The sequence below is a fragment of the Pleurodeles waltl genome, chromosome 10 (assembly GCF_031143425.1).
Source record: "Pleurodeles waltl isolate 20211129_DDA chromosome 10, aPleWal1.hap1.20221129, whole genome shotgun sequence".
Classification (NCBI taxonomy): Eukaryota; Metazoa; Chordata; class Amphibia; order Caudata; family Salamandridae; genus Pleurodeles; species Pleurodeles waltl.
The window spans coordinates 110,317,932-110,561,724 of NC_090449.1; the positions used below are offsets into that span (position 1 = coordinate 110,317,932).

A 243,793-nucleotide genomic window follows, 5' to 3' on the forward strand; every position below is an offset into this window, starting at 1 on the left:
CTGTGCAGCGGTTCGGGCTGTCGTCCTATGGGAATTAACATGGGAAACACATGTTTTTTTACCAGCTCTTTTTTAGCGGCTCCCCCTTGACAGATCATCCCAACTTCATGTACGCAACAAGAATCACAGGGGCACACTTTTTTTGGAAAGTTTTGTGAAGATTTGCCAAACGGCATCAAAGATGTAGGCAAGTCCAAAAACGTTTTTTCTATGGAAACATGGTCCTAACTATAACTACCTAGTGGTGACCACCCCTAAGTAATATCTATCTATCTATCTATCTATCTATCTATCTATCTATCTATCTATCTATCTATCTATCTATCTATCTATCTATCTATCTATCTATCTATAAATTACCTAATGGAGGTCGCCAGTAGGTTATATATATATATATATATATATATATAAATAAATGTATATATACACATTTCCTAGTGACAGTCGCCAATAGGTAGTTATAGTTAGGACCATGTTTCCGTAGCAAAAGCATTTATCTTTGGCACCATTTGACGAATCTTCACCAAAGTTTCCCCCAAAAAAGTGTTGGAGTGATTCTTGTTGCGCACAGAAAGTTTTGGGGTAATCCGTGAAGCAGGGGCCAAGAAAAAGGGGGGAGGGGTCAAAAAAGTTGAGTTCCCCATGTTAATTCCCACAGGACCTTTAGACACATCTACAGCCCGAACCACTGGACGGAATTACACCAAATTGGGCAGAAACCTAGCTTTCGGTATGCAGATTGATCTTTTGCGTATTTGGTGTAATACCGTTCAGTAGTTTTTTTTTGTTGAGAAATTTAGGGAAATCCAAATTTGTATATCTCTGACCGTGAAGTATTAGTGAAAAAATACAAGCGTGTGCAAGGAAATGCACAGCTCTGATTGGCTGCCAACACTTAAAACCAGGAAATGTTGGCAGCCATCTTGGGAATCAGCCGAGTCCCAGAAAAAAGCACAAAAAAAAGATAAGGGGCCAGGGTAGGGACACCCAGACCCCTCAGATCTGGTGGTGGGGTCCCAGCAGGACCCCCCAAAGCAAAGAAACATTTTGTTTAAAAAGTTTTGCCACAAAATCGGGTTATTCGCGAATTCGTAGCAAAAAAAAAAAAAAAAGTGCAGATCCATGCCATTGTTTTCTGATAAGCCCTTGTGTGGGCCAGATCCTGGGGGCATTGATAATTTTGAATGTGGGGGGCCTCACGGCCCCACCCCAACAGTCCTGGGGACCACCACCGCCCTGGGGCAAAATGTGAGAATTGTGTGAGGGAGGCCCTATCGGCCTCCCCCGCACGGCCTGTGTAACCCCACCTTCCCTGGGCTTCATTTTATTGACTTGCAGGGGGGCATATATGGGTGGGCACCCACCCCCTGCATCCCTTCGGAACGCTACCTCCCTGGGGCATATATTGTACTCTGTGCAGGGTGCACTAACAGTGTTTTAGTTTTGCCACTTTACATGAAAATGTTTATCACAAACTGCTTAGACTTAAGCCCATATTTATACTTTTTTAGCACCGCATTAGCACCGCTTTTTGACGCAAAAACGGCGCAAACTTACAAAATACAATTGTATTTTGTAAGCTTGCGCCGCTTTTGCGTCAAAAAGTGGCACAAATGCGGTGCTAAAAAAGTATAAATATGGGCCTTAGGCTTCAAAGCCCTCTGCCCATTGCATCCATTAAAGAGTCGATTCTTCATGTGGCTGGAAAAACATTTGAGGTGCCTCGACTCCTTCCATGGTAAAGTGTATGCTTTGTTGTAACACTGTAGCATCAGAGCTGTTAGGTGATGCCTAAATGTGTAATTTTTTAATACGTTTGTCACTGCTTTCTTATTCTGTCATGTCAGTGTATTGAGATGCCGCAGCACTTGTTTATGAGCCTGGAGATACTATTGATCTTGTTAAGACTTTAGATCACGTGATGTGCCAGTAATGGTGACTTCATCATCGAAGGTGCTGCACTAAGTGACTTACCCGGGTTTTACGCAGTACCACAACTGTGTGCCCTTTACTGTATAGCCTATAGCAAGCTGGCATGACCAGCACTGTGGGTCCAGCAGGATACGAAAAGATAAGAGATGCTCAACAAAAGTCAAATGCTGTCATTTTACACCTTAAACAGTAATATGGCCTCCACACCATATAGATTCTAATGTGGAGGTGCTGCTTCCTTAGCTAGATATGTGCTAGGTCTGCATGTATTAGAAGCAGACATAGGTGACAGGTGGGTGCATTACTAAAGGTGGACATAACATCCACAAGATAGCAGGGAATGAAGCATTGGTGGAGGGCCAGTCAGGGAGGCTAATTGGAAAGGTAGCTCTAGAAGTACCTACTTGTCATTTGGAAATGCCATATTTTATCTCAGAGGTGACAGTGAAGGGGTCATGCTCCACTCAAGACCGAAATCCTGATCCTGGATGGTGGTGGAGTAGAAGCTAATATCAATATTACGACATCCCAAGGGGAGACACGAAACAGGATAATAATCCAGATCATTATATAAGGTTCTCTCACAAACTCGGCACAAGAGTGAGTGTTTTTAAATGTCCCAAAGTAATTGATCCTCATTACATAACAGCCGATTAAAGGGGGCGCCACTCTTTCACACCATAGTATTAGTCGCTCACTGAGTCTGGTTTTGTACCCTGCAAAAGGCAGAGGTAACCCAATGCTAAATGTCAGTCTCTCCCTCTTAATTCCTAGGAGGGAAATGGGCACAAATGCCTGGGGTGCAAATGGAAGAAATAGAAGGTATCCCAATCAGCAAACATATATGATATTTACATACAATTTAACTTTTGCAGTGAAACCACACGTGACACAGTACGATAGCACCAGGGATACAGTGATTCTGTGTCACAGCTGGGAAATTCCATGTCCATTTACTACCAATAAAATGGTTGTTTTAATATCATGCACATAAATGTGCAGCACTTTGAGTAATTATGTTCCCACAAGTTATTCCAAATGTATCTGCATAAAATGCTAAATCTGGGTGTACTGCTGGGTGGTAACATAAATTCCATAAATGGTGTTACCTATAGATTTGGCCTGGGTCACTATATGAAGCTATATTTATCATTAATGTGTGGTGCTTAAAGATGGCTAGCTTTATCAGTGTGTCTAATATGTGCATTCAGTCCCTCCCCTGCTCACTCACTCAAAGACTTAGGCACTCACTTAGGGTTTGGGAGAGGGCCCAACATCCACCATTAGAGCGGCAGTATTTGGAGACCTCTGTCGGCATGGAGGAGACCACTATTGGTTCAGAGGAGCTGTTGCCATGGCTTCTCTGAAGGTATTGAATGCTAGCTGAGTGGCCATCTTGTTTGTGTGGCTGCTCAGCAAACTTTTTTTCCCCACGAAAAACAAACTTCCAAAGTGGGAGTTTGATCCAATAAAACAAAAAACTAATGGCCCTGACACCTTCGGACTTTTCTACAAGGTTATGGGATCATTTTTCTTCTTCTCTGTTCAAGAACACCAGGCTTTGATTGCCCTTCCTGAAGACATACAAACGTACATGAGACAGTCCGCTCTAAGTAGGGCAGGTGGTCTAATGCACTTACACAACAGCCCCAAGTCTGTCAGGCCGTTAATGTAAGGATTTGGCCAGCGGGGCAACACCGGAAACATGACAGTCCATTTGTCTTTACATAGAGACTCCAAATAGCGCCAGTTTGGCAGACAAGGCGCGCTTCTACGTTTGTGGAGGACTACCCTGTCCGCCATACTCTAAACTGAGCCCTCACTTCACTTGACTTGAACTAAGCACTAGTATGATCCCAATCCATGGTTTGATGAGAACAAAAAACACGCTCAATAAGCCCCTTTCCTTTCCCCCTCCAGGATCTACTGTCCCATCATCCTTCCTCCTAACTTAGAGGCGCACAGTAACTAGTCTCCAAGATCTCGAGGATGGAGAGGGAAAACATTAACCTAAGTGAGGGACAGAGAGCAAGAAAAAGCATCCGTATCAGATACTCCAGGCAAGATAACGCGATAAATAATCAATCAATCTCAGCAACATCCTTAAGTGCTTGATGTATCCTCCCACAAATTGAATCACTCCTACTACCAGGAAGTTCTCTCTTGTAAATAAATGAAAGGACAAATGGCTCATATTGAAAAATAATGCTGTTAAAAAGGCTGATTAAGTTTTACACAAGCATACGAGAGCAAACTAAAACGTTTTAGCTTTTTAATTTAAGAAAGGAGGAATATGATATAATTTCAATTTGTGATGGAGATCAGATGTTCTTGATATTGCGGATGCAATTGGATTACATCCTAATGTACTTTATAAAGTGTCAGGCTGGCTGCAGATTAAGGTGTGTGTGTAATATTCTTTATTAACAATTTAATGGACTCGCGCTCACTCTATCCGTCTTAATCAGTGTTTTCAGCCCACCTGGGAGATCTAGTTAGCGAGGAACCCGAAACCCTGACCTGATGAAAGAACCAACTCTGAGATATATCAGTGTCAAATATGAGAAGAGGCTGATGAATGAAGCAGGCTGTGCTTGCCTCTCAGTTACTGTACACAGACTTGATGTTCCTGAGAGAGTGTCTCAGCCCCACAATCAAGGATCTTCTAACTATAATGCTGACAGAGACACCAGCATTGGGACTCCATTAGAAATAAACATACAATGTTTTTTTTCACTATAGGTATTTGTACTCTAAACCTCTTCCCACAATCTTACAATTTTGCAATCCACTATTAACTTTGTGCCATGCGCCGTAGACCTTCTACTTTTCGTGGAGGAGCAAAACGTTGTCAAAGTTCTTCGACATTCTTCATTAGAAGAGTAATTAAGTGGAATTTGGGGCAAAATTCCTATTGCAGGAGAACAGGAACAATGAACTAAGGCCCAGATTTACAAGACAATGATGGAGCGCGATGCTGCGACATTTGGCAGCGCCGCTCTCTGCCATTTTCAAAATGGAGGGATGCACCGTATTCACAAGAATAAGGCGCATCACTGTGTTTCCCTCTACGTCAGTTAAAAATTTGCTGCCGAGGTCCAACGCAGCCACCCTTGCGCCATTGTGCAAGGGTGGCTGTGTTGAGGGGGAGATTTTATTGTGCAGGAAGGGACACCTTTCAACACAAAAACGTTCTTCAATGGCGATTTTCTCTTTCTTGGTGTGCTGAGGAATGCAGCACACAGAGAAAGAGTAAAAAATGAGGAGAAATTAAAACATTTCTCCTTCTTGTGCCGTGCTAACACCACCCTGGGGTGGCATTAGATTTTGGTGCTGCCGCAGATTTACGAAAACGAAGTGTCAAAATGCAATGGGTGTTGCTGTGGCACGCTCACAGCAACACCCATTGCACTCCCCTTCAAAGCAGAGTGCTGCATGTGAAGGGGCCGAATTTACAAGGTGATGTTAAACTACAAAATATGGGTTAACGCCACCTTCTAAATACAGTGCAGTGCATAGCGCCACCGGTCCTGTGGTGATAGGGCCTTGTAAATCTGGCCATAAGGGAGATTGAGCAGCTGCTGGCTACTGCCGTTCATGCCCTATAGCATTTAGTGCTATTATCATAGCTCAAATGCATCTTCTTGCCCATTTGGACAGAATGGTGCTTTTTAGTAGAAAATAGCGGTACATGCTGGATTTCACTTCTCACACAATTAGGCATAATTACGAGCAATTGTGTGGTAATTATGAGTAATTACATAGAGAGAATTATGCCAGTTACTCCCGCCCCTATCAAAAAGCTCAGCTCGCTCAGTACCTGTGCTGATAGCTAGGAGCCATGCAGCAATGCAGCCTTCTTAAAAAGAGGAATATACCTGTTGGTGTGCTGAGGTATTTAATGGTACTTTTCCCCTACAGATGGTCAGGGACAGGTACATTTCCATTGATGTGTCTCATACTCATACAGCTAAACCTATTTTTGGAAATATGTCTGTGAAGCCATAATATTCTAAGGACTGCTCCTATATGTTAAATTACCATTTGCTAAATGAATCATTGTCTGTTAGGGAGTGAGAGGTGGATACAATAGTTATTCCTGTGATTCACATTTTACTCTAGCATGTGGCGTGCCAACAAAAGAGAAATATGAAAGTGAAAGCTCATGATTTAGAAAAGCAACAAAATTACCTCCATTTCGAATGATCAAAAAAGGCATCGATTTGTAGGATTTGATTAAGATTGAAATTCAATGTTTTTTCAGACACTATTTTCCAAAGCCTTTGGTGCAAGGTAGAATTACACTTTTCTTCACTCATGGTATTAAAACAGTCACTGTAAGTATGCCAAAATAATACAGAAAATATATTAATAATATTACTTCAGAGAGGCAGCTAGGGATATGTAAAATACTTAAAAGAAAACTGCACATGAAATGCCATATGCAAGTTGGGAGTTTATCTTCTACTAAGCATGGTCCAGCAGTGGCGGCCCGTCCTTTAGGGCGGAGGGGCCACGCCCCCCCACCTTTTGCCCCTCATGAAGAGTGTCTGTCAGGCTGAACAAAGGTCAGGAGCAGACATGCGCGATTTGCGCAGACTCCTGGCTGCCTGAGCTGAACTTTTGTGGGCTGAGGAGGTCACAGCTCCTATGGGCGTGATCTCCTCGGCTCAGCAAAGGTGCCTCGAGGCCCTCCCCTGGGTGACGAGGAAAGCGTCACCCATTGACACTCGCCCTGGGCGCTTCAGGGTTAAGCCCTGAAGCGCCCAGGGCGAGTGTCAATCAGTGACACTTCGTCACAGAGTGGGGTGGGGTCAGCAGTCTCACTGACCCCATCCCACTCTGTGACAAGGCTGGGACTGCTGCCTTCCCTCATTGGCTGACCTAAGGTCCCAACCCTCCTGGGACCTGGAGGCTGAATGTAAGTGTGTGTGTGTATGTGTGTGATGTTTTAAATTGAATGTTTGGTGCACGCGTGCATGTTTGAATGTTATGAGTGTTGTTAATGGATGTGCGTGCGCGCGTGTTTGAAAGAATGAGTGTGTGTGATCTTTTAAAATGAATGTTTGGTGCATGCGTGCATATTTGAATGTTATGAGTGTTAATGGATGTGCGTGCGTGCGTGCGTGTGTGAAAGAATGAGTGTGTATGATGTTTTAAAATGAATGTTTGGTGCGTGCGTGCATGTTTGAATGGTATGAGTGTTGTTAATGGATGTGCGTGCGTGCTTGTCTGTGTGTGAAAGAATGAGTGTGTGTGTGTATGTGTGTGTGCTTCCCTCCCGCCCCCATCCCTCCTAAAGCTGCCGACCGCCACTGTGGGCCAGGCCTTGTAAAAGTGCTACAGTGGAGGTACTTTTCACCACCAGTCATCTCAAGGAGTAAACCTAGCCCATTCATCTTTGACATCCAGACAATTTGGCTTTACCTACTGATGCTGATCCATTTGTCTAGGTTTATGTCCTATCAATTTCCATGATATGTATTAGTTTCTCATCCCTCATCCATTGTCTTTTGTGTAACGACGCCCATATTAATAAGAAGGGGCATATGAGTTTGCAAAGCTCTATGGACTGGTCTTCCTGGTATCTCACTAGGGGATTGCTCACATCACTGGGTTTGTTTCTTAGGTCTGACATTAGCCAAGACCTTTTGATTACAACAAAATACTTTTTATAAAATAAGGGTTTCAGCCACCTCACTGTATCCATTGGTCTGTCAGTTTGTCACTCAATTTCTGTTCCACCCACCACAGTAAAAGCATGTGGAATAGGATCAGTCTGTTTCATCTTTGTTTGCCCTGTCCTGAGTTATCTTCCATCTATTTTTGGTTTCTTTTCTGAGTTTTTCTTAGGTATGGTACCACTCTAGTGATGGCTGTCAGATCATTCATCTCATAGTTTGACCTCCAAAAGTGGAAATGTAGAAGTTCATTCCAAGAACCTGTCATTCAAGTGCTTCGAAGATAAACAGATTATATGAGAGCATCAATCCAGATTGATGGAATTAGTGTAGGAGGCATGACTGATAGATGCATGATTCAAGCAAAACATCACATCATGTAATACATTAAATTACATTACACTGGTATTTATGTAGCATTTTTAATACCCCTTTCAAGGCCTAAAAGTGTAGGGCCATATGTATCCGGGTTTTGCATCACCATTGTGCCATGCATTGGGTGCAAAGGCAACACAAAATCCTGAATGGTATTTACCAACCCACACAAGCTGGTGCCTCGATCGTTTCCCAGACTGTGCCACTCCTGTAGGAGTAAGCTCAAAGGTATCCAACGCTAACAGGAAAGAACTGATATTCACACTCCTGTGTTGAATTATGCAGAATCTTTATTATCCGGATCCACGACAGCCAACAGCACCCTAGCAGGTTCAGAGCCAGCCTCCAACTGCCTCCCAACCAGACTCTAGAACCCGAGGGCACTGATGTCACACAGAACTTAAAGGTCTCAAAAGTAAACAGTAAAAGAAAGGAATGAACGAATGACATTGCAAGATCAAAATACACAGTTCAAAACAGTACAAATGCAATATGACACACAACTGCATTTTATGCCACATATTACAGCGCCATCAACTGCTCCATCGAGTCCACCACCTTTCCAGAAGACTGGAAACATGCGGAGATCAACCCTCTTTTGAAGAAGCGCTCCACCAACCTGCCGGACCTGAAAAACTACAGACCCATCTCACTGCTCCCCTACCTCATGGAGAAAGCCATCAAAGCCCAGCTCACCGAATTCATCAAGACCAACCACATCCTGGACCCCTCCCAATCGGGATTCAGGAGCAACCATAGTACCACAGCCCTAGATGACATCCGCACCCTCCTCGACCGCACCAAAACAGCAGCCCTCATCCTCCTGGACCTCTCCACCGCTTTCAACACCATGTCCCACACCACCTCTGCACCAGACTACATGACGTTGGCATCCAAAGCAGAGCCCTTGAGTGGATCTGCTCCTTCCTCACCGGCTAAACCTGGAGAGTCAGGCTCACACCATTCACCTCGAAACCGATGAAGACCACCTGCGAAGTCCCCCAGGGCCCCTTCCTGAGCCCCATCCTCTTCAATATCTACATGACACCCCTCGCTAACATCGTCAGACACCATGATCTCAACATCGTCTCCTACGTTGATGACACCCAGTTGATTCTCTCCCTCACCAAGGAACCATCAGCAGCCAAGAACAACTTCCACAACGGAATGAAGGCAGTCGCCACCTGGATGAAAGACAACTGTCTCAAGCTCAACTCTGACAAGATTGTGGTCCTCTTCCTAGGCTTCACCCCCTCTGCCTGGGGTAACTCCTGGTGGCCCGCAGCTCTTTGGGTCCCCCTCACCCACTGACCATGCACGCAACCTCGGCATGATCCTCAACTCCTCACTCTCAATGGCCCGCCAAGTCAACGCCGACTCATCATCGTGCTTCCACATGCTTCGCCTGCTCCAAAAGATCTTCAAATGGATCCCCGTAGAGGGAGGCAAAAAGAACAGTCACCCAGGCCTCATCAGCTGCAAGCTTGACTCCAGCAATGCACTCTGTGCCGGCATCACCAAGAAACTCCAAACAAGACTCCAGAGAATCCAGAACACTTTGGCTAGACTCATATTGGACAGCCATCGCCACAACCACATCACAGCATACCTGAGAGACCTCCACTGGCTACCGGTCAACAAAAGAATCACCTTAACACTTGCAAGGTCCTGTATAACATCAGACCCGCCTACCTCAACCAACGCCTCTCCTTGTACACCCCCACCAGACAGCTCCGCTCTGCCCAGCTGGCCCTCACCTCCACCCCAAGGATCCATAAGAATTCTGCTGGAGGAAGATCCTTCTCTTACCTTACTGCGCAGACCTGGAACATCCTGCAACTTCACCTTAGGCAATCCCTCTTGCTGATCCAGTTCAGGAACGGCCTCAAAACCAGCTCTTTGACTGATCTGTATCCTTCCCCCTAGCGACCCACCAGGTGATAATCTACGCTTTATAAAATACCTGATTGATTGATTGACACAAGGCCAACTTCCGTGGCCCTGCATGGCTTGGTAAGTGTGGAGTAAAGCAAGGAGGTGCAAATCGCTGCCTTGTGTTACTCTGCCCAGGGAGGTGCTACATGGGTGTAGTGTGTTTCCAAGCATTCATCCATGTATTTTGGCTCATTCCCAGATTTGACATTAGTGGTAGACCTGGGAATGCGTCAAAATCCTATACCTCCCCTTCAGAGGTATAATGAGGAGAAATATGTTAATTTCTCCTAGTTCTTTCCTCTTTCTACGTGTGCTGCATTCCGCCTGGTGCAAGTGGGCCTGCGTTGGTGCTAGGCAGTCAAAAGTGGGCTAGCACTAGGAAAGGACAGGACTGCGCTGTATAATGTTAAATACTGTGCATTTTTGCCCTTTCATGCAGAGCAGGAAGGTGTCTTATTGCATTGCATTGAGTGAATATTTCAAAATGATTACCCTTTTTTCTCAAACTCCGCTTGGTGGATCACCCCAAACCTACTTTACATACACATACTAGTCAAAAGTAGCACCTTTTTGGAAGGTTTCAGGGAGATTTGTCAAGTGGTGCCAAAGTTATTAGAAACACAAAAAACACTTTTCCTATGGAACAGCAGACCTAACTATAACTACCTAGTGGTGGCCGCCACTAGGTAATACCATTGTTGTGACTGGGGACTCACAAGAGGAGAAGCCTTGACTGGGTCCTGACACCATTCCCTCTCTCAACAATGGCAATAAATGGCATATTTCTCTGCACATCTGCATATATTGTTTATGCCACGGTGTTTATGAAACATATATATATATATATTTTTTTTTAAAGGAATTTGACGAAAATCAGGATGCAATGGGTTAAAATTGACCAGTAAGGTAAAATCACATTGAAGAGGCCATATGTCTATTAGAAATTTGTTTCCACCTGTAAAGTAATTGTAACATGCAGCCTCTAAGGTGGTATACAATTATTTTATTGCGGGAGTTTCATGCTACTGTGGTAATAAAATGGAGTTACACCTATGCATTGTTGTACTGAATGTGTGCTTATTGGAAAAGCTGTTAAATATTATGAGCTATTAGGCCACATTTATTTTCACTGCCATGGCATTAATATGCGTTAGCTTTGGCAATAGTTCCTGTGTAGTAAATGCCAGGTTCGCGTTTTGATTGGAAAGGATTTTCTTTCCTTAAAACTTGCAGTTTACAACATCTGCATTAAACTTTCCAAAAAAAAGTACATCCACTGTGGGGTCTTAATGGTGAGTTTCATGCAGATCAGTCAAGCCTAAAGACCTAGAAACTTGGTGGGGGTGTTCCAAAAGCGACATTTTTCATGCTAACAAAAAAACTGTTCAACAGATTACACCTACCTTAGCATATAAATAGAACTGTAATCAATTAAGTGCCTTTGCTTGGTTTGGGGTAAAACTGTCCAGTGGTTTTCAGTAAATTAACACTTAATAAGTGCTCTTGACCTAGGCATTAAGAGGGTACATTTTAGAAATATTGAGACCATAAATTCGCAGATCCTCTAGAGATTTGTGAATCCACAGAGGATTCACTAATCTGTTTAAAACTTAAAGCACTCCATTACATGAGGGAGCATTTTCTTCTGTCATGCATTGTGAATCCGGATGTGAACTTGCAAATACCTGCACTCTGATTGGCTGCCTTTTAAAGAAGGATTTCTGTTGCATCAGCCATTTCCAAACAGGATGCACCAAGCACATTGTTGGGAAAACTAAAAATGTTACAGGGGCTGAGGGTGAATGTGCCTTAACCCCCGACTCTATATTGGGGTGAGGTAGCTCCAAGGCAATACCACAGCAATCACTAAATATTTTTACAAAAGTTGTTGTGGGGTTCACAACTCCTATGCTGGATTTGCCAGTCCTGGAATAACTGAAAAATAAGTATTCAGTGCACAGCTGCTGTGCTTGGCCAAATGCCACATGTGGGCATTAGCCACATGCAGAGTTTTGAAAGCAGGGCATGGACACAGTCCGGTTCCTGCTTCTGAAGATGTGTGCAGTGCAGGTTGGTCACCCACACCAGAGTGGCCCCCTGCAACCAACCACATTGCCTCAGTCTGAATCAAGAGTGGGTAGGCCTCCTACAAAAGATTCTGCACTGGGTCTGGCCAAAGGACAAGCGCTGCAGCCCATGCTTCACTATGCACAGCCAAACACCATGTGTAGTAGGGGTTTACCACCCATGGTGGGCTGGGTGCAGGTCCTGGCTGCCAGTCAGTCTCTGTTGCCAAGCTTCACTTTGCAAGACCGAAGGCCATACTTAGTGTGACTAGCTGCTTATAGTGGGTTGGGTGGAAGGAATTGTTAGGTACGGCAAATTATATAAAAAACTAAATTCACTGAAAAAAATCGAAGGTTAAAAATAAGTTATGGTAGCTTTGATTCCAATAAATACACAAAAAGCAATGATAGTGATGTTTGCAAATAGTATAGCCATAGGCAATCTCTTGGGGTAGCATACCAACCTGTTTCTCTGCAACTATGCCACTTAGATAAGACCAAGCAATATACATATATTAAATATATATATATATATATATATATATATATATATATATATATATATATATATATATATGTGTATATATCAACCTTGATCCTGCATCAATAGGAACAATCCATTCTGAACTACCAAGCCAGACCCTCTCTGAACCAGAACACAAGCAACCCATCACTTGCTGGTTCTAATCTAAGGTGGCATGGCGGACAAAAGGAAAATGGATTAGAATGATACCCCTAGAGATTACTAGTAGTTAGACTTATTGCAAGCATTCCTCCCACATCTTTTACATGTTTGAAATAGCACCTTAAGTGGCCAAGCGTATGTCCAGACGTTGGTCCCTTGCTCACTGTTCCACTGGAACCAAGCTACACATGACTGAAGAGCCCCAATTAGACCAAATCAGTCATGGATTACTTGTGCTCCAGTTCACAGAAGACCCGGCTTGGAAGTTCGTGCTGGACTGTTTCTATTGAAGCAGAGTCAAGACTAATTTGCATATAACTGGGTCTTATCTTAAGTGTCAGAATGGACACAGGAACAATGAGTTGGAATGCTAACTCAAGTGATCACCAGTCATTAGGCTTATGGTAAAAATTCCACCTATCACCTTTTCCGTGTTTAATACCTTCGGTTCTAACACATTAGCATATGTTCTTTAAAAAAACTCTGAAATCACCTAAAACCACAGTTAAAGTGCAGTTATGGTTACAAATTAAAAACATAAAACTACTAAAATGCACAGGTTATGGTTAGGACCAAAATCAATGACTAGCATTAAGACATGCAAACATAACTTGCACACAAAATGCAGTGCTTCTAACATCACAGTATTTATGCCAAATAAATAACTATATGTAAAAGCTAAATGTAATTAAACAGAACAATCTCAAACCACTCACTAATACTAAACTCTTAGTTGTCTCTCTAAGAGTGGTAAGAGTAATGTGATATGTAATTTCATCAGTAAGATGATTTACAACATTTGTAATTGCAACTTTTCAATGAGCGTTGCATTTGATATGAGCATTGTAGTTTGAATGACTGCTGGGAGCATTATGGATCGTGGTCCTAACCATAATTTGCGAATTTCGGTGATGTTGTCTTCAGTGGCCAAGAGAGCTGTCGGTTTTCCCAAAACATTCCACAGCTGCCTTGTTGCATGTTTCACAATTACCAATAGAGCACAATTTTACATTCCAAGGAGGATCAGGACAACTGACAACAGCTCTGAAATCTTCTCAATTGCAAACAAGACACTGGAGCTGCTGTCATCAGGGTATACAATTTCCACCAAATTCTTAGAACCACGTGTTTCCCTGGCTCTTCGAGCTCCTTTAAAAACCTAGAATTAATGTTTGGCAAAAGAGGGAGACCAGTATCACAGAAATACTGGTAATGACCAAAGGCCTGTTGCACAGCCTCAGAAGTGGAGGCAATAGGGACAGCCTTAAGATTGAGATTATCCCCAGCCAGCCCCTCTCCCTTCATGCAGTTTCATCATCTTTAATTTCCTCAATGTGTAGACCTGGATCTCCTACACCCACCACCACCCATCCCTTTCCTGAGGCCATTAGGAGGAGTAGAAGGTAGGGAACAAGCCAGAATATGTAATTGTTTATCCATAACCACCTACAAACATCATAAATATGCCTAAAATCAATTAGCTCCCAGTTTCAGTGCAGGGATGGTGGAAGTATTTGAGCACATGATCCTAATAACCTATCCCGGAAAATAAGCAAGGTGAGGTGTGTATGGATCCCTGCATGTTTTTATAACCAGAATGTCAAAACTGCCAAACAAAAAACCCAATTTCCACTCAATTTCGATGGGAGGTGGCTGCAGCAATTTCAATCGGCCTGTCCCAAGGTAACCCTACCAACCCCAGGCATTTCTGAAAACTAGAGACATAGAGAAAACTAAAGTAACATGGTTTGCTTGGATCCCAATATTCTGTCCTACCTTGTCTGATGTAAAGCAAGCAAGAGCAGTGATGTCTGGAAGGCACATGATTGGAGTATGTCTTATGTTGAAAAGTACAGCATTCTGTATGAAGTGGCCAGATTACTTACCTGTCACATACATTTCACTAGAGTGCTAATCTGCTTTGAAACTGTTCTCACTAATTAGGTTTATCTTCCTTCACAGGCTTAATAACAAGCAGATGGATACAATTATTTTAACTCAAACCTTACACAGAGCAAATCAATAACATGGTCCCCCAAGTACTTCCTGTCTACAGCATCTCTGTATGGAAAGGTGGGAGGGGTGCGGAATTGTGCGGTGAAGAAAGACTATAAAGCAGCGCATCAGCTTGTTGAGTGGTAAAATGTAGAGGAGCAGCTCACCGCTGCGACCCAGGTGAAGATTAGTACAAGTTAGTATTCACATTTGATGTGCTGAAAATAGCATGGGGTATAAAGCTGAGGTGATTTTACGTGCAGCTCAGGCGGGAAAATTCCAGAGCAGCGCACGTCTAAAATGGCCGCCGTGTGGATGAGGAATTCACTGCCACAATCAGGGTTTCATCTGACGCTTCCATACAGGATTGTTTAAACATTCTGAAGTGGCAGAAAGCATAAAGATTTCAGAAACAAGCCTCAATGAGCTTAGTATAAGCTGCAAATGGCTTATTTTTGTAGTAGCAGCTCCGTGTCGCGTCAGAGCTCAGAGGTCCATCGCCATCCTGCTCCTTGGGGTGCGGAATTGTGAGTATAAAGAGTAGGATACTGAGTAATGAAACTTACTGGTAGGTAATCAGTAATACTTGATTAATGCTTATTCAAGTCCTCACTAAGGAGGATGTTCAAAACACATAGCAGTGTCTAGAAAACATGTACACAGAACCTAACAAATGAAGAACGATACACAAAAAGTTTAATTCATTTCAGGGAATACCACCATAGTTCAGACACCCAAGAAAATATACGGCCTATGCAGAAGAAATGTAAATATACACTAAGTACAATGGTTGCAAAGGAAGTTGCAGGCACCTCCAATTTAAAATGTGAATCAGACTTATGCAGGGAAATCAAAGAATCTGCCTACCACGTAGTGACTCCCTTACATTCTAACTAAGAAGCTGCCATCCATCTGGCCAAATAACCCTGAACATAAAGAGAAGAGGGACTGCACAACAACTATAAACTGAAGCAATCACTGGATGGATCCAACTGTTAATTGTGGAAACTGTAGGCTTAACACCTACATGACCTTAGCCATAGGAAATAGAAAACTGCAACTGTCTCACTAAATGCATCCTAGTTAAATATTCCCTAGTAAATTAATTTACATACAGGGAATGGAAGCTATGTACAGCCAGATCAGAACCCTGAGGAGCCAATGGAGGCAACACTAAGACATTAACAGGTGAAAGCGGGACCTGATCAAAGATCAGAAAGTTGGAGATCATAAGACTGCTGCAGTGCCACAGAATCCTAGCTATTATTTACACTGAATAGTGGATTCTGCGCTAGAGGACGATGGATCGAAGCAACATAGGTTTGAGGCAACATGAGCAATGTGAGCAACAACAAAAATCACCACAATCCATGAGAATAAACCTCCCTCAATAACCACCCCAGTTCATTAAGAAGAATTATAAAATTGATTTCCCCAGATTAACAATGCTATGGTTATGAAAATAACTCTCAAACACAAATGGTAAGCGTATACAATCAATAACGGTTGATTAGAACATCTTATATATCTCAATTTGATTAAGACAACCACACAAATTATCTCCAAAAGAATCACACTTATTAATAATACCAAAACCGGAAATAATGGCAAAGTATACATTAGTTCAGCATTCAAATAATCTCAAAATATGTCATGAGCATTTCAAAATTAGTTCCCTCACTAACCACAAATTAGAATCAACATGTTGGGCTTCATGTGAAAAGAATTTAGTAACACAAATTTAGAAAAACTCTAACTCAGTTAATGATAAAAAATATTATAATATGCAACAATTAGATCATGAGTTGCAGCCGGTACCTGAAAAGCAAAAGAGACACATATTACATTACAGTGACATACATTACCAATAATAGAAGTAGAAACAGCAAATAGTTTGCTTCAGCCAGGGGACATCATTAGTTTTGTCATCAGAAGATTTGGGCCTAACGACAGCTAAACCCACTTAGCCAATAAGACTCAAACCATCGGCATCTATCACTCAAGTCTCTAATATGGAATCTCTGGTCAGCTTCTCCCCACCAAGGAATCCTACCCCAGTTGTTATACTAAATCCTAAAAAGCTTACGATTGGTTAATCTATGGGGTGGTTACGCTTCAGCGAATCAACAACTAAATTGATAACCTAAAATACAACAATTCTACACTGACTAGAACATTTTCTTCAATAGTAGCATTTCCTCTTCCGTCTCGTCTGTAGCTGCATTGTTTCATCGCCTCTCAAACTCCTCGTCTCAGGAAGAAACTTTTACAATGTCAACTTCATTTCCATCCTCGAGGAAAGACCAAGTATTTGTAACATTCTCAAACAATAAGACATTCAACGTATGCAATGCTCGGTTAAAACATGACCTTGTAAGACATAATGCAGCAACCCACTAGGGGTAGGTGTGGACACATCTACTCAAACTTCGAAAACACTTTTATGTAAGGTTTGAGTCATGGAAAATAACCACAACATTTGGTTCAAGTTTTGCTCCTTTAGGAACAGAAAACGAACATTGGTAACCATTTTCAAAAGTCACTCGTTTTACACGTTAATTCATTACACATTTTTAGTTATGCAAAATCATTAATAAACATATTAGAAAATTCACACTCTCACAAGACCAACTCCTCAAAGAGGGACCTCAAATAATATTTCCTACACAAAAGAGCCCCAACCTACCCAGACACCTGGTTGAGCGATGGCTTCCAGAAAGTCCCCAGTCCAAGTCAGAAATTTACGAGAAACTGCTCCAAGGGCTCAAGCGAAGCACTCCTCAGAATCTGAAGAATTGTGGTAAAGGTCACAGGAACAAAGCGAAGAACATGTAGAAGGACACCCAAACAGCTGTAGGGCACCTACCACCTCGCTCTATTTACCCAATTGCAAGAGACCTAACATTTCACCCTTCAAACTGTGAAGTATAATTGGGAAAAATGACTTCAGGACAGGCGTTACATCTGCAGGCAGAGCACACCAGAGAGGGGCTATGGTTCCGTGAAGGTGATTGGGTGGTCATCTGGTTTTGCATCAACTGATGGGAAGGCAGAGTCTTGGCAAGAAAGAAAGATTCCAGTCTGCTTCGCTTCTGCTCCAAGCCACAATTGCCCAAAAAGGTTTTTGTTGACCTTCTCTGTGGCTTGTTTAGGATGCAGCCTTAGAATTGGGAGGATGGAGAACAGTGTTGTGGAGAATCAGAGATGCCAGAAAGGTCAAGGGCAGGATGCCCAGTATTTAACCTGATGACTTGACTTTTCTGCCCTTTGAGAGAGACAACAATTTTCATGTGTATGTTAAATTCAGGAGTCACCTTTTCATCGGCCAATTATGAGGGAAACAAGAAAGAGCTTCACTATATACTGTATTTGGCAGCCGACCACCTACTAAGCACAGGGGCCAGATGAAGAAGCATTCAGGATATGACTCCCATCAACCAGATAAGAGGAAACCAAGACCTGTGAGTCAAGAAAGGAGAGACTAGCATAACCTGTTCCCCCTCACTCCTCATAATGTGAATTACTCTGGGAGGACAGAAATTGAAGGAACATAAAACAAACAACACTAGGGCTAATGAAAGGACTGAGCATCTATCCCTAAACCCTACTTCAATTCTGTCTTATGCAAAAATCCAATAGCAGAGCGTTCTCTCAATAGACAAATATGTCCATCGATACAAGCCACGAATGGTTCTTTTTGAAAGATTGAGAGATACTTTTTTTCTAGGATGGAAAGAGCATAATCAGAGCATCACTCTTCACATTGTCTCACCATGAGGGATACGACAGTGCATTTAAATGGAGATGAAACTCGTGTCTCAACAGGGAATTCACCAGATAAGGCAGAGATGAGACATTGGGTTCCAGTGTTGGTTTATAAATGATTTTGTCACTTGGCTGTTCCTCTGAAGAGAGAGAACCTTCCCTGGACCACAACAGATAAAGACAATATCACCTTCCACACCATCTTCAGCTTCCTCCAACTGAAAGACATATCAGTCTTGTGGGTCTACCATAGGCTCAAAGTTGAGGCTGTCCCTAGGAGGGCACAGACCCTCTCATCTTGGTTTCTATTGTCATGAATACATTGATTGACCTTCTCCCACATTGGGAGGCTTTCGCCTTCCACAGCTGAACTGACATCTTCAAGGAGGGAGTCACTGCAATGAGGATATCATAATCCTGAGACAAAAGTCCCAATTTTCTAAATTTACTGGAGTAGTTTGGGATCAAATCTGGCCCAGGGCCCCACCACAATAAGGCAGGCGTGCCTGGTCGAAAGTGCTGCCACTTATGAACTAAAGCCCTTTCCAACTCAAGGAGAGCTATAGGCAAGAGCAAAGCTCAAAGCTTCAGAGCCCTGGCACAAGGAAGAAACACGCTCCGTGTAGAGTTATTAAAAAGTCTCAGATGCAGTCCCTTTAGTAGCAAAGTAGTAGATTGAATTCCTTGCAGTTCGGGATCCAACCAAATAGCTTGAGAATGCTCCACACAGGTGAAGAGAGCCTTCATTCACAAACCAGTTGCCCAAGTAATGATGCATTTGAGCCCTTCTGACATGCATAAGGCCTGCCAACATAGCATACTATGTAAAAATTACCTGGCCTCAATATTGAGGGCAAAAATATATTGAAGTAAGTATGTTGTTGGTAAATATGGGTTTACAATGCACACATATATGTATCCACGCATGTATACTCCACATATATGTACATGTGTGATGTCCATCAGTGACTAGCTGCTCCAGGATTTCTCTTTACATTCTGAGACTTGCAGTCCTTGTTTTATATTAGAATAAAAAAGATTACAACTCACAGAATGCAAAAAAAAAACTTGTATTAGAGCAGGTATGCACGCAATTAGCAAAGTTGTGTAAATTTAGCATAGCTCACTCTTCAGGTGAGAATGTGAGGTGAGGTTCTAAGTGGTGGAAGTGATCTTTCTGAATTTTAATTTATGCTGAGATCTGTTGCCACCAGTGGCAGCTCCTCCTTATGACGGAGGCGCGTCGCCCCCCACCCCTGCTGTGAGCCAGCAGAGGGAAAAGTGAAAAATAAAATAATAATAATACCATTTTATTATCATTTTATTTTTTGTAGGGCGCTAGAGCCCACTGACACTAGGGCAGGGTGTGGCCATAATGGCAGCAGGGTTGAGGCGGAGTTATGCGCACAGTAAATGCGCATGTCAGTTTGGCCAGCTGGCCAAACCCAGCCAAACTGACATGCACACTTAGATCTCTCCACCTCGCTGTGCTGCAACAGCCGGGTGGAGAAGAGGCACAGGCTCCCAGGCCCTGAGCGATGGCTAAACCAGCCCGCTCAGGCCAATCACAGCACTGCTTTCATGCTGGTAAACGGTGTTGCCAGCACGAGAGCAGTGTCTTGATTGGCGGCTGGGAGCCTGCACTGTGTGCACCAGCCCTGCGGAATCGAGACTGGAGACAGATGACGGCTGGCAAGTAAGTAAAATTGTATTTTATTTACCCCCCACAGTCTCCCCAACCTTTGTCTCTTCACTTGTAATCATTAGCAGCCGCAGCTGGTTGCCACATTTATGCTCTGGACAATTATGTACACGTTTATGATTAGAAGTATGTCTGTTTTCAAGATTTACATTGTGATTTGTATCTTTATTTTTTATATTTTAATTTTTCAACTACTGACACATTAGATATAACATTGAAGTTGACTCATTAAAGGATCGAGAATCTCGTTGAAATATGCAAACAATGAAATATTTCTGAACCTGTTTATTGCGTAATGATATAACTAATTGTGTGCCTATAAGAATCTTCTCTACTTGAGCAGGATGTCACATAGGAGTAACAGTATAATTTGTGAGTGCACCATGGTGTAAGTGCCGCCCTTCTTTCCTCTACCTATTTTATCCTTCACCGCAGAGGCCACACTGCAGAAACCAGAATGAACATCATTAAAAAATCCTGCTGGTGCATATCTGAGCACAAAGACAAAAACAGAAACTACCTTGTTGAGAGAAGGAACTTTTCCGTTGCATTTCCGCCTGAGTGGTATTTGGGCCTATTCGCAAAAGCATTAATTACTATGTGGAGGAGTAATGCAGGGGTACTTATCCTTACTTATTCTTACATGCCTTTGGTACCTGCCCCAAAACTTTCAACTCACTAATAATAAAAGTCTAAAGCGTACACAGTCCTTTCTACTTATACTAACTGTATATAGATATTCCTGAATATTCCAATTTTATTCTCACTTTAGATGTTTTGGGGCTTATTCACTAAGATATATCGGGAAACATCTTTTACAACGTGGCATTTACTAGCATTTACCCCGCATCTTTCACCGCACAGTACCTTTACCACACATTGCCTACTCCACACAGGTCTTTACCACACATATGCCTTTACCATGCATGCCTTTACAATGAAATGGTAAGTATATATCAGATGAGTGTGTATATAAATTAGCCCGGCTCCCTGGACTGATTTTGGTCCTGTGGACCCCATTCCCTGGGACCCTGTACATTTTGTGGGAAGGGGGCATGTGTATTACTCCCTGGGCCAAATTTGCCACGGGACCCTATGCCCCAGGTCCACCACTATATTTATGGGGGAAGGTGGCATGCAGTCTCCCTGCCTGGGACAATTTCGGCCCCAGGGGCCCAATTTCCAGAGGCCCTGCCACCTTTCAAAGTGGAAGTGGGTCACGCAGCCCCCCTTCCAGGCAGATTTATCCCATGGGAACCCCATCCCCTGGGTCCTGGCCAATATCCAAAGGAGCAGGGGGCCATACTGCCCCCCTCCCCAGGCCGATTTCGGCCCCATGGACTCCATCCTCTGATGCCAAGCCATCTTATGGTAGATCTCCTGGTGCCCACCCAAGGCACCCACCACACTATGGTTGGGGGCCATGAGGGGGCCAAAGGCCCCTTTGGCCCAAGCTGATTCCCCACCTCCAGCGAGAACCGGCATTGATCCGGGCCACAGGGAGCAGCAACAAATGCTGCTCCTTCCGGGCGGGAGCAATCTTTTCCTCTGCTTCCACTTTACTGCAGGCAGGGAAACAGATGAAAAGGCCACTCCCAGCAGGCATATTTTCAAGCCAAGCTCTTTGTGCTGCCAGTACATCACTTTTTGTCATACACCGGCGGCACATAGTGCAGAGCCATATCTACTTAGCGTGGCTTTTCATGGCCTTTTAGCTACAGTGTAAGGCAATGTGACGCAAGTTGCTGCATTGCTTCACAATGCGTCAGGGAGTCGTACCATGGGCATTGTGATGAGTGTTCCCATGCAACAGCCATAGGTTTTGACTCATTCCCAGGTTGACAAGAATCTGTAAACCCGGCAATGAGTCAAAACTGTACGCTTCCCCAGGACAGGCACAACGAGGAGAAATATCTTTATTTTGCCTTGTTGTGTCCTTTTGCCATGTGTGCTGCATTCTGCAGCATACATGGAAAGAAGGAAAAGCCTTGCTGAATAGTTTTTGTGCAATACGATGTCCCTTCCTGCACAAAAATAATCTTGCTGACAAAGCAGACACCACTGTGTTGTCGCTAGGCAGCAATTTCTGCACCAGCGCAGGGGGGAAAGTGCAGAAATGCACTGTATCTTGTAAATAGGTGCATTTCTGCCCTTTCCCTGTGGCACAGGGCAGCGCAGCAAGGTCATTCGCCCTCCCCCCTTTGTTTAGTCCCCGGAGATGGGGGAATGTTTATCTCCAACTCGCGATCCCAACACCTGTGAGTTATGTAGCCTCGAAAGACACCATTAAAGGAGCAGAAAGGCAATGATTCCCAATCATAAATGGGTAGCTTTTACCAACTGGCTACTGCCTGAGGATGTTGGAGTTAGAGAAGGAAGAACATATTACTTCCCCCTGTTTGAATAAAATTCATAGGGCCGTATTTATACTCCGTTTGCGCCGAATTTGCGTCGTTTTTTTCGACGCAAATTCGACGCTAAACTAACGCCAACTAACGCCATATTTATACTATGGCGTTAGAGGCGAATAGCGCCAAAGTTCCCGGAATGTGCGTCATTTTTTAGCGTGAACCCCTTCCTTGCGTTAATGATATGCAAGGGAGGCGTTCCCGTCTAAAAAATGACTCCCAGGCCTTTACGTGGTATTTATACTCCCGGGCAAAAGGGACGCCCGGGAGTGGGCGTGGCTAAAAACGGCGCATTTGCGCCGCTTTTTAACGCCTGGGTCAGGCATGGCGTTAAGGGACAAGTGGGCTCAAAATGAGCCCAGAGTGCCCTCCCCTGCCCCCAGGGACCCCCCCTGCCACCCTTGCCCACCCCAGGAGGACACCCAAGGCTGGAGGGACCCACCCCAGGGACATTCAGGTAAGTATTTTTATTTTATTTTTTAATAATTTTTTTTGGCATAGGGGGGCCTGATTTGTGCCCCCCTACATGCCACTATGCCCAATGACCATGCCCAGGGGACAGAAGTCCCCTGGGCATGGCCATTGGGCAAGGGGGCATGACTCCTATCTTTACAATGATAGGAGTCATGTTGATGGGGGATGGGCGTCGAAAATAAATGGCGCAAGTCGGGTTACGACGATTTTTTCGACGTAACCTGACTTGCCCCATTTTAAGACGCCCATGCGCCATTTTCCCCCTACGCCGGCGCTGCCTGGTGTACATGGTTTTTCTCGCGCACACCAGGCAGCGCCGGTCTGCTTGCGCCGGCTAACGCCATTCAATAAATACGGCGCCCGCATGGCGCTTCAGAATGGCGTTAGCCGGCGCAAAACTTTTTGACGCTAAACTGCGTTAGCGCAGTTTAGCGTCAAAAAGTATAAATATGGGCCATAAAGTGTAATTAGGGATTTCTCCTGTTTGCAAAGGACCAATTTATGTGAATCATAGTGCATTATCTAAACCGATACAAAGTATTAGAAGGCGAATAATACAAAATTATCACCCAATGTTTGTGCTGGTTAAAACATTCAACACGCTATTTTGGGTTTTTTTCACTACTTGTATATCAGGGAATGGAGCGTGCATGTTTTACTCCAAATCTAAGCTAGTCCATACCATATGCCACTTTAGAAAAGGGCAAAAAATAGTGCAAGCTTCAGCTGAACAATGGTTTCTGCACTCAAAAGGGATTAAGCTAACTTTGAACAAAATTAGTGCGCCCTGTGATCAAAAAGCTTTGTAAAAAATCTTAGTACCCCTCGCGGCATAATCTTGTAGTGCAATGTTCTTGAGCAAAAATGTGCTTGTTCCATTCTTTAGTATGGGGTCAGTAATAATGGTGTAAATTGGATTTGTGTTTTTTTATGCATTATGTAACGTTATAGCAGTGCTGGTCAAGATTTTCTAGGAAGAGCCTCCTTGGTCAAAGGTGTACGGTGTATGGTGCATCTGTTCAAAAATATCGCTAGGTGGCGCAATTACATAATCTACTTTCTTCCCTAAAGGAAAACTCAACGGCCACATGTATGGAAAATGAACTCCAGCGCAAAAGTAACCAATACGCCAACAATGTGTGTACAGCCAGGTATAGCAAATGGGTCCTTTGACAATACGGTAAATGTTTATTGGAGACTGACACCTTCGCTGCATCTGCAACCACTTTGTTATAGTCGAAAAGGTAGAATTTGTAGTTTGGAAGTGGGAACATTCAATTTTGTCCAATTTTCCGCCGAGATAAACTCACGAAGATGGAAAGGTTGGCCACGGGAAGAAAGGATGCAAAGATTTTTGGTGGTCCAGGGAAAACTACATTTAGCTCCTGTAGTGCCTAGCTGTCACCTGATTTAAAAAAGAAAATGGAGGGGTTATAGTTTTTCTCGAAATTTGGCACTCCCTAAGTCATCCGTCATAACCCGCCTAATGGACTTGCGAGAACTAGTTATTGAGTTAGTTGGAAAGACCTACAATGGATGGTTCTTTATGTAACCCGGCCATCCGATATAAAAACTGCCTATGCACAAGGCAACAATTAAAAGGTTATTTTTTCACTAGGGCAAACTTTATCTTTGCACTAGTCAGTCAGTGCAAAGGGCCGTGGAAAATAAACCACGGTGGCTCACATTTGATCATTGCAACAAATGCAATGTCAGCAAAAGTAAGTGACGTGATTGTTGCAGTTACATTCTAAATATCCATGTATCAATCCATTCCATTTACTTCCAGGTTACTAGGAGAGAATGTTCCATTCCTGAGCATGAGCAAATGTAATAGGCAATGTCACAATCAATCCCTAGTAACTAAAATCTACACTTTAAGGTGCATATTTATGGATTTTGCAGCAAAACTGCGATAACACAGTTTTCAGTCAAAATCCTTAGCGCCATTCCAGCTGTGCTTAATATCTATGGAATGGCACACGCTGGCACTAAGGATAGGTTAGCGTCTAAAACAAAGACGCTAGCCAAGGGGTGGCGGTAGAGTAAAAGGAGCTAGTGGGTCAGAAATGATGCTAGGCTGGTTAGTGGCAATAAATATGCCGCTAACCAGCCTAGAGTAATTTTCTGACCCACTAGCACCCAAAAATGACTCCTGTCTTAGTGAACACAGGAGTCATGCACACCACCCCAATGGCCAGCACAGGGGACCAGTGTCCCGTGGCAAGGCCATAAAACACAGTGTCAGGCAGGGGGGCCCATGTAAGGGGCCCAAATGGCACATTAAAAAATAAAAACAATATTACTTACCTATACTTACCCAGGATGGGGTCCCCCATCCTATGGTGTCCCTCTGATGTGGGTGGGGGTGTTGCTGGGGCTTGGGGTGGGCATTTGTGGGCCTATTCCATGGTGTTTGGCCATGGAATGGGGTCCACAGGTAACCTAACGCCTGGCCTGACCCAGGCGTTAAATAATGGTGCTAAGCAGGATTAGCGCCATTATTTGTGTCCGCCTACTTCATGCGCGTCATTTCTGTGCCAGCAGTATAAATAAGGCGGTAGGGGGTTAGCGTCATGTTGTGGACGGGGACGCCTACCTTGCATCTAATTAGCGCAAGGTAGTCTGGCGTATCCACAACATGACGCTAACTCAAATATTTTGATGCTAGACGGGTCTAGCATCAAAATATAAATATGGAGTTCAGTTTGTGCCACTTTAGCATAAAAAAAATGAAGCTTATATGGCGCAGACAGATCATAAATAAGGGCCTTAGTTACTCATAGAAGATCACAAAAACCTTACAGTGTAAATGATGAGTGAAAGAAAGATGGAGGATGAATGGTGCCAGGAGAAATAACACATGCTGGCCCCAGTTTAACATTACGAGAGAATTTTCCGCCAAAATAACCTCCTGCGTAACCCTTTATGTGACAGCTACTACCCACCTGTGCTGCAGTGCATGCTGTGAGTAGGACAATCCTATCACTTTTTATGAAAATGTGGACTTTTCCAATTTAAAACCTTAGCTGGATGTTTTCCCACTCCAGCCGGGATCCTCTTTTTCGGTGTTTCAAGAACTTTGCGTTTATCCCTTCATAATTTTCTGACCACAAAAGTATCCCAGTCAAATTTGATTCCTTTTCTGCCACATGTTGGAAATTCTGAAAGTACAAAGTTTCCCTGGACCAAACCAAGAAATTAGCCAAAATATGGAGATATTTTTTGGGGGAAAAGCTCATAAAAGTGCTGTGCAGAAAGCCAGCTTTGTTTTCTAAAAATGGCATTGAAAAAGTTTGCTGTGCTCAGATCACCATTTTCCCAGCTTTCAAGAACAAGCAGAGTTGCAAGAAAAAAGCATTATGTTGTACCACAGTTTTTGCATTTTCTAATTGGTAGTCGGATTTTGCTGTTTCTATCTATTTTTGGTTTGTGGAGAAAACTGGTGTGAAACCCATGGGTGAACCCAGAAAGCTATACATTTCTCAAAACGAGAAAATAAATCTGAATTCAGCAATTTATCAGTTGTGTACATCGCTTCTGGCTTTCCCAAAGAAACTAGTTGTTGAAATAAAAAAACATAATTAAAATTGGTTGCAAACAATGGAAATAGGTGACAACGTTTTGAGTCCTTTGCCCCATAGCCGATTCATAAAAGTGATATGCCATTAGATCTGTCAGACCCTTCAGGTCACAGGGATATACAGTGTTTGCTTTTTGACCAAAATGATGTGATACTCAAATTTTAACAACTGAGTTATAGCTTATAAGGTGTTTTCATTGTATACCAACTACACTTCAATTAATATGGTAAAATCTAATAAATGAAAAATAGGGATGAAGAAACCTATGCATTTTTAAATGTGCTTAAACTACTGAGATCATATAATTCAAAAGGCATTTTGCAAAATGTTTTCCTCCTTTCAAAGTGACTAAGATTTAGACATGAAAAATGGATAGAAATCCAACTGATAATAACAAATGTTCTACTATTCTGAGGTTCAGTACATCTGATAAAAATTGTACCTCACTTGTGTGGGAGGCTCTAATGCATGTGACAGGAGAGGTGTCAAAATGCAATACGGAAACTGTGAAAATTGGCTTGTGTTGGTAATGTGGGTAGCTGCAGTATTTGGGCTTGGGCCCGGCCGCCATCCAGGAAAACCTGCACAACCAAGACATTTATGCAAACTAGAAACCAAGGAGAGTCCAGGGTTAAGTAATTTTCATGGATCTCATGTCATTTTCTAACTCAGCATGAAATTAAAACCTCAAAATGTTGCTAAAATCATGTATTTTCCTCACATTCCTGTGATGGAAAGTTCCAGAATCTATAGGGACTCACAAGGTTCATACCCTCAGCAATCCCACACTTCTCCCTGGTGTCTAGTCGACTTTCTGCCCTCCTGCCCCATTGGAACAGAAAGACTGTTTTATGCAATTATTGGTTGAGGTGTGGCCGGATATGTGGGAGGCCCCTTCCCCCCACTTTTTTTAAATTATTTATCCCTGGCACTAGTGCAGATTGGGGGTAAACCACTCCAAGTTCTCCCCGCTCGCTCACCCCGATGGCAGAAAGACTGCATAAAAATTTCCGACAGGTTGGAGCCTTTACGGCTCCACCCAAAGGCGCCTCCCTGGGGTCTAGTGATGGATACCTGCTTGGAGATCGCAGTCCTGGTGTGATCACCGAGAAAGGATCCACTTGGTAGAGGTACCACTGGAAAGGGGCTGTTGTCCCTTGCTGTTAGTACTTAGTACTGTTAGGCCCATATTTATATTTTTTTAGCGCCGCTTTTGCGCCGCTTTTTGACGCAAACGCGACACAAATGATGCACTAAAAAAATATAAATATGGGCCTTAGTACCTCTCCTGCACAGATCTGGGCTCGGAAGCATACTTGTTCCCCCGAGCATCAAACAAAGTGGGAGCAGACAGCACCTAATGGCGCTCCCTGCTTTTCACTTTTGACACTGTGATGTTACAGTGGCAAAGGAATATACAGGAAGCAAGGGAAGCTCTGCCTTTGCATTCTGAAATTCTCCATTGAAATGAAAATCCTGGTAGTGCTTGCACCAGAAAGATGGTCTTCTTTAAAGGGTGGACAAACCCTCCATGTTTTCGGCACTCCAGAGGTAAGCAGAGGATGTGAATGGTTCGCCCACTATTTTGGAGAGGATAAGAATGCCCAACTATGATTCGCACTTGACTGCTTATCAGCATCTTGGGGTAGAGTTACATAGAGTGCAGTGGAGTAGAGTGGCATACAATACAGTAGCAGAGAGTGCAGTAATGCAGAGTGGTGCAGTGTCAGAGTGCAGAGTAGACTCATGTAGCATAGAGTGTAGTGGTGTAGAATGGTGCAGAGTGGAGTATTGTAGAGTGGTGTTGAGTATGGTGCCTAGAGTGCAGTGGCATAGAGTAGAGTGGTGTAGAGTGCAGAGTTGCAGAGTAGAGTGTCAGTGCAGTGGTGTAGAGTGGTACAGAGAACAGTGGCATAGAGTACAGTGGTGCAGAGTAAAGGGTAGTGCAGTTGTTTAGAGTGCACTGGTGTAGAGTGCAGTTGCATAGAGTGGCATTGGGCAGAGTAGAGTGGCATAGAATGCAGTGGAATAGAGTATATTGGTGCAAAATGCAGTAGTACAGAGCAGAGTGGTGTAGATTATAGTGGCGGCCAGAGCAGTGTTGCAGAGTGTCAGCTTGCAGTGGTGTAGAGTGCATTGAACTAGAGTGCAGTGGTCAGAGTGGTATAGAGTACAGTGGCGTAGAATAGATTGTTTCAGAGTAGAGTGCAGTTGCATAGAGTGGAGAGGTGCAGGGTAGAGTGCAGTGGCATAGAATGCAGTGGCACAGAGTGCAGTGGCATAAAGTAGATTATTTCACAGTAGAGTGAGGTGGCTTAGAGTGGAGAAGTGCAGGTTAGAGTGGAGTTGCATAAAGTGGCATAGAGTGTGATGGCATAGAGTAAAGTAGTGTAGAGTATTGTGGCATAGAGTGCAGAGTAGACTAGAATGATGTACAGTGTATTGATGTAGAGTGCAGGGGCATAGAGTTGAGTGTTACAGAGTAAAGTGCAGTAGCATAGAGTGTATTAGCTTAGAGTGCAGTGGCGTACAGTGCAGCGTTGCAGAGTGGCAGAGAGTGGAGTTGTGCGGATTAGATTGGTGTTGCCTAGACTGGAGTGGTATGGCGTGCAGACGAGCAGAGCACAGTGGTGTAGAGAGGCGTAAAGTGCAGTGGCTTAGAGTAGAGTAGTACAGAGTAGAGTAGAGAGGCATAGTGTGAAGTAGCATAGAGAGCAGTGGCATAATGTGGAGTGGTTCCGAATAGAGAAGAGTGCAGTGGCATGGAGTGGCGTAAAGTAGAGTGATACAGAGTAGGGTGCAGTGGTGTGGAGTGGTGCAGAGCAGAGTGGAGTGGAGCATGCATGGTGTGGTAACACACTGCCATTACAGACAACACATTTTTGATTGAAATGACCATTACATTTGCACAGATATACAGTTTTTCAAATCAAACTATATTGTGCACAGACGATGATGTGTGGAAATTGCATCACCTAATGCAATGATTTGTTTTAATCATGTAAAGGTATTTGTTTCCAGCACAGTTCAGAATTAACAAAAATGTGCTTGATTTGTACTTTCAATTCTGATATATTCTGAAGTCTATTTAAATGTTGTCATGTGATAGAAAAAACTCTTTCCTAACCCCAGTATCCAGCAAGATTGTTGCATAAATCCTCTCATTTTGAAGTCAGAGAAAGGAAAGTAAACACTAAGTTCCCATCGAAGACAGAGCCTGACATTTGACTTTATTATTTGAATGTACAGCAAATATGATAAGATAAGAACAAGATTTACAGGCCTGTTTACAGAAAGGGAGCACTCGGCAGGATACTGTAAATAAGGTTTTGGCAAGGGAAGGGACGAATTCAAGCTGCATATCCTAGAACAAATAAAGCCAGCAAATTGAAAGCAACAAATTGTGAGTTACAAACCACAAGGCCAATGGCAAGCAACGGGCAGAATGCATTCACAAGGAAGCACTATGAATTTACTTAAAGTGACAGCTGTGGGATACTTTGTGGAGAAAGTACAGTATTTTAGTCCATATCTTGCAGAGGTTTGGCTACATCAATCACCCAGGTAGTATGACAAGAAGACCTGGAGTGGTTTCCATGTTGCAGGATAGGTCTGTACACCCATTCCATCAGTTTGCCACCATTTCCTATGGTACAGAGCTTCTGGCACACCTCTTGTAGGGTTAGTGCTAGGTAGCAGACATGAAATAGGGCATTTCATGATTATTTAAGGTGGTTGTAAGTAAGGAGTTGACCGGGGTGAAGATGGTAGTCTGCCACAAGGGTTTGGAAATTTAGTAGCTCACTGTTCAAAAACAAAGTTCCCAATTTTAAGACACCTGCAACATGCCACTGATGGAGTTGCTCTGAGCACAGCCATCCTGTGTGAGTGGGAAGGCTTAGCAAAGGTACTGCAGGAGCATAGGGTTTCTTCGTGTCAGTGAGTTTACAGGTTCTGGCAAGGCAAGAGGAAGCCATGCATGATAACCCATATGACCTTTGGTGATCCATAGAATGGTCAGTAGGAAACGATGGGCAGCGCATTAAGCCTTCCTTAAAAGTCTTTATTGGTAAACCCCATCTCATGCAGGGAGGTGGGCAGAAAGCCAGTGAGCCACCATTGGACATCTGCAGCTGAATAAAAGCATTCTAAGTCCAGAAGATCTAATCCACCCGCAGTCACAGTTAGCTTTAGAGTGGAAAGAGCTCCCGATGGCGCCGCAGCGACCAAATCAGATGTGTGGCCTGTCTGAAGAAGGAATGAAGGACGAGCAGGGGAAGGTTTGCAAAATAATACTATCATTGGGGTAGCACACCATCTTCGCTAGTGCCACATGGCCTCCACAGAAAGCAGAAGAGAAGACCAAAAAGCAAACTGGGCTTGGAGGGACCGTTCGGTCTGCCGAGATTTTCATCCTGGAAATCAGTGTAAGAATGGTAGATATTAATCACTAGGTATCAAAAGGTAACTGGATCCCAGTTCAATCTGAGATCTAATTGTGTATGAAGGCGAAAACAGTGCCATATGTTAAAGAAACACTAATTAAATTTGAAAAAAATGGAAAATTTTGTTTGTGCAATTTACATCCTAAATATTTTGAAGATTCTATGTGTACTTGACACTTAGGGATAACCCAGATCTCTAGTTTGGCTTTTGCTCAATTTCAAAACCATATAAAGACACGGACTAAGCGGGCAATTGCCTTGCACAACCTTGCAAGGGGTCTGGCCCCTGCTCACCCTTCACAAGCACTAACAGCAAACCATTGCACCAGAAGAGTTTGCCAAGGTGGATGGGTGTTGATTGTTCAGCCACTTGACAGTGCCTCTTCTGTTTCGCTCCTGTGTGCAGACAACTCCCCAGGTACCCAATACCTTCAAATAGTCTTGGTGGACCCATGTTGTCTGAGTTTAGGAATTGTCCCACCTTGTTCTTCTCTTCTTTATTTATCCAGTTGTTAGCAACAACCCTTTGAATTACTTGCCGTGGATCTCCCATTTGATCTCGATTTCATCCTACCCTTTTATTACCTTTGATTGGTAGTCCGGGCTCCCATTTCTGAGATAAATGTAGAGTCCCAAACATACACTCTAGTGCAGTGAGACTACAGACAAGTTATGGGTACATCACATCCTGTCATTAGGTGTGAGACTGTCACCCACACCATCTGCCCTGCCTCTTTAAAACAAATGTGGTTGAAATTCCATGGGCGGTTGGGGTAAGCCAGATGTTTTTGTTCAATTTGTTTAAACTAGCATAAGGTTAATTACCTTAATGTTTCCCAAACTGTTTGCCAGGGGTTTTGAAATGTTCAGAAACATAATCAAAATGTTGCTGTTACTTTCTCTTCAGGAAAGATCGGGTAGATTTGGGTAGGGGTGATGGCCTTGCCGTGAAGGGCATTAATTTACTACTGAACAAGGACGTAATGTGACACCTGAATGTAGCACACCAGGAGGCAATCACAAAAGGTCCACAATGAATAAATAGTGCTATGTTAAAAAAGAGTAAATAAATGCACTGACAACATAGTGAGGCATGGCCTCTCTTGCGTGTGTCTGTAAAATTGACGTTTGTTCTTGAATTTTTGTCCTGAATTTTGACCCTTTGTCCTGAATTTTTGTCCTGAATTTTGACCCTTTGTCCTGAATTTTTTACAGTCCTGTCCAGAATTTGCCTCAGTGCCAGGTGGTCACCCTACACCTACAACAGGCCAGGACTATTGGCTTTGTCAGTGGTGGTTAGTTGCATAAGATAAATCAGCAACAACAATGGTTTCGTTCTATAAAACATTGACAATGCTGCAGTTATGAAATGATGTGACTGTGAAAGAACTGTAACGAGTCTCTTTGAAGTTACATCAAAGCAGGGTGCTACTGCCTCAGAGTGAAGACTTCTTTTTCCACCCTGAGGGTGACTGCAAAAATGGGAGAGCCCGATAGGGACCTGTCTCAGCACCTCCTTTTTAGAACTGCCGGTGCTCAGCACGGCAGGACCTGGGCCACTGAAAGCTCTGAGGTTAAGGAAACAGAAGTTTCAGGTGTAGGATGAGCCAGTTCCTGTGAAGTTTGGTTTCTGGAAATAACGCGGTAATTCTCCCTGCAGGACTCGGGAGTAGGGTGGGGACGAACCAATTAGAATCCATTGGTTAACAGATTTTCTGGCCCAGTGAAATGTTCTACGCTCTCTGGCGTGAGCAGGCTGTGAGTTGACCTATTTTAATTGATGGGTGCGTTTGACTGACCGAGAGAACGATGCTTCCGCGGCATTTAGTGATAGGTGTGCATGGATCCCCTCTTTTTCAAGACTTTGAACGTGACCCTTATGTTCATTGGAAGCGGGTTTCTATCACAGTAATGAAGTTAGTGTGCCTACATCTTTATCCCAATTAAAATGCTTCAGCAAAATTCGGAACTACCTGCAGTTACTGCAGATTTTCTCGTAAGAGGCCAGACGCTACATTTTCCCATAGTCACTTATGTTGCTTGCTAGCAGAGTTTTTAACGGGAGCAACTTATCACAGTTCACTATCACTCCATTCAGTGCCAGACTATCAAGCCAATCAAGCAATGCCTGATAGGCTGGTCTGACAGGTCAGCATCAGGGTCAGGTTTTTTGGCTGCGTTTGGGCCTATTTTGTGGTCTGGTGGGCCAGTTTTTTGGCTGTTTGTGGGCCTGTTTTTCTTGTTGAGTTCCCTGATATTACCGCAAACATTGCCAGAAGGAAGCAGAAATGCAAATTCAGAACTGCCCCGATTTGTAAATGTGGGCCAATTTTTTAGTTATTTGATTCACAAATGGAGGTGATGTTTCCTTTGATGCCTAGGCCTATATTCTGTGCCAGTCGGACCCGACTCCTTTACACTTTGATTCAGTTACTCTGAGGAATCTATGAGTAAGAGACAGTCGTATACAGTTAGAGGTTTGTTCTCTCCCTCCCTCTCTCTTTTTTCTTTCTTTAGATTTACTTTAAACTTACACATGATCAGATTCGGAAGCCACTGGCCTCTGATAGCCTAACCATTGAGTTGATTCATTTGTCTGCCAATGAAGAAACGTTTAGAACAACTTACACCCTGAAATTAGACCTTCCAACTCACTGTGTGTCAAAAGGTATCGACTACTTTCACACGGTCTCTCAGTAAAGAGCTGATATCATACAGCGGAACTCAAGAGGGCTGGTAGCGCCTGGTGCAACAATCTTTGTAGGCACTTTCCAAAAATAATCGCCATCTACATGGATTCCCCCGCTACCATCCTCCAAGGGTGCCCTTATCTCTCCACAGCCCCTCTTTTATTTATTTAATTTCATTCATAGTGCTACTCATAACAATGTAGGCTGTCAGAGCACTTCACATCACACACATTATAAAGAGACAATGAACATCAGTGTATTGGAAATGTTATATAAGACATAGAGGACTACAAGGTGTAGGAGTCACTTGTCATCCATACTGGTAGCAATTTATTTTAGGAATTCCTGGTCAGATGAAGCACACATTCAGGATTTAAGTCGTAACACATTGGTTGGGATTTGCTTTTCTGATATGAACTTATTTCTACCTAAAGGAACCCTTTTACAAAACTTGGGGTTACAAAAGACTGTCTTGCTTTGATGCCATCTCATAGGTCACTCTGCTGTATTTGAAGGATTGTAACTTATGAACTGCACATAACAAAAGGATCTCTGTGTACAAAAGCAGTAACCTATTGAGACGTATAATTAAAATACAATTCTGGGATGTGCATGTTACACATGCTTTGCAGCAGGCTCGTTAACCTTCTGGTCTACTTAATGTTGTGTCAAATTGTGACTAGACCAAGCTCAGATCCTCCATTAGGTACATTAATCACCTCTTAGTTGTCATGACATTTTTATTATTCCCTGAAACTTGCTCTTTATAAAATAATTGGGAAAAATCCTGAGGGGGTCCCAATGATTTTTCTTTTTGCAACTGGGGGGGCCCGGCAGTAGAAAGTTTGGAGACCACTGGTCTAAGGAGTGAGGGGCAATATGGCAGAGTAATAATGAGTGAATTGTGAAGCAGTTGGGTGCCAACAATGCTGAAGCCAGCATTGTCCCAGTACACACAAGCCCACGCCAATTGAGCGAAAAAACATTTTCACTTAAAAAAGCCATGCCTAAAGGGTTTTAAATTATTATATTTTTAACGAGCTTCTGAGATCAAGATGTATTTCCTTGAGATGACCATCTCAGAGCAATGACCTGCTGTCCTCCAATTCACATGATGATCTCAATGGCCAACCTACAGAATGCATGAAACTTGAACTGTTTCCCTGAAATAATTCCCTAACGTGAAAATTAGTTGTGCTCTAGAGTTCTGTGTCTGGCCCCTTTCAGCAGCTGCTAAATTACCAACTCCAGCAAGGCCCTTCAAGAGATGTGGAGCTATAGTGGAGGTGACCCCTAAAGCGACACCATAACTAGGGGTGGGCGGGGAGTTCTGCACCGCTGGGGAAACTAACAGAGTTTTTGCACTCCGCGCTCCCCTTGGAGCGTGGAGTTTGCCCAAAAACTCTGCTAGCCCTGCCAGTGGAGCGGAGATCACCCGGTGCGCCCTGCAGCCCAGTTATTGGCTACACAGCGCAAGTGCAGACACGCTTGCGCTGAGTAGCCCATAACTGGACTGCAGTGTGCACTGGCGATGGATCCAGGGCCAGGCCTTCTGCAAGCAGCCTGGGAGCAGGGGGCAGAGAACCAGGCCTCTGCGGAAGACGACGAGGACCCCCTGGAGGACCCAGATAAGTCCTTGTTTCTTTTCTTTTTGTTTGTGCACACTGGTGCACAAGAGGCCTGAAACAGCACCTTTCGCTGCTTACTGACCTGGCCAAATTCAGACCAGGGCCGTAAGCAGTGAAAGTTGCTATTTCAGGCCTCTTGTACACCGGCCAGTCCTGTGTGCAGTGCACACGGGGCAGGCCAGTGCTGAAGGGGTCTGGCAGCTTTTGCAGCCTAAAACCCTGGCCTGAATTCAGGCCAGGGACATAGGCAGTGAAAGAAAGCTGCTGCTTCAGGCCTCTGCAGTGCACACGGGACAGGCAGGTGCACAAGAGGCCTGAAACAGCAGCTTTCACTGCCTACGGTCCTCTCCTGAATGTGCCCAATCTGGAAGGGCTTGGCTAACCAGGCCGACCCTGCTTAGTGCTTCCGAGGTCAGGCTTATTCAGCATTCTGCAGCTCACAGAACTCTGCCTCCCCAGAATTCCATGGAGTTTTTAATAAACTCTGTGGAATTCCACAGAGTGAACTCAGCCCAGGCCTAACCATAACACAACCGATAATCACAGGTTATCGCCACCTCACACTGAGGATGCCCTCTCAGTCTCTGGCTCGGTACACTGCAGCTTTGTTTTCATTAATGCGTAAGACAGCCTTTTTTAGTAGTGGCAACAATAATGCGGGGTATGTATATATGTATGTGTGGGAGGAGGCATTAGGGAAGGGGGAGCAGTAGCACAAAAAATTAAGTTGTTTGCATTTTTTTTTTATTCTGTCCCTGGAATTATTTACAGCTGCAGGCGATGTTAAACTATGTATAGCAAGTGTCCTCATTTACATGCTAATTCAGTTATACCCTCTGGATTGATTTCTCCAATTCATTTTATTCCAGTAACTCTTCTGATATGAATTAAGTGAACACCTCCAGGAAGACAGGCACCGGGGATGTGTATCGGGGGAGCGAAGGAGGCGATTTTCAGAACATTCGGCGTCCTCGGGCTTGTTTCCTCGTCGTTCATATCTGAGGATGTGTGTGCTGCACACTTCTGCCTTGCTGCGCGCGAGCAGCCTCAGGAACATCCGCTCTGCCCTCACAGCTTCCGGTCTTCGCTGGGAGGTCACCAGGCCTGCTGTAATATAATAAACAAATTAGTGATACAGGCTCCAGAACTGACAGGCTAACGAACGATGGCGAAAAACAGCTGCCAGGAAGGGGTGGAGGGTGGGCAGTGGGGGGCAGGAGCTCTGAGGAAAACTTTTACAATGTGATCTGCGTTTTAGCTTTGTGACTCCTGGGCCTTTAACGGGACAGGAGTTGTAATTCTAGCACAACCCGAAAGCAAATGTTGACAAGCTGTCCCTTGCGAGCCATTTCACCTGCATTCATATGTAAGGCGACGAAACTCATAAAAACAAGCATTGGCAAAACCCAATAGGTCTGCAGTTAGCTGCTAGCCATTTAGCTTTGTCATTACTTGTTTTGTCATGGTTTTTTTTTAGGAAAGCTTCTGGGCCCTCATAGGTCTTAAGAAAAACATTGGCTGAAATCAATAACCTATTTCTTGTTTTCTACCATGGTTAAATTTGCCAGTGGCTGAAACGAGCAGACCCACAGCCCTATGCTAATGTAGGCAGAAGACAATGTGAATAACACAACAACAGACTAATGGATTAAAAGTGCTAGCTGCAAACCCCTATAAGCGAATATATTATACATATAGTTTTATAAAATCAAAGGTATTGGTTACCGTCAATGGGGTAAGACTTCACAAAGTCCCTGTGAACAGCCCCTTGCAATGTGCTGATTTATAATATCCAGTTCATGGGTCGCAGCACTGCTCCACAACCTGGCCAAATGATCCATCTGGCCTTAGCTTACTTAGTCTGTAAGTTTTAAACTCTTATGCTATTACTATGTTACATTTTTCAAGATCTATCAGGAGTTAACAAGTGAAGTTATTCTAGTGATTGTGAGATGTGCTCAAGGTGTCTTTCACCCAATGATAAATGTGGCTAATGCGCTTTAGGCAAATTGGTGTGAGTGCAGTGTAAGCGTCTTGAGCCTAGAACAAGTGAGTTTCACAGGCAAAATAAAACAAGACTGACAGAAACCACTTATTTAACACACTTTGCCATAGACAGAGTCCGAACATTAAATGACCATTTTATTTTGCAGTGGTTGCAAGGTAAACGTGACTGCAGTCTGGTGAGGGACAGCACAGCACTTTGGTTTTCTTCATTAGGGAAAACAGAACTATTGAGAGCTAAGTAACATTTCCAGGGACTTAACCAGCAGTCGGATGTCTGATACGTTTATTAATTGGTGATGGTTGGTAAAAAAAAAAAAAAAAAAAAAAAAACATGGTAAAAAAGGATCCCACTTGACGGAATTCTGTTTTAAAGGTTGATAAAAAAACAAAACCTTCTTTAGTACCCTTACGAAGATGATGGTTGTTGTGCAGTTGGCTAGCAGTTTCACGTGAAGATGTCTGTGGTGCAGTTGGCTAGCAGCTTCATGTGAAGAAGATGGTTGTGGTGCAGTTGGCTAGCAGTTTGTCATGAAGATGAGGGCTGTGGTGCAGTTGGCTAGCAGTTTCTCATAAGGATGATGTTTGTGGTGCAGTTGGCTAGCAGTTCCACGTAGGATGAATCTTACTCTGTGTTTTGTGGGAATAACTGAGATCTCAGGTGTTTTGGACATGAGATGTTCTCCGTAAGTGGATGGATAATTGTGGGACTCCATGTACTAGACCCCTGAAAGAGGTTATTTTGCCAGAGGACTTAGTACACATGGTTGGTGTTTGCTTTTTCAAGGACTTAGAGGCAGTGGGTTGATGTTGGGGCGATGTCTAGGGTTTTGGGTCTGGAGAGGGTTTTGAGGACAGGACTGACTTTAATTTATCAGATAGCGCTCTAATGAGTAATGAATAAATACAATTACAGTACTGATATGCGGTGGTAGGGTTAATAGGGGCATTTTGGTATGTGGTTGGGGTTTGGGTCAAGATACGGGGGGGCATTCCTAAAATCACCCAGATTATTCATTTGGGTAACCTGTATAAACATATTGGTGAGATCGTAAACTATCAGTTGCATCGGTGAGATGGATCAGTGTGGGACTGGTGGCAGCTTCAAAATTGTGGTGAACAGTGTTTTACATTGAGGTGGAAAAAAGTGGTAGGAATGTACTGTACTGAAGAGTTGATACAAGAGTTAGTATTTTTCATAGTGCAAGGCTTGATGAGATCCAAGATGGCAATAAACATCTCTAGTGAAATCATTGGGCCACGTCCCCAATGTAAGGCTTAAGAAGGTTGCTTTTGTTTGCCCTACCATTGCGGCTGTAGGATTCAATAAATTATTTGTTGACTTGGGCTGTTGTTTTGAGTTGTGACACTCTATGGACTGTTAAGTCAGACTTAAAAATGCTTAATGTAGTACTTACCTAATCTGTGATTTCCAGCTTCATAAATTAAACTTTGAGATGCTCCCCAGATTATTGGCTGATTGTGTGATTTTTATCCCTGAAGAGGTGATGGCAAAGTGAGAGTATTAGTGTCTTTCAATGACCTCCCCATCCCACATGAGAGAGATGTGTCTTTCCAAAGCCACACTGCATATCCTTCCACCAATGACATGTGCAATATTACCTACTGTGTTCTCAGAGCCTAAAACCTTCCTCTCTTCTGCCAGGTTATTCTCTGCCTTCGGTCGACCACATCACTTGCTTTCATTCTTCTGCTTGCTGTCTATAGAAAGAATATGTTTTTCCTTACTATGAGCAAAACTAAGATTTTGTACCACTCTGAAATCTTTTGTGTGTGTGTGAAAGTTTGATATTGCACAATGTCTTAAGCCAATCAGCTCACATCATTCCCAATGCTCTACTATTCGCTTCATAAATCATGTCAAAAATGATATAAAAAATTATCACTGGGAACAGTGCATTCACATCATCATTAACGTCGTCATCACTGAAGCTGCTCAATGCCTCCTCCTCCCAGAGTCCACTAGGACCAATGTTTTACCATTGGCAACAGGCTCTGGGTGCAGGTTTTGGCTCCAATCAGGCCTAACAAAAATGAGAAGGGGTATGGAGCCCAAAGCTCACTTCAACTATACCCATCCAGCTATGTGCAAAGTAAGCAGCCATCGAACCAGGCTCAGAGTAGGAAAGACCATGTTGAATGTCTAGTACCCAGGTTCCTGGGGATTACTGCTACTCGTCAGAGAAAGTGTCCAAGCCCTTTAAGACTTCCAGGAAGTGGACCACTGTTCTTATGTTGCAAATGTTATGTTACAAGTTGTTGTAACTAAGGCACATGAGAATATGTGCCCAACTTGACTCATTTGCTTAATAGATCAAAATTAGTTTACTTATACATGGACATTAAATCTGGAGTGTATTATTTTTATTATGTTCTTTGATCATATGTAATTGCAGTAATTAATTATAGAGTAAGTAATATGCTGTATATAGTTGATAAAGGTATGCCCCGTTATGCTCCAGTCCCCTCAGAATGTAAGAGCAAATGGACTGTCTGGGAGCTAGCTTTAGAATGTTGAGGAGAGAGTTTCAGTGGCGAGACTGGTGATGACCTGAGGAGTTTGTGCTAATAAAGTTCTTACACATAAGCTGTTGTTTATCGAATAATTACAACAGCTTAATTTGGCGACGAGGATGGGATGCTGTGCAGGGGACAGCTGAACTTGTCGCCCCTGATGTCAGTGCTGTCATCGACCAGTGACTTTTCATCGTGATAACTGAGAAGTAAGGAGGTCGCATTTTGTCAGATTTGCGTTGTGATCAATATTGTAGTGTCCAGCGGGTGACAATTATAGCGCTATAGAGGATGGTGATGGAGTAATTGACCTCATTTATTTAAACTGGTAGAAAACAGATCTGAACCGCTCTTACCAGGAAATATCCTTGTGCGTTGAGCCTGGTATTGGGGAGAAGACGTTGTACTTTGATCGGAAGTTACTGATCGAGAAGAATCTGTGTTTTGAAGCGGAAAGTTATCGATCGCGACGGAGTGCTGACGGGTGCAGCTGCAATTCCATGTGAAGAGAATCATCTTGTGGGTGTGTGTGCAAGCGACCGATCGCTACGGAGCGCCAGCGGTAATTTGACAGGAAACATTGACTGTAGAATCGTGACGGAGTGCTGACAGGAGCGTCTGCAGTTCCGTGCGGCGAGAATCATCTTGTGGGTGTGTGCAAGCAACCAATCTCTACGGAGTGCCAGCAGTAATTTGACAGGAAACATTGACTGTAGACAATCTAGTCTACAGAAAGTAATGTTACGTGGCGCCGAAGAGGAGGAAGCGAAGTAGGAGGCATATTTCCACACTGCCACAACGATTTCACAAATGTACATTTGAAGGGAGACGACGGGGAAAGCCTCCTTAACTGAATATATAAATTATTGCAAAATAACTTCGGAAATTAACCCTGTGTTAAAGTAAGGAACATTATGTAAATATACAGGAAGTTTGTTTTTGTAAACATATTTGTGAGGAAAATACATCAAATATAGTTGAATAAGTGACAATTACAAAACTCATTAATTATACTTGTGTAAAGGACAGCTGTATTTTGTATGGAAGTTGCTCTAGTAATATCTGTTATAAGTTTGTGTGTTAATAACTAATATAAATTTAATCTTATTCTGTTAGAGATTAAATTCAATCCAAGATGGCTGTTGCTAATATGTCCCAACCACCCCCGTTCTTGGATGATGTTGGGGAACCAAACTTGTTGTGGAAGGATTGGATTAAGTTATTTGAGTCCTATTTGATAGCTATTGGTGGGGAAAAATTTTCATCAACAAGGAAGCAGCATATCCTACTGCATAATCTAAGGATACAGGGTCGGAAAGTTTATGAAAATTTAGCAGACCAGAGGAAGAAGAAGAAGATAGAGAAGAACTTGATGAATACGAAAAAACGATTAAGAAATTAGAGGGACATTTTGGACAAAAAATTAATATTGTTCTGGAGAGGCATACATTTTTCTCTAGGGCACAAGGTAAGGAGGAAAAAGTGTCAAACTACGTAGCTTGTTTGAAAGGACTTGCTGCTACTTGTGATTTCGGAAATCTTGAAGACTCATTGATCAGAGACCATTTGGTCAGATGCACTAATAATAACAAAGTGCAGGAGAAATTGCTAATTATGAACCCTGTCTTAAGAGAAGCTATTGATATTGCCAAAGGAATAGAGCACACAGTAGAGTGCGTGAGATTAATGAAAAATACTGTTAATAATGAGATAAATGAGGTTAAAATCAGTCCCAAACAAGAGTTAAAGGAGGTAAAACTTGAGGAAGGAAGTAAAAGTCAGGAAATGTCACATAAGAAAATTAACTCTGAAAACACAAAAAATAGATGCTATAGGTGTGGCAATAGTAGACATTTTGCAAATAACCGTGAGTGCCCGGCTAGAAATTGTATATGCAGGAAATGTGGGGCCAGGGGACATTATGCAAGAGTGTGCAAAAATGATAAAGGCGAGTTTGGAGGAAAGAAAGTTGTACACAAAATAGAGGATAATTTAGAGCATCGGGATAAGTTTGTGTTACAAGTGAAAGGCTACAATGAAACAAAAAGTACAAACGTTACGTACCCTTCGTGTGACATCACCTTAGATGGTGAGAAAGTAAGGGTACTAGCCGACTCATGCTCACCCTATACATTTGTAGATTATAGTATATATGAAAGTTGTTTCAAAGAAAAGGGATACACGTTGTTACCAGCTGATATATCCCCGGGTGGGTACAATAACGATCCAATACCTTTAAAAGGAATGTTAAATATGCACATTACATTCAAAAATAGAAAAACTACTGGTAAAGTCTATTTTACTAATAAAGGTTCTAATTTGCTAGGATGGATGCATCAAAAAGAGTTAGGCATACGATTGGATCCTAATTTGGAAGAACCTGTTCTAGTAATAGGTGATTCAGGCGAGGATTATGCTCTGTGTAAAGAGTTCCCTGAAATTTTTAGTAATAAATTAGGCCGATTGATTGACTATCAGCTCAAAATTATTCTTAAAGATAGGCAATACCAGTTTCACACAAAGTAAGACCTATTCCTTTCCTTATGCGAGAGCCATTAAAGCAAGAATTAGACAGATTGGAACAATTGGGGGTCATTGAACCTATTGAGAACTCCTTATGGCTAGCCCCCATTGTAGTAACTAGGAAGCCGGGAGGTAAAGGCATTCGCATATGTGTTGACTTAAGAGATTTAGGGCCAGATGTAGCAAAGGTTTTTCCCCATTCTGTGTCTATGGGAAAAAGTGTTTGTACATATGGCCCTTAAACGCCTGTATTTGGGTAGAAAGGTTTCCCCTACCAAGAATTAATGAGATGCTAAGTACCATGGGCCCAGCTCAAGTTTTTAGCGTTATTGACCTTTCCTCAGCATACCATCAAGTCGAGTTACATCCCTCTTCACGATCACTTACGTCTTTTATCACACCATTTGGTGCCTTCAGATATTGCCGAATGCCGTTTGGACTAGCGTCTGCTGCCGCGGTGTTCCAACGCTTCATGCAAAGTATCTTGAAGGGGATCAACCATGTTTTATGCTTTCAGGATGACATGTTAATCTATGGTAATACCGTAGAAGAACATGATAATACTCTGAGAAAAGTTTTCCGAGCGTTGTGTCAAGCTGGCATGACAATAAAGAAGGAAAAATGCTGTTTTGGAGTGGAGTCAGTAGATTTCCTGGGACAAAAAATTTCGAAAGAAGGAATTCAACCTAAATATGACCTAATAAAGGCTATAAAGGAGGCCTTACACCCTACAAATAAACAGGAACTCAAATCCTTCTTGGGCCTAGCTGAATATATGGCGAAATTCGTGCAGAACTTTGCTATAGTCACTGTTCCCATGAGAAAACTTCTAAAGAAAGATGTGCCATTTAGTTGGGATGTAGATTGCCAGCAAGCATTTGACAAGATCAAATAGGCAATAGTCCAATCTCCTCATTTAGGAAAATTTGACTCCAAGTTAAAAACTTGGGTAGCTACAGATGCCAGTGGTCAAGGGTTGGGAGCAACATTGTCTCAAAGAATGGATGGTCAAGACAGAATTATAGCATTCGCTTCCAGAGCTCTAAACGAAGCAGAGGGAAGATACTCAACTATAGAAAGAGAAACACTGGCTTGCTATTGGGCGGTAAATCATTTTAAATTGTTCCTATGGGGTCTACCTTTCGCAATCAAAACTGACCATAAACCTTTAGTCAGTGTATTTACCACGCAAGGTAGAGAGAGGGCTACTCCACATATAGCCAAATGGATGATGGATCTAGAGAATTATAATTTTAATGTATTATATGTTCCTGGCAGTAAAAATGTTATTGCTGACTATCCGTCTAGATCCATGAAACGTGAAATGGAAGAAATGAGTAAACAAGAGTCTATGAAGGAAATACTGACACCAGAACCTGTACTAAAGGTGGAATTAGCAAGTCTCAGTAAGGAGGAATGGGTGAGTGAGACTAAAAAGGATGATATGCTGAATCTACTAAAAGGAAAAATTATCAATGGGTGGCCTAGCAACGTGAAAGATGTGGAGGAAGATATAAAAGGATATTGAGATATCAGATTAGAGCTTCATATCTGTGATGAATTAGTCATGAGAGGAGAAAGGGTTATACCCCCTGGCAAGCTATGAAGTAAGTTAATTGAGTTAGCGCACAAAGGTCACCTGGGAAGAAGTTTGACGAAAAACAAGTTACGAGCTACTTACTGTTCCCCAAGATGGATAAATTAGTGGAAAACTTGGTTAGGGAATGCGCAGTATGTGCAATGAGTGATAAGATTAATATAACAAGGAAAGCCTCATTGTCACCTATGGTTGTCCCGATAAAACCATGGGACAAACTAGGGCTGGATATTTTGGGACCCCTAAATCACTTGAGTAGCAAAGGTCGTTACATTCTTGTATTGATTGATTACCAGTCACATTGGACTATGTTTAAAATAGTAAACCAAGTAACAACAACAGATGTTATTAACTTCCTGAATGAAACCTTCATGAAAGAAGGAGTACCCAGTACATTGGTAACGGTCAATGGAGTACAGTTCACCTCTGATGCCATGAGAGGGTTCCTAAAAACAGGGGGCATCAATCACTTCAGGACTGCCTTATACAATCCTAAAGCAAACGGGTTGGTCGAACGAATGAATAGAATGTTCAAAGAGTGCATTCAGAGGGCAAGAATGTCGAATGCGTCATGTGAAGAACAGCTAAAACAGATGTTGTGGTCCTATCACACCACGCCGAATACAATTACTGGGATATCTCCTTTCCAAGCATTGAAGGGAAGACATCCTGGTACCAAGCTCAATCCTAACTGGTTGAAAGGGGGAGAGCAAGTGTGTGTGAAAAAAGAAGAGTGCGCTGAATATGTGAGACGCAAACAAGAAAAGTACAGAAAGTGGTATAATAACAAATTTGGTACGAAAGACAGGTCATGGCAGGTAGGGCAATGGGTGAAGGTTAGACTTCCAGATCGCTTACTAAATGAGAGCAGTAAATTCTCGGAACCACACAGGATTAAAGAATTGTATAAAAATGTTGTCAAATTAGAAGATGGTCGGTATTGGAGCATGGACCGTATTGTACATCATCAAGGGAAGAAGAATGATTGCAAGGATAATTATACAGTAAAAAACGGAAACGGTAATACAGTCAATTATAAGGATCGTGATGTAAGAGTCAGAAGAAGTCCGGCATGGCACAAAGACTTTGTTTTCACTCATAAAGGAAGGGAGATATGTTGTAACTAAGGCACATAAGAATATGTGCCCAACTTGACTCATTTGCTTAATAGATCAAAATTAATTTACTTATACATGGACATTAAGGGCCATATTTATACTCCGTTTGCGCCGAAATTGCGTCGTTTTTTTTGACGCAATTTCGACGCAAAACTATCGCCAACTAACGCCATATTTATACTATGGCGTTAGAGGCGAATAGCGCCAAAGTTCCCGGAATGTGCGTCATTTTTTAGCGTGAACCCCTTCCTTGCGTTAATGATATGCAAGGGAGGCGTTCCCGTCTAAAAAATGACTCCCAGGCCTTTACGTGGTATTTATACTCCCGGGCAAAAGAGACGCCCGGGAGTTGGCGTGGCTAAAAACGGCGCATTTGCGCCACTTTTTAACGCCTGCTCAGGGCAGGCGTTAAGGGGCCTGTGGGCTCAAAATGAGCCCACAGGTGCCCTCCCATGCCCCCAGGGACCCCCCCTGCCACCCTTGCCCACCCCAGGAGGACCCCCAAGGATGGAGGGACCCACCCCAGGGACATTCAGGTAAGTTCAGGTAAGTTTTATTTTTTATTTTTTATATTTTATTTTGGTGGCATAGGGGGGCCTTATTTGTGCCCCCCTACATGCCACTATGCCCAATGACCATGCCCAGGGGACAGAAGTCCCCTGGGCATGGCCATTGGGCAAGGGGGCATGACTCCTATCTTTCCAATGATAGGAGTCATGTTGATGGGGGATGGGCGTCGTTAAAAAATGGCGCAAGTCGGGTTAAGACGATTTTTTCGACGTAACCTGACTTGCCCCATTTTAAGACGCCCATGCGCCATTTTCCCCCTACGCCGGCGCTGTCTGGTCTACGTGGTTTCTTCCCACGCAAACCAGGCAGCGCCGGTCTGATTGCGCCGTCTAACGCCATTCCATAAATACGGCGCCCGCATGGCGCTTCAGAATGGCGTTAGACGGCGCAAAACTTTTTGACGCTAAACTGCGTTAGCGCAGTTTAGCGTCAAAAAGTATAAATATGGGCCTAAATCTGGAGTGTATTATTTTTATTATGTTCTTTGATCATATGTAGTTGCAGTAATTAATTATAGAGTAAGTAATATGCTGTATATAGTTGATAATGGTATGCCCCGTTATGCTCCAGTCCCCTCAGAATTTAAGAGCAAATGGACTGGCTGGGAGCTAGCTTTAGAATGTTGAGAAGAGAGTTTCAGTGGCGAGACTGGTGATGACCTGAGGAGTTCGTGCTAATAAAGTTCTTACACATAAGCTGTTGTTTATCGTATAATTACAACACAAGTGTTAGGTTATGTAGATTTGTAGAACACACTATCACTGAGGGAGTATCCTGGCTCTGAGCAGGTGTGAGTTTAGGCACATCTGGGCCTTTTAGGACTACTCCAAAAGCCAGGTCTTCAGCTTTTTGAGGAATTTAAGAAGTGAGAAGGAGGCTCTTATGTGCAGAGGATGATCTTTCCACACTTTAGGAGTGATGTAGGAGAAGGCTTGACTGCTGGATCTGGTTTTCCATGGGATTTGTGCATGTAGGAGCGTGGACGAGCAGAGGTGTCTGAAAGGTTTGTGAAAGCAGATGTGACTGTTGGGGTATGCTGGGCCAGTGTTATGTAGTGCCTTGAGAGTGTGTGTGAGGAGTTTTGATGGAAATGGCTCCCTTTGCAGGATTATACCCAAACGTTTCATCTTTTTCCTCCTATTTTGTCTGATCTATGCTGGTTTATCGTCTCTGCGCACTTTCCCACTGCAGATCAGTGCTAAAGTGCAAGTGCTCCCTATGTAAATTGTATTGGTGATTGGTTTATCCATGATTGGCATCTCTGATTTCCTAGCAAGTCCCTAGTAAAGTGCACTGTGTGCGCCCAGGGCCTCTAAATCAAATGCTACTAGTGAGCTTGCAGCACTGATTGTGCCACCCAAATTAGTAGCCCTGTAAACATGTCTCAGACCTGCCACTGCAGTGTCTGTGTGTGCAGTCTTGCACTGCCAATTCAACCTGGCAAGTGTACCCACTTGCGAGGCCCAAACCTTCCCTTTTACTACATGCAAGTCACCCCTAAGGTAGGCCCTAGGTAGACCCAGGGGCATGGTGCAATGTATGTTAAATGTAGGACACATACTGATGTGTTTCACATGCTCTACCAGTGAAATACTGCTAATTTCAGTTTTCACTGTTGCAAGGGCTATCTCTCTCATAGGTTAACATGGGACTGCTTTTAAATCTTTTAAGTGCAGTTTCCCATTGGGAGCAGATCCGAGATGTGGAGTTTGGGGTCTCTGAACTCACAATTAAAAAATATACCTTTTAGTAAAGTTGGTTTTTATTTTGTTGCTCAAACCATTCTGTGCCTCTGCCTACTTATGTATTCCACGTCTGCGTCAGACTGACAGTTGGGATGTGGAAAATTCCCTCTAGACAGGGACACAAAGGGAGCTGGGGTGTAGCCTGCATATCCTGATGTGTCTCCTAGCTAGAGTAAGGAGGGATGAGCTGACACCTCCACCTGAAAGGCCTGTGCATGTCCTCAAACAATGCAGCCTCCGATCCCCTGGAGTGTGTCTGGGACCAGGCCTGGGCAAGGCAGGATCTTGTTAACAACAGAGACTTTACTCTGAAGTTTGCCCACTTCAAGGGCAGAAAGGGATAGAAGTAGTGGACCCAAAATCCCCAGACTTTTAGAACACTTTCAGATCAAGAGAAACCTCTGCCAATGAGAAGAGCTGAAGAGCTGGATGAGCAGTACTGCCCCTTTGCTGTATGTGCTTTCCTGGGTAGGCCTGCAGTTGCTGCTTCTGCCTCAAAGAGGGCAAAGACTGGACTTTGCTGGGTATCCTGCTTGTGAAGTTTCTCCAAGGGCTTGGAGTAAAGCTTGCCTCCTGTTGGAAGTCTCAGAGATATCAAAGACTTCAACTTTATCTGCCTACAGCATTGTGAAGTGTGTGTTATGTGCTGCAACAGAAGAAAACCACTGCAACACCATCAACAACGCCTCTGACTGCATCGTGACCTGCCAACGCCACACGGAGCTGTGCCTATGTCGCATCACAACCCTGGTCTCACTGACACCACCACCTGACGCAGCCACCGAGCCGCAGCTTGCACCGTGACCTGAGGGCTTCGCACTCTGTATCACCTTGCTCACACCGCAGCCTTGGCATCCCAGACGATGACGTTCCACGCTGACACCGATGCCACTGCCTGCAGCGTGGCCTGAGAACACCGCTCGTGAGGTACTTGATGCATCGTCCCGCCCCGCACCGTAGCCCCGGTCCACCGATGCCAGCGTCATCGACAGACACCCCTGTCTGCACTGCGACCCGTGGATGCTGCATGGAGCCCGCCCTGCCTGCCCTGGACCTGGCCTGGCACTTTGGGCTGGACTGTTCCCATGGGGAGCAGGGTCAAGACTGATTTGCATATGGGTGGGTCCAAACTGGGGTGGCGTGGTGAGCAATAAAACGATGGATTAATCCCAGATCTGTGACAGGGGGTAAATGTTTGCATTGTTCAGCATTCCGTCCATCATCTGTTATTTTTGCCTCTCTCATACTATGGCATCAAACTATAAATCTGCAAATCTACATTTCTGAAGTTATGCTAATATAGAAATGGCAGCTTTGTATGTTTTGTCATCCTATTAGGACAACCAAAAGGAAATGTTATTCTTTGACTATTAGGTCAGTGTCTATTTGCCACAAAGCTTTATTCAACATCGGTTAAAACCATACTAGTCCAACCCCTTCGAATGTTGTAAGCCCTCCAAGAACTAGTTGAAACTCTGTTAGAAATGGGGTCTTTGGTTGGCAGTCAGGTTACCCCCTGTCCAAACAAGGACCCTCACTCTAGTCAGGGTAAAGGAGAATCGCACTCAGGTAACCCCCCCGCACCCCCTTGGTAGCTTAGCACGAGCAGGCGGGCTTAACTTCTGCAGCAATGTGTAAAGTATTTGTACCAACACACACAGTTAATCCTTAGAAACAGTGAGAATTCGATTGTTGCACAAAGTACCTGGTTAGCATAAAAAATAAAGCTGCACTGGAGAGCGTACATCGGAAAAGGGTAGCGATGAGTCGATTCTTTACTCGCAAGTGAGGCCGTGCATCGTTTCCTTCTCCAGTTGAGTCGGCGATGCGTCGTTTTTCTTCCGCAAGAGAGCGATGTGTCAATTTCCAGATGGGGCACCTCGGATCCGCAAGTCGGGTTGACTTTGAAGCCGAGGGACGATGCATGGAAAATCTGGTCACACGGTATCAAGAGACAGCGCTGCATGGGGTTTGCGTTGTTATCAGCTTCCATTAGTGGGTGTTGTGCATCATTTCTCCTGCTGCGTTGCGTCGATCTTCCAGCCATGATGCAGGTAGGGTGTTGATTTCAGCCGCGAAGCCGGCGTCGCGTTGTTTATCAGCCACGTCATGGAAGGTGCATCAAAAATGTCCCTGCACGGCGGTCTGTGTGTAGATTTTCAGTTCTTGTCTGCCAACTTCACCTTTCAAGGGACAAGGAACTGGATAGGGCACCACTTGGCAGGGCAGGAGTCTCAGCAGAGAGTCCAGGTGCTGGCAGGGGAAGGCTTTGATGGCCCTGAGACTTCAACTACAGGAGGCAAGCTCAGTTCAAGCCCTTGGAGATTCTTCTCAAGCAGGAATGCACAACAAAGTCCATTCTTTGTCCCCTTTCACAGGCAGAAGCAGCAACTGCAGGGTAGCCCAACAAAGCAAAGTCCCAGGCAGGGGCAGCACTTCTCCGCTCTTCAGCTCTTCTCCTTGGCTGAGGTTCCTCTTAATTCCAGAGGTGATCTAATTTTCAGGGGTTTTGGGTGCCCTTCTTATAACCCTTTCTGCCTTTGAAGTAGGCCTAATTTAAAAAGAAGCTGCTGTTGTTTTCAAGACCCTGCCTTGGCCAGGCCAGGCCCCAGACACACACCAGGGGGTTGGAGACTGAATTGTGTGAGGGCAGACACAGCCCTTTCAGGTGTAAGTGACCACTCCTCCCCTCAGCACAGACGGCTCATCAGGATATGCAGGCTACACCTCTATCACTGTCTAGAGGAGAGGTTCAAACAGTCCAACTGTCAAACTGACCCAGACAGGGAATCCACAAACAAGCAGAGTCACAAAATGGTTTAAGCAAGAAAATGCCTACTTTCTGAAACTGGCATTTTCAAACACACAATCTAAAAACAAACATTACTAAAAGATGTATTTTTAAATTGTGAGTTCAGAGACCCTAAACTCCAAGTTTCTATCTGCTCCCAAAGGGAATCTGCACTTTAATAATATTTAAAGGCACCCCCCATGTTAAAGTATGAGAGAGCTAGGCCTTGCAACAGTGAAAACCGAATTTGGCTGTATTTCACTGTTAGGACATATAAAACACATAAGTATATGTCCCACCTTTTACATACACTGCACCCTGCACAAGGGGCTACCTATGGCCTACCTCACGGGTGCCTTACATATACATAAAGGGAAGGTTTAGGCCCGGCAAGAGGGTACACTTGCTAAGTCGAATTGGCAGTTTAAAACTGCACACACAGACACTGCAAGTGGCAAGTCTGAGCCATATTTACAGGGCTACTTATGTGGGTGTCTCTACCAGTGCTGCAGGCCCACTAGTAGCATTTGATTTACATGCTCTGGGCACCTCTAGTGCACTGTTCTAGGATTTACTAGTAAATCAAATATGCCAATCGTGGAAAGTCAATTACACATACATTTTACATAGGAGCACTAGCACTTTAGCACAGGATAGCAGTGGTAAAGTGCCCAGTGTAACAAAAACAGCAAAAACAGAGTCCAGCACACATCAACAACCTGGGAAACAGAGGCAAAAAGTTACGGCAGACCACGCCAAGGATGCCAAGTCTAACAAACTCTGACAAAGGTTTTTTGTTAATAAAGTCAGACTTCTCAACAGCACAACAGAGGATGCAAATATTCTGAAACGTGAGATTGGTTTAAAGTTTTCCAACAGAAAGAACACTACTCAGTTTTGAGTACTTTAAATAACTGACCATTACGGAAGTTCAACCCCTGACAGGGAAGAGTAAGTCTTCATGTACCTTAGAGGATGTTTGCTCTGTAAGAATCTAGCTAATTTATCATCCCAACATTCAACTCATTCAAATATCTTTGTCCAGGAGCTTACTTTTCCCAGATTAATTCAAAAATATGATCATAAGGCATTTACTCAGACGCCATCCTACAACTCTACTAACCACCCAACTTTATGCCCATCTCTCTCCTAAACAACTTGCTAGACTGGATGAGTACACAATGAAGCAACTTCAACGGGTCATTGAAAGCAACTTTGCAACAGGTTTGTGACCGGGCTTAAGTACAAACATAGGCCCTCATTACGACTTTGGCGGTCTTCCATAAAGACCACCAAAGCTGCGGGCGCCAGGAGTCCTCCAGTGCTGGCAGTCTCCTGCCCACATATCATGGGTGCTGCTGGATTTCTGCCACACTTTGGGCGGAAATCCACCAGTAGTCATGCTGGCGGGCAGAGGCGCTCTGGCGGTTCCACCAACGGCCCCTCCCCGCCAGTAGGACACCGCCCGCCATATTATGGACCATAATATGGCATAGTGGTGTGCTGCTGGCAGGGTTCAGCCAGGAGTGGCAGCGCCCCTTCCTGTTCCCTGCCAGGTGACCTTTTCCACGGAACATGTAAGGTAATCATCGGGGAGGGTGGTGGGAGAGCAGGGGGTGTTGTGTGTGTGTGTGTATGAGTGTGGTGTCTGCACCAATGTGTGTATGCATGGTTGAATGCATGTCTGAATGTTGAAGTGAGTGCATGTCTGCATGTAAGTGTGTATGCGTGTGAGTATGCATGTTTGGATGGGTGTAAGTATGCATGCTTGTATGCGTGTATGAATGTTGTTGTGAATGTGCATGGATGCGTGAGTGGATGCGTGTATGTAAGTGTAGGTGAATGGGTGTATGTGTGTGGGTTTCTGTGTGCATGTATGTGGGGGTGTCAGGATGTGGTGCTGTGGCTGAATGGGGTGTGGTGGGAGGGGGGCGCTGTGGCTGACGCGGGGGTGGGGGTCTAGTGCTTGCTGGGAGGGTGCGGGATAGCCCTTTTACCGGTGAGAGGGAATACATTTCCTGTCACTGGTAGGCTTTCCACCATGGTTTTCGTGGCGGTGCTACCACTGCGAAACCCTGGTGGAAAGGCGGCTCCTGATACCGCCGGCGAACATCTATGGACCGCTGGGTCGGAGATGATCATCTCTGGCCCGGTGGTACCGACTGCCATGGCGGTATGAGTGGAGATGTGGCGGGTTGGCAGAGGCCAACCCGCCACATTCATTATATGAGGGTCTGCACCGCTAGCCTGTTGGTAGTGGGACCGCCACATTTACCCTGGCAGCCAAAAGACCGCCAGGTTCCAAATGACCCCCATAGTGGTTGTCTCCTTGCTCAGCGAGTTAAGTACCATAAAGGATAATGGTGGTGGTGCAGCCATGATTTTATTAGACCTATCAGCACCTTTTAACACCATCACAAGATCTTGTTCACTCAAAAAGCAGAAACCTTAATTGAACGCAAAGAGTTAGACTCTTAATGATGAATACAAATCTGAGGGTACAACATGACACCTTCACCGCTGGCCAAAGACTGGGTCCCTTGAGGCACCCCAAGTCACATCTCTTCTCCAAATTGTATCTGTAATCTTTAGCATCCCTTTTGCGTGAGCTTGTTTATGTATGATGATGATACACAAATCTTGCTGAATGTGTGGTCGTAAAGCACACTACACACTAGGATTAGACAACACTCCACGTACCCTTGGTTTTGACAGATGCTGAATGAATAATAATCATCTCAAGCTAAAACCATTAAAGATTGAGATTCTGCTGACTGATAACCCTTCCAATTTGAAATGCATCTTATTTCGACCCTTGAAATGCATCCTCGCTCTGTCCCAGTAGTGAGAGATCTTGAAGTCTTAATAGATAAGGAGCTGTCTTTAGATCAGCTGTTTACGGCCATGTCCAAATCCTGTTTATTCCAACAAAGAACACTTGTTTTTCTTGCCATTCATTAATACGAGTGTTCTACTCAATTCCTATACATATTCCTGAACTGACCTTTGTATTTTGGTTACCTTGGACCTGTCGGTGACAAATATTGCAAGGTTCCAACAAATTAAAAATGCTGCAGCCAGGTCGATTTTCACAGTAAAAAAACAGTCTATCTTTACCCATACTTGATCTTTACACTAACTATCACTTAGGAAAAGATTAATCCTTAAGGCGCTATACAGGTCTCGAACATAATCAATTTCGGATCACTTCACCTGTGAAACTGAAATTTATGAGACATGAACCAAAGCACTCACTAAGCTCTCAGCCAACTTACATATCCTTTCACTGACAAGGAATAGGAAAGCTGTATGAGGGAATCACATCTTTTAGAGTTATAGCCTCCTTTTGGTGGAATAAGCTACCCTTCCTTTGAAAGAACAATCCAATTTGATGAAATTCAGAAAGGCAATTATGATGTAGCTGTTTGTTCTCATCATTTAATGGGGTCTGTCTGTTTCTACATTTTGCAAATCTATGTCATGTCAACATCTCTTATGTCTACAGCGCCAAGAGACCTCAGTCCTGTGGCATTATCTCTGTCTTACAAATATTCCCCTAAACAGATACATGTTCTTTCATTTTTCCATACTTCCCCGTCCAAGTAAATTCTCGACAATATGATACAACAGCGAATATCCTTAGTAAAGGTAGGGTGGAAAAATAAATATATATTAATAAACAGATCTCAGGGCACTAATACAGTAGCAGAGGTATACAGCTTTTAAAGGCTTATACAGCAGTGCTGTCTTTTTGGGTAAGCTGCCCTTTGACCTGTGTTTTTTCATGTTACATACAAAGCAGACTTTGCTGCATTTTAACATGATCCATTTTTGTGCATCAAGTGTGTGAGTCGACGAGAGGGCCTAAGAAGACAGGCCTGTTCATGACTAACGTGAGCTTGTTAGAATAATTCAGACTTACACAATAAACGTGCTACACCTCTACATATCTTTCAGCCGCCTACAATCCAGATCCAGCAAGCGCCAGTTTCTATGTGCTTCCTGCAGCCATGATGGAGGACCTCTTTAACTGTTCTGTGTAGGAAGCACAGGAACCAAGCAGGGAGAGCCCCTCCATGCCCTATAGGCCACCATATATTAAAAAACGTTTAAAAGATACCTGTGTTTGATGACAGGCAAAAAGATGGACTGGCTGCTAGAAGGATCCTGAGAGGTGATTTTCCTACTTCAGGCCTAGCGCATAAAGGCGTGAGGGAAGCTATATGCAGCAATGGAATACCTTTAATCAGCTATTAGTAATTTAAATAGCACCATTTGTGCAGTTGGGTGTGATCAAATATGATTGAGTTCTATAAAGATTTCAGTGTAATAACCATTTTGTTTGCTGAGTTTTAATAAGTATTGTGGTGATTCTTATTCACATTCTTCGCAGAAGAATAATATGTAATAAATGTATTGTGGAGTACGAAGACTGGTTTGAGGAATAAACCAGGGCATTACAAAAATCACCTGTAGAGAACAGGTCCATGGGAGTTTCACCTGTCTCTGGCACTCTAGTCCTATCCAGCTAAGCATAACTCAGAGGGAGGGGTGATGGACCGCTGACGGTTTTCGTTTCTCTGACAACATAACTGTTTCCTTTCTCCGAAGCACAGGAAATCTACCTGGTATAACCTAAGAATTTCAGGAAACACAACACCTTGCCATTTGTAAGGGCATTCTCTGGGGCACTTCACTGGAGAGCTAGGAGACCGAACTGAATGTCCACTTCTTCTCCAGCAGAGCACTGCCTCTTACCGCTCTAAGGGGCCACATGTACGAAAGTTTGGTTTTGCGACTCACAAATTGTGAGACAGAGTGACTCACAATTTGCGAGTCGCAAAGCCTTATGTTGCACAGTGTCAATGACACTATTTGCAATTCGCAAGGGGGTCGCAAATGCCCACCTCATGAATATTCATGAGGTAGGTCACAATTTGCAACCCCTTTGGGAATGGCCGCCTCACAGGGATGGTGGCCTACTGGAGACAGCAGACCACTATGTCTGTGGCTGCTTTTAAGTAAAGCAGTTTTTTTTTTTTTTTTTTAAATGCAGCCCGTTTTCCTTTAAGGAAAACACTGGTGCTAACTGCCATTGTTTTGCAACTGCATTTTCAGTCACAAAACAATCATACATGGGACTGCAATACGCAATTAGGAAGGGAACACCCCTTTCTAACTGCGACTCGCAATCCCTTTTTGCGATTTGGTAAATAGTTTACCGAACTGCAAAAATGGGTTTGTACATGCCAAAGTGCATGTTGCACGTTGCAAATGGCCCGATTCGCTGTTTGCAATTTGCAAAATGCTACATACATGTAGCCCTAAATGCACAATGAGCATCTGAGCATGGGTCAACATTCTTTGTCAGCTTTACAATTTATGTTTTTGTAGTGTCATTCTAGGAGTCTGAAGCTGTGGTGCAGGGCATCAGATTCTCAGACTGAGAGGGTAAAATGTGGGGCTGTGACAACGCCCAAACACTTTTAATGGGCTTGTCACCACTGGAACTGAGGGGTGATGATAACAATATTCTATAAAACCTGACAAATGAGCTAGCATGTTAACAGGCTCATTTGATCACTCTGTGCCAAACCTTTCACCGAACCCATCCCTGGGTGATCTTTTCCAGTGGCACCAATCTAGGAGCGGGGGCCACATTTCCTGATTTCAGAGATATAACTGGAGATATGTGTGATGTGGAAAATGGGAACCACTTCAGTTAGTGTCCATCTATACACATAAACAAGCCTTCACCTGAATTAAGTAGCCCAAGAACCATCCTTTCCATTAAATAAAGTCACATTCAGAGGTGGCTGTGTGCAATTGTCATGTTCCTCATTACCGAATTGTCTCTCTGACACAGAGTCGATCTCTTGAGGTTGCCTTGCTGGCTGCAGGAAAAAGGAAAACTCATGTCAATCTGAATAGCAAGGCAACAGTCATAATATCTATGGCTCTTACTGTCCCCTATACAACTCCTGTTGGTTCCAGCAGCCTCCATGTAGTATGTTAGGTTTTACAGCAGCATGAGCATAATCACCTGTATGGAGCAGAATTATTCCTCCTACTCAAAAAGGATCTGAAAGAGTTTATATTCATCTGACGACTGTGGTGAAAAACAGTAAGTAGTAAGACAAATTGGCCTTGGAGTGAATGGGGAGGGATTTACCTATTGGAGACTCAGCACCAATGGACAAAGACAACATTGCTCACTGTTGAACTGTTCCAGGTTTGCTCAAGGATTGTAGTTACAGGATTTGCAAAACAATTGAAGAATGTACTAAATATATGTGGTGTAGTTATAACTAGACATCTACGAAATAACTAATAAGCACTTGCTCCTAACCATCAGAAACAGACATTTAAGCAGTTGCCTTACATTAAAAAAAGGCATCAACAAGAATGTTCAAGGCTGCAACTAGTTAAGAAATCCTACTACTAAAGGCGGAGCAATATCTTCCAGGATTTTCACAAACAAGTACAAGACCGGCAGACTTGGTGACCATCTTTGAAGACAACACCATATGCAAACCACAACCTACAAAAGGGATTTTCTTTGCATCACGGTAACCCGATCATCAAGGAACAATGGAGTTTCATCATGGCATTTTTTCCCTATTTATTGTAGTGAATCTGTAAATTATTTCTTCTACGGTTCCACAGCTGTCAATGGGACAGCCTTCACCGTCATACAGGGCGTCTCAGCACTTATGTAAAATCCAAACAATAAGAGCTAGAAAAGAGAAGCAGAGATAACGTATATTCCCACTACTGAAAAGAAAATAAGTTAAAGACAACAGTATATTGCATGCCTTAGTGAGCATGCCTAAGAAAGAGAAGGTCCTGAAGAAGGCCATTTTGACCCATATGGGCAGAAATATTGGCTGAAACATGTCGACCTAAGATTTGGATGTAGGAGTGCATTGAATCTCCATAGACATCTTGCATTGACACTGACAACCTTGTCAAAGGGTACCAATCATAAAGTACACTGAGTAGTGGGTGCCCCGCAGACAATTTTAACTCACCTTGTTTCTTTATGCACTATTCACTTTCTGTGTGAACTGACAATTGAAAACCACACACTATGCTGTAATCAGGCATCGCTGCACGCCCCTGAGGCACTAGGCACCCAGGATGGGACCCCAGTGATTAAGAATAACACCAACTAGGTTGGTTGGTGAGGGGTCTTTTTAAGAACCAGAATGAGGTCTCACATATATAGGGACAGGTCATAAAAGAGAATTTGGGGGTGGTGCTGTACTCGATTTTGTTGTATTGGCTATTATTTACATTTGGGAATGTGAGCAGGTATTCATTTCTTCTCACTCTCTCATGTATTGTTTTTATGATTAATGTTCCACATAGAGTCCAACGTCTTGTTGTCCTCATCAGGCAAGAAAGATAGTGGAGTGACAAAAGAATACTTTATCCTAAACTTGGACAGTATGACCAAGACCAGTTGGGGGTCTGCTCTCAGAAAGAGAGGATCATGTTTGGATGCCTTGCATTTTTTAACAAGGTGAGCTGTTGTTGCCCTGGTGTCCTGATGGTTTCTGGAAGGAGGAAAATATCTATTGCAGGTTCAAGGGGCCCTGCAATATGTGACAAACGTGGCTTTAAACATGTTGAGTGTTGGAAGAGCTCCAATACTGAAGTCTGTGGCGCAGAGCTCAGCTTTACTGCCCCTAGAGCTAACTCATCAAGAAACATGACAATGTCATGAGTGATAACCGTCATGATGACAGTCAGTGAGGTTGAAGCACGTTTCAAAGTCTGACTTGTGCATCTCTGTTAAGTGTTGGATCACACGACTATCATATTTAGGTCTGTACTAGACCTAGGACACGTATTATGGGACCTTACTGATGTCACTGGATTTCTTTGGGTGCACAGCACTGGCTATTTTTTAAATGATCTTTATTGTGGTTACAAGTATACCAGTATACCAAGGAAACAGGGACTGAGCATCAAAATAGTAAAAGAACAGTGAAACTGCTCCATCAATAAGATTGTAGCCACTTACCCAACAACCCACCACCCCCTGCTCCTGTGTAGGACACCTCAGAAAATCACATAAGCATTAATTCCATATAATAGTTAAACTGCTAGCATTCAACCATCATGCTGTATCTGTCAGACATGTACACTACCAGTAGGATCCCTAACGGGAGTTCTTACAGGAGACTCACACAACTCATTTACCTTAGCAACCTATGCTTTCATGTCATCCTTTCAACTTACCATCCTTCGGACATGTTTCATGTATACTTCTTCAGTGGTCACCCATTCAGAAACATCACTGGGCCAGTCTGTATACCTAGGGGGTTTTGCATTTAACCACTTAATGGCTATGCATCGTTTTGCCAGGATCAGACCCAACAGAACAAATTTCCTACAAAGCTTTCTGTTGGAAGAGGATGGGATCAACCCCAGTATCACTTGTCTCACGTATAATTGTACTTACCCCCAGTGGCTGTGTTCAAATTATCCAACACTTATCACCTGTAATGAGCTAGGACTCTTCATTTCCAGATTATATGTATAAAGTCTGCTATCGGGTGTCCGCATAGTGGACAAGCTTCTGACCTATCAGGGTAGATATTGTGCAGTAATTTTGTGGAAAGATACGTCTGATGAATATAGTTATATTGGATTAGCTTAAATCTGGTGTTGGAGCTGGTAAGGCAAACCCCCTCAGGATCCATTCTTTGGGTGACATTGGTTCCTGTGGTATTACTTCCCATTTGTCGTGGATTGGAAGGGGCACATCAGGTAGGTAATTATTTACTGCTTGATGGAGGTGCGAAACCATGCTGTGTCTGCCCACAAGCTCCAACAGAGCTACCAAAGTATTGGAACTTTGGGGAGCATCTGGGAAATTGAGCCAGATTTCACGGGCTGTAGCAGAAATGTTAGCATAATGTAGATATTGACCGATTCCCAGGGCAAAGGATACCAAAGCATCGTCATGAAAGATTTTCCAAAATGGTTTACAATCCAAACAGTAGGTCCGGTGCGTATGGTGGACTCGGGATCATCCATTGTAGGTGGGTCACAAACTAGCGTGCCATCCAGGACACAATTGCAGTCTCCCGCCAATATGATACCAGAGGCCAGATAGAGTAAGGCTGCCAACGTGACCGTGGTGTACAACTCAGGACAGTCAGTATTAAGTGCACAAATGTTAAGCAGACAGGTCTCTCGCCTATCTATCCTATAACATATATACCGACCTTCCGAGTCCAGAACATGGCCCCTGTGGAGAAGAGAACCCCTGGGGCTACCCATATCAGTCCTCCTCGGGCATAGCCAGAATAGGACGTGGCATAGATTTGCACCCTCCAGCATCGTCAGAGAAAAGATATACAATCCCCCCACACATGAGTATCCTGAAGGAATGCAATAGAGACTTAATAGTGTGTCAGATATGCATGAACGCTCCTGCGTTTTTCAAACTGGGCGGCGCCACGGACATTCCAAGACATACGTTTAGTTACCTGTTCTGCCATTTATGTACCATGGTAATCCAACTCCTCTATCTAACTGGAACTGTGTCTGAATGGGCACACCTGCAGAACTCAGAATCAGAAGCTGTACCCAGGTGTGTGGTGCACAAGAGCTATTAACTGGCAGCCGGCTTCACAAAAGTAAAAGAACAAAATGGGCAGCTGCGCTACACCCCTCCCCGCAGTTATTCACCAGTCGAGGGCCGGCAGCGACCACCCAATTTCCCAAATTCAGAGCAAAAAAAAATAAAAAATAATCAATAAAACTCGGTGATACACTAGAGGTGAGGACTCAGTAGAAGGTGCGAAACAAATGATACTCAGCTCCCTCAGGGTGTCTACCCCGCTCATCGCTAAGGCTTCCCATCTACACATTAACATAAGTAGATAGGCAAAATACATCACTGAATGTCATCCTCCCTCCCCCTATTGATAATACAAAAATAAACATCTGTTCTGAGAAGATTATTAGATGGCCAAACCTGCTTCGGTGAGTTCAGTCTCAGGGAGTTTTACAGATACTACTGCAGAAAGTTATTAAAAAGTTCCCCCCATACTCACAAACAGGCTTGGAAACCCCAGGAGTCACTCTATGCCTTTGCTGTCACTTGCCATGCCAGTGTCACTGTGGCATCTCAAGAAAGAGTCTTTAGAGTCTGGGACCCCATCCGAAGCCCAGAGCGGAACATCTAGACAAACCACTACCTGCCAGATAACTGATCATCATCCAGGCTCCTCCTCCATCCCTTGTGCCTCCTAGGGTGAGCTGATGCCTCCCCACTGGTGTTCGTCACGTTCCTCACTCTTCCTACTCTGGCCACAGGGCTGACTGTCCAGCCAATCACTGACTTCCCCAGAAGTAAAAAAAAAAAAAGGAATAGTACTGTCCCCTCATGCTGAACTCGGAGCTTGGCCGGGAAAAGAGGACTATACTTCAGGTTCAAGTCCCTCATTTGTTTTATGGCCATAAAAGTTTTCCTCTGTTCCTGAACGTTTTGTGTATAGTCAGGGATAATGTCAATGGAATGTCCCTGGAACAGCGGGGAGCCCTGCACATGGACTCATTGAAGGATATCACTGAATCCCTGAAGTTAGACAGGTGGGTGATTATTGCCCTCAGAGGGGCTTTTGGGTTAGACATTGGGGCAAGTGCTCTATGGCAACTCTTAATTGTGAAAAACTTTGATAGTCTTTTCAGGAGTAAGAATGTGGTAATCCAGTCCTCAAGAATCAGTTCAACGGAAGCCCCCTCCTGCCCTCTCAGGGAATACCACAAAGTGCAAACTGTTCCTCCGGGATCTCCCCTTGGCATCTTCAATGCATTTGTCCATGTGGGCAGTCAGTTTCTGGAGATTTGAGACCGTTGTTCATAGATTCCGGACTTCTTTCTCAGTTGAATGCCTGGTGGAGGTGTGCTTGGAGCAAGTTAACATCTATGGAGACTGTGTCTATCTTGTTGACCAATTCAGTGCAACAACCCTGGATCGCAGCCATCAGATCTGCCACCAATGGGGTGGGACTTGGCAACCTATCCCTCTGCTCCTCCGGCCATGTGCATTGTCCTTCGCCACCAGTTCAGGGGGGAGCAATGTCTGTGAGTAGTTGAAAATGTTATTAACATGTGCAGGCTTGGAGTCCTTATCCCTCACCATGATGGAGGCAAACCTTGAGGCGCCTTAGGTAATCCTCAAAAATAGGGACCAAACAAAATTCAGCGGTTATCTTCAGCAAATCTTGCCTTGAGCCCCTAGCTGGTGTTTAATACAGCCAGGACTACGCAGCCTCAGAGAACACCCAGGGGGAAGCATTATGGAATGCTGCACTATACTGCAATAAAGGGTGATGTATCCTTGGTGCGAGACACAGACATAAAAGAACAACAAGGCCCTCCCCAAGCTGTCAATTCTCCCGGTGGGCACGTACCCACAGGGGAGGACAGAACATAAAGGTATTAGAGAGTGAGTCACAACCCACATAGGTTCAATATTTTGCAGCGTTACCCAACGAGGCCCTCTCTGCAGTGGAACAACAGCCCAGAGGACAGTGGCGGTCAACTACATAGATTATCTATAGCACTGGGGTAAAGCAGCTCAAAAGAATGACTCCTGATCATCCCCCTTCGATTAGGCGAGCAACAGCCATCACGCAAAGCCTCCTTTATGGCAAGACCAACTGTCTCCATGAAGTCTGCAATGGCACTCAACAGGCAGTTTTCAAGACCCTATGGGTGATCCCCAACAGCTCAGCCAGTCCTTCTAAAACAGTTCCATATTGCAGAGGGTCTGTAGGTCTCAAGCACAGCAGGCACCACTCTGGCCAGGGCAGGAGCCACAGTGCAGATAAGCCCTCCATTACAAAGCTGCTGAGTTCGGAGGGGTGGCCCCATACAACGCCATGTGTGCAGTCAGCAGTACTTTATTTGCTTTGGAGGTCTCACGGTCGGGCTGTCTCCAAGTCTGCCAGAAGCCTACTCAGGGGAAACCGGGGCACGAGGACCCAGCCGCTGCAATTGGTTGTTCTCTTGGGGATGGGCAGACCCTGCTTCGAAGCATCCTCCACGGCCCGAAGGAGTCACGGTATCACAACCCATGAAGTGAGCTCCCCATCCAATTCATCTAGCCCACGACAATCCACTCCAGTGCAGACGGGGCACTGCGGGGCCAGTGGCTCTGAACACTGTCCAGTCACGGTCTTCCTTCACTCTCCACGAAGCGGCACATCACAGGAGCCACCCTCCAAGCTTGCTAGTTCAGCCTAACTAAGTGAAGAGTCCAAAGAGCCCAAGGACAGTGCTGTCAGGGGTCCAACGTAAGGGACCCCAGGCATGGACTGGAAAAGTCCCAGGAACCCCCGCGCGGCCTAGTTATAAATCTGCTCCGCTCCAGCACCCCAGTCATCAAGCGTCACGGGGCTCCAAATCATTACACCCACCCCCAGGATTGCGGCAGGATTATTGTCATATCAACAGGAGCTCACTCAGAGACGTCTAGTCAGCCATCTTGCGTAGCCCCCCCCACACAGCACTGGCTTTAGTTCACTTCTTGGGGTCACCCTGAAAGAAAGAAATGCACTGATAGTGAAGACTATTGTGATGTTGAAGAGGTCTTGACTTCAATATCTTCAACACCTTAACGGTGAAGGCCACCTCAACTTTGAGTAGGTCCCTCAAATACCATCAAATTAAGCAGGGAGCTGTATGGCCATTCTCCTTGTTGATCACTTCTGTAATAGGCTGGGAAGGTGATGTTCCTCATTGCAGTGCAGCTGGTATGACCATCCTCAATGTGAGGCATATGGGCAGACAGGCTATCTTGATGTGCTGGAAGGAGCTTCCCTAGGCATCCTACAATGCTGAGACTCATTTTCAAATATGTGCCTTTGCTATTTGGCAACTGAAAGGCAAATTCCTTGATTGCTTTTTTGGTTCCTTCTCAACTTATTTAGAGCTGATGTTTGGTAGACGAAGTAATCTTTTTGTTCCAGTTTTCCGAAACAAGAATGACACTTCACAAATAGTAAGGGGGGGGGAAAGCTATTACAAAATGCTCATAACCATGCATGACCTTTACCACGGATTACCACGCATATGCCTTTACCATGAATATACCCTTACCACTAATTTTTTTCCAAAGGCATGAATGGCAAAGGCATATGCATGGTAAAGGTAAAGGTTTTAAAGGTATTACTTTTTTGATTTTGCAAAGGCATGAATGGTAAGGGTGTATGCGTGGTAAAGGTTTTGCAGGTAAGTATTAAGTATAAGTATATATATATATATATATATATATATATATATATATATATATATATATATATATATTTATTATTATTTATTTTATTTTTTTCTCACCAAATGGCCGCATACCAGTCTGCGCGCTCTTACTGCTGGTGCCAATGTGGGGGTTGATGGCCAAACTCCCATAAATCTTTTCAACAACGGTTAGACATCGCACTCCAAGAAGTCCATTCATTAGCTTCTTTATTGGAATAGGTATGTGCTCCCACCACCTAACGCGTTTCAACCAACAAGGGTCTTGATCACAGGTAGCCATTGTCTCGTGGTCCCACAATTTATATAGTCCTCTGTTTGTATCATTACCACAACATTCTGGGACATTTAGTTTTTCAATGTTATTGTTACAATTTTTTGATTTTAACTTTTTAGACATCATGAACATTTATACATTTTCAATATTTCACCTTTTCCATTCCTCCTGTACTGTCATGTTGCATCATAATTCTATGCATTCATTTTATTTTCCTAATATATCTTATCATGTTATTCATTTTCCTATCCAAAGGTAAAGAGATATTACGACAATTGCCTAATATCTATGATACCATATCCTTAATTTCCTATTCTATAATTCACACCTTATATCCTAATATTTGCAATTATATAGTATCTCTAGGCCACTTTACCTAAGGGGAAATTTCTTTCTATTCAATCTTTTTTATAACAGTCGTTAAAAATGATTGTGGAAATAAGAGACAAAATCGCTCACAAATATAATAGTATATACTTATAATCACTGACATAGCATGATTTTCTAACTGGACTATAGTATATGAGGTCCATAGTTTCTAAATATCTAACAATTTACAAATGTTTGTAGATGGCTATATAATTTATTTGATATATGTAGAGTTTATAAGGTTTAGGGTGGGATAGGTTTTTGGATGGTAGGGGCATTTTTAGGTTTTAAGGTGGGTATGGGTTTTGGGGTGGTAAAGTGGTTTTAGGGTGGGTATGGGTTTTTGGGTGGTAAGGGTATTTTTAGGTTTTAGGGTGGGTATTGGTTGTTGGGTGGTAAGGGCATTTTTAGGTTTTAGGGTTGGTATGCGTTTTTGGGTGGTAAAGGCATTTTTACATTTTAGGGTGGGTATGGGTTTTGGGGTGGTAATGGGTTTTTAGGTTATAGGTTGGGGATGGGTTTTTGGGTGGGAAGGGGTGTTTAGGGTAGGTATGGGTTTTTGGGTGGGAAGGGCATTTTTAGGGTCGGTAGAGTTTTTGGGTGGCAAGGTGATTATATATATATATATATATATATATATATATGTTATACTTACCACTTTACTTTTTAACACGCATATGCCTTTAAGAACCATGCCTTTACAATGAAGTTTTTGTGGTAAAGGCATGCATGGTAAAACCATATGCCTGGTAAAAACTTCCATTGTAAATGTATGCGTGCCAAAAGCACATGACTTGTACTGACCACGTTGTAAAGTCATGCGTGGTAAATAGATGCGTCTTTCCATCTTACATCCATAGTAAGGATATAGTGCCTGAGAGTAGGTAAAATAGGTGGAAATCAAATATTACTCAAAAACATTATAGTACTAGTACTATAACACTATAGTACTTCAAGGACAATAGGTGAAATGCACAGGAAATAAAATTGGAGAAAAAAACGCAGTGAGGAAAGGTCAGACCAACTATGCTGAATGCGCAAAGATCTTCCTCTCAGGAGTCAGAAAAAGAACTGAAGCAGCTGCCATTCCGGAGTACTGTGGGGACAGTGGGGCTGCTGGCTACGTTAAACGTACACTGTTACATCCTCAGCTTCATAGGGTTGCTGCCAATCTGGTTCAATTTACCCCACTTTTCATTTCTTTTCTCCACAATTCCATAATATTTTCAGAAGAAGGTAGATTAAGTCTTCAAGTTTCACACTAGAAGCACTTCTAATTTAAATTAGCTTCACTTTTAAACAAAAAAGTAGAATTCGGGCAATGTGGCATTCAAATAGACACATGCCAATTAAAAATAAAATAAGTGCTATCTCCTGTTAAAGTCCTTCAGGTCCACGCACTTGATCACATGACGGAGAATCACTTCAGTGCTTTACCCTTCACATCCTGAACACCAAGTTGATTGATTTTATGATCTCTGGCGTCAAAGGCTGCAGACAGTAGAACTGCTTTGGTACCAAGCTGATCCCTTATCTACTTTAGCTCTTTGAAAATTACGAGAAGGGTCTCTATGCAACCGGACAGTCCTCCAGAAGAGCATTACATCCCAAACCCTCAGAGAAGGTGAGGTTAACATTTTTCTGCAGAATTGTAAACGTAAAAGGTTGGCCTTAGACTAACCTATAGCTGGCTACTATGTTCCACTCAACTGTTCTTTATTCAGTAATACCCCAGTGGGATGAAAAGCGACTCTTTATTGGATGCTTTGTAGGTCAGACGTGGCAGGAAGTGTAAATAAAGCACTCTAAATCAGTTTGCAGGATGTCTTTCGTCTTATGATTGGTACGGACAGCACTGGTGTTAGAAAGCATCTCTAGACCATCAGACGGCAACATTTAGAAATCAGTGGCAAGTTATATGCTTGAATCCAATCATGCCTTTTGAAAGATCCCATTGGACCACTGCAGCCAAGGCAACCAGGTGTCTGAGAAGTGGGCCTTCCATGAATCTCACAAGTTCAGCACTGTCACCAATTCTTCCAAGCATATGTATATCCACTTGGAGCTGCAGTTCGTGAACTATGAGGTGGACGCCTCCATCACCACAGATACCACTGGAATTGATAATCCAGCTTCCGGCTAATGAATTTTAACTATAGATGTATTCCTAAATATCCACCAGATTCTGACATTTTCAGTTGTGTGGAAAAGCATAGATAAGATTTCACTCCTCTGGACTGTTGCTCCTGGACCACTTCCACGTACTTGATGATAACGTGTGGACTAAACAACTCTGCACTTTCCACCGTGAGTTATCACAAACCTCCTCTTTTGTCTGGATCATTCACAAAAAAAGGCAGTCAAAGATAACAGTGGCAAAAATTATGTCAGGAACTAACACAGGATATTAGCAAGAAAGCAAACCAAATTAATTATTGTATGTTTTGTGTACAACTACCCTTTTGTGGACCTGAAAATCCAGTTGCATCTGCTGACGCCCTGTGAGATACACTTCTGCATGGTTATCCAGAATCCGATAATTCTGCATGGTTATCTGTGAGCCAATGATTCTGCATGTTATCTGTGAGCCCATGATTCTGCATGGCTATCTGTGATCCCATAAATCTGCATGGTTAGCTTTGATCCCGGGAATCCATATGGTTAGCTGTAACCCATTAATCTCCATGGATAGCTGTGAACCCATTAATATGCATGGTTAGATGTGATCTTATGATTCTGCATGGTTAGCAGTGATTCCATGATCATGCATGGTTAGCTACGGTTCCCCATGCATGACTTGGAGGCCAGTCCATTTTCTGAGCTTGACCCCCCCCCCCCCCCAATGCCATTCCATCAGTTTCAGAATACTACCCGACTTGATTTTAGAACGAACCGCCATCCATTTGCATTTCCAATGACAATTCTGTTCCAGAAAAAATTACAAACTGGACTCTACTCCACAAAGTTTGCTAATTCATTTTCACTTGAAGAAAGCACCAGGAAACCTACATGTGACATGAAACATAAAAATACCGAGTTCTGGTAGCCACCAACAGAGTTGCCTTCACAAACTCTAATTATTGCAATAGAGTAGCCATCAAATAGTTTTACTATTTTCACTGTGAAAAATATCTTCAAATTCGTTTTTTTCCTGGAGTCTACCAAGTCTGGGTAACTCTTCAACAAATAAGGATGTGAGACTGCCCACCGTAGAAGGTTGATGACTCTATGTCACCAAGGATGCAAAGCACTAGTTTATGGCTTTCAGTTTAACTGATGTGTTCTACTCCTGGTGCAGTTCTTTGTAAAGCAGACAACCATTGGTGCCTTGGGTTTTTGGTGACCAGGCGTCTTGCAATGATCTTACCATTGCATCAGAATGTTCATTAGGTGCTCTCTACCTATCCTCACTTAACAAGGAGGACTGGGAGATTAGACTGGTCCAGTGTACTTACTCCCTATACGTGAACCTATAATAAATGTGTACACTGTTCCAAGGAAAAGAATAAAAGAGGGCGAAGAAGAAAGACTGTAAAGCCGGTGTTGTAGGAGTGCCCTCAAGCATCACAATAGGATGCTAGGCATCATCATCGGGCTAACTCCTCGCCAGACCGGCACTGCAATGTCTGACGGGCCACCACACTGAGGTAATGGCTCTTCAACCGGAAGATGGTTCTACAGATCAATTTAAATCCGCAGAATGTGCTGACAGAGGAGAAAAAGGAGAGAGAAAAGTAAAATTGGCTATGAGCACCTGATAACTAAATTTAATGTTAATAATGAGGGTCAGGCCAAGGTTAAAAACTGGTAGGAGTATTCAGGGAATAATGTCTCCTATACTCCTAAAAGAAGGGAAGGAGGGAAGAATCTTCACTCCTAACACTGGGTCGACATGATTTGCGCCTATTCGGTCAAGGATTGATCCACTGGCGCTTCATCAGGACCGTTTAGTTGTAACTTCTCCTTCATATATAAAAAAAACAAAATAAACCAAAAGATAAGTAAAGACCGTAAATGCTGGGAGGTCACTTACAGTCTATGGACCATTCGTCACAGTCAGTCTAATAGAGAGTCGCCCATCCCATGTGAGGAAAGGGCATCATAGGGACGCGTAAACCTAGTAACCACGATGAGTTCATTGAACCTTGTGTTGGTATGCCGTTCGCCTACCCCAGGACGCGTACCCTGAATGACTCTGTCAGCACATTCTGCGGATTTAAATTGATCTGTAGAACCATCTTCCGGTTGAAGAGCCACTACCTCAGTGTGGTGGCCCGTCAGACATTGCAGTGCCGGTCTGGCGAGGAGTTAGCCCGATGATGATGCCTCGCATCCTATTGTGATGCTTGAGGGCACTCCTACAACACCGGCTTTACAGCCTTCTTCGCCCTCTTTTATTCTTTTCCTTGGAACAGTGTACACATTTATTATAGGCTCTCTACCTATCACCTCTAGCTGAAACATATTCACGCTCATTTCAAAGTTCAAAGGGAAGAAACACATCATATTGTCACTGGTTCCAGAGTATTAACAGAGCATATTTGTTAAAACAGTAGGTTCACTAAGGTCTTGCAAGATTATGAATAATAATTTTCCACATGGTTTTCGTTTTTTTTATCAATGTTACAGTGTGACCCCTCTATAAGGTGCATACTAAGGAACCCCCCAAAGCATCGAGGTGCCATAAATGACAGATGCTGCGGTTAACCACCTCTAGCAGGTCTTGGGCACTCAACGGCTTTGGGATCAAGGAACTTTGGTGTAGTGGTTCATGGTCCCTGTATTTTTGATTTTGAGTTCGATTTGAATTGCCGAATCACCAAAAGCTTGCACTGAAAATTGTTAGGATGTAAAATGTCATCAGGAATGTAATCTTGAAAGTATGAGTAGTTTTTGCATAAACCTACCAACATTTCCCACTTTTATTTAATGAAATACCTCAACTTCTTCATTCCTGTGTGGGGTCATTCTCCTCACACACAACCATTGCTCCCTCCCTCAAAGAAAATGGCAGAAATAAGAAAATACAACATCCTTAGCACATCTGCGATGTGACAGTAATGAAGAAATAAAGTATGTTTTATTACATCAATAATTAAAAACAGGTAAATATACAAACATGTTTTAAAAAAAAAAAGCATAGGTATCGCATAATTACTAGATAAACACAGTGTGACTTCCACAATCAGCTTTGACATTTTCCTATCGCTCTTGAAGACCCTGCCCAGACAGTGACTATCACTGCCACCTGGTGGACAAAGATATATTGACACACATTTCTTCACAGTACCTGGTACACCGCCATTCTCCAGGAACAGCCCTCGGCTGCCATATGCAATGCCATAATGCCATGATGCCAGTGCAGAAGACAGACAGCGTTCCCCAGTACGGTCAATCAAACAGGAAGGTGCGATTAAGAGAACAAACGCTGAATCATTTGACGGGAATTCATTGTTAAATTAGGCCACGCACCGTTACATATTTGAGTGGGCTTGCAAAAAAAATACTCAGAACTCACTGACACCGTTCTGCATCTACAAGTCGCTTGCATTCATGCCACATAAACAAAAATCCACTCATCCACTACAGGAAACTTATAAACCTTCTATCCAGGCGGTTCCATGTTTCACAGAAACCAGTCAACTTTAACTTAATAGAGCAGAGCATTTGTTTTGTAAAAAAAAGGCTGGTAAATAATGTGATTTGGTGCTTATATATGTGACCTTGTGCACGAAGCTGTTGCAGATAAAAGGTTAGCGCTGTAGTTTATTTGGCTTAGATGTGGAGTGATACAAGTGAAATGCTATTTAATGAAATGCTGGTTCACTCAACGGGCTCAACTCCAAGCTGCAGGGTGCCGGTGTCCCGACTGGCCAGAGTCATGGATTCTAGACAACCGCTGAATCAAACCATTGCGCCCTGCTATTATCAATTTTTGTCCCAGAATAGGTACTAAGCATGTGGACCTGGAATTGCCAGATTTTTTTCTGCACTGTTACTAACGATTCCTCAGACAGTTCCACTTGCAATAGCAGACTGAAGCGGGGGCCGGTAGGAACCATGAAGGTTTATGGTAATCCCAGCCGCAGAAACACTGGGACAGAGCGGTAGTCCCACATAGCATACTTTTCCAACCAACTTTAACCGGCCCCAGGTAGAACGCATATAAGACCCGATTTTATTTGTTCGGGTCAGTTGTAACATCAATAGAAGTTTCTGTGGCAATGTAAAATGATTACGGATGTTGTGCTGGAGCAATATATTTTATATGTGGGCAAGGAACACTCCCCTCATGAGAAAACCAGCTCAATGCTCAGCAGCAAACCTCAACATGAACAGATGAATCCTCGTTATAAGGCACCTCCTGGTCGTAAGAGCCTTGATGACAGATCATCTCTTCAAGGCACAGAGGATACATGCACACACGTGGTGTACAAGTTCAAATGCGGACTAGGACTTCCAACCAAGGAAGGTAGATAAAAACAGTGAAATGTACCTGTGTAACACTGTAAGTGAACGATTACTTAGTTGTAAATAACTTTGGATTCTGAAAACAAAATCTATTCAATAAATCACACACAGTCCCTCAGCAAGCCCTAGCTTTAATAGAGGAATTATTATGTGGAGCGACAATTGAACCAGTTTGTGTCTTTAGTTTCCTTGTACAAAAAATGCATCTAGAAAAACTCTTGGCAACAATGAACCGATACGAAAGAATGTGAGATTTAGAGAGACTGCATCAGACAATGTTCACCAGTGCTTTCTTACCAGAATTAGAATGTATTTACCCTCGTCTGTGCATGAATGGTCATAGTTACCATAATTTGTTATTTTCTTTCCACGAAGAAATCCATAAAGGCACATATGGATATTGGCACTTACAGCTATTTTAGCTGTGATTGTGAACAATAAAGATACTGATTGCAGCAGGCAGGGACTGTGTTCTGGTGCCATGTGCTTTTAAAAGCGTAAAAGCTATACATCTCAAAGACGTGTGCAAACTATTTCAAAAGTTTTGCCCGTCTTTGATCCAATCATTAACAGCAGTTCATGAACTCCCCATATGTGCACACACGGAGTCCTGAAGTCATTATGGGAAGATTCCATTGTCTCTGACGGGCTTCCTGTTCGTTGAGGCCACTTCCGGTTTCTCAACTCACCGTTGCCGAGCTTGCTTCATTGCTCTGCTAGTAACACCTTGCACACTATATTGCTTTCTCTTTTTCCAGTGACCAGTTTTAGGACTTCATTCAAAGTTAAACCAGTGTAGTATGTTTTCATGTATATCAGTGCAGGGGCGCGGCTACCCCTGCAAGTGCAAGGAGTAAATCCTGTGTCAGGACGTCAATTTCAGTCCTCACTCAATGGCGGAAGATGTTCACTCTGAGCTTTTATTTTTATCTTTTGACTTAAATATGTTTGAAAGTCTAAATGTTGATTTCCTCTTGAGAGCTGGCGGGTTGTCCTTCTCTGGGGTGTCTTTTGAAGTATCTGGAGGCAAAAAGCAAAACAGACACTCAGTCTCTTTCCGAAAAATGGACAATATAAAAGCTGACAATTTGTAAAGAGTGGATCCTCACCGTGCTTCTGGATCATTTCATTAACCATACGGTCCTCTTCAATCTCCCTGTAAATGAAAGGAAAATGAATGGACTTTTGATTGGATACTGAAAAACTGTGCATCGTTCCTGAAGCTGCACGCTTCATACTCCTAACAATGTTATATAAGCAGCTACATTATAGAAGAGATGCCTAACCATGAACCAGACCGATACCAGGACAGAAGAAATGGAGAGGTGAGAGTACCAAGAGACAGGACGGGCACATCTTATAACATGGAAGATCGGAAGGGAAGGAGGGAATTAAGGTAGCAGAGCAATAAAGAGAAGGGCAGAGAAACAGAAAGAGAGAAGAAAAACAAAGAAAGAAAATGAAAACGTTAACGTGAAAATTAAATACAAAAAGAAACAGAGGAGAAAGGGGAAAAGATAAGGAAAGGGGGGGGGGAAGTTAGGGAGAAGGAATGAAATACCTTGACAACTAGGAAGCGGAAAACAATGCAAAATCTATTCTTGAGTATTCCCAAAACCGACTAGATTGCTTATATTATCTTATGTTGTGGCCAAATATCAATCACATGGTAGGTGTCCACATGTACACATAAAGAGTACATGGTATTACATTGAAAAGCTGAAACTAGGCTAGGGACACGAGGCGCCCAGGGAGGATAACTGATCATGAACTTAAGAGGGAAGAAGTTGTGTTTTAAGATTCAGAGTCTAGATATTCTAAAGGGAGCTAGTAACCTGACTGGTGCTCAGTGACCACTATGGCTCAAGAAACCTGCTTTTTGGACGGCTAGTGGATTGTGGACCATGAGAAGATGCCAAAACCTCTCTTTGATGGGGGATTGTCCTGTACGGGAACTCAGATGATGCATTTTATTTTTGGTACACTGGTGTCTTACAATAGACAACAGATTTCCCTTTCACACTATACCACCCCTTGCTTCTCTAGTTCCAGGTTCCCACATCTTCAAATGTATTCTTTTTTGGATGTATGTTACAATATTGCAGTCCAATTATCAGCCTTCAAAACTACCACAACCCCTATGTCATCTGCCATGACTTCATCATATTAACTATTCATTACTCCTAGGTCAACATACATTTACCTTGTGATGTACTGCTAAGGCAGGTCCCTAGAAAGGATTCAATCGTTTTGTAGGTTGATATTTTTGCCATAATATAAATGGCACAACACCAGTACCCCTCACATTTGGCTTCCAACCTCTTCCAGGCAACTCATTTTATGGCATTCTACAGATAACCACCCTTGGCCTAATTCACAAGTATTTCCAATAAGCAAGTACAATTGCTCCTTATACTAGATGTATTTTACACTAGGGAAGAGTATGTTCTACGTAATGGAAAAAAACGTTTTGTGGGTCTGCCCCCATTTTTTGCGGGCCATGTGCCCTTTATTTTGCAGTTGAACAGTTTGCCCCCAACCACACTGAACACACCCTATTCTGTATCGTGTGAGTGCAGAACTGATGCACCTCATTTGGAAATTGTACTTGCTCTAGAAACGTATAGACCCTGACATTCTGCAACACACTCACAAAAAACTACCCTGAAGAGTGACACTACTGCTGACCCACCAGAATCTCACTGCTGGGACAAGTTGCTCAATGGACAAATGTATCCACACCAGGAATCTGTGTTTGAACTAATGGGAAGAGGTTTCAATCCCAGCAGGCCCTCCTGAGGTTTATAAAATGGGTCACTGTTGAGTTGGGTAACAATAGACATCTGCTATTCAGCGCCAGGGTGGACCAAAGGGCGAGCGTAAGCCTTACGAATACAGGTTATGTCATTTCATTGCAGTACTAAACTTTGAATGAAAGCAAACCATTGCCTGGTTGACTACTTCACCATACACACCAACTCACAAGTATTAGAATGATGTTGGAGTTATTTGAGCAGAGTTGCTTGAATTTGAATAAGATGGTAGGCACCCTGCAAACCAAATGCCACTGTCTGATTTGTGTAAGATTTAGAGACAGAAAAAACATAAAACACTTTTCGAAGGGGAAGAAAACTTAATAGTAATCCGTCCTTACAAGTACAAGGAGTGCAGTGTGAACCATTTTGCTGCTTGTAACAATGTACCTGGAGAGAGATGCATTGCATGTATCAGGGGTGTCCAACTATGGCCCACGCACTCCGCATCAGATTTTCAGGGTGGCCACTGATTATGTACGAAATCCCATTTCGATTCATAGTGTGTAAATCAATCACAGGTATCAATCACAGGTGGTTATCTTGAAAATCTGGGATGGAATTAACCCTCGTGGACTAAAAAGGAACACCACTATAGGAAATAAACACTCTATACCCTACTCAAGAGTCATCCTCTAAAAACAGTTTAATTTCCTAGCATTTAGTAGATGGGCCATCAGATTTACTTGTCATGACGAACACTTTTGTGTGCTGGTAGGCAGATCCATGACCCAAAGATTGATACAATTATTTAATTTCTTAGGGTTGGGATATCTCTTTTAGTACAATTCTTTACATAAGACACTATGTTTAGCTGGAACTATGAAAAACATAACATACAAATGTTCAAGCTCAACTACATATAATGAAACTGACGGCAGCCGAGGACATAATTTTATTTGAGCTGCTCTGTACTTCTCAGTGCACAGAGGACCTTATATACTGAATCAGAATCACTTCTCTGGGAGCGCATCCTATAATCTTATCCTTACTGGCCAGAACATTTAGGTCCTGATGTGGGATTGGATGTGTTCTGGAGGAATTGTTGAATCCCACGGAAAATCCACTGTGGAATCTCCTCAACCACAGGGCTAATATGTTGGAGGAAATACAGCCGGGGGTTCTGGCACGAAGTAGCACTTACTCCAGAAATCGAATGTTTTCACATGACCACCTGAAGCTAACTAAGACCATTAGGCTTCACCTCCAAAGTAGAATTCCTCTAAATGGTTGGGAGTTATTATGTCAAAAGTACAGAAGGGATATTATAGGAAAAGGCCAGAGTTAACATATGCCGACAATCTTCACGAGCATTGGCGAAGCCAATAAGTAATACTCAGGCGCCGTGCTATTGGCTTTGCTTATGTTGGTTTGCCTGGAATTGCTTATAGTTTAAAATTACTTACGGTCAGAAATGGCCCTTGCCTTTTTGGAATTTTAAACTAATAATAAAATATAGCAAAAATAAAATGCAAGCTAGCACGGGTGCATCAGCATTCGTGTAAATGCATAAGCCCACATGGGTGGGTAACCTCGAAAGTTTTTTGTTTTTCCATATGATATTAAACACTCAAAGAAGCCCACCCATGTGCGTGCATGCGTGGGCGACCATCATAATCATGATAAGGCGGTCGCGTGCACACATATGCGCATGTGACACTTGTAAAAAAAAAAAAAAAAAAAAAAAAAGGTTTGCACCAGATACAGTTTGGTTGTGTTTCACTAAAAGTACATATTTTGGAAAGTACTTTTTTAGCTTAAACTTTGAATCCTCTTTCACATTTCCCCCTGCATTCCAACCTACCAGTGCGTCACGTGCACTTTTTCTGATCCAACCATAGCGCTATGAAGTAGGTGCAGGGAAACACAGCGCTCCATACCGAATAAATAAACAAATATAAAAAAAATAGATAAGAGTCTTCCGGGCCGAAGCACTCACAAAACGTCTGGTTCGTGTGTACTGTTTTAGCAGCACATATGCAGCATCAATTTTATTAGCATTTATTTATTTCACTACAGGAACGAAAACTGATTTACTATTCAAAATAAAGGCTCGTCAAGAGGATCTTAGGAAATTGAACATTTACAAACCTCTTTTAGCGAGTACTCGTCTTGGCAAATTACCATATTTTTTTTTCTCTTTAAATTACTGAATGCGTACAGTTTTTTTATTATTTAAATTAGTTATAGGGAAAAACACAATCTATTATTTTGAAAAATGAAGAAAGACGAATGTTTTCTTAAAACAAGGACGTTATTCAAAGATGGAGGGAGGCTGGTTCTTCCAGTGTTCAGCAGTCTCCTCCTGTGCAGTTAGCTCGCGCTTGCGGACGTTCAACATGTGCCCCGAGCTCTTTAGTTCCGGTCTCGGGCACTGCTCTTTCCTACAGCTCTGGGCCTGCTAAATGCAGATGATGGTGTCTCTGATCCCGGAAGCAGTTTACATACCCGGGCTCGGCTGGGATTGCTCTTTATACCGTGTCTACCAGGATCACCCCGCTTTAAATACTTCCTGCCGAAGCCCTCACACAAACACACAGTTCCCTTTGCAGAGGGCAGCGCCTCGTTTATCGGGCAGGTTTACACTTGTCATTTCATTCTCAGTAGTTATGTAGCACGTAACCTGGCTTGCATTTTGAGTCTTGGGTAAAACATAAAAAAAAGTATTGCTAAAACAAATAGGCCTGGTGTTCGCTACCAGCCTTTTGGTTTGCTTGCAGGGGCGGCCTCTCCACGTGGGCGGAGGAGCGTCGCCTCACCAACAAAATGTCCCCCCATAGCAGAAAAATAAAATGGTAAACTTTATTACCATTTTATTTTTCAACACCCCGTCCTGAACAGAGTGTCAGGACGGGGCGTGGCAACTGCTGCGAGTGGCAGCAGGGAGCTGTACACATGTTTAAAGTGCGCATGTCCCTTTGGCCGGCTGTCTTGCGACGGCCAGCCACACACGCGCACTTTAAATATCTCTAACCCAGCTGTCCGTAAACAGCTGGGTTAGAGAAGGCACAGGCCTCCAGTGCTCTGGTGAGCACTGAGAGAGCCCGCTCCCACCAATCAGTTTCCTGGTTCCTGTGACATCGCGCGTCAGAGCTGTGAGAGTAGACGCAAGAAGGCCTTCACAGTGTAGGTGCTTTTTTTTTTTTTTTTTTTTAAACTTTTTTTTTTATTGTATGAACCCCCCCGTGGTGTAAATTGGAGCTGGCCGCCACTGCTTGTTTGTTTTTCCCATGATTTGTGTAAAGCTTTGCAGTTGCTGCTCGACCACTAACAATTTAGTGTTTTGGTCTCAAAATCACACATTGCCATAGTAGTCCCTTGCACGGAAAGAAATTACGGATCACCAAACTGGTTAGGCTGCGAGCAGCACGGGCAGGCTATACACACTATTGCTCAGTGTTGCACAGAAGGCAATAATAAGAAGCTTGGAAGATGCCTCTGCAAGAACAGCAGCTCAAGACAGCAATCATGCACTAAGAAAATCAGCTGCCCAACACCTTTCTCCTCCAAGTATTAGGGACAAGGTTACAGAACAATCAACTCCCTGCTATGGTCCTGGGGAACCAGGGGTCTTTAATTATGACAATGGAGTAAAAATGGTGATTTCCCCCCTGATGTATTTCATTGGGGTGCAGTAACTGGCTATGTAGTTAACTGTAGAGATTTAGGAAACATCCTAGAAACTAGTCCAGCATCTTAGGATGTGGGGTGACGTGTGACTTCATTAGGTCTCGCCTAGCCGACCGCGCAACCTGTCTGGTTGCATGAGACCTATGGTGGGCATACCATGTACTTAGTGTTGTGTACTTTTCTCTCCACCCCTGTAATGCTGATGCTCAGTGCATCAGCAAACATAATTGGCAAAGCTGATAGGTCCAAAAGGCAAGACCTATCGGTTTTGCCAATGTTTGTTTTACTTTGAGTTCATCATTTGAATGCTGTTTTTCCAGTAATCTTGTTCTTATATAACTCCATGGCATAATGTCGTCAAATGTTGGCTTCATGCAGAAATGGATAGAAGCAAACCTGGGTCATGACCTGGTCATAGAGACCCTTCATACCGTAGCTTATTGGCTAATCTGAGGAATGGGGTTGCGCAGTAGCTGAGTGATACCGAAGATGAAGGGCCCATGGCATATTGATAGCGTAGTCATGTAGGCATGTGAAGATGAAAAGGATTCACTGACTCATTTTGTTGGCAAGCAGCAAGAGGAAAATCTTTTAAAGTTGAGAGTTATTTTTAAAGTGTAGAACACAAAACAAAGGCGAGGTTATGGGAGGTCGAAGAAACAATTTGCAGATCTGCGCTGCAAATAAGGGGGTGCCATTTGATTATAATGCACAATTGATACCTCCTATGGAAGCTTCAAAGTATGGTCGCCTACATACAAATCACACTGGAAACAGTGATGGAAAGAAATTAAACCTATATGCAACACTGTGCAAAAAGGTATTCAAAAATCCAATCTCATCAATTGTATAATACTTAAAAAAATGTAAAGGTATACGTGATAATTCAGAAGACTAGTATGTCCTAAAATATTAGAAATAAATCCTTGTACGTGTTTAAGTTTTTTGTTCAAACAATCGTAGACAGCATCACATTAGATTAAAAGGCAAGTGCTCAAAGTGGAGGGTGAACACGCAGTGCTTAGAAAACTCGTGCAGTGGCGTAAAATGGTAAACAACAAAGAAGAAGATGGCGGAAAGAAGCAACAGCTTGGCAATGCGCATGGGTAACTTGGGGGTAACCGTTCATAATTATTCCATTTGAGTAATTTTTTATGAGAATCTTTTTCCGCTGGAATATTGTTGATGGCGTTTCGACCTTCCATGAGCCAACAGGTCATCATCTGGACAGAGCAAAGAGAGACCACAAAGGGAAAAGACAGCTGCAAGTTGAGCACTGGGGCAATATATGAATCGTGTCAACCTCCACTCAGTGAGTGGTGGCGTAAAGCATCCATTAAGGGTAAGGTACACCCAGGAGCAGTGCTCGAAAGCCACTGTGCACTTCAGGAAGCCTTTAGGGGTAGCATTCCTTCATCAGAGTAGCAGTGCTACGGCCAAACACACGAATAAAAGCCCTAACTAGCAGGGTACCCACTGTTAAAAAAGTGAATGTTGTAGAAACAGTGATAGAAAATATCAAAAGTTTCAGAAGGAATCCCAGGGGATTTAACATTCATCTACTGTGCTTAAGATGTAACAAACAAAGGAAAGAATTAGAAACTGGCTAAAAGCTACGCACAGATAGATACTGGGGGTACCTTCGGGAAACAAGAATGGAAGCAACCATATACTAAACTACACAAAGGGATCAGCACCAAAAAGCAACTTCACATAGAAACAACCCTGGTGCATAAGCTCAGAATGGGACAGCCAGCAAAGCATGAAAACAAAAATGCCTACTCGTTATGTGTGAAGTCTCAAAGGGATACGCTAAAGCATATGACTTCATAAAGGGTTAACCTTCAGTGTGTGAAGTCACAGAAGGGTAGCCACGAATGTGTAAACTATAAAGGGAAAGACACCAATGCAGGAACTCTAAAAAGGGGTAGTCCATAACGTGTGAATTCCAAAAGGGGTTAACACCCCCAAAATGTGACTACACAAGGCAATAGCTAAATATGTGTGACCTCTCACAGGGTTAGCCACCAGTGAGGGACTTCAGAAAGGGTTGGCCCACCCACCCCCACTATGTTGTCACAAAAGGATAGCCACCAATGCATAAACTCAAAAAGGGATCGTGAGCAATGTGAAGTCAAAAAAGAACAACACCCAAAGTGTGAACCTTCAAAAGGGGATAGCAACATGTGAGTTCACACATGGATAACCCTGGATGTGTGAACTCACAAAGGGATCACCACTTATGTGCAAACTATCACATGGATAACCTCCAATACATGATTTAACACAAAGCTAACCGTCAATGCGCCAGCTCACTAAGGAAAAGCCATGTGAATACCAAATTTATTAAGACACAACCCTATGTCAGACCACACAAATCTACCCTAGTTTGTAACTTCAGAAAAGGATAGCCCCTATTACTTCAGTGATCTAGAAACTTTTAGATGGCAATCAACATTTTTCTTGTTGAAGTCTTGTTTGCACGTTGGATTATTACAGACATGCACAAGAACTTCTTGTGAGTGTTGGTTTCAGAGAATGAATATTTCTTTTCCTGACCTTACTCATCTTAGGGAAGGAAGGGATTTTCGATTTGGTTATTAATTCATGATATCGTTCATTACATACTTTTTATTTTCCAAGTTCGCTGCACATCTGCCCCAAAGAAGAATGTTTGACTCGCTGTGGCAAGGAGTTTAAGCAGTCTGACTGGCTTGGGATGCTGCAGGCTGTTTACTTTTGAGCCTGTCCTGCATGCTTCATGACGTCACAGGGATGAAATGAGCAAACTGAAGGTGGGGCAGGCAACTCGTGTGACTTGTGACTAATGCAAAGGAGATCGTTGTATCTGAGCAGGTTAAATATCGCCTGCATTCTCTTGAAGTCAAGTGAAGCTGTGAATCGCGGTACAATACCTTGCACGTTTAAGTAAAGGTTTTTTTTTTCTTCTGGCCCACACCCATTTTTATCTGCTTCAACATTCTGTTTTATACAAAAACATATAATAAAAATAAATACCTATATACAGGGAGTGCAGAATTATTAGGCAAATGAGTATTTTGACCACATCATCCTCTTTATGCATGTTGTCTTACTCCAAGCTGTATAGGCTCGAAAGCCTACTACCAATTAAGCATATTAGGTGATGTGCATCTCTGTAATGAGAAGGGGTGTGGTCTAATGACATCAACACCCTATATCAGGTGTGCATAATTATTAGGCAACTTCCTTTCCTTTGGCAAAATGGGTCAAAAGAAGGACTTGACAGGCTCCGAAAAGTCAAAAATAGTGAGATATCTTGCAGAGGGATGCAGCACTCTTAAAATTGCACAGCTTCTGAAGCGTGATCATCGAACAATCAAGCGTTTCATTCAAAATAGTCAACAGGGTCGCAAGAAGCGTGTGGAAAAACCAAGGCGCAAAATAACTGCCCATGAACTGAGAAAAGTCAAGCGTGCAGCTGCCACGATGCCACTTGCCACCAGTTTGACCATATTTCAGAGCTGCAACATCACTGGAGTGCCCAAAAGCACAAGGTGTGCAATACTCAGAGACATGGCCAAGGTAAGAAAGGCTGAAAGACGACCACCACTGAACAAGACACACAAGCTGAAACGTCAAGACTGGGCCAATAAATATCTCAAGACTGATTTTTCTAAGGTTTTATGGACTGATGAAATGAGAGTGAGTCTTGATGGGCCAGATGGATGGGCCCGTGGCTGGATTGGTAAAGGGCAGAGAGCTCCAGTCCGACTCAGACGCCAGCAAGGTGGAGGTGGAGTACTGGTTTGGGCTGGTATCATCAAAGATGAGCTTGTGGGGCCTTTTCGGGTTGAGGATGGAGTCAAGCTCAACTCCCAGTCCTACTGCCAGTTCCTGGAAGACACCTTCTTCAAGCAGTAGTACAGGAAGAAGTCTGCATCCTTCAAGAAAAACATGATTTTCATGCAGGACAATGCTCCATCACACGCGTCCAAGTACTCCACAGCGTGGCTGGCAAGAAAGGGTATAAAAGAAGGAAATCTAATGACATGGCCTCCTTGTTCACCTGATCTGAACCCCATTGAGAACCTGTGGTCCATCATCAAATGTGAGATTTACAAGGAGGGAAAACAGTACACCTCTCTGAACAGTGTCTGGGAGGCTGTGGTTGCTGCTGCACGCAATGTTGATGGTGAACAGATCAAAACACTGACAGAATCCATGGATGGCAGGCTTTTGAGTGTCCTTGCAAAGAAAGGTGGCTATATTGGTCACTGATTTCTTTTTGTTTTGTTTTTGAATGTCAGAAATGTATATTTGTGAATGTTGAGATGTTATATTGGTTTCACTGGTAATAATAAATAATTGAAATGGGTATATATTTTTTTTTTGTTAAGTTGCCTAATAATTATGCACAGTAATAGTCACCTGCACACACAGATATCCCCCTAACATAGCTAAAACTAAAAACAAACTAAAAACTACTTCCAAAAATATTCAGCTTTGATATTAATGAGTTTTTTGGGTTCATTGAGAACATGGTTGTTGTTCAATAATAAAATTAATCCTCAAAAATACAACTTGCCTAATAATTCTGCACTCCCTGTATAGGTACAGGGGATTCTGGCCAGCCATCTTTATTCAACCCTTTTGTTCAAGCATCATTCACATCTTTCCGTCTCCCACCACACATACTGCATAGAGCGCCAGGTCAGCCCCTATTAGTCATTGGCTGCCTTTACTGTGAATGATGGCATTTCTGCTCGAGCCCATGCGCAAACCCGCCTACCACTTCAGTGCCAATGCTGCTTACTTTGAACGTTTTAATGCCAATTGCTTATGTTGAAGAAAAAAATAAATACAGCCGTTCAAAAGGCACAGTTATTGACTTTGTAAATGCTTGTTATAAAATCCATTCCACGTTTGGTACAGAGATAATGGTAAAAACAGCCACTGCACTACCTATAGACTGTGTGACAAACCCAAAACCCACTGCATCAACAGTTTAACTTTTTCTTTTTTCACAAACGCGTTCACCTTATCCAAACCAGGCAAAGCGACTGAAGAGGCAGAATGTGGAGGAATGAAAGAAAGCCGTCTCCTTGATGGCGCCAAGATACCGTGGAGAAATAAGCTGCAAGAACCCCAGCCTCAAGTCCCAGAATGGAACAGTAGTAAAAGCATCCCCTTTGGCCAGATCAAGCTCCACTGAAGAGCCCTACTTTCCGATCAGCGGAGAAGGCCTTCGTGCTGGTCAACAGCCCGGTCTGCTTCACTGTGCCTTCTAGCTACTGTACATGCTTGCGAACGGGAAGGAATTCAGGAAGTGCAGAATGCCTTATCCTTTGCCAAGAAAAACACACCAGCCCATCTCGTTCCAACCCGGATAACTCCACTGAGCCCATTGTCACTGCAAGAATTAAAAAATTAAGACTGACCTGCAAATGCCTAAAAGCATCTGTCCCCCAAAAACCTCTTGAACAAGGTTGAACATCCCATCCCACAATCAAACTCTCTCCCACCAAGGCGATTATCATAGCAGATTTAAAAACTAGGCCTTTGCGCCTATGTAATGTGTAAGATGTATGCTACTCTTGAGTGTGTAGCAACGTTTCATTTTGCAGTACAAGCGGTATAAAAAAAATCAGTCAGTGCCAAATTGAATGTCACCTCAGACTCCTGATTCACAGCATAATGGGGGCGTCATATCAGACCACAGAACCCACTGTTGGTGATCCAGTGATGGGTTTCAACAACACTGCTCTCTGATGCCACATATGGAGTTCTGAGTGGTCTCCAATTCAGTTACATTGGGGGCTATCCTTTTGTGACTGCATGCAAAGATGGCCATTTCTGTTTGAATTGGCACATTAGGGGCTTGCTAGAAGTAAGTTCACACAATGGAAATTACTCCACTCTGAATTTATACACTGGTGGCTACCCATGGTCAAATTTACAAGTTGGTGGTTACCCTTTTCTGAGCCCACATTTCAGTCGCAGCCGCTTGGTGAATTCACACATTGGGGTTATTATCCCTCTATGAATTCACACGGTGGTGGCTGACACCCAGTAAGTCCTCATATTGGTCACAATGCTTTTGAGAGTTCACATAGCATGGCCTTCCCTCTTTGAATTCACAAGAGGGTTATCCCTATACTTTACAAATCCATACAACATACATTTCCCTTTGTGAATTCACACATCAGGCCTATCCCTAGGTGTATTCACACATAATGGCTATCCTACACTGAATGTACACAAAAGGGCTATTAGCCCTTTGTGAATTCACACATTGGACCTATCACTTGGTGAGTTTACACATTGGGCCTACCCCTTAGTGAATTCACATGTCAAGGTTTATCCCTTTGCGAGTTTGCATCTCTGTACCTGGATCTTACAGCAGTTTCAATCAATTCACTAATTTGCCGCACTTGTTTTTCATCTATAAAAGAACTCTCCAAATTATTCTCATTTTGGTTTCATTTCAGAAGCCTTCTCTAGAGCAAAGGGAAGGATACTTTAGCCCAAATATTTTAATCAAGGCTAATCACGTCTTTTCCTCCCAATACTCACAGTTATTGTCTATAAACTGAATCCTGTTGAATGCTGCTTTGTCAAACAAGGAGAGGTGGTGGATCTCAAAGAAGCTTACTTACCTAATTATGTCTACTACTGCCCCTGGGGCATAGGCTATCAACTAAGACCCCCTCAGCCAGTTCTGCCCTGGGCCTTTCTTTCAATCTGACTCCAGGTGCAGCCCATCTACTTGCAGTCAGCCTCTAGGCCTCAGCACCAGTGTTTCTTTGTCTTCCTCTTACTTTTCTCCTGGGGGCCCAGATCAGGGCTTGCCCAGTGGTGTTTAATGCAGGGTTGAGGAGGGTGTGACCTATCCAGCTCCAGCGTCTGTTCATGATTTCTTTAACAACAGAAAGTCTGCTGCCATAGGTCATTGTTGCTGATGGTGTTTAGCCAGCTGATTTGAATGATTTTCGTCTGACAGGTGTTGATGAAGGTCTGGGCTTTGTTGGTTGGTGGTTGTTGGTTTGTTTATAGGTTATCCACCAAGTTTCTGCTCCATAGAGAAAGATCGATGTTACGTTGGTGCTAAAAAGCCTGATTTTGGTTTGCAACATTAGGCCCTTTGAGCTCCATATCTGATTTAGCTGAATGAAGACAGCATTTTGCTTTGCTGATTCTTGCCTTGAAGTCATCATCTGTGCTGCCCTGCTTGTCAATGACACTTCCCAAGTAGGTGAAGTACTCAACATCTTCCGATGAATTGCCTGCAAGAGTGACTGCAGATCCACTGGCCATGTTAGCCTTCAGGATCTTGGTTTTCCACTGTGGATGCTGAGGCCAAGCTGTGCTGATGAGGCTGCCACACTGTCAGTCTTCTCCTGCATCTGCAGATGGGTATGGGAGAGTAGGACCAGGGCCCCTGCAAAGTCCAGGTCATCGAGCTGTAGTCAAGGTGTCCAGTGGATACCATTTCTTTTTGCTGTGAATGTCTTCATGAACCAGTCTATGGCGAGCAGGAAGAGAAACGGTGAGAGCAAACAAACATGGTGGACTTGAGTCCTCACTTGGAAAGCTTCTGTTAGTTGTTCTCCATAGCTATCTTACAGGTCATTCCCTCGTAAGAGTTCCTGGTGATTCTTATGGGCATATCTGGCACACTATAGTGGCGGAGGAGTAACCAAATGGTCTCTCTGTCCATGCTGTCAAATGCCTTCTCATATTCGATGAAACTGACATACACGGAGGAGTTCCATTCCTTCGGCTGCTCAATGATGATGCACAAAGAAGCTTAATTATCCCATAAATGCAACCTGTTTCAGGCTCATTATTGTATATAGATCACATGCTCTGAAAAGAAACGCTTGGAGGGTGTGCATAATTCTAAGTACCGTAAACATCCTGACAGGAAGCACTGAAAGGAAAATCTCCCGCTGCAGAAAGGAGTAATGTTCCCATAGTCATCAAGCAAAAGCTTGATCAGAGATAGCCTTTGATCAAGGCACAAATGGAAGTTCTGTGCATACAAAATAAAGTATCACCAGCGAGGACTAAATGTTCAGCTTTAATAATACCAAGCAGAAGTTTAGAAATATGTGTCAGTTTAAATTTGTGTTCACCATCCTAGGATGTAGTTCTCAGAAATGTGCAACTATCACACAAGGGTTTTTCTTGTGTAAGTATAGTCAGTATGACAAACATGTCATACTTAAACAGAAATGAATCTCTGGGATAGGTGATATTTCATGCAATGTTTAATGAAAAAAGGGTGCTAAGAAACCCTCATAATGCACAGGAGCCAAACTATATTATTCTCTGTGATCACTGTCACACATAAAATATTTTCATGTGAAAAATAGAGTTTGGCACATTAAAAAAAGTGAAGTGAGTCAAATAACTCACTGTATGCATACACATGATCACCAGTCACTGCATGAGCTGCAAGATTTACTATAATTCAAGAAAGCCTTAAAAATCTAGCTGGATTCCTACATGGAATTTGAAACCAGAAAATTCTACCAAATACCGATTTAAATTAGGATTTTTGGATAACAACGGGAAATAATTTTTTCAGCTGTAAGCTACACAATAAGTTTTACAGCATAGTCTGAACACAGAACGATCTGCTGGGGCATTAATGTGTGTTGCGACATAGGCTGATGTGGCTTGTGCACTATCAATATGCTCACAACATTGTGCATACTCAAATTAGAGGTATAATGAGGGGTAAGTAGCAAGATGACTTAAAAGGCAGAGGGGAGAAAAGGACCATAAATAATCCCTTTGTATACATTTTTATCACACTAGGGGATCAATGTGCTCACTAGTGGTCAAACTCTAGTTCAGGCATCTTAGGGTATATGAAACAGTCAAAAAAATACATGAGAAGCAAGAGAAGTTTTGGTTATAGTCCATATCACCAACCTGCTGTCTCAAACAACTGGTCAATGAGATGAATCATTGAGAAAACAAACAGGAAACATATGGCAGAGGGACAAAAAGCTGGAAAGCATTGCTCACCTCAGTCGATCATCATCTAAGCAGTCAATAATTTCACTTCTGTTGTTGACGATGTTCAAGAGCTCCTCCAGCAGTTCCTGCTCACGATCCCGTTCACGCGGAGTCTTTAATTTATCTGAAGCAAGCAAAAGAAATATATTCCTTGGTGGTGTAACAAGAGAAACAAGAAACCTAAACTAATGGAGAGAAGTTACATGTAACTTTACTATACCCTTTATAATGTTATCAGAGGGGGAGTCCTGAGACCTTATATAAAACTGAAACCTTTTTAAATGGATTGGGAGTGATAAACTGATGACTGATTACATCAACATACGTAAGTACTTTCCAAGTCCTCGATTCATGTGCACTACACTGGGCTATATTCCATAATGCTTCCAGTCACCTAAACATTAATGGGCATCTCCACACTAAATTCCTTAAAGTCCTACATTAAGAAACCACAAGGCCCTCTGTCATCGTATTTCACCAGAGTGTTTTGAATCTGCAAGATGCTCTGCGGTGGCACTGATATAGCACTTAAGTTATGGTCCTGAGAGTACTTTCATGGGCTCCTCTTTTCTCAGTAGAGAAAATGGTAAAACTCCCCAGTAGGTTTTGTGCCAGGAGGAGCTGTTGCTCCTTGCTGCCTCCCGACAAACGCTTATCAGTGCAAAACCTTCCTGCTGTGCGGGACACACCTGTGGAGCACCCGGGCGAAGCCCAGGCCAAGGGCAGCCCGTCCACGCCTGTCAGAGCCCAGAGGAGGCTGGACTGGGGCCTCGCACCAATGCCTGCCTTTGAAATTCCTTATTGTTTTTAAGTTTTTGTGCACCTTTTGTATAGATGGTTTTCTGTTGCAGGTGGGACTTTTTACATTTTTTGAAATTATGCAGGCAGAGTGTGGCACGTTAACATTGACTGACCCCACTGTTGCCGTGGGTGGTGAGTTTGTTCAACTGTTTTTATGCCTTGCCTATACAATCTGAATTCCTTAGTGCCCAGCCAGCTATTATGGTCAAAAGAAAATTGCTGAAGGGGACCAAAGGCCCGAGCAGAGCCAAAAAATTACTGAAATCTTCTGGCAGCAATTGTCTAATTGATACAATTGACACATTGATAGATGCATATACTGATATCATTTACTCGACTCACCCAGTGGGAGCCAGCCACCTTCTTCTCCCCCATCCACAGACATTAGCATAAAACGAATTCCGCAAATGTTTGATCAAACACTAAATCGAGCAGCAGCAGCAACTCAACCTAGAACTGCTAGGAAGTCTAAATCGTAGGCTGCAGATGCGAGGGCTCCAAAACGGAATCAGTGATAGTGGAGTGCCACAATCGTTTTTCGGCTCTCTGTTGTGATGAAAGCAAGCATGGATGGGGGCTTTGGTGAGGTCAGGGGGCATTGAAACAAGGACGGCAAATACTATGGAGAGTCTTTTTGGTATAATTAGAAGCCAAAAGGAAGAAGGCTCTTCTCTTAAAAAAATATGGTCTAAGGGTTGGAAGCAAAGGTTGGAAGCGTTTGATTATAGGCGGGCAAATGTTTATGCAGGACATGGGGGCGAGAGGAATGAGGAGACTTAATTATACAGATTAGAGGTCCCCACCACTTGTTGCTAGGTCTTGCAATCCCCCTAGCATGCTCGAGGGTGTCTTACCAAATCCCAATCCTTCTTCAGTGAGTTTAATTATTGCGACACAGTGTCCAGCAAGGAGCTATTATGAGATCCAACAGATGGGGCATAAGAGAAGCAATTACCTTGGAAGGAGGGTAAGAGGCCCAGAGGGAAGCAACAAGATATTTTGTCCTCAAGTAGGCTTTCCATCCCTGATGGTCCCAGAACTGATGCTTCCTCATACACCAGGCTTGGGGATTATGGCAAATGGTGGGGCCTATCTGAAATCCTTTGGCATGCCAGTCATAATATTGTCTGCATCAACCAGGTCTCTAAACCGACTGGGGGTGCCAAAGAAGATGAGGAAGCCCTCATTAATGAAGTGGCTCACTGGTTTAGGGAAGTAAAACACTGCTTTTCCATTATCAGAAGCACAACCTGTAGATTTGAGATTGCGAATAGGACAGGTGGTCTTCCTAGATGTTCTCAAAGTTTTGTTGTACAGCAGAGACATGGTGGAGGGTTTTTCGAAATAGATGCGTGCATATTTTGCAATACAACCACTAAAATCACAATCAGTTTAGGATGCGTAATGAAATTATTGTCCTCCCCATCTACAAATAATATCTTAATCTCTGACACAGCAACACCGGCAGGTTCTAAGTGACTGGGTGCCCAAAGGTCTTCTGGAGGCAGGGGAGACCACTTTAGGGGTAGGGTTGGGGTGATAGCTTGGGGCAATGTCCTACTGAAGGAGGCCCTAACGGGAGAACACTGCAGTGTATTAGTAAGGCCACTCCACATGTATCAGTCCATACAGTAGAGCTTGAATAGGATCCAAATATTGTCCTGGAATGAGGCAGGGGTTAGAAGCAAGCTGTTTGAGCATGATTGGTGCCAACTCATTGAGGAATACAATATTTGTCTGTTCCAAGAGATCTGGAGTACTGCCCCATCCATAGGAACAGTCATTCGTCCTTTTGTACAAATGAAGTCCAGCCAAGTGTGTTGGGGGGGGGGGGGAGGGAGACCTTCTGGGGGCTTAGCAATTTGGGTTAAGGTTACCAGTATTTACCCATATTCAGAGAGATTCACTAGATCTACTGGCAGTTAGTCTAAAACTCCTCTCTGAGGTGACACTGACCATATTCAATGTATAAAATCAAGCTGAAGGGCATTCAGGTGATACCAGTGCTTTAATGGAGTTGGAGTCTTTATTGGCTAACCTCTTCAGTGATTCCTACATAATTGTAGTAATGGATATTAATGCTACTATGGAACCATTAATAGCCAATGTTCCCAAGCTAACTTCTGAGATAGATTCCCTTTGGAAAATCCCCCAAATTGAAGGAAGTTACATACTCCAACAATGGTGACGCAATCAAATGGCACTGGGTAGCAAGAAACCCTGATGTGCTGGATAGAGCTATCAAAATGTTCAAGGAGACCATAGCAAACCTTTCTGATAGTTCTGTGGAAGGAAGGGCAGAAATATCTCTAGAAGAGCATGGTCAGCTTTTCAACCAGGTCAGAGGTCTTCTCGCCACTAGGGGGAATTCTCTGAAGCAAGATTTGAAAGGGGCACCTTGGTATACCAAATCCGGCAGGGAAGCTAATGACAGTTTCCTTATTACAGCCAAAGCAGGCAGCTGAAACTCACCTGTGAAGTGTAGGCAGGTTTATAGGATGGATTTGGAGAGGGCCAAGAGAGATTTGAAAATTCCCCTATGGGCTTATCTACAAGATGCCCTCTGAACCAAGCATAATATAAACTTTTGGAACATAGTTAGAGTTTCTGAAAGGGGTACAAACAGGAGCATAGAAATTTGTGTTCAACCCCTGCAGTGGGTTAGCCACTTTAGTAACCTTTGTAAGGATAACAGTAATCATGCTGAGGTAGGTTTAGTGAGGTCCCCTGAGCAGGTTTACAAAACGATTCCTCTATTATGGTACTGGTGTGAAATGAAACCAAGATAGCTATTACTTTCTGTTTGGCAGCAAAAGCACCAGGCCCGATATGATCCCCAATGATCTTTAGCTGGCTAAGTGGAAGTTTCTGTTTTTATATTATTTTTTATCTAATACAATTTTGACAGGCATGGCGATCCCCCAAATCTTGCAAACTGGTGGAGACTATTCCCATTTTCAAAAAGGGATCCCAATGATCTGGCCAACTATAGGCCTATCAGCCTGATCAATGCCGTCCAAAAAATGTTTTGTAAACGGATTCTGGCTCGTCTCACAGAGTGGATAGAAGACCATGAAGTGTTACTGGAATTCCAGGCAGGCTTCAGAAGTAAAGTCAGTACAGTTGACCAGGTTTTTTGCTTTACCAGTATTTACTGGAAGACAGCTCTAATCGATGGGGCAAACTGTATCCTTTCTTCATCGATCCATGTGCTGCCTTTGAAATGGTACCGAGAGCCATGCTCTGGAAGGTCCTAGAAGAGATGGGCATCCCAGTAAATCTCTTGAACATATTAATTCAGATCTGAACGAAATGCCTCAAAAAGTCGAAGTGACATTCCAGACAGCACTGGCAGGTAATGATACACTCTAGTCATAGCGTCAAAACTACTCCTTATTGAAGGCTCCAAAAAGGCATAAAATGTTTGTAAGCAAGAAGGGAACATTGATCCTGAGTGATAAGAATGACCCTTAGCCATGCATTACAAGAAGTGTGGAGTGGTATCACTGCACAGTTTTACATGATAATACCTCTCTGCCCAAAAGTACCAGGATATGGTATTACCACGTGGTGTTATTGCACCAATAATTACTCGGTCCAATCAGGTGACATTTCTGAAAGGGAAAAGGCCAGACGTTTGTGAAAAGAACATGCTGCAAATGGCTCATAATAGTGGATCCCATATTTAAATTGCTCGCTCGGTGCCTCATACTTGCAGTACATGGGTTGATAATGCCTCCTAGAAATACTGGACCCAGCATTAGCAACCATATTTTACTTTTTTGACGGTCAAGTAGAAAACAGTAGTCGAAAAAAGATGGATAAGCAAGAACCTTGAATCTGGTGTCAGCATTTCATTTTAGGACTATGTGGCAGACAGTCGAAGGCGTACATCAAAGGAAAGCTGCACAGGAAAGCTGCACCGGCCCTACTGATGAGACTCCTCTATCCGAAAAAGAATCAAGCTTCCTTAGTTTCCCTTCCCCTTTGGGGAGTTCTGACATTGGACAGCTCTCTTACTGGTATAGGATACTTGAAAAGCATGGCAGAACAATTTTTTTGGCAGAGGAATTGGTCACTCTTTGATAAACAATGGCACCCAAAGACCTACTCTGACGGTATGCTTGGATTGCTGATGACAAAGATGGGCCCTCCAATGACTGCAATTCAACTGATAAACAAGTAAGAAAAACAAAGCATCCCTCCGTGCCGGGTGGTAGGATAAAGGAAGGTGGCATGGGCTCCAAGTCTCCACTGGATAGGATAGCAGACAAAATAAAGTTTTGGGTAAGGAATGCGGGAGATATAACACTCTAGAAGAAGCAGGCATCTGGGTAAGAGCACTCACTGATCTGAGATGTACGGAAAATGTCACTTACCCAGTGTACATCTGTTCGTGGCATTAGTCGCTGCAGATTCACATGCTGTGCATAGTCCGCCGTCTGGTGTTGGGTCGGAGTGTTACAAGCTGTTTTTCTTCGAAGAAGTCTTTTCGAGTCACGAGACCGAAGGACTCCTCCCACTTCGGTTCCATTGCGCATGGGCATCGACTCCATCTTAGATTGTTTTTTTTCCGCCATGTATTTTCAATAGTTATGTTACATAATTTGATCAGCCCACAGAGAAACGTGACGCACAAGTAGTGGCTGTTTCACTGCTCTGTATTAGCCACTGTGAGATCAAGAAATGCAGCCTCGAGCTAGCAGTGACCGGGGCATATTTGATGAGGCAAAGTGATCAAATTGAGTAGCACTGCAGGTAGAGATTTGAGGAACAAATTGGGAATCCTAAAGGGACAGGTTTCAACTTCTCCGCTTTACCCAGTGTCTCTGGTCCCGTTTGGTCCCTACATCTGCAACAGGCCATTCAGCACTGCGTCAGTTTCTGCTCTCAGCATTTTGTGTGGGTGAATACCACATCATGCTACAATTGTCCCCTTAATGGAACCAGTCTTGTCATCTGTCCTTCAACTACGTAAATGCATACGACCTCTTTCACCTTTCATTTGAACAGAGCGAGCATGACAACAGTCACTGAAAACAGAGCACCCACGCAACCTTGTCATCTTCGACCAATCTCCAGCAGAAGCTACCTTTTTTGTTTGAATTTATTGCAACTGAGTAACCACACACTCTGTGGCACGATTGTGTAGCTGTGCTTGTTCGACATAAGCATGTAATCATTTTCTTCTAAGCCTTTCACAGTCATCTGGCGGACAGACATTTTGGTGACAAACTTCAAAGCAAATACGATTACATGAATAAGGACCCGATAGACATAAGGAGTGGCATGGAGCTTATAAATATCATGAGTACCATGCACACAAAAACTGAACTCCATCAATAGATTGAGCTACAGGGAGGTCAGGTATCTGATCTGCCTAGATTACTGTTACATGACACCTCACAAACAGGAAGCAAAACTTTCCAGATGCTGCAAATCAACAGGGCTTCCCAGAGTTCTAGGGCCACACAAATACATTTAAATAATTGCATCTATACCTATGCACCTATTAGACATTCAGATAATGCAGTCTTCTCAAAGATCACTAAAGAGGTGCTCACACATGATTTAAGAACAAGCAGCCCTTTTCAATAAAATATCAGTTTCTAGAAACAAAGTGCTAATAGTTCCTGTAAGAAAGAGTCCTGGGTTGGCATCAGGACATTTAGTGAGAAATATAAAAATGCTTCACTCACCAGGTTTGCTCATTAGGTTACGGAGCTCGCTTTCCACACTCAATTGCTGGTCCTCAAGCGCCTGCTGCTTGGATCTGGAAAACACAACAAAATAAAACATCTTTTTGCATGAAAGAAAGGTACAGTATCTAGGAATTTGAGGTATTACAGTAAATACCATTACACCAGAATGTAGTGTTGAAAATCTTGTGCACAGCTTACAAGGTCTGCTAGGTTAGCATCCCAGATTACCGAAACAAGCCAAAAAGTTCACTAGTGTCTTGAGTATGATTTACAATCTATACGACAGACTCATAAATCAGCCCAGCTCATTGGAATACATAGAATTAGGACCAGGATTTTCAAGTATCAAGTCATGTGCCTCTGAATGACCTTCCCATTTCCTGCATAAGCAAGATGAATATTTTAAGTTGAAACTTACTGAAAACCTATTCTTCAGCATATGTCCACCAACTGCCACAATGGCATCGCCTTTTCTGAATAAGACTAATTGCCTAGTTTAATAGGATCTGTTCTCTCCTGTTTGTTAGTGGTGAGAGGGGCATGTAGAAGCACAAGTTGATGACATTAGCAACCTGTTTCTCCTTTATGATGACCACTTTGGGGTCGCAACAAGGACAAAAAAACTAAGCATTTAATTCACCTCTGCTTTGCTCATAGGAAAATGGCATTCTCCTCATCCAAAAGGGAGGAGATGAGTTCTAGTTGGAAGTTGAAAACTTTAAAACAAAGACATGACTTCAAATTCAGGCATCTATATTTGACTGAGGACGGGTATCGATCACAACAATACTGAGGCTGGGGCCACATGTACCACTGCATATGGAAAGAAGAACAGAATAGGAGCACCCAGGTCGTGCTAACAAATTCTTTCCTGTTTTCAGCAATAAACCCCAATAGGAGAACGTCCAAGTCTTTTCTCTGTGTTCTGAAAAACATAGTGATAAGAACCTTGTTTTGAAGCAAAAACACAAAGAATAGTTGGATAGCACTTACTTGTACATAAGCTCCGACTCCAGTCGTAACAGAAGCTGCTTCTCGTGGATCAGCTTGAACCACTCCACCATGAGGGCATCTTCTGTTTCATCTACATTCAAAAGAGAAATTTAATTTGAGACCAGAATATATACTTCTCCATCACACCCTATGAGTCTGTTCAGAAAAACACAAACATTACAACCAGAGATTGACAGAACTGCTAAGAAACAACGCACCCCACAGGGTTCGCACATGGCCCCTTGTCATCACAGGGCCCCTTTACCTAGGCTTTGCTTTTTATACAACTGCAGTTTCCATTTAAATAGCAATATTTATAATAGAAAAAACTGAAGTACAAGCCCCAACATATAAAGCGATGATGGCCAAGAAACAATAGCTTGATAGCTCCTAATGACATGGGACGAGACGGCAACTCCGAGCTCGGGTTAGTGACAAAAGCAGATCAAACACCAAATCACAAAATACAGTGAATTGGCAAAGCACACTCCCCCGTCCATGCATTTACCATTTAATTATTTCCCACATATTGTTTTTCAAAACTACTTTTCACAGATTCCCAATTTAGCCGATAGGATGCATCTGAAGCAAATTTAAAGCTGATCTGGTTACTGATATTGAGAAAATTAATTATAAAGGGGTCCCCCGCCCAAAGATGTGTGACCTGGTGATTCAAATATTGCCTTCGTTGTACCGAATACTCAGCTACGCTGCAATGAGCAAATATGACATTAATAACAGGATCTGGCCAAGAATTTGCTACCATCTACACCACTGTCATTGCGAAGCAGCTGATTCCATGTAAACAAAAAACTCCTCAGCCCATAGAAGCCAAGATTAAATGGCTCCATGCTTTGAGCAACACAAACTCCATCCTATCACATAATTAAGACGTAATCCCATTCCAACAGATGCCCTTCAAATTAAAGGCACCAAGACCACTTGCCTCCTTCACATTTGCGTAGCTCCTTTTCAAGGTCCACTCCTTTGAGCTCCAGCATGTCCAGCTGCTTCTCGATGTCATGGAGCTGCTGTTGAATCTCCTCTTCTGGAACATAATCTGGCCGGAACTGTAAAGAGGATCACAGAAAACACACCAGCTCAGACATCTGTAATTATAGGTACGCAGCTTTTGTGTGTGGCCGACAAAGTAAACATCTATGTCAAGTGTCTCCAAACTTTTCTACAGAAAGAGCTACTTCTTGTCCGTGAAACTCATTAAGGGCTACTAATATTATTAGTTTTGTAATAGTGACCATTAGAGGCCACCACATCGAAGATTACTACCAGAAATCACCGCAACGCATCGGGCGTGGTTGCCAGCAGTAAAACATGCTTCACCAATATGGAATGCCTCTACATGGGCAACACATAAGAGCCATAGCAGCCATGCATCTGGTATCAAGGCAATAACATTTGTAAAACACTTAAACAGTGCCAAATGATTTATCACTCAAATATCAGATTAAAATATATTTTGAAAATGCAGCCATTTTTCTTCAAATTTCAGCATATGTGTTCTGAAAATAAAAGTGTTTTCGCCTCAAATAAGCACTCTTCAATTTTGATATACATATGTTAATTCAGCCAAGCAAAAGCTTCTAATTTAATAGGCTGGACGGCACACAAGAGAGCTACTTGTTGGAGAAGCCTGATCTACGCAAAGCAGCACTATTAGTAGCTTTTTTCAGCAAAGTGTAATTGCAAACTACTGAATTCAAGTTGTACAAGACTTAAAAAGAAGAATCAATTGATTTGAGCACACAATAGCGACAGTCCCAAAGATGTACATCAAGCAGGTATTTTGCAGTGATGTTCTCCGATGTCAAGCCATATTATATACATATTTCCAGATCACCTTATGTATAGAGGGCTGCTAGGTTATACATGTGAATTTCAATTTATCCTAGAAAATGGCCATACAGCTTGTCCGTGTAATCGTTTCAGATTTCCAGACTTATGCAAGGCCTCTGTTTTGATGGTAGCCACCAATATCTAAATACTCACTGGGTACCTTTGGCCTTTCCTCAAATCCGAAGAGCCCCAACGGAGCCTACCTGGTTGGGTGAGTGTTCAGTTTGAACGTGAGGGTGGTTGGTAGGGATACCCTTGTTCAATATAAAACATAGCCAGAAATCTGTTGCTGCCCACCCAACATCCCAACAGAGAGGGAAGGCTCTACCCCTGGCAGCATCCTTTATCTCAGTCAGTGGCTGGTACCACAGGCTGCAGGCGCTAAAATGAGTAATTCAATGCTGCTGCTAAAATGACTAATTCAAGTTTTGTGTATAAGACACACAGGTTTAAATAAAATCCGGTCTTTCACTGGAAGCCAAAGAAGGGAAACCAGTCCTTGGGTGATGTGGTCTTAGAGCCGACGACTGCAGTAATCTAGAAGCAAAATTTGGAACCTCTTCAAACTTTTGAAACAGCAGGCCAAGACAGACTAAGCTGCCAAGATATATGTTGACACAAATGCATTGACAATTGGCACTCTCAGGGGAAAAATAAACAGATGTAAAATCTGTTTCAAGGTGCAAATTTGTAAAAAAAAAACAGGTCTTGACTACTGCATTAATCTGGTCCATCATAGGTAATCGGAGCCTATTTTATATCTAGGTTTCTTACGCCAGTTGGCAGAGCTGGTTTGAGGAAAAAGGAGCAGGCCATGAAGGTTGATCCCAGAATGGCGAGGACCTGACATGGCATAGGGCCAGATGTATCATTATTACCAATAGCGATTACCAAATTTAGATTTTTTGTGAATCGTAATTAAGTAATTGCTATTGGAATGTATGAAACTCCAAGAGTTTCATATAGCGATTCGCAAGGGCTCGCAAATGGGCCCATCTCATTAATATTCCTGATGTAGGTCGCAATTTGCGACTCATTGCGAATGGCTACAATCACAGGGATGGTGGTCTGCTGGGCTGAGAAGACCACCATATCTGTGATTGCTTTTAAATAAAGCAATCCTTTTTTTTTTTTTTTTTAAATGCCGCCTGTTTTCCTAAAAGGAAAACGAGATTCGTTTAAAAAAGAAAAATGAAAAGTTTTCTGTTGCATTTTTAAGAGTAGCGCTGCCTGCTCTCAAAAAATGTTTTCGCTACCATCCACAAAGGGGAAGGGGTCCCTTGGGAATGAGTTACCACCACTTTTGAAATTGGTGGTAACTGAGATTGTTTTGCGACTGCATTCACGGTCACAAAACAATCGTACATACCTCTGTGATTCAGTATTAGGAAGGGACGCTCTAGGCACGCTCCTTCATAATTCCTAATCGGTATGTAGTCGCAAATCCAATTTGGATTTGATACATACCAAAACGCATTTTTACAAGCGCAAAAATGTTCGATACATCTGGCCCATAGAATCTCTCTCTTGTGGCGTTCAGAATGAATTAGTTGAAATCATCCATCCCAAGACTTTAGATCCCCAACTATATAGTTGTGTGGCTTCTAAATTAACACTACCTTAAACTTTTAACACAATTCCTGTATCAGTTCTTTAACGTAAGTGTAAAAAAAAAAAAAAAGAGATATGGCAGAGAGAGAACTAGAGGCTGTGACGGCTGCATTAGACATGAAGCTGCAGTACCAGAGTTCTGAGAAGGTGCAAAGCTGCACTTTGGGGAAAAAAGGACCCCTTACCCTTAAGACAAAGAAAAATGGATAGATTACAACAAGGGGTTAGTGAAGGATCAAAAGGCGAATAATTAGATTATATAAAATAACACAGTAATACTGCCACTGACGTGAAAGGCAAATCTCAGTGAAAAGCCGGGAGGGAGAAGGAACAATTACATAAATCAAGGTTGAGTGAGAAGAACATGAAGGTCTTGCACACAGGTTGTATTTCTAGGTGTTTTCTGAAACTATGACTTATTTAATGTTCTTGGTGGTGCCCAGGCTAATCATAAGTTAGACTGCACACTTAACTGGGCGGATTTACATCATTACTTTAAAAGGTTAACCACCACGCATAGCTGGACTCTATTATTTTGTTCATCTTCGTTTAAAATCTTTATTTTATTGTTTAAAGACACTGTCTTTGCAGCTTCTGTTATCTATGGGTGATATCAACAACATGCTTTAGTCACTTAAACAAAAAAGGTAACCTTGTGGAAGGTGATACTTTTAGTTAAAGCGAATACATTTATAAAATACACAGATAAATCTACCTGCATTTGCACCAGCGGTATTGGCCGCAGTCACTGCCTAACAAGTAAACATATTTCTTGAGTATTTCTTCCATAAGGCTAGAATGTCAAATTTCCAGTTGCTTGTCAGAATCTGTTGCCCATTTTTAACAGGTAGCAGCTCTTTCCTACATTGTCTTTAGGGTGGCCTGAAGCCATACTAAGTGGTTATCATCCTTTCCAGATCAAACAATTGGAGGCAAGAGAAGAAGACTGTCTACTTCCAGACATTCCTGTGAGCAAAACTGAATTAGTCATATTAAGTGGTGGGACAAGAATTGGTCACCCGCCCGGCATTCTGCACGATCATTACTCACCACTCAGTGACTGAGGCGTCAATGATTTTGGAGCACATTTTACAGCAACAGATCGTTCTGTGGAAATGTGTCCCTATTAGCCACAATGCTGCACTTATTCCCTTAAAGAAGCTTTCTCGTCCACCTGTGGACGTTCTCATGCATGCCATATATAATTGTACATTAACTCACATCATGTTGGGAATGAAAGTCAATAGAACTGAAATGACTGTCGTACCTTCACAGGAGACTTTGTATCATTTAAAGTTGGTTCCTGTGCCCTTTTTGGATTGGTGTATTTCCCTGAAAAAAAAAAGGACAATAATAATGGGTAAATCACAGTAAGAACACATATATTTACAAGCTTACTAAAAAGCAAAATAGTTCTGGGTGCAGTGTCTCAAGTCCAAAAACCTCAACAAAGTACTAAAATATAACAACCATGCCACACCCTGGGAAGATTAGAGCATGTGCCAGTTGCACATCACCGCACGAGTCATTGTTTCAAATCCATGTGTTGTGTCGACTGCTCCTACTCACATATACCAACACCATCAATGATGCTGCCACACAAATAAGCCTAGGCAACCTTTGTTTTAGGCCACTTACCAATATCTGAGCTTATGAAAAAACACATACGGCCGCTAATCTGCAAATGCAAGGAGTTTCCCAAACCAATGGTTTGGACTCCCAACTGAATCCTGATTTTCTCCTACTTCTAAAACTCTGCCTAGGAGAGCAGTGGGGCTTTTTCCCCCAACTGGGAGCGAGAATAGGTCACTGTAGGTCACTGAGGACTACAAATATATATATATATATTTTATTTTTGTTAAACTACCTTATTTTTATGCCAAAACGCATATACTGCATCCTTCCAAAGAGTAGTCAAAAGGCAATAGTCAAGTTGAATATGATTAGGAGGTTGAAGGCCTGGCAAAGGTACTCTAAATACGAAGGAGACATTTCAGAACCAGTCAGTCCTGAAAGGATTTAAACTACCCACAGATCTTAGCGGTGGATGCACAACCAAGTGAGTCATCGTACTGCCATTTCAAATTTAAATACAAATTAGTTAAAAACTACTGATGCACTGAGCTTGTGAATGCTGCAAAAATAAAGTTTGTTTAAACAGATCAGGATTGTGAATACCACCACCTTTGTACTGTTGCAGGGATATTGCATCTATTGCTATGGCCATAGTGAACATCTCTTTTCATGCGGGCATCTCAAATCTGACTTGGGTAGTTTTGAACAGCACCCAAGGCAAAGGAAGGGTGAGTACTGGAAGTCGGTGGGCGGCTGTACACGCTAAATGTATTTTCTACATTCTGGAAAGATCAGGAATATTCTCGACCAATGCAGGTGTTTGTATCATGCTGATGTATGGTCCAAATTGTCTCCACATTTGCATGTCATCAGAGCTTGTTGTTACCATTATCACATCTATTGTAACAATGACTGACAGGGCCCTTCTACGCAAGTCAATAAACGTTCACGGTTGCCAAACCTGCCCTCTTTTTGTAGACCCCATCAATCCTCCACAGGCCATACGCTCTTGCAATGGGAAGCCTCCATATGCAGCCCACCGACTCAATCCTGCCAGCAGACTGTGGGATTGAAAGCGGATCAAACTCTCTTTCTAAGCCTTGTGTAGACACTGAGAGCAGCAAGGAGTATTAGTACTGGGAAAGCAATAGGCACTGGTGCTGAGAAAGAAGAGAAGCAGAGGCATGAAAAATCCTGTGTGGGACCTTATAAATTACTACCTACTAATGCGGCGTCATCCGTCAGTCCAGTGCTTTTTATGTTTAACAGGATTATGGACTTGGAGGGTCATTATTATACTGAGGAAAAACATAACTACAATCCCTACAAACAACGCTGATGGTGGCAAAAAATCCAGGGCTGGCCAAAAGTGATCTAAAGGACTTGGTCCCATTTGGGCACAATACTTCTATAGTAGATGAAGCAGCAACTAGAAGCTATGGAAGAAGTCATGTTATTTTCTCCAGACCAGTGTTCAACCTACAGTGGAGTGTCTGACAAGGCATCTACAAATGTACAACCCCCCCTAAAACATATATTATAAATGTGCTTATTGCATCTATAATTCATCGGTATTAAATATTGTATTGTGAAACAGTTCTCTTGCTGCATGTTATGATAATACATGAGCATTGCTTTTTCGACAAAAATACACACATATGTCACATATGCTGCCTATTTAAGCGAGTCACAACTATTTGCTGGCAGCATTAAGAGGCAGCGCAGGCAAACTTTAAAAAGCCAAGGTATAAAAGAAACAAATCAGAGCATGAAAAAGTTGAATTTTAATTTGTGAAGCGCAACTTTAAACAAGACTCAGATGCTATGCAAAAAGGTCGTTCCTTGGAAACTGCAGATTCCTTTTTCGTAATATGCCAGAGAGCCATCGTCTGGTAACATGTGGTTGTTATGCAGTCTCACACATCAGCCCTTCCTAAGAATTATAGCTTCGGATTATGTTTTCACAACACAAAACACAAGAAAGGACCACAAAGGGTTTGACTGAAGTACCACTCTTTGTAGTGAGGAACATTCCAGAACTAAGCTCTTATTGTGATGCACCCAGGGGTGCCGTGTTGATGAGAAGAGACCACTCTATGAAAGCATTAAACAGACATACATAAACACACATAAATAAATATGTTTTTTTTTCACTGACAAAAACAAAGGTTAAAGTGATGTTATAGTTAGGTGAGAATTTCAGCAACAATGTAACGTTGTAAACTTACAAAACCACTGAAATTCACCAGTTATAATTAGCACTGGTAACTACAACTTGTGCCTCAGTCATACAGTTTTTCTCATCAATACTTAAAATTGCAAATGTTGGGGTGAAATGTATTAATGTCATAGAAGATGTTATGAGGGACATAATATGCAAGATAAATGGCAGTGCATGGCGAGGGAAGGGTGCCCCCTCCCCTTTCATATTTTACTTCGGCCCAGGGGATGGGGTCCCCCAGGACCTCACTGAGTGATGGGGAGGGAGCCATGATTCCCCCACTCTTAAAAAACTATCTGCACCAACACCCACCCCCTTAAAAACAATCTTACCAAGAAACAAGACACACCCCTAGTTTTTTTTTTTTTTTTTTTAAGATTATCTGTGAATTTGTGGCAAAATGTGAGTAAAAAACGATTTTGGCCCCAGGCCTAGTGGGTCATGGTATGGAACATCTGTACAAGTTAATTCAGTCACATTCATAAATACAGTGCAAAGGTCAAATTCCAGTTTATTTCCACACTCCACAGAAACTGGTACTGCACATGGAAATAACTCTCCTACTCGTCAGAGGCAACTTCAATGCAATTTCAGCTTATGGCACACAGTTGAACCCTTGTTTTATTTGAATACTATTTCTTAAAACAGGTATATATGAAAAAATTCCATCAATTTTGCTGATGTTCAGAGTGTGATACAGTATTTATACCATTCTTGAGGGAAGGGAGGGGGCATCATGACCCACTCACGGTTTTGCCTTGCACGAGTCATAGCCCGTTTCGCTATCTAGTACCGTAGTATTTATTGCTCTGCATGAAGACAGTCCACATTTGGAAAACTGATATTAAAGAACTATGGCACAAAAGGGCTATTTTATAATTAACATTATTTAGTCATGTCAAATCACGTTTTTACACCTCAATGACTAACATAAGGTGTCATGTTGATGCAATCTGTGGTCATTTCTTTTTCGAGGAGATGAAGTGTAACCAAAATGATTTATAAAGGGGTGACTCAAAATCATGACCTGAACAATTACTAGACTCATATGAGTTCTGCAAATCTTGATCTGCCTGCTTAGGAACGATCAATCTCCCTCTGTAGGGCATTAATGTGCTTGGGTTTAGGGGATATTCAGTAGAGGGGATTCAAATATCAGAAGCTGCACCTATCCAGTTAATGGTCCCCCAGAAGCTCTTTCAGGCTGATGATGGGTCTCTCTTCATCACCAATCCCATCCATCCTCAACCGTGCATGTTGCACTTTCTGTATTTCAACTATTACTTAAGCCCTCTGCTGCACTTCATTTCACAAAACCAGAATTTCAGTTGACGGAAAATGGACACTCCTGACATCATACTCTTGAGCAAGGCCAATGACTAGACTAGTACAGAATCCTGAGATATTTAGGGGCTCTTTACGACTTTGGCCACAGCATAGGCCGCCCGCCAAAGTCCAGAGTTGGGATGATTGCCTATGCAGCTCTCCCTCTGTGGGCCCTATTACGAATTTTCCGCCGGCAAGTGGAAACAGCGTTTCCACCCGCCGACCCAGTGGGGAACTCACCACAACATTGACGCCGGCTTCTAATCGAGCCGGCGGTAAAGTTGTGGTGCGTTGGTGCGACAGCACTCATCGCGCTTTTCACTGCCCCTAATTTGGGCAGTGAAAAGCGCAATGGGGTTGTCCATGGGGGCCCCTGTACTTCCCCCTTTCTACCAGCATTTGCATGGCGGTCCGACCGCCATGCAAAGGCTGGCGGAAAGGGGACTCGTAATCTAGAGCAGCGCTGCCCTGGCAGATTACGACCGCTGAGACCACCAGGCTGTCAACTGTCGGCAACCTGGTGGTGCTGGCGGTTGGAGCTGCCACGGTCGTAATGTGGCAGTCACATAGCGAGTGTGGCAGTCGTAAGACCGCCACACTCGTAATGAGGGCCTCAGACTGGAAGCTAAAAATACATCAGCAATTGTATGAACACCTGTGCCATTTTGCAGCCAGTTAGCTAGCTTAGCCTGTATGTCCAACCTATCCAAACTTAGTTAGTGGGGAGTCCAGATTCTCAACCACTCCAAGAACCAATTTTGTTATTCAAATGGGCCCACATGATTGTCGTTAAAACATTTTCCAAAAACACTGATTAAAATCCATAGATATTAGAGGCAATGGTGACGTAAACTCAGGAAATATTTTAACATTTTAGATTCTAGTACAGTACTTTGAAGTAAATCATGTAGACATCTGCATGAAAAAAGATTTTAGCTATCTGTGTCAGCTATGTTTAAGGCTAGGCGGACTAAACGTCTCTCAGCTGGACCAGCCCTGACAGCAGCCCAATCCTGACCCCAAACCTGCATGGATTTTCCTATCCACTGTGCAGCTTAGCATTTACTATGCACTAGACATGTTAAATCTTACAATCATGCTGGCTTTAGAAGAGATAGACCTGAAAGTACCAAGGCTGCTACCCGTGTAGATCATGGCAGGCCACAGGGCCATCTTTCTTTAAATACAAGTGTATTGTTCATGGAGAGGTCATCACAATGAATGGGGTGAGTAACAAGTTCTCAACTAGCTAGCCTCTGCTCAGCATGTTTCTTCATGAAAATGGAAATTAATGGTTCTTAAAAATTGCTGCATATTTGATTTTTACAGGTTGTACCTGTACTACTTTTTGTCATAGCTAAATAAAGAGTTTCCATTGTAGCTTGCAATTCTAAAAATAAATAAATGTTCTAAAATTTCAAAGAGAACGTAGATATAAGAACGGAGCTAAGGCAAAATACATAGCTATTTTTCACTACATAGAGGAGACTTTTGAATGAGTCTTGATACATGCAAATATTCACATTGCAAAGTGCAAGTTCATACTAAAGAGGGCAACCCACCTTGACTGGAAGCTCGCTTGTTCTGGTTGGAGTCATCGTACTTCTCAGCAGGGATAGCAGGAATGTCCCATTTCTGTTCTGAACGAGGCAGGCCTTTGATTAAGTCCTCTGGGGGAACCAAGCGTTTCTTCATTCGATTTGGAGAAACAGATGGAACTACAAACAAATCAAACCGACAGAACTGTTAGCTATTACAAATACTCCATGAACCACATCATGAACTGTACAGCATGCTCATTTGAGTCCAATCCCTGATTTACTATTAATTACCCAACAAAAATGATGCGTTTCTCAGGTCTTTAAATTATGTTTGGCAAGTTCATCTGAAAACACCCTTCAGCACAGCCACAACCATCACACCTGTGACATGCTGTAGCAGACATGCGCTCTTACTACGCTGCATGGCACCTGTTGATTATCAACGATTGGTGGTTGAGAAATGGGCAATTTAAATGGCGGTGGTGGTGTCAATGGTCTCCCACCGGTGACTCAAGCGGTCCTGAATCTATGGAAACAATCCCTTAGTTGGATGGGTTGATGGGCAAGGCTGATGGAGTGGACATGACGCAGAAGGTGACCCAGCTGTGGGGCTTTCGCAAGTAGGACATCATTAGGAGATCCACTCTAGGGGATGTAATGCATGGTACGGTCCTGAAATCTTTCAAAGAAATGCAGATGGAATATCAGTTTCACCACAGCGAATTTTATCACTATTTGCAACTCGTCATGCACTGACCTCTCATACAGCAAATCTACCTGATCCACCTGAATTCAATCCATCGGAGGGTAAAATCCTGTTGGGTGATCTTGGCTGCCACAAAATAGCAAAAGTAGATCTGTCTCTCATCTCTACCGCCCAGACACATTTCTCACTCTCAGAGGGTTGTGGTAGGGGGATATTGGATCCCTAGGGAACAAGGATTGGACTGAGGCTCCGGTGCCCTGGGAGGCTGCTATATCTTCCCGCCTCTGACTAATGCCAGTCAAATATCTCCAGGGGGCGTACTACACATGGCACCACCTGTGTTGTATGGGGGCAACTGCCCCCTCTTGCCTTCGCTGCCACACAGAAGAAGGTACATTCCTACATACAGTGTGGAGCTGCACAGTGTTGGACCGGTTGTGGCGCAGAGTCACATTTTGTGCAGGGGAAGTCCTATCCTGGTTAATCCTGCTGGACCCAAAAGTGGTCCTTCTACAGGTTATAGATGGTCTTGGGGGCAATAAATATAAACAACTACTCTTGTTTTTGGGGTTGACCTTGGCAAAGCGGAATATAGCTGGGCATGGAAGGCCGAGGCCCCCCGTTCCCTCAAAACCTGGAAAACGGGGATGGATCACTGCATGGGTCTTGAGGTTGCGGTGTACCAGGCGAGGGGATTTCGGCAGAAGCACCCCAAGATTTAGCCGAGTTGCGCAGACTTTAGAGGAGTTGTGCTAGACCCTGGCTGCTCCATGAGATCGGGAATCAATTAAAAAATTCCAATGTATGAGGCGGGGGTGGGAAGATGGACAACCAATGTTCAAGCTAATGCGTCATGTCACATTTGTGGAGAGGGGGCGGGGGGACATGGTGTCAGACATGCAGCTTCTTGTTACTGCTTATGGGTATGCTGACATTATCATTCTGTGTTTATTTGGCAACCCACAAGGCCACAGATTATTGTCAAAAATTCAATAAAATGTTGTGGGAAAAAAAAACATTGTGTTCAAAAATGTTTCTTTTACATTACTTTTCAGCTTTGATTTATATTTTTTGTTTAAAAAAATGTAATGAAAAGTGTAGCTAATAATATTTTTATTTGATCTAGCTCCAATCCTTACTAGTTGAGAAAGGCACAAGTTACTTTGTTCATCCACCGGATCTCCTTCCTGAAAAGCTTCAGAGTGACCCACACAGAAGGGGCCGAGAAAAAGGGTGGACCCCAAGCCTTATTTTTTTCCTTTATCTCCATGAACTTTCTATATAAAAAATTAGACAGTACAGAGAAAATGGCTGAACAGAATTACACCACATTTGGGAGAAAGCTGATCTCTACCCAAAAGCATACTTTTTGTGACTTGGTGTAAAGCTGTTCAGTATTTTATGAGAAATAAAGTTAAAAAAATTATACATATAAGACACTTGATCCAGCAAGACTTTCACGGCAGTTCCACGGGACCACAAATTGGAAAAATTGCAGTGATCTGATAGCTCACTAGTGCTTTTCTTTGTGTTGGCAGACTCACTCCTGCAGGACTGACAGTCCAGCTGGAGTGAGCAATCTGACGGGCTGGCCACAACATGGAAGAAAATGCTGTGGCTGTCCCTATGTCTTGAAAATTAAAAATAAACAAAAAACATACAAGGCAGAAGAGTAGTGGATCTCTGACGCACTGGACCAAGAGAAGGTGGTCGAAAAAGGATCCCGCCCCACCCAGGTTCAAATAAAAAAATAAAAGAGGGCGTGGTGCTGTGATCCCGCAGGAGGCCCACAGGATACCCGCCATGCATGGTGTTAGTATCAATGATGTCATTTCAGTTGTGAAAAGTGATATTATCAGTGATGACAAAGAATATGACGAAACTGCTGTAATTAGTGGCCTCATAAAAAGTACATGACAAGGGCTTGAGTTATAGTTACTCCAGTTAACTATAACTGATACATTTCAGTGTTTTTTAAAGTTTAAAATGTTATATTCTAACTGACATTTTCACCCAACTAGAATGTTACTTTACACTTTGTTTTTTCAGGGAATTTCTGAGTTTTTAAAATGTAAAATAAGATGTTAATGCCAGACCTAACTATAACATCACTTTACCATTTGTTTTTTACAGTTGTTTAACAAAGTAACAATATAAAGAGATGACAGTTTAAGTAAGGCAGACCTACTGGCTTTCACAAAGAGTCAGAACACCCAAATATAACAATCTGGCCTATTAGCTTTAGCAAGGAGTCAGCACATCAACCAGTATGAAGCAGACCTATTGACTTTGTCAAAACACCACCACAATAATTTATCAATAGTCACATTTCAAAGCAATCCTTATAAATACACACCAGGCAGTGCATAGTAATTATTTTCTCCAAAATATTTAGAATAACGCATTTTTATTCAAAACTACTTGAATGTGAGTATACGCCTTTCTTTAACACTATTCAGGCCACAGAATTTAACCACAGAACCAGCCACTAGACTTCCAGCACTTCAGCTGCAGTTCCAGCTCAGACTGACTTAAAAATAATGGTTAGCTATTCTGAGGTCAAGCATTTAATGGCCCTGGAGACTTCTAGTTCAATCTAACAAAAATCCTGAGAAGCTGCTTTGCTCCGTACAGCCCCCACAACACTTCTGTACCATGTTGGTGGCGCCCCGGGGAAGACTGGGACTTCACAAAACACACAAACCCCTCCCCAATAAATACAACGTGTTCGGCCCCATGCAAGCTTAAAAAGAGAAGGGCCATGCTGGTGCCCCACAGCAATATTCTTATGAAAATAAGAAGTGCTGACCATTCGGGTCTGGGTACACCACACATAGCCCATCCTCTTTTTTTCAAATGGTACCACAGATCTGCGGCACTATCACAGCACTGCTAAAAATAACAGAGTGTGCTTTTGGTTCCCTCTATATGTCTTTTTAATTATTTTCCAGGACATAGGGACTCAGGATGCCAAAAAACTTTGTTAATCCCAGTCAACCAATCTGATCTTATTTTTTGATCTGTCCCTGAGCTACAGCATCTCTATATGTACATACATTTTGAACCTTATTTTCTCAAACTGCAAAACCAATTTACACCAAATCACAAAACACACGCTGTATGGGTAAAGATCTAGCTTTCTGACATATTTGGTGTATTTGTCTACATGAGCCCCCTCGCCGACATCGTACGCAAGCACAACATCATCATCACCTCCTACGCTGACGACACTCAACTTATACTTTCCCTCACCAAGGACCCCGCCAGCGCTAAGACCAACCTACAAGACGGCATGAAGGACGTCGCAAATTGGATGAGGCTCAGCCGTCTAAAACTGAACTCAGACAAAACGGAAGTCCTCATCCTCGGCAACACCCCGACCGCATGGGACGACTCCTGGTGGCCCACGGCCCTTGGCACCGCACCGACCCCCTCAGACCACGCCCGCAACCTCGGCTTCATCTTGGACCCTCTTCTCACCATGACCAAACAAGTCAACGCCGTGTCCTCCTCCTGCTTCCTCACCCTCCGCATGCTCCGCAAGATCTTCCGCTGGATCCCCACCGACACCAGAAAAACCGTGACCCACGCCCTAGTCACTAGCCGTTTGGACTACGGCAACACCCTTTATGCTGGGACCACCGCAAAACTCCAAAAACGTCTGCAACGTATTAAAAACGCCTCCGCCCGCCTCATCCTCGATGTACCCCGCAACAGCCACATCTCCGCACACCTGAGACACCTGCATTGGCTCCCAGTCAGCAAAAGGATCACCTTCCGACTTCTCACCCACGCACACAAAGCCCTCCACGACAAGGGACCTGAATACCTCAACCGACACCTCAGCTTCTACGCCCCCACCCGTCTCCTCCGTTCCACCGGCCTCGCGCTCGCTGCCGTCCCTCGCATCCGCCGCTCCACGGCGGGTGGGAGGTCTTTCTCCTACCTGGCAGCCAAGACCTGGAACACCCTCCCCACCAGCCTCAGGACCACCCAGGACCACTCGCATTCCGGAGACTCCTCAAGACCTGGCTCTTCGAGCAGCAGTAACCCCCTTCCCCCCTAGCGCCTTGAGACCCGCACGGGTGAGTAGCGCGCTTTATAAATGTTAATGATTTGATTTGATTTAATTCCATTTAGCAGTTTTTGCTGATCACTGTTCAATTTTCTTATGGAAGACTGCAAGAAGAAAACACATTTTGGGACCCACCTTTTTCTCAGGCCCAGCTTGCCAGATCACACTGAAACTTTCCAGGAAGGGGTAGAGGCAGATGAATCTTTTTTTTTGGAAAGTTTTCAAAAGATTGGTCAAAAGGCACCAAAGTTATTACCAAACCAAAAAATCCACTTCCTATGTAAACCCGATCCTCACTATAACTAGTTGCAGTTATAGTTAGGAAGACCTTTTCCTATAGACAAAGCATTTCTTGTTTTTCTAATAACTTTGGTGCCACTTGACGAATCTTCACAACATTTTTAAACTAGTTTGCCACTCACTTTTGGTGATGAATGCAAAGTTTAGGGGTGATTCATCAACCGGGAGCCAAGAAAAAGGGTGGTTTCCATAATAATTTTTCCCCATGCAATGTCCATGGGGATTTTGCAATTTTTGGACACGGCTATAGCCCAAACCCCTGAACAAAATTACGCCAAATTTGGCAGAAAGCTAGATCTTTGTCCAGAAAGAGCCCTTATTTTTAATTTGGTGCAAATCTGTTCAGTAGTTTCAGAGTTATTAAAGGAAAAAAGTATTGATATCTAGGGAGGCGTGTGGGATCCGCGTGTCCGAACCCAAAAGCAAGGCCCTAATTGGCTGGTCACAACCTGAAAGGAAAGTTGCAGCCTCCATTTTCTTTCTCAACTGGGGACCGAGGAGAAATTATGAATTAAAAAAAGAAATCACACAAGGGATCAGGCTAGAGGTATACTAACCCCTTAGGAAACATGTAGGGGTCTCTGAGGGACCCACTCTGGGCAAAATATTGCCTAAATACATTTTTGGGGCTGATCCGTAGATCTACCGCAGAACTCAGCCTGACCCCCAGTGTAAAATCGTGATGGATCCGCAGATCTGTAGGCCAATGTGAAAAAAAAACATACACCACTTGCATACCAAACTCCGGCCGTGCATGGCCAAAGGCCCTGCGTGGCGGTATTTGTAATAATGTATGGTAATTATACATTACTTTACGTTAAAAAAAAAAAAAAAGAAATTCAGTAGTTATAGTTATACTTATAGTTATACCTATCTGAAGAAACTGTACCTTGTGCCATTAAGTAACTTTAGGCCATGATTTATAGTTTCTTAATATGAGTAGAACTGTAACTGCTGAATTTCTATATAAAATGTAGCCCTCACTATAACATCCCTGTAACCTTTGTTTTTTTTGTGAAAAAAAAACTATATACATATATACACACACACAAACACACACACATATATATATATATATATATATATATATATATATATATATATATATATATATATACACACACACACATCTATTATAGCTACCTTTGCTCGTGTTAAATTAAGGTTACATTATAAAACTCCCACAAATACTAATTAAAAAACTATAGGTGCACACCATAAAAATCAATGAAAATCATCAGTTATATTTAGCTGCATAAACTATAACTCTTGCCCCCTCCGTATGCTTCTCATGACTTCACACGTGACATCATTAATGGCATCTCAAATGACGTAATTAAAGGCCTCACTGATATCTCACCAAAGCTGCAACTTGAGTGCAGCGGTTGCATCAACCACAATTCCACCCAGCCCAGCTGTGCATGGCTGTGTGCAAGAGGACATGAGTAAAAATTCTGCATCCATGTGCTGCATCCATCTCTCAATTATTGGAAACAGCTGTACAGCTGCAGCAGATATTTCCCCAGGGGAATTAACATGGGTTAAGCATTCGAGGATTAGGTCAATGTGGTTGCAAATTTAGGAATGTTCTGCTATACAAAACCAAAGTTCTAAAAGATAAAGAAAAAGGTCACTCCTATACGGACAGTGATGTAAATATACTATACTAACTTATTTAAATATTTATATATTCATACAGCTATATAGTATATGAGTTTCTGGATAACATAAAGACCCATTTTGCGCAATATGGAAAATATGACAAGGGTCCCTGTGAAATCTGGATAATCTTTCATTGGTACCTGTGAAATATGGATTTCCGCACTATAATGACAACTCAAAGCAATCCTGCACAGCTTAACTGGCTTTGCAAAAAAGTCATTTATTTTGTGTTATCAGCCAAGCCACCCAGAACCCAGGCCAATGCTTGATCCTGGTTGCTGGCCGCTGTTGGCAAGATTCTCGCAATCACTTGTGGCGTAAAGGCCTGAGCTGGCGACTTCGGAGCTGGGGGAACCAGGTTCGAGTCTCTGCGTTGGCTCAACATCCTGTGATTCTGGGCAAATCACTTAACTTCCCCGTGCCTGAACAGCACCTTTAGACCCTCTCAGGAGATTTGCCAAGCTTTACAAGTTCTGGATTTATTATTTACTTACTAAAACTTAGAATATCATTATCACACATCCTCTTATTACACTTATTATTCACATTAGTTCTCGTCACAGCTCTTGTATGGGGATTCCTTGAATACTACTATTATCACGGTTATAAGTCTCCTTCCCATCTCTTGTACTAGAGTTCCATAGTATTGCTCAACAGGTATTGAAAACACTTCTTTTTCGCATAGGATCAAACTGAACCCTGAAAATATCTTTCACAAATTACCCACAAAAAGCATTATGCGCTACCTTTCATTTACATAAATTAATTATCGTCCACCTAATGGTTCATAACAAACAACGCAAAGCTTGTGAATTTTATTACTATTCCTAGCTGTTAAACATTAATCTCGTCGAACAGAGCTTTACTGCTACCATAGACTTGTGGACCATTTGCAATTTTTAGCCTCACAATATTTTTAATACCTATTTACACTAATCTAGCTCTTCAGAATGTGCATTTTAAACAAATGAACAACCTTGAGTCGAATGAAAACAGCACAGACAACGGCTTGAACTACAAACTTTTGTTCAAAACTCTTGCATCAGGCTGAGGTCTCATTTCTGTGAATCATGCATTAGCATTAGCAACTTTTAACTGAGAGAAGATGGGTCTCTGGCTCCTTGGTCGAGGTCTCACACAAAGACTGCTTTCCAGGAACACATGAGCATGCAGTGTCCTAATCCTTCCACAAACGAGGACAGAAGCGTGTCCCTACATGTACGTGATCGCGTCAGGGTATTCACAATGATAATATTTAGGAACTTGGAACCATCTTGAAACACCATCAAAGCAACAAAACACCTTTGACGCTATACCACACCCACCTTCTGGACCGTCAACATATTTTGTAAAAATACATTTGTTTTGACTCGAGTACATGTGCATTTTGGCTTCATCTGCAGTATAACCAGGATGGAGAAATGAGGCGTCAGATTGCTAGAAATGAATTGCTCCATAAAACTATGGGAAATAAATTTGTACTTGCCCAATGCGCATTCAATAACAACCATTGTCTTACCCCATAAGGAGCAGTGTGCCCATTTACTAAGTATCCACACAAAGTCCCCAAGTAGCAGAATCCAAATCAGTTCCTAATATGTAATACAAAAATGTGACCACTCATAAACATGCAGTTTCCAATATTAGTTCCAACAACAGTCTGTAAGGAATATCACACCTTAGTTCCAAGGTTGTTTAACCCAAAAGACTAGATCCATCGAGTCCTGTGTATGAAGGCAGATCACATGGCTCCATGGTGAGATCTCATATTGCTACTCTTTGAGATGATACGTCGTCCCTCACTTGTGGTCAACACTTTGAACAAATTCCAAATATTGTGGAACTAAGGCTGGTAAAGTTCAAGCAGAGCGCGGCTTGTTTAGGCTTGAATTCACCTCTAGCCAGAATTAATGCGCAAAGGCAATATGATTGCTGGAGAGAATACCATAATGCGGTCACACGTCACCATTGAATGTACATGAATAATTTCAAGGTTTTGATTCTGATTGCAGCAGTATGACTGCTAGTCTTTTCTTGAACTATATTATTTATTAAGGTAAAATGTGGAAATACAAGATAGCAGCCAATGTGGTAATAGTGGAAATTGTTTCTTGAAAGGCAACCTGCTGGAAATCAAACTAAAAACTATTGCTTAGTACTTCTTACAGCCTCAACCCACACCACAAGCGGTTTCAAAATGTTTCATGTATGAAGCTTATCAAATTTCCTTTACACAGGGGCTCCACGTTTTTTGAAGAATATACAAGCAGCCCATCTTAGATTGATTCTAATGACCATCTTGCGCAAATACAAGTAATACAGAGGGTGTAGGATGCTAGCTCTCTATCCAGTGAGCAAAAGTGACCTGCACTGTGCAGAGAGTCCAGACAGCTCCACCTTGGTATCAAGAGGCAAAAATACACAACCCAATGCTTTCTTTTTGTGGTAGTGTGGGTAAGCAGTTAGGCTTGTCTAGGATACATGCTAAGCATTTGTTATACTCTCAGTATCAATAAATGAAGACACACTCAAAAGAATAACTCAAGTCCAATTTACAAAAATAACATGGATATTTATATAATTTTTAAGACCGAGAACAGTTTTTGAATTAAAAATAGTTTTCAGTTTCAAAAATCAACACAGTGCAATTTCCAGGTACTTCAATGTTATCCTGTGGGAGGAAAACAAGAATAAAGTTTTGCAGGTAAGTAAATGACTTACAAATCCAGACTTCGGGGTTTGAGGTCAACACTAGGCAAGGTTCAAATCAGCACCAAGAGTGCACCCACAGAGGCACAGGGGCGGCCAGGTGCAGAGGTCGAATTCAGAGTCGGTACCCAATGTTAACCAATGGAGACTGGGGGTGCACGAAGATGCATTGTTCACAGGTGAGTTCAAGCAGAGTCAGAGGTTGGTCTCCGGGGGTCGAGGTAAGCAGAGGGGGCCACAATGCAGAACCAAACTTACACCCTCAAGGGCACAGGGGCGGCCAGGTTCAGAGTGCCAATAAAGCGTCAGGCGCCTGTAGGGTAACTGAAGATGTGCTGCTCCCAGGTAGGCTGAGCAGGGTCAGGGGTCGATCTCCTGGAGTTGAGGTAAGTACAAGGGCGGCTACAAGGCAGCACCAAACTTATACCCTCAGGGGCACAGGAGTGGCTGGGTGCAGACTGCCAACAAAGCGTCTGGAGCCCAATGTTATCCAATGGAGGAGACCGGTTTCAGAAACAGGCTGCAGGCTCCGGCCAGGAGGCAGTGTGAAGGCAACCCACAGCTGCCAAGGTAAATAGAGATGCCATGGGTCATAGGGACACCAACGGTCCTGCTCCCCAAGGCCCAGGGGCTCCAGGTGCAGGGGTATCTTGAGGCGTCGGAAACAGCTTGCCGGTTACAGTCAAGGGGAGGCTTTGGATTGAGGACTCCGACAGGGTTCAGGCATTAGCTCCAGAGGTAGTTCCAGAGGCGGTTTTGCTGTTCCTTAGGAAGACTTCTTCTTCTTTAAAGTTGGTTTCTTTTGGACAGGTCCACTGTCCATAGGAGATCTTGTTCTTCATTGAAAGCAGGAAGTTCTCCCAGGGCTTTGGAGGTCACAGGGCTGCAGGACAAGTCGTCTGTTGGTGCAGGCTCTGCAAAGGCTGCAGACAGGCCAGTAGAGCTGGGGCCAAGTCAGCTGGTGTCTTCAGTCTTCTCTGTGGTGTGACTTCTGTGGTGTCCGGCTCTTCTTAGGTTGTCAGTAATCTGAGGTTCTGGTCAGGGTTTTGCCACCTTAATACTGTATTTAGCCGGCATTAGGTGGAGTACCTGGTAGTGGCCAGTGGGTCTCCTACCTTAGGGTGGCTACACCCACTATATGTCCCCCACCTTTGAGAGGGGGACACAGCCTTCACCCTAAATGGCCATTTTTCCTTCCATCTAAGATGGAAGAAAATGAAATGGAGGGGTCACCTCGCCTGCCACACCGGAGGAGTGGTGCTGGCTGAGGGTGTCCACTCCTCCCATTCTTTCTAGTTTTCCTGCCGGTTTCCTCCCTAACGGTGGGGCTGAACCAGGGGGCTGCCTTCTGCTGGTAGCAGCAGAGGCTGGGGTCACATTTCAAAGGCGGTATAGACTTTGAAAGTTTGTGCCTTGGGGAGGAACTCCGCCCAGTAAAGGCTTTGTCTTCTGGTCCCAGAATCCTGCCTGGTGGTGGCAGGCTGGCTACAACCAGTCAGCAACCACGCTAGGGCTGCTAGGTTTGCCAGGGGCACCCCTAAGGTGCCCTCTGGGTACATTTTATAATAAATCCAACACTGACACCAGTGAGGATTTAGTATGCTGAGTTGTTTGATACCAAACAACCCAGGGTTCACAGAGGCCATCATGTAGCTGGGGAACTCGTAGTGACCAGTGTCCAGCACATGGACTTACTATGTGGCTTCCCTGTACTCTTACTATGTCTAAGAACTCACAAAGACATAGTAGGGGAATATTTGCTCATGCACATATGCCCTCACATGTAATGTAATATAGTGCACCTTGCCTTAGGGCCATAAAGCCTGCAGGAAAGGTGACCTATCTATATTGCATGCAGAGTTAGTGGACATTGCACCCAGGCTGAGTGCCACGCTGTGTTTACAATTTTGGGGACACCTTGTCATGCAGCCTGCAATGACAGTCTGCATAAGGCTGGTGTTGGGCCCCTCAGAGTGGCACAATTGATGCTGCAGCTCTTGGGGGGGGGGGGGGGGGCCCTATCCAGAACCCATGCCCTAGGTATCAGGGGCACCATTTACAAGGGACCTACAAGGGTGGCCAAAGTTGACAATCACAGTACAGTTTTAGGGAAAGAGATTTAGCCCTGGGACCTGTTTAGCAGGGGCCCAGTGCACTTACAGTTCAAGACCACATCATGTTCTAGGCAAAACGTGGGGGGCAAACCATGTAAAAGGGGTGCTTCCTCACACAGGGGTACTCATTTTAAATCAATGTGATTCTGTGGGAACATTTGGCTGGACTGATTAATTATCTAGCATATTGTATTACTCAAAAATAAAATATAACTATTTAGGAAAATGTGGAAGAATATTTCAAAGCATGACTATTAATAGTTTATACTTAGTTATTATATACATGTATATTCATGATTATAACTCACAACAGCTCAAATAAAATTGAACTGACTTAGAAATTATCACTACTGGGAATATATCCAAGCTCTCAGAAGGATAAAGGGTCACTCTATTAATTTTTAGTCCATTGGGAATCTGGCACAAAATGAGGGTGCAGCCAGATGATTACCACATTGTGAGGAAAATTTGGATAATGATAAATCTGCAAGATTGGCATAGAGCTTCTATATCACCAGTTCTAATGGATGGAAATTGGTTCCTTCCCTTTGGGATTAAAATGATCAGATACAACAAAAATGGAGACTTTTCTGTTTCTTTTTTGGTTCAATACATGTGTGCTTATTTCTCCAATCCAGGAGTTTCCTTACAGGACAGAAACTTAGATGGCATCTTCTTGACTGGACACTGGCTCCAACAATAAAGAATACAACAGAAAAGGTTCCAGTTGCCACAATGATTTCCAGAGCAGAGCCAAAGGGACTTTGACTAGGGGACAACTCTGAAAATTGGTGATCACTTTAAAAATGTCCCCTTTTGTCTTAACCATAATCATTCTGAAAACAAACCTTTGGAATCCTTAAGCTCTTATCCAGCATGTTCCCAAATGAACAAATTACAGCACCCCCTGTGAGCTTGTCTGGTTCACAAGAGTGAACCTAAGGCCATTCATCATGAATTTTTTTGAAAACAAGATAAACTGTATAGAAAGATTGTTAATTACTTGCCATGAAAGCTCTGTCTTTTTGTGCCTGCTGCCAGGAGTGGAGGACTTTGCCAAGACTGCTGATTGCACATTAGAACGGTATGTTGCATATTAACCCACTTCCTCTTAAAACCCACTAAACATGATAAGTTAAATATAAAATAATACTCACAATTTCCACATTGGCACCTGCAAGATGGGTGATCTTTGTTATGTTCCAAGTTGGCATATGAATATATCAATTTCAATCCTTGAAATATATTTAGGGTGGAGCAATCAGTACATATGTGGCTAGCTGGTATTAAACCTTGACTGATCACTTTTTAGGGTCGAGCCTGCGTCGCATGCGCTTGCGCATGTGTTTCGCTTGCGAGACGCTCTAGTAGTTAGAAAAGGGCTCGGAGCCCGGTCCATGTCACGTCAGTGTCTTTCATTGGTTCGTGGGCTTGCCTGTTAAAATCTGCTTGCTTTCATTAGTGGAAGGCATGCACACATCATGCCTTTTCCGGTGGTTAGCCCTCCTCGAGCGCAGCGACCAAGTACTGAAAAAATGCGAGACTCACTGTTTTCCGTCCGGTTTGTGGACTACTTTTTATCTTTTTTCGCAACGCGATCTTGCTTGGCAGAAGTCGAGAGCTTTCCATGACATCGACCCTGTTACATAGTTAATTGCATTTTTGCCGGTCACGTAGATAATTTCACTTTTGCTGATAGCTTTCACTACGAGTGAACTGCAGCAGCACGATCGCGCTAATTTTTTCCATTTAATGTGGCATGAAAAGTCTGGTTGGGAGTTTACAACTGCTAATGGCTCTAACTCGGAGAAATGCGAGACCCGTTGCATTGCAAAAGCTTGTTAGACATGTGGTCACTAGCCAGCTCTTCTAAACTCACTTTGTTTCAGTACAGCATTGGTCATTGAAGCCACGTTCCCACATTGGCCACTCCTACAGTGACCACATACCAATTTGTACTACTATGTGCACCAATATATCTTCAATTTCTCAATTGTCTTTTCTCTGCAGTCAATCCTTGTTACCTAATGCAGTTGTTTTGCAGTGTATCATTGTTTGCCAAGCAAACACTGTTTAGCACCTTCTTTTCTCTGCCGGCGTTATTTAGCAGGGCAATCCTATTTTCTGGCAGGCACTATATCTGGAGCCTGTTAGCAGTGCTCTTCAGTTATGCGGCATGTGATGCGGAGAATGCAGAATTTTGCTTGCTTCAGAGTGTTAGGCTACTTTTTATTTTCTTTCCTGTTGAGCACAATTCCTCCCTACTACTTGTCTGTCACAGCTGCAGTTATCATTTGAGTTCCTGGGTAACCACCAGGATCAGTGGACTAAATGTAACACAAGCTGGGGCCTCCCATCCTATGTGAGACTAGTCTTTAGTTACCCTTTGTAACATGAAGTTACCAATTTCACCAATCCTACCCTTGCATGTTTGTCATGTCTATGGATATTCTGCAGTTACAGCTGTAAAAAGAATTGCATGTGAAAAGAATTGCATGTGAAGAACTTATTGAGCTTATAATTGGGCACAGAGAACACCTGTGAAGTTTATCCTCAAACGTCATTAAACATTCATGTACTAGCCACCTTGTGCAGGGCTGCCTAGTTAGGTAAGTCTTCACATCTTGGCTTGTTCTGTGAATGTGGGCATCTCAGAACTACAGTATTTGTTTCCTGATTCCTCCTTTTTGAGATAGATCTTTGAGACTACAACACTGGTGATTAAGCCTCTTCGCAAAGGGAAGATGCTTGACCCCATTCGGGGGTCGTGCTGGGATGGCAGCACAAGGCAAGCAGGGGCTACTGGGCTTCAGCTATGGGCAATTGCAGCTGGTAACCTCGAAAAGCTGTGGGCATAATTCTTGTGTCAAATTCCAGTGAGCGACCCTTACTACTTCTTGGAGAGTTCACAAGAGTATGCTCACACTCACTTGCACTCAGTCTCATTTACTGACACTCAATCACACTTGCACTCACCTTTACTTACTCTGATTCACTCAGTCTTTTTCTGTCTCCCAGACTCCTGCAGTCTCTCTCATTCTCATGCTGACCCACTCAGGTCCACTCTCTCAGTGTCACTGTGAGTCACTCAAATTCATTCATTCTCACTCAGTCCCACCCTTCCTCACTCATTCTCATTCATTCAGACTCAGTCAATGTCACAGTGACTCACTCAGTCTCACTCCTTTTCACCCAGTCTCCTGACTCACTCAGTCTAACTGATTTACTCAGTTCCACTCATTTGAAATCACTCAATCTCAGTGACTTACTCATACTCTATTATTCTCATTCACTCAGTCTTATTCTGACACTCACAGTCTCATTCTCACTTAGTCTCTCAATCCATCCCACTAATTTTGATTCACTCAATCTCACTCTGGCTCATTCATACCAGTACAGACTCACTCATTCCGCATACCGATCCTTACAATATCACTGCTTACAGTGCATACAAGCATCAAGTTTACATTTCTCTGTACCCCACTAGGCTGATTGGACAAAGGACTGGAATACCTTAAGTAACACCCCTCTATGTCCTGAACAGGAATATGCACTTTGTAACTGTGCATCTGATCAGTCAATTATCTTTTACATGGCTCATGAATAGCTATAAAACTATGGAAATTCAGGGCCTAAGACTGGCTAATGATTACAATCCCAACCTAATGAAAGAAAAATGTATAGTTTCTTACCTGTACGGGTTGTTTTGCAGCTTGAAGAGCTTTCTGGATTCACATGCTGTTCATTACTCCTTGTATTTGAGCACAATTCTTAAATCCAAATACATTTCATTTGCCTACAGCTAAACCAAACGCAAATGATGGTTGTGGCTAACACAAATTAGATATGTATACTCTCTTTCTCAAATGAGCACTATCTGTCCTGACTTAAAAAGTACAATTTCTCACATAACTACTGCACACTGAAGTGACTGAAAGATGAGGTGGGGTTTTCTATAACTAGAAAAAAAAGAAAATCAAGGTACTTTAAGTTTGCAGTTTAAAGCAAAACTATTTTTTCTCTCCATTAAAATTAACTCTTCTTACCTGTCACACTGGTTCCCTGCCCTGAAGGGACATTTCTGGGTTCTTCTGGTTTGTTCTCCTTCCCTGTTGGGCTTGGGCTGATGTTGATGGTCACCTTCGGGTTCACTATTTTGGAGGAGGGAGTCTTCTGAGCAGCAGTACCAATCGAGTCCATCACTGGCAGCTTGTCTCTTGAATCTGCAGCCCTGCTAGAAGGTGGATAAACCAATACCAATAATGTACAGAATACCTGTGCCTCTTGTGCTGCAGTAGCTCTCTGGTACAAAGCGGCTAGGCTTACCGAAATCCGCTGTAACATTTTCAGATTCCTCCAGCAAACTCTGGCAGGTTAGATCTGCAAAGCATGGACTTACAAAACCCTCTAAATTGTGCAAATGAGTAATTTTGCTCATTAAATACTCACTTTCTGTGGCATTCCAGAAAAAATGCACCATGCAGACAGTTTGTGAGAAGGAAATTAGACTTCAAATAATTCTGCATGTTCCCTAAATATTTTTGAAAGTGTTTTTTACGTTTTGATTTTTGGATTATCAACATGTATGTTTTGTTGAAAACCAATGTCTTCATTTCAACATTGTGAAGTGAAGTAAGTAAGAAGGATTATAACCGAAATCTGTTTCCTTCTCACTTCAGAGAATCTCCATTCCGTAATGGCTTTGGCGCCCACATCAGAGGGAACACGGCCAGAAATCACACTGCACTAAAACCAAACTGGGAAATGATGATATTTTTGTTTTTGAAGCTAAAACATTTAAATTAGCTGAACTACTAGCATGAAGCTAAGTCATTTACGCTTTTACCATGCATATATACACCTAAGTAAGCCCATTGAGTGACCCAATTTAAAGCTCTGGATGTACACATAGGCACCCAGGCCTGCCAGTAACTGGCAAAGGGACTAGACCACATGATTTAAAACTTCTGAATGTCTGGAGCAGATTTAAAACCAAATAACAGAAAACTGTTAGTGTATTAAAGAGATTACGTCAAAGCACAAAGGACCTATCCTTGGGCATGTTGTCTTGTTCGACAGAGTGTTCTATCATTCCTTTCGGCAATACAGGCCTAGGCTGCCAAGTTAACAATATGTGAAATTCCAACACCATAAATTTACCCCACCTCAAAAAACACATTTTTGAACTATGAGGCTTCAGAAAAAGGGACATGGATTGCTTGTAACTCAAAACACACAAGCATAACCCACACTTTCCATTTGCTCCTGCCGTAAAAACAATGACATTTAAAGGCCTTGAATTTTATAGAAGTTATTCTGGGGTAAGACCCCACAATCGTTGGCAGTCACTGTGCCCCAAAGACAAGTCTACTCTACTCAGTTAAAGATATTCAAAAAGAAGAATATGAGGTCGAACGCCGCTCATTCAAGAGGAGCACACACTGTGAAATAACCTCACCCTACCCGGAGCTATCAAAAAATAGCAAGGGACCAAGATTCATCATCAACCTTTCCTTGCCTTTCTACTGCAGCCATCCACATTTTTTCTAGTGGGTCCCGATAGTAGAATGGAAAACTCAAGCCCGCAAAACTGACCGGAAAAATCTCAATCACACCTAGGTCACTAAATGATGGCTACAAATTATGACCTTTCCACAACTCCAAGCATACTGTCCAAGGTAACTGATGCAACACTATGGCTACATGCTGCTGTGTTTCATCAAACCCCCAAATAAACAGGGGAGTTATGAGAATTAGAACACTAGCACAAAGTTCTGAAAGAACTGAAAAATTGTACATAACAATAAAACAACGCATAAAGAAAACAATAGAGCAATTTGTAATTCACACCGACTGTGCATTTTGAGATTTGCAAGCCGCTTCTATGGCACTATGATAGAGCTTTGCATTGTGAAGTAATTATGTCAGGCATCTACAACAGAAGAAGTAGAAGATACAGAAACTGATTAAACATTAGGCTTCAGTTTCTGATGCCTTACCCACATGCGTACAGTACCATATATTTTCAAAGAAGCAGGTAAAAGTACCATCCACTTGAATCAGTGGTTAACTTGTGGCAGTGGCAGCCAGTGGGCACCAATAGAACCTATTTCAGAAAACATGGACTCCACAATGCCACTTCCTGCAAAGTCCTGGTCTGCTGCTCCCTTAATTGACAGCGAAGCATAGGCAAATAAATAGGGCTGCCAACACAATAACCATTTCTTCTATATCCATGAACCACAATGAAAATAGAAGAGTTTTTCTCTCTTTACTGTCCAGTGTACATGTTCCTTATGGTGAGGCAATACAGTCTACAGGCAAGCAGCTGGTAGCCGGGAGAGATGACCAGAGGTTCCAAGCTGTAGTCTTAGTGCAAGCAGGGCCTGCCTCATCTCCTGCTCATGCCACCTTCTCAGACACATTTTGAGAACCAGTTATTTTAGTTCCAACTAAGCACTGCCTTGAAGACATCACAAACAATACCAGATCACAATGTTCAATCACTCTTGAGCAATATCAAGGATTGGTCACATTTAGACCCAATGTTTAAAGTCAGGTGATTCACCCATTTTCACTGCACCATTCCCTCTCTGCAGATAAGTTTACAAAATCAAAGTAACACAGTAAAATGGACACAACAATTCAGGTAAGTGCACAATGCAGTGTCTACCAATCCAAAAAAGTGCTTTGGCACATAGCCAACATTTACTAGAAAACCGAAGAGGAATATGCGTGAACCCGTAAAATAGCAGAAAGGCAATATTTGGAATCGTGGGCTTGGCTGTTTGAAAGCAACATACACATTGCTAACTGAAGGGATAACAATGTGTATTTTAATGCCTCATTGTTCAATTCAGTTTAATCAATGTTTTAATTTAATAAATCTCATCAGTAGTACTGGCCAAGGATCTGCTTGATAACCTAACCTTGTAAGATGAAAAAAGAGCACAGCAGTAAAAAACACTAAATTATCCCCCTAGCAAGCAACAAATGGCACTCTGGGGCTTTAATACTAGAGTGTGAGAAGATACTGTTTATTTTCTAGACAACCCTGTCAGTGAACCTCTTTCATTGGGATGATTAAGCACAGAAGTCGTTTATTCTTCCAGAAACAAAAAAAATAATGTCTGCATTGTTCTAAGTCCCTGGTTAAGCAAGTTCAAGTCCGTTTTCTCAAAGAAAGAATCCAAGTGTGAAAAAATGTCAGGTGGTGTCAGATTCTTCATTCAAATACATCTGGCAAACAAGGATAGAACCACAAGTGAATGCAAAATTCTATGCATGAACAAACATGCACAAATCCCAAAACTGAGCCATGCAGACATGCCCACCTGTGCAAGCAGGGAAAAAAAAATGTTCCAGGTGCACACGATGCACATACGTCTCAGGCACCTGTGTAGAACATACCGTAAATGCATGCAGGCATGCTCAATTTACACATGCTCAATTTACACTGTCATCGCTGACACATGGCACACACATGTGCAAACAGGGATAAAAAAATAAAATCAAAACAATCTGTTGTAGCAGCAAGCAAATATACCTGACGGATCTTCTTCCAGCTCACCATTCTGAGACAGCTCTGGGCTTTTGGGCAGAAAGATGGCCTTTAAATCTTCCACTGCTAACATGCTAGTTTATCATGTTTTTGTTTTCTTTCCTGAATGCATAAATTAATAACACAACCCTACTTTCCTTCAGACATTAGGCTACCATTCACCTATTTGGACATCTGTTCAACCTATCCCTCCAGTCTATTTCCATTTCCATGATCCCTCATGTTTAACGAACAATTGAAGGGTCTTGAGTATGGACTACTGGCAACATGGGTGGATTCAAGCCATCTCAAATACGACCAAACTAGGCAAGCACAAACAAGATTTCAAGAGAAAAGATCTTGTGAGGAGCAGGTGAGCATGCTCTTAAAGCACATGCAGGTCTTCCATTTTCTGCATCCTCCGAGTGGGTATTATTTCAGTAATTGTTATACAAGCTAAGATACCTTTGAAAGATCTGGGAAATCCTCAAATGGACACTGTCCTGTTTGAGGCACAGCATTGGTTTTTATCATTTTTTTGGGGGGGGTGGGAGGGGGCAGTGGTGATATGAAAGAAGCACAGGACCTTTTATGCTGGTGGTTACAAGGAAGCAGAAACCCTTCCAGGAATTATAATTAGAAAAGCATCGTAGCCTGCGCTGTGTGCATTACCAGAATTATGTGAATAATGCACATAAAATGGACAAGAGGAATTATCACACAAAAACCTTCCACATCAGGGCAATCAGCCACTGGTACTTTTCTTTTGGATCCACTCTTCGACTAAGTACTTCTTTCCATTCTTCTATAACTCCTTACTCTGTTCTCTCTCAGGCTGTTCTTTTTCCTTGCTCTCCTTAATTTACCACTGTTATACTAAGAAACCGTGTGTACTATTTAGAATGCCTACCTCCTTCCCCTACACCCCAACCTCATCACAACTGCCCATGTGCCCATAATCACCCACCCACTGCTCCTTTTCTCTATTCCTCATCAGTACTACACCAACCCACTCAGACCTCTGAAGTCTACAAATGCTTAGAAATAGAGAACAAACAATAGTAAATGCTTCCATTCTACGACGGAGTGGTAATGTTTCTAGGATGCTACAGATATGAAAAAAACTCTGGCAATTTTATTCAGGACCACAAGAATATTGGCTTTGGAAAGAGAACCCTGTTTGCCTTCTCTATCAGTGATGCATCTGAAGTAAAGTGAGATTGTCACTGTATAAAAGAGGGGGGAACACTCAAGCAAACTTACCAAACCCAAGCAACCTTCATCCACTGTCTTTTAGAGGTCATCCCAGATCTTATATAGTCTTAATTCTTAACAGAATCCAGACTGATAAAGGAGAAAATAGTTTAAAACTGTAAAGATGACTTTGGAGTTGAAGCCATGGTCATCTTGAGTTTACTTGGCCAAGTTGTCGCACAATCGGCAAATAACTATTGTTATCGGTAGGGTTCAGCTGTACTTTTCTTTGTTGAATGAAGATGTAATGGTGGTCTTTTTCAAAGTATGTGGACTGATTCTTCAGCAGAGAAGCATTCAAAATGACAAAATGACACCAAGTAAGTGCAGAGCATTTAGAAATATTTTGCAACAGCGAACTAGTGTGAGCTCTTTGACCGAGATGAGATCTATATGCTCCGGGAAATATTTAAGAGCTTGCAGGTACGTGGACACTTCTTTTGCTTCAAAATCGAGGTAACCGTGATACATTGTTTACCAAATAATTTATATTCTAGAAAAGGTCACCAGCTCACTACTCAATTACCAGGTGCTTACAGCTTTAAATACTCAAGCTATCTGGGATAATACAATAGATTCATAACTTAACAAAATTCGTGCTCCGAGAGAATCTGAGTATGCAGAAATCCTGCAACGAGTATCATCTATGGCAACAACCACTGTGTCTGCATGGTGCTGAAGCCATAGTCCCAAATCTTCTCTCAAAACAGGCCCACCTGCATCAGAAAAACGAACGCAGTCATCAGCAACTCGACATCTGAGCAAACTAAAGTAGGGTGCCCTCTGGTGGATCAAACTGTTTCTAATCCGAATACTCTCTTCAAAAACATTGGGGTTTACCCATCGTGCCTTCTGCTTTGCATGAATTATTGGTTCCCCTTAGGCTTCCAAGTAGCAATGTTTTACCCATGCTGAATAGCTTGCTCTTGTATGACCCAAGATGCACTCTTTTACAAGGTTATTAACAGTTTTTACTATATTCCATGGGGAATTTGAAGCTATCTTACTTATCCAAGCCACTTAGCATGGTAAATGCTTACGTTGCTTTTTGGCTTTGTGAGGATGATACAGTGGTAATCCATTGCTTAATGTCTAAGTGACTATAGACAGCTCAGCAGGATAAACTGGAGTGGTACAGTGGATTGATTTGTTTCACTTGCAATTATTTTTTACTAAAATGGAAGTATATGTTTCAACCTTTCTTCTGGTTTGGATAATGTGTGTGTATCCTTATTCTTCCCAGCAGTTTTGTTTCACCAGATGAAATCAGCCATCTTATAACTGTGATATTTGTGCATAACGACGTATGCTCAGCAGATAATCATGTATAATATATAGAAACCCTGGAAGGAGTATTCGTTTATTTGGATTTCCTAAAATTCGACTTTGAAGAATGCTATGATCATTCCTCCATTTTGAAACAAGCATGTATTTTTCCATCAGTTTGATTTGGCAACTAAGATAAATCAAGATGAGACTACTCTGCCAACAAGAATGGAATCCCAGACCCTCAGTAAATCAGTAAGCCTTTCTCTTGTATCTACACAAAGACAAGAAGGCCTCATAAGCAGCCGCTGATGGAAAGTGTAACACAGAAAAAGACTGCTCTTGTTGGGGAGTGGTTCTGGGCAAGGTCAGCCATCACATCTTTACTCAGTGCGACAGTTTTGGTGTTAAAGAATAAAGTCCAATTTCAACTCCGGGTTTGGTGTCCAAAGCAGACAGTCTGGGGTTTATTGGCAGTCCACAGAAGTGCACGGAAATAGCACCAAATGTGTTCCAGTGCACACACTTACAATGAAATGTGTATTTCTACACTTCCCACGATAGCATCTTACTAAAGCCAAGTACTGGACATGATTGACTGGTTTAATACAATAGTTCAAAGTGCAAATCAACAACCATTCACTGTCCCGGCGTTCTATGGCGTTCTAGTCGATTCACAATCCGTGAGATTGGGCAAAGTCACTTTTTCCCAGGTTTATGATCAGCAGCAGAAGAGGAAGTTGGGCATAAAAATGCATAACAGTGTTAGTTATTATGTGCATGCTGTCATACAATGTGAATTATGTGTGTGTGTTTCTAGTGCTGTTGTTCTAAGTTATTCTCTAGCATCACTCAATACAGTAAATCAGTAACAGAGCTGCATTGTTGGCTCCTGTTCCTGCCGGGAAACTTCTTCCTTCATGAAGAAGGGTGTAGTTTCTTGACCTCACCTGAAGTAAAGTTTAGCTTCACCCAACCCCTATTGCCTACAGGCAGATACACCACCCAAGTGGACTGGACATCAGACTGCAGGAAATAGGCATCTCTGCTGTCCTGGGTAGCAGTGGAGAGAAAACAGTTGTAGTGTGACAGCTATCCTTCTCATTATGCTTTAGAGGTGTAAGATATTACTCTGCATGGAATGGGATGTTTGCTGTTAGAGACTCACTTTGGGGGAATGGTAAGTTCCTAACATGCATCAAGCTGGCAGCCCTCAACAGTCCCAGAAACATTCTTGAAGGGCCCAAATCTAATTCCTTTTTAAAAAAAATATCTCCCATATTTGCACTTTATAAAGCCAGAGATGTCATTGAAACATTTTTTAACACGTTTGGTATTGCAACTTCGCAAATCAGAGCTGCGGGGTTGTAACCCTGCTCATTGACTAAAAAGGGAGGAGTGTTAATGTGTCTGTTATAGCTGAGAGGAAGCTTTACATTGTAGTTTGTTGCCTCTTGTGAAACATGCCCTCTGTGGAACCTGCATCCTCTAGCAATGTGCGGCTTGCCAAGTAGTGTGATCTAGTTTGTATACAATTTGAGTAGACTAGTCATTTGAAGCAGACCCATTTACAAAAGCAGATTTCTTTGGCGTTACTGTAATCCCATTAACCACTTAGGTTAGCAAGAGAATAAAATAATAAGATAACTATTACACTGTGGAACTACCTGCCACAAATTGCTAAATATGGTCCACTCTGCAAAAATTCTGCTTTTTGTAAAAGAAGACTATAAAATTGAAATTGTCAAAATACTGAGCCAGCATAAGTATATCCCTGCAAAGACCTACCTTTATTTAATGCCTACATCCAGAAAAAAAATCACTTCCCACCCATTTGTTCACAATTCTAATTTTACTCCTAGCATAGCTGGTCCAAGTGCTGGACATTAGGTGGAGGTCAGCTTGTCTGCAGGGTGTTAGTTGTTTAAACTCGATATTCTGTCAATTTTTCCATGGGCATTTGCGCAGGTGTGGACAACTAATCTTTAGAAGAGACTACTTGTGAGAAAATGAATTGAGCAAAAAAGTAAATTTTTGTTCTGAGGCGAAAGCTGGTATTGATCTAGTTTGGTAAGGTACATTAACAGCACCCTTTCCACATCTTTCTTTTATTGCTAGAGACATATGCTTGCACATGTGGTGGATAAACTCACCTGATGGCAACAGGCCCTTTGGTCACCGGTTTTAGCTTGGACCTCCATTCTGCTGGTGCCTCTGTTGCATTTGCATTGGTGCTCAAAGGGCCTACTGAGAAAGAAGCAGCATTTTTTAATAAACAAGCAAAATAGTTGGACAAAATATGCTACTAATCAACTACAAGGAAAACCAGCAAAAACATATTGTAATCACAAGTATGTTGAAATTAACACGCATGCCAATAATGCCAGAACCCACCCCATGTAGAGCTATGAAACAATATCAAACTTCAGACCTCATGTTTGTAGACACATGTGTGTAATTGTGAAACGTGGCTCCTACATTGGAGGTTTCATAAATATGTACATCATCATTTACGCTCAGACCCTAAGGTCCCAGAACCACTACATTCAGGCATTTTTTCTTTTTTTTTTTAGTCAAGAGGACAAATAATTGGCCGTTGGAGAATCCTACTCACTATGCACCCCATTTCCTTTCTCCAGCAGTGATATGCAACATCCTCAGGCCTGTGTAAGAAACCTCTTTATAGCTATTTGCTTTCAGGGTCCTTTGTTATAAGGTCCAGACACCTCTCCAACTTCCTTCCCTGCTCCGAAGCTCATGAATATTGTTTCAGAATGAGTCATCCAAGTTATGAGCTCACACAGACCTACCACCGAAAAGAACACTATCAATTCACTCACATTTACTTAGCACATGGAGTACCAGGTAAAAAGTGGATTAGCTTTTATTTTTTTCTAAGATAATATGTTAAGATCTTTGAGGTGCATATCAATTTTGAGATAATAGCGGATTCCAATTGTTTGCCAACTCAAAAGAGCCTTTTATTGTCGCCCTGAGGAATCTCCTGGACGTTCGTGCACTGCACATACACAGAAAGATGCCTCCTATACCTCAGGCATTGTGGGCTTCTCCTTAACATGCGAGATCTACGTCTATGTAGAATATGAGAAGGCACCAGCATTGTATGCAGGTGGAGTAGGGCGTCTGTAACTCTGAATAAAGGAAGCTCCGCAAAAGGAACTGCACTCAGCTTCTTCACATGCAAATTACAACTGCCCCTCAAGAATACAACATTTTTGTGAAGAGGAGGGCTTGTCGACTTCTGCAGCAAGGAAGGGTGAAGCACCAGAACCTTTGGCCCATTTCGTGGACTTGTGAGACTCACCATTGGAGCTCTGGTCACAAGGTACTCTTGAGTTGTTGTATTTTCAGAGAGAAGGATTGATGAAGAGGTTTGAGACAACTGAAAAGTAATTTTCCGATAGTTCACAGGAGCAATTGTGTATTCCGGTGGCATGTTACAGAAAACATGGTGTTCTGAAGTGACATCCAGAGACAGCATGAAGAAACAGGTCACAGTTCTTTTTCAAGCAGGGTACTTTATTCAAGAAGGTACAGGGGTACCGCTAACCCACCGGTAGAAGAAGTTTTGTATATACATACTGCTCGCTGCTCAACACAAAGCTCTGCCCTCTAGGCCCCACAGATAGTGCCAATCAGAGTGTCAAGAGAGTAGGCAATATGGCAGTGTTTTAAGTACAATTAATTCTGTTCTCCATTTTAAACTATTCTACATCTATTAGCCAGTGGCCTGTGAACAAGTGTTCAGTCTTCTTCAAGCAATGTGATTTCAATTACAGGAATTCCTAAATAGTCATGTTTTCTACAAATTCTCGCAAATAGCTACACTTGTGAAGGCAATAGTAAATCTACATTACTTTACTTCTTTATAACCCATCGATCCACAATATGTCACTCCCATTCAGGACCATAAACCAGATAAAAAGCCCCAAGATGGAGACCATTGAGTCTATTCATAAAGGCATTCTTAAGTATGTAAATTAGTACTCCAGTAGTACAACTTTTTGTACTCTTATATGCCTTTATGAATTGGCCCAAAATATCTAAAATGTTAAAAGTTAAAGAATATTTATGTGGAGTTGGTACAAACAGAAAGGAATGTGCCAGCCTTGCTTTTTTACTAACAGGGGCTTCGTGGTATTGAGCCTTATTTACGAAAGTATATAAGAGTTAGTAAAAGAGTACCCTTTCGGTACTGCTTGCCCTTGTGAGTAAGCCCAATTTAGCTTATACCTGGGTATAACAAAGGTTATCCTATTACACTGTTAGGCAACAGTGATATATGTTTGCTTTAGGTGGAAGAAAGGCAGAGCACCAAAGTGAGACAACCATATTAAATCTGTGATAGAAAAATAATATCTACCTACGCCAGGTTAGTATGTTTCTAACTCACAAGCAAACAAGATTTGGGGAAGAGAAGAAATCTGCCAAGGAATGCCCTAGACTTGTATCTGCAAATACAATGCAGCATTCTTCCCTGTTGGCTGCCTGCCTCTGCGTGCGCTCCAGAATTATTAATAAATGAAACTGTGTCAAAGGCTGAAAATCCATACAGGTTTCTACTTTAGATTTTTGTTGTTTCCCTTGACACAGTCAAAACCATAAGTGACCAATAAATGCAATTATGAGATTAGGAAGGTCCTGTTTTTGCTCCCATAAACCATAATTTGGGACTCCTGAAGAGAACCTGATGTTATTTTGTTACATTACTTTTCTGATAACTCATTAAATTACTCAACAGTAAATCAAGATTTGCCTTTTCAGAGTCGCACAATCCACCAGATTATTGGCAAATGGAGACGGAATGTGTGGTAGGGTGATACACCAAGGGGTATCTCTATGAAGGGGTGGGACGGATTGGAACTGAACACTGAATACAGAAGTATGCAATAGTTGAAAAAAACATAGTACATGCTTGGATTCACTTGGTTCTCTGGGTACTTAAGATTTAGCAACTTACAAGCTATTGACAGGGTGAATGCTCTGCAGGACATGTGGTAACAGGACACAGCTCTACACATATTTTTTCAATCTTACCCACACTATTTCCATCTCACACTCTAATAAATCTGCCGGGTTTGACAAGGTTCTTGAATTGCTGAACACATACTGAAGTCTGAGGCAATAAAAGCAAAGCCATTGGTTGGACAGCAGGACTGATATTAGCCAACTGATGGTTCTTGGGTTCCCCTTCAGGAAAATGATTTTTTCAGTGCTCTTACTCTCACTCATCAGTCCAGTCTTTGATAACATTGTAGAGTTGCACACCATCAGTCCCCTAGAAGTCTTCAGCCTGCGTCAGGGCTGCTTGTTGCAGCGCCCGAGGTCTCACCGCCTTAGGAGTGGTGACCACTCCTTTTCACTTCTCTCAGCAAAGAACAGAATCAGCTCCTGTGATCACTTTGAGCCATTTCTCCAAACTCAACATTGAGAAAGGCCCTAAAAACACCTTTTTTCATGTCATTAGTGAGGCGGCTTGTGGAAGTGCCTTTGCAGGTCTCACGCTGGGAGACACTATGGAGTGGCCTTGTGCTTTAGAAATCTTTCATTCATCAAGACAGCAACATGATTGTGAGGCGAGGGCACTGCGATAGGCTCAACCTACTCTTGCAATCAGGACAGCTGGATGAAGGACAAGGGTTGCAACACTTTGATCTTTAGACTTTGCAAAAGCCATGCTGGCATTTTTCTTAATTAGAGCAGGTTTTACAACAGTAACTATGTCCTTGGTTGATAACTGAAGTATTTTCTGTTGAACTCACCTTGCTATTTACAGGCATGTTTCTGAGTGAAGAGCTCTGGTCTTTCTGCTGGCCCCATGATGTTAGGGAACAAAAATTAACAGTGTGGACTTCAAGGCAGTCGGCAGTCACCACACAACATCACTATTCCATGTCTGTCTCCAGTCTTAAAATGAGGTGGTCCATAGACTTCAGGAGCCCTATCACACAGGACACACTGTCCCACTCTGCCACGCCATCACCTGGGCGCAGACCAAAACCATTCGCCTTATCGCAGCAAATGTGCTATTCACAGTGCAGGAGCAAACTCTTCTCTGTACTCCACAGGGAATTAGTAAAAGGTAGCCTAACTGAAGCACCCTGTCTGCCTTTCAGTGAAGGCAGGTACTGGGCCTTGATTTCAAAGTGGAACAGTGATTTCCCATTAGGCATGTGCTCAATCTAACTGCACCTGCCTTCAGGGGATTTCTGAGAGGTGTCCCTGTGGCCATATTACCCTTCGTACTCTTCGGGAGGGAAACGGGCTGGGCTCCACTTCATACAGGGACACTATCAGTCCATCTTCCAATGGCTTCTTTGCCCTTGCGCCCACGTCTGCAATACAGCGAAGATGAAAATGCAAAAGGGTTCACTCGTGAATGGGGCATGCAAACTAGGGTGCTCATTGTTGCTATCGCACTGGTGCAAGATGTGTGCCAGCACAATCCATATGATAGAGCGACTGCACAAACATCTGCTGGCCTTCCTGTAATACAGAAATTCCCCGGTAGTGCAAAGCGCAGGTATAAATACCCGTTGTGGCCCCTGCATACTCTGTATAATGCAGGTCTATGTCTTTTTAAACTAGACATTTATACATTTTAATTCAAACTACTGAAAAACTGCTGAACGGATAAATACCAAATTCAGAAAATCAAATTGGGCTCTGTGTTTGTGCCAAATCTGGTATTATTATTTTGTCCATCAGTATTTTTGGACCTTCATCCCAAAACCGGGGATGAAATTATGTTTTAGGACCCCCCACGGTAACTTAAATCAATGTGCACAAAACTTTCAAAGACTGAACAGAAGCAAAATATGTCTTAATTTTGTGAATATATATATGTGTGTATATATATATATATATATATATATATATATATATATATATATATATATATATATATATACACACACACACACACACACACACACACACAAAAATATATATGAGCCAGTAAGAAGCTCTACTACCGTACTATGTGCTGAAGCTCATCATAAAGAAGGGTTCTGACAGGAGACCAGGACGAGTACAACAACTTCTCTAGTCAACAGTCATGCAGTCATCCAAACCGAATAGGGCAGGTTGTTTGTCACGCAAAAGTAAAAAACCGGATCAGGGATTCCAACACGGTTGTCCCATTGACGAACTGCTGCAGCTCAGATCACAGGTCTTGCTAATCATTGAATTTATGCATGTGCAGGACTATAGAGTGAACTGAGCTAGGGAACAGCAGAGCAGTGCCCGGAGCAGTTAGCAGGACATAGGCACTATGCTGATAAGTGGGGAGGGAATGACTAGGCGTTGTTAGCAGTAAAAGCAGAGGGGGGCAGGATGGTTCAATTCATGCTTACACCAGAGGCCACTGGAGTTGGGAGGAGCCGTAATAGGCAGATCAAATTTGACCCTGCTCGCTGTCCCGTCTCAAATTGAGAGAACATGTTAGTTACTTGTCGTATTACAGATAAATGACGTTTTTGTGACATAGTCCAAGTGTCCTGATAAAACTTCAAAAGTTATAAAATGCCAGACAGGATTTCAATGAGAAAGTGGCATATCCTGTGACTTCGTGCCCACTTTTTATTACACCTTTAATTGTACGTTTATATGTGACGTACACTTTCGTATGTAGTCACAAACATCAGAAGCCTAGCCAACTGGCAACACCGCACAAGGAGCTGCTTGAAGTTAATTCACTTACATATTTAATCAACTTTTTTTGGCCGCTAGTTTAGTAGGACTCCAAAAGGAAAGTGCAGCCACTCGAAAAGGTATCAATATTCTCTCTTCTGCAACCAAACTTATGCTGCATACGTTCACAAGGCTATCTACAGTCAGCAAGCTCAGAGGTGACTGACCAATGCATGGTGGCCAAACGCCACCAAAGGTCAATCTCTGTGAAGCATAAACATTCCCAAAAGAAAGTAAACCGAAGACAAGAACCCAACACTTCCCTTGCATGGCCCCATCACATTCCCCTAATTCATAGAAAGCTGGCCTAGGAAAAGAATCTTCAAAATGTGTTTCACTTCTTAATACAGGTACATCTTGTGATGGGGCAAGTCTTAGCTATGTGCTGTTGTACTCTTGCAACTGGCAGGAGACTCCTTCTGCTTTATGAGTGGACACAAGAATTCTCCTGTTAGGTGTGTGAAGACTTGGATCACCTAACTGGCCAGGTCCCGCTCTGCAAACTATGCAGATAAATACATTCTCTATATCCATTGACTGTGGTATGCTCTTCAGAAAGCCATTTGCATGAAAGCCCTTGACAGTACTATTTAGAAATTATTTTGAGTAACAAGTGTATTTTGATCACTTTTGATAGGATTGTTTTACGGGATGAAGTTCGCTAAAACAGGTTTTTGATGATCCTTTTGAAAATTTACAAAAAATCCCTCTGCTGAGTAAAGTAGGAAAGCAGGATTTAGATCAAATCATTCTCTAGACTGATGTGCTCAAGTTTACTAGTTGAGCAAGGATTACATTCAATAGTAGTTCCCTTCTTTAATATGTTTAGGTATACCGCTGCATGACACTTCAGAGGCTTAGGAGTCATCTAGAGGTTAGAGCACTGAACACTTGCACAAAACATCAAAAGTGGTAAATGGAATTAGAAAATGGATCTTAAGGTCCACCACAAGGGAAGAGGATATAGAGAATACCACATTAGGACACCATATTTTTTCAAGCATTTGAGATAATTCCTAAAGGGAGTGCGAGAGTCTTTTTGGGAGACGTAGAGAAAAGGTTAGACCGTAAAGGGAAATAAATTGCTATCGCTTGTGAGATGTCAAGTGAAACATTATGGACAGCTGTGGATGCTGATGAGACATGAATAATAGTGGTTGGAATTAATGGGAAAGCATGAGAACAGTGTAAGGTGACTGGTGCTAAAAGAAGACAGTGAACTGTTAATTAGATCACTTTTGGATGTTTATCCTTAAATTCTACAAAGACTTAGTACATGTAAAAGATAAACCTTCACAAGCCTATTAAAAGAAGTTCTGCACTAGAGAGAAGATGCAGCTTTGAGCTTTTTTCTTATTACAAAACATTACCTTGGGATATATTTGATAAATTTGATCGTTCGAAAAATGTAATGTAGTGTATTTACACATCAGCTTGTGCCAGAGCACACAAACAAAATCCATCCCTAATGGTGACTTCACACCAACCACCTTTCTGAACAGGCAACTAGAGCCCTACTGGCTCCAAGATCACAACTAAACAAACTCTGCATTTACACCATCCTTCATCAAATGCAGCAACCACGTGCCCAATTCTGAGGATGTTCTGGATTCAACTAACCCTTTCAAATCTATTTTTGGCAATGCAAGAGCATAATCACAAAGGTGTCTTTGTGCACAAAGTAGCAACAATGTGATGTACTAATAAAAAGACAGTCACTGAGCTTATAAATGGAATGTGGACTGTACCTTGAGTTAGATATTAACTTGCACGAGGCAACAGAAACATCATATATGAAACATGAAATAAGGGGAGGCTGACCTGTTGAAGATGGTGTCTCTGTTTTCTGGCTGGTTCCCGTGCTGAATAGGTCTGTTCCAGTCAATGTAGGGCTCTTTGCAGCACTCTTTGTGGAAACCCCGCCTCCTGGAAGAGTTGTCAAACCTGGAGTTGATGGACTAAGTGGTGCTGCTGGCCTTGTATGTTCCTCTTTTGTTTTGCGGTTTGGTTTCGGAGACTCTTTTTTGGAACTGGTGATGTGTGGATGGAAATCTTCGGGGGAAAGCCTGCATTAAAACACAGCACAAGCACGGGCAAGTTAAATGGTTCTTTCCAGATCCAGGTTACTCATCACCATTGTCCAGCCAACCATGTGGGCCCTTTTTTATTAGTATGAGTGGACCTATCAGCAACATATAGACTTATTAGCAGGTTAAAATCTAAAACAAATCAGCCAAAAGGAAGAAACAAAGCAACAGAGAGACAGAACAACTCTGCAAATACAAGTTTCCATGGACCTCAAGCTTATCTCACGTATTCTACAATCGAAATAAACAAACAGTTTCCTACCTGCTGGAGAGCTGGGTGCTAGTGGTAGTAGCTCCTCCCCCTGTGATGACTGATGACGAGGAAGAACCAGGAAGCGCCTTTAGAAGGTGACTCCGTGCCTTGTCTTTTTCACTCTTTCCTACAGTGGACTTGGCAGTAGTTTCACCAGATGTCACTTTCCCCGATACCCCATGATGCGTGTCCTTGAGCGGACCCTTTCCAGCTGGAGGCTCAACACTTGTTGCCCCAGCAACAACCACTGCAGACTGGAAAAACTTTTCACGCGCTTCCTGGGTTTTGGCAGCTGATGTGGTCCAGGGTCTGGAAGGCTGGTTATTCTCAGTTTGGACCACAATAGTAACAGCAGGAGACTTTCCCCAAGAAGGAGTACTGGAGGTATTAGTACTATTACTACAGGCCGGTGTTATGTTTTTATTATTGATAGTGACTGTAGCTCTGTAACTGTTGCCAGGAGTAGTTCCATCATTTTCCGGGACATTTGTATTCCTACTACTGGATCCAGTGGTTGTACTAGTGACAGGAGGAATACTGGACATGCTGGAGGAAACAGTGTCCTTTTTGGGGGGGACAGTTGCCGCAGTACTACTGAAAGGAACACCAAACCCTCTAAAAGGAGCACTGTCTTTAGTGCTCGGATAAGTTACAGTGCTACTGCTCGTAGGGCCAGGGCTGAGAGTGCTGGAGGGAGAGACATGTTTACTGCTTAAGCCAGTAGTGTTTGTGCTGCTTGCTGGAGTAGTAGTCCTGTTGGAGACTGTAGTGGTGGTGCTGCTGCTGCTAGATGGCCTAGGAGGCTTACTGCTGAAAACAGTAGTGGTACTGCTGATAGAGGGTGTAGTAGACTTACTGCTGAAGACTGTAGTGTTGCTGTTGGCAGGTGGAATAGTAGGCTTGCTGTTGAAGACTGTAGGGGAGCTGTTGCTAGATGGAGTATTAGACTTACTGCTGAAGATAGTAGTACTGCTGGTGCTTGCTGGAGCACCAGACTTACTGCTGAACACAGTAGTGGTGCTGCTGTTAGAAGGAGCAGTAGTCTTAGGCTTACTGCTGAAGACTGTAGTGATGCCATCGCTGGATGGAGCAGTAGACTTATTGCTAAAGATGGTAGCAGTGCTGCTATTAGGAGTAGTAGACTTACTGCTGAACACAGTAGTGGTGCTGCTGTCAGAGAGAGTAGTAGACTTATGGCTAAAGACATTAGTTGCACCGGTGCTGATGGTTGTAGTCCTGTAACTGCTAGCAGGGGGCATGTCCTTACTGCTGGGAGCAACACTACTGAAACTGTTTGAGGGAGTAGTGTTGTAGGGTGCAGTGCTATTAAAAGCCAGTTTGCAGTTTGTGCTAGTCGTAGTGTTAGTGATAGGAAGAACACTGTTTTTACCACTGTGGGCAGACGGAGTACTACTGTAAGGTGTTTTGCTTGCACTGTCAGGTGTTTTGCTTGCACTGCTGCTTACAGCGCTTTTGTAGTTAATGACAGGCGGAGTACTAGTAGTGTTCGATGAGGTAGTAATATTGCTGTTGAAAGGTGTGGCACTTCTGTTACCAAGGTGGGTAACAGTGTTGCTGCTTTTGGGGGTGCTACTGTGAAGGCTAAAAGGAGTAGGTGCTTTATTGCTGTTGGCACTGGTTGTCATAGTTAAGGCTGGAACAGAGCTACTGCTATAGCCAGTGGGTGATGAGATGCTGTAACTGCTCGTGGGAGATTGGACCTTTGGTTGTTGGCCAATTCTCTGCGAGTCCTCTAGCAGCTTTTGTGGTTCATGTGGACTAGTGCGAAATCCAGAGTTTGGTGAACCTGTATCAACCGAACCCAACCTGTTTGGCTGATTCGATATTGAAAGCCCTAGTCCGGACTTGTATTGGTTGGTTACATTTATGGCATTCCCATTGGTGGTGCTCCCAAGGCCTGTGGTGTTGTTATTTTGGTGGTTGATGCAGAGAAAAGTTCCAGGTTCAGGCCCAGATTTGTAGGTTCCAGCGTGCAGAGTTCCTGTGCACTGTTTACACCTACAAATAATTAGTAGCAAATTGAGAACAGACAGCACAATGCTAGTCACAATGAAAACAAACTGCGAATAGGTTACTATGTACACTTTTCGAACGCAAGAGTTCATATAACGCCCCTTACCATAAATACAAGAATGGACATCATAATATCAGTGCACTATAATCAAACAAAACTACTATGAAACCCTCAAGGAACAGAACTAAACACTGTATGATGGATGATTGTAAGGCACATATTAAGGACATTAAAGTTCTTACAATCAATTGAGTTATAATTTAAGCAGATTCACCCTGGACATTTTTGAAATGGCAATATTAGTAATTATTTTGGAGAGAGGCGAATGGAAAGTTTCTCATTTTGTTAAAAAAAACAGGGGTTAAACTATGATGCAACAATATTATCCTTTGCTCATGTCCCCCTCCCAAGGATTATGTATGTTGTTATATTTCCTTTCCTTGTTTTCCATTTGTTGCTAGAAGTACAATGCACATACACCTCTCCCTTTGTACTCTTTTTCAGTGCAAACCATTCTTCCAGCCTGAATTTCTCCTGACAACAGGAGCTTCTAGTTTCCAGCAAAATACATTGTCTCTAGATGTAACAGCACCTAACACTCCAGGCGCCTGCGAAAAGCAGCCCCTTTGGTCTGCCAGTGTTGCCCTTGGGTTTAAATGTTGGCTTACCTGAAGCAGTTCCTGTGGTAGAGCTTTCCATCCACCAGGTGCCGCTGCACCAGGTGAACATGCTTGCTACAAATCGCGCAGTTACTGCTAACAGTGCCATTGTGGATGCTTTTGTCAGAAAGATCTCTGGTCTACAAATTAAAACAAAAATAATGTAATGATTTACTTTTACAAAGGTGTAGTATTCTTTTTAATCAGACATAATACTAGATACAGCCTCTATTAACTGGTCAGCAGATTTCCATGATAAAGTTGTGCAAGCTTCAACAGAGTGCTTAATTTCACAATAAGGGCCAGTACTTGTTTCTTCAGAAGCTGAGTAAGGATGGATGTAGGCTGAGATGGCAGGTCTCAACTTCTTAAATTTTTGATCACGGCAGCAGATTTAACAACATTCTGACCAGAACCCCCCCCGACAGCTTCATACACCTTACTTACTGTCAGCAGTTTGCTGACTGTCAGCCTGAGTGGAATGCAGCATGCACACAGCCCAAGAGCGAGAACCACTGTCCTTTACGTCCACTGTTTCTGGAAATAGGAGGGCTGTCAGTACACTGGATGACAAAGCGTCACCATATTGACGGTCTTTCTATTCCTACTGATATTTGGGGAAATAAAAGAAGGGTGCAGACAGCAAGAGAGGTGACAGACTGTACTAAGTACTGGTAGTGCACACTGGCAACCCCTGGCACAAATTAAGTAGTCCTTCCAACCCTGGAGTGGGCTTACAAGGTCAGTTTCTCACTGCCTTTTAATCAAACTCTAGTGGGGGACAAAATAGTGTGCACTGTCTCAATTTCTACTTGTAGAACCATATAGAAATCAAAAAGGTATATTCATATAACACCACTGCATGATAACAGTGCATACAACCTATTAGCTTTACTATCTCACCAATAGAAAAAAATCTGATCATAAAAAAAAAATACCTTCCTTACCCCCCAGGCTTTGGTGATATTTTGTTGACAAACTAATACAATTTTCAGAGATAAAAACCCTTATTTTAAAATATTTTATAAACTGTATTTGTGATAAACTGGCTCAGAGGTACTAACGTAGATTATCTTCCCTTTTTCAAAGGCAGGGGATTCTAGAGACACGTTCAAAAATATAGATGGGTAAATGTGAAATAGGGTATGTCTTTCACTGAAAGGTTCTGAGTGACACCTCCAGTTGCCTATGATGTCACTCAGAACCGCCAAGTAGCAGTAAATAATCAGATTTAGAGTCTGATACTCACACAAGTGGCTCTCAATGAGGGCCCGACATACCATTATAATTACAAATAATAATTTGGTTTTTGTAATGGTCTTTACATTTCACTTCGCTATTTCTTGGCAGTCTAAATAGAAGTTTTCAAAAGCTAATCAATTTATCAAACTTGGAAGGATGTAAGTCTGAACTGGCCTTATGAGATTCTAATTCACGCCCCACAGATCAACATGTATCAGTGATAAGCATTTAACCTACTGAGCCTTATTTCAATTGCTTGATTAATCTAAGCACTATCCTAATATGCAATAGCAGTAGGTTTATAGACAAGTTAAGTTGTCGAAATGATGGGAAGAAGTAGTGTCTTACAGTCGCTTTGATTGGAGTATTTGCCGTCACTGGGCTGTGCTTCTGTACCGAGGTTATAGTCCTGTGCTTAGGCGATGGAAGTGTTGGGGATGACTTAGGAGCAGATGGGTTATTCACATCTGAAAGTAATTTCTTTTCTTTTGGCTCATCGGTTGATCCTGGTGGAGGTCGTTTGATACCACCCATGCCTCCGACTGAAAGAGAGCAAAAAAAGAACCCAATTTAGGAAGAATACCAAACAAACTTGAACTAGATCACAACAGACAGATCAACAGAAGACACCAAGAAAGGAGGATTTCAACAGACTTAAAATCATCCATGGCTTCCAAAAATAACATTATAAGACTTGCTTGTAAATTGGTTCTGCTGTATTTGTAATCAGGTTTAAAATGGTGTTACATGCACTCCATTGGATACATCAGTTTAGAGAACACCTTATGAAAGGAGTACTTTTAACTAATTGACGAAAACAGAGTTTCTGATGGTTATTTCCTTCGAGAAAGTTCAGCTTTGGAAAGTTGAGATGCAGAATGTTGCCTGCCCTCCTGGAAAGTAGATCAGGCTGCACATCAATCTCTCGAGAGTCTTCTCTCACAGCAGAAGAAGGTACTGAATCAAACACTGATGTAGGAATATCAGGAGCTGCTAAGGACATCCTCATTCAGAATTCTTCCGATTTAGAATTATTTTAGCGGAAGAGAGGGGTGGGACACCATGACCTAATGTCCAAATGTGTACTCCGCTTGAAGTGAGCTTCAGAGACCTGAAGGCAAAGTGGTGGCATTTCACATTTTTTGCTGTTGCAACAAGATCTACCAGTAAGAAACCACCACTTATCATAGATTTGTGCAACTACCTTGCAGTTGATAACACATTTGCACACATCTGTCAAAAACTAGCTAGTGGTGAAGCACCGTGATTTGCAGGCCTCTTCAACAGGAGAGACCTAGACCTTGCTCCTTCACCTGCTGAAAGAGTACGGTGAAATTACGTTTGCTGTTGCACCCATACCTCCTCCATTGTTGCACAAATATGCAGATATGGTATATGCATGCAGGGTACAAGTTGCTCTGTTGCATTGCAATTGTTTGCTGCTTGGCGCTAGTACCAGCTCGTAGAAACCCCAGCCATTTGTGATCAAATTATGAAAAAAAGAAAGCTTTATTTTCTAATCTCTTCAAAGACACTCCAAGCATTAGCATTCGTCGCTGCGCACCTCCATATATTAAACTGAAAAATCAGGATGCCATCAATCGCTGAAAAGGAAAGATCTGGTTGGCTTTAGGTCAGAGACATTTCTGAATATTAAAAGAAAAACTCTACTCCAATATTAAACATCTGCATGATCCCAGAGGAAAACAAAGCTCCGATACTAGACACGGTGCAAGATATTGATATGTTGCAGATTATTTGTAGTACCAGATGTTGGGGGGCTTTGAAGGCTGAATGAAAATGTAAGAAACACATTCTTGTAATAGCTTACCCTCAGGAGTCAATTAACTAAGCACAGGCAGACTAAATATACCCTTCTTCTGAGACAGGTTGCTACCACCACCATGTGCTTGGAGGTACTCCAAGGAGCTTTTGAAAATCATCCATGACATAAAACCTAAAGTCCTCCATTTATACTTATCTAAAATTGAATCAGCCAGATCCAATTTCCGCGTCCAATGAGTAGGAGGGGCCATGAGCACCATAGTCTTTTTGTTCACCAACTGTACTAAGTTTGTGAAACATTTTGCATCTGGAACACTTGCCACATTTAAGAAAGGGCACTTTTTCATACATGGATTTTACCCCTGGGGTTTGTTTAAGAGAACTCTTTCACCCCTTACGCATGATCAAATGTGCAAGCCCTGTGGAAAGGAAGCATCTGGAGCCTTGATGTCCAGAGGTCTGAACCTGACCAGTTATAAAGGACATTAGGTAACATGGGGCCAGATGTAGGGACAAAGCAAATTGCGACTTGCAATTTGCCATGCAGAAAGGTGTCTCAGACACCTTCTGCGACTCGAAATGGGGTCGCAAAGACCCAGCTCATTAATATTAATGAGGTGGGTCGCAGTTTGCGACCTCATTGCGAGTATGGGCACTCACGGGGATGGTGGCCTGCTGGAGACAGCAGACCACCATGTCCGTGACTGCTTTTTCATAAAACAGTTTTTTTTTTCCATCTGCAGCCCGTTTTCCTTAAAGGAAAACGAGCTGCACTTGGAAAAAAATACCGAAACCTTTTGTTTCGGATTGTTCAGAGCAGGCAGTGGTCCATAGGACCACTGCCTGCTCTAAAAAAATATTTTTGTGTACATTCACAAAGGGGAAGGTGTCCCATGGGGACCCCGTCCCGTTTGCGAATGAGTTCCCATCCACTTCAAGTGGATGGTAATTGCGAGTTCATTTGCGACCACAAAGGGAACACCCCTTCCTATTTGCGAGTCGGAAATGCATTTTGCAAGTCGGTTCCGACTCGCAAAAGGCGTTTCCGCATCGCGTAGAGGCTTTTGCGCCTCGCAAACGGCGGTTTTCGCCGTTTGCGAGGCGCAAAAGCCTTGCTACCTTTGGCCCATGGTCCTTCAGCCAGTGAGTATGATAGAAAGTGCTCAAAGCATAGACTGGGCTACAGACTCTTACTATTCAACAATCTTGGGACATGGGCAGCTCCGTGTTAATCAGGTTAATCATTCACTATAACAGGTACTGTGTGCACTTTCATGACTGCTTTCTTTACTTCACTATAACAAGCTGTAAGTCGACCTGGAACTAAAAAGAATAAAGAATGGCAATGTTTTGGTGCAAAATAAAACACAGACAAAAAAGAAAATAACTATCAAGGAAAGGGCTGTTCAAGTTTACAAATCTGAAGAAAATAGAAATCACTGTAGAAAATAGTCATCTTTCTTCCACCTTAGCGAGGTACGTTGGTATGCATTTTAGTTTCACCAATAGACTAGTTTATCTCCTCCACCACCACCGCTGCCAGGCTCCAAATATTAAATGTTAAAAAGATTACTCACCCACCTTCCCCGCCTGATCCCCAAACCAAAAACACTCAAGTGCTTAGACAGCTGGGTTACTGCTGCAGCAGCTAATCACTGTGACTACAGGAGTACCTACTCCAAAAGAAGACTGATTTTGCCACAAAAAAACAACGTATAAAGTCCTGGTCAATAAATTAACTTGCCTGACTGCAGAAATATTGATCATGCTGGCACGGACCAGACCTACACCCAGGGACACCACACATTTGTCCATTTCAGCTTTGGGCAAACTCATCATCGGGAGGAGTACAGAGACGCAGAACTAGGTGCTGCCGTAGAGAGGGACATTTGACAAATGTGTGACTACAAGGCTCTCTCCTCATCTCACTCCTCCATGAGGTCTGAATAGCCCGCAGTTAGAGACCATATCACGGAGAGAAAGCAAAACCATTTTGCCATAACCAGCACTTACAAACTGGTATTGCATGTATGCACGGGCACCCAGTGTGTGTATGAGCATATAGAGAGGGATTGATATAGGGGAAAGTGGGATTCCAGTCCTGAGGAAAGCCCTGGATCTCTTTTGGGGCATTTTAGGGCTGAAACATGTCAACCTATGTGGACATGAGTCGTATAATGAAGCCACATGTGTCCTATTGTTTATTTTAATCATCTCTTCACCACCCCCTTAATAAAGGTATAGGTTAACTTTGGGTAGGTGCACAGGATTTTTATTCCATCTGGATCCCCGAAACCACTAGACCTTCCCCGAACATCCCCTAAGCCTAAGATGAGGGCCCGCCTGCCACTAGAGAATTCTCTGGTGAACACCGTAACGCCAATGGTGAGGCATGACACCCAGGGGGTATGTGAAGACATCGCATTCTTTTATGTAAATATCCCTTGTGTCCTATCTGCAGTATCTGTGATATAGAAACTATTCTGAATAGAGTAACCGCTCACTAACAAGAATGACCGGCTCCCATAGTTGAGAGCTGATAACAGGGACATGTTTGCTTTTTATGTGTTTGGTATTTAAAGGAAGCGTACAAACGCGTGCCCCTATAAAACAAACAATCTCTCTCCTCGTCCCAGCCCTTCATGTGTTAAGGGTATTGTGTGTTACAAACTCATCTTGGCTCAAACCCAATAGTTTGCTAACCATAACCTATTGACTACACAAGTGCATCAAGGTTTCAGTTCTTCCAAGTTGTTGGATGCCTTGCACATAATGCCCTTCTACGTCAGGCTGAAACTACCCACCTTTACATTCCAGAGTTCAAGTGCACCCTTAAAACATTTCTCATACAGGACATCAATTAAGGAAACCTAGGATTAGAAAATGTACTCCTGGTACTGCCCATGCTACTGCTAGTCTCAGGGGTCATGAAGCAGAAGAGAGCGTGGACAAGGCTCTGAAAGTCACTTTTCTATCTGTTGTCTCGTGTCCTGGCCAATGCTTTGACCACCCAGCAGCACATAAGAGGCTCTAGGGTGTCCGTCGTGGTTCAATGGTGTATGTTGTCACTTCCACCACTCATGGAATTTCAAAGAATCAATATTCATGCACTGAAAACATGAAAATAAGTTCACCTTATCATCCCTGCATCTCCTTACATAGATGACTACATTTGCAATCACATTAGTTTCCCAACCTACGAGGTTAAATACGTATACTCAACAAATATGCTCCACACTTAAGTTGCGGTCTCGTCACTCAAAACTGTGAACCATTGTCTTATTTCCATGTAAGCATCCCTTGACAGTGTTCTCAGGTATTGAGAAGTAGAGGTTGGGCAGAGCTTCCAAATCAATACACACAAACAAGATATTGGGTTCCTTGTTAATAATGTGGATTGTGAGTATTGCTTACTTCTTGTTTATGCTTTCTAATTAGCTTACGATTTTTTTTTCAGTGCTCCTACCCACCCAACTTTGGCCTCTGTGGTGCTCTGGGAGAGGGTACATCTAAAGGTACCCAGAGTGAGAGATAGCACTTTGAGGAGTATAGCGCCGAGGACCAGGTGATTAAGAAGTAAGAAGTCAGTCTGGTTAGGGAAGGGCCTAGAGTGGATTCCCGCCATCAACTGTGTCCCACAAAGATAACAAAGGCACAAGTTGAGGTACCTTATGGTGAAGAAGAGATGGTGGTCTTCGGTGACTGACCAGCCAGGTTGCTAGAAAAGTCCAGACGGCTACAGTCAGGCAGCACGTGGTGCCACATGAACACCAAATAAATACAAACACTCAGAGGTTAACTGTGAATGAGGACATCAGCAGCGTCCTTAGCGTAGAGTGCCATCGTACTTTACCACCGCCCACCCCTGCTGGCACTCAGCCCACAGACACCACATGACCTTGTATCTGCCAGGTTTCCAAATACTGAGCAACTGCAGCCAAGGCTTCGTGCAAACACCCCAGGTGAGCGGGGAGAAACTATTTATACACTGGCTTCCTGATAAATACACACCCTCTTGGCCGCAGGACAGACGGAAGGGTGTTGGAGAGACAGAGAAGAAAAGCCACCTGGGATCAATGGAAGGAAAGAACGGAACTAAGGCGAGGCAGCGGGAAAAAAAATCAAAGTACTGGTGGAAAAAATTGGAGGTTAGGAGGGAGGTGAGAATGAGTGGAGGGATGATAAAAGCAAAAGAGGAATTGTGAGAGGTGAAAACTTCAAACAACCACAAGGCCAAGCCCCAGATCCGACACATCAGTGCTAGCACTACCAACAGGAACAGCGTAGGAGATGTAACAGGGGCACAAACAAGATTTTTAAGGAGACCCATTCCCCTAAGTGTAAAAGGAACTTTTACTTCTGAGACATCACGAGACGAAGGCACCTTGTTAGCCTGGTAAACTTAAGATCATGTAATATCTCTTTGGTGTCTGCATAACAAAAAGGTGTTTGAAACAAGCAAAGGAAGTGCACATCAAGGGTCAGGCTGACCGGAATCTTGGGGGCTGCTGGTTTTGGCAGCTGCACACTGGATGCAGAGGTTTGTGGTTCTGGGGCTGCTGCAGGGCTCAGCCTGACGAACACCACTGAAACCCTCATGGGTGGAGAGTTCTCCAAGGGACCGCGGGACACTCACGTGGCAGAATGAAATAGAGGGGAGGTCGGATTACGACAAGGGAGGGTATGGCAAAGCATTAACTCCAAAAAATGTATTCTGCACCCAAAGTAGTTCTCCCACAAATGGATAGAGAATTACAACTTTTTTGGAATGCACGTACATTCCCAGTAGTAAGCCTGGAGAGTTACACCAGCTCCTGGGATGCCAGCAAGAATGCCATGTGATGTATTCACTTAGCAGCGATTCCCTAATGCGGATTTTACAACTGCACATTTTTCTTTTCTTTTATATTCCAGGGGTAAAGCGTTATTCTCCATTGGAGACAGCCCCCACTCACCTCTATTCCACCCTCGTTTGGGGCTGGTCCATTCTCCTTTGCACTGTGGAAGTTGAGTAACTTCAGCCTTCTGCTGGTGCAAAACGGTGACAATTTCAAGGGTGTGAATGTCTTCAATCAGAGTTTGTGAATGGCCACAAACTCACAAGTTTGAAGGCATTCGCAAGCTTCTAAAACAAACCAAGCCTTGAGCTGCCCAACTCCCACTCCTTGGATGTGGGCTCACTACTGCAGATTTCTTAATACTCATGGCAGGAAATTCAAGAGGAGTAAAAACTTGTTTACACCTTTCATGAATCCTTCTTCAAATTCCTGAAAGGTGGAAGTGGAGACATTTTAGCCAGTAGTGAGAGTTTACAGACTAAAATGGTTTTGTGAATCTGGCGCATAATGCTTGCGTCTTGATTTGGGTTTGACATAAAGGAGCAAATAAACCAGAATGCTGGACCAAACCAACAAGCTTCTAGAAACCACCTCTTGCAAACTCTACCAGTCTTGCAAAAATTGCGAACTATGGATATATACTCAATAGCAGCACATTCATAAATAGCAATTCATCAATCAGTCTTTAAATGGTGGATCCAAGATGGCGAAACTATAGTAAGGAAATAAAAGACAATTACTGCATACATTAAATTAAGAGAAATGCACAGGCTAGATCGGCGACTTGACTTACGAAAACTTGTAGGTGGGGAGTGCTCAGCAAAGCAGATTTGTAGTGTAATACAGCTCCTAATTTTCAGAAAAAGTGCTGTTCACAATCCAGTGGTTGGAAGTGTTGGTGACTTCGGTTTCTGACGCTATAAAGCCGGTTGATTAGAGGCCTACAAGAAAAGTGGGCCTTGCAACTAGAAGCCTGTTGTCTAGGCATTGCTATCAGGATCTTCAGAACATGTTTGATCTAAAATTATGACTTTAACAATACTTGCATGGAAGAACAGGTTCTTGCATTTGTCATCTTCAGCACTAGGAAAAAAGCCTCTTCACCAGCCCCGAGGAGAAAACTGCTTGATGATTATTTCGATAGTTCCAGGCCATCACAATTCTTAACACTATCTACCAACAAGTCTGAATCATGGTGCAGTATTACTTTTTTAAGTGCCTAGTGTTCTTGTCCTAATCTGAGCATATAAAATGAGTAGAATAATGCTCTACTTCAGATGTGTGCATGTCTGTCACACATGCATGCACACACATTAATATTTACGAATTATAGTTTCTTGAGATTACTCAAACTACAACAGCTGAATTTCCATGGTTCTGTAACTTTAAAATGTGAACCTAACTATAACGTCCCTGTAACCTTTCTTTTTTTAAGTGAATTTCTATGCTTTTTTTAAATTATATTTCCTAACTATAACATCCCTTTAACCTTTGTTTGTTTCAGTGAATTTTCAAGTAATTTTAATTACTATACGTTAATTCAACCTCAACCTTTGGCCGTGCATGGCAGGTATTGGCCGCAGTGACTGCTAACAGATCCTGCAGCCAACCACCTACAACCACCCAACCACATGCCATGCAAAGCCCATGGGCATGTGTGGTGGGAGTTGTACACATGGGGCCACATTACGAATCAGGCGGTCCTGCGACCGCCAGACTCGTGATGGCGGTCGGTCCGCCGCCAAAGCAGCAGTCCGGCTTCCATAATATGACTGTGGCGGAGCTGCCAGGGTCCTACCGCCGACACTACTAGGTTGCTGCCAGTTGAAAGCCTGGCGGTCTCAGCAGTTGTAATCCGCCCGGGTAGTGCAGCAAGCAGCACTGTCCTCCGGATCACGAGTCCCCTTTCCGCCAGCCTATGCATGAAACTCGTAATAAGGCCCACGGAGGGACGGCTGCATAGGCAGTCATCCCCGACACAGGACTTTGGCGGGCGGCCCCCACCACCCGCCAAAGTCATAATGAGCCCCAGGGTCTTGCCTATAGCCAGGCCCTGCACCCAATCCCCTTTAACTACACCAAATCCTCGCCACACATGACCTTTGGCCATGTGCAGCAGGAGTTGGCCACAGGCCCTGGCCAACGACCTTCAACTATACCAATCCTTCACCACAAATTGAAAAGAAAAATTTATTTGTCAAGTAAAAAGAGTGAGATCACCTTTCGGTATGAACCTTAAATATTTGAATTTTAAAATAAATTAAAGCAGGGTAATGACAACTGACACCTACACCTGAGCCCTCAACCTTCAGTGTGAAGGTCTGAGACTTTAACCACTAGGCTACAGGTGACTCCTGACTATGCACTATCCAGACATATATATGCATTCAACCCAAAGATGTTGATGGGGAAAAGACAAAAATATTTTATCAGTAGAAAAGATTAACATTAAAAAACCAAAAACTACCTTGAGATTCCAACCTACAGAGTGACAAGCAAAGTGCTTTATTGGCAGGCCACAAATAACTGTTCTTTGCTGTGCAACAAAACATACCAATGACATTCAAACTGAACATCTTGCTTAGTGTGACACTTTTAAGTTATTTTATGGAGAGACCACTACAATAACAATTTCTCTCTTTTCCTCTTCCATGCCATTTTGGGATGGAAGATGGAGAGAAAGAGAAAAGTGACAGGACCGCGGGGGAGCCTTAAGTCACCCCCGGTCCAGTTTGGTTCCCAACTCCTGCAGGAGCCAGCACTGCTCCCACAAGCAGGAAGCTGCTTTAAATAGCAGCTCCCTGCTTGAGGGAGAAATATTTTCATCTACTTCCTTACGCATGTTTGTGTGCAGGGAAACAGATGAAAACTCTGCTTTCTGCAAACGGGAGCTGTTCAACAGCTCCCACTTGCCGAAAGCGGACTTATGATTACTTTTGCTTGGTGGGAGTTGTCAGTTTCCGCCAAGCAATAGCAAACAGCTACCTCCTGAGTTTGGACACCTCTGGAGGTAGCAGGAGCCGGCCCTGGGGGGTGGCGGTCCCCAAGGCCATCTATGGCTCCATGAGGGGGGCCATGTGGCCCCCCTCCATCTTTGAATTTAGCTCCGTAGAGGGGGCGGTCCCTGGGCTGGGGGTCCGCCACAGACCCCTATATTAATTTGTTTCAGTGCTGGGGAGATGGCGGTTCCCGATGCTGTTGGGGTGTCACGTGGGCCCACCTGCATTAACTTAATAACTTTGCCCTGGGGAGGTGGCAGTGTCCTGGGTGCCAGCAGGCCTACTCGCATACATATTATTCAGTGCCCCCAGGAGGTGGCGGTCACCGTGGCTGCGGGTGGGCGGATGCCCCAACATTTATTGAAGAACTTTGACTTAGGGAGGTGGCAGTCCACAGGGTATGGGTGGGCCCAGTGAGCCCGCTTGCATACATACTTTTCAGTGCCCCGGGGAGGATACGAACACCAAGGTTGCGGGAGAGGGGCGTGCGGGCACCAGCATTAATTTATCAACTTTAACCCGGGGAAGTTGCCGTCTCTGGGCACGGGGGTGCCGCGCAGGCAGCCTCGTTCTTTAAAATCTTATGACACCGGGACCTGGCCCTCCCAGGGGCAAAATGAAAAGCAAGCACAGTTTTTTTTTTTTTGTTTTTTTTTAAATTGCAGTGAAATTTGCAAATATTTGCAATTTTTGCTGAATTTAAAAAAAAAGCTTTTTAGCCCTGGGAAGATCCTATGTGGACCCCTGCACTAAGGGAAGCAGGGTAGGGTAAAGGTACCCTGCGCCCCCTTGTCTTCTTTTTTTACATTCGTTTTTGAGACACGGCTGAAGCAGAGTCTCAAAATGACTGCCAATACTTCCTTTTTGAAGTGTTGGCAGCCAATCAGATCTCTGCACGAGATTGGCAGCATTTGCAAATTCGTCACAACCCTAGATATACAAATTTAGATTTCCTTTCATTTCTCCTGAACTACTGAACAGACTTACACCAAATAGGAAAAAAGATGATCAGCGGATTATGAGCTACCTTTCTGCCAAATCTGGTCTAATTGTGTCCAACAGTTCAGGATGTAGTCGTGTCTAAAGAACCATGGGGAATGCACTATTTTTTTTTACCCCCCTTTTTCTCAGCCCCCGCTTGACAGATCACCCAAAAACTTTCCATGCACAACAAGACCCTTAGGCACACTTTTTTTCGAAACTTTCTTTGAGATTTGTTAAGTGGTGCCAAAGATACAGGCATATTAAAAACACTTTTTTAATGTAAAGTAGGTCCTAACTATAACAACCTTCAGGTGACTGCCAGTAGTTATATAAATATATATATATATATACACACATATACACACACACACACACACACACACACACACACACACACACACACACACACACACACACACACACAGATATTCATGGAAACACACAACCCCCTTCCTGCATCCCTGAGCTTCATTTTCACAGCATAGTGCCAATATTTAACAGGACATCAATATACTCCTCCCACAGCTTCAACATCGGGGACTGTGTTCTATATTTTAGATCCCATTTAATAGTTTTTCTATTATTGGGTAAGCAACAGAATTAAAAGAAAGTAGAATTTCAGATAAGCCCTTTGGTCTAACTAGGGAATTGTTTCCTAGTAGGTAAAGGGCTCATCAGAGGGGTCGAACTATTTCTATGAAACAACAGATAACTGGTGGAATAGTGTGTCGGGCCATAGATACAGGATCCACAAAATGTGATTAGCCTTGTTAAGCTCAAAATTGCATTTCACAATCAGAAAAAACTCCCCACATTTAGAATTTGAAAAAAGGTTTGATTTGAGTGATTGTAATTTTTCTTTCTTTAAAAAAAAAAAACAGGCTCCAAGTCACCCTATGTAATAATCGAAGAGAAACATTGTTTGGGGTGATTAACTGGGTAAATTATATTTCCATTCCAAGGTGGCAGGACAGCAGTGTCGTCTCGTTCCCTCAGGCTGGTTAATCAGAACATAAAATACCAAATAGTATATAATGAAGGTATTTTCTAGTCAGAGGTGCTCATGTTTAGAGCTTGTTAGGAGCCAATGGTTATTTGGCATAAGTGTATTTCCTACACCACTGACCTTCTGACAGGTTTCGAAGCACTCAAGCCATACTGTTAAATGATACAGAGGCCAATAAAATAACAATAATGGTTTTATTCATTTTGTTTGTGATCTGAAAGTAGCTGTGCACCTGTACATTCAGCTAATTAAACATTAGAAGTTGTAACCAGGGACACTGGAATTATTCAGTTCTGCTGCCACAGCTACAATTATGGATTTGCCAATTCGCCATATAATCCATTATCCACTGCATAATCTCCAGCTTTCAACAAAAAAATATGTTTTTAGCTCAAACGGAACAAGAGTTACTAAAAACATGGCAACACATGTTTCTGTGCACTGGAAGGCCCTTCGCAAAGGTTGACTGGTCATCTTTCAGTTGCTTATTGGTATATTTGGGTGTTAGATTGATACTAATATGGTGTAGACAGTGTTACCAAGTGTAACAATGACCAAATAATTAAGAAATAATATCAATAAATGTGCCATATTACCCCACATATATTGCCTTTTCTTACTGCATATTTTAGTAAACCCTGCCTGGTAATTTGGTCTTCCTCTGCTTCATAATTCCATTGACCCTGGATATCACAAAGATGAGCATATTTTACACATTTTTAAAAGAATTGCATTTTTTTTAGATGTCAAAAATAATCCTAATATGTAAACAATTTACTTTACTGATGAAAGCCCTGAACATTAAGATTTGATATGGAGCTGTTGCTTTCTTCACTACTATTCTACAAGTACAAATTCAATGCACTTCCAACTTACTCCCTTATTCCTCCCTAAATCTTTAAGAATATCTGCGATTTTCATTTTTAATTGTGTGGCTTTTAAGGACTGTAGTTTGCATATCTCACTAGGTTAAAAGTGGATTCTAAATGATCTTGTAAATTTTTGTTAAAAACGGATTGGCAAAAATCTATGAAAAACAGAATGAGGAAGTGTACTTAAGCATAATTTTAGATCAGAGACTTTGTACTTTCCCATGTTTGAATGTAAGCAATTTAAAATAAAAAAATAACTTAATTTGACATTAAGTTAAATGCTCAATGAGAGAAACTCTGTTACCAAAAACAGTAAACATCTGGGATAAGCTTCAGTATTTTTACTGCCTCCGAATTCTGACTGGGCAGCATACATTCTGAGGCTATCCTACTCTACACATTTGATAATTGGCCACAAAATAAGTCTACACGTTTGTATTGTTGGCAACAAACATGTGCCAAGAAGGACGGTCTCACTTCCCAGAAACACATGGGGCAGAATTGTGGGTCCTCCTTGACAAGTGATAAGTGCAGATAAGTGCACACCTGAGGGTGGACCTCTGATCCCGTTCACGTTTCTGCAGCCTTGAAATAATTAGTGATGTTCCGACTGTGCCACGCTTCCACGGGAGCAGGTCCGGCACCGTGCAGGACTTTGTATTACTATTCTGTAAATACCACAATACATGCACTATAACTCTGGACTGTAGGTTTGACACCTGACTATCCATATAGGACACATAAGACAGAAGGCACCTATGCACCTTTCAGCATAAACATTTCTGTGACACCTGCATGCCCAGCTGCAGCGTCAACTTTACCTTGACATCGTCACAACATCAGCCCATACGACACATAACTCCTCCCGTGCATAACAGGTAACTCCAATGAGACATTGGAGGACTGAAGCAACTTTAGGATTACAAAGACTTCCAAACACTTTGACTAAACCCCACAGGACTATATCTTATGAACTTTAATGACCAGGTGGGAAATATGATGGTACGGTTGTACACAGCAAGCGGAACCAGGACGTGGAGTACACAGTCACCAGAAATGTGCACAGAAGAATCAACTAAAGGACAATAAAGCTCTATCTCAATATATTAATTTTAGCAAAATATTTAGATTCAGTTGTAGATAAACATTGCTTCCTGGAAATTTGAACCCAATACTTTATTAAACTGATTGACGCCACAACTATACTTGTATGCACAAACATTTGTGACTTCACGGATCCCCCACACAAAAGAGTGGGTAAGGATATGGTACAAAACGTAGATTGATATAAACAGGAGCACTTGGGCACAGGTCAAGGGACAGAAGCAGTGTAGAGTAGCATCAAGTAGGTACTCACTGGGCGAGCGGCCATGGAAGTAGTTATAATACTGAGACACATAAGTCAGGACACTAAGCCTGTCTGGCACTTTCAGCGCCACCATATCTTCAGCGTCCAGCAGGGCGGGAATTCCAAGCTGCTCCTCCGCGACGCGGAATGCCTGCAATGGGGCAGAAAGAACAAGAGTGAGTTTCAGGCGGACCAGGGAGCAGCATTGCTGTATAATAAAGGTTACACTGTTCCTGAAGAGAAAGGCATGGAAGACAGACAGTACACAGTTTACAACTCAGTTACCTGATATTTTCCTGTGTACACATCTCATATGCCAATTAGGAGTAGCCAAGGGTAGTAGCTGCTACTCATGTGTTGTTATTTACCATCCTTCTGCTGCCCCTGCTACCCTTGGCCTTTGGGGACATGTAAGCAGTGGCATGAAAAGGAAGGAACTGGGATCTAACAACCATGTTAACATTCTGTAGTTTCCACTCCTTCCCTTTTGACTAGTCCCGAAGCAGCAAATAGTGGGCGGGGCCAAGGGCGGGAAAAGGCATCCTCCCTACAGTGGAGGGTAAAGGGTACAAAGTGTCACTTTAGCTGCCTGTTCGTTTTGGTGAACGAATGCTATAGTCATCCCTTTTAATTTCTTATTTTTTTCAAGGCACAACCTCCATCTGCTCCACAATCCAAAGGTTTGGAGGCACGGAGGAGAAAAAATGGATCAAACATGTCAAGAACTAGCACTATTATGGCCTTCTATAGCACAACTTGTCATTTACCATGCACCATATACTCATTTAAGACGGACACCTCACATCTATGGCAGTAATTTATTGTACTTCCATCCCCTGGCTAGCTTCCACCATGTGGAAGAGGCTCCCATTCATATTATCCACTACAATAGGTGAAGTCCAACTCCAAGGAGGATGGCCTGCCCAATTAACCTCATCCCAGTAACTAACTCCAACATCTCTAATGCCAAAAAAGGTGATCACTGTCAAGCCGCTAAACTGCGCTCTGCTATACTGTAGATCTGCTGTTAGAAATGGGTTTTCTGGTTAGCTAGGGTCTGCACCTCGGTGAGGCAGGAACCACTAGTCTAGTCAGGGCTACTAAGTTACACATCAAAGATAACCTGTGCTCACCCCGGTAGCTTGGCATAGAGCAGTCAGGCTTATCCCAGCTGCAATTTGTAAAGCGCTTGCGCAAAAGATTCACACCTGTGACACAATAAATACAACACAAAAGCGACTCCACACAGGATCCTATGTCCACATAAGTACATGAAGCATGAGGATTGTGCTCAATATGCAATTACTGAAATGCTAAGTTTTATCCTGGTACTGTTAACATCAAAAACTACTGGCATTATCATCTCAGGGCATGACATGTAGCAGTAAGAAAACAAATCATTAAGGGTCCCCCTAAGGGCACGACCACAACATCATATTTCAGAATGACTCCTCAGGTGATGCAGCAGATTCGGAGGTTACAATCCACCAGGCTAGAAACGACACGAATCCCCATTCGTCATCATAATTGCCTAGACCACTGCAGGATACCAGCCTTACATGAATCACCACATCATCATGATGCAATGCCCTAGGGGTTCTCATGTACCTGATAGTTACTTTGACCCTCCTAGTATGATTTCAGGGTATAGTTTACGTGCCACCGAAGAAAAGAACCTCAGGCAGTGGGCAACTCCATCCGGGAAAATCATGTGCCGCAGGAGCACCTGCGCTGCTATTAGTGGTTATCCAGTAATGGTGACCTTCAAAGGCTAACTCTGTATGGAGGAGAGGTTCCAGAGTGTGGCCTTCCCCACGACTTCTAGAGTTAAAGTCCTGACTGCAACACTGCAAGGTGTCCCTGGGTCTTGCCCCAGGTAAGGAGATGAGGTGGGGAGGCTGCGCACCCTGCGCAGGGATGTGGAGTAACACTCATCACCCTATGCAGATAAAGGGCAAAAAGCAGCTGTGTGGAGCAACGGCGAGGCGGCCATCCATCAAAACATTGCTGCTGATCCTGCAAGCGCTTGTGCAGACAGGAGCGCTGCTCTGGTAGACCGGGCATGTTATGCTTGTGGACAGACCAAGCGCTTACCATGCACTAGTCTTTGCGTGAAGATAACGAGCAGGCACTAGTCTTCCATTTAGCACGTAAGGGGTGAAAGTAGTCACCCTCACCACACGCTTCTCCTTCAATAAAATAAAAGGTGAATCAAATCGCTGACCACCTTCCTTCTTGGCCCAGTTGGGAACGGAAGTGGGGAGCCTCTCTGGACCCTCTTAGACACCAGACTTCCAAATAAACAGGGGTGTGAGGAAGCAGCCCACCAGCCCTGGACAGCATTGGAGGGGGACACAAGGCAGGAATTATGCAGGCAGGCCAGCGCATAAAACGAGTAATGGTGGTTCCTCCTGGTAGTCCCTGTGGGGCCTCAGTCCTCCAAATGTCAGGGAGCAGCTGGCAGCAGGGCAACACACAGAAAAGCAATACTGATGAGTCCTTTGTGCCACCCAGCAGACACCAAGCAGCAGGGCCACAAACAGAATAGCAGTCCAGATGAGTCCTTTGTGTAGTCCAGTAGTCCTTCTGACGGAAGATCATTCCCAGGCCTAAAAATGCTCTAAAGCACTGGGTTACTGTCCTTACTTATACTCAAAATGCCCAGCTTCTAGAAGGTAGGAGAAGGTTCCAGCAAGATCTGACAAGTTCCAAGAATTTCCCTTCTCCCCTGCCCTGGCTTCAGATATCAGTAGGGGGTAAACCAGCCCTTTGTGTGAGTGCAGGACACAGCCTATACAAGTGTATAGTGTGCTCCGCCTCCCTCCCAGCAGAGGAAGACCAACAGTATGTAGCTATAACCCTGCCACACCCATCCCTCCGTGATGGATGGCTGTCTGGAGAGTATGCTCAAAGTGGAGCTGTCACCATGCCCTAGGACGTGGATTGGCATCATGCTGCAAAACACCAGAGTTGTAAGCACAGAGAAATACTCACTTTATAAAAGAGTCAATTCTAAAATAGTAATGTAAAATCTACCTGCACCAGAAAGCAGGATTTCACAGAAATTATCACTTAAACATATATAAGGGAACTCTCAATACAAACCTATGAGAGGGGCAGCACCCACAGAAGTGAAAAACGAAATAGGCTGTTTGCCACTGCTAGGACTTGTAACATATAAAAAATATATTTCCTGCCTTTTACATACACAGTAACCTGCCCACAGGGCAATCTAGGGACTACCTTAGGAGTGTCTTAGGTGTAGTGAAAACAGAGTTTAGCTTTGGCAAGTAGTTGACTTGCCAAGTAAACGTGGCTGTAAACTGTGCACGCAGGCCCTGTAGTGGCAGGCTGAGACAGGTTTGAGAGGCTACTTCCGTGGGTGGGGCAATCTGCGCTGCAGACCCACTATTTGCATTTAGTTAAAGGCCCTGGGTATATGGTATATCGCTTTACAGGGGACTTACAGGTAAAATAAATAAGTCAAACAGGTGAAAGGCAATTATATCAAGTTTTAGGGGTGGGAACACATACAGGTTAGCACTGGTTAGCAGTGGTAAAGTGCATGGAGTCCCAAAGCCAACAAAAAGAGGGTCAGAAAAATAGGAGGAGAAAGACAAAAGGTTTGGGGATTACCCTGCATAAACAGCCATTTCCAACATCTTCTGTCTCTATTTGGACCAATAGTTTAACCACCATCATAGGCTATGATCTAGACCTACTTATTCTTATACAGACACTAAAGAACCACTCCAAACAACCCCTCAGGAACATACTCATGCCACACAACTACTACATCATTGGAAAAGACCAGCCTGAAAACCGTGGAGTTGAACAGGCATCATTCCTAAATGTAACCTTGCATGCTACATAATCTTGAACAACATTTTCAGTACTTTGAACTTCTCCTTGCTGAAGTAATGGTTTTCCTTTTAGTTAACTTGTGATGACTCATCACCGCCTGCCACCCTGCAGTTAATAATTCCACCTTAAGCAATTACCTTACCAAACCTGTTATGTCACACCTATTTCTTTCTGCAAAGGTTCCCTGCTCATTTCAATATTAAATGGATTTAAACTATGAGCCCTGTTGCCACCTCTTTTCTGGATGCAAATAATAGGAGGCGACATTGTCAAAAGTAAAAAAAAAACAGTTGGCTTCAAAAATCCATTTTAGATCTTGGAAATACTAAAGAACATCTGGGGCAGGCCATTGCTCCCATCTTTATTTAACAGGCAAATCTCTCCCTGGTATCTTTCCTAATCTTGCTTCCCACCACACTCACAATTTCAACCAGTTTAGTAGTATGCTTGGATCTGAGGCTTCCAAAAAAGTGTCAGAGAGGCATAAATGACAAAGAGGACTCCGAGGTTTTATCCCCCTGATATTCATAGCATTTCATAGGCGATACACATTCCCTCTGTGAGAACTAGCATTCTACACTGAAAGAAATAGCACATGAGAAAAGCCCCTTGTTTGGGAAACTGGTCAATTAGACCAAAAACACCAGCCTCCAACTTATCTCCTAACCTACTTAACTTGTGTGCAGAACCGATAAAAGAAAGAGGAAATAATCAATTTAGCACTCATAATACACTATACTATAATAGACTACACCATATTATAATATATTATTATATTATATGCTTCTGAAGCATATATACTTAACACCCTGGCTGAATCACAATGAAATATACATTGAACATACGTTTCTTTAATTCAGCTGCTTTAAGGCTATTTTTCTCATCTCAACAATCAACCACAACCAAGGCAGTAGACTAGGCTAGACAGGCAGGGAAGTGAGGTGCAGGACATTAAACAGCTTTCTTACCTAAATCACTTGTTCTCCTAATAGATGAAAACCTTCACGTGAGTGATCACATTCAGGCCATGTCTAAGTCTGCGAGATACCCGCCACATACAATCAAGCACCCAAATCACATACTCGCCAGTCAAGAGCCAAAATCAGCAGCTCAGGCATTAAATAGGCTCATTGGTGCTCGTTTCCTTAAGAACCATCTTGCTCCAGTGAAAGCTGTGCCATATGCAACAGCCCATCACAAAACAAGCATTGACAATGCCAAATGGTCTTGCTTACCTTCACATACATGAAAAAGAGCAGGCTTCCTAGATCCTTCTCAGAAAACGCACCAAGGCTCTTAAGTACCTTACCCGCTCAAGAAAGCAAAGCACCCACATTTAACATATAAAAAAAAAAGTCTCAATTGAAAAAAAACATGCTTATAAAGAAATATCGTAAGAATTATACAGGTGTCTTTGTGGTATCTAATTACTGTTTCTCGGGCCCCATTTGTGTTTTCGAACCCATTTACATGATTATGGTTTAATCCGAGTGGCTTGTTTCCCTCCACCAATAGGGCAGTCTGCGCTCATTGCCACATGCAGAATTAGGCCCCAGGAACAAAGCGCATCTCATATGAAAAGGATGATATACGTAGGACTTCTCCCGATGACTTCCAAGCTACCGGATTTCAGACACCTTGTTCTATTGTACTGGTGGGTCTGATGATCTTCTTGCCATCTGAGCGCAGTCACAAGGTTTAATTTGGATAAGATATTAATGACTCAATTAAAATCTACATTTTCGTAAACTGGATTATTTTTTGCTGCACTACAACACAGCTACACAACTAATTTTAATATCACTACTATGTAAACATTTGTCAACCTTTGTATACCACTAGGTGAACCGCCTTACATCACTATTATGCAAACTTTTTTTATGTTTCACTTCAAGCATATTTCTCTGATTCAGGTTCACCTTGTCGCCTATATTAAACCATGTACTGCATTTCTTAACTTGTTTAGGCTAGGTCCCAGCTATGCAAAAACCGGTATAAATAAAAAATTAAGGGCAACACCATCGGTGGCAAAGAACATTGATCGAGTCATGAACAGCAAAATAAATAAACTGGCTTATAAACCCTGAAAAAATACTGGGTGAAAAGAGGCTTTCAGGAGGCTTTCAGCAGCCTGGGGCGTACAGTTCCTCCATTCACAAGGAATGCTCTTCATCTTACGTCATGCCAAACTGTCGAGTGAAATTATTTTTGGCTGGAACATTCAGTAGGTCTTCAAGTCTGGCCACATTACAGAAAGTACATTAATACAAATTTAGGAAAAACCTCAAGCGCAGGGTGGGAATTTCAACCTAAAGGGCAGTGCTCGACACAGGAAAAATTATGAAACCAGGTAAACACCTTCACTTCGTTCCTGGCTGCTGTCTGCTGAAGTTTCTAAAGTTCATTCATTCTAAAGCAGTTCTAACTGATCATTCAGAATAATTAACTCAAAGTTGGAAGCATTTACCAATCCAGTTTAGTACAAGGCAAGGCTCACCCAGGATAGGAATCCATGTTTATGGCTCAATTCCCAAACTGAGAGAAAGAAAGAGTCATACTGTCTCATATGGGCAGCTCAGACTAGTTTGAGCAAAGGCGTTCTCGTGCGTGGGTTGCGAGAAGAACAAGCAATAGTTTCTCCATCTTGGAACCATTCCAGGCTTTCAGAAGTAGAAGAAGCGTTCACGTCAACACTTCCACCACTGCAAAGCCAACAGCTGCATGTACAGTCAACCAGAAAAGACCCAATGGAAATGTCATACTTCATGAATCATGACAGACGGCCGAGTAGGATCTGGGTACGGCTTCAGGCGTATTCTTTGGGGATTCAAATCCGAAGAAAGGAAATGTATGTTAAGACAATGGGACAAACCTGTGCTGCACCAAGATTACCAGAAAAACAATGAATGATCAAGGAAAGAATACTCACTACTCAACCTCAGAGATAAGGCAATGCACTCATTCCCTATAAATTGTATCCTTTGCAAACTGATCTTGTGGCTTCTTTCCCATGAGAATCTACCAGTTGTTTGTAAAGGGTTGTGCTCATCGGTTCTTGTCCAACCTACGAGTGACTCAAGGCACAGAACACTGAAGTCGACTCTGCCTTGGCCTCCCTTTGCCTCAGAAGAGTCCTCGTGCATCTCTGCAGTGTAAGTTACTAGGTATGGAGTATGTTGAGTGGCACTAAGCCTTTACTTTTGCCTTTACTCCCCTAGTGCCTTCCTTAGATGTCCTAATGAGCAGCACCAGGAGCTGTAAAGGCAGGCCTCATGAGTTTAAAGAAACTACACAAAGAAAATGTTTGTCCCCCTTGAACACACAGCCTAGTCAATGCATTTGAAGAAACAAAAAATGCCCGAAATGAGTGTGTCAGCATAGAAAAGATGACATCAAACTGAGACTACGGGTATTTATTAGATTTGTGAAGAATTCCTCCCTTTTTGTTTACCGCTACACAACCAGGAGAAAGTGCAGCTCTTCCTGAACCCCGCCGACCAGGTGATAGTGCAGCACTGTCTAAATAATACATCCGCGCCAACCCTCCAAGACTTGACATAGCTACAGAGGTTTGCAGAGAAACAGTCTGTGCTCCTCGTACAAAATGTAATGAAAGTGTAATGAGGTTTCAGAGTGCAGAGACTCATAATAACACAATATCCTTAGAAATCCTGCCTCAGGCAAGGAAGTGCAAGTCTCCAGCGACATGATGAGGGTGTTTGCAGGAACGTGCATCTTCTCCACATGGGCCGCGGAGCAGGTTCCTTGTCCTGGATAGGTGTGCTGCCATGTAGGCAGAGCACAATATGAGTATTCAATGTCTTTAAGGTAAATAACAATGGCGTGCACAGTAGCCTGATCTGACGCAATACCTCTAACTACGCACTCTCTATGTACACTGCTCATCATCTAAGCAATGACAGCCAAGTTTTTAACATTTGCACAATGCAAGCCAATTCACTCAAACGGAGTATCAACTTTTGAATATTATTATTCTTTATGGCACAGGTTCAAATCCTTTAGGAAGAAAGCAAGGAAGGAAGGGATAGAGGATGTCCGCGCAGCCGTGGAAGGTCGAGTTACTGGAAGGAAGACGGGCAGAGTCACACCTATTCATTCAGATTTTCTCTGCGCCAGGAAGGGCCATATAGTTAGTAGATTTTTCATTATAAGTTTTTACTTGACAAAATAAATAACACCAAATAAACAAAAGCCCAGGAAGGAGGAACCACTACACCTCAACCAGTGGACTGTCAACAAGGAGTGATAACTCTTGGACCACTTACCCTACTTACTTGATGTTCTCCAAAACTCTGATCTCAATGTCTGATACATCTGAATCCACCAATGGACGAGTCCTCATGGTTTGGCAGTCCCCGGTTTTAATGTCAACTCTCATTGAAAGTCCTGCACAGCTGATGGTTGGAGAGGGGGACCCCACCACTGTCCACCATTTCCCAACATTAATAATGTATTCCCCCACCATGACAGAGCAGTTAATGGTTCACGATTGCTCACGCCACACAGCTATGAGGCTGAGCTGTTTCTAATGCCCAACATTATGAGCACAGTACAGCCAATGGTTGTTAGCTATATGTACCAGTAATTGTATTTAATCCATACTATTTACCACTTATAATAAGCTACGGTAACTTAAGTACAACACAGAAGTATTTTAACAATGTGACAAGAGTGCCTAAATCACTGATTATGCATATCCAGGATTCCAATAGCTTTCTGTTCCTAGATAACTGAATATGCATTTCCAGGATATAAATCGCTTGCTGTGCCTAGGGCACTGATTATGCATATTCAGGACTGAAGTAGCTTTCTGTGCCTAGACACTGATTGTGCATAGCTAGGATTCAAGTGCTTTGTGTTCCTAGGTCAATGATTACGCATTTTCAGGACGGGAGAAACTTTCTTTCTGTGCACAGATCACTAATTATGCATATACAGGACTGAAGTAGCTTTATGTGCCTAGACACTGAAAGTGCAGATCCAGGATTCAAGTAGCTTTCAGTTCATAGATCAATGGTTATGCATATCCATTATTGAAGTAGTTTTCTGTGTCTAGATCACTGATTGTGAATATCCAAGATTGAAGTAGTTTTCTGTGCCTAGATCACTGATTATGCATATCCAGGACTGAAGTAGCTGTCTGTGCCAAGATCACCTGTTATGCATATCAAGGACTGAAGTAGCTTTCTGTGCCGAGATCACTGATCGTGCATATCCAGGAGTCAAGTCGTTATCTGTTCCTAGATCACTGATTATGTCTATCCAAGATGGAAGTACCTTTCTGTGCCTAGAACACGGATTATGCACATCCAGGACTGAAGTCGCTTTCTGTTGAAAGATTCATTTATTGACCTTGTCATCATTGCAGTTATTGTGCCTGCGGTATACTGTACTATATATATAGGCAGCAAGGTTTCCATAAGGCTCATTTTACAAGGACCTTGGAGAGTCCGGCAAAGCTTCCTGCGTACCTCTCCTGCACCAGTTCTGGGTAGCAAAGGGGATATCGGGTGTCCTACTGAGGAGGTCATGTGAGTACTGAGGGTTAATGGAGTGGAGAGACCACCAGGGGTCAGGATGAGGAAGTTTGGTGGGGGAAGTGTTGAAAAAAGGTGCCTTGAGATAGTGGTGACGAGAGAGGATGGGGAGACCTGCAAGTGGTATGCAGGGACAGTGGTCGTTGGCACTGTGGGAAGAGAGGAGAGGGAAGAGGGTTATCTCAGGGTGGGAGCAGGCGATCAACAGATATAATGGATGAGGTAGTGCATGAGGTCTAGGTTAGCGGCAAAGGTGGCCCACCAGTTTATGTCCTATGTAGGTCTTGGACTCCTAGGGCTGGAATTCCACACTAAAATGACATGTCAAATTATCTGGTGCTGAATTGCCACACAGTATTTATCAGAGAGCTCAATCACCTTTTACTTGGCCATGTAGAGGTGTAATGTAATTGTGTCTCAAACATCCTTGTGAACACGCAATTCTTTCAGTACAAATTTGAATAAAAACACTAACGACAGGAAAGAGACTCGTCCTCTGGAAGTACAGCAGAATGGAATGTCCAAAATGTGCTACCTGAGCAGGAATGTAGACTGATCTTGTGAACCTTCTAAACAAAATAATGTGCACAGTCTCTCCAAAATCAGTCGGAAGGATGAATTAATGAATCATTTTATAAAGCGCGAAAGCTGCTCCAAAAGGAGTGTCCTGGAGCCAAGTTGTAGCAAGACACAAAAAGGAAAAGCCTCCGGATATAAGATTTAGGCCCATATTAAGGCTCTCTAAAAAGGTGAGTCTTCAGAGGGGCCTTACAAGTAGCCTCTGTTGTTGTACTCCTAATATGTCCAGGAAGAAAATTCCAAGGTTTTAGGGGCAAAAAAAGATAAGGAACGACCACCTGCTCTAGGCTTTATGGATCTTCGGGATGCGTAGCAAATCCTGCCGGCCCGAATGAAGCACTCTGCAGGGATGATAACTTTTAATTTTGTCACAGATGTATGCGGGGCCTTTCATTTGAGTAGCCCTAAACGTGATCAGGAGAGCTTTAAATTTTACTCTTTGGTTGATGGGAAGCCAGTAGAGGGTTTTCAGGCCATTACACATTGTTTGATGTTTTGGGATGTTCAAAACCAATCTGATTGTTGTGTTCTGAACCCACTCTAATCTGTTAATCCAGTCTTGGGGAGATCCGAGAAGCAACACATTAGCACAATCAAGCCTTAATGTAATTAGAGCGTGGGTGATAGTTTTTTGAGTATGTTCAGGCAGAAATGTAAGTGTCTTTCTCCGAGATTTCATTAAAAGATACTGCATTGTTTAGTTTTACCCCCATATTGTTGACAGTGGTGGAAGATTTCAGAGGTTGACCAAGTTGTGTAGGCCAAAGATGGGAGAAATCCAATATATAGGATGTACCAAATATTATAATCTCAGACTTTTCAGAGTTTAAACAGAGTCAGCTTTTGTGTATCCACTCCACTACTGCTGATAACAGCCCTGAAAGTTAGCTGTGACAGAGACATCCAAGTGTTTGAACCCATACATCAACTGGGTGTCACTGGCATAAAACACCACGATGAATCCTGAGGATTGTGCAATGGCAGCAAGGGGGGGCATATAGATATTTAAGAGAATTGGGGTAAAAGCAGTGCCCTGGGGTACTGCCTAATTGACCTCTCTGTAATCCAAAGTGAAAGTGGGAAGATGTACTGCTTAGCTTTCGGTTGGAAATTAAAGATTTTAAACATTTCCAAACTGTGCAGACTATTTTTGCATTCTCCATCCTCTGGAATAAAATGTCATGCAACACTGTGTCAAAAGTGAGAGATAGGTCAAGCAAGGTGATTATGGAGCTAGTTCCCAGGTCAAAATCAGGTTTTAATTAAATCTGTCACTTCTAAGATGCCAACTCTTTACTGAAGCCAGCACGGAAACCATATTGTGAAGGGTGTAAAACGTTAGCCTCCTCAAAGTAAATGGTAATGTGACGAATGACCAGGGACTCCAGCATCTTCCCACAGGGCTGGGAGAAGAGAAATGGGTCTTTAGTTAACTGAACTTGAAGGGTCCAGATTGGGGTTTTGTTTAAAAGAGGAAGGGCCAGTGCCTCTTTTCAACAAGCTGGCACTGTGCCAGATTCAAGGGAGAGGTTAAAAGGTGATTTGATCTGTGGGTTCATGGACTAAACTGCCCGTTTAAGAATATGCAGTGGGCAAACACTTGCTTTGTGAATCATATATAGTCCTACATGGAGATCTTCACAAAGGAAGTTAGTTGAAAGTTCGAAGTCTTAGAAACAGACCGATGTGTCATAGTCAGAGCTTCTTTATTATTTGTGATTTCGGAATACATGTTAAAAACTTAGGGCTTCGTTACAAGTCTGGCGGTCACTAGACTGCCAGACTTGCGGATGGCAGTCAGACTGCCAACAATACAGCAGTCCGACCATCACATTACAACCATGGCGACCGGGCTGCCAGAGAAACCCCAGGTGTCTGGAGGTGGCGGCAGTCCTAATCCGCCAGGGCAGCGCTGCAAGCAGTGCTACCCTGGGGATTATGACCCCCTTCTCCACCAGCGGTTTCATGGTGGTAACACAGTGATGAAAATGATGGTGGAGGACGGCAGCAGGTACCCCCAGGGGGGTGCCCTACACTGCCCGTACACTTGGCATGGGCAGTGTAGGGGCCCTCCTGGCCATCCACCTCACAATGTTCACTGTTGGGTGCCTCTGCACCCTGTGCTCTACAGCATTGCTGCCAGCTCAATTAAGAGCCAGAGACAATGCTGCAAGCTGTTTCCCGCTGCTCCTGCGGGCAGAAACTCAGGTTTATTCCTGCTGACCTAGCGGAAACTCTTAAACGGGCCAGTGCGGAGGTAGGCTGTATGGTGGCAACCTCCCCATCTAAAGTTAGGCAGACGGTGTAAACCGTCCACCAAACTCATTATCGGTCCTTTTGTCATGAAAAGATTCTGGCAAACTATTAACAAACTTTTGTGACAAAGGATTTAGAAAATAGTTTACTATTTTAATAACTGTTGAAAGGGCATTTTCAGCCTCGTCGATTTGTTTAGTGACCAACATGCATTAGCTTTTTTTATATTATTACCAAACTGGTTAAGGTCAAATTTATAACGGAGTTTGTCTTCCTCCAGAAAATTGGGGTCTCACTGTTTGCTACACAAATGGTGATCTGCACATCATTAGTGTGAATCCATGTAAACGTGCCTCAGCATTTCATCCTTCCAGGAGTACCATTAAACTGGGCAATAGTAACACATGTAGCATGTTATTCATAGCGCTTAGAAACAGCAGAAGTGGGGTATGAAGTGCTACGTAAAAAAACGAGTTATTAAGTCTTTTGACTGTCATCATCACACTGGAACCACTGGATGTACTAATACCGAAAACCTAACAAACCTGATTAACAAAGGTTTTTCCATGATAAATCAGAACAATTGAAAAAAGCAGATCAGTGTACTTTTGCAACCAGAAATGCAATATAAGCATCATGAGTTTTCACAAAGTGCATTGATGTTTCCACAGACACAGGAGACACCTAGGCCCCGATTATGAGTGGGAGCTATAATTGATTTCATCTGCTAAAATCACAATCCCCGGGGTTGAGAAGTTCACCGGTGTGAGAAATAGCATGTATTCCAAGTTTGGGGGTGATAACTCGCAGATTTTAGGACTTATTGCACCAAAACCTTTATTTTAAGATAAAACGTACCGTTTTACCCTGTTAAATGGTAGCAGGTTTAACTTTGGAATCCCCAACACAACTCTAAATTCGGATCCGTAAACACAGGGGTTGGCGCAGTGGTCGGGAAACAAGAACTCCCTCACAATCAGGCCCTTAGTAGGGAAGAAGCCTTCCTTCCCACAGCAGTGTCATGGGATGCTTCAAGGAGGTCGATGCAAGCGGACTGACTACTAACAATGCCACTAACAGGCGACATTCACAGCCGCTACCTAAGTGTGAGTTGAGGTATTTTCATGGACCGTTCCATTCCTTCCCTCACTTGTCTCTCGGGGTCGGTGATGGGGTGGTGAGTAAACCTAGACCTTTACTAGGGAAAATAGGTTCCGAGTGAAGTAGAAATATTCAAAGAACATGTAAGAAATACGTTTTTGGTAAAACCGAACCAGTTTCATAGACCTAAGCATGCACAGTGGCGCAAAATACAGAAAGTTTGCACAACGTGGGTTTATAAAAAAAATACCAGGTTTACAGCAGAATGCATCTATATAACAGCCTTACACCAGAATGTACCCATATACCAGGCTTACACCAGAATGCATCTCTATACCAGGCTTACACCAGAATGCATCTCTATACCAGGTTTACAGCACAATGTATCTCTATACCAAACTTACACCAGAATGTATCTCTATACCAGGCTTACACCAGAACGTATCTATATACCAGGCTTACACCAGAATGAATCTCTATACCAGGCTTACACCAGAATGCATCTCTATACCAGGCTTACACCAGAACGTATCTCTATACCAGGCTTACACCAGAATGCATCTCTATACCGGGCTTACTGCAGAATGTATCTATATACCAAACTTACACCAGAATGTATCTATATACCGGGCTTACACCAGAATGTATCTATATACCGGGCTTACACAGAATGTATCCATATACCAGGCTTACACCAGAATGTATCTCTATACCAGGCTTACACCAGAATGTATCTATATACCGGGCTTACACCAGAACGTATCTATATATCAGGCTTACACCAGAATGAATCTCTATACCGGGCTTACACCAGAACGTATCTATATACCAGGCTTACACCAGAATGAATCTCTATACCAGGCTTACACCAGAATGCATCTCTATACCAGGCTTACACCAGAATGCATCTCTATACCAGGCTTACACCAGAATGCATCTCTATACCAGGCTTACACCAGAATGCATCTCTATACCAGGCTTACACCAGAATGTATCTCTATACCAGGCTTACCGCAGAATGTATCTATATACCAAACTTACACCAGAATGTATCTATATACCGGGCTTACACCAGAATGTATCTATATACCGGGCTTACACCAGAATGTATCTATATACCGGGCTTACACCAGAATGTATCTATATACCGGGCTTACACCAGAATGTATCTATATACCAGGCTTACATCAGAATGCATCTATATACCAGGCTTACACCAGAATGTATCTATATACCAGGCTTACACCAGAACGTATCTCTATACCGGGCTTACACCAGAACGTATCTCTATACCGGGCTTACACCAGAATGAATCTCTATACCGGGCTTACACCAGAATGAATCTCTATACCGGGCTTACACCAGAATGTATCTCTATACCAGGCTTACACCAGAACGTATCTCTATACCAGGCTTACACCAGAGCGTATCTATATACAAGGCTTACACTAGAATGCATCTATATACCAGGCTTACAGCAGAATGTATCTCTATACCAAACTTACACCAGAATGTATCTATATACCAGGCTTACACCAGAATGTATCCATATACCGGGCTTACACCAGAATGTATCCATATACCGGGCTTACACCAGAATGAATCCATGTACCAGGCTTACACCAGAATGTATCTATATACCAGGCTTACACCAGAATGAATAAATACGCCAGGCTTTCACCAGAATGTATCCATATACTGGGCTTACACCAGGATGTATCTATATACCAGAATGTATCTCTATACCAGGCTTACACCAGAACGTATCTATATACCAGGCTTACACCAGAATGTATCTCTATACCAGGCTTACAGCAGAATGTATCTATATACCAGGCTTACAGCAGAATGTATCTATATACCAGGCTTACAGCAGAATGTATCTATATACCAAACTTACACCAGAATGTATCTATATACCAAACTTACACCAGAATGTATCTCTATACCCTGCTTACACCAGAATGTATCCATACACCAGAATGTATCCATATACCAGAATGTATCTCTATACCAGGCTTACACCAGAACGTATCTATATACCAGGCTTACACCAGAATGTATCTCCATACCAGCCTTACAGCAGAATGTATCTATATACCAGGCTTACAGCAGAATGTATCTATATACCAAACTTACACCAGAATGTATCTATGTACCAGGCTTACTCCAGAATGTATCTATATACCAGGCTTACTCCAGAATGTATCCATATACCGGGCTTACACCTGGATGTATCTATATACCGGGCTTACACCAGAATGTATCCATACACCAGAATGTATCCATATACCGGGCTTACACCAGAATGTATCTATATACCAGGCATACACCAGAATGTATCTATATACCAGGCTTACACCAGAATGTATCTATATACCAGGCTTACACCAGAATGTATCCATATACCGGGCTTACACCTGGATGTATCTATATACCGGGCTTACTCCAGAATGTATCCATATACCGGGCTTACACCTGGATGTATCTATATACCGGGCTTACACCAGAATGTATCCATACACCAGAATGTATCCATATACCGGGCTTACACCAGAATGTATCTATATACCAGGCTTACACCAGAATGTATCTATATACCAGGCTTACACCAGAATGTATCTATATACCAGGCTTACACCAGAATGTATCTATATACCAGGCTTACACCAGAATGTATCCATATACCGGGCTTACACCTGGATGTATCTATATACCGGGCTTACACCAGAATGTATCTATATACCGGGCTTACACCAGAATGTATCCATATACTGGGCTTACACCAGAATGTATCTATATACCAGGCTTACACCAGAATGTATCCATATACCGGGCTTACACCAGAATGTATCCATACACAAGAATGTATCCATATACCGGGCTTACACCAGAATGTATCTATATACAAGGCTTACACCAGAATGTATCCATATACCGGGTTTACACCAGAATGAATACATATACCAGGCTTACACTAGAATGCATCTATATACCGGGCTTACACCAGAATGTATCCATACACAAGAATGAATTTATATACCAGGCTTACACCAGAATGTATCTATATACAAGGCTTACACCAGAATGTATCCATATACCGGGTTTACACCAGAATGAATCCATATACCAGGCTTACACTAGAATGCATCTATATACCAGGCTTACACTAGAATGCATCTATATACCAGGCTTACACCAGAATGTATCCATACACAAGAATGTATCCATATACCGGGCTCACACCAGAATGTATCCATACACAAGAATGTATCTATATACCAGGCTTACACCAGAATGTATCTATATACAAAGGCTTACACCAGAATATATCCATATACCGGGTTTACACCAGAATGAATCCATATACCAGGCTTACACTAGAATGCATCTATATACCAGGCTTACACCAGAATGAATAAATATACCAGGCTTACACCAGAATGTATCCATACACAAGAATGTATCCATATACCGGGCTTACACCAGAATGTATCCATATACCGGGCTTACACCAGAATGTATCTATATACCAGGCTTACACCAGAATGTATCCCTATACCAGGCTTACACCAGAATGTATCCATATACCGGGTTTACACCAGAATGAATCCATATACCAGGCTTACACTAGAATGCATCTATATACCAGGCTTACACCAGAATGAATAAATATACCAGGCTTACACCAGAATGTATCCATACACAAGAATGTATCCATATACCGGGCTTACACCAGAATGTATCTATATACCAGGCTTACACCAGAATGTATCCATATACCAGGCTTACACCAGAATGTATCCATATACCGGGCTTACACCAGAATGTATCCATATACCGGGCTTAAACCAGCATGTATCCATATACCGGGCTTACACCAGAATGAATCCATATACCAGGCTTGCACTAGAATGCATCTATATACCAGGCTTACACCAGAATGAATAAATATACCAGGCTTACACCAGAATGAATAAATAGACCAGGCTTTCACCAGAATGTATCCATATACCGGGCTTACACCTGGATGTATCTATAAACCCGACTTACACCAGAATGTATCTATATACCAGAATGTATCTCTGTATCAGGCTTACACCAGAATGTAGCCATATACCAGGCTTACACCAGAACGTATCTCTATACCATTTACAGATGTAAAGTTTGCCAGTCACGGGCAACTAATGTGTGGTCCTTGGAACGTTGTGAACCGTTTAAATCAAGACTCATGCCTAGAGTCACAAGCATTAGTATAAAGTACTTTTGGACATTTACGGGGGTTTCTCAGAAGATGGAGGCTATTACATGCGGACATAGAGACCTTGATTTACTGTTGTGCACTAGAATTAAACAGATTTAAATCTGTAAAGTATAAAGCACAGTTAACAGCAGAACACATGATGTGGTCTAATCCGCTCTGTCTGCATTCAATTAAGTAACCCTTTAATGTTTTTGCCCGATGTAAATCAACTTTACATTTTTTGCAACAAACTAACTGTTAGAGCAGATAATGCAAAACCAACTCTTCGAAACAAAGAAAGCTTTTTGAACTCCAAGAGACCCGTACATCTGTAATCCTTTCATCTTTCTGTTTTGAGTAGTTTTACAGAGTTTATTATTGCTTTGCATGTAGAAACAAAATAACATTTCTCGCCAGTCTGGGTTTCCGTTGACATTACCTCAGCTGGATGTTTCTTAACCCCACGTTATCACTTGGATCACGCGCAGCGCGGTACCACAGAACGTCACAGAACGACGCAGCTCACTTACCAGGTGGTTGTTTTCGTAAATGTTTTCTTTTCGGAGTGATTTGAAGTCTCTGAAAAAGAGAATGGCAAAAAGGTGATAATCTGGTTATTTCCTTGCCTCTTTGATGTTCTTGCTAGGTCACGGCCTCCGCTCAGACCTGAATCCAGCTCTACCTATCCCTTCCAGCTTTTACACATATTTTCCCCACCACCAAAGCCAATTCCTTCATTAGCCTCCTTGACTGAGTTGAAAGTGTAATTGTATTTATATAGCGCTTACTACCTTTGCTGAGGTGTCAAAGCGCTTTTAATCGAGTAGCACTCTACTCCAGAACCCAAAAGGATTAGTGGTAGATTAGTATAGGGAAATATGAGTTAATTTGAGCGTTGGACAAGTGAGTCCATTAGTTGGGTTGAAGAAAATATTGAGGGATAGAAGAGGGACAAATCTAAATAGTGTTAATTGGGAGATCATGGTAGTAAGATGAGGCTTGAGATTGGGAAAGGGAGAGCTGGAGGAGGAAAGACTGTTAAAAGGGATTAGGGCGATCCAGGTAGTAAAATGAGGTTTGGGATGAGTCAAAGGAGATACACATGAGGGAAGAATTTGTCTTTGTGAATTTGTATAGAGACTAAGGTGGGGGAGTGCAGGCAGAGAGTGGGCGGAAATCAGAATTACGAGTATTAATCACAGTGTGAATGTGACATAATAAGAGAGTTAGTGAAAAAGTGAGACAAAGTGAGAGTGAGCACGAGTAAAAACATGCAAGAGGGTAACCCGCCCTGCAGAAAACTACTCACATTCAGAGTAAATGACACTCCTGGGAAGGAGAATAAACGAAACCAGTAAGTATAAAATGAGTATATCTACACCCCTAGGCCAGGTTTCATCAAACAGTAAGAGCTCCGAAACCATATGTCTGGAATCTAAGAAAAGGGTCAACATTTCAAGTGGGGTCAATTTTTGTTCTGTAGCGTCGAGGGCTGCAGATGCGATGTGGCTTATTCACGATTAAAGAAAATTAGAAAAACATAAATGGAGTTTAAAAAAAAGTTGGCTTTACAGCTTGAGGAAACCGGAGTGAGCCTTGTATGTCTTTTGGGAGCCCAATGTCACCGGGCACTTTGCAACAGCGCCTCCAAGAGAATCAAACCGCCTGCAGCAACCAATCACGTAAACAAACACAAAACATATTTCCTAAATGTATTCGTCTCACCCCGTCTTAATCTGGGACGATTTTTCTTCTTTGGCATGTCCCACAGTGTTTTGAAATTCCTTTCGGGGACTTGGGGGTGGCGGGGGCAGAGGAAGTTGCAAAACGGCAACTTTCCCACGAGCACGTCTAGTACGGAGAAGTTGACAAGCTGGTTTAAATGTCTGTTTCTCCGCAAGTCAACATTCAAAATACAAGTCATAAAACCGTGCAGTCAATAAAATGAATTTGATTAGTAAAAACAAAAACGAAAAAAAAAGTTTATTCCAGATAGCGGGTCTGTGCCACGGATTACCAGTTACAAACTAGCCAAAACTCCATGGGTTATTCACCCTGAAATGCAGGTTGTTATTACAAATCCGTACTGCTAACATTGACACAGGAGGTATACATAATGCTATATACATATATAAGATTGAAATGATCATTTTTATCAAAGAAAACTTTTCTTTGGTTAGAAACCGATGTAAAACAAGCACTGGTGAATCCAATCAGTCGGCATTGACTTGCCAATGCTTGTATAAATGTGGCAGAATCATTGGCAAAGCCAATAGTGGCAGGAAAGCTTATTTTATTATCTTCTATACTTCCAAGATGGCTGCCAAGTTTCACCTGGAAAGTATCTGTCTAGCCTTAAAAATTGGTGGGCATATCTCCGGTTAGCAACATCCAGTGGCTCAGCTTGAGTGCAGCGCTTCCTTTCCCAACTCATCTATGTATGCCCCTGGGGCTCCTGGTTGAAAGGGCAGTGGGGGAGAATCAAGGGGATTTCCTTAACCCTAGAGTTGATCAACCTTGGTTGTCAAGGATGCCCAACAGATCCTAAATGCAAAATAAACACACTCCCAGTAAAAAAAACTCAGGCGTACCGCATTCAGGGTTATTGCATGTAGACAGAACCCGGAAGAGAATGCACTCAACCACATTACTGTCCATGACCCCAAAGTATAAGGAACTTGGGAAGGCACAATCAAGGTGAGAACCAGAACTGCGAAACCATAAGAACATTATTTGAAACCAAGACCCTGGGTGAAGTGAAAAGAGAATACAGTTAGGTCTGGTCTTATTTCTTCAAGTGGTGCACAGGAGAACACCAGAAGAGAGGAATGCACTTGTTATGTGAATGAGGCCTATCATCCAGGAACAAGCACAGCACTAACTGCGCATTCCAACAGCAGCAGATCTAATGGGAAGTTCGGGATAAGACACCAGGAAGTGGAGAAACCTTTAGATGAAAGATGCCTAAACAAAAAACACAAAAGTGCTAATTCAGGACAACTCACAGAAACCAGGTCACAAATCCCTGAACCTAGAACCACATCCAAAACACAGTCTTGACATTGTTCCAGAAAATAAAACTCCCATACTCAGACTCTAAAGAATCTCAAACTCTGCTCCTTGGACCTAAACTCTTACAGCAGAGTCATAACCTGCAATGCCCTGGTTACACCCCATCCTTAACGCAGGTCAAACCCAAAACAAAACTGATATAATTAAACCACTAGGGATTCCAGATGAACACTATTAGAAATGGGGTATCTAGTTGGCAGAGGTCTGTACTCTAAGTAGGGACCCTCACTCCAATCAAAGTAAGGGAGCCACACAATTAATATAACCCCTGCCCACCCTCTTGGTAGCTTGGCACGAGCAGTCAGTCTTATCTCAGAGGCAATATGTAAAGTATTTGTACAAACACACACACAGTAACACAATGAAAACACCACAAAAGAACTACACAACAGTTTAGAAAACTAGCCAATATTTATCGGAATTAAACAAGACCAAAACAACAAAAATCCAACATGCACAAGTAAAGATATCATTGATTAAAAGCGGAAATTAGTCTTAATTCAATATTTAGCAAAAAGTGCCTGTGATGCATCAAAAACAAAGATGGTGTGGTCCATAGGGGAGGTGAGGCATTGAAAAGCAAAGCAATGCATGGGTTCCTTACTGTGCAGGGGAGGTGATGTGTAGATTATTTCCTGGCAGGAGAGGCATTTTCAAACTTACAATTTAAAAACCAACTTCCCCAAAGTATGCATTTTTAAATTGTGAGTTCAGAGACCCCAACTCCATATCTCCATCTGCTCTCAATGGGAAATTACATTTGATATTCCAAGACAATCTCTATGTTACCCTATGGGAGAGATAGTCCTTCCACAAGTGAAAAACAAATGTAGCTGTATTTCCTATCAGGACACGTAAAACACACTAGTGCATGTCCTACCTTTTAAACACACTGCACCCTGCCCATGGGGCTTGCTTGGGCGTGCCTTAAGGGTGACTTACATGTAAAAAAAAGGGAATGTTTGGGCCACGAAAGTGGGTGCACATGTCAAGTCGAACTGGCAGTTCAAAACTGCACACACATACACTGTAGTGGCAAGTCCGAGACATGTTTACAGGGCTACTCCTGCAGGTGGCACAATCAGTGCTGCAGGCCCACTAGTAGCAGTTAATACACATCAGCCAAGATTTACCAATACTCCACCTCAATTAAAGAGTAAAGCTGAACGAATCTCCATTTACAGCCCACGCCTGCTACTGCAGAGGTTTACACGAAGCACTCGGCAAAGGACATGCACATGAAATTCAACAGGGTAAATACTAAGCCATAGGAATGACATCACAACAAATATGATTCCAGAAAGCACCCATGAACTCACCCAACTGACTTCCTATGAAAGACCGGGTTCCATTTTAAACCTTTAGTGACACTGAAAAGACGTACTTTGGAAAAGGGCCAAAACTATCTTAACAAACCGCAGCTGATAAACTTTACCTTAGAAACCTCTACTCATGCCATTCTGCGGAAAATAAACAAAACCAAACATTGTGAAATTAAACTTACAGCCCTCAACTACTGGATCGCCTTCGTTTAATAAACAAGACCACCAACAATTATACACATTTTTGAAAGCATCTAGAAACGGCACTTGAAAAGAATGACGTAGTCCAGACGTGACTACTCAAGAAGAGGTCCAATGATCATTTCCAGATTCAAACACTGAATAACAGTGCATCCCTGTAGAAGACCTATCACTCTTGCCCGGTCCAAGTCGAGGCAATGTTAAGCCATGCAGTAAGAGGCTGACCTGTAAAATGTGCAGTGGCTTCAGGGTACTCCCACCTCGAACGTGCAGTAGCTTACAGAGGTTTACGTGAATGTACTGCTTCTTTGTGTTAATACCCGTCGTAATAAAGATTTGCTAGAATAAAGGACTTCATCAGTCTGGAGTCATTAAGTACTCTATTTGTAAAGCTCCTGTGTTCATGGGTGCTCCATAATCTCCTTGGGGTTGACTAAGGGTGGCATGTAAGTGCAACACAAACAAGCAAATCCATGTTGGTTAATGAAGCAACAGAAGAGGTTGGCTCTCTTCTAGAGGAGGGTCTAAGACCTTCCAACTGCAGAGGACTAGTCTTGTCACAATCAAACACGATGATGCTGTGGGGCAATCTTCACTTCAGTTGGTTGATGAACCTATGGCCGACGACGAAGGAGATGAGCATACAGTACGCTCCCCATCTAATCCAGACAAAAAGGTGCACTTTGTGCAGTTCCAACCGCTGTACATCGAGATATAATGCTCTCATTTAAGGGTGACTAACAATATGGCTATTTTTGAGATCCAATGTGACACGTACATCTCATTGCATATTGTGGGGGCCTGCTCAGGCAGAAAATTCACAGAAGCGGTGCCAAGAGACATTGCAATGGAGAAGTAATGACTGCTTGACCAGGAAGAGCGCTCTAAGCAGCTGAAGTGGACCACTCCTCTCTCGTGTTCATTTTCAATCACTATTGATGAGTCAGTGTCAAATGAATCAAGAGGTTACAGCAATCCAGGAGGATAACCTGGTTAAAGTTTTATCTAATAGGCCCAGGAGGCTAAGAGCAGCCTCCCTCGAGCAGAGCTGCAGCTCTCCGACAGAAGCATTGTAACGCCCACGGTTGGCTGGAGCTTCACTACTCCGGCTTCTATACTTCTTAACATAACTACAGGAATATATGGCCTTAAGCCAGCAGATAACTGAAACCACCTGGTGGAGTTAAAACAAACGCCATGAAATTTAGAATACTATTTAAAATACTATCCTGAAAATCCCAAAATCTTTCTAGGAGATGGTACTCTTTAACCCTTTCCTATTCAAGATAACCCAGAAGTGTAGCTTCTGGAATAAGTGGAATGAGAGCTTCATATTCAAAAGAAGCTGCAAGCTCTACAGGGTCTTAGGGTGAAAAGAATTCCACCATCAGTGTGCAAGCTATACAGTTTGCACTAAGTGAGATGCTGTAGTGCTTATGTCACATTAATTAAAACACAAGAGGCCACATTTAGAACAAAGGTGTTCTCAACCTAATGTTCCATTAGGAAAAAATAAATTATGGTGGTCCCTCGTATTAAGATTTTTAAGTTCATATATATAAGGACTATAGAACAAAAAGTCTCTCATTCTTGGTGGGCATAGTGTCATAATCTGGATAAATATTTCCAATTTGTTATGACATGGTTTTACGTGTAACAAAATAGCCTAGAACATACTCCTATTTTTCGTTTGCCTCTGCTGGTAGGTGGGCGACACTCCTCCACCATAACGGTGTTTTCTTTCTATGTCTCGCCCTCTTCTAGCTCCTCACATGCACATAGGAGGGTTCTGAGTGGCTAACAGTGGGGCCAAGGGTCAACTCTCTAATGCATTAGAGGGTGAATGATGTTACTTCCACTCATTTTCATGAGCTAATATTTTTTACTGTCTGTGAAGGCGCTCATTTTAGACCCATTTTGTATCTGCTTTTGATGGGACTTTATATCTAAAATCCAGTTCTAAGACTATTGCTGGAAAGCCCATCAGGGATGGAACAACGTTTTACAAAATCTTTTTTGGCGCAGTCCAATATTCAACACATTTTTGCCAGTGTCACTCAGTAGATAAACAACATGGAGGCAGGTTTCCTGCAATCAATCGATAAGGGAAAAGGAGGGCAAAGACCACAAGGACTTTAAAGGGGAAACTTTTTCAGATGTCACGAGCGATGTGAAAGAGGGGAGTATATATGAAAAGGCTCGGAAGAGAAGTAGCTACACTGGTGAAAGAGAGCCAGTGGCAGGAAATACTGTACGTCAAGAGTTAGGATATGTAGAAATGGTGGACAGCATCAGTGACAGGAAGGAGCGTGTTTTGTAGCCATGGATTATAAGTGGGTCGTACAATGGTGAATAAGGGAGTGAGGACATAGATGTTTCAAGACCATCACATCATCCTAAGGTAGAATCAAAAACAGAGATGAAAATGGCAGAATACAAAGACTAAAATATCTAGTCCTTGGTGAGCATATATTCTCTCCAGTTGGAGAAAGGGGTGCCAAGTGGTGGAGCGAGTAAGTAGGGATGAAAAATGTGTAGCGGAAACAAACTGGTGAAATGGGCACATGGGCACCAACTGACAAACGACCAAAACAGCCACTCGCGAAGCAATGGGTCTCACCTTTGGCACCTATTGACTTTGACAATATTTTTAGCCATGTTGCTGTGCAGCATAGCTAAGTAACATTAAAATAAAAGCCTACACCAGAAGAGGGGGCAGAGGGAGCTGGAATCTCTCAACAAACCAGAATGGAAAACTACCAGGAGGGCTGAACAGAAGAAAATCAGGAGGCTGACGACCGTGGGCTGCTAGTCTGAAGGTCGTGATTTAATGGGATGAAGGGGTTGGGGCGTGGAGACCCAAAAGGGTGTGCTGGATTTATGATAGAGGAAGGGTGCACTTGCAATAATGTATTAAACAGTTCTCAGGTTTAGGTTTGAAAGCAACAAGCTGATAGCTCTAAAGTTTGATCTATCAATTAAAGCAGCATTACTACCCGTCCCTGTCCCCTACAACCAGCGTCGCCACGGTTTGTCGTATCGCCCATCCTCAGGTGCCCAGGAGAGATCTCAAAACGATGAATACACTGTAATTTACACAGGTTTCCTTATGAACGTCCCCACATTCTTGTGGGGTAACCAAAGTAAACTAAATTAAATTTATCGAGGATACAAGTACGGGGTTCCCCAAAGCAGGTGTCAGCCTGAATTCGGTCACTCTGGCCCAGGAGCGTGGCTATCACACGTACAGCAGGTGCAGTGGCACCGGTCGTGGGGCTCAGTGTACCCCTAACTGCGGCTCTGATAGCCAGAAGGCCCAGTTCCACTGCATGCAACGGAGCCTGCGGCCCCGCACTGGAGTCGCCAGGATGTTTCAGTCCCGAGGTTTTATGGCGCCCGTCACGTGAATACACCTTTTCTCTTCCTTGTGCGTGCAGACTCCGAGTGCACTGAAGCGTCTGGGAAGCTTTGTACCTGCCTACGCCGTGCTCAGCTCTGCCTTATGACTGGACTTGTACTTTCTGTAACTGTAGAGAGAGGGAGATCACTTCTGTGAAACACGTGAGCGCGCGCGCACCGCGCTCCCCTCCCAACGTCACAGGGAGAACAAAGAGACGAGAGCTCTGAGCAGCAGGTAAGGAGGCCAAGCCAGACTCTTAAAACAACAGCCTAACACCTCAAATCAAGCAGAGGCGCAAACTCAGCCAGCACAGGCCCTGCCCGACACCATAAAGGCTCACAGTACCTTTTATATATCTACTTGCAGGGCAATAGACTGAGAAAAGTGATAAAATACATGAACCATCGACTAAAACAAAAGAGAATTGTTGGAAAGGTTGTACTAAAGGCAGCGGGTGAGTTACCCCTTTCCGCCTGAGTTTGTCCAAATTCAAAACTAGTGAAAATCAAGCTGCGGCTTTTGCTCTGTTGGAGGGACGGGTTGCAGACTATGACAATGCACCACACCACAAAAATATTAGCTTAAACATGCAAACTCTCTCTTGGAACCTAGGTTTGCCGCCACACTGTTCGGTTCAATCTAAGATCACCTTCACAGGTAGAGGCGCGCAGTGCTCGACGCAGGTGACTCAAGCCGCGATTCATTTTCACAAGAGGCTTGAGCCACAAGCCGTGAACCAGCATTGACTGTCACAAACAGAAGAATGTCACTAACATCCTACAGATACTGGAACATGAAGACCTGCGAAATCCTAAGTGAGGCAGCAACTAGACCATGACCCCAGATACCCAAAGTTCTAAATGTATACAGTCAAGATCCCTGTTTCTTTTAAAATCCCATCAAGCAACAGAGAATTATCATGGCATGCACTCAACCTAGTTCTCTGGAATTCTGCTCCCTCCCTTACTCAGCCTCTTCGTCTTTTGAGCCCTATGAAACAAATTTCCAGTAACATTAGCTTTATAAAAAAATCCAATGATTTAAATAAGTTCACCAGTTTCGCCGGAGAACTGGGCCCTAGGATCACGATCCATGTACTACCTCAAGCAGCAATTATCTCCAGAACCATAAGGGCAACAATGGAATCAGACCACCCACAGGTAATAAAATATTAGCGCAGGGTCCTCAGGACAGAACAGTGCCCCTATGGAACTAGAAATGGGCCATTGTGCACTCCCACAGGCCTAGATAAAGTATGGCCCAAGTCAGCAATGAAAGAAGCTTATTACCCTCCCAAACTACAATGTCCACTGATGGTCTTCATCCCACTTGATGTAGCGGAGAACTTTGTGGCAGTCATGGCCAGCTGGGCTACAAGATCCCTGCACCTCTATGGGCCTCTCTTCCTCAAGACAATCTCTCCATCCACACAAAGTTTAATCAGGTGGGGCCTGCTCTTTATTTATCTTCCTGGTGTCGGGTATACTCTTCTTCACAGAGGAAGCCAGTTTCCTCTTCTGACAGGCACAAGGGCACCTTTAACAACAGAAAAGAATGATGGACGGAGATCTGAAGCTTTTCAAACACTCACCCCAAGTCATAGATCTGGCTTTAATCCATCATTATTTTGCTCACTATGCCACTCCAGTTTGACCTCAGCCATATGAAAATCATCCTTGACCCTGCTCCCCAGGGGAACAGTCCAGCCCGAACTGCCAGGCCAGGTCCTCATTGGACCAGAAACAAGCATCCTAGGACCGGTTTCAGGGTATCGCCCTTCATCAGCCAGGCTAGCTTGAATTCAGTGGCACAGTGCACACGGGACCCACGTCTGGGCATACCCTTCACACTTACGGCAACTTTAGCAACACAGAAGGATGATGGACGGAGTGCTTAAACTTCTTTTCAAATGCTTGCCCCAGTCACAGATCTGGGTTTAATCCATTGTTTCTTTGCTCAATATGCCACCCCATTTTGGAACCAGCGATTGGTAAATCAGTCTTGACCTTGCTCCCCAGGGGAACAGCTCAGCCCGAAATGCCACGACAGGTCCTCCCTGGACTGTAAACAGGCATCCTGTGAATGGTTTCAGGGTATCACCCTTCATCAGCCAGGGTAGCTTGAATCCAAGTGGTACAGTAAGGGTGGGACCCATGTCTGGGCATACCCTTCCCACTTAGCACACAACACAAGGGCATCCATGGATCCTCTGCTTGCCCCAGGCTTCAGATGAAACAGTGAGGCACAGAATCATGATCCTAGTGAACAGGTCTCCTTGCTCATGCTACAGAGCATCTCTTTGAAGCCCAGACAACTTACAAGTTACAACCTTAAGGAGTACAGTTCCTATCAACCTTTGAGGCTACTGCAGGTAGCCAATCCCCACCAAGTCAACTTTATATTTTGAATTCTCTGCTTTTTACGTCAGCTTTTGCAGGAGCAAACCGGTGGCAGAACCAACTAGTTGGTTTGTGGACTCCATGGAGAGGTAGTCCAGACACACTAGCCCGAGGCATTCCACCAGAAAGTAATTCACATCTCATAATATGCAGAAGAGAGCTGATGATCAGTTGTTCAGCTGGTCTTGGGCTTGGCTGGAAAAAAAGAGGCTCCCGCGTACACACAGAAATCTATGGGGACACCAGGCCAAGACTCCAGCGTCAGCAGATTGTACATCTTCAAGTTCACACAAAACACAAACTAAAGAACCAACATAGTTGCAACATTACTCACGTTCCCCATATTACTCCCTTCACACAACACATGGTCTTTCAGGGACACAACACATATTGCACTCTGTGTACCCTATCTTTTTACTTCCATCCCTCTACATATGTCTTCCTTTTGTTCTACCCCTCTGTCCCAAATTCCTGCACTCTACTTCACCCCTCCTCTCCCTGACAGTGGGCAATGAGGAGTTGGGGATTCGTTCCTGGGGACACCAGTTAGTGGTGACTGAGCTCATTTTACCATGGAAGACATGTATTCCCCTCCTGGCCAGAGAGAGGAAGAGGTAAAATGTCTCTGACCCTGAACCTATAATCAGCTGCCATCACTTATTAGTTTCTTCAATGTCAGGCCTTTAGGTGGCGCTAACCCACATTCTGATATGTGTGACCGACCCTTAACTCCCAGCGCACACCCTGTACTGAAGAGTTTGGGACCTTTAGCATAACCTGGTACCTCTCCAGTGGATCTACACAATTCAGATCAGCCTGGTGTGTGTGTGTGTGTGTGTGTGTGTGTGTGTGGGGGGGGTGGAGGTGGGAGCAGGTCTACACAGTACATGGAAGCTGGGCAGCCCCAGTAAACGTTAGGCTTAGTACAGTCCAATAAACTTGATGAATTTGGTAAGTTAGGGTTTTACTTACAATTCTTCAATTAGACTAAGTTTTTTGAGTAATTGCTTTCTTACCGGTGTAGTTTCATTACTTAATACCAACATTTAATCCTTTGTTGCTAAACGATTTTAAATGCAGTACTTGTTAAACTTTGCTTCTTATTTAGTTGTCATCCTCTCTTGCTTACACTGTTTTTTGGGACCTGAGTGGCAAAGGGCTTTTACTGGGTCTTTTTCCATGACTTTTGCACATATTGGGGGTTATTCCAACTTTGGAGGAGGTGTTAATCCGTCCCAAAAGTGACGGAAAAGTGACGGATTTACCACCAGCCGTATTACGAGTCCATTATATCCTATGGAACTCGTAATACGGCTGGTGGTATATCCGTCACTTTACCGTCACTTTTGGGACGGATTAACACTCCTCCAAAGTTAGAATAACCCCCATTGTGCCTGAACTCTGCAGGTGGACTGGATTTGGCAAAGTCTCTCCTATAACATTAGGTATGTTTTTCATGATAACATGGCATTATTGGCTGCAAACATTGATTAGACTCCGTCAAAATGGATAAGGTGTTGCCAAACCCACCACTTAAGGAACATTGTGCTCTGCCGCACTGCTGGCGTGCCAAAGGTGCACCCAAGTGTTGTGTGTGAACGTATCTGTACATACGCTGGATAATGCTTCGGTAAATGCGAACATAATCACTTTTTCTGTTTCGGATGGATTTGGGTGCTTGATGTATTTATCATAAGGGTCTGCATGCAGGTGGCTAACCTGGAAGAAGTTCTGTGCTGGCAGAATTGAAAAGATGCAAGAACTGTAGCTTTGGATCACTTCTTAAAAAAACGGATAGGAGCATTGCTTTCAGTCCTTTGTTGCAAACTGCATGACCCAAAAGCATTAGCCCCCACTTGCTCTATAAGCTCCGCAAGATACAAAGAGTAACAAGCATTTGCAATGCAGTGGGTCTCGCATTTGCTCAACTTAGAGCTATTAGCGTTGTAAAGTCCTTCCCGGACTTTTTTTGCCACATATACTGAAAATGAAAAGTAAAACAGTTTCACATAAGCGATTTAAGGTGACTCAGCAGGAGCATAAAACGTGAAGGAGAGACACAAAAGGAAACAGAAGTTTGCTTGCAGTCAAACCTATCAGCAAACGTGCAATTATCCATGTAACTGGGTCGGGGTCATGCACAGCGCTCGACTACTGCCCAGCGAGATAGCACTGTGCAGGAAATAAAAAGAAAAAATAGTCCAGAAGCCATGCCGAAAACAAGGAGCCTTGTATGTTTTCAGTAGATGGTCGGTACCCTCGAGGAGGGCGAAACAACAGAAAAGGTACGACGTATGCATGCCTTTCACAAATGAAATCAAGAGATTTTTAAAAGGCAAGACCATGAACCAACCTAACTGATGGGCATGCGGTGGGCGTGGTTAAAAGCCCACAGAGGGATTACAGCAGGCTAGAGCGCTTACGAGCTTCACCCTAAAAAAGATCCTAGTAACTGGGTTGTGGCAAGGAGATTTGCGACTGATAGGGAAATGCTGATTGCGGGATACAATTTGAGGCTTTCCGCAATACATGTGTGCATGATATTTTAAAGAACTCGACCAATTTCATGTACATATGTTATCAAAAGGCAGCTACGGGCTAAAAACTAATAACTTAAGGATGTGCGATGAACAATTTGTGGTGTGTTTTTAGTTTTCATTATATTTTTACTCTTCCTTGAATTGACTGCTGAGATGTTTGTAATAATGATCATATTTCCTGTTCAAGTGATTTACATATGACCAGCACACAATAAATTCTAATATATTAAAAAATAACATTAGTTCTGTGTGTGCTAACTCTGGGATTCGTGGTGGGAACTCTGCCATATTACCTGCATATAACATAGGTTGTCTGACAGGTTTATAAGACTCCTAACACCCAGAATTCATGTGTACATAATGTGGGAGGAGGGTTGAGAGGCACCTGTCAGTTTTCCTTTGAACCAAAAATGTCATAATGTCCTTCTGATATTCAGAAAATGTACTGGGTGTGACCCCATACCTCGCAGGGTGCACAACAACAGAGCCCTTCAACCTCCGAGAATGGATGGAGTGGTATCATAAAGGTGATGAAAAGGAGGCATTCTGATAAAGACAGCCGGATCACGAAGTCCACCTTAGAGTGTGGGGTACTTTAGGCCTGAATAAGAGGTACATTTGGAGGACTGCATTAGTTCTTATCAAGCCTACGGTACATGAAGCTTTCAGATACCCGAATGCAGGTGGCTATCAGCCGAGGATGTTGTTGTGCTAATCTTAGCATTCAAAAAGGAGGTTGAGTCAGATAAAACCAAGCCAGGATATGGAGCACCAGCTATGGTGGGAGATTCAAAAGTATCTAAATAGGAGGTGTGGTTGCACTCAGAAGGCAGCTTCACTATTTATAGTATTCAAGTGTTGGTCCCCAGTGAGACTTCATTGTATTCTAATACTTGCAATCATGTTGTCACAGGCTTCCATGTGTTGCTGTGTTTTAAAGCACATAAGCAATCTCTTTGTAGAAGTTTCAGTGTCATTAGCAATCTCCTGAGGTTCTCGGCTGGCAGGGTAAGCTTACCCTTGAATGCTTCAGAGTAAGAGTCAAATACCATCATTCAGAGGAGAGGAACCCTTTACGACACAAAGGGGTTTCGCCGGGCACCAGCACCTGCTTAATATAAGTGCTGAAGCCGTCTCGATTGAGTGTAAATTTACTTACCCTTCACATTTTTTGTAAAGGGGTCGAGCCCATATGCTGCAGAAAGAATATGCTCTAGGTATTTTACAACTATTATTTTAACCATCTAAGGCAGAGGAGATCGCGAACATGCAATGGGATACTGACTTTAAATTGTAAACAAATATGAAAAACCATCACGTGCCATGACGTAAGTAGTCTCACCGGGGACCTGTGTGTGAACAGTATAAGAGTAGATCGAGCCCAGTCTGAGGGCAACCACACCTTCTCTTTAAACGTATCAAAAAGAATTGTTATCGAGAAGATTTCTCATAACTACATTCTAGGGCTGAGCTTATTAAGGAAAACAAAGCTAGAAGCAAGTAGCAAGGTGCTGACCTCCTGGGCTTAACCAGATCTTATTTCACTGGTGTACAGTCAACCAGGAACGCTGGTCAATGGCCACCCGGTTAGACATAAACGTAAATGTTGGAGGAACGTAACAGTTGAGGCTAGTATTGTGTGTCTAATGAATAAATATGTTCGCAGTCCTTGCTATTACGTTTGGAAGCGCCTCGTAGCCTGGAGAGCGGGTAAGCCACCATTATCTGTTAAATAATTAAAGCCAATGGTGTGCAGATTCAAAGACCTTGGAAAGCAGTATAGCTCCCATTCAATTCAGCATGCGAGATATCAACTTACTGAAGACATTTATGTTCACCATACCACAGTCTGCGCTGACTTGACTCACATGTACCCGGAACCAGGTGCAGCCCGTCCTTTAGAGCGGAGGGGCCACACACCCCGCCTTATGCCCCTCATGAAGAGTCTCTGTCAGGCTGAACAAAGGTCAGCTTGAAAGACACTCTTCATTTTCAGCTCAGCCAGCCAGGAGTGAGACATGCGTGATTTGCGCCGACTCCTGGCTGCCTGAGCTGAAGTTTGCTGGGCTGAGGAGGTCACAGCTCCTATGGGTGTGACCTCCTTGGCTCAGCAAACGTGCCTCGAGGTCCTCCCCTGGGTGACAAGGAAAGCGTCACCCAATGACTTCGACCTTGGTGCTTCAGGTTTAAGCCCTGAAGCGCTCAGGGCGAGTGTCAATCAGTGACACTTCGTACCACAGTGGGGTGGGGTGGGGTCAGCAGTCACACTGACCCCATCCCACTCTGTGACGAGGCTGGGACTGCTGCCTTCCCTCATTGGCTGACCTTGGGAAGGCAGCAGTCCCAACCCTCCTGGAACCTCGAGGCTGAAGGTAAGTGTGTGTGTGTGTGTGTGTGTGTGTGTGTGTGGGTGGGTGATGTTTTAAAATGAATGTCTGGTGCGTGCGTACATGTTTGAATGTTAGGAGTGTTGTTAATGGATGTGCGTGAGTGTGTGTGTGTGAAAGAATGAGTGTGTGTGATCTTTTTAAAGTGAATGTTTGGTGCGTGCGTGCATGTTTGAATGTTATGAGTGTTAATGGATGTGCGTGCGTGTGTAAAAGAATGTGTGTGTGTGTGTGAACTTTTTTAAATGAATGTTTGGTGCGTGCATGTATGTTTGAATGTTATGAGTGTTGTTAGTATTTGTGTGTGTGTGCTGCACGTGCCGCGCACTTCCCGCGCTTCCCGCCCATCCTACTCCCTCCCTCCCTCCTAAAGCTGCCGGCCGCCGTTGCCCGGAACCACAAGGATCCTGGTGGCAATTACTCAAGGCGGGTGGAGAAGTTACAAACAATATAGCGCCTAGATATACAAACCCATGTGACAGAATATGCTGTTTAGGTCAGCGTAGGTGGGAAGGTTAGGAAGGTCTGTATACGGAGTAAGGAGGTTACTCCATGCATCCATAATATACTACACTCTCTCGGATATTCTTCAGACACAAATTATGAAATGACCATTGTTTGATAGGAAATGACGTGATATTCCCATTTTTTCGACGTGGTTTACTCTTTGTAGGACACACGATTGCTGACAGCTCACATTTTGTGGATCGTGGGAGGTAGAACAGGAAGAAAAACAAAACCACTTCAGATCTGAGAGGGATTAAGCAAATGTTCCCTTAAATGTCACTGCAACATCTGGAGTAAATGCTTCTAAAGTTCCAGCCCCCTCCCCTGATGTTCTCCGTAAATGGTCTCGGCGCACATAAGCAGATGCGTAAACATATGCACGAGCCTCGCGACAGCCCCTTTCTCAGGCAGAACCCCATAAAAGCGGCATTCCAAGAGCATCACGTATGCCGCCGCTTTGTGTGGGTCTAAATTCCTCAAAAGCAACTCGAAGTGGGCCTGGGGTGAAACGGCTCATTGTCATTGGCTACAAAGCATTTCTGTCAGGGTAATGATACACATTAGGATTGCAAAACTCGGCATGCCTCCCTAGAGATAAAAAGATCGCTGTTTGAACAATTACTGACCAAATCCGTGTGGGGATACCCCGCTTTTTACAACACATCACTGGAAGGCCTGCGGTCAAGGTCAACCCACCCTTTCACTATGGAACAGTCTTTTGGTCCTTGTCTGGCTGATCTTTAACACTGCTACGAAGAAAGGTCGGTTTATGCCTGTATCTAACTCTCCAAGGACTGAACCATTTACTACAGGGGGCGGCGGTATAATCACCATTCCCAAGTTACAGCAGCTAAATGTTATTTGGCATGCCATCGATTTCGCTGGGCCTGGGGATATTCTTAAATAGCAGCCAGGCCAGACCAATCAGAGGGGCAATGAGAGCATTCAAATGCATGCGGTGGTAAAATGGTCCTTCAAATGCACACGTTGGTCAATCTACAGCAGAAGAAAATACACACAGACTCTATAAATCGCCGTCAACTGCCCATACACAAGAACAGGCTTTGAAGGCCTGGCTGGAAACAATCCCCTACCTCGCATAGAAGCAGGCTTTTATTTTTCAAACTGCAACGAACACCAGTAAAATAGCTTTTTTGGGCGCATTGCCATCACCAGTAGAGCAAAGCTAACTTTTCCACACAATTGTGTATTTAGTGAAAATGCCACATAATCTGCATAATTTACAGATTAAAAAAAGGCTGAAGCTCAGATTGATCAAAAGATGCTAAAAGGGTGCAAAATGTGGTGCCACGCTCTGATAAGTACTAAGGTTAACTAGTCACCTTTCAGCTAGTGCTTGCTGGCTTCATGTGTTAAACAGGTATGGAGGCGAAAAATGAAACCAGAAGACATCAAATGTGTGTTTAAATGACAAAATTGTGAAATAACACTGCTAGAGAGTGGGCCGCCATGTGCCATATAATTTGACTTTTCTTGCTGCAAAATTTTGTTAACACTGCTGTGTAATTTGTTCCTCCATTAGCACATATATACGGTGGAGGTACAGCTGAGCTTCCTGTAAACCAAATTAAAGCCTTCTGATGGGATTTAGAACGGAGGTCCCTCTTTCTCTCTATTCTAAACTATCACTCAACAGGAGGTGGTGCCTACTCTAAGGAGTGAAGGGAATTTCATGCGCTTCCTGCATGGATAAAACTCAATTTCATGTCAAGTGGATGTGTGTATGCTGCCTTTCCATATAAAGATGTTTCCAAAGACACCGCCTCCCAACTGTAAGTCTTAGTGACCCTGTTTCTTGCTGAGGATGGACCAATTACCCTCATTGTCGGGGACATCATTTGAGAGATGTCAGATGTCGCAAGTGGAAACGTGCTCCATAGTCCCCCAGCCTGTCTTAGAAACTTGCAACGCTTCTGTCATGTGAATCCCCTACAGACTATGGAGTCCAAGCAGGAGAGGCGAACTTATTCAGCATCTCCGTGCTGTAGAAAACTATAAATGAACTGATTTACACACCAGTAGTAGTTCACTTGTGGCATTAAAGTTTCTATCTTGTGTGTCCTGGGATCCTACAGGGCTCACCTGTTTCTGGTTGGCAGGTAAATGCATTTCCTGCATCCGGAGAGTGCTAAATTAAAATGCCACCAGTGACGATGTGGGTGGTTTGTGAACTTCTTAAATTTGAGAGGTTTGTGTATTTGCTTAACGCCACTGCTTCAACCACCAGTCAAAGTTTACTTCAAAAAAGGAGTTTGAAGGAAAATTCCCCTATTTGAAATGTTTCTAGTTACTCACTGTTTGACACCTTTAGGTTTTTATACTTATGCAAAATTCCTAAGAGTCACAAACTTTCCAAAGATGGAAAAAAGACTCCACAAATTAGTCACCACCCCTCAGTGTCAGTATTGTGACAGACCTTAAAGTATTGGGTTACCTTATAAGCCCATCTTCATAAGGGGTTCTTAACCTGCAGTTAGTTAGTCAACATATTTTAAAATGTTCTAAAATGCCCTGATCTGTGGTATTTTTAGAAGATACTTTTTGAGGTGTGGACCAAATCTACAGCTCTCAAGCCAGCCATCACACCTCTCAAACAAGCATTGAAATAGCCAATAGGTCTCACCCTTTGTACCTTATAAGTGTTTAGCCATGAAACACATTATTCTGGGAGTTGTGTCACCAGGGACTGAAGAGCTATACAATTACTACACATTGGGTTTGAAAGACACAAGTGAAATAACCCTCTCATGGAATAAAATGGGATGAGAGAATGACACTTGAAGACACACACTGGTATACGGAATAAAATGAAAATGACCAATTAATTCACATACTGCGAAAAAGTGAAACTGACACATATCAATCAAATTGTTTGGCCCAATGATCAAACTAATTTGGTGAAAATTCACTCGAACCAACTGCTGCTACAGAGCCCATAAGAAACTGAGGCCCCAAGCTCTTACTTGTACAAGAATCAAGAGGGCCACTGTGCATAAACATGCAGATTACTTTTCACACTCAGGTTATGAACTGTGGCTTTTAATATCTGGCTTTCTGAGAAATACTGGAACACTGAAAATGCAGAGATGCTGTTTTGGTACGACTGAAGCTAACCATGCATTGTTTTTAACAATATGTGTATATAATAAATGACCGATGCACCTCTTTCCAATACCTACCAAATGGATTCTTGAAATGTGCACTGGCTGCTAAAATATAGCGTTGCTACGTTAGCAAAGATCATTTAACACACATAAAATGAGAGGGGCTGTTTAAACGATTTCAGATGGGGTGTTTTGTTGAGCCATTAAAGTAAGAGTTTTAAAAACAGCCGGCGGAAAACGAGAATCTTCCAATTAAATTTTTGGAGTAGATCGGCCGTATACAGCAACTTGCATACAAATGCCAGCATGGCCACAGTAAATGCACTCTATTCGTACCAGATTATCTGTATCGGAGATAGGTGAGGCGACCACGATTACGCATGCAAGCTTCAACAGAGAATTATGGACCGCAATAGACAGGGTGGGTCTAATGGACAACAGGAAGAGGCATTTATGGACATGGTGGAACACCTGCGAAACCATTTCATGCATGTCAAGTGATCCGTGTGCATACAAGTGGCATTTCTAAGTTTGCTTTTTGTCTGCCTCAAATGTCTCTTGCATAACGATTTGAGTAATATAATTTTGCAAGCAGTTGAAAAGAAGCAGGTGCCATGCAGAAAAAAGAAGACCATTTAGGGTGGGAGGGACAGGGAAAACAGAGAGAGGGAATGCTAACTGTAATTCACTGGTAGGGGTGCAAAAAACAAGATTTACCATATTGCTATTAACATGTGTCTTGCATGACGATTTGAGTAATATCGTTTCACAAGCAGTTGAAAACAAGCAAGCGCTGTGCAGTAAAAACAAGACCACTGAGGGCAGGAGGACCCACTACAAACAGGAAAAGGGAAGACTAATTGTAATGCACTGGTAGGTTTCACAAGCAGTTGAAAACAAGCAGGTGCTGAGCAGAAAAAACAAGACCACAGAGGGCGGGAGGGGTGGGGCAAACAGGGAGAGGGAAGACTAACTGTAATGTACTGGTAGGAGTGCAAAAAATAAGATTTACTGTATTGCCAATAACATGAAGAACACACGAAAACAAATAAACGCCTTTAGTAATTATAGAGCAGGCGCCGGGGAGAACTATTGGGAAGAGAGGTGGTCGAGGGAGGGCACATGGAAGGCAAGCAAACAGTAACATCAGCAGGAATCAAAGAACAATATAGTCCCACAAACTAACAGATACACAGCCAAAGTAACGATACAGTACTTGGGCAGTGCTCTGTGGGAGGAAATAAAGACACAAAGGAAGGACAAAGAGGAAGGATTCATCAATAGCAAGTAAGCATTTTGGAAAGACAATGCAAGTAACAAATAAAAAGCAACGGGCGGAACGTAAATGTCCACAAAGTAAATACAATACGGTTCCACCTAAAAAAAAAGAAAAAAAAGAAAATGAGCAGCCTTGTTCACAAACACAAAGGCCCCAATGACACTTAAGATTTCAATTAAGTCATACAACTGAACAAAAAAATCATTCCAGTCCCTTCTGCCCTGGGCCTGCCCTCGTGGGACTGAAACCAAGCGAGGCTCAAATGAAATCTCACAGCAAGTGGGAATTATTTGAAGCCCTCCGTTTCTATTCTAACACCTTTTGATAGGTATACAGTGGCCAGGCTGGCACACTACAAAATATGGCTTCATCTGGTAATTCTATCTGCCAGGGACAGTTTTCGCCTCCGAAACAGGTTATTTTTCAAGAACCAACACATGACAAATGGAGCCGACAATGATAGTCAGTTTCCACTGGTTCACTTGGAGATTTATGTCGAGATTATGAGTTTACACTGACATAACTAAAGGGGGGAAAAAACAGAAATTTGTTACCTATTTTTTTCTGCTAGACTAATGAGCAAATTCAATCAGATGTTTTTTTGTATAATTGTTTTATTATGCAATCTCTCCAGTTTTAAATTGCAAAATAAGAAATTAAATTTGAAGCAAATGTATTTATTTTCTACTTGTTATTACTGAAAGAAATTAGGGTATTAGTTGCGAAAACAACAAATCTTGCCAGGGTGAACCATAGAAGTCACTAAATAAACCTGTGCTTAACCTTCTGGTAGCTTGGCACAAAAGCAGTCTGGCTTAAATTAGAGGAAATGTATAAAGTTTGTATGCAGCACTCAGACACTAATTAGTAGAACTGGAGTAATTAATTTTTTAAGTTTCAGATGAAAATCGCTCCAAAAAGCACAAAAGGTCACTTGGCGTCATCTGGTCTCGCTGGACCAGATCAAAAGTCACAAGTACAGACCGACTGCACAAAAGCACAGGTCAGATACAGGGACTAGGTTCTTCCTGATAAAAAGCTTACCTTCTCACAGTCCAAGTCCACATGATGAGCCTCACCTGGAGCTACAAGCTGGCAGAAGCTTTGAGCAGATCACTGTTGACGCAAAGAGCAGAACACCCCTGGAGGTTTGCATTGGGCGAAATGCAGCCAGTCACCACAAACAGAAGGTTGCCTTGGGAGCTTCATGCTGGCCAGAAATGTGGGCAGTCATTGCAGACGTGAAGAGTCCAGTCGCAATCTTAAAGCGCCCAAAATCTCAGGATATTCATCTGTAGTTCAGTCCTTGCAGTTTGGAAGTGGGAAAGGTACCCTCGGATGCCAGCCAAGAGTCCAGGGCCTAGTGGGGAACCTCTTAGGAAACACGAATATCTCCAGCAGAGGCCAGAAGCGGTGCTCAGACAGGTCCAGTTGGTCTTGGTTCACTCTGCAGTTGCAGAGAAGGCCTCTGGAAGCTTGTTGTGCCCCTGTAGCTCAAACAGAAGATCAGCCAACTGACCCTCTGAGTCACTTCTGGGGATCCTGGGTTCAAGAGAAGCGGGTCCAGCCTTCCTTCTTCAGACAGCAGGGCAGTCCTTCCTCTGATTCTTTCCCAGAAGCAGGAGTGTTGTGATGATTGGTTCTGAGGGTGCACGTTTACACTCAGTGCTAACTTGTCTTTGTGGGTCCTTCTTTTTGCCTACCCCTAAACTGCTCTAGTCAGTTTTGTCTCTTCACCTGCTTCTGCTCCAAACTTGTCTAGGCTGACAAGGGGAAGGCAAGCCCAGGTGTCAATCAAAACAAGTGGGAGTAGGGAGAACACTGTCTAACATACCACCTCATAATTTACACAAATGCACTGTGGTAAATAAAGTGCTTGATAACACTTAAGTTGAAAGTCTTTCGTTTTCACCGTTGTTGGTGCAGCCAGTGCTGAATATCTCCAGCCACATGTTTTAGGATATTTGACCTTTTTCAGTAGAAAGTAACACCTTAAATTTGGGGTTGCTGGCACTGCTGCTCACAGTCATCTCATGCTTCTGTACTACTTCCCGAGCACAGGTGCATTCCGATGAGCTTGTCAGCCCAATAACTCAGCAAAAAGCCAATCAAACAAGTGGGTAGGAAACACACTCTCCCACCTTGTTTTGATAGGCCAAGGTGCTAGCTCCATTTGCCAGTGCAAGTGCAGGCAGCTTCAGGAGTCAGCAAGGGGGTGGGCACAGTCTCCAGGCAACCCGCTGATGCCCAGGAAGAGTTAAGTACAACTCCCAGGCCATGCTGCTCTGGTAAGGAAGAGTCTTCTGCACACCAAATGCCCTTTTGTTCCCGGTCTTGAAGGACTACACATCACACCTGTGCTCAATTTGTAAAAATAGTAAGTTCTAGGGCCATGTTAGGAGGCCACTACAGCTCACACCACTGACTGCCACTGACAGCGCTGACAATGACAGTAGCAACATAACTACAAACCATCACACTGCTACAAGTGTGACCATTCAAACCATTCAAGGCCCCCAAAGCAATAAGAATGGCTTGAGCAGCAGGTATTTGTCCATTTTTACATATGGAATATAAAAAAAAAATTGCTGTGCTTCTCTCTAAATTAGACAAACACTACCATGTGGCTGATTGTAATAAGTGCCGGTGTGGAGCACCGGAAGCCTGTGGCTCAAATTGAGTACTACATCACACCGCAGGAGAGCGATTGCAGTCTTATGACCCTGGGCATTGGCAGTAATGTACATTTGGTTTAAGCAGGAAAATGTTAACTTTTGAAAAGTAGCATTTTCAGGATAGTAATTTAAAATCCGACTTTTTCATTAAAAAGGATTTTAAATTACAATTCAAACGAGTGGAAGACGTACTCCTCCTAAACTGAAGTTAGCACATGTTAACTGTAATAATGTAACTCAGTGTTAATGTAGAGAGAGAGAGACTTGCTACTGTGAAAAACGACTTTTAGGAGTTTTTCACTGTCAGGACATGTAAAACAAAAATACACATGCCCTACTTTTTAATTACCATGCAGTGTGCCCCCAGAGCCTTGTCGGCCTACCTTACAGCTGAATCACAAGTATTAAAAAGGAGGCCTTAGGACTGGCAAAGGCTTTATATTGCCAGGTCGAAATGGCAGTTTAAAAGGGTACTACAGGCTGCAGTAGACTGGCCAGAGACAGGTTTTACAGCGCTACTTTAATGAGTGGCACAAGGGGTGCTGCAGCCCACTAGCAGCATTTAATTTACAGACTCTGGGTAAATATAGTACCATATACTAGGAACTTAAAAGTAAATTAAGTAACCCATTTTATTATGTTTAAGGGAGATAGCTCAAACACTTTGCCACTGGTTAGCAGGAGTAGGCGCACAGAGTGTTGAAAGACAACAAAAATGAGTTCAGCAAAGGCAGACAAAAATTTGACATGACTCTGCAGAAATTGCCGTAAGGCGAACTGGAGAATACCTAGTTTCCACTAATTCCAGCCACATAAATATTTCATCCTTTTTAGCACCAGTCAGTCAAACATTTGTTTCTGGGTCTCTGCCCTTCACGTTTTTAACCATATTTTCTAACAATTTCCTCCAGGCACTTTTCAATGAGATTTCCCGAAAAAAGCCTAGAAAGGTATGTATAATTTGTGGGGGTTGGTAGGGGAGGGGGTATTGCTTAACCTGTAGTTTTTACTTCATGGTGAAAACATAATTATGCAACTATCACAAAGATAATGCAGTAAAAACATTCTTCAATCCAGACAGTATTCCAGATTTTTAAAAAACACAATTACTAACACATTAAAAATTTACTTGATATTAACATGAGTACACTTTCCTCTTCAGCTATACCATCCAAATCAAATGTTCATTTGCGTCAGAAAACAGCGAACACACGTTTCGCTGGGCTTTGAAAAAAAGGCTTCTTCAGGGCAAACTCCTGTTTGTAAGGATTCCTTCTTTTATATTTTCGTCCTCATAATCTAGATTATGACCTAATTGTTAGCAGACAGTGCACATTTAGATATCATGAATCCATAAGGGCTGGATGTACCTACAGGTTAATTCTTGATGTTCAGCAAGAAATCCCAACTATGTAACAAGATGGTGTGGGTTAACCATCCTGGTGAGTTAGTGTACCTGCAGGTTCACTGATCGAAACTTTTGCAGTTTGTTTCTTTTACTCCTTATAAATACCCTCAGTTATACAGTGCTTTTCAATGAGAACATGCAGCAAAAACTAGACAGATAGGGCACATTCAAAAATACATTTATGGATTAATACTCTGTATGTGCACCAAACATATAGGATTTCACCTTTTGCAATAGTCTTGAATTAGTAATGGTAAGGGCTCAATATTTCTTCTAGAGGTAGCTCAGCACGCCAGATGGAGACAAGGAAGACGGCATATGGTGTTATGCACTCGTGGTAGCCATCTACAGGTGACCTAATGGTCAGAGACTTCAATCCCAATACAGCAACATCAGTCTTTCTCCAGTCTCAGGTCAATCTATGTTGTAGCTTTAAATGTGGGTTATAGCAAGCGCTACTTAAAAATGGTGTGTATGTGTGTGTGTGTGTGTGTGACAAAGGGGGATGTGTGCATCTAGTTTTGACTTGCAGTAGATGCTAATTCACCTCTATAAAATAAAAGGAAAATGATTGCTGGAAAAGCAGTTCTTGACTAGGATGAAGGCAGAAGGAAGTGAGGAATCATCCAAAGTAAGTTACCCCTACATTTAGAACAAGGTGTAGGGAATGGCAGGAAGAGATAGAATAATATGAGTCAACACCAAGGTGTTAGAATCAAGAGCAACCAAAGAGAAAACGAGAAGCATAGAGGTTTAAATTGGAGAGAGGAACAGTTGGAAAAGGGGATCATGGTGAATGCACCAAGTAGGGGTGATGGAAAAGGGAAGAAATATTCCAAAATATTAAAGATGATAGTACTAAAAAAAAAACAGGCAATAAGTTTGTGTGACTTTCAGATTTTCTCTGAGTGTCACACAAACGTCATTGCCTGTTTTTTTTAGTCAAAGAAAAAACTATGAAGATACGATTCAGAAGTTAAGAACTGGACGAGAAAGCCAAGATCACATGAGAGCAAGTAGTTAGTGCATGGAACCCCATGGAGCAAGGTGACACAAGGAGTGAGGTGGAATAAGGCTCCGGGAACAAAGCTTAAATCCGCAAGCACAGAAAACTGGGATATAACAGCTCCCACAGAGGTGAGAGGCCTGACCATGATAAACACCTACGTACAACGGGAACACTAACATTTCTTAATCGTATAAAAATACATCACAATTTTGTAAATTGTCCCAAAAGATTAAAAAACCCTGCAATACTGAAAATCAAGGAAAAACACTAAGAAATTATCATATCGGAGAACAATCAATGTATGAAAACTGAAAACACAATAAAAACAACATTTTTTCTACAAAACAGACATAGCATCATGATAAGCTTTCTTTGGAAGCACACCGTACATGCTACAACGAAACAATCAAAAACCCTTGATACATGACACACCAAATGGACTTATACTGATCCAAGCAAGAGCAAGCAGCATAAACTTTTAGTCATTCAATGTAGGTTTTTAAAAGTTTTTTTTTATAAAGGACAGACTGATAGAGTGGGTAATTCAGCCAATATCGTAACTTTCATGAAAGGTAGCTCAATATGGGAAAGTCATGCAAGTCCCATGCGCATGGTTTGCTGTTCAGTGTCAACAAGAAGTTCAGCGTCAACAAAAATCATAAGCAAAGACATGGAAGTGCACAGAGGTTCTTCAGTCTGATTGGCCCCTTTGTGTTCACTAAAAGGCTCATGGGGAAAAATAAGCCAAAAACTACAGGAAAGTTTACGAGAAAATGCAACACCATCATTAAGTGAGGTGGATCGCCAGAAAGGCGAGTGAAGGAGAGTCAATGAACATCCACACACTAGAAGAACACCACACTTAGACACCCAACAAATTCATGCACACTTTAAGATGAGTTTTTTTTGGTACTAAGATATAAAATAGCTGTTCACCACATTGCAGGTCACGTGGTGAAAACATAATGTAACAATATTAAAGTTTGTCCTTTTATCAGTCCAAGATGCTCGAGAAAAGAGAACATAAACCATTCACAAATGTAATGTGCACATAACAGATTATAAACTCCACTGACAAGTAACAGACAAGAACCTGCAGTCAGAATCCTAATAATTATAATTTCACCAGTTATTTACATTCTCAAAGTAGAAACTGAAAAGAGTGAACGTCGCCAGAGAGGCACGAGATAAACCACAGAAGCTTAGAACAAACCAGCTTATGCAAGCCCCAGAGCACAAAATCAACAACACATAAACAGATGCTTCCAATGAGAAAAAAAAACGGAATACTTGGCAAGTGTAACCATCACATCAGACCACCAGATCAAAATTATCATCCCATTTATAAAGGCAAGATTTGACTACGAATTATCGGGTATGAATATCATGACACCCTAATATTGTGGACAAAATACAGAGGGACAAAAACATCATAAGGTAGTTCATATAGAGAAAATACAGATTTACTATTCTTCACTCCACATCTATGCACCTTGACGAGATATCAATCAATATATATATCGTCAAGGTACATTGGTGTGGAGTTAGATATAGAAAATATATTCTTACTTACCTTTCGATATTTTGTCCTTTGAAATTTTGGCCTCGATATTTGGTGCCAACAAGATTTCTACCTAGCTATTCTGCAGCATAACTAAAGGCAGGCAGCCACAGCAGTACACACTGAGCCACAACACATAACCTACAAATCAAATACCTAATTGTCAAAATGAGGGGCATGGAAAAATGGCATATCGAAGGAGAGGTGGTGAGGGGCAAGCGGTGTGGTAATAGTGAAGGACAGTAGATGGGAGACTGATAATGATAAGAGGTGGTCTCTCCCTTTCTTCCTTCCTTCCTCTAGATACCTGACTCTCTCTCGCTTACCATCGGGTATTATTATTTAATATCTAAACAATGTTATTAATCTGCTGTGAGCGTGATAGAAATGCAAAGTTAAATATTATAATAAAAACACATAAAGATATCCTTTGTCAAGAGTTAAAGTATTTGAAATATAAAACAATTGAATAAACTATATTGACATTTTCCTTAAAGTTCATCTTCATTTTTTATTTACCCATGGGAAACACAGAAGATAAACTGAAATACATATAGGAAATAAAAAATGGGAGTTCTGATTTAGAAAGGAAAAAGCCATCCATGTCTGTGTTAGACTTGGCAACTGTTAGACCTGGCAGCTTTTTGGCGTGTCTCCCCTGTCTTTTTGCCTTCTGACCTCCTGGTTTTGGACTCTGTATTTGCTGGTTTATTGTCTCTGCGCACTTTACCACTGCTAATCAGTGCTAAAGTGCAAGTGCTCCCCATATAAATTGTACTGTGGATTGGTTTATCCATAATTAGCATATCTGATTTACTGGTAAGTCCCTAGTAAAGTGCACTAGAGGTGCCAGGGCCTGTAAATCAAATGCTACTAGTGGACCTGCAGCACTGGCTGTGCCACCCACATAAGTAGCTCTATAAGCATGTCTCAGACCTGCCACTGCAGTGTCTGTGTGGCAGTTTTAACTGTAAATTCGACTTGGCAAGTGTACCCACTTGCCAGGCCTAAACCTTCCCTTTTCTTACATGTAAAGCACCCCCAAGGTAGGCCCTAGGTAGCCCCAAGGGCAGGGTGCAGTGTATGGTTAAGGTAGGACATATAGTAATAATGTGTTTTATATGTCCTGACAGTGAAATATTGCTAAATTCGTTTTTCAATGTTGCAAGACCTGTCCCTCTCATAGGTTAACATGGGGGCTACCTTTAAATCTGATTAAAGTGTAGATCCCCTTTGGGAGTGGATGGACATGTGGAGTTTGGGGTCTCTGAGCTCACAATTTAAAAATACATATTTTCATAAACTTGATTTTAAGATTGTGCGCTTGAAAATGCCACTTTTAGAAAGTAGGCATTTTCTTGCTTAATCCATTCTGTAACTTTGCCTGTTTGTGGATTCCCTGTCAGGGTCAGTTTGACCATTGGACTGTTCACACTTCTCCTCTAGACAGTGACACAAAGGGGGCTGGGGTGTAGCCTGCATATCTTGATTAGCCATATGTGCTGGCGGGGAGGGGAGGAGTGGTCACTCACACCTGAAAGGACTGTGCCAGCCCTCACACAATGCTGTCTCCGACCCCCTGGTGAGTGTCTGGGGCCTGGCCTGGACAAGGAAGCATCTTGTAAACACTTGACACTTTGCTTTGAAGTTTGCAAACTTCAAAGGCAGAACTGGGTAGAAGAAGCAGACCCAAAACCCCAGACTTTTAGAATCTTTCTGGAATCAAGAGGAACCTCTGCCCAGAAGAAGAGCTGAAGAGCTGAAGGAGGAGTACTGTCCCTTTGCTGTATTGCTTTGCTGGACTGGCCTGCAGTTGCTGCTTCTGCCTGAAAAGAGTGCAAAGGGTGAACTTTGCTGTGTGCCCTGCTTGAGAAAGTTCTCCAAGGGCTTGGAGTAGAGCTTGCCTCCTGTTGGAAGTCTCAGGGACACCAAAGGCTTCAGTTTCCTCGACCTGTAGCACTGGGAACTGTGTGTTTTGTGCTGTTCTAGAGGAGAAACCACTGCGACACCACCAACGATGCCACTGGCCTGCACCGTGACCTGCCGACGCCGCACGGAGTCATATTGCCCCGCTTCGCACCGTGACCCTGGTCTCACAGACGCCATCATCGGACGACTTCACCAAGCCGCTGCTCGCACCGCAACCTGTGGGCCCCGCACTCTGGCGGCACCTGCTCACACCGCAGCCTGGGCATCCCCGACAACGTCGCTCCTGCTGACACCGGCGCCACTGCCTGCACTATGGCCTGTGGACACCGCTCGTGAGGAGCACGAAGCACCGTCCTGTCCCGCGCCGCAGCCCCGGCCCACCGACGCCAGCACCATCGGCTCCAGTGTCATCACCAGGCATCCTTGCCTGCACTGTGGCCTGTGGACACCGCTCGTGAGGGTCACAAAGTACTGTCCCGTCCCGCACTGCTGGCTTGGGCCTACCGACGACAGCGCTTCCGCAACGACAAAGCCGCTGCCTGAACCGTGGACACCGCACATTGCACCGCCCCGCTTCACACCGCAGCCCTGGTCTCACCGACGCCGCTGGATGCCGTCACCGAGCCGCTGCCTGCACCGTGACCTGTGGGCACCGCACCCCCGACGCCATCCCCGTCAGCACCTCTGATTTCATCAGCCCGGAGTTCGATCCCCGAGGTGCGTGACTTCAAGGGCCTGACGACTCTGGAACCAACGCCAGCGACGCCGCTCTCCGGAGCTCACCGTAAGGATCACAACACCCTGCGAATTCAAGGTACTGTTTGTGGGTCCTCCCGACACCACAGCAGGCCCACGACGCTGAGGCCAGCCTGAACTTTTGGTCTTGTTGTTCATACGCCGTGATAGCCCCAGGTGGAGTTATCGACTTCAAGGAACTGTATTGTTAAGTACATCCGGCAGCATTCATATTTTTATTACTGCATGTTGGATTTTTTTTTATCGTATTTGGTCTTGTTTTAGATAGATAAATATTGGCTATTTTTCTAAAACTGGTGTGGTGTCCTGTTGTAGTGTTTTAACTTATTACTGTGTGTTATGTGCAAATGCTTTACACATTGCTTCTGAGATAAGCCTGACTGCTTGTGCCAAGCTACCAAGGGGGTGAGCCGGGGTTATCTGAGTGGGTATCTCCCTTATCCTGACTAGAGTGAGGGTCCCTACTTGGACAGGGTGCAAACCGACTGCCAACTAGAGAATCCATTTCTAACATTGGTTGTCAGCAGTGAGGATAGGACTTGAATTTGCACTTGACCTACAGTGATTGGTGTACACTACTATCATATCGCAGACCATTACGTGCCACATACAATTTTTTTGTTTTTGATTTCCTTCTCTTTGATCTATTTTTGATCTTGAGTTCAAGTGAACCCCAACGACATCATGTCTCAATCAAGAGCATCTTCAGTTGCATCCCAGGATTTGGTTTTTGAGGAGGGTAGGATGGAAACCTATTCCTTGAAGGAACTGAAGGCAGTTTGTAAAAACCTCAAAGTTCAGACCAGAGGCCTCACCAAAAAGGAGGAGCTACAGAAGGCACTGAGGGCCTGGGTAGCAGCCAGAACTGCCAGTGGACAGTCTTAGGATCCAAATGGAGAGTCTACTGACACAAATTCTAGGGAAGATGTACTGAGGGTGCAGGAGCTGCCCCGGGGGGGGGGGGGGTACCCCCTGTGCCAAGCAGCAGTGGTGGATCAAAAGGATTGACTCCAGAGCAGCTGGAGGACAGGAGAGAAGCCAGGAGGCACCAGATTGAGTTGGAGAGATTAAAAATGGAGGCTCAGAGGGAGCAGCGAGCCATGGAGGAAAGAAAGATGCTTTTGGACCATGAGCTTAAAGTAAAAGAGCTGGAGGTGAGGAGCAGGTCCAGCCAGGATGGTGGCAGCAATTCCTCAGTGCAGTCAGACAGAATTGTGCACATTCCTAAAAACGTAGGGAGAGAGTACAAGAAGGGAGATGACATACAGAGGTGGTTTCAGGGATATGAGGTGTCCATCCACATAAATGGGGTCCCTGAGAAGAATTGGGGAGCAGGATTGTGGAACCACTTCACAGAGGAGAGGAGGGACACTTTGCTAGCTTTGGGTAAGGGCTACAACCTCACCTACGCTGGCATGAAGGAGGCCCTTCTCACTCGGTATGGTCTCACTCCTGACAAGTACAGGGATCAGTTTAGGCAGAGTAAGAAAACTGAGTCCCAGACCTGGTTCGAGTGTGTAGATTCATTTTGCAGAGCACTGGATGGTTGGGTGAAGGGCAGTAATGTGACAGATTTTCAGGGGCTGTACAACTTAATTGCGTGGGAGCACTTGGCTAGTCTGTGTTTTGCAGAGCTGCGCCAGCACTTGACTGATAGCAGGCTGACTGACCCAGGAAGCTTGCTATGGAGGCGGACTGCTGGGTGAGTACCAGAGTCCACAAAAAGGTATATGGGGGAGATTCTGCCAAAGGTGGGTAGGGCTCCCAGCAGCAGAGTGGGGGGGGGGGGCAAGGGTAAACAAAAGGAGTCTTCCAAAGAGCCGCAATCTAATAACCAGGGGAAGAAATCCCATCCCACCAGGAGATAAGAAACCATGGGCCTCTGTCGGAAAGCCTGCAGAGGCAGGGCACCATAAGTGCTTTGCTTGTTACCAGGAGGGTCACATGAAGGAAGATCCCAAGTGGACACCACCACCAAGCGGTGGGCAGACCAAGGGGTTGGCCAGTGTAGCGCTGGGGGAGGAGGTGGTCCCAGGGGGGTGTGGGGATCCCACAGAAATGACCCTTGTCTCACTAGGGGACGGTGAGATGGTCCAGAGAAACCTAATGTCTGATAACACAAAAAAATACAGGCAGTGGGTGACCATCAATGGGCAGAGAGTAGAGGCTCTCAGAGATACTGGAGCCAGTGTGACCACGGTCCGGTGTCACCTGGTGTCTGAAGAGCACATAGTCCCTGGTGTATTCCACCAAGTAGTTGCAGTGGACAGCTCAGAGCGCCAATGCAAGGTGGCGCAGGTTTCCCTATGAGTGGGGAGGGGTCTCAGGTTCCTTGAGGGTAGCTGTGAGTCCCACCATGCCAGTTGACTGTCTGCTGGGCAACGACCTGGAGACTTCCCCCTGGAAGGAGGTGGAGCTCAGGTCGCACTTGGGGATGTTGGGGTTGCCAGAGTGGGCATACATGACCACTCAGTCCATGGCAGCCAATCAGGGTGATCAGACAGACCTGGAGCCTGAAACAGTGGCCCAGGTAACTGTCACAAGAAAGGGCAAGGGGCGTGGGAAACCCACCCCAGAAGTTCCCATGGTCTGGGAGGAGGCTGACCTCGAGGGGGAAGCCCCAGCACCTACAGGGGAACAAGTGGCTGAACTATGAAAGACCTGCCTGAGCTGACCCATTGGCAGCAAGAGGGGGTCCGACCAGGGAGGCGTTCTGCACAGAGCACAGAGCAGAAGGTGTGCCCTACTCTCATGGGTCTTAGGCAGCAGGCCGAAGACCAGGCAGCTGGTGCTGAGCCCAAGGATCACCTGATATACTGGGACAATGATCTCCTGTACAGTGAGCCTAAGGTTGCTGAGTCTGGGGCAGCCAATGTGCTGGTGGTACCCCAGCGCTTCAGAGCCTTCCTACTGAGCTTGGCTCATGATGTGCCTCTAGCAGGACATTTGGGACAAGGCAAGATTTTTGACAGGCTTGTCACCCACTTTCATTGGCCTCAGATGAGAAAACATTCTGATGCATTCTGCAGATCCTGTCAGACTTGCCAAGCAAGTTGCAAAACTGGAGGGAAATGTAAGGCCCCCCTCCAACCCTTTCCTGTCGTGAGCACCCCTTTTGAGCGGGTGGGCATTGACATAGTGGGGCCTCTGGACCCCAAGCCAGCCCTAGGCAACAGGTTCATCCTGGTCTTGGTGGACCATGCCACCCGGTACCCGGAAGCTATCCCTCTGAGGAGAGTGACAGCACCCGTTGTGGCCAGGGCACTGATGAGGATCTTTACCCGAGTGGGTTTCCCCAAGGAGGTGGTATCTGACTGGGGTACCAACTTTATGTCCATGTACATAAAAGCCATGTGGAAGGAATGTGGGGTGAACTACAAATTAACCACCCCTTACCACCCCCAAAGTAATGGGTTGGTTGAGAGATTCAACCGAACCCTGAAAGGCATGATTGGGGGTCTGTCAGACTCTATGAGGCTTAAGTGGGACGTCCTTTTACCATGCCTTCTCTTTGCCTACCGGGAAGTACCACAGAAGGGGGTTGGCTTTAGCCCCTTTGAACTGTTGTATGGGCACCCGGTCAGAGGACCTCTGAGTCTGGTGAAAGAGGGCTGGGAGCAAGCTCCTAGGAAGCCACCCCAGGATGTATTTTGTTACATGCTGGCCTTCCAGAACCAGACCGCCCGCTTCAGGAAGCTCGCACTAGAGAACCTTGAGGCAAGCCAGGAGGACATGAAACGCTGATATGACCAGAATACCACTCTGGTTGAGTTTCAGCCTGGCCAAAAAGTGTGGGTCATGGCCCCCGTAAAGCCTTGTGCTCTACAAGACAGGTAGTCAGGGCCATTTGAGGTGAAGGAGCGCAAGAGTGTTGTCACCTACTTGGTGGACTTGCAGGCTCCTAGGAACCCCTTGAGGGTTCTACATGTGAACCCCCTCAAACCTCACTTTGAGAGGTCCGAGTTAACCATGCTTCTGGCAACAGATGATGGGACAGAAGAGGAGAGTGAACCTCTCCCTGACTCTGCCAGTTACTGGAACACTTTGCCACTCTGTTCTCACTCACTCCAGGGGACACCCATCTATGCATGCATGATAGGGACACTGGGGACAGCCTGCCTGTGAAAAACAAGGTTTACAGGTTGGCTGACAGAGTGAAGGCCAGCATCAAGGAGAAGGTTTCCAAGATGTTGGCTCTAGGGGTGATTGAGCACTCCAGCAGCCCTTGGTCCAGTCCAGTGGTTCTGGTACCCAAGCCTGCTGCACCTGGTGCGACACCAGAGCTTCGGTTGAGTGTGGACTACCGGGGGCTCAATACCGTCACCAAAACAGACGCCCACCCCATCCCCAGAGTTGATGAGCTCATAGATTGGTTGGGGGCAGCCAAGTTCCTCAGCATGTTTGATTTAACGTCTGGGTACTGGCAGATTGCCTTAACTGAAGGGGCCAAGGAGAGGTCAGCGTTCTCAACACCAGAGGGGTACTTCCAGTTCCGTTTCATGCCCTTTGGGTTGAAGAACGCCCCTGCCACCTTCCAGAGGTTGGTCAATCAGGTCCTGGCAGGGCTTGAAAACTTCAGTGCTGCTTACCTTGACAACATTGCTGTTTTCAGCTCCAGTTGGGAGGACCACCTGCACCACCTCTGGGAAGTGTTGAAGGCCTCACTATCAAGGCCAGTAAGTGCCAGATAGGGCAGGGGTCAGTGGTGTACTTAGGACACCAGGTAGGGAATGGCCGGGAGGCACCCCTACAAACCAAAATTGATGCCATTTGGGCTTGGGCACCCCCCAAGACCCAGACAGAGGTGAGAGCCTTCCTAGGCCTCACCGGGTACTACAGGATGTTTGTCAAGGGATATGGCACCATTGTTTCCCCCTTGACAGAGCTGACTTCTAAGAAGCAGCCTAGACAGGTGATCTGGACTGAGGCGTGCCAGACCACGTTTGACACCCTGAAGGAAGCCATGTGCACGGCACCCGTGCTACTGGCCCCTGACTTCTCCAAGGAGTTAGTGATACAGACAGATGCTTCTGAGCATGGTGTGGGAGCAGTACTTTCACAGCTAAACGAAGAGGGCCTAGACCAGCCTGTAGTCTTCCTTAGCAGGAGACTACTCCCCAGGGAACAGAGGTGGAGTGCAATTGAAAGGGAAGCTTTTGCTGTGGTCTGGGCAGTGAAGAAGCTAAGACCCTACTTGTTTGGATCTCACTTCCCGATTCAGACCGACCACAGGCCCCTCAGATGGTTAATGCAGATGAGGGGTGAAAACCCAAAACTGTTGAGGTGGTCCATTTCCCTACAGGGGATGCACTTTACGGTGGAACACCGCCCTGGCACAGAGCACGCCAACGCTGATGGTCTGTCCAGGTTTTTCCGCCTTAGTGAGGACTCCCCAGGGGTTGGGTAGTTCCCCCTACTCTCAGCTGGAGGGGACATGTGTTAGACTTGGCAGCTTTTTGGCGTGTCTCCCTGTCTTTTTGCCTTCTGACCTACTGGTTTTGGACTCTGTTTTTGCTGGTTTACTGTCTCTGAGCACTTTACCACTGCTAATCAGTGCTAAAGTGCAAGTGCTCCCCATATAAATTGTATTGTGGATTGGTTTATCCATAATTGGCATATTTGATTTACTGGTAAGTCCCTAGTAAAGTGCACTAGAGGTGCCAGGGACTGTAAATCAAATGCTACTAGTGGGCCTGCAGCACTGGTTGTGCCACCCACATACGTAGCTCTATAAGCATGTCTCAGACCTGCCACTGCAGTGTCTGTGTGTGCAGTTTTGACTGTAACTTCGACTTGGCAAGTGTACCCACTTGCCAGGCCTAAACCTTCCCTTCGAAAAATTCGTTTTTCACTGTTGCAAGGCCTGTCCCTCTCATAGGTTAACATGGGGGCTACCTTTAAATCTGATTAAAGTGTAGATCCCCTTTGGGAGCGGATGGACATGTGGAGTTTGGGGTCTCTGAGCTCACAATTTAAAAATACATATTTTCGTAAACTTGATTTTAAGATTGTGTGCTTGAAAATGGCACTTTTAGAAAGTAAGCATTTTCTTGCTTAATCCATTCTGTGACTTTGCCTGTTTGTGGATTCCCTGTCAGGGTCAGTTTGACCATTGGACTGTTCACACCTCTCCTCTAGACAGTGACACAAAGGGGGCTGGGGTGTAGCCTGCATATCTTGATTAGCCATATGTGCTGGAGGGGAGGGGAGGAGTGGTCACTCACACCTGAAAGGACTGTGCCAGCCCTCACACAATGCTGTCTCCGACCCCCTGGTGAGTGTCTGGGGCCTGGCCTGGACAAGGAAGCATCTTGTAAACACTTGACACTTTGCTTTGAAGTTTGCAAACTTCAAAGGCAGAACTGGGTAGAAGAAGCAGACCCAAAACCCCAGACTTTTAGAATCTTTCTGGAATCAAGAGGAACCTCTGCCCAGAAGAAGAGCTGAAGGAGGAGTACTGTCCCTTTGCTGTATTGCTTTGCTGGACTGGCCTGCAGTTGCTGCTTCTGCCTGAAAAGAGTGCAAAGGGTGTACTTTGCTGTGTGTCCTGCTTGAGAAAGTTCTCCAAGGGCTTGGAGTAGAGTTTGCCTCCTGTTGGAAGTCCCAGGGACACCAAAGGCTTCAGTTTCCTCGACCTGTAGCACTGGGAACTGTGTGTTTTGTGCCGTTCAAGAGGAGAAACCACTGCGACGCCGCCAACGATGCCGCTGGCCTGCACCGTGACCTGCCGACGCCGCACGGAGTCGCACTGCCCCGCTTCGCCCTGCTACCCTGGTCTCACTGACACCATCATTGGACGGCTTCACCGAGCCGCTGCCCGCACCGCGACCTGTGGGCCCCGCACTCCGGCGTCACCTGCTCACACCGCAGCCTGGGCATCCCCGACGACGTTGCTCCTGCTGACACCGGCGCCACTGCCTGCACCATGGCCTGTGGACACCGCTCGTGAGGAGCACGAAGCACCGTCCCGTCCCCCGCCGCAGCCCCGGTCCACCGACGCCAGCACCATCGGCTACAGTGTCGTCACCAGGCATCCTTGCCTGCACCGTGGCCTGTGGACACCACTTGTGAGGGTCACGAAGCACCGTCCCGTCCTGCACCGCTGGCATGGGCCTACCGACGACAGCGCTTCCACAAAGACGCTGCTTGCACCGTGACCTGTGGACACCGCACATTGCACCGCCCCGCTTCACACCGCAGCCCTGGTCTCACCGACAACGCTGGACGCCATCACAGAGCCGCTGCCTGCACCGTGACCTGTGGGCACCGCACATCGCATCGTCCCGCTTCGCACCGCAGCCCCGACGCCATCCCCGCCAGCGCACCTGATTTCATCAGCCCGGAGTTCGATCCCCGAGGTGCGTGACTTCAAGGGCTCGACGACTCCGGCACCGACTCTGGAACGGACGCCAGCGACGCCGCTCTCCGGAGCTCACGTGAGTATCACGACACCCTGCGAATCCAAGGTACTGTTTGTGGGTCTTCCGGACACCGCAGCTGGCCCGCGATGCTGAGGCCAGCCTGAACTTTTGGTCTTGTTGTTCACGACGCCATGATAGCCCCAGGTGGAGTTATGGACTTCAAGGAACTGTATTGTTAAGTATATCTTGCAGCATTCATATTTTTATTACTGTATGTTGGATTTTTTTTTGCGTATTTGGTCTTGTTTTATATAGATAAATATTGGCTATTTTTCTAAAACTGGTGTGGTGTGCTTTTGTAGTGTCTTACTACTGTGTGTTATGTGCAAATGCTTTACACATTGCTTCTGAGATAAGCCTGACTGCTTGTGCCAAGCTACCAAGGGGGTGAGCCGGGGTTTTCTGAGTGGGTATCTCCCTTATCCTGACTAGAGTGAGGGTCCCTACTTGGACAGGGTGCAACTAAAGACCCCATTTCTAACAGCAACTCTTGGCTCGGTTTCCCCTGACTTTTTACTTCTGAACTCCTGGTTTTGTTCCTGTGCTGAATTTCATTTTTGCTGGCTTTATGACTCTGGGCACTTTCCCACTGCTGACCAGTAGAGTGCAAGTGCTCCCTGTCTAAGTTGTCTTGCTGATTGGTTTATGCATGATTGGCATTTGTGATTTACTAGTATGTCCCTAGTATACTGCACCAGGTGTGCCCAGGGCCTGTAAATCAAATGTTAATAGTGGGCCTGCAGCCCTGTTTGGGCCACCCACACAAGTAGCCCTGCAAACAGATCTCAGACCTGCCATTGCAGTGTCTGGGTGTGCAGTGTTATGCTGCCATGTTGACTTGGAAAGCACACCTACTTTCCAGGCTCAAATCTTCCCTTTTATTACCCATAATTCACCCCTAATATAGGCCCAACGCATCCCCATGGGCAGGGTGCAGTGTATTTAAAAGGTAGGACATTTACTGGTGTGTTTTACATGTCATGAGAGTGAAATACTGCTAATTTCGTTTTTCACTATTGCAAGACCTATCGCTCCCATAGGGTAACATGGGGATTGCCCCGAAATGTATTTTAAGTGTAATTTCCCATTGGAAGCAGATAAAGACATGGAGTTTGGGGTCTCTGGACTCACAATTTAAAATACATCTTTTGCTATTGTAAGTTTGAAAATGCCATTTTTAGAAAGTGAGTATTTTCTTGCTTGACCATTCTGTGCCTCTGCATGTCTGCTGAATACATGTCTGTGTCAGGGTGACAGTTTGTACAATCACTCTAGACAGTTACACAAAGGGAGCTGAGATGCGCCCTGTATATCCTGATGGCCCATCACCAGGCTGATGAGTCTTCCTGGGCTTGAGTGGTTGGAAGAGCTGACATTTGCACTTGAATAGGGCTGTGTCTGTCCTCACGCAAGGCAGTCTCCAACCCCCTAGAGTGTAGAGTGTGTCTGGGTCCAGGGCAGGGAAAAGATGGGTCTTGTGCACTACAAAGACTTCTCTTTGACATTTGCCTCCTACAAAGACAGAAATGGGTATAAGTACTGGACATCTGAAACCACATAGTTATAACTCTTCTGGATTGAGGATATTCTGATGGGAAGAAGAGCTGAATGCTGCAGGAGGAACTGCCACTCTGCCTATTGCTTTGCTGTGCTGGCCTGCTGCTTGCTGCTTCTGTCCTGGGAGTGAAAGGACTGGACTTTACTTTCTACATCCTTCTTTCCAAGGTTCTCCAAGAGCTCGAACTGAGCTTGCCTCCTGTAAAGAAGTGCCAAGGCCATCAAAGACTTCATCTGCCAGCACCTGGATTCTCTTGCTGAAAGTCCTGTCTTGCCAGTTGGTGGAGAAAATCCATGCATCAATTCCCAATGCCTCAATGCATTGTTGGAAGGATCCGACGCAGAAGCTGCCCTGCCTACTTCGCTGCTGTAGACCAACAAAGCGTCTCTGTATTTTTGATGCACCGTCCCTTGGTGCCACTTTCTTCATTACCACCGCACCGCGGTAAGTTACTGAGGTTGCGTGTCTAGAAGCTGACGCACCACCTCCGCTGGCAGTAAGGAACAGATGCCTCACTTGCTTTTCCAGCACCTCACCTCCCCTGAGCCTCTTCTCGTCTTTGATTTTTGCACATCTAAGGAACTTTGCCCTAAAACAAATGCATCATTTGATTTTTATGGACTAAACTTGCTTAAACTTTTTTAAGTGATATCTTGACCTGTGTATGTTGGCTTTTTGTCATTTTGGTCTTGTTTTACTCAGATAAATATTTCCTGTTTTTCTAAACTGGTGTTGAGTACCTTTGTAGTGTTTTCACTCTGCGTGTGCGTGTGTGTATGTACAAACACTTTACATGTTGCCTCGGAGATAAGCAAAACTGCTCATGCCAAGCTACCAAGGGGACGAGCAGGGGTTATCTTAGCTGTGTGTCTCCCTTACCATCATTACAGTGAGGGTCCCTACTTGGACAGGGCACAAACCACGGCCAACTAGAGATCCCAATTCTATCAGTCCATATTATGGCACTAGGATATTAGTTTAGCAAAACTAAGGGACAAGATTCTCGGGGAAAGCAGAAACCCAATCACATATTGACACCCCAAACCATCAAACTGTTCCACCACTGTTTTCATCAGCTGCTATAGATATTAAATAATAAAGGAGTCAAAATCAAGGCTGAGAGCACCCCAGAAACTGGGCTGCTGGGACAATATAATTGAGTGGTTTTCATCTATAGACCACATATCACACATGTCCCATATTACACAAACTGCTATAAAATTTACAGATTTTAACACAAATTTGTTTCTAACCCAAACTGATCAAAACTTATTTTAAAAAAAGAACACTACACTTGGTGAGACACAGATTCAAACACGTTGCAAAGTTTAACTGGTCACATTTCAGTTCTTGAGTGCTATATGCAGCTGTTAAACTGGTACAAATGAAGTGAAACATTTGTCCAGACCGCAATAATGTCTCCAACTGATGGGCTAGATATCGGCTCTAGTTGACATCAGGAACAACACCCGGATAAATATAAAGGCAATTTAAACTGGGTTGAAATACCTAACCGTTTGCTTCATTATTTGCGTGAACTTATGTTACATGATAACAGTGGTAATAAAAAAAGATGTTCCTGTACTTTCTAGCAAGACAAAACCACTAGTTGTTGGTCAATAACATTTTCAATACGATCCGTTAAATGAGTAAACTTTTCTTTCTTAAGATACGTTTCTTCATTGTGTATTTTGGGGATTCCTTTTGCATCACAGTTAGTTAAAATGTCAAAATAGAGAGATAACGTGCTATAGGATGTGGTGCACGAAGCTGCAGCATTTGTCTTTTTGTAAAACTACATCATCAAAACACATGTACATTCTTGACGGATCCTAATAAGAGTAGGGAGGCCAAAGATATTGAAATTATACAGCAGGGTTTAATTAAATACAGAACAGGACATGCTGACCGAGACCAAAGACCAGACGGACTACAGATTCAAGACTGCTTTGCGGCCTCAGGAGGCAGCCATTTTCTGCATCACCTGCTCCCACTTGCCAGATCCAACAAGTGCTATAAAGCGAAAGGGGGCATACCGCAGCGCGGGACGCGCTTACCGAGACCAGAGGGACTACAGATCCCAGACTGCTTTGCGGCCCCAGGAGGTGGCCATTTTCTGCATCACCTGCTCCCACTTGCCAGATCCAATGAGCGCTATAAAGCGCAATGGGGCATACCGCAGCGCAGGCTGCACCCGGGCGGGCCTGTCCTGCACCCATCAGCGACAGGAAGAGGCAGGGCAGGGCCACCCCATTTGGCCTTTGCGTGGGAGCTCTTGTGCAGGGCAGGTAGGAAAGAAGGGAAGAGACTGTAAAGGCTTTCCTTAGGCCGGTCATAGTCTTGGCGCTGGGTGTCAGTGGCTTGGGTATATGAAGCATTGAATGGTGCAGGCTGAACGCTTGCAAGGGTATCACATTGTGCAAGGCCTGAGCTGGCTTTTAGTCGATAAAGCACCCTATAGGTAAATCACTGTCATATCGCTGAGGCACGCAAGATTCCTTCCTAATTCTGGAAGTAACCCATTTATTATGGGCAAAAGAAAGGCCACCAAATAACCCTTGGGGGTAGCAGGCACAACCATGTTCGCTAGGCATTCCGCTGTACCCTGAATGAAGTTGATGATCTGATAGTAGAAGTCGAGGGTTTATTGGCCACAAACCGACCCATCTCAGCGTAAGGGGAAACGAGTTACACCTCCCAAGGGTATACAGACCTACTTTAGGAAAACCACAAAGGGGCGTGCCACCAGGTCCGGCACTAGCCCAAAAGATAGCTATGCACCAGGGGATGAGTTTTTAAGAGTAAGCACACTAGCGGCTGCCCTGGTCCCTTAAATAGATCATTCGCAGGTTGAAAGTACAGCCGCTATTAATATTGACTGCTCCAACTGGTTTGCCCTCCTAGCTAACCAAGGAACTGTACCAGATGAGAACCCCGATTCATTGGATCTAGCAAGGCACCAAGACACAGTAGATCTAAATCAGCCTAAGACAGGAGAATCACTGGCACAGCTACAGCTACTTAGAGGAGAGATGCAGGGATTGCGTGAGTATAAGAACAAGATGGCTGTCGAATTAGGGGAAAAGGTGGCCAAATTATCTACTTTGGAAACAAGATAGGCGGTGCAAATCCAATGTCAAAGCACTATAGCCAAGCACCCCTCCCAAAACCGTAGCCAGTTAAGGGCAATGGGTTAGCTGCTGACAATGGTGGGTTAGCTAGCGTAGCACGCTCAACCTCATCTAACCTTGTAAGAGAATTAATTTGAGGTAGATACACCCTCAAGCAACACAGTGCACAGCCCACTTGGCCCACCGCCTGACAAATAGGCCAGAATCACTGTGGGAGTCAAAATACCTCAAATAACAACCAGAGTACACATTATCCACCTGACAAATGTCCCTGAACTCACGCACGGAGCCAGTGAAACTCTAGAATCTTGCATTAACAAATTAATCCACTGGCTCCGTCACACCAGGGGTTGTACATCTATTATTAGGGATGACATATTATCTGCCTCACGTTGTAGCTCCTTTGCACTCCAATGGAACTATATAGGACTGAAACCTAAGAGTCCTAAATTGGTGGATGAGCTGATATCCATGGAATTAAGATTTAGACCTACACCAATTACACGCATACGGCTTAAACTCAACGCCCCAAGCCAAATAGGAGAACCCCAGATCTCAGAGGGGTGTAATTCTTTAACTCACCTCCAACGCACCACATTAGTGGGGGAATGCTCTAACTTAGCAGACATTCACTGACAATCGGTGGCAGGGGGGCTAAGGACAGGTTCGGTCCTTAACTGTACACCTAGGGGATGCATGAGTGGGCAAACTGCAGCATGCACCATCAGGCATGCCTGCTAAGCTTGCAGACCCTCAGTGGGGTGAGTTCATTCATCACCACCAGATTATACTTTTGCGGGAGACGTGGGCAGAGGAACCAGTAAAAGAAGTGGGTATATTACCTTTGTTGCTAATGTGGTCCCTTCACCCATGGGTAGAGCTTCTGGGGGTCTTTTTATTTGGTTGAAACTAGATCTTTTCCCATTAGTGAAAGTAGTTCCAACTGAAAGTAAGGACTTGCTAGGGGTAGAAATAAAAGTTAGAACACCTAATGGGGCCAGATATATTGCGATAATTAATACCTACATTAGATCAGTCCCTGTAGACATCCCCTCCCCCACAGTAATTAATCTTGCTAATACTGTTCAGCACCTAAAAGGAGGCACCTTAAAACTGATCGCAGGTGATTTTAACACGACACTTGGAAAATGGCAGAGGGAGATAGTCTATTTGCAGGATCTCCAAGGTTCTCTGATTGGTTCTGGGGCATCCGCACAAACGACAGGGAAATTAAGCGCTGTAGCTGGCCAACTAGAAGACTTGATAATGGGGAATGAATGGCTTAATAATTGCTAATGGCAATACCTGTTCCGATAATCCCCCGCACCCGACCTTTAAGAGAGGAATTCTGAGATCTTACATTGACTATCTCCTGATCGATCTGGAAATGTGGCCGCTTTGACAGACATGGCAGTTATCCCTCGAACAGACAGCGATCATAAGGCCTTAAGTGCTATATTCTCTCCTGCTATATTTACTAGCTGTAATCTGTCAGCGGTCCATGCAAATCCCCTGCATACAGTTAATAACAGGAGGAAAGTTAAATGGGCAAAAGTCGTGGATAATGCGGAAATTCAAACTAAAATATACAAACTATTTGTGGATAATCTAGTTGAAGTACACTGTTGGTTCTTGTGCATTCTCAGCTGATGGAACAGCTTATGCCTCTGTTTACTAAAATTAGGAAAAGAGGGGCTTCCAACAAGGTTGCCCTCATGATGGTTCACTAAGAACTGTTGGTTGCCCAAGCTCGGTCTCCTAGACGCTCTGAAGCAGCGAATCAAGCCAAAAATAACCATTGCTAGGAATAACTACAAGACTATCCTAAAAAAGGCTAAAGAAAACTGGGAGATGGCCGAATGGGAAGAGCTTACCAACGCACTTAAGAGTAAGAATCAGAAGATGTTATGGTCACTGGTGGCATCCAGCTCGAGATTAATAGATAAACACCTTGAAGCGGTAGTGCAACCAGGAGCTTGGGCTTGGGTTGAGCACTTCAGATCCCTGTACAGTGACGGGGGCAGAACACAACGGAAGCATTGGGGAGGAACTAATTGAAAGGGATTGCTTGGTAGGCCTGGAGGCTTTTTCCAACCCTTCTGAGATGGAGGTAAACGTAGAGACTGAGTGCCCATATTTCTTCCAGGCTGAAACCAGGGTAGCCCTGATGTAAATGAAGAAAGAGAAGGCCCTGGCCCAGATAGTATTCCTTGTAATCTTTTCCTCTCACATCCAGATGTCTGTATCCCCTACCTGAATGCACTGAGCAACGCTATAATGAAGGGCATGACCATTCCACCGACCTGGCTAGGAGTTGTTATCGTACCCATATTCAAGAAAGGAAATAGGGATGTTCCCTCTAACTACAGACCCATAAGCCTGTTGGACAATTCTCAAAAAATATTTTGCAGACAGGTTCTGCCTAAACAACAAGCATGGGTAATAGACAATCATATCCTTTAGGATGCCCACGCATGGTTCAGGAGCAAGATCAGCACTGTTGATCAGGTCTTTCGTTTCGAGATGTTATGCTGGAAGTATTTCACCCTAAAGAGGGACCACCTGTATGCCGCCTTTATAGATCTTGGGGCAGCCTTCGACCTGGTACCTAGGGATAACATGTGGGAAATACGTGCAGGATATGGGGTGCTGTTTGACCTAATACGCATCTTGAGAGCATTCCACATAAGCACCTATGCAAGGTGAGATGGAACAAGGGTGGGGGGGTGATTTAACAGACCCGATTCCAACTCGTCGAGGGGTAAAGCAAGGTTGCGTGCCGGCCCAAACACTTTTCAGACTCCACATTAATGGGGCATTTAAATGGCTTTCACAATGTACGCATGATGCCCTTAAGCTTGCTGGAACCCCGCTTCCGATACTAATGTTCGCCGACAATACCCTGCTCATCTCTAGATCTCCAATGAGCCTTCAGGCAGAAGTGGACCCCTTCGTGGCCTTTTGTTAGGCATGGGGTCTGTAAATTAACCCAACAAAAACAAAATTTATGGGGATAAACACCCACAAGACATTTAGAGGGAGAATGTTAATCAATGGCTCCACAACTGAACAAGTCAAACACTTTGACTATTTAGGAGTCCGGCTGCCTGATTCAATGTCTTGGGGCCATCAGTTGGTGCAGAAAAAAAAATCTTCTCATCTAGAAGGCTTACCCAATCAGTAGGCAACAGAAGGAAACGGGGGTTGGTGCAGTGTCCCTGGTTCTCCAGATATACAAAGCTACTGCCCTCACGGCAGCCACTTATTGGTCAGAGATTTGGGCTTTCACAGATGCTTCCGTCCTTCTCACAGCTGAGAACAATTTTCTTAGGAACATGCTCAAGTTACCTAAGGGCACGCCACATTGTGACACTGAGGATGGACTTAGCACTAAACCCTATAAATTCGGTGGTGGCTTTAAAACCCTTGTTGTATTGGGTGAGGCTGTGGAAATGCAGGGAACAAACACCGTATAGGGACTCCTTGATTGGCCTAATTTCTAGTGACTCACAGGTAATTACGCCTTGGCTGAACTACATTAAGTGTTTGAGAAACTGAAAGTGATTGACCTTTGGAAGTCGTCTACAGTGGTTGCCAAGGACGAACCCTGACATTAAAAACAGCTTAAACTATGCCTCGGAACAGACATGGTTGAACAATGGCCATGAGAACCTGGCTGGGCAATTTTTAAATATTAAACGCTCCCCATCCTATGGAGATTTCCTGGATGAAATCCATCCCCCCTTTGCCAAACACCTGTACCTACAGCTTATGTACGGGTCCTTACCACTAAGACATTTAACGGCTAAAAGGGTAGAAGCGTACCTCCTTTGTGTCTTGTCATTTCTGTCCTCAGTTGAAGGAAACTGAAGAACACTTTCTTTTTTTCTGCCTGCAATATTCACACCTTCACGGGAGATGGATAATCCCAGTTGCTTATCTCTTGGGTGCCAGACACTACTGGGAGGTTCTAAGAATCCTTAAATATGACTCGAAGACAGTGATAGTGATAGTCGTAGATGTAACCAAATATCTGGAGAAGCATGGCGCATAAGACGGAGAGCCATGTCCTAATGGAAATTCGGACAGATACTTTTGAACTTACCTGTGATTACTCGATCTCCAATTTAGACCTGTTTCCCATATGCCATACATGTACTTCAAGTTGAATTTGTACCTTGCACATACATGATGCATATGTGTTTTAATTCTTTTACAGGTATAAATAATACATATTTTTATCTATTTTTTTAAAGATCTGAATGCACTTAGAGATTGTATATACTCAATTGTATTAATATATTTATGTATACTTTTATGGTTGTTTTATCGAAATAAAGTAAATACTGCTACTACTACACAGCAAGAAAAGGCAAATTATGTGGCATAATGAGGCACATTTTGTTATAGTATTACCAGTCTTGAAAATGTTTACACGTTGACCCTGCCTGGGGCAAAGGTTTCACCTCATTAATACCAGTTTGACACAAATACAGCAAAAAGCAACAGACAAATGATCAATCAACCTCTGAAAAGTGACTTCCAATGAGCAGCAACACATGCTCTTGTGTGTTTAGTAACTTTTGATGCGACTGAGCTAAGAGCATTTTCTTGTTAAAATCTGTAAATTATGGCGCAGATAATGGATTATGTAGCAACTCAGGCAAATTCGTAATTATGCGGAAAACGCAGCAGCGAGTTCATGGTGCACCAGAAGACAACAGAAAGTATATAGGACATAAAGTGCACCACTTCTAGCATTTACAGAGATAGCAAATAGTCCCTCGTGCGCTATAGTGCAAGCACTCCATAGAAGGCATAAAGACACACCAAGCAGCCAACAGCATGAAGTGAAAGGGAAACACTGCAGATTTTAAAGAACTGGCAACAATACATCTTGAGACAGCTGCGCTTTCAAGTCCTCCCGAAAAACCCATTTGCCACTTCCCTCACAAAGCCTCACACTGCTCACGTACACATACGCGCGCACACGCACGCACACACACACACACAATTTAGTCAGTGCTTAATTTGAGCCGGCTTATTTTTTAGGGCTGGCATTTACTTTTCTGAATCAGGCAGTTGCTGGGACCAAAAGACATATGGGAAGGTCGGAGGAAGCTAAAGTCGGAAAAGTGTCACAAAGGGAGAAAGCTGCAAGAGTGAGCTGGAGGGGCAGGGAGTGGATGTAAATGGATTAACGAGGCCGGACATGGCTTTAGGAATACGATGCCGCAGTATTCCATGCTCGCACGTTTAAATGCAGCAGCCGCGTGTTTCAGAGGAGAGCTTTGGGCACCGGCACATTTTTATTTACAAATTAACCACTGAATTTAGTAGGTTTATTAGGTATACAAAACAATGTAAGAGTGAAAACAGAAATGTGTATCTTACAGCGATGTGTGGGGGAATCTGCAGGCCTTTGCTGCACAACCGGGCACTGTCCCTGCACAGGCTGTTTAGCACACAGTCCTGAGAGGCCCCGCGTCCACAGCTGCCTCCTGTCCTTTGTATTGGAAAGAAAAAGAGACCATCTTGCCATATGTGCTCTGGCAAGAAAACAACAGGAAGCAGGAAAAAATGAGATAGATGGCCTTTGACTTATAGACTTCAGACTCCAAGAATAGAAAGTTATAATCAGTTCTGTCCCGGCGGCAGCTTCCGGTCGCGCTCGGGAACTCGCCTGGCAACAGAGCTCGTCGGGGATGTGTGCGCTCCGCCGCCTCCCCGCCCTGACATGTTCCCGTCCCACCCCAGCAGCAAAGGAGCCGTGGCTGCCGGTGACTGCCAACGACGAGGACAAGAAAAGGGGCTTTCTGAAACCCACAAACATCTGACCAGGCAGGCAAAGCTCGCTCGCGCCCGAGCCAGGAGCGTCAGGCGTCACATTAAACTGTGCAATCTCAGTCATGTTTATTAGGGTTGTCTTTGCACCCCTTGCTGGAACTTCGTGTTTCCCATTTTATAAATAGTTGCCACTGGACAATGCTGGTAGGACGCAAGTGTTGGGAGACTTCATTAAAAGCTATAGAGAAAATTCTAAATGTCTCAGGAGTATCATTTAAACGCTCGCCACTGGCACAGGCTATGATTGGAAAGTGGCAAGTTCAAATCTCGGGAAGGCCTGCCCAGGCTTTTATCCTTTCAGGACTGGTAAAAACGGAGTACCATTAAATCTGGTGACCTCAACACCTGTTGTTTTCTGCGTTTATGAAAGCCAGAAGAGCAGATGGATTAGTGCGTAAAAACACTATTATGGTCTTAAGTTTTGTTTAGCCTTTTAGGGTTGTGTTTGTTTTAATTGGTACATTTTATGGCAGTGAAACATATTTGTGTTTTTTTCTACTGAACGAGTGTACATCATCCAAAAACCTGCATAGTGTAGGAACCATTTGTGACTGGTCAACTGGTCTTTTCTCAGTATCGTTTGTGAATAGTACAGTCCTACGATAGTGCACGCAATGTTAATATCAGTAATCAAATATGTGTATACACACAACTCAAGGCGCTCTCTAGGATGCACCTTGCCTCCCCCCACCCCTTCGTTTGAACAGTCCTACACGCTGCTGTTCCGCACACCTGGAAACTAAGACTTTTGAGTACAGCACACCTATCTCTGAATCCCTGGCATGGCTTTCACTGGATGCCTGCAGCAACCCGCATCACAGGCAAAGCACCAGACAAAAACACCAACTCAAGATCCTCTGGCGCTGAAGAAGATAAAAAAATAACGAGTCTTAACTCTCGAAACAACAGGTTTAAAAACATCCACCATTAAATGATCCTTCCCAGTTAACACAAGGACCTATAATGCCCTTTCTTTCAGAACAAGCAAACTCCCTCCTTGCAAAAGTTCAAGACTGACTTAACAACCTGCTTTAAATTAATGTGAGCACCCTAATGAATTAGGGTGCATTCCATGCCACCATTTTCAGCTCATCTGTGTCATGACATAGGGGGACCAAACATGGAAATCAGCCTCGGGCATGGCAAGCAAGGACTTATTGGATAGAATTGCTCCTAAAAGTGTAAAACCGAGATTATCCACATTCAGATGCACAACTCCTCTGGCTTAACACTCCTTCCGTGGACAATACAGAAGCAGCATGTACTCTGGTAACAGAATGAAATGACGGACAGACAGACTGATTGTTATAAAAGTTCACCAAGTGGTAAACAAGTATAAACCAGTCCATTGTGCCGAGCAAGAATGCTTAATACAGAAAACTTTCAGGTAAAAATTATTTTAAAGCTCAGTGGCTACCATTGCCAAGCGAAACACGTTTCGGCTGGGTCTATTACTATAAATTGTGTAAAACAAATCCATGAGCAACCTATCCCTCACATCAAGGATTAATAAAGCAATGTTTAACCTCATATTCAATGGGATCTTACTTTTCTTTACCAGAGTGCCCCTAAACATCTCTTTGGCCCAACACACCACTCTTTCTCGGTGGTTGGAAAGCACGGGGTCTCAGAATATGAAAATCATAACATCTGCGCAGAGGGATAACTTTGCCGCACTGGGTGAAACACTATTCCCACCTCTTTCTTTGCAGGTGAGCTGCCCCATGTTAGTAACCAGATTTTTTTATTACGCTTTTATTCCAACATAAACCGGCTCGTGAGCCTGAAGCTGATCAGGCAGTCTACTCCATCCCAATCCCTGCCCTCCACCTGCCATTCCACAGCAGGTTTCAAAGCAGAATTACCTTTCTTGATGATAAAGGATAAGATAATTACCAAGTAAAAGGAATAAATCCAATGACGTGGCATAAAACAAACAGAAGCAAAGGGCGCAAGCCACAGCTGGCAAACCGAGGCAACCAGGTTGGCAGGCATGGGAGACTGCTGAGGTGTGCACTGGCCCAGCTGCCACACCTGAAACAATGCTTCTGTTTTTTATCAAACATCAGCGTGCCACTCGGGCATTTCAGAGCCTACCTCCGGCACAGGCTATAGGGAACCAGTGAACTAAGAAATTAGGGGCCCATGTATCGAGCCTAGGGGAAGAGACCCTTTAAAAAATGTTCACCTGCGTGTCCCACTTTTCAAACTTGCAAAGTTCCTTTAGTATATTGTGACACCAGAAAACCTGTGGTTTTTCAATTCTCAGGGTTTGCAATTGCAAAAGCAGTTCGAAAATCAGGGCCCAGGATATTCCCAAATGGACCTTCACACGCCATGCTAAGGCTGAGTTATAGTCTTGTCAGATGAAGCCTCAAATGACTGAATTTATGGTGTGTTGCAGAATGTACATAGTGCTTCATACCCCTGATGAGGCAGAAAAGTGCTCAGATTTACATCAGGTTTCAGGACACTATTCTGGAGTGCATGGCTAGTAGGGAGTGGCTTGTACTCTGCCCTATGTGGAAGGTATTGGGAAACATGCGATAAAAGGTCCAGTGAACTAGAAGTTGCACATAAGCATGAAGAGTTATAGGAAAGTGGGAGAATATACATAGTTCCATATGCTGAACGCAGATACCTACTTTTATTTAATTTGTTTTAGGAATTGTACGTCATCCATACAACAGAAAGAAAAGGGGTATTAAGCTACCCTCCAATGTTCGAAACAGCTTTTGATAATTCTTAGCTTAGCAGAAATCGGGTTCCATATCCTTGGTCATCTACACAGACAAAGAGCTTGTGATAATATTCGACTTTTTGAAGAGTGGGTGGATGTAGCAGCGTGGGCCAACCTAGAGCATGAGATCAGGAGCTGAAGCTGAATGTAAACATGCTATATGACTAGCCGCAGTATGCGTGGCCCTGCCGTACCACCCTATTGCTTCTTGACAGGAAACCACGCAAAGTCCCTGTAGGCCAATCTACCACTGAAGCTAACCCAGGAATATCTTCTCCACTTGCATTCTCGGATCCACTGTCTTGATGGGAAACCTCTCACTTTCCCTGCTGGCCAGTTAACTTCTGTTAAAATGCACTGAATGCATCGGGACAGGTGGTGGTGATCGGTTAAGGGGATGTGGTTGGTTATCCTTAGTCTGGGGAAAACACATATGTAGAACCTGTCAGCCTGCTAGGTAGATCTGATACCTGCAATGTTCAATGCGAACCCCACCATGGCAGGACACCACATTCAGAATGTAATTCAGATGTAATAAACAAACATGTTGTGGTAGAAGATGTAAATTTTGTAACTGCCCCAAAGATTTAACAGGAAATAGAAAGAACTGCTGCTCACTGCCAAGCACCATCCAGTGGTCTGCTCTAGTGTAAACACAAATCTGGCCCAGTGTTGGCCTGGCTTTTCGGGCACCTGACACTACTGGATGGACCAACTTCAAAGGACCAATGTATAAGCCATTTGTTTTTGGTCCAGTGGACCATGACATGACCAAAAAAAAAAAAACAGTCAAAAGAAATATGGAAACAATGTAAATAGTAGCTTGTTTGTCACTCCACAACAGAACAGTTAAGCTGTAGCAATTGCCATGTCAAACCTTTATAATACAATAAAAAGTGGAAGACTGAAATACGGGTACAAACCTTTTTTAATACACTCATTTCGGTAAAGCCATCACATCCCTACTTTACTATAACTATTAATCAAAATGACAATGCTGATTTCCTTTAGTAACGCATTACTCTTGAATTGTGGAGTTACAATGCCTGCTGCTAACTTTCTCTTCTTATTACTCACAATTGTTCAATAGGATTGTTGCAATGCTAATGCACTGTCCTACCTCCTGCCGAGGCCCAAAGCAGATAGGTTGAGGCACCTGAGAAGAGTGTTTTGCTAGCATGAGTCAGGTCCTGAGATTTGCAGAGCATGAAATGGAATGTAAAGGGAGAGCAAGGGATATGTTTGCAAGCTACATACAACAAGCAATGCAATATGTCTTGCATACTTAGAACAAGTTAATTGTCATCTTTTGACAACAGCGCACATGAGTAAAAACCAAAAACATGAGTGGAAACTGAAAAAAGGCAACTTATTGAACACAACAGTGTCTCACACGTGAGACCCATGTGCAAGCTCATGCACTCGCAGGCTCAATCCTAAAAACCAGTGTGACTTTTAACAAGATGGCCATTTAAGTCCTGAAACTAGGAAAAGCCAGGTTTTTATTGTTTTTGTGAATTCAACAAAGGTGTTAATGATCCCTATTATTTTTATCGGCATGCTCTAGAGCTTGCATCTCTTTACAGAGAAGGAACCCTCTAATGCAGTTATTTTTTAAGAAGGGATGCTCAAGAACGAAGCTATTCTAGATCTCAAGTTTTTCCTAGTCCTCTACAGTTTGAGTATAGGTTGTACCAAGATAAGTCCTGGCCGTGAATTACCTGGCGAGCACTGGAGACAGCTCTGACAAACATTCTTCTTTGCTCTGGTACTCCAACGTCAGGAGTCAAGTGGTCCCATCTTCTGAGGTTTAGGACTTGTCTGGCTGCAACATTTTGAATTAGTTGCATCTTACCAATTAGGGACGTAAAAACTTAAATGCAGAGCCCATTGGCACAGTCACGACCTGACACTGGTGCATTTGAAGCCTGAATCATGTGCAGATAGCCTAGGTGAGGGAAGATTCTCTGCAATGTACTCTTTGTACAAAAAACATCTCTAGTTACTTTATTACTTGGCTTTGGAATGAGAGGTACAACTTTATGATTACACCAAGAACACCAAGATCACCCATATTATTGCCATCAGTTTAGTGAGTATTGATGCCCTCTGCAGGGGTAAAATAGATACAGGGACACCATTTTCCCTGGCGAGTATTTGCATTTGGGTGAGTTAAGTTTAAGAATTTCCTTCAGAGTCCACCAGTCTACTGCTAGAAGGCATTTACCGACACTAGAGGATTTAAGGTCGAAAAGGTTTTCAAGTTTGAAGATTATCTGGGTGTTTGGCACAGTTGCAGCAGGTTAGTTTGGATGCGATCGGGAAGTGGGGAGATGCATTACAGAGGAGAGGGCTGCCTGTTGGAGTGTTGGAGAACATCTACTAGAGAGGTGAATGGCAAACAGCAGGTTGGAGGAAATTAACAATTTGGGCTTTGCGAGACTTTATCCAACCGATGACTGTGCAACTGGAGTGTCATTTGGGGCCAGATGTATCAAAGGGTTTTTCCCATTCTGTGTCAATGGGAAAATGTGTTCGTACATATGGCCCTTAGTCTTTGCGGTGGTGGACAATAAGTCAAAATGGAGTACAACAGCCAATCTAGTGTCCTCCATAAGTAGATTGTAATGTTGAATCTGTGCTTCCACCAGCATTTACTCAAGCTGACTGCAGACCATATTTAACTACGCAAGCATATTGCAAGACAGCGGGTAGAAGCAAACCATTCCAAACTCTTCTACCCATGTGCTTTACTTGATATTTGCGAATGTCCCTCCTCCATTCCTTTTGTAGGATACGGCGCTCAGCCTGCCTGCTGGCCTGGTAGCCACCAGCTTGTTGCCTCTTTGCCGACTGATAATTCTTTGGCAGCCTTGACTTAACACGCAGAGCTTTACATATTTTAATATCCCAAAGCCATCCTGGATCCTTAAATCAGAAATTAAAGCAAGTTTGCCTGTGTCATTCTGCTGGTGCGCACATGCGTTCTGACGCACGCACGGGCATACATCCTCACGCAGGCACACATGAAAGGTGTGACGCAACTGCAAGAAGCTGTCACGTCATTGCGACATTTTTGGTTGTTAAATAATATGACGATGCTGCGTGACTGTGGTAAAAAGGCCGACGCTGCAGAGCATCGATAAAAGGAATTAAGAAACGATCCAAAAACGTCTCTACTGGTTTTGCAAAGGCTCGGTTGGGGTGGGCGAGGAGGCAGTTTTAGGGAACGGAAATTTGCAATCCCCGACAAGTTATCTCGTCCCAGGGTGTAAACCTTGAGAGTGCACACGCCCTGTTTGCACCGTCAGCAGTGCTTTAAATGGGCCGGTACTCTCCGGTACTGAGTACCGGCACTTTTTTATTTTGAGAGGGAGAGTACCGGCATATCTCAAGAAAAACGTAATACTTTTAATTGGAGAGTACCGGCACTTCTCAGAAACAAGCAGGTACTCTGGTACAGAGTACCTGCACTTCTATTTTTCCATTTAAAGCACTGACCGTCAGTTAGATAAACACAATAGCTATCAAAGCTGAAGAAAGCCCCCGAGTTTCCATAGAGATGGGTCAGCGATGCGGGGGCTGGAAACTCCACACTCCGTTGTTGACGGACCCACACAGTAATGCACATTTCTGACACCCTTCACGTGTGGATGACTGTCGTGTCAAGCAGTGAAGAAAGCGCCAGTTGCAAAAGGAAAAAATCCCCAACGGATGTTGTAACATGTTTTGAGTCAGGGACGCCAAAAAGGCTGCTCTGTATTTCACAATTTATCGAAACACAATGTGTCGAGCACATAGGTTAGTATTAATTTCACTAAATTAAGAACGTGCCGATCTGCTTAGCTGAAAATGTAGCAAATGGGGGTAGTGGAAACTGTCCTACCGTGACTAGGAGCCACGCGACAGCAACACATTGCCCCTGGCTCGTGGGAATCAGGGTCACGAGAACAGCTCTACTTTACTATTTAGCCGAGGGACTGCTTAACTAAAAAGTAATTGATTTTTTTTTCAAGTTTTGTAAACTTAATATTTCTTTTTCATCTTTTGGAGTAATCGACTTCCACGGCAAAACCGTGAAAGCCGTTATTTAGGTGTTCGGGAAGGGAAACGTTCCCGATTTCTTTTATGTTTTAAATAAATCACGAACACAAGACGGAAGTGAGGGAACCGAACTGGATTTTGTAAAGCCACTGGTGGGAGTATTTGGGGGCGGGACGGGCACAAGTTGAAAAGAATGCCCGCCAACCCACTTAAGAACAATACGCATGATCTACAGCTGGAACAGACAGTTTAAACACACCGATTGGATTCGCGAATGACTTCCCGATTGCTAGGTAAATAAAGCCTCTCTACATAAGATATATACATATGGGGACCAGAAACTCCTTGTAATTAGGATACAACGTTTCCAACACCAGGATTTCCATCCCTATATCTATGTCAAAGATATATTAGTCCGAATGCAAGAGGATGGAACAAAACTACAGCTACCAGAATGATTTTTTTAAATAAAAGGCCAGGGCGCCAGCTCCCAGAATGCACATTTTTGTTAAATGAAAGGTCACTACCAGAATGCACCAAATTTGTAATTAAAAGCTGGAAACCTCGTGCTTCTGTGATATGGCTTTATCTCGTCACACTACACAACGAATACATGTAATATTGTTAGTGTTAGGTAAGAAATAGCGTTCGCTTGCTGCTGTCAGCCTTGGATGAAGGTACTTAAGCAGAGACCAAGGGTAAGCAGGGTAACTGAGGCGAACTTAGCCATCGTCCTGGCAGGTTTCATAAAGCTTTGGAGAGCCATCAACCCGCATCAAAATTGTTTCATGATTCTCCCGTTCAAGAAGTACACAACACGTATTTAATTACTCCTTTGATTGGCATATGTACCACATTACTCCATCGAGACAAGACACTGGTTGTTTGATGGCTTGGCATGCATAGGGATTCCAAAGTGATCATGGCTGCATTGAGAAAGCCCAGCCAACTATGCAAAAAAAAGACTGTGTGTTAAGGACAAACACGGAGAGGATATCTTCATATGTAAAGGCATACACCCAGAAATGTTTCCCTTATCTGTTGCTATTAGCCCTGTTTGATGGATCGCCGTTTGAGTTACACACATTCTCTCACCCTGCTGACAGAAGTTAGCCATCCTTTAAGCAAGCCTTCATCGGGACCAGGAAGGGTCACGTGCACTAACAAAGATGTCAGCCAAGAAATTAATTTGAATTTCAAGCAGAAGAAACCTGAATAAAGTAAGGAAAAGTAAGGCCGAAAATGTGAGCAACAAAAGACTGACAGGGAAAACTGAAACAAGGAAACTCTCCACAAATACATATCAGGGAATAGAAAGGCTGAATGGCGAAATGAATATCATGAATAAAATCAATGCAGCAAAACGACTATTATCTTGCTTTAGATCTCAGAGTTGTAGGTGGAAACGACGAGTCCCACACTTGTGAAAAAAAGTGAAAAACATAATGGAGTGCTCATTGAGGGAGGGTGAGGTATGATCAAAACCACTACAGGGAAAGATGTAAACTCCAACGGTAAGTCAAGTGGCAGAGTCCTTTGAAAGGGGGTGGTTACCTTACTCCAAGATTAGGCCAATGGACCATAGACTTTTTCATAGAGTTACCTGTGAAACTCCCAGGTGGGCAGTTACTAGGGTGAAGAAGTTCATGTACTACGCAGAAGTCAACAAGGTGCCCTTAAAAGTAACAATAAGGTTGGATTCCTTAATAGGCATTCTTGGTGGGTAATTGGGTTGTTGCCAAGTTGGCCAACGTCTATGTTACTGAAGGTGCTAAGTTACCAGGTGAGCAAACAATATGGAAATTATCACAAATTGACCAGAGCACGTACATTGCATTACGGTTTAGATGAGATAAAGTCAGCTAGTAAAGGTAGATAAACACCTCTAAATGGTGAAAAAATAATATTTGGGTACCTCTGGAAGTTGTAGCCTATATATTAAGTAAGGCATTGCAACAGCTAACCATGGAGTGAAAATTGCTGATGTAACAAAAAAAGGAAAAGCTGTACTACACAGTGCCTTCTAGATGGATGTCAGTTCTAGACATCACCTTATACAGGATCGAACACTAAAGAACCGAGTGCTGAAGTCCCTCTCATCCAATAATGATGTGTCCAATGTCTTTTGAGATGAAACTGCAATTCTGTGTTGTGCACTAGAGGGGATTCATATGTACGAGATATGTGGCTTCAAAACTTACTGTAGCCTGTGGCTACGAAAGCAGCCCATAGACAATAGCGCCATAACAACAGCAACAAACAAACATTAAGTGGGGGCTGAAACTATTATGAACCAGCCTGAGAAGGTTGTAGGTCAGGGAAACAGAGTAAATAAAGTTTCTTATACGCGTCATCAACATATCAGTGTTTCAGGCTTATGGAAGACAGACTGCTCACAATCGCAGGATAGCAGCCAGTTTACTTTAGCCAAGCTAGATGAAACACCTCTGGGAAGCTCTCTTTACATTGTGGTTGCTTTAGTACACAACAGGCACCACAGAAGGTACAAGGAGATGGAGTGTGCTTTCCTTGTGCAGACAGGAACCATCTTTCTTCTGTTTCAGCATCTCCTGGACACCAGAGGTACGTTTTGCACACAAATATATTTCTTGGCTCTAAGGGCAAGCTCCATCGGCGATCCATAATGCTCAATCAACCAAGGCAAGGGCAAGGCAGATCCAAAAGGTATAAAAAGCTACACCATGGTGGACAGTTTGAAACTTAAGTCAGTAAAATATAAACTGAAGACACGGAAGGATATGCAATCTATATCATCTTTAAAGAAGGGAGTATTACATGGCTGGGACACACATTCCAAGAATGGTCTTCAGAGGGTCTACACAAAAAAGTTACAATGGGCCGTTCCTCCATTGTAGAGCCCCAGATCAGCCATAGTGCAGAGAAGGCTACTCAAAACCCTGGTATAACTTCTTTTAAAAGCTGGAGTCATCAAATTGTGATTAGTAAATAATATCATTAAAAAGACAGGAAATTAAGTAGGAAGGGCTGGGCACCAAAGAACGCGAGCCCCTGACTGTTCCAAGATGGGCCATGCTCCAAGGTGCCGCAGGAATTGTCTTCAAGCTTCTATCGCAACTTAGATGTCATATCATAAAGACTGGTATATCATACTTAGACACCCACATTGAGACCCACTCTCATTAGAAGTCTGCAGCCCTCGCAAGTCAATGAACAGGTGGAACACGTGTGTTTGTGGTCAGGTGGTCCCCGGGAGAAGAACAGCTTTCATTACTCTCTTCTTGCCAGAATCTTCCCACCTACCTCAGCATCACCGAGGCACTAGCCTTGCAAACCTGTAACAAATGGAAAGAGCACAATGCTGTGTGCACAATCAAGGAGACTGGCCACCATGAGCACATTCAACCCATTATGGTCCCCACCACTAACATCCAAGTGTCTAGAGGTGATCATCTCAAAGTGAGCACTATGCACCAATTCATATCCCCTCTATTGACTACCAGCCACATCACAACTTTCGTCACCGATTCCTACATGCGCGACCTTTATCTTTATTCAACTAATGTGGCTCCCTCTCCCATATGATAGTTGGAAGTTTATCATTACAAGGTGAAAACCAAACACTTATAGCATAAGGTGTACAACAGTAGTGCTTTACAACAGCGAGAAGTTGGACTCACATCCCATCAACTGACACAAATTGTCCTATTCTGAGACTGGCTCACGTCCTTAAGAACTTTCGTGTATTGTAAGGTCGTGAGACAAAAAAGAAGATCAGAATAAAGCAGAAAAACATGTTCATTATCAGTGTGTCAGAAAAGATAAGCGCACCAATGACTGTCTTTCACTGATAGACATATTGACTTGCATCCTTTATAACACTGCTATTACATGCTGTAGTATCAAAAGGCAAGTGGCAATGAGGACGAGGGCCAGTGCAAATGCAGTTTGTAGTCTTATAGCTGCATTTATCTGGCCTGAATAAATAATGTGTGGCTTCATTACAGAAACACATTAATGTCAGTCCCTCCACTAAATTACTAGGCAGACTACAAATGACTCTGAACGCGGCCTTTAATTTAATCTATGGGATTAATAAGGCAATATTGCATTTTAAAGTCCAGTATGGTCCTCCCCTTACTGACATTCATTCACCAGATAAAGCTTAAGAAGTGCAACTTCAAACCCCTCCTCACTGGAGACCCAGAACATAAGCACACAACCGGGCTGGAATCCAACATCCGGTACCAAGTTTCAACTGATGGTCTCGACAATTTGTTGTCCGTCTAGGCAGCAAGGTGACTAGACATCCAGGCTGCACCTTTCTGTAACTGGCTTCTATTGTAATACCAAGAATCTACCTCACGTATCCTCATTAGACAGATGTAACAACATGGTTCTCTCATGGTTCCTAGAAAAGGAACTATAAGGCATGGTTGGAATCATGAGCTAGTCCTTTGAACACAACATGCTCAATGAATGGCCAGAGATGAGGGATTTCAGGCTTGGCAATAAGATCTAGCATTTCTTATGCGTGAAGGGCTGGAGGTTGCCTGTGCGTCTGACAGGTGGCCACCACCCACTTATAACTATGAAAAATAACTTTGGTTGAAATATATAACTACTAGAAAAGGATCTGCACTATCTTGTAGCAAAAGATAAATAACTTATGATTAATAAAAAGAAAGTTAAACTTAAAAAAAAAAAACACAACATGGGGGGGGGGGGGGGGGCTGAAATATGAGGCAACCTTGCACAGATTTGTTCACATTTACTAATGATCCAGTGCAGGAGTATTGTTTGATTTCTACCCACGACCCTTCTTTGTGGATTTGTAAACGAGTTACTGTGTATCAAAGTACCTTCACGTATGAATGTGTTATAGGCATGATGGATAGCAGCGAGTAGTGGGGTCGAAAACGCTGTCCCTCTCTCGGCACTTGTGATTTACACATGACATCCACCTAGTTCTGCTACAGCACTCAACAGGAAATCTTAAGGTGAGGCATATCCAAAACTTCCCAGGTGTACTTATGTTTCAAGATCCAGCCCACGGCAAGTCACACCCAAAGATCAGGGTGGTTCTTCATCTCCTAAAAATAAAACTCTGATGGTGACTAAACACAGTGACAATAGTTTTTGACATGAGGAAAAACAACTGTTTCATGGATGACTTTTAACCCATCTATTGTGACTGGTGGGTTTTTTCTCTGCAGATCTTCAAAAGTTCTACAAAAACAGAGAAAAACAATCAAAGTACCCCAAAATAGTCCAATTGGGCACTCCTAACCTCAAACCGAAAGGTAAAGACGTGGCAACCTGGAACCCCACAGGTCTAGTAAAACCAGCCTGTTAAAGTTATACAAACTTCCTACAAAGCCAAGTACAATAGCAAAGGTGAGGAACATTTGTTTGTTCCAGGTGGCCTTATTTGAGCCCCCTGTCTGAACACTCAGGTCATGAAAAAGCAAAGTTCTGAAAGCACGCTCTTTCCCAATAGCCACAACCTCCAAACCTGGGATCACTGCACCTGGATGCGAACAGCATTTCCCAATTCAGGCTGACGGATAAACTGCACTGCCAACAAACATTTTGCAAACAAACCTCCTTTCCATTAGTGTGGAAAGCCAATCCTCGGTGGAAACAATTGTTATTCATGTCAAATGACAATCTCAGAAGGAAACACAAGGCTACAAGATGTCCAAGAGGCCTGGTGATATCACAGTTAAATGACAGAATATGTCAGTTTTTACTCTAATGCCCACCAGTCGTTTTTTGTGAATGAAAACCTACATATGTAGGTGGGAGATTCTGAGAGAATAGGAACTCAGCAAGCCTCAACCCGAAAGACAGCTTCCCCACATTAAACATTAGCTACTCATAACTATTTTCTATTTGCCTTCTCTGTTTATACAGTTAGCAGTGATTGTTTATTTTTCCCAAGCTACTTTCACGTGCTCCAAAAACTTGGAACCAACACATTGAAAACAGCCACTGCTTATAAAACACACATTACAGTTGTGCAACGCTTGACATGAAATGTTCTTTTGGCCTCTGGCTACTTGCAACTGGAGCTCCCGTGAGCTTCCCTCACTCTGCGACGTGTTGCACGGACCCTGATGGCAACATGATGGGAAGGGTGGGTGACTGCAGAGAAGACTAAACAAGAGATAGCATCAAGTCTGGAGTGCCGCTGTGTCAACAAAAAAGGGCTACTTACATGAGGTCAGGTCTGTGCTTGTGCAGGATGGCACAGAAGGCCAGGCCGTCCCGGAAAGAGGTGGTCATGTTGGTGATGTTCACATCTGGGTACCCCTCGCACTGCTGCCGACACCACTGCTGTAAAGCCTTGATCGCTGCCATCCTGGGAGAGAGGCTCGTCCACTGAGACGGGAGACCAGTTCCACAGTAATGCCTAGGGGTGGCGGGAGTTCAGTGAGCCCCGGACACGAAGGGGCAACCTGGGCAGATGTCAAGATGCAGGTACGATCGCGGTGCCAACCCCCTCTGTCAGCAAAGCCATTCTTCTGTGATCCCGGGATCCCTGCAGTTGTAGGCGGTGGTGAGGAGGGTTCCAGGCGGGTTCTGGGACTTAGGATTTTGGCCTCTTTCTTGGTCCAATATAAAACTGTTGGCAATAGTTCGGCTTAGTTACAACCAATGAACTGACACACGGTACTCGTAAGAAGGTAGTTCTGCCCAGTAAATGGCATGTATGACGGGTTATTGTGCTGTAGGCTCTCTTTCCATGTCTCCCATACACGCTGCTCAGCCCGAACAAGTCGCGAGGCTCCCAAACCTGCGCTTTACCCGGAGAACCCAACTGGAGATCCCGGCGCCTCCGTTGATCCTTCGAGGATACACACACAAACTTCAATAAAGTACAGCCAGGAGGAGGAGCTTCGGAGTGCCGCGCCCCTTAGAGGAAGGATCCTTAGCAACGGCTCAACGTCACGTGACGGTCATTGACGTCATGCACGTCACTCGCGTCATCTGTATAGGTGCACGTCAGAGGGGGAACATTCTGAAGCTGAGCAGCTTTTATTTTTGAGAATATAATAGGGTCTGCAAGCCGTCCAAAGACGTGCTTTGCTGAGAAGAAGCGCTACGAATACTGTAAACACATGCTTAGTTCCCCCAGAGCGGTGTTCGAAATGGAAAAAATACTCTTGGATCTCAGGGCAGCATCCAAAGTGCATGGAACATTACTTTACCACTTCGCTTGTGATATTTTAGGAAAGTTTAACTTTCCTCAGAATAGCGGATGAGTTTTAATGACAATCCAAAGGTCTGTAATAATTTGAGGAAAGTTAAAAAGTTCCCAATTAAAAAAGCCCTACATGTTCAATTAAATATTGCTAGCACGTGCTGACCTGACGGCGCATCTGGGGGAAAAACAGCAATCCCGTCAATCAGAAGTTTAGCAAAGGTAACCGGATTTCCTGATCGGTTCATAGACTACAATGTAAAATAGCTTTGGCAGTTAATGCACGGTCTGCAGCAGACATATGTATAGCCAGCAAGGTCATAGCTGCCAAGTTTCCCAGGTCCTTAAGTGATGTGCTGCCCCAGTCCAGTTTTTTCTCTTTTAATTCTGGGACTTTTAGTCCTGTTTTATAATGAAATAAACAAGCTTACAATTCCCAGAATTCAAAGAAGAAACCTGGCCTGGAGCAGCACATCACAGCATGTACCTGGTACACCTGGCAGGGCTGAATTCTGGTGGATACATCTGTTTATTCTCTGGTCACAGGTTTGAATCATCATAAGATTAGCTCAGAGTATTAATGTGCCTGTTTGATTTGATTGATTTTATTAAAGTGCATAATAGTTCATCAAAACCTTTACACAATCCATAATAGCATAACATTCACAGTACAAATGTCATAAGAAGCCATAAAAACACATACAAAAATTGTTTTACAATACTTTATTCAAGATGAAATTCATAAAAACACCTAAACTTTTTACAGTGCAAATCCTTTTTGGATATAAATATGAGTCAGTTGCGCTTTGCCTATACCCATAAAACCTTAGCTCTAATATTGATTCGTAAGAAATACACGACCAATAATTTTAATTTAAGACTAGATACTGTAAAGGGTAGCTACCAAGCAGCAACCACCTTATTGCCTTTAGGCCATGTGATTTTGTACATAATCGGTTAACATACTAAAAGGCCACATCCTCATACCGTACTCTCGCTTGAATTCATCTTACTTTGGGCATCCACTTTTTTGGAGACCTGACTTAAAAATGTTAATCTAGCATTCAAAATAATGTCAGATGACTTAAAACTAGCAATTACCACTTGCCTACACGTATGTATATTCCTCAGATTAGATGCCTCCTTAAGATGTCTTCTGCGATCTTGCTTTAAACCTTAGCATATGCAGATCCAGTGTATAAGGTTCCCAACTCCACACCCACAGAGGATACAGGGGGAACTTAAACCTGGAACGTTCCCAGGGGGGAGTAGCAGAAGCTCCTGGGAACAGGCCAAATCAATATTTAATGAATAGATCTTTTTCTTTCTTTGACCATCCTGACTTCAGGTACAACTGGTATTTCATGGTTTTATACTCATTTATTATCATCCAGGAGTGAGATCTACCAGCCAAAAGATCCTTGTTCATAGCCAAAGACTTTTTCTTCACAATATGATTAATAATTTTAAAAAAAGTATCGAGAGCTAAGTTCTCGTCCCACAGAGAGTGGGCGCCCTGATCTTCTAAGGCTTGGTCTAAATGTACCCGGGATGGATTGCTTGAGTTTGAGCTCATCCCCTGCCAGAGTGCTTAACTTAACCCATTTCCATTTGCTTGTTGAACCTGTTTGCAGACTTTAATATAGGCACCCTGTCTTGCAACTAATTGATTCATATGCCCAAAATCCAACCTGATTTGGGCCTGAGATGCATTAACTGGAAGATGAAAAAGACCTCTAAAAACTTTACCAATCATCCCATTCAGGGTAACTGCATCTCTACCCCTCAAAGCTTCACTACCATAAATGATACTAGGAACTAGTTTAGAGGATATCACATGAAGCAGAGGAAGATAGCTAGAACTGTCTAGTGATCTTTGCAGGTTACGAAAAGCAAGCAACAGCCCATTCCCTTTTCGCGTAAGTCAGTTTTCTGGGGAGTAAAAGACTCCTTCGCATCGAATATTACCCCCAAGTATCTGTAGAGTTTTACTTGTTCAAGTTTATGGTCTTGAAGGTACCTCTTATACCTTTTGTGTATTCTTTCACTGATTTCCATAATTTTCATTTTTTTCTTGTTTATAACCATTCCACTTTGTTCGGCAAATTCTGCTAATTTTACTATCAATCACTGTTATCCTACTTTGGTGTGATTTAGAAGGATTACATCATCCACATAAAGCAAATTTGAAATAAAGAGGTCCCCATTCTTTGGAGGGTGCGCATTTACCCCATTTAACATAGTGGTCAAATCGGATACAAAAAGATTAAAAAGATATGGCGCAAGCACACAACCCTGTTTGAGACCACGTTCGGTCTTAATTTCTCTTGATAAGAACAAACCATCCCCTACTTTCACCCTAATCCAAGTGTCAGTATATAACATCTGAATACATTTTAATAGCTTTGCCAGAATACCCCGTTGGGTTAATTTTGCCAATAACTGGCTACGCTGATCTGAGTCAAATGCAGATTTAAAATCCACAAAACGTATGTACAGAGGTCATTTATTTTGATTACATTTATCTATAATGGTGGTAAGAGATAAAATGTTCACCGTTGTTCCTGGCCCTTTAATAAAGTCTGTCTGATTAACCGGAATGATGTTATTTTCGTTTGCCCAGCTCCTGAGATCCTCCAAAAGGGAAAAAGAGTGGTATTTTGATTCAGAGTCAGTTAGGGTGATTAAGTGGTAGCTCTCGTGGATGGGTGAATAATGGCACCCTTCCAAGAACTTGGAATAGCTTCAAGTTCCAGTGCATTATTAAAAACCACGGCAAACTTCTCTGCTCAGATGCTCAGGTTTGTTTTGTATAAGGCAATAGAGATCCAGTTTTGTATAAGGCAATAGGAGCCACAGCCTGCCTACTCTTATTAGTAAATCTAGTAATATGAGCAACCTTAAACGTTAAATCGTTTCCTTCCTTGAGCTTGGGGCAGGTGAAAGTGTCAAGGATTTCCTGGCAATGAACCCCTATTGACCCCCGTTGGCTGAAAAAACACTTTTTTTATTATCTTTTGTTAGGTTGAAATATTGAGTTAAAAAGTAATACCAAGACGATTCGGAAATATCCAAGCTAGTCAGGATCGTTGGGGGTTTGTTTAAATGGTTTACCATTTCTCAGAATGCATGGCAATTCGTTTTTTTTGCTTAGAAATACGGCCTTTGCCCAAATGTCCTGCCTATTCTTTGCCTTTTCTTCCAACATCTGTTTCCTATATGAGTTATTTGTATCTTTTAAATCTTTTGGGATACAAAGATCAGTTGGGTTCTTCTTTGCAAGTCTTAGTAGCCTATTCCTCTTTTCCCTCAATAAGGCAATAACAGCAGTTATTTTTAATTTATCTCTATTTCTTACTTTTTCCAATGTATTATGCTGATAGAAACAGATTGCAAATTTTTCCATGAAAGCTGGCCATTGAAAAATTGGGTCACCAGTTGAGGCACCAGCCGGGTCACAAATAAGTTGGTTTAACAGCGACTCTGAGTTTATATCAATAACTTCAATTGAACCACCACACCATCGAAGTTTCTTATAGTTAGTCGTGGTAATTATTTCCTGTTGCAGAGCATGCATTGTAACGTATCACACCGAGTTGTATCTTTTTAAAGATAGCTCAGTGATTTAGCCAAGGTTAGACTGCCCTTCCAGTGGAGTTGTGGTTTGGTTACCCAATGCCTTCGAGGTAGATCTCTGATATTCAGACTCCTAAATAATGTACTGTACTTTTTGATGAGGAGGGGGAACACAACCTAGACATTGCAAAACATGCGAAACAAAAGTCATACATCTACCGTAAAGGGGTATCAGAAATTATGGTATATATTGATGGATATGTTAATTCATTACAGAAGTAAATGATGTAACTGCACTGGGTACTGTGACGAACTTTAACTTTGGATCTGGTTCACTCAGGCTTATTTTTGCATACAACGCAGTGACTATTGAGGCTGGCTTTTAGAAAAATAAATTCTGTTATTTCCAGTTATTCCACAGAGCAACCACAATTTTATACTCATTATTTTGTTGCAGAAGTCCTCTGGGTGCTTGTTGGGTATCCTGAGATTGACATAGTACCATCAACGTAACCTACAGACCCAGCAATGTAGTGGACAATAGTAACATGGGCAAATAATGCCCTGAATCCTCACTGAACTTTCGGTGTAATTGGTGCTCTAACTGACTGTCACAAAAGGTCTTATGCAGAGATTAGCTACCTTTGGGTCAGTAATTACAAATATTTGTCCATGTGCGTCTACACTTGCACCTTCTATAGTTTTATTCCCAAAACTGTAAATATTGGTTTGCCCATTATTGCTTAATGAAGACAAATAAATTATTAATAATGTGAACGGCAGAGAGCCAATAAAAATGAAGCAGCATGAATTTCAGATTAATGGCCTCATTACGAGTTTGGTGGTCCCAAATTGGGCCCGCCAAACTTGCAGGGAGGACTCCACCGCCAGGCAGTGGGGTCCCCTTTGCCCTATTACAATGTTCCCTGTCAGACGGAAACATTGCAATAGAGTGTTTCCACTGGTCATACTGTCAGGAACAGTACTATGAGATAGCACTCGGCTCTCTTAAAGGAGCTGAGTGCTATCTTGCAGCACAGAGGGGGCCAAGAAGCACCCTCGGAATGCACACTGTCTGCAGGCAGTGCGCATTCAGAAGGTGCAGGGCAGGGGGGCCCACACACTGCCCAGGCCCTGCCCTTGCCATGGGCAGTGCAGGGGTCCCCCTGTGGCCTCCTTCACTTGTTCTCCACCAGCTTCTTCATGGTGGGGAAACAACCATGAAAAGGCTGGCGGAGAACAAGGTTGTAATCAGCCATGCGGCGCTGAGTTCAGCGCCACCCTGGCTGACTACAACCAAGACCGCAGTCAGCCAGTCAGAAACAGTGTTCCCAGGGTGGACGGCGGTCCCCTGCCTGGTCCGCCCACCAGGGTCGTAATTGGGCGGTCAGACTGCCCGAAGTGCAGTGGTCCAACTGTCAACACAAGTGTGGCAGTCCTTGGACCGCCACACTTGTAATGAGGCCCTAAGTCTTTGAAACAACTTATTGAGGCAAGAAGATCAGAAGGCTATAGGCAATATTGGAGACTGATTGTCTCGACACAGTTATTGGGGTCAACAGTGACCTGTGTAGTATAACATCTAGTAGTTTCTGCACTGAACATAGTATGCACTGTACCTCTATGTTAGAAAGTATGTCATTGTGATGAACCTCTCTGGGTACCTGTACCTTAACATCAGCAAAATTCCATTTAAGTCTTTTCCCTTTGGGATATTGCAGCTGTATTTTGAGCAAAAATGCAAAACAAAGCCCCAGTAGTATATTTAGTACCTATATCATCTTTAGGTTATCCACCTTTTGATTTACACCTATAAAACGATTAAAACCCAGTTTAAAAGGGAAACAGCACTCAGTTTAAACATATAAACACTGACAATCACTTGTAAAACCCCAAACCACAATGTCATTGAAAGAAAGGAAAGTAAGATAGAATTAGTTATTTTTATTTATTTCTGAAGGAGGCAACACAATGTAACTTTTTTATTCAAGGTAACAGAAAGAAACACTGGTCAGATATTATTCTGCTTGTGTGTGTTTTTTGCTTAGGGATATCACTACAATATTATTCCTTCTTTCTTCTCCAGTTTTGTGTGCCTGTATTAAAACAGCAGGAATTAGAAGAATGTTTTATGTCTGATGTAATTTGTTTATTCACTGTAGAGGATCTGGGAATAATATAATCATAGTTGATCTTGTGGCAGGGTTTAATTCCTTCACTGTTAGGTGAAGTGGCTGTCTCAGAGAATTTTGGCCAATATGCACATTTACCCACAGGCATAGAGAATGTGTAAAAGCCATTGATAAATCAGCTGCTTAATGTAATAAATCAGTGTAGATAGCAGGTCACCTGCTAAACACCTTTTTGAACATTCAGTGCAAGGTGCAGTGACAGCACTTGTGAAAATAGTGCTATCACTATCCACATGGTATGGTGGTGTAAATATGGCACAAGACTTTCCACATACCAACAAAATTCATAGTTGCAAGGTATGCCATTGTTATGTGTGATACGTTCAACTAAACCTGGCTTTTTACATAACTCCATTTTACTGCTAGGGGTTTTGAGTCCATAGTTACAATGTTAACAGCAAAAAAAGTCCAAGTCTTAGATACAACATGATGCCTGTTAAAAGTTCAGGACTGATGTAAAATGAGAAATTTGCCATGGAGACACCTGGAAACTATGAATGTCCACACAAAAGCAGAACACTCTTAATGTTGTCAGGCAAAAAATGCAGAAAAGCAGTGGCGAGCAGGTTTAAAGCATCTAGTTTCGGGTGCCTTCAATTGCACAATTAAATTAATCTGGTGTAGTTCAAAAGTTTAAAGGTTTCACAAGCTACTGTGCTATTGGCAGAGGTGGCCACTCCTACAATGTTATAAAATTCAGTAAGGACTAAGTGAATGATCCCAGCTGTGTCCAGGAATTTGTAAAACATTTGAATAGCACGCTCTTACTTTTTTTAATCCACTTATAGGCATGTAAACAGGCAGAGTGGAAACAGAATGATGTGAGAGGTAGTGCACTGTGAGACAGGGTAATGAGGTGTGAGTGTGAGTGAAAGTGCAGTACACCACAGACTTTCTGTGCTTAAAACAGTCTAACATAAGTCCACTGGACAACCTGCCATTGGGAAAACACATACCCTGCATTAAGTCTCCTTTAAATTAAATATTTGCTTTATAACAGTCATTGCAAAAACACAATTTATATGGTCTATTTTTGGGGTAAGGCAGCTGAATAAACACTTGTAAGCACTGATTTAAAAAGGTTTGAAAATCACTGAGAAACACCTTTGAAATCTACAAAAAACAAAACACTGAAAACAGGACAGCCTACATATCTTTTTGTGTACCAATAAACCTGGACACCAGTATTAGTGCAGATTATGGAAGCAGTTTTAAGGATCCTTCTTTCTTGGAAGACTGTTGTTGCAATCCTTTCTGTTAAAAAGGGACCTCAAGAGGAATCAGCCAATTATAGCCCCATTATCACTTCTTGGTACAGTATCAAACGTTTTCAGCAAACTGAGCTTGGCAGATATGCTTAGTTGGTATACATTAATAGCTTGATAAGGAAGGCCCAGACTGGACATCAGCCTGGGACTGACTCAGCTGACCAACGCTTCTGACTTTACATGATCAACATCAATAAAACTGGAGTCAGAAGTTCTATGTTGTACGTAGCCCATATTATTCTTAAGATTGTCTTTGACTTTGTGGGAGAGACAAACTTTGGCAGGCTCTAGTATTTTCATCTGCGGTATTAATTCTAGTCGTTCTTTTACAGGAATTTCTAAAACTTTAGCTAAAATATAATGCAACTTACAGGGGGATTTGGCACAACAATATGTGATCCACCCAGGGATGGTGAAGAATGAAGATTTTGGTGATAAGCAATGAATCAGCCAAAAACTTCATTTAAAAAACTCTGTTCAAAATAGAATGTGCCAAAATGTTCTGTTACCTGGGAATTATATTTGGTGATATGGTAGAAAGGGCAGGTTGGTAAACTGCCATTTCTCATACGAAATGGACCAAAGCCTTTACCATACTCACATTCAAATTCAGAGACCATTTATTTATTCTAGAGTGTTAATCAAGCCAAGGTGGTTCTTTGATTTGTATGGTGATGAACGTTGGGTGTTTCCTTTCAGGTATTTGGATGGTGATGTGAAGGTCCTTTCTGGAAGCGACTTGTGGTTCTGGGACATCTGTGGATTCACTGATATTAGAGTTAGGGATGAAATACATCACTGATAAAATTAAAATCAAATCTTGTATGTATTGTGTTTGCCTCTGGACATATGACGTTAATGGGTTCCACAGAGATTCATTAGAAGATATTCTAGCTTTTCCTAAACACATTGTACCTGATTTACAAAGGTAAGGTATACTTTTGAGCCAGTCTAAAGTTTGTATTAAGCTTTCAGTATTAAAAAACTATGAGTGTAAACCTACTGCAAAAGCATGACTTACATGTCCCCACCCGAGAGTAAAGCAGTTTGTTTACTTTTGTTTGGCTGCATTGGGTCTCTTCCTAAATCCTAAACCTGTCTTAGTCCATCCTAATCATATCCCCTTTAGTACTAAGTCTGGCCTGTTGTCTACCTCACTCTCCTGTGTCCCTCCCACATTAACTACTAAAATCTATTCTTACGTATGCGAAGACTCAACAGTCAGGGCTTTGAACCCGTAAGTATAGACAAATTTACAGTATGTAGTAATACTACTAAACATGCTACAAAACGCAGTTTGAGGATCAGGCTTTACGTTTTCCACTATTCTAACATGTTAAAGACACTCTGTTCGAAATAGGTTCTCCTAAAAATGTGGGCTAGTTCAGAGTCTGCATCTAAACCATCAACTGAAATTTTAAATATCAAATACTGAAAATTGAAATTGAAGTTAACAATTAATCTGCCACAGGGGACAAAGGATTGGAGTAGTGTCTGTAGAGTAGGAATCAAAAGCATTGTGAAGAGTGGCTGAAAATCAAACACAGGGAGCACATTCAGTTCTCATGGCTCACTGAACAATCTGAACAATCTCAAAGAACAGTATTTGGGGTTATATATGTGTGGTTATCTCACAAAGGAAGCAGTATTGCACAGGCTCTAGTTCTGACCACAATATAAACAATGGAGGAGTACATTTCCCAAAGCTTTTTTGTTTGACCATAATGCCTCAACTTGCCAGCCAGCAACTGCAAACCTTTCATACATACATATGTACAATTTGTAGTTATCCATTTTATCTCTGCTTCTACGATGGAGAAAAGACATTCATGAACTTTGAAATGATTTTAAATATTGTCTGTTGGTAGTATTCACTTATTTCTTGTATTCTTATTTCAGTTCACATGTTAAATATAGCTGTAGACAGTCCCCACAGTATAGACACTCAGGAGAGGTAAATTTGGGTTTTTGAGGTAAGTATTTATTAGTAATTTGAAATAAGAACTGATGAAAAGTCAGTACGACGTTTAGCGCCAGTTTCTTCTCTGGAGTGGTGAATATCTTCCTTCTTATCTGTGTCCCTTTTCTTCCTTTTCTCTAGGTGGCGTACCGGATCGTCCTCATCAGGTCCCGGATGTGACATACAAGAAAAAGGGAACACATACCGCTGGTGAGTGGAACGGACGCCTTATACCACGTCTTCTACTTATATGTTTTACTGGGGAAAAGGTTTAAGGAGGGGGGGGGGTTTATGTGTGATATAGGTGCCAGTGAGGACTTCAGGGCTTGTGTATATTCCGTACTTTACCCTTTTGTGCTCTCCCGGTGCTCTCTAAAGTGCCCTTCTCTCCTCCCTCCCCTCACCCTGCCTCCCTCCCTTCCCCAGCGTTTCTCCCCTTTTATTGTGCCCCTCGGTTTGTCCAGAAGGACCGTACCTTGTAGAGCCACGACCCTCCAGGGTCGTGGCTGGCTCTGTGGAGGTCCTCTCGTCGGTCTGGGCTGGTCTCCCCTGCTTCCGGTCGGGCGCTGTTCCTCTGGGTTCGGGTTCCGCCGCTTCCAGGCCACTGGGGTCCTCCTCCGATGTCCTTGTCGCCGTCTCTCTCTTCCTCCTTAGGTTCGCCGTCGCCGCCGTCGTTCTCCTTCCTCTCTTCCTTCCCGGCTCTCTCTCTCTCGACCGGAGCTTCCGTCTTTTGGCCGCCTGGTGGCCAATCCGGAGCCTCCTCGTCACCGGAGGTTGCCGAGGCAACCTCAGGACGCTGGCCTCGTTGCGGACGCGTTTCCAGGGGAACCTGGGAACGCGGCCGTAGCGGTTCCGTTTCTGCCGGTTCCCCGCTGTTGCCCGGGGCGGCCCGGTCACACACCCTTCCCCAAGAACTGTCCTGCTCCAGGACAGGCGAAGACAGAGGAAATCGGGACAGATAATCAGCGGGGGCCTGGTGAGATCCAGGGACGTGCCGAACCTGAAAGGAGAATGGTTGCAGTTCAAGGAACCATCGCAGTATCCTGGAGTTAGAATCTTTATGCGCAGCCAGCCACGTAAGAGGAGCGTGATCCGTGAATAGTATAAACGGCCGCCCTAGGAGATAGTACTGCAAACAGTCAATGGCCCACTTGATAGCCAAGCACTCTCTCTCTATAATTGGATAGTTACGTTCCCGGGAAAACAGTTTTCTACTGATGTAGACCACCGGATGGTCAAGCCCCTCGCTATCTGGCTGAGTCAGAACCCCTCCAAGCCCAACATCCGATGCGTCAGTGTAGAGGTGAAACGGCTTCGTAAAATCTGGGCAGTGCAGGATGGGATCGGAGGTTAAGGAAACTCTCAACTGTTCAAAACTCGCGTTTTGCGTCTCCGAAAAAGGCAAAAGTCGATTGGGATATCGTTTAGTGAGTAGGTCCGTAAGAGGTGCTGCTAAGGTGGAGTAATGTGGAATGAAGCGCTGATAATAGCCCACTAATCCTAAAAAGGAGCGTAATTCCTTTTTCGTGTGTGGAAGAGGGGCATGTAAAATGGCATCCACCTTCCCATTTTGAGGTTGTAGTGTACCCTGATTAATCCGATATCCCAAATAGGAGATGTCGGTTTTACCTATCACACATTTCTTGGGATTGGCCGTCAAACCAGCAGTTTGAAGGGCTTGGAATATTCTCTGTAGGTGTATTAAGTGGTCCTCCCATGTTTCACTAAATACGACTACATCATCTAGATATGCAGCGGAGAATGCAGGATAGGGTTTTAGAATCCTATCCATCAACCTCTGAAAGGTTGCAGGGGCTCCATGAAGCCCAAAAGGCAGTACTGTGAATTGATATAACCCGGACTGGGTAGAAAAAGCTGTTTTTTCTCTATCTGGAGGAGCTAAGGGAATCTGCCAATACCCTTTAGTTAGGTCGATAGTAGACATGTATTTTGCTTTCCCTAGTTTTTCGAGAACATCGTCCACCCTAGGGATGGGATAGGTGTCGAATAGGGAGTTTGAGTTAAGTTTGCGGAAATCTATGCAAAACCTGACGCTACCATCAGGCTTCGGTACTAGGACAACCGGTGAACACCAGGGACTAGTGGACGGTTCGATGACCCCTAGGGATAACATTGTTTTGATTTCTTCTTCGATTATGTGTTTTCTAGCTTCTGGAATACGATACGGGCGTTCTCTGGTGATCTGCCCGGAGCTTGTGCGTATATTATGGTGAATTAAAAACGTCTTTCCTGGTTTCTCTGAAAAGAGTGGTTGCCATTGTTTTAAAACCTTAAGGGCTTGTTGCTTTTGCCCTTCAGGTAAAGTATCGTCTACTATGGGTAGGGTACTTTCAGTATCGGGGTTGGTAGGGTAGAACTCGATATCTAGGGTCTTGTCGGGACACACAAACTGACCCATTTCTACGGAACGTTCAGGTTGTGCGGGGGTCTCCCATTTTTTTAGCAGGTTTACATGATATATTTGTGTTTTTATTGGACGGGAGGATATTTCGATAAGGTAGGTGACAGG

At 43.3% G+C, this 243,793-nt stretch overlaps 1 protein-coding gene across 4 annotated transcripts; it reads right to left on the reverse strand.

The window, feature by feature from the left end:
• Window positions 1–69,236: 69,236 nt before the first annotated feature.
• MICALL2 (MICAL like 2) lies at window positions 69,237–231,912 on the reverse strand. 4 transcript variants are annotated; one of them, XM_069209900.1, is made up of 17 exons: window positions 231,281–231,912; window positions 171,301–171,349; window positions 153,179–153,320; window positions 139,686–139,879; window positions 138,105–138,235; window positions 135,411–137,420; window positions 134,883–135,127; window positions 127,502–127,595; window positions 119,335–119,522; window positions 103,744–103,899; window positions 98,327–98,391; window positions 94,541–94,664; window positions 93,595–93,685; window positions 92,599–92,672; window positions 86,108–86,222; window positions 71,756–71,802; window positions 69,237–71,666 (listed from the first exon to the last, which is right to left on the reverse strand). In XM_069209900.1, exons 1-17 carry the CDS (start codon window positions 231,421–231,423, stop codon window positions 71,554–71,556), a joined length of 3,981 nt encoding a protein of 1,326 aa, XP_069066001.1. In that variant the 5' UTR covers window positions 231,424–231,912; the 3' UTR covers window positions 69,237–71,553. The 4 variants fall into 4 exon arrangements, with proteins under 4 accessions (XP_069066001.1, XP_069066004.1, XP_069066002.1 ...); XM_069209903.1 differs by having other exon boundaries at window positions 119,335–119,519; window positions 127,502–127,592; window positions 231,281–231,566; XM_069209901.1 differs by having other exon boundaries at window positions 127,502–127,592; window positions 231,281–231,566.
• Window positions 231,913–243,793: the final 11,881 nt, after the last annotated feature.

Excerpts from the sequence above, each read along its gene's own strand:
- MICALL2 (XM_069209900.1), bottom strand. The coding sequence starts at position 231,423 with ATGGCAGCGATCAAGGCTTTACAGCAGTGGTGTCGGCAGCAGTGCGAG. Across the intron at positions 92,673-93,594 it reads GAGTCGGAGCTTATGTACAA|ATCCAAGCAGCAGGCGCTTG; the intron begins GTAAGTGCTATC and ends TGTGTTTTCCAG. Across the intron at positions 71,667-71,755 it reads TGAAATGATCCAGAAGCACG|ATACTTCAAAAGACACCCCA; the intron begins GTGAGGATCCAC and ends TTTTGCCTCCAG.